This window comes from Lygodium microphyllum, chromosome 5 (genome assembly GCF_053477565.2).
Source record: "Lygodium microphyllum isolate KBCC chromosome 5, Lygodium_microphyllum_v1.1.10, whole genome shotgun sequence".
Lineage (NCBI taxonomy): Eukaryota > Viridiplantae > Streptophyta > Polypodiopsida > Schizaeales > Lygodiaceae > Lygodium > Lygodium microphyllum.
Window position 1 is genome coordinate 26,758,547 of NC_141139.1, and position 288,358 is coordinate 27,046,904.

Consider the following 288,358-nt stretch of genomic DNA (forward strand, 5'->3'; position numbering starts at 1 on the left):
TGGATGAATTTCCAGTTGCATGGAGGAAATCAAAGAGCTTCTCATCACAAGTATCCTCCAGATCCTCTTTCTTCATTCCATCTAGAGAAATCTTTCTTTTAGTCATCTTGATTACTCACAAAACCAAATTCTAAAAACAACAAGATAACTTTAGGGATACAAAGTACCAATCTGCATTTAAATGCTCATATCCAAAAAGGCAATTTAAATTAGTCTAAGCTAATGCAAATAGAACATCAGAACCACATTATTTTATATATGTACAAGATCAAAGCAAGATTGCTAGAAAAATTCTGTCAGTCCCTTCATGCCATTTTGGGCTTTTTGATATTTTTTGAGAAACTCACTCTTGGCTTTGAAGTTTACCCTTGTGATGTAAGACATGCTTATTAAGAGAACTTGAGCAAGGCTTCAATGTTCTCTTCCTCCTCTTAGACCAACAAATATAGAACAATAAGCCACAATGACACTTTATTTCATTCATCTTGCATGTTTAAATCCATATATCATACTCCACATTTACAAATGCTCACATAACATATCATACATGTTAAATTGGATGAAATAAAACAACAGTGCCTTATGAAATGCAAATTAAGTCTTTGGGCAGCAAAGTAGGCATAAAATTTCACATTTCATTGATGAGCAAGCTTAATTTTGATTGGAAGACTTACGAAACGTGATAATGGAGGTCAGAAAGTCTTTACGAATTGATACTGTGGCATTTTATAAGGCAATCAATCGCTTTAGAAGAAAAATAATAGACATAATCATTTTGAATTCCTAAAAATATATCATTCAACTATTTTTCAAAGCATGTAAAAAAAGTGACAAATAGGAGTTTGTTACCTGAGAAATGTATTGCTTCCTAAGAATAAATGGGTTTTATTAGGAGTACACGTACTTTTGGCTTGTGATGCGCAAATCATATAGTTGTGGAAGAGAAAACAAAATAACATGAGCCTGAGTTCTTGCATATATTTGTCAAGGTCACCATGCATTTATTCAGAAAGGTACCACACACTGATTCACAAGAGCTGTATTTAAAGTGAAAAAAAGAGGCTAAAAATTCTCTTTTTCACATGAGAAGTGGTGCCATCATATTCGAAAATGTCAGTGACATGTGGCATAAGTTTCAAGGCAAAAATGGTATACTCACCACACGTGTGTTAAGTAAACTGCACATTATAACAGCCGCACGTGTGAAGAAAGGTCCTTTTAAAACCAATTTTTGAACCACAAAGGCGATTTTTTGAAGACTAAGCTCTTTTCGTGCTCTGAATACCAACACATGGTAACTTCATCAAAGCTCAAATCTAGCACCCACCACACAAGGTAAGATTTCATCACCCAGCATACAATGTGCTAGTCTTAGAAATGTAAATTTTTTGAAAAATCTTGGTTAGCTTAATAGTGATGTTATTTTCCAAATTGCTATCTAATTTTTCTTTGAAATTTTCTTCGAACCTATCCAAATCTTCTCCAAAAAATTTTAACGTATGAAACTCAATAGGCATAGCTCTCCTCCATAGCTATTTTACTAGTATTAGTTTGCCATTAAGTGATTGCAAATGGCATTATATCTTGCACTACTTTATAACTAATTAAAATAGCCTAATTTGATAAGGTCCACTTGTTTCTGAACTTCTAGCTAAGATTGGTTTGGGTAACTAAATATATTAGTCACCATGCTTGTGTGTTCAAGGAATTAGAAATTTAAAAGATCTTGGCTAGCCCAATAGCAATATCATTTCTCGAATTGCTAACAAACTTATTTTTGAAAAATTCTATAAATCTGTTTTCTAAGGTTGAAGATGTCACCCATGAAAAGGACACAATACTACATGAGAACGAGGAAAATGCCACAGAAGAGCAAGCAGATAAATGAATGGAGTATAAACAGAAGAAGGCAGAAGAAAATGAAGCAAATCATCTCCCATTTTTTAAAGAAGAGCTATCTACCCTTCTTGAAAGGACTGATCTTAAGGGCTTCAATGTCTGTTGCTTTTTACTTGGTGATATTAACAAAAGATCTGATATGGTATTTTTTTTACTTTGAATGTGTTCAAATCCTCAAGAATAGAATGAGAGAAGTAAACGAATCTATTCTTTTTGCTGGGAATAAGGTATAATCTACCCAAATTTGTTTTTACTCACTATATTTTTCAAGCGATATACTTTCATGTTGATGCTCACTATCTCTATTCCTTTGCTAGGTGTGTAATGTATGAGCTCTTGTTTGATATGCAATAAAAAATTGAGTTTCTTGATCCATCTATCTCATACTATATGAGGAGTGAGCTTGATGTAATTGCATTTGATTTTGAAAATTTGGAGGTTCATTTATTTCCATATAATGAAAAGTAAGTAATTTGATATTTCGTTAGATTTTATGAGATTTTGTTTTGCTAAATTATTGAAATATGATTATTTTCAATTTTCAGTAGAGCCCAATTGGAATAGATTGTGTGGAAAGGTAATTTTTTCTCATTAATTCTATGAAAGAAAGCTATGGAAATGCTAAGTTGTAAGTTATATAATCCAAGGTCTTCTTGATATTTTAATTTTTTTTTTGTAAGTACTCTGAATATTTTGACATTTTTAATCGTTACTCTAATTTTTTTTGTCTTTTTGGTACAAAGCTATAAAAAGATTGATTGAAGTGCTAGAGAAAAAGCCTCCCATGCCTTCTGATTTACTTACAACAATGCAATATAGACAAGTTGTGATAAGGTCTTGATTTGAATGGTTGGAACATAATAAGAAAATTTATTCTATAAACTACCATAAACAAGTTTCATACTTTTACTTTACGTTGTTGATTGTAGTGTCATCACCATGATAGCCACTCTTGTGGCTAGAGAGTAATTGCAAATGCTAGAAAATTGGTTAAGTTTATTTATCTCAATGATAAAAAACTTATAAAGATAATGTGAAAGATACTAAACTTTAAGATAGGGGTTCGTTTGCAAAATAATCAATTGATGATAATAATATAGTTAATTGTAAAAAATAACAATGAACTACATAATGATCAATTGTATGCATTCGACAAGAATGGACAATAGTGGGGGCTTGGACAATGAAGGAAATAAGGTGCATATAACTGTAGCAAGTGAAGCTATGCCTTCAACACCCAAGGTAACCAAAGCATCAAAGGAAGGCAAAAGGACTCCTAGAAAGGATGTCCCTTTTCCTAAGAAAAGTTCTCAAAAAAAGAAGTAGCTTTGCCTCATTGCTTATAAGCCCTTGTGTGTATAAGTCATAGAGATGACTTATAAAAAATTGTAATAAAATTTATACATGTATTTTATAGTGATAATAAATAGATATTTTTTTCAATATCCTTGCATTGTATAATCTTCTCTCTCCTCGTTGATATCTGCAAAAAATATCTTACAAATATTTATAAATCAGAATGTGGAATTGGATATACACTTAAGTGAATATAATATGATATAAAAACAAACTTAGTTGTTATTAAGTTGGAACACAAATGAGCATGGTAGTTTAATATCTTCATTATGTAAATTCATTCTTACTTGATGTAGCATATATAATGATCTAACCTTTAGGATTCTAATAATGTCCTCATTGAATCAAACATCAAGATCCACGATAGGATCTTTGCTAAAATTATTAAAATTTTAGTCTAAAGCAACCATACTATCACCAACATAATGCTATATACTGTAATAAAAGCTAAGAATGAAATTTTGAGTAGCAACCATATATTTACATGCTATAGAGTCTTGATCTATCTTACATATAATTTTTCCACTTGTCCTAGTGTCCCATCTCTTATCAACAAATTGTATGACATGCTCATATGTTTGTCTCTTCATTGAAAGCATGGCCTTTGATCTTCTTATCTAAGAAAAAAGAAGTAAACAAATGTATTAATAGACATGAACAAAGTAACGTTTCTTAGTCTACTTTAAATATTAGGTTTTTAATGCTTTGTATCTTAGAAAACATTTTAAATCTATAGCCCTCACTAGTAGAGCAGCTGAACTTGGCAAAGGCCACTTAAAGCTTGAAAATTTTGGCAAAGGGGAGATATTGATTCCCATTGGTTGCGTTGCATGGGGACAATATAAGAATGGTTATTAAAAAATATTTCATTCTTTGCAAGCTCCATCTTTTTTCTATCTTTATACATTTCTTCTCTAATCGAACAATGCATAGCATCAATAACATTAACAATAGACTCGGCTGGTTGCTATTTCTCAAAATTAGAGAGGTAGACATCTACAAGACAAACAAACAAATGTTATAATGAAAAAATTTAAACCAAGTTCAAGAAAAGAAAGACTTTAAGAAATAAATTCTTACAATTTGATTCATGCATTGAAAAATGTGAAGTTTTACGTTTCAAATATGGCTCTCTATGTATAAACACATGTTGCACTAGTATCTCTTTTATACTATTCTTATTTACGCCAAGCTTAAAATATCCGATTCTACCCTTTTAAGCAGGGGTGAATGAGCTATCATATCTTCATCTTTTTCCACATTTTGCCTGCTGCATGGTGATCCAACTACCTTTGCTAGTGATAGAAGGAATCTATCTTCCATCTTTTTGGAATGAGTTAAACATTGATATGGATGTGATTTGAGAGCTTGGATATCTTATTGAAGGTCAAGTTTCTAAATCTATGAGAGAGAGAGAGAGAGAGAGAGAGAGAGAGAGAGAGAGAGAGAGAGAGAGAGAGAGAGAGAGAGAGAGAGAGAGAGAGAGAGAGAGAGAGAGAGAGAGGTTACCATAAATGAGGAAAAAATACAAGAGGAATAAAAGAAAGGAGAAAAAAAAAGTATCAAGCTTTTTACTAATTTGAGTTTAGATTAAACCAAGCATTATCATTAATCCAAACATATCATTAAATAAAAGTGAGCGAGACTGTATGTCATTAATGCAAAAAATGTCATAATCACAAATATAAGAGGCTAAAAATAGATATTGATAATACAAATTTGTAATATTATTACATACATATCTTTTTGTAAAATAATTTTGTACATTTTTTAAAATAGAAGTTCCATTATGGAGGCTTTGCTTTTATTGGTCTAGAGCACTCTCTCTCTATCTCTTAAAAGACATTTTTTAGACCTCAAAACTCCCCTAATGCAAGGCTGGCATGGACAAGAGGCTCTCTCTCTCTCTCTCTCTCTATGTGAAGATAATTGAATTAAATAACAATATTTACATCAAACCATTAGGTTAGTTAAGAAAAACAGAACAAATGCAAATCAAGCCAAAAGGCCTCTAAGACCACAACATACAAATATCACATAGAAAGGACAACCAAAGTGGAGTGAACAATATCCAACCCCAAGGAACAACAATGTCAAGCAAAACAAGGTAATTTGAAACCATAGAGAAAATTTTCCGTAATAATAAATCACAAACACAAGCCACATGACCATGGATACTTGAGGTAGAAAAAAAAATGAAGGCATTATGAGTATACAAAATATGCCATAGAGCTATCCAATTAAGAAAATGAAAAAGGCAAGAATGATATTATTTCAGGGTAAACATAGAAGGTATCCTTCCTATAATCCACCACCAAGTTGATATCTACTGTCGAGTCATTGAGGACCATACAAGAGAAACAAAACTCCAAATCTGTCCAACAAAAGGACAAGAGACCAAGAGCTGAAGCATTGTCTCATCGCATATAGTGCAACATATATAGCGACCATGGGAGATCTTGTGAGCATGCAATACATCCCTAGTTAGAAGGCCCCCAATAAGCAACCTCCATATCAAAATTTTACCTTGATAAGAAATCTTAGATCTCTAGAATTGGAGAAATCTTTATTGTCACTTTTTTTTATTGTCTCGAATATGCCACATTTTATTGGTCTTTCTAGTGACCCATCTCTTGATCTCAACCATCTGATGATAGATTTGATTAGCTGACTTGTTCTTGAAATCATTAGGTAGCATAAACATCCAATCCTACTAAGGAGACAAGGACTGCTTGGGGTTGCAAATAGTCCATGACGGTGTCATTCTTGGGCAACCCAATCATTATTCTTTTCAATGCATTCGTTATTAATTTCAGATGCCTCGTAGTTATCATGACATTTGATCGTCCTTACAAGAGTAACTTTTGACCATGCTCTCCATGATTGATAACATGTATTGGTAGTGTCAAACTATAAAATTGACTACAATTTCTATTTAATGTTTACACACACACACACACATGCACGCATTGCTCTCCCATCCTCTTCTCTCCTATCTAGGTTCAAAATCAATTATGGTTGACATTGCCATATCACATTATTTATATGCATAAAAAAGATACCAAGATCCATCATAAATGAAAGTAATTACTATAAATCATTGTGCTACTATCATCCATGTAATGTTCAAATACTTTTTATTTTTAACATGGTTGTATATGTGGGTGAAGCTTTTCATTGTTGGTAGCAATGTTAGCTTCATGTTGAAGTAAGGCAAGCTTTGACCCATCATTTACCCATTAGGTCTAGTTGCAATTATTAAGAGACATGCCAAAAAAGTAGCCTCTATAAACATATGGAAGTAAGACTTGTCCCAATGTGTCACATAAATATAATAATCATCTCATTTTTACTGCAATCAATGGTTTTGAAAAAAAAAACTACCACATTTGATGGGGTTTGAAGATTATGATCAACTACATTGTTACAGTGTTACAAGACATGTCATGGACAAGGATCACATACAACTAAAAGTAAGTAAATAAAGACCGAGAAAGCCCTAATCAAAAAGTGAATGAAGAAGCTCATTTTGCCCTGGCAAAAAAAGTGAAAAATGCACGCTAAAAAAAACATGAGACCATTGAATATTCTAGCAAGGTGCTTCCAAGGGCAAAGGAGAACAGCAAATATTCCAATAAGGCTCTCTCAAGGATAAGGAAGGTCCTCTTAAGGATGAAGAATGCTCTCTTAAGGATGAGGAAAAACCTCCAAGGGCTCTTGTAAGGAAAGTGCGTGACACAATATAATTCATTTTATAATAGCGCCATGCTCTCTCTTGTTCAAGTTGTAAAACCTAAACGGACATAGGCGAAGGGATAAGGCAACTAGAAGAAAATAAATAAATAAGACCTTAGCAAGTTACCCGATTATATAAAAAAGAGTATGGATATCCAAGGGATTTAAGATTTTATATATAAACTCAAAAAAGTGAATGAAAGGCTTTGAAGGCTCTCGTAAGAAAAGTACGGGGCACAATATAATCCATTTTATAAGAGTGCAAAGCTCCCTCTTGTGTAAGTTGTAAAGTCTAAACGAACATATGTGAAGAAATAAAGAAACTAGAAGAAAATAGATAAAGAGGACCCTGACAAGATACCCGATATGTAAAAAAAGGAATGGATGCTCAATGGATTTAGGATTTTGTATATAAACTCAAAAAGTGAACGAAAGACTTATTCTTTGGTATGTGGCAAAAGTGATCTCTTCTTCTCTTTTCTCATTGCTTGCTTGTATGTACTTAAGAGAGGAGGTGTAAGAGAGTAAATGTGAAGGTAAGAGACCAAGGAGAAAAAGCTCTCCATTATCTCTTATTTTCTTTTATTCTATTCTCCTTTTGTCTCATGCGCAACTATGAAAGATGGAGCTTGAAGGTAGAGGCTTAAGGTTACTTATACTTATATCTTGAATTGTGAAGCTACTGAGTTGCTTGAGGGAGAAGGCTATTTGTTTGGGCATCAAAGTAAGCTCACTACACCCCCATAGGATCGAAGGCAAGTCGACTAGGTGAGAGATAGCCATTAATGCTTACTTGAAACACTTGAAGCAATAAGCGATCCGTGGGTCTTAGCAATTGAGTGTGAGCTCCCACTACATGCCTATTCTATATTATTCTCCCTATTATTTATAACGTCTAATATGAAAATACTCTATGCTTCTAAGCTTGAAAACCTTTTAAGTATATTTTCAATGATCTATATTCTGCTGTTTCACAAACTATGATTTTTTGTTTTGACCCTTTGTCCTCTACTTTCCTTAAAGATTCAATCCTTCAATTAGAATAAGCCTTATCGTGATACAACACATGTAAATCATACATCAAGTTTGTATATTTGTTAAGACAACTATATATTTTAATCTTTATATAATCAAATACAAATGCTCAATGTTTTGGGTCTCTCAAGGTTGTCTTCTTTGTATCTCTACAACTAATTTTCTTAATGATGCTTGCTCAACAATATTAAACCATTTGTGACAACCAAAACGACATATGGCATAGCTTTGTATGTGAGCCATAGAGTCAAAATGTCTCACACACACACACACATTACTAATGTTCTAAAGGTTGAAAACTACTTACATGTGAAGTGTGAAGTTATGAATACACAAGGATCGATATCTACACATATAAAATCAAAGAATGTGTAAAGAGAGGAAATAAAGACACCACTAGGATGGTACATCTAAGGTGATACAATTAAAGATATCATAACAAGCAACATAAGCATGTCATTTTGTACTCAAGTACTAATGTAACTATTGTAACTTAGTATATCCCTATACTAAGGGATATCTTTTATATTCAAATTCAAAGGCACATATATGAGTTTTCTACCACACACAAACACACACACACACACACCACTCATGTGAAGTACTAGCATAGATGTTGAAACCTATTGCATGTGAAGTAGAATGTAAATATACATGCATTGGTGCCTACACACACACACACACACACACACACAATCAAATAACGTGTAAAGAGAGGAAATAAAGACACAATTAAGATGATTAATCTAAGATAATACAATTATAACTCATAGTGTCATGTTATTTATGATGTGCCATTTTTTGCTATATTGAAAAGATTCTTATAGTTGTGTTAATGCAGTTTTTGTTAAATAGAATTAGCATGATCCAAGGTTTCTATAAAACGTCGTATAATGTGGTTTCTATTTAGAGCGGAGTCATTCCATGTTGAGTCAAGGCAAAAGGGTAATAAAAAATTGCATCTTCCATAACGGTTGTAGTAGTGCCGGGATAGGAAGCTCTTAAATTGAAAACCACAAGGTTAGTAGGCTAGTGGGAGGAAAGGTGTTCACACTTTTACTCCATGAAGCATGTTTCCATAATGCTAGGCCTAGGGGCAGCGTTCACGAAAAATTGAGGTTTAATGTGAAGTGAATCACAAATTTAAAAAAAAAAACTTTCAAAAGTGAAAGAAGGTTCAAAAACTTGGAACCTTTGAAAAATTTTAGTTATAAAAATGGCAAATACATGTAATTTGATTCAAAAATCCCTGCAAAAATTTGAGTTAGACGTTTTTGTATCTGTTACGAAAAATGTTTTTTGTGAATACTGCCTAGGGCCGAGCACCTAGTAATTAAATGGTTATAAATATTACATTCATCGAATGGCTTGAGGCCACGTTTCTTTAAAAAAAATAAAATAAAACGTGATCACGAGTTTAGATTAGTAACCTCCTAAGCGTCTGGCAGGAAATATGGAGACTGAGGAATGCAATCCTGCATAGAGCAGGAGTTGCCAGAACTGATGCAGACGGGCCTGGCAGGGAAATGCCTGAATGAACTGAAGAGCATATTTAGGGTGAGCCCATGTCTACAAGATAGCCTGCAAGGCTTTGATGTAATTGTCGCACCTTCTTTTTGTTGAGGCCAGGCCCATGCTCCAGTTTTGGTAATCTTCTTCTGTACAATTGAAACGTACAAGGCTCAAGGGGTATGCTGGGAGAAAACATATGATAGCTGCCTTAAAGTTATACAAACTACAGAATCAGTCTACCACAATGGAGAAGAGAAGCCAAGTCAGGATGCTACTCCCATAAAGCCACCTACAAAATAGAGCTCATTTCGGTCAAAAGAGAAGGCCCCTCTTGTGCGTATTGAAGAAACATATAGCAAACCCAAAATAAAGCATACTTGTGTCAAGCAAGGCCCATTGTGCATATGAAAAGGAAGAAGACTTTGATTCAGAAGAGAGAACCTTTCGTTGGGAGTGTCACAAAGGCAGACGGTGCATTTGGATACTTGAGGCGAGGCACCAATGTACCACTCTGTTTGATCATGGAAGCTTGTTTTTCTTCAAGAGGGAAGCAAGCTTTGAGCGTTGAGAACACATGACTATTGAGCCTCCTGACCTTCTTGCCGTTGTCTATGAACGCTTCGACGTCCTGTCAAAAGAAACAAGTCCACATAGTTTCTATCGAGAAAAAGAAGGAGAGAGAGCTCTTGCAATAGTGAGAGAAATACCGGGGCATATGAAGGTGCCACTTGCTTGATCTTGTCGGCAAGTTTGGTGGGAAGGGCTGATATAAGCTCCACTTCAGCCACATTTAAACAATGATACACAAAGTCCAGTAGTTCAAAACGCAGGTGCTGCCCCAGCAAGTACATGATGGTGCATCCACCCCATGCCACAGCGTCACCAAAACACTCTTGACTGGTTAAAGATTCCTCGATGGGTCCTCCACAGAAAACCTGAACATTGGAAAACACACACCAATACGAGGGCAAAAACGCTTATAGGATTTATCATGATGAGCTCTGCACGAGTAAATGTGCAACAAGACTAAGATTTCAATGTGCCAAGCACACTATCTGCACAACGTTCCATCAATTCTATCAGCTAAGTAAAATCACTTTGCGAGGAGAGCTGTCTGTGTCCTCATGAATCAGTCGCTTATTTATGACACTACACTCCATCTAGAGCAGTTTTCAGCATGACCACAGCTTTCCAATTATTTTACCATTTCTGACAAGCTTTAATTTTTAAAAGCAAAAGCAGTGTTTAAAAGGAGTGATGCAAAGCAAGATGTTTGAAGTCAAGGATACTCACAAACTGGATTCCACTGTAAATGCGATGAAATTCTTTTGATGATGTGATTTCAATGAGTCCTGTTTTGGAAGTCGAATTCCACTTGACTCTAAGTGGATCCAATGTTTTACTGAGAAATTCAAATGTGTAGTCCAGAATACTGCCAGACTGGATTTTCTGGAAATAAAGGGCCTCTATGGCACAAGGAACATCAAAATGAGAATATGCGGTGGGTCTAACACAAATCCAGTTCCAAGCAGACAAGAGAAGCACATTTTCAACACTCAGATGTAAGACTTTGTAACAAAGAACCACAAACTTTGTCTCGGCACATGCTCAAAAGAAGATGCCACCAGACAATACGAGTGGTTACTAGAAAACAAAAGCAGCCGATTTAGAGTGAGTTTTATAGTTGTTAAGTATTGATTGATTATCTGAACTCCTAGACAACTCTTAGTTTATGCTCCTTTTTCTAGATTTCCTATGAAAGTATTCTTCTAAAGATGCACATAGAATTGCAGAGGACATTGATTCACCTGTAACTTCAGCTTGCTTACATAGAGCACCAATTGAAGATGGGTTCAAACAAGAGGGATGAGAAAGGATGACATTTGTTGCTTGCTTAAAAAGGTTCAAAACTGGGGTGCTTCTATTGTTTATAAGCATTTGATGCATCTCCCCATCAGTGCCAGTGACAAGACCCAAAAAGGGAGCTGCTTGCATAAATTGTTCTGTTTGATTTACTTGCTGCAGTCAATCGCAAACACACTTCAACTGGTTAGATCTGCGTCTTGGACTTTGACTGAAAGGACAAAATGCTAACTAGAAAAAAAAAAATACAGGTTCCCCGGGTGCCAGAATTAAACAGCAGTCTTTCACATTTCTTCCTCTGTGCTGCTGTGTGATGCTCAACAACTATCTTTAACTGATATAATGGGAAACATACGATGTTCAAAAACACCAGAATCAGTCAGTACATTGCTCATTCCTATAATCTTTCGTCATGAAATGATATATATGCTCTTCTCTCTCATGACTGCATAAAGATGCACAGGAAAGGAAGAGTCAAAAGCACATCTTACTATGGCTGTCTCAAGAAGGCTCATAACAAAGACAAGGCTCCCAATCTCTTTTAAGCTCTGAAAGACCTCAGTTTTTCCCTCGTAGTTGATTACCCAATGAAGCTGCTCGTGGAAGCTACTTAAACATCCTGGAATAAAGGTGCATTCAGGAAGACATCATATTGGATTCTTGGGCATAATTTTTAAAGCCAAAAAGAAACTTAAGTATATGGATCTCCTACGCAATTGATTCAGCACCAACAAATCAACCTGTTATTCCATCATCTGCTGATGGGATAGTTATAGCTTTTGGTAATTCTCCTCGTAGCTCAGCAATTTTGGGCTCCAAAGCCATGACCTGTAAGAGAAGTCTTTGAAAGGCTTACTGAGAATGAATTGGCTTGAGAGGACCCTCTAGAGCAAAGCCCTGAAGCATTTGTTGTAGTAGTGTTTAAATGATTCAAAAGAAAGTATTAAAGAAAGTTCACCTTTTGCAAAAGAAGGTCAAGAATAGAACGAATAAGCCAAGGAAGAGAAGGCTCCACTAACTTTACAATTGCAATTAGATGAGGCAAACCAAAAAATTTACTGTACAACTGCGACAGTGCTGAGTATGCAATGTTCAAATCCTGCAATTACGGAGTATTGGAAGTCAAAAGTCAGGGGATTGCTTCAAAAACTAGGCAGACCCTGAGAAAGAAACAAAGGAAAATCCACAAAAACAAACATGCAAGAGAACACATTTACACAAGGCATGTATAACAGTATTATAACATGTCTTTATACCTGAGTATATGGTCCACCCAGATTTTCCTTTGAGTTTGCATGCATACACATATTTTTGGTAAAGTTTGAAAACAAATCATTGAAGGCATGGATGTACAAGTGCTCAAATGCTATTACACGAGAGGACATTGTCCGTTCTATCCTAGTGTCTTGAGCACATCAGACTGGCTTAAAATCTCCAGGGCAAAAAGTCCTATGAGTTCAATTATCCTGTACAAGTGTCCAAAATTTCCTGTCTGATCAGCAATAGACTGGACATATGGAAATGAACTGCTCTGTTGACTCAACGTTTCCATCCTGAACAGTGCAAATCTGTCTCTCTTGTGGCAGATCCTTAGTGTGTATGGCCATTAGCACTGCCTGGAATATGTGTCTGTGAAGATATTTGGTAGGGTGTGAGATACGACGCCAAATTTTGCCCTTGCACACATACTCAGATCACCCTGTATAGTATTAAAAACTGTAACTAAATCTTAATGACTGCTACAGGGTCGAATGGGATCCGCCCAAATATATTGAATGGTATCACATGGAGATGAAATTTGAAGTTCAGGTTATTGACACCTCAGCAACAGGTCACTTAACTTCACTCAAAGAACTGAGAATTGACTGTTCAGATGCTCTTGATCTACATGCCTAGACTGCCATCTGCTGCCTATGTTCTGAGACCTACCTCTTCCTCCTTTCTCACTGCAATCCCCTATCCATGCTGCTTCCGTACTTGGTTGCCACAGTGCCACCCTCAGCCCTCTTTGACTCCCTGGTCTCCATCTTCAACCCATTGTTGTCTTAGCCCATCATCACTATCATCCAGCCCCAACATCCTCCACTCCTATTGGCACTGCAACCTTGTTCTAGATGCATGGATCACTCCATTAGTTATGCACGGATCACTCCATCTTGTTCTTTGAGATTGACCATATCAATACTGATGCAATCAGTCTTGATAGAGTCCACTGTCGTCATTGTAGGATTCTGGATATGAATGCATTAAGATGAGCTAGGTAGGATTCTCGATATGAATGCATTAATACAAGCTAGGTGGGAGATAGAATGATACCTCCTGAGCCATTGCAGAGAGAGAAACTAAGTTTGCAATATCCAAACATATCTCACCCCATTCACCATTTCAAGATTCAAAACTTGTAGTAGGGGATTTGAAGAGTTTGCAGGGTGTCAAGAGAAGGTTGATAAACACCCCATCATTTAGAATTGCAAGGTCAGTTAAAGTGGGCAAAGCATATTGTAGAGTGCTTAATGTACTCTGGCAAGCTTAGGATGTGGGCCTTGCAGTGAGAATTTGGTGAGTCTTTTATTGGTATGCAGATGTGATTTCTTCTACAGGACTTGGCAGGCTACTGGCTGATGCTACTTTAGTCTATTCCACTGCATAGTTGGAGCTACCTTGCAAGATGCCCCCATGACCAAGGGATTATATAAGTAGGTAACTTAACTGCTACCTATGCTGCTTTCAGGCCACAAGAGAGCTGCAGGCATATAGTGAACTATTTAGAGAAGGGACCACTTGAGGTTAGAGAGCTGCAGGCACCCATATCAGGGGTTTGGACCCCTGTCAATCTTGTCTTCTGATAATCTGTATGTGCAGAAATTGAGAATATCATCATAACCTCTGGCACAAAATCACTCTTTTCCAAATGAGAATTTACGTACAACTGGCTGCATAACTGCACCTACTGAGTTAAACAATCCTAACGACATGCCACAATGTCTCGAAGGGAAACAAATAACAAATTAGAGTGTGACTTGTTCTGACCAGTGGCAAACTTTCTTGAGAAAGCTGTGAACATAACATGGAATCTGCGGTCTCCACATTTTACCATAAATGACTCCAAGAGCTTCCAGAACAATAATTTAAATGTGCTAACTGTTCCAGAGACAGTGTATGCATGATCTCCACGTCCTCCTCAAGATACCCTCCTCACTACACATCTATCTCTTGTAACCTTCCACGCATCTCACCCTCAGCCATCTTGCTTGCAGCCTCCCTCCGATCACCTTGTGAGCTTCCACATATAACCTTTGTCCTCCTTCCTCCCTCCTCTAGACTCTCCCACTCCATTTCCTTTCTGTCCTAATCCCTTCTCTGAAATTTTATTAACCAATCAGGGCTGATGTTCACCCCCTTGTGGTTCTTTCTTTTTACTCACGCCACACACACACACACACTCTCTCTCTCTCTCTCTCTCTCTCAATTTGTAATTTTATATTAATTACAAAAAAACATACAATATATCAAGATTACAAAGTGCAGGTTGGTGGTTCTAGGCCAACATGTATGAACCAAATACAATGGATTCACTAAACACAATGAGACAAGAGTGCAGAAGGCAGCTCAGGACTAAATAGACACAAAGGATCAAGAGTTTTGGCAGGATTGAGCCACATGGGCCTGTGCTTTAGCTGCCAATGTCTCCACTACACCATCTTCAAAGAAGTCCCACAAGTCTAATGAAATGCTCATATTCAGGTTGGGCCGCTGATATTCAGGCTGTGAAGATGAAGGCACATCAGCTGGGTAGGAAGAACCTGGATACCCCATGGAGTGATGACTCTACCAGCACCGTCAAAAGTCAACTGAGACAGAGGGTCATAGGTGCGTGATGATGATCAGGATGGTTGCTAATGCAGCTGTTGCTCTTTGGGAGATGGCGGTTCCTTGGTAACAATAGGGGCTTGAGTGGTTGGCACATCCGAGGATTTGTCTCTATGACAAGAATAAGTGCTCGAGGGGGTCGAAGAAGGGACAGCATGTGTGGGAAGGACAAGAGTCTCCATTGCCTTTCCTTTGTTGTGCAGGCTTCTGTCCATCCCTGGTTTTCCAAGTCCGCTGAAGGTTGCTGTTGCCTTTGGACTGACCAGGCTGAGCAATCTGTTGCTCTCAGTAGAGTGAGGAGGCATGTTTTGGTCCCTGTCCATGGGCTGATCTGCCAAGGCACTCTTATGATTTGGGCATTTGCCCATGAAATGACCCAGTTGACCATAGGAGAATTAGTGGCTAGCAAAAGTACCCCAATTGAGGTGGAACCAAAGAGGTCGCATGCCCATACAATTGAGGTGCAACCAGCTAGGTCAATTCCTAGTAGTGTCCCACAGGATGCACAATCTATTCCTGTTGGCTGCCTTCAAGCTGGGGGGGACCAACACATGGCCTTTGGCAATCATTGCATCCTTGAGAAGGGCCCAATAAACCGCCGGGCAATTCTCAACTTCCACCCAAACTGGACATTCTTGCTTTAGCAAAGATTGGAATTCTGGTGGTGGACGCTAGGAGACAATATGCACCAGTTGCTTGTCAAAGAAAAGGGGCTGCTTTTGGAGGAGGAGATTGTGGGCCGAAGCTCCTCCACACCATCAATCTGAAGAATAGAGGTCAACCATTGACAGATCTTGGCAAGCACGGGAATCCAACCCATGAAGAAGAGAATGACACCTCGCTCATGAAAGGCCGAAAGGGAGTGAAGGACCTGGTGAGTCAACACTTTTGTATCAAGAACTTCCTTCTCTGCATAGGCAAGGATGGCTTGATGATTATGCTCAACATATTCTTTCAAGAGGAAGTTCACAAACTCGAGCAATTGCTCGCAATTTGGTTCTCACAAATCCTGTGAAGCGGAAGCCGCTTGAGCATATGAGCGAGGTGGAGAATCACCCACGTCACGGCCTTTAGGAAGTGATGAGTACGAGCAAAAGCAGAGAGAGCATGCACATCAATCGAGGTGCTGAACAGTGCTGAACAGTGAGAGTGAGTTGACGGATAGATGTGTATCAGTGTGGTACACACAAAGAATAAAAGAATGTATTTATACTTAGGGTACCATACACCCACTAGGGTGAGTTCACATGTGTGAAGTAATATATACACGGGAGATGTGTGAAGGGCCATTACACCCAACAACCTCCCACTTAAAGGTCTAAAGCGAACCTTTAACCAACTCCCACAAGTCTAATGTAATGCTCATCTTGAGCCTTTGCAAGACTTTTAGTGAGAACATCTGCAAGGTTATCCTCTGATTTGATCTTAGTCAAGGTGACTAGACCATCATCCAAAACCTGTTTGATAAAATGATACCGAATATCAATATGTTTGGTACGTGCATGAAACATGGCATTCTTAGCCAGGCATACAATGCTTTGGCTATCACATCTAAGTACACATGTTTTGGTGGGCAGCCCAAAATCCTTGACCAAACGACCAAGCCAAACTGCTTCTTTTGAAGCTTCGGTGGCTGAAATATATTTAGCCTCAGTGGTAGAGAGTGCTACTATTTTTTGCAATCTAGAGCACCAAGAAACCACCCCACCAGTCAAGGTAAAGATGTACATGCTAGTAGACTTGCGAGTATCCAAGTCACTTGCCATGTCTGTATCACAATACCCCTACAAATCTAACGTACCCTTGCCATAGCAAATACATTTTCTTTGTGTGCCCTTAAGGTACCATAAGATATATTTCCATAGAGACATGGAACGCCCGTTCTGGCACATTGGAACGGATTAATGCGTTCCGGGAGGTACGAGCCCAGGAAATGTTGGCGAAACGTTTCCTCCCGTTTCCTGGCCTGTTCCCGCCCGTTCCTTGGCCGTTCCTACCCATTCCTTGTTTGAAACGGCCGTTCCAGCAACATAATTTTTAAATTTAAAAAAAACATGTCGCTCGCTGCTCCCATCTATCGCCCGCTACTCCCGCCTGTCGCCCGCTACTCCCGCGCCTGCTCCCATCCACCTGTAGGCTGTCATGACTCGCTTGCTTCTCTCGCTTGTCGCCCGCCTGCTTCTCCCGCCTGTCGCCCGCCTACTCCTGCATCTTCACGACTGTCACCCGCTGCTCCGCCTGTCGCCCTTTGCTCCCGCTTCACTTACCTACCCCGCCTACCACATCTACCTCACCTAGGCCGTGCCTACTTCTGCCCACCTCCCTCTCCCACCTCTCCCACTTGCCTCTCCTGCCTACCTTGCGTGCGGCCCACCTCTATTACTTGCTTGGCTTGACTCCCACCCACGATTAGGTGAGGTCCGAGGAATCTTGATTCTCGACGCTCATGTTGAAATTTTGGCTGAAATTTCTGCAATTTCATTGGACTTTCAACTTTGGTTGAAATTTCTGCAATTTCATTGCTTTGACACATGGATGTTGAAATGTTGGCTGCAAATTTCTGTAATTTCATTGAAGATTACTGATTATTTGTCACTTCTATATAGATGGCAGAATTGGCATCTACGGGATCTTCATTATCCTCAGCAGGTACTTCGTCAACAACTAGACAAAGTCGAAGCACTACTTGGTCATGGTGGGATGAGGTAGATGTAGGGGTGCCATCGAGAGGTGGAGGGGCTCGCCCTTGGAAATGCAAACTTTGCTCTTATGCTCGCACTAGTGGGGCTGATAAAGTGAGAGCCCATCTTCTACATGAGGAGGGGAAAGAGGTGCGTTTTCGCACCAATGTATCAATTGAGAAAAGGCAGGAGTTACTTGACCGCATAGCCATTTCTATGGGGAATTCGCATGCCAGGAGGGCGCCAAATATAGTAGTGGATCCAACAACATGGACTCCAAGGCCAACAGGGCATGGTGCTTCATGCAAAAGACCACCAGGATTAGTGGCTACGCAACCTTCTCGTGGGCCATCAATGGCAGCAGGTTGTGGTGTTAAACAGAAAACATTGCAGACTTCATGGGAACCAAAGAAAAAAGAGGAAACAGATGCAGCAGTGGCACGCTTTTTTGACCATGACCATATTGCATTCAAATCAGCCAGGTCACCTTATTTTTTAAATATGGTGACAAAGATTGCAGAGTATAGACCCACATATAAGCCCTCTTTATCAGAAACTATTAGGACTACATTGCTTCAGAAGGAGAAAGTAGCCATAGAGATTGCAACAGTAAATATTCGCAATCAATGGGCAAGAAATGGAGTGACATTGATAGCAGATGGATGGAGTGACACACGCCATAGGTCCATACATGGTGTTGTCACATATTCTCGTGGAGATGTATACTTCATTGGTAGTCATGATGCTTCAGAGACTGGAAAGAGTACAGATGTATTGGCATCCAAGTGGTGCGAGGCAGTGCAGGCTGTTGGGGCAGAAAATGTAGTGTAGTTTGTGGCAAATGGTGAACCTACAAATAGGGCAGCAGGAAACATTTTAATGGCAATGTATCCACATATCACCTTTAGTCCATGCATGGCGCATTGCTTGAATAACTTGTTGAAGGATATTGGGGACTTGCCATGGATTGCATCTCTTGTTGTGAAAGGGAACAAGATTATCACATTTATATGTAATCATCAGTACTTGCATGTTGAGTTTCGCAAGAGAAGTAACAAAGAACTTCTTAAATACTCGGATACACGATTTGCATATAACTTTCTTATGCTTGGTCGATTGCACTATTGCAAAGGTGCAATTAGGGAGCTATTTGCTAGTGATGAGTATGAAAATTGGACTAGGGCTGCCACTGCTACTGCTGTGTTATCTAATGCATATGTCTCTGATAGAGATTTTTGGGATGAGGTCAATCGCACCAACCAAATGGTTGATCCTATTATGCACATGTTGAGGCTTGCAGATGGCATGAATCCATGCATTGGGAAGATCTATAGTTACACATTGCTGCTCTTGTGTTGAGTTGAGATCGGCGCTTGCACTACCTTCAAGTTTCCCTCCTTGTGCCCTATCCATGACATTGCTGCCTAGGCTCGTCGACTTGCTGTGTTGACTCGTATGCCAGCCACATCTCTGCCACCGTTCTAAACGCTGACTAGAATCGTGATACTGAACGCCTAGGATCTACCGCTCTTGCAGAATTGTCATGCCAATTTTCTGCCCTTTCTCCGACGATCAAAGACATCGCCCATGCTACCACGTGCTCCACCAGCCAACAATTGTCAAAGGTTGCAATCTAAATTGTTGCCTCTCTGTCACCATGTCACCTCTTATCATACCCTACCAAATCATTCACACGTTTTCTTGCCCACATGCTATCTTGCTGCCACATCACCAAGTGCCTGATTGTCTTTTTCAAGATTGATTGATTAGAATCCAATTAATTTTCTTACTTTTCAACAAAAAAAGCCCCTATTCACATCCTCTTGACCCATTTGAGCACAAATTGTGTAAAAATTGGGGATTTTTATAAAATCTCCCAATTTAGCTCCCCATCCTACACATTTTGGGGCTTCTATCAAATTTACGAATTTCAACACAAGATTAAAGAAATTTGATGCACAGTCTTATTTGTGGCTTTTCACCAAATTCGCCAAATTTCACCGCCAAATTTGGGGCTTTTCAAGAATTTGGTATTTTTCATTGACATTGAGGCTCAATTTATCAATGGCTAGGACATTCAACTACATCGAGTAAATATTTTACACCAAATTCTTTGAATTTCTCTTCAATTTTTGACAAAATTTGGGACTTTTCATCATCCGAGTTCATAAAAATCGAGGCTTAGTTCAGCTTGAGGCATGGCATTTGACACCAATTGGGTGATAATCTTATCCAATTTCTTTAATTTCTCTTTAGTTTCCGAGTAAATTTTGGAGCTTTTGCCCAATTTCCCTTCATCATGTGAACGCCCCTCCCAATAGTCTTCGTGCTTCTTCATCATGTGAAAACTTGGGACTTTTGCCTCAAATCATTGTCTTTGGCTGCCGCGCATTGAAGATGTCCTTTACGGGACTGTTTGTGCCCATCTCCATCAAGATTGAGGACAAATTCTCTTATTTTAGCGATTTTATTGGGAGAATTCTCCCAAATTCTGCTGCTGTCCATATTATTGGAGCATCTCAGTCACTAATTTCTGATTTTATCATATTGCTGATTGCTGTTTTGTTCGGGTAATATTTTATTTCTGAAAATTATTTTTTTCAGCTTAGTTTTCTCTCTCCTCAGCAGAAAAACAGCAAGTCAAGATTATTATTCTTCATATTATTTGACTTTATTGAGTTGGCCAGCATCTCTTCTATCAATGGTTTATTATTATTTGGCATTTATTTTCTCTCTCTTCACTTGGAAAATATTATTTTATTGCTGGTTTCTAGTCATGGACAACAATAATAATGATTTGTTGGATATGCTTGGTGTCGATGACAAGCTCGATGGCACCAATTACCCAATGTGGGCTGATGCAACATGTTCTTATCCATAAGAATTCATGGCATATTGTGAATGGCGCTGAGTAAAGGTCCGCTTCTCCAACATTGGCACCACCTTCTGCCTCCACATTGCTGGGTGGCTCTCATGATGCTGAATCATCTTCCTATTCCACATGGCATCCCACTCAAGACTAGATTCGACAGAATGCTTGCGACGCCAAGCACATACCTTTATTGCTTTATCTGTGAAGAGACCCATTATTCCACACATTCAATCATGCAAGACAGCCAAGGATGATTGGGACAAGCTTGCATCATTATAATATCGAGTACGCAATGAAGTGTGCCTTACCTATGTAAGCAACTGGAAGATGTTCACATGGAAGAAGGTAACATGGATGCCTATCTCACTAGCATCAAAGATCTTATTGAACAATAATCAGCTTGTTTCCATCACTCTTAATGGTCTACCGGAGTCATATCAAGGCTTTGCCACCAGTTTGTAGTTGGTAACTATGGGTAACCAAGTTACCTATAGTTTCGACCAACTTGTGTCTCTTTTGTTGCAGGAAAAACAAAGCCGTCTCAATTGCAATGCTACCATGGTGATCAAACAAGTCTTTTCTATCTACCATCACGGAAATGGCCAAAAATACTAGTCAAAAACCAGCAAATACCCATGTTGGTCATTCATCTTCTTCATCAAATCATTCCTCCAAGATACCTTCCCATGCTAGTGTATTATCTTCCAATCCTTTCTTTCAAAGGTACATCCAACAAAACAAAGAGATGCAATTACTATTGAAAGACCGGACACAACATCACTAAATGTCGTACGCACATTGCATTGGAGAAGAAAAAGGAGTCCATTCTCGTTGTTACCAATGAGATCACCAATCTCACCAAGCACAAGGAATATACTTTCTTCATTGAACGTCAATATAATTCTTCTTTACATGATGCTTGTTCTTTTATCAATGATGCGACTTCTACTTGGTATTTCGACAGTGGTGCTTCTAAGCATATCACTTCTTATCTAGAATTGTTCTCATCCATTTCTCATATACCTAAGGGAGGACATAGTCGTGTGTGCAAACAATGTCTCTTATGCAATTGAAGGCATTGGTATTGTGCAAGTTAATACTATTTCTGGCACCTTTGTGACGTTACAGAATGTCCTCTATGTTGTATTGACTAGCACTCTCACATCAAGAGTTTATTGCCTTGATACTCATTATTAACAACATGCTGAAATTTTTCTTGACCATGCTCCTTCAGCGAGCGATCTTTTTACGTCACATGTTCCTTCAGTGCCATATATTTCACATTTGTTGATTTTTATTCCACATACTGATAATTTGTTTATTATTGGGATCAATGATGCTGTCGAAATTGCGGCATTACAGCATCATTTCCAACAACCGCTTGCGGTCATTTATCTTGGTGTTCTTCGCCCGCCTATAGCTTCCCGATTTGTCACCATTGAGGGGGGACATATTTCCATCACCAACAAAGTGTTCAGCTGCCGAATCAAGCATCATAATTGATAGCCCTCTCATGAATGATTGGCAAATAGTGCACAATGTCTTCACTCACCTCGAGGACCCCAAGGATTTAAGTCTTTTCTTCAACGTTGTTTCTTTGCTTATGCATGGATTTGTGGATTGTAATTGGGCTGGTTATTCAAAAGACATTTTGACAGATCTTTTTATGAAGGCTATTCCTCCATCAGAGTTTAAGATATTCAGCTATTTCTATTCATAATACCTTTTAAAATAGGATATGTCATTCATTGTATTGTCATAGGTTGCTATATCCATCACGATGAACATATGCAACCTTGACCACATATATCATTTTTTCTAGGATTTTGTTATTGTTCCTAGATTAGTCTACACATTTCTTTGATCCATGATCTAGGCTCCTTTAGCATTTAAACTGTCATTAAATGCAGATTTTGCACGTAGTGTCCTAGGCATTGAGTGACACTAGGCTTAGGGTTTCACTTAGGGTTTCCTATGACGGTTACATTGTTAGGGTTTCATTTTATAAACAGACAATATGTACCTCATTAGAACATAAGTGTCCTATTATTCATTGTGATTGCCTTGGGCGTTGTATTCTCTCTCACTCATTAAATACATCACCTTTCATTTTGTGATTGAGTTATTGTGCATCAATTAATTCATTCTTTATCTTTCATTCTCTATCAATTAGTAGCACAATTACTTCACACTTGGGCCAACATAACTAGGCAAAACACTCTCAATTGTTACAATTTCACCTCAAGGCATTTCGATTCGCCATCTTTGGATTGGGCATAGTCACGTATAGTAGAGCAAGAGTCCAAAGAATTACATGATACTCAAGGGGGAGGTAACATTTCCACTCCAATGATGGGCAACTCTCATGTATAGTGGATCTCGGATGTATTCAGCATGCATCCAAGATACTGTGCTGATAGCCTGTCTATCATAAGGTCACTATTCTATTTACTAGTCATTGTAGTTTGGCATGCAAATTGGTACGGGTTTCATTGCAGCTTTGAGACTATACATTATTTACATCAATGAATGATCATCATAGATTGATTATTAGTTGCAGGTTTTTAGTGGATGATCATTAATTCTCAGTGGTATTTAGACAGTTTAGTGGACCATAGTGTGTTTTATGAATGCCACTGGTAGTTCACCCGTGGTTTATGCTTTGCTATGGTTGTTTGGCCAAAACATTTTAGATAAGCTATCGAGAGATGCATTCTATGGGTTTTTGACAAAAGTTTTGGATTCTTTATGAGTCTTATATTTTATTTATGCTACTTGGAAATTTTTTAGCGTTTGGCATGGTTAAATAGTAATGGCCAATGTTGTTTTGACTACAATGCCTTTTGGAAAATTTAAGTGCAATACTGTTTAGCACATTGCATTGCAATCAAGGACGATTGCAAGGATTTCAAGCGATCGTCTCTTACGAGGACATGAAATTTTAATGCTTTGCTTAGCATTTGATTAAAAATTAATCAAATGTGCCAATGTGACTTGTATATGTGAGGTGCAACTTAATTATTTTGCAATGTGGGACCCAAGACCCCCATATATCAATCGGTACCAAAGTCAAAAGTTGTAAGAAGTTATGCTTGACAAGTACTAGGTGGTACCCGGTGTTAAAACTTAGCTTAGAACATTTAATTAGCCATTAGTGTTAGTGGTGACATTAGGAAATTAACATTAATTAATCAATTAATGCCGGTTGCACGCTAATGAGTGCTTGGGATCACTTAGAGGATAAATTGGCCTAGCCAATCCGATTTAATAATTGGCCAATTAGACTATTTCTCTGAGCTATGAATAATTATTAAATTTATCTTTAGAACTAATATTTTGAAAACAGTCAACAAGTCACTTTTAGCCAGCAAGAGACCTTTCACGAGCCGGTCACATGCCCAAAAGAGAGTACAATGGTAGGTGACAACAGTTTGAGGATTGTTTAAGCCAAGCAACATCATATTCGGAGTGTTCCATCAGTGAAGATAGCTTTCATGGCTGTCTAGATAGGGCAGTAGTTAATTTCTTTCATTGTCTCGTGATTGAACTCTTAAATTTCTCTCTCCTCAACATTCTCTCTCATCCTCCACATAATCTCATCCTTGGTAATTTCCAATAAAATCAGACATTGGATGTGGAGATTTTGACTTATCTCTGCTGTAAATCCAAATTTATATAGAAATTAGGGTTTGATAGCCACCTCTGGAAGTGTGCTAAAAAAATTGAAGGCCTAGAGACTTGAATTTTAGCCACTAAAATTGGGGCGATTTCAAGAGAATGAAGTGGCCATTCAGCCAACAAACATTTGGGACTGAATTTGTCACCCAAGGAGCACAATTAAAGGCCAATCCCCGAGCAAACCAAGGGGTAAATTGGTTTAAAGGGTTGCTTGTCATCTATGACAACAAGAGGCAATTAGAGAGCAAAGGAGATTTAGGGAATCCTATTGTATTTAATCCAAATTGCACTTCAAGATAAAGAAATACTGCAGGGGGTACTACTCTTGGAGGCAATAGGCTGTCCATTGTCTAAGATTAAGTGGTAACACTTGCATTTTCAATTAGTGAACTTTATGCTTGCTGTAATTAGTGTTAAATCAAGTTATTTACCACCCTATTTCGAGAAGGAAGGCTGGTTTCACCCACCATCACACTAGATTCCACCAAGCTATGCCCTTGAATCTCTCTTATCCATCAAGCTTGCTTGGTAAGCAAATGATATATCTTACTTGCCAATGTTTGCTCTACAATCAACTTATTGTTAACTTTCCAATCTTGGTAGGGGATTCCATGTCTAGCTTAGGAAAAGGTTGCCAAACACACAGTGTCTAAAATGTTGACTATAAATCATAGTACCTGTAGGCACATAAGAGATCCTTCTCACCAAATAGAATGACTGCAAGACATTGCTTGTCGACTCCAATGCATCATCAATAGAGACCATGCCAAGTCTGGTCATTCTGTTCAACTATGGTAAGCTTCTGGTTTTGCATCCCAAGAAACAATTCTAGAATTAGCCAACAATTTCAGCTGGCAAGGAATTGGTTGATAGTTGATTATTTGGCAGACACCAAGAACTTCTTAAGGACTACATGTTAAGATCACACAAGATAGAGTCAACAATAGTGAGGATTTCATGCATGTGGGCTGATCAACATTTAACTAGGGAAAAGCAAGGGCAGAAATATGCATATCTGGTTTCCCATAAACAAATTTGTCCACAGTGAGAGCCGAAATCCAACCAAGCAATTGGTCAAGAGACATTGCATGACCCTAGAACATATGCTTACACTTAGATCCGTTGTTGAGAAGGGACAAGAACATGGAAAAAGAATATACTGCTGCTATGTGGGGTCCAAAGAAGGTTTTGATACACTACCAAAGGCTAGACTAATTAGAAGGTTGCAAGACCTTCCAGTCTCTCATGAGCTACAATGGGGATATATGCTTAGAATGATCAGAAGGTTACACGACCTTGGAGTTAGAGCTACAATCGGGATATATGCTTTAGGGTATGAGCACCAAAGGGGCTGTCAGAGAGTAACTGGCAGCATTGGAATCTTTTCCCCCACAGAAAAGAAAATTCTAACAATGAATCCCCTCGGGGCAAAGTATCCCAAAGCACAGTATAAAACTAGCCCTATAACGGACTTTGAGAACAAAAGTAATAAAAATTACAACATAATGGAAGTGGGTATCAAACATCTAAATCATGGCAATGAAGCACATTTTGGTTTTCCAGATCCATAACAATGACAATAACCTCACAGGCATGTCATGTGCATGACAGGCTGCATTACTTGGTTACAATTCCCACCATTTGTAGAAATTTCCCAACAAAAGGGGAGAATGTTTGTCATAGTAGTCAAATTGTTGTGGTTTAAAGCATATCTTTGCGGGCAGCCATGCTTGAAATCATATAGACATATCAGGCTATATGGAAAGCATGAGAGATTTGTATATTCAAAGGGAGCAATCACAAATGCTTCAAAATTTTTGGGTCACACATACACTTTGTTTGTCAGGACTGCAACATTGTGGACAAGGTCTTCAATTTTCACAAGGTGGTTTGAGTGTGCTTAGCACAACGTGCATCTGCTTTAACTTTGACAAAGCGTAAAAGAAGTACAGTATGCGGAATGTAACCTGTCTCTACTAACGCTGAACTGGCATGGGTCTTCCAAATTTGCCACCGTCTAGGAATGCTAATGATCTGCCAAACTTCTGATCATGAGATTGAGGGCACTAGAACCTATCGCTGCTTGGCAGAACCATGGCAGGGTGAGTAGCAGCTCTACTTCGGTCTCTTGAGCTTGCCTTTTCATATTCAAAAAGAGAACTCCTTTTGGTACACACAAAAAGCATAACTCTCTAAGTGTTGAACTTTTTGTTGTGATTTGTTCAATACACAAAAGGATACCATTGAGCACTTTACGTCAGTGACTTCTGTATGCATGATTTATACCCAACAATTTAGCCAGAAAAATGAATCTCTTTTGATTTATCTCTGGCATCCTTTTATTTAGCGTGTTCACTATTGAAGGTACAAGTTGTGGAAGGACTAGTTAGATGCCTTGTTATTATCAAGCACACTGATCGTGAACACCTATCCAGCAGACACATAAAACAGGTAATTGTTGAACAAGAACTACTTGAACACATCTTGAACCCTGTGGACTTAACTTTGGGATTATAGAGAAAACTGATCGAATAAAAGCTCAGAGTAATTGCAGTCTCCATGAAATAAGATAAATCCAGAGAGCACAGATTTTAAGCTCAGAAGACATGATGATAGTGCCAAGCACCACACAATACAGCAACTATATTTATATAGAGAATGTTGTGAACTCACATGGCTGCCATATAGAAAACTAGATTTGGAATGTGGTGCAGCAGGCCGTTGAATAGGCTTCTGAAAGTTCTTTAAGGACCTTATAAACCGTTGAGTTGTGTTGCATAGCACAAAGTTTGGAATCAAATCATTTTGAAGCTCTGCAAATACCTAGAGATTAAATTAAAATTAAGAGAAATCCTCTAACATTAAACTAAGGACACTCACTAACAATACTCTCTGCTTGTGATATACATCAGTTGCATTGATAAAACCTGGCTCAATAAGATTTAAAAGATACCAGTTTCTTTAAGGTAGACTTCTGTCAGAAAGACCAACTTCAAGAACAGCTAATATTTAAAAATATATACGTAGTAAATAAATTTTTAGCTTACTATTAAAAACATTTGTGAAGCTTGTATGAAAAAGAACACTAGTCAAAGGGAAGTGGTGATGACTTCTCCAGGAAGCTGCACAGCGCCCTATTCTCTTGCTTCTCTCTGCTACCTTCTCCTCTTGTGTCCACTTCCTCCTACTCCTCTGCTTCTCTCCCTGCTCTCATAGCCATTGGTTCTCCTGTCCTCTCCCTGCAACCACCTTCTTCATTGCCTCTCCTCTTGACACATTCTTCTCCTTCCTTCCCCCTCCCTATCTCTGCCCTCCAGGGCCCTCCTTTATTTCTTCCATCCATGCCTCTCAGACCCACCTCTTTTCTTCAACATCAGAGAGAAGCTCCTTCATTGGAGCTCACCAAGACTTTAATTAGCATGGAGAGTGATGGCCCCCAACCAAGTTATTCTTCCGACCATGTGGTACATCACTTTCTATTGGGCATTCTCTAGGTCATGCACTGGCAGAAGTAAAGCATGGCAGGAGTGAGGAACAGTAATATTGTCCACAGAGGCATGCTTTTGAGTCATTGAATGCAAGATTTCTGGACAGCAAGTAACAAATGTGATTGATGACCATGCACCTCATTCTCATGCAACCCCTCCAGTTCATGATAATGGTGGACATTAAGGACCATACGTTGGGTCATTACATTATAGATGGAATAACAGTGGTGCCACTGGCTATAAAAGGGCAAGTCTCTTTTGGGAGGGTGAGTAAAACCCTGTTCAGGAGGAGTGGCCCGCATACAGAGAGAACATCCCCTATTCCTTTTGCCTATCCAACCAGGCTTGCGCAAACAGGTGTGATGTGTAGTAGCCAGGGTGTGTACAACAGTCTCCAGTTGCATTGTTAGCCATGTCTGTCTTGTGGATGCAGGCGGTAGCTGGTCCAAAGATGGAGTACTTCTCGGAGGAGTTTTTTTTTTTGCAAGTAGAATGTGGCTGATTATGTTACTCAAAAAAACTGATTACAACAGAGTGCTCATGCTCAACAGACTAGCTGGAGCTGATGCAAAGTCACCAATACATCATGTATACAAGCCTCTCAAGGCGGTTTGGGGGGGGGATGGGGGCAAGAAGCCATGGCGGAGGGGGGGGGGTATATCGCCAACTGGGGCTGCCTGCCTGCATCACGAAGAATAGACCTTGGCCGTCCCAAGTACGCATGAAGTGACCTCGGAGCTCCTGACGAGCCCTGGACTCGCCTTGCACCTGATCCCATCGGCTGCGGAGGGAGTGGATGATGGGGGTCCAGAGCTCTGCTAAGGTCGCATGTGCTGAAAGTCTCTCCCCGCCGAAAGCCTTATAACACCGCGCCTTCCAGATATGCTATCCAATAAGACTTCCTATGATCTCCCATACCTCCGAGCGGTTTGCTGTGGGCTCTAGTACCTAGCAGATGGGTAGAGCCTCCAAACCAACCACTGCGCACGACTCTACCTCAATAATGAATATCGTGTCCTGCATCCCGGCCTCATACAAAAGGTGACAGCCCTGGCTGACTGCCTGCCAAACAGAAAGCTCCCCATGAAATACACCCAAGGCTGGGTGCTATATGGCGAAGGATGCAGCATGCTCCTCTCCACACGAGCTATGCCTCCTCACATGACCAAAGGTAGTGCTTTGGGGTCTCCAGAGGCTACTGTGTGCAGCGCTTACAATCTTCCCTCCTGCATTTGAGCGAGCCAACTTCCCACCGCCAAGCCTCCATGTGCCACTAACCATAAGAAATACGACACCCTCCTCGGCCTCCAGCTATCCCATAGGCAGCACTAGAAGGTTTGTCGGAAGGGCTTTGTGATGCTGTGCTCCGCCCAGTGCCTGCTACATGACGGCGTCCAGTCCATATCCTCCTGCATCAGTAGATGTTTGCCAATCATGGCAGTGTACTCTAGGAACCTGGGTGGCTTCTTGGCAACTGCAGAGGCCGGCCATAGTCACTCTCTTGGATCCCACTCCAGCTCATCAAGTGGTCTGCCCTACCAGATCTAAAGCCTTGAATTCCTTCTAGAAAACATAGGGGTCCAGTCGCCATGTCTTCCCCTGAAGGCCCACCACCCGAATCATCCTCCATGAAAGGGTGGCAATCCCCTCATCCTGTTGCCCTTTGTCAAGGGCCAGACACCCCCCCTCCTGAACGATGAAGAAAGTCCCCTGTGGGGCGCCTCCCACTCTACCTGCCACCTGAAGGGGGATGCTTGCTGGTGAAAACCTAGCTGCCTATATCTCCCCGAGCTCTATCGGCTCTCGTATTGGGGGAGCAAGCCACTCCGGAGGTATTCCAGCGTCTATCTCCCTTCTCCTCAACTCCACTCCTCTCTAGTAGCTTGATACTTGCTGCAAGACCTCCTCGTCCGCCATCCTGTACACCTGCCATGTCTTGATGGTACGAGCTGGCGGGCTGGCCTCCCACCCAACCCACTGGATGTGGGGGCATTCACCTATTTGTCCGCCTTCCCGATCTTTGACCTGGAGGTTTCAGATCACCGGCTGACGGTCTATTTCCTCCTGGTAGGCTGGGGGACTTTGGATTAGGGCCTTTCGGAGGCCCTGCCACATGCGGAGTAAGCTGTGAAGGAAATGTGATCTGGGAGGGGTGATCTGGGCAGACGTGAAGATCCATCTCAGGGACAACCTCCACTCACCGCCAAGCCTCGGTCTACAGTCTTAAAGGCCCTCCTGCAATAAGACCTTCCAGGTCTGCCCACTTGGTATGAGAGCGCAGACAACTAGCTAGCCCAATAGGGCCATACTTTGATACTCTGGATCTATGATCCCAAGCCCTCCCTCTGACCTATGTCGGATGATGGTCGCCCACACCAGCTTGGCCCTGGAATCCCTGGAACCATCAAACCCTGACTAAAGGAAGTTCCGCACTAGGTGGCGAAGCTACACTACACATGATGAGGAGAAGCACCAACACGAGGCGATGTACCAGGCCGTCGCTAGGAGGACCTGGTTAACCACCAGGGCTCGTTCGGCTAGTGAGAGGCAAACTGTGCTCCAGTAGGCCAGTTTCCTTCGAATAGAATCAAGGACAGGAAGAAATTGCTGGGCAGGAGTGATGTCGAGTCCCACTTGGAACCCTAGGTACCGGACAGTTAGCCCTCTGCTCACACATCTAAATCCCAGGTGGACGCCCCACTCCGTGCTAGAGTCCGGGTCTGTGAGGAAACCAACTGACTTTCACCAATTGATTTTTGCTCTCACTGCAGAGCAAAATAGGTCAAGAGCCAGCCTCACTCTCTCCGGCATTAACTCATTGTTCTCTATGTAGAGGGCTGTATCATCTGCATACTCTGAGTCTAGCAACTCAGTCTCCTCTCTCATTGGAAGTTGGAGGCCGCGTAATCCACTCACATGTGACTTGACAAAGTGAGACATCGCCTCTCCGAAGAGTAGAAACAGGTATGGGGCTAGGGGGCAGCCCTGTTGAACCGATCTCTCCAGCTGAAACTCCTCCCCTCGCCTTCCGCCTATGAGAACCCTGCTGGTGGCTGATCTGTACAAGGCAAAGGCTCCACAAATCCAAGCATGGGGGAACCCCAACCTCACCATGGTGCCCTCTAGGAAATCCCAGTCCACCCTGTCATAAGCTTTCTCGAAATCCAAGAGTAGTATGGCCAGTCTCTGCCCACTATGCTGAGCCCACTCTGTCGCCTCAAAGAAGGTAAATACATTATCTAGGATACTCCTATCTTGGACAAAGCTTGTCTGTGTGTCATGGATGATATCTGGGAGCACGGGGCGTAGTCGCCTACCAATCATCTTTGCTAGTGCCTTATAGGCCACTGACAATAAGGTGATTGGTCTCCACTGGGAAAGCTCCTACCGGTCTCCCCCTTTGGGAAGAAGACTGATAAGACCTGCCGCAAGACTCCTTGGCATCTATCTTGAAGTGAAAATCTCCTGAAAGGCCCTCAGTAGGGGGTCCTTCACCACTTTCGAGTAGGTAGTGAAGAAATCCTCGTCTAGTTCCTTCTCTATGAAGGGGGCTAGGAGGGAGCGTCCCATCTCCTCTGTGACGAGGGACGGGATGTGATCCCATACCTGCTGTATACATCTCTATTTTCTAGCTGAAGTTGTCTCCTGCTGGAAAAAGCGCGTATAATAGTCGGTGGCAATCTCCATCACCTCGTCTGGGCTAGAACGGGTCCTGCCATACTGATCCCGAAGGCTGCGTATCTACTTTCCTGCGGTGTGGGGCTGGTGCACTTGGAAGAACTCCCTGCACATCGTGTCCCCCTTCCGCGCCCACAAGGCTACTAAGGTTCAGAAAGAGAACTCCAGCTTCTGTCCTCTAGGCCAGCAATGGCTACTCACGCGCGCATCTCTTGTGCCAGAGTGCTCTCTCCTCCTCCCAACACTGCTGCTTGGTTTGTATGGCTGCCTCTTGGCAAATTCTGCTCGACTCGGCTAGGACCTCTGCAACCTCCTTTGCTATCCGGTCACTGCTGTCCCACTCTTTGGTCCAAATTTGCTCTATCTGTCTCGTCACCTCCTCCCTCCTATAGATCGAGTCAGGGATCCGACAGGATCGTGTGTCTAGGGCGGATGCTGGGGGGTCAAGCGTCAGGAGAACCTGGCAATGATCGGACAACGTGGTGCTTGCCAATTGCTCAATCTGGCCTCCACGAGAGCCTCCCCACTCTCCCACATAAAACCTATCCAACCGCTCCAACAGGACTCCACCTAGCTGCCTATATCCCCAAGAGAAGTCCAACGACCTCTCCCTCCTGTGGAAGGGAGGGTCTCACCAAGCATCACGTGCTCTGACTGCAAGCAAAAAGACCTCCCATGCCTCCTGCTCCTCCACAACCATGCCCTAGTAGTTTTTGCCTCTACCCTGCTGGTCCTCCTAAGCCTCCAAATTGTTGAAATTTGCTCCAACAATCCAGGAGTCCACCTTTGGGAGTCCATCTGCGATCTCCACCCAAAACTTGTTGCGTGCCCTAACCTCCGTAGGGGCATAGACATTGAGGACTCCAATGCACGAGTCCCCAATATCCAATCTGATCCATAGAATCCTTCCTGCCACTATCATCCTGTGGTCTCCTACACAGGCGGTGAGACTTGAGCCTTGGTGGGGGTGAGCTTGTGCTCTTGCAGAAGCAAGATGTCGATCCGTCCAGCAAGGGCAAGCTGTAGCTCCTGCCGAACAATCAACTTTCTGGAACCACGTGCCCCATTGTAATGGAGACTATTCACATGCCAGGATGCAAGGTGTAAGCTCATGGGGAAACCTGTGGACTAACCGAACATGCATTTGTTCGGTGTGGATGCTGCTGATCAGGAGGAGGAACTGTGAGGTATGCAAGTGCGCTTTGCCGCCAGTCTGGATGGTGAACTCCAGTCCCCCATGGTGGCCCTCCGCCAGACCATAGGGGTGATAGATGCTCTAGGTGGTACTATCAATGCATCTATCAACCATGCTGAGAATCGTGACTCTGAACACTGGTAGAAACGGGCCGCCTGTGCCAGGGGCCATTCAATCATATCCCTCGGAGCTCTCCACTGTGGGGGGGGGCTTGAAAGATAATGGTCAAGTGTGGGACCTCAATGCCAGCCCACTAATTAATGTCTTGGAGATGCATGGCGGGTGGGGGGGGGGGGGGTGGTGGCCCTGGAGAGGGGGGGTTGTGGACCAAGGTTAGTGGTGGGGGGGGGGGGGGCAATGGAATGTGGGAGGGGGTGGGTGATGGGACTGTGGGAACTCAAGCAAGGCAGTTTGTGGCGCGGGTGGAGGATGTGGGGAGTTGTGGTATTGCCGGGTCGGATAGACAGGCGAGGGATTGTAGAGTGCTTTGCCGAGGAGGCGATGCTTGCCCGCTTGCACCTTGTTGACGAGGCTGGGTCTGATGAGCTGGCTGCGCTATCCCCTATCGTGTCCCTCTCTGTTGTCTTTGGACCCGTGTAAAGCCGTCAACGTCCACCTGGGGGCCTGTCGGTGGAGCCGCCTTGGCTCTGAAACATGTACAAACTGCTTCCTGATGCCCAAAATTGTGGCAGCGCCTGGTTGCCCAATCACAATGACCTGCTGTCTAAAGGAGTGTCCGCCTGCCTCAATCTCTAGGAACTGTGGGATATTCTTAACCTCTTTCACTGCCACCCGTACCTTTGAAACTCCTGTTGCTGTCACTGCATCCGCGAAAGACGTGGGAAGGACAGTACCGAAGAGCCGTCCAAAGTCTTCCACCAACTCGCGATACTCAATTGCCAGGCCGGGGAAAAGAAGGGTGACCAGGTGCCGAAGAAACATGTTGTGGAGTGCAAACGCCTCCACAGTAAAGCCACTGTACCAAGGGACCATGTGTGACCCCCTTCGTGGACGCATATGGTGCATTGGTGAGTAACTCGCGAGCTGCGTTCGCCGAGCCAAGCTGGACCATAAAGATCCCTTGGCCCAATAGGACCGCCTCCACGATCTGCGTTGTGCCGATGCGCGACGTGGAGTGAAGCCAGTCCCAAAGCTGGGCCCTGGCTAGGGAATGTCCTACTACCTGACCATAGATCGTTGTTTCCATTAGCTTGAGCTCCTTAGCTCAGACGGCTAAGAGCTGCTTCTCAGAGAGGACTACGCGCAAGGTGTTTGATTAGGGGGCACTCACTGAGTGCGCCGGTGTCTGACCAGAGGTTTCCATTGTGCGTCCCTTCTGAGAGAACTACCAATCACGTCACGGTGCTACCTAGGGGGAGAGTTGCTGTAGATAGAGGGAGCAATTGGAGGGTGGGGGGGATCAATGGTGGGGGGGGCGGAAACACTGCTATTTTTGATACAGCGCGGACGGGAGAAGTGCACTGGGGGGGGGGGGGGGGGGGGAACCGGAGGGGGACAACGAACTGTCTGGGTGGGAGGGGGGAAGTCTCGCCTGGGCGGACAGGCGAGGGGGGGGGGGGGGGGGACAATGAGATGTCGGGGCGGGGGGTAGTCACGCCTGGGTGGACAAGCGGGGGGAAATGGCCACACGAACTAGAAGGTCAGGCAGGCTGGGGGGGGGGGGGGGGAACAGTCATGTGGGCGGCCAAAGGCGAGGGACAGACGTCCAGACGAGGGATAAAAAGGTTAGGCGGGGCGGAAACGGGGGGGAGAAAACCGCCCGCGATGTGGGGGGGGCCCAAACAGGCGGAGTGAGGGGCGTGATCCACACGGGGGGGCGGGCGTGACCAGGCGGAGCGAGGGGCGTGATCCAAACTGGGGGGCGGGCGCGATCAGACGGAGCAAGGGGGTAGAGCCATACGACGTGATGGTGCTGAGCGAAAAGACAACTCAATTCTCGGAGGAGTTTTAGTTGCCCACAAATTTCAAACAAACTTTGGAAAAAGAGTATGGAACAACTGGCAGCCCCAGACTATTTTCAACTTCTTTTGATTTGGTGGCATTCCAGCTGCATCTATCTATGTCAAATAAGCAAGGATAGTATTGACTCAAAAGGGAAAAGATTATCAGCAGCTAATATGGGACAGCTTGATGCAGTAAGCAATATCAGTTTGGAGAGCTGAATGCACATTGAAGTGAGCACTTCACTGGATTCAACGAAAGAACACCACAATCACAATCCTTGCTCCAACCTCACTGTCGAAACAGTTGACTGTTAATAGTGTAAGTCTATTTGAAAAGAAACCACTTGACAATTTTGCACAATGTAAATGTCCATTCAAATAAATATCTTGAAGTCACATGGTACCTGTGAAGTAACTCGTCCTGAAAATGAGACAAGTGATACAGTTTCCATCATCTCTTCAAGCATTGCTTTGAAAGGGTCTAGATTTAAATATTGGCTCAATACTCTATGTGTTTCTCTCAAAACCTCAACGGATTGCTGTAATTCCTGCTTACAAATGTCAACTTTTTAGTATCTAATGCATAAAACCTCGGTTCTCACAGCAATCATTTAAGTTGGTTTTGAATGACAAATAGTCACTTTGCAGGGCTTTCAAATATTTCTCTACTACAAATTATCCTCCCACTAGCATCACAACAAACACAACTCTGTATCAACATTCAAGCAGAAAACAACACAAAAATATAAGGCAAGCACCTCAAGAAAGACGCACCATGATGGAGCAGATATCGTGAGATTCAAACCGCTCAAAAAGAAAATCCAAGTTCTCTCTGAAAACCTTGTTCATCCTCTGCCCAATCAGGAAGGACAAGTCTATACTCCGTCCTAGAAGCTGCACTAACCCAAAATTTGAGAATACGAAGGCACAATAAATCATTCTAAACATTCAAAGCAAGGAAAAGATCTACAATTCAGCCCATACCTTAACACTTCTCATCCTGAAAAGTGCATCATATCGCTTGGCAAGTATCGAAAACCGATCACAGTTCTCAGAGGCTGCCAGAAATGTGCAGTCTAAAATTTTGCTGCAAAGCACTCAGTAAACATGACAAAAAGTTTAGATTGCTATACAAAGTATGTTCCATTTACAAATGAAGAATGCCAACAAACAGCAACCTGGCAGCAAAACTTTTGTAATGAGCAAACATATGCTCTGTCAGCTTGAATACAAGCTGGTCAAAACACAAGTCTACCTGCATAGAAACAAAAGAGGGTCACACATGTTCAAATTGCATGCCTGACAGGATTTATGCCAGCATCAGGTTACATTCACTAGCATAAATGTCAAGATGCATGCAGTAAAAAGTTGCATACAGTTTAACAATAGCTTGCAGGCAAACAGGGATTGCTGTTAAATCTGCCACTCTGAGTGCCCACAATGTCTCTTAAACCAAAGCCACTTTAGCATTTTAGATAAGTGTTCTATCTATAAATTGACAAAACCACTGAAGTGGCAAAAATGAGATAAAAAATGATGAGAATGTACATGTGGTGGTGGTATGGCATGGCTCATGACTTGGTCAACTGCTGCTCATGTGCAACCTATTCAGGTATCTCCTTTATCTAACCAGCTGGGCTGCTTTTAACTCACTTGTGCCCTGCTATGTGGTCGCCGAGAACCAAACACGGGAAATAAAACTCCAGATCTGTCGAGCAACCGGACAAGAGACAAAAAGATGAAGCAATGTTTCATCACATGTAGTGCAGAATACACAACGACCAGCAGAAATCTTTTGAGCACGCAACACCTTGTTGGGTGTTTCACTTACGCCTCACGCCTACCCTCATATAGGAGTGTCGGTGATCAGTAGGACACTGGGGCACTTTTTACTCTCGGTATGAGAGGTTTTTCCCCCTAGACTTATGGTCTTATTTCGTATGTGCTTGTGTCACACACTTACGGGCACTTATCGTGTTCGGGTGTGAACACCCCCTACAACCCTAAGGTTTAAGGGTTGTACCTTGTACTTTTAGTTTACACTCTTTCAGTCTATTGCATTGGGTGTCGTGCTTCACTCTCATACTGTCTACTGCATTCTGTGTGCTGAGCTTCGATCTTGTCTCCATCTCATATTTGGTATTAGAGCATTGGCTCTGTTCAGCTCAGCTTAGGTTCTGCTCAACTCTGCTCAGCCTCCGGGAGCTTCTTGCTCTTGGCTCTGGTCAATCTCAGCGGCAGCTCGTGTCCTTACCCTGCCAGCCAATGCCAGGTCGTCCACCAGAGCACGGTCAGATTTACCACTACCTATAGCCTGTACCTGTGTCTACAGCCCGTCAGCTTCTGCACCCTGCTCACCAGCGCCAGTGCTGCCTGCCCCTGCAACTCCTCTGTACTCCCGCCACCCCTCAGCAGCGTTGCCTGCCTGTACCAGAGCCGCCCCCTATGCCGCCTATCGTCTGGGAACGCCGCCTGCGCCTAAGAGAAGTGCCCACCTTCTCCACATCACCTCTGGTCCATCTGCCCCTGAGACGCCTGCAGCCGCCAAGCCCACTTGTAACCAGCATAGCCTGCCTATGGCAATTGCCGCTTGTGCCCGAGCCTGCCACACCAGCAGCAAGCCGTCTGCACCTGTACCTGGTCGACTGACATTTCAAAGGTTTTTTAAAATTTAATTTTGACATTTTCATTCCAGAATACATCTCTGCACAAGAGGGCTTCAAGTACAGAATTCTGGACATGTTTCAGAGACACGGTTGATGCAAATTTCTGAGCAAAATTATCAGAAATTTTAGGGCTTGTGTGTTTTTTGAGGATATTGGCAAATGTACTGCAGTTTCAGTCACTGATAGACTGTCATTTTGGACAAATTTGGGGCAATAAATTTTGGGGATTTTGCTGATACAGTGTTGCTGAACACTGAATGCACCTTGGACTGCTTGCATTACAGACAGTTTTGATAGAGTGCACTTGAGTGTATTAATTGCAGCAAGTTATCTGCTGTGATTTCTGGAAATTTTTGAGATTTCCAGTTTGGTTCAGCTTGGACACTGCGCTTTTGCTTCTTTTGGTAATTGATTATCATAGCAAACTAGGGAGGAGATGTCTTTACCTATGTATCCAAGGAGGACAGATTGGATGGAAACAACTACTCACTTTGGTCCTTCATGATGAAGAATGTGCTTGTGGCGAAAAATCTTTGGGATTATGTCAGTGGAGAAGAAGTTCGGCCCGGAGTTGTGGCTCCAACTACTACTCTAGGATGATGTGGACAACGGGCACGTCAGCCTGCTCCACTTCAGCCACTTCCCCAAAGATCAATAGCTCAAAAAGCATGGGATACAAGGGATGCACAGGCTTTGTCATTGATTGCATTGGCAGTTCAACGGTCCATCATCCCCCACATTCGTTCAGCAGCTTTTTCACAAGAAGCTTGGCTAACTTTGGAGCAGCTGTTTGCAAGTAAGAATGAGACTCGTATCTCTTTCTTAAAGAAAGAGCTAGAGACATTGAAGATGGATGAGGGTGATCTATTCAGGATCACTTGAACAAAATTCAGGACTTGCATGAGCAACTTATGAATGTTGATGAGTACTATTCACATGCACAAATGATATCTACTACATTGAACTCATTACCTCCTTCATACTTGGCTTTTCATACGGCCTTAAACCTCACCATGAGCATTGACACACAACTGATCACTTTTCTCCAATTAGTCGGTTTGCTTCTAGAGGAGAAGCAAACAAGAAGAAATAGTGGTGTGGATGCCATAGCCTCTGAGGAGGCTTTTATGGCTAGACAAAAGGGAAAATGCAGCCAAGTAAAGAATGCTCCGCAAAGCTTTGGGACTTTTGGCACTTCACAAGGAAGTAAAAAACAAGGGGGCACGTAAGCCAAAAAGGGAAAATGCCATTATTGCAAGAAGCCAGGTCACTACATCACTGAGTGCAGAAAGTGCATCACCAAGGAGAAGAAGAAGCAGTCAAGAATGCTTGTTTTTGATGGTCCTTCCACTGCTACTGAGTCCGCACCCTTTGTTGTGCAGATAGGGACTATTGCTTTTACACATGCAATTATGATACTTCTTGGGCTGATCAAGCATTTAGCTCTACTGAGGATACAGGCACTTGGTTTTTTGACAGTGGTGCTTCTAGACATATTACATCTCCAAGAGATTTATTTGCTTCCGTTGGTGTAGCTCCAATTGGTAAGTCTGTACAATGTACCAACAATGCATCATACCCTGTTAGAGGTATTGGGGAGATTGTGCTCACAACCATTGATGGCTCTATTCTCCGCCTACAGGATGCTTTGTTTGTGCTAGGCATAAAGAAGAATCTGCTCTCTATTTATTCTTTGGCACGTTGTGGATTGCAGGGTAACATTTGATGATGACAGATGCATGGTGAGAGATAAAGAATACATGACTTTGGTCTTGACTTGCACTCTATGTCATGGGTTATATGAGTTGGATGCTCTTTCAGTTGATCAGCCAACGTACTTGGCATCCACTCTTACTCTTGCTATGATACAGGCAGAGTTATGGCATGCTCGGATAGGGCATGTGAACTTTGGTAGCTTGATGCTCTTACAACGTATACAGATACTAGATGGATTACCTCTTTTGGAGAGACCTCCTGAGCACTTGTGCGAAGGATGTATTCTGGGGAAAATGCACAAGTTTTCACTTCCCCATGATGTTGCTTTTAGAGCAACAGCTAGGTTACAGTTAGTGTATTAAATGTCTGTGGGCCTAAGCAGACAAAGTCATTGGGAGGATATTACTATTTTGTGACTTTTATTGATGACTTTACACGATTCTGCTGGGTCTATTCTTTGGTAATAAAGTCAGAAGTGTATGATGTATTCTTGGCTTTTGTTGCACTTGTTGAGAACCAATTTGGTTGTAAAATTAAGACTCTCCTTTCGGACCGAGAGGGGGAACGCATGTCCTCTATGATGAATTCTTTTTTGAAGCACAAGGGCATTGTCCATCAGTACAATACTACTTATACTCCACGGCAGAATGGGGTTGCAGAGAGAAAGAATCGGTCACTCATGGAGATGGCCAGATGTATGTTGAAAGCAAAGAGCTTGCCACACAGTTTTTGGATGGAAGCCATCATGTGTGCTTGCTATGTTTTGAACAGATGATCCACCAAAGTGTTAAAGAAAATTACACATCTTGAGGCTTGGAACAGCTAGAAACCTTCTGTTGGACACTTTTGTACCTTTGGGTGTCTTGCATATGCACACATTTCACAGGTACTCAGAAAAAAGTTGGATAACAAGGCTGCCAAATGCATTTTTGTGGGATATAGTAGTAAGAGCAAAGACTATAGACTCTATGATCCTGTCTCTAAAAAGGTGTTTGTCAATAGGGATGTACTATTAAGTTATATTAGACATGTACTAAGTGGGTAGAGACTCCTCGCCATTGCGATGCGACGCTGCCCTCAGTCTCGATGAAGTTGTCGACTGCGCTAGTCCTCTCCTCTCCCTGCCTGCACCTGTTGTCCCCACCCCGCCCGAGCCCCGCTTCCCCCCCCGGTCCTACACCCTCTCGACAGTCCTTCCCCCCTTCCACTCGAGAAGCCTCTCCCCCCCTCCATTTCGATAGTCCCCCTCCGTCCTCGGTGCGCACTCCCCCGCCTCTTACACCTTGAGGCCACACCACCATTTTGAAAACAGAAATTTCCCCTCCCCTCCCCTCCTCACCATCACTTCCCTCTGTTCCCCCCTTCCACCTTGAGGATGATGCGTAATGAAAACCTCTTCTCAGACACCGGCGCATTTTGCGAGTGCCCCCCCAATTAAACACCTTGCGCATCATCCTCTTTGAGGAACAGCTCTTAGCCATCCGTGCTACAGGATCAATATCTTACTTCTACAGGAGCACAAGCTCACTCCTACCCAGGCCCAACGGGTAGGGAAGGTACTCCTGGGCAGCTCGCACACCTACTGGGAGCACGCCATAGGTGCCCACGGTAGGTGTGGAGGCGTATACACCTCTATTGGCCCGAGTCTCACCGCCTGCTAGGCAACAAAGCTGGGAGGAGGAGAGAGCACTCCGATGGGATCTTCAACCATGCAAAGATTACTACAAGAGGCACTAGGGGATCCCACCCTCCACGCACATGAGATGCGCGCACGAGCAGCCATTGCTGGCCTAGAGGAAGGGAGACACGATCTGTAGGGAGTTTTTCCAAGTGCACCAGCGGGGCAGGTAGAGTGGGCAGTGCTCCACCTGGGACCTTCACCGTACAAAAGCCGGGGCGTCTGGCTCTTGACAGAGGGCAGCCGGATGAGGGGATAGCTATCCTTTCATGGAAGAGGATCCGAGTGATTGGCCTTTAGGGGAAGATATGGCAGCTAGACCCTTTTGTCTTTTGGCAGAAGCTCAAGGAGTAGCACCTTTGGATCTAGGAGGGCAGGCCACTTGATGAGCTGGAGTGGGACCCGGGAGAGTGGCTATGGTTGGCCATTGCGGTTGCCAAGAAGCCACCGAGGTTCCTGGAGTATACCGCCAGGATTGGCAGACACGTACTGATGCAAGAGGATATGGATTCGGCGCAGTCACTAGTAGGCATTGGGCGGAGCATAACATCACGGAGCCTTTCCACACGGACCTTTTGGCGCCGCCTATGGGATAGCTGGAGGCCGAGGAGGGTAGTGTATTTCCTATGGCTGGTGGCACATGGAGGCTTGGCGGTGGGAAGCTAGCTTGCCCAGATGCAGAAGGGGGGAGGTTGTAAGCGTTGCACACAACAGCCTCTGGAAACCCCAAAGCACTGCCTCTGGTCGTGTGAGGTAGCGCAGCTCGTATGGAGAGGAGCATGCCGCATCCTTCGCCGTATAGTACCCAGCCTTGGATGTATCTCATGGGGAGCTTTCTACTGGCAGGTGGTCAGCCAGGGCCATCACCTTCTGTATGAGGCCAGAATGCAGGACATAATATTCATGATCGAGGCAGGGTCGTGCGTAGTGGTCGGTTTAGAGGCTCTACCCATCCGCCAGGTGTTGGGGCCCACAGCAGACCGCTTTGAGGTATGGGAGATCATAGGGAGCCTCACTGATTGGCATATTTGGAAGGCGCGGTGTTAGGAGGCTTTCAACGGAGAGAGACTTTCAGTATAAGCAAACTTAGCAGAGCTCTCGACCTCCATCATCCATTCCCTCCACGGCCGATGCGATCAGGTGCAAGGCGAGTCTAGGGCTTGTCAAGAGCTCCGATGTCATTTCATGCGCACTTGGGGCGACGACGATCTGTTTTTCACGATGCAGGCAGGCTGCCCCAGATGGCGATACACCCCCCCTCAATGGCTTCTTGCTTCCATTCCCCCAAGACCGCCTTGAGAGGCTTGTATACATGATGTATTTGTGACTCTTATCAGCTCTAGCTACTCTGTTCAGCATGAGCACTCCATTGTAATCAGTTTTTTTGAGTAATATAATTAGCCACATTTTACTTGCAAAAAGAAACAGTAGGGATTTACTATTTGAAATTGTCCCTTGCTGGTTTAGACACATATCAGGCTGCCCGTGATGTATTTGAACGGCTGCTGCCCATTACATTTGGTGATTTAGTTGGAGTATCAGCAAGTGAACTCAATGTTCAGCCAGTTGCTCCATTGGAAAATGCAGGAAATCAGCCATTGGCTGATCTGAATATTCAGCAAAGTGTTGAAACTGAAATTCAATAAGAGCTTATGCACAGTTAGGAGGCAAGACAAATGCCTAGATCGTATTTACAGACTATGAAAGATAGTCATTTGGATGCACCCATGGCTGGTCGTACTAGAAGGCAAGCTCATATGCATGATACTGCACATACCATGGAGTTTGTTATGGCAGCAAGCACACTTGATGATGAGGAGCCTGAATGTTTTGAGGATGCACAACAAAGTGTGCATTGAATGGCAGCAATGCAAGCTGAATTGGATTCTATCATTAAGAATCAAACATGGGATTTAGTGTCTTTGCCCTTTGGGAAGAAAGCCATTGGAACAAAATGGGTCTACAAGCTGAAACGAAATGCAGATGGATCCATTGACAAATATAAGGCAAGGCTTGTAGCTAAAGGCTATGCACAGAAGAAAGGCATTGACTATGAGGAGACATTTGCTCCTACTTCCTGTATGACGACCATCAGGTCTATGGTTGCTTTGGCTGCTTATTTTGGATGGACTATGCATCAATTGGATATTTAAACTGCATTTTTACATGGGGAACTTCATGAGGAAGTATATGTACAACAGCCCATTGGTTTTGCAGTTGAGGGATCGGAACACTTGGTTTGCAAGCTAAAAAAAGCTTTATATGGTTTGAAACAAGCTCCTAGAGCTTGGTATGCAAAGATAGATGCTTTCTTGCTTAGCCAAGGGTTCATAAACAGCTCATCTGAGTCTACCCTTTACGTATGTAAAGAGGGGGATTCATGCTAATCATTTGTCTATATGTTGATGATCTCTTGCTTATAGGGACACATGCTGATCAGATTTCAGCATTCAAACAAAATTTGCAGCAAACTTTTGACATGTCAAACTTGGGGTCTTTGCATTATTACTTGGGCATTCAGTTCATACATGATGCTAGAGGTATTGGTTTATCACAGTCAAGATACATTGGTAAACTTCTTGAGAAGTTTGGCTTATAGGATCGCAAGCCAGTCTATACACCAATGGAACCTGGACTGAAGCTGTCATTACATGATGGCAGTGATTTGTTTGATATACACACATATGCTTCAGCAGTTGGATGTCTTATTTACCTATGCAACACTAGGTCGGACATACAGTTTGTTGTTTCAGCCCTGAGCAGATATATGCATCAGCCACGCATGTCACATTGACAAGCTGTTAAGTGTGCCTTCCGTTACTTGCAGGGTACTAGGTCTCTTGGATTGCTTTATGTCAAGGGGGGACCACTACAGTTACATGCTTACAGTGATTCTGATTGGGTTGGTGATTATGAATCACGTCACTCCACTAGTGGCAAAATTGTGGTCTCTTGGATTGCTTTATGCCAAGGGGGGACCACTGCAATTACATGCTTATAATGATTCTGATTGGGCTGGTGATTATGATTCATGTCACTCCACTAGTGGCAATTGTTTCTTTCTTAGCTCATCTTGCATATCTTGGCTTAGCAAGAAACAATCCATTGTTGCCATATCGTCATGTAAAGCTGAATACAAGGCAGCTTTCACTACCACAGTTGAATGCGTATGGATTAGATGTTTTCTAGCTGATCTCGATGTATCTACTACGGAGCCTACTCCTTTGTTCACTGACAACCAGAGTGCCATTGCAGTGGCACGGAACCCAGTGTTTCATGCACGCACGAAAGACATTGAGATACATTATCACTTTGTCAGAGAGAGGCTACATGCAGGTGATATCAGCCTTGTCTATTGTCCTACAACCAGCAATGTGGTAGACATCTTCACCAGAGCTCTTCCTCATGACAAATTTGAAGCATTTCGCAATGCTTTAAATTTAATCTCCTTTGGTGGCGGATGATCCTTGTACTCTTGATCACTCTTCACTCTAGGGGGATTTGTTGGGTATTTCACTTACGCCTCACTTACACCTACGCTCACATAGGAGTGTCGATGATTAGTAAGACACTAGGGCACTTTTTACTCTCGGTACAAGAGGTTTTTTCTCCCAGACTTATGGTCTTATTTCGTATGTGCATATGTCATACACTTACGAATACTTATCATATTCAAGTGTGAAAACCGCCTACAACCCTAAGGTTTAAGGGTTGTACCTTGTACTTTCAGTTTACACTCTTTCAGTCTATTGCATTGGGTGTTGTGCTTCACTCTCATACTGTCTATTGCATTCTGTGCTGAGCTTCAATCTTGTGTCCATCTAACACACATCTCCGGTTGCAAGACCACCAATCCGCACTCTCCACAAGAAGACTTTACCTTGATAGGGGGTTTAGACTTCCATATCTGAATGAATCTTTTCCGCCACTTCTTTTTGCCATCCCTTGTATGCCGTAATTTATTCACCTCTATAGTGACCCATCTCCTGGCCTACACCATCTGATGATATATCTCGTTAGCAGACCTCTTCTCGAAATCATCCAAAAGCACAAACATCCAGTCACGCCATGGATACAATGGCTGTAGCACAGGCAAAGGAGAGAACCTCTGAAGTCTGGCTTGTATGGATGACCAAATGTCACCATATCCACAGGGTACCCGAAAGTGCTGACGAATACACCGAAAATAATAAAGATGGCACTGCCCAAGAATAACAACATAAAAAACTATTCGCAACCCCAAACGAGCCATCTGATTAAACTTGACTTTTTGCAAATCTTTGTCCGGCCAATCCAACAACCTGGAGGATGTCAGTACTTTTCCTTCCAACGAATTTATCTCCTTACAAAAATCAAGGGGGCACCAAACTGAGAAACGTAAGATGTCCTGCCACGATGCAATCAAATGAGAAAGAACAAAAGACTCAGAGACCTTAATAGGCCTTGAGGAATTAAGCACATTCCACTAGGAAGCATAAATAACCGTGTTGCCATGAGAGATGCCAGTCTTTTCAAATAAAAATTTAGCAATCTCTAACCAAGGATGACTTTGTACACATAAAGCTTGCAAAAGAGCCAACCTCACGGCTAACATATGCGAATTAACATCCAACAAAGCTGCACCCCCCATTCGTTTAGGCGTAGTCACATGCTGCCACGAAATCCACACCTGTCCCAAATGATTGCCTTTTTTTTCCACAACATGAATCTGATAAGCTGAACCAGTTCCAAAAGGGACTTCTGAGTCTAGGGCAGCAATGGAAGGTAGAAAGAATGATATCATACTGATCATAATAGATTGAGCAACTTTAAGTTTGACATGTAAAGGCCAACCTTGAGATTTCCAATACATGAATCTGCCATGAATTTGAGAGGCCATCCAATCCAGTAAGGCACAGGGAGCTACCTCCACACTGATACGATATCCCAAGTGTCCAGTTATATTTCCCTTTGAGATCACAATTCCATGCCAGCCTAAGGCTAGCGGATCATGTTCCGTACCGGAGAGAAGTGTAGATTTCTGAGTATTAATATGAAGACCCGATGCCAAAGCAAAAAGATTCAAGGCCACCATTGCCCCATTAACATTAGTGCGATCAGCCTTAAGGAACATAAAGGAATCATCAGCCAAAGATTGACCCACAAGTTGAGTACCACTGGGAAGAGACAAGCCAACTATCTCGCCTTCATCAGCCAACTTATCCAACAATGAGAGCATCGAGTGAGTGACCAAAGCAAACAAGAAAGGACTGAGAGGACAGCCTTGCCCAAGAGACTAAGATAAGGCAATTTCCTCTGTGATCCCTCCATTGAGAGCAATACGAGCCACTCCCCCTGACTAATGGTATCAACAAGAGACACCATGTGAGGACCGAATCCCATTGTAGACAATAATTGCCGCAAAAAGGTCGCCATCTCTCTCTCTCTCTCTCTCTCTCTCTTTTGGAGATAATTGAATTAAGTAGTAAATATTTACATCAGACCATCAGGTCAGCATACTCTGTCTCTCTCACTCTCTCTTTGTATAATATTTACATGAGGCCTACAAGCTCTTAGAACAACCAGAGCAACCTATTACATGACCAATTCTAATAAATCATGCAGAAGGAGCACCTAGAGTAGAGCGAACAATCGCCAGCCAGGGAGTAGCAATATCCGGAAGAACCACGTTAGCTGACATCATAGAAGAGATTTGCCATAACACCAATCCATGCACATTGGCCACATGCCCATGGATGCCTAATGCTGAATCAAAAATAAAGGCATTGTGAGTACACCATATATACCACAGGGCTGTCCATCTAGGGAAATGGAATAGGCAGGAACAATTTGAACACAAAGGGGGCATAGAGGACATATTTCCCATAATCCACGAATGAACTCGAATGCGGTGTTGAGACACCGAGAACCACACGCGGGAAATGAAATTCCAAATTTGTTGCGCAACAGGGCAAGAGACAAAGAGGTGAAGCAATGTCTCATCACATGTAGTACAGAAAACACAACGACCTATAGAGATCTTTCGGGCACGGAGCACTTCTCTCGTTGGAAGACCCCCAATCAGCAACCTCGACATGAACACTTTCCCCTAATACGGAACCTTCGACTTCCAAAGCTGAATAAATCTTTCCCGCCACTTCTTTTTGCTATCCGTGACATGCCAGAACTTATTAACTTTCCCCGTCACCCATCCCTTAGCTTCCACCATCTAATGATATATCCGATTAGATGACCTTTTCTCAAAGTCTTCAAGAAGAACAAACATCTAGTCACACCATGGATCCAATGGCTATAATGCAAGCAAAGGAGAGAACCTCTGAAGACTGTCCTGTATGGACGACCAAATGTCCTTGTCTCCACAAGGCACCCTAAAGTACTAACAAATACACCTAAAAGAATAAAGGCGGAGCTGCCTAGGAATAACACCATCATGCACTGCCTTCAACCCTAACCTAGCCATCTGATTAAACTTGTCTCGCCACAAATCATTTTGTGGCCAATCCAACAACCTTGAGGAAGCCAATATACGATTGCCTTTCTTTTTCCACAGCATAAATCTAATAGGCTAGACCAAATCCAAAAGGGACTTCTTAGTCCAAGGAAGCAATGGCAGAAAGAACGAAATCATACTGATCATAATACATTGAGCCATTTTTAGTCTAACATGTGGGGGCCAACTCTAAGATTTCTAGTACATGAACCGTATGCTCGATGCTGTCCCATATGCAACAAAGCAAATACGCTTGTAGTATGAAAATCATGAAAAGAATTGGTTGTGCACATCCACATTGCTGATTTGATTAAATAAAATGTTTGTACGCTCGTGGGCATTCACCTTTGCATTGCATTTGATATACATGCTATCAAACGAATATCAACTTCTGGATTGCATAGCACTTGGTTTCATAAATGCTAACCTATGTTGAGAGTATGAGAAGTCCCAAGCTGCAGGTTTAGTACATACGTCTCTTTGAGGATTGATTCAATGACGATTATACTTCATCTTTTGGAATGATTTTTATAAAGAGAGGACTATGCACAGTCATGAGTTCGGGAGGCCATCCAATGCAGCAAGGCACGGGGAGCAACCTCCACACCAATAGGATATCCCAAGTGTCAAGTTATAATGCCCCTTCGGATCACAATTCTATTCCAGCCCAAGGCATGTAGATCATTCTCCGTACAGGAGAGGAGTGGATTTCTGAGTATTAATGCGCACGCCCAATACCAAAGCAAAAAGATTCCAAGCCACCATTGCCCAATTAACATTGATTTGATCCGCCTTAAGGAACATAAAAGAATCAGCTGCCAAAGATTGGCCCACAAGCTCGTCACCACCGAGAATAGTTAAGCCAACTATCTCTCCTTGAGCTACCAACTGAGCCAATAATGAGAGCATCAGGTGAGTTACCAAAGCAAACAACAAAGGGCTGAGAGGACAGCCCTGCCGAAGAGACCGAGGTAAGGCAACTTCCTCCGTAATCCCTCCATTCAGAGCAATACGGGCCACAACACCTTGATTGATGGTATGAACTAGAGAAATCATACGGGGCCAAACTGCAAAAACAAAGCATCTCCTGCCATGAAGCAATCAAATGAGAAAGGAGAAAAGACTGGGAGACCTTTATAGGCCTCGTAGAATTAAGCGCATGAAACCAGGAAGCATGAATAGCCGTGCTATCATGAGAGATGCTAGTCTTTTCTATGAAGAATTTGACAATATCTGACCAAGGATGACACTGAATACAAAGACTCTGCAAAAGCGATAGCCTCAAGGCCGCCATGTGCAAGTTAGCATCCAACAAAGCTCCAACCCCCATCCTTGGTCATATGCTGCCACGAGATCCATACCTGCCCCAAGCAATTGCCCTTCTTTTTCCACAACATAAATCTGATAGGCTCGACCAAATCCAAAAGGGACTTCTTAGTCCAAGGAAGCAATGGCAAAAAGAACGAAATCATATTCATCATAATGCATTGAGCCACTCTTAGTCTAGCATGTAGAGGCCAACTCAGAGATTTCCAATACATGAACCTGTCATGAATTTGGGAGGCCATCCAATCCAGTAAGGCATGGAGGGCAACCTCCACACGAATAGGATATCCAAGTGTTTGGTTATATTGCCCCTTGGGATCATAGTTCCATTCCATCCCAAGGCCTGGGGATCATTCTCCGTACAAGAGAGAAGGGTGGATTTCTCAGTATTAATGTGAAGACCCGATGCCAAAGCAAAAAGATTCCAGGACACCATTGCCCGACTAACATTAATATAATCCACCTTAAGGAACATAAAAGAAACATCTGCCAAAGATTGGCCCACTAGCTACTCACCACTGGGAAGAGATTAGCCAACTCTCTCTCGTTGAGCTACCAACTTATCCAATAATGAGAGCAAAGGGTGAGTTACCAAAGCAAACAGCAAAGGGTTGAAAGGACAGCCTTGCCGAAGAGACTGAGGTAAGGCAACTTCCTCCGTAATCCCTCCATTAAGAGCAATACGGGCCACAGCACCCTGACTGATGGTATCAACTAGAGAAATCATACGGGACCCAAATCCCATTGTACACATTAATTGGCGCAAAACGAACAACTAACATGATCAAATGCCTTCTCAATATCTAGCTGAAGCATAACAACCTGCTGGCTAGAAGCTTTCGCATAATCAATTCCTAGCTGAACATTCAAAATGTTGTACATTATATTACGACCTTTACTAAAACCCTATTGACGTGGATGAATGAGGTATGGAAATACATTCTGCAATCTGTTGGAATAATTTTGCAGAAGATTTTATATAACGATCCCATAACTGAAATGGGTCTCCATTGTTTCAAAGAGGTCGGAGAGGAAACCTTGGGCAACAACCGGATAACAGCAATCTTCCTTTAGCAATCGGATAACAGCAATCTTCCAATCTAAAGGCATCATACCAGAGTTCCACACCTGTAGACACAAGCAAGTTAATGGGTCCTCGAGTAGTTGCACGTGGGCTGAAAAACAGCTCATTAGGAAGCCCATCCTAGCCTATACATTTCCTTCGAGGCAAGTGAGACAGCACTTCTTCCACTTCATCCTAGAAATATCGGCCTCCATTAAATTCACCCATTCTGGTTTGACTTGATTACTAACCAGGTCACAAATATATATTCGAGCAAAGAGAACACAATCGAAAAGAATCTCTTGTGGACCCAACAAGGCCCTATAAAAGTCAACAGCCATGCGAATAATGGAGGCAGGATCAGTCACCATATCACCTTGCCCATCCTTTAAGCGCACAATATTTTCCCGGGCATATTTATGATGTAGAGGAGCAAAAAATTGATGAGTCTGACAGTTGTTATCATGTAAAGCTTCGGCTCCGGCTAACAGTTTGTATTTTGCATATTCCTCTTCCTGAAGAGATTGGACCTTGCCTTTCAGCCATTCAATGCAAGTGAGCAAGTCATCATTGGAATCCCTAGTCTAACACAAAGACAAGGAAAGAGCTAATAAAGATTGAGCATGCTGCAATTCAGCTCGAAATGAGGAAGCATGCTGAATATCATATTGTCGAGATAACGCTCGCGCATTATCCCTAAAAACAGCCCATGCTTCCATCCCTCTAGATAGAACCTTCGTGCTAAAAGAAGCTATCAGTTGCTGAACACCTTCCAAAAACTGATTTTGATGCAAAAAAGATTGATTAAATTGAAGAGGCAAATGGGCAAGGAGAGCCTTGAATGCATGAACAGGTCTCGGGCTCATTTCCAGGACCAAAGGGCAAGGAGAGCCTTGAATGCATGAACAGGTCGCATATGAATGACTGCAGGAAGAAAGGAGTCACTTTGGCAGATGTAGATCTTATCCAGTCTGGCCCGAGTATTTGGATGCTGAAAAGAGCGATAAGTATATCCGGCTTGTGATGGATACATCCAGGACCACATGTCCTGTTTCAAAGATGCCGCTGCAAGAGCATCCCAACCCCGTCGCTCAGGACCATCCATAACCGAATGCGGAGACGTTGCCTAATCTGCAAAAACACAAGCATTAAAATCACCCATAACAAAGCCTTGACAAGCCAAGGCAAGGTAGTGTAGGTCACCCCAAAGCTGACGACGTTCGCTTGCATTGGAAGGAGCATACACGCCTACAATCCACAAAACCTCCCCCTCATAACATATTTCCAGAATCAGAAATCGGCCGAGGGTCTCTTGAGAAACCAATGTTGGTTGCAGGGAGAATTTGACAGCCAACATAACTCCCGATTTCTGCGGAGCGCAACCTCTAAAAAAGATCGCATAATCCTTATACACATAAGAAGATGCAGCCAAAGAACGTTGTTTGTGCTCCACAACACAAAAAACATCCCAATTTCCAGCAAGCACAACTTTCCACAACCGATACTGCTTGTTCTCGAAGAAATACCTTTCACATTCCACAAAGCAAATTTCATGATCAATCACAAAATAAGAAAAACTATTGAACCATCGCTTTCCCTTTCCCTTTTACATCAATAGCGTTGGTAGCTTGGAATCTCTCCATTTCATTTTGGATAACATGTACAAGATCTGCCCTCTATAGATCTGCAATCAAATCTTGGGAAGAAAACTGCAATTGCTGGGAGCAAAAAACATCCCGAGGAGACACAAGCCTTCCATGAGCATCGAATCGCAAAGCTGAATCACATGTCCTTTTATCTTCCACTGCCAGAGCACGCAAAGATTGAGGTTTCATATAAAATCCCCTACCTCTGCGTTGGAAGGTCTAAGTGATTGGGGGCGGCGAAGAATGGGTAGGATTCAAGCGAGAATCTTGCCTAGCATTAGGACAAACCACAGTGACCCAAGAATCCTCCCGACGAGACAAATTCTGTCCCACTGCAATTGAAGGACGCTCCCCATCCACGTGAGGAACGTCCTTCTTGCCTTCATCACGACCTTGTTGGGGAAGCTGCTCTGGATCAGGTACTGGTTGTTGAATCATCTGTTGAGGCTGGTAGTCTTGCATTTCCATATCTTGATCCATAGGGCCACGCACTACCTCCGTATTTTTGTCGCATTCCGAGATGAAATGGCCCAACTGGCCACATCTGAAACAATGTCCTGCAAAAGTACCCCATTTCAACTCATACACCAACGTTTATGACCATGGAACTTCAAAACGAATTTTTGTCGGGCGAGTTTGCCTCTATCCCACAGCATACATGCCCTGTTCCTATTGTGGGAAGCCAACCGAGGTTCCACCAAAATCTTACCAAGGGTTCTCAGTACTAGAGGGAGGAGTCTCTACAGATGTGCAGGGAAATCCACCACCTCTACCCAATTTGAGCATGCGTGTCTCAACAACTCTTGAAACTCAGACATGGGCCTCCAAGGGACCACATGAACTAGCTGCCCATCCATAAACAAAGAAATGTGTTGCATAACAAGAGTCCGTTCTTCCACAGAACGAAAAAGAACCTTAAAGAACCCCTTCGGGCCATCATCAATCTCTTCAACACCAGGGGAACTTGCATGCAGCCCGAAGCATCATCTACGCACTGTTTAAAACTGACAAGCATAGACTGTAGCCAAGCATGAATTCTAGTGATCAAAGGAGTGCTTCTAGTAAAATAAAATATGGCTGCCCTCTCATGGAAAGCAGCTATTTGTTGTAAGATGAGGTCGATTCCCATGACTGCAACTACTTGATCCCTATCCAATAATGCGTTAGCTTTATCCTCATTACAATAGACATAATCCAACATAAGATGATTGGCAGTGGCAGCCATGAACTGCAAAGATCCATCATGTTGTGGACACAAAACATGAACCTCAGGCTAAGGCAAATTCAGGCCTATGGCCGGTTCTTCAACTAACATCCTACAATGTTTGCCCATCTCTTCACTATCTAGTAATGGCCCAAGTTCATCAGCCAACGAATCACCATCCGAGTCGGCCAAGTCTTTGTCATTCCCTTGCCCAATTTGTTGATCGAGAAAGGCCATATCGATACCATTAGATTCTTGTAGATTTGACATAGCAGAACCAGATTCCCATCCCAAAATTCTCTCTCTCTCTCTCTCTCTCTCAAAAGGTAATTGTATTAATTACGTAGAGGAAATTGCCATATGCCAGGGAAGTAAGTCCTCCCGAGGGAGTAAGTCAGAGTGCCGAATAAGATCTATCTGCCAATGCAAGAGACCTTTAAGCCTAGCAATATGCCCCTGAACATTAGAGGCGGAATTAAAAAGAAAAGCATTCCGAATGGTCCGGTTATGCCAACAGCCCCAGTAACTAAGAAAGTGAAACAAGATCTTCATATGTGGCTGTGTCGGGGTGGGGTATTTGGGATGCACAAAAACCCAATCAAAAGGGCTTAGAGAGAAACCAACCACCACTCGCCAAACTGCTCACAAGAATGACCAGATTTTCTTAGCGAGAGGGCAAGAAATAAATCGATGACGGGCCGATTCCACACTGGTGGTGCAAAAGAAACAATTGCCATTGGAGATTTGACGCTTGGAAAGGGCTGAAGCAAGAGGAAGACCACCAATCATCACCCTCCAAAGAAAGACCTTACATTTGAAAGGTGTCTTGTTCAACCAGCCCTCCATCACAGTTACCCTCCACCATGACTGGGATTTACGCAATCCCCATACAGTATTAGCTTTAGTAACTAGCCATTGATGATCTTTAATCAGAAGATGATACACCTGGTTAGCTGAAGCCTTTTCTAAATTCAGCCGGCCTGCAAGGTCTTAGTCTTGCAAGGGACGATCCGAAGCAAGGGCAGGAAAGGGTTGTCTGCTCTGGAGCACCATCAAAAGCTGTCCCCATAAATCACGGTATCCATGAGGGATCCTGAAAAGCCTCATGGCTGTATGAAACGATATCAATACATTGCGACTGGCAAGGGTGGCATCTGCACTGAAGTCAAGGCCAAACGTGCCATGCGGTTAAATTTTGGTCTGAGCTCATGTTTGCCTTCCCAAGAAAGTAACCACGAGGCTGCCAACAAATCCAGTTGAAAAGAGTTAGTAGCTAAGCGATCCTCCGCTGCATGCCACTGAGCCTTTTGGAGGACCGGTTTTCAGGAACATACCAAATGGGCAAGCAGAGATGATGAAGGACTAGAAAACCGAGAGTTTGCATTAAGAACATGCCACCAAGAACTCCGAATTTGGGTATTACCATGCAGAAGCACGTGATCCTCAAGAAAATAACAGGCTATAACGACCCACGAGTGATGATCCAAGCACATGGCGTGAAAAAGAGACCAACGGAGTGCCAGCATATGAGTTTTGGCATCTAAAATAGCCCCACCACCCATGTGTTTGGGGGTACATGCATGCGACCAAGAAATCCATGAAATGCCTACATGCAAGGAATCCTTCTTCCATAACATGAAACGAATATACTGAGTAAGAGCATTCAATGTAGTAGTAGTCTAGGGCAACAATGGTAAGAAATATGTGAGCATTGGCAACATAATTGTCTGAGCCACTTTGAGGGGAACATGGAAGGGCCAAGCCTGTGACTTCCAATACAGAAACTTAGCTGCCAGTTTCTGTGAAATCCACTCTAGTAGCTGCTTTGGCGGAACATCAATACCCAAAGGGTACCCAAGATGCCTGACAATGGAACCACGGGGAACAACCATTCCCTGCTAGTCCAATGACAACAAATCCGACTCCGTGCAGCTGAGAATGACTGATTTCAAAGCATTGATAGGAAGACTAGAAGCTTGAGCAAAGAGGGTCCAAACATCTAATGCTTTGCGAAGATTATCCTTGTCCGCACGCAGAATCATAAAGTTGTCATCAGCCAAGGATTGACTAATGAAGTGCTGTCCAGAAGGAAGAGACAATCCAGCCAACTGAGTAGAAGCTGCCATATGAGATAACATCGAAAGAACTGGATGAGTCGCAAGGGCAAAAAAGAGAGGACTCAAAGGGCAACCCTGTCTCACACACCACGCAAGGACAAATGGCTCGGTAACACCTCCATTCAGCATGACTCGCGAAGAAGCCATAGCACTAATGGTGTAGATCAGACGAGACATCTGAGTACCAAAGCCCATAATAGACATAAGTTCTGCAATGAAAGACCAGTCCAGATAATCAAATGCCTTTTCCAGGTCCAATTGAATCAGTACCACCTCCTGATTAGAATGCCTTGCATAGTCAATAGCCAGTTGCGCATTTAAGACATTGTGCAAAATGTTTCGGCCCTTAATGAAACCATATTGGAGAGGATGCACAATGGTAGGAAGATGCTTATGGAGCCGATTCGCCATTAGTTTGGAAAAGATTTTATACATAGAACCCATCAAAGAAATTGGTCGCCAATGTTTCAACATAGACGACGAAGGAACTTTTGGAAGCAGTTTAATAAGTCCTTTCCATGAGGAAGGCATGAACCCAGTTTCCCAAACCTGCTGAAATAGAGCCGTCAATGGTTTCGCCAGTTGGGTAGCAAAATCCTCAAAGAACTCATTGGTGAGACCATCCTAGCCGGGACTTTTATCCTAGGCAAGTGTAACAAAACATCCATGACCTCCACCTCATGAATATCAGTCTCCAAAGTAGTTTGCATGTCATGTGGAACCTGATTGCGGACCAAATCATAGAAAACTGAGCGGGCATGAGTAATTTGGTCTGAAGGTGGAGAAGTAGAACCAAGAAGGTCGAGAAAATAATTCCTACACATATTCACAATAGTAATAATTCCTACACATATTCACAATAGTCTGCAAATCAATGACCATTTGACGTTCTGCATCCTGGAGTCTAGTCATATTCTCTCGAGTAGGAGAGGCATGGAGAGCTCGAAAGAACTTATGAGTTTGACAAGCACTATCTTGCAAATTCTTCGTCAGGTTTTGCAATGTCTTGGGGATGGAACGAGGATAACGATGATCCCATGGGGTAATCACGTTGCCTTTAGCATCAAAAGCCAACTTAGCAAGTGGGCCCTTCGGACCATCCGTATAGACTTTCCGATTGGGCTGATTGCGAGGAGCAGAAGAAAACATAGCATTAGTGTGGTTTGAAGACAACATATCTTTCTTGCGCATAAGAGTACGCATGGAATCTTGTGAAGCATTAGGCACAATATCCGTCATGTGAGCATAAAACCTTTTGCCATTTTTGGCTCGAACATCTACCTAGTCATTGTCACGGGAATCCAAACCCGAAACATGTTGCTTGCCTTTATCCAAAACTTTAGGTGGCTAGGTCACATCCTGCGACGGAGCATCAAGCACCATATCTTCCATGGGAGGCAAAACATGCTGAACATTTGAAGTCAATTGCTTCGCTGGGACACTGCCATAAAATGCCCTAATTTTCCACACAAAAAACAATGCCCTGCAAAGTTACCCCATTTCAAACGAAAGTGCAAAGGATGCATGCCAGAACAATTAAGATGTAACCAAGCAGGTCTTTTCCGATTCGTGTCCCAAAGCATATACAAACGGTTACGATTCGGGGCCCTTAGGCGCGGCGGAACCAAAACAGTGTCCACAACGGCCATGGCATCCTTTAACAATGGCCAGTAAACTACCGGACAGTTTTCCACTTCAACCCACACCGGGCATTCGCCTTGAAGCAAGCGCTGAAAATTTGCCATTCGGCACCATGGCACAACATGGACCAAACGGCGATCAAAGAACAGTGGCAGTTTAGTCAGCAGATCAACACGATGCTTCTCAGATTTCAACAGCACCTCATAAAAGCCTCGGGGCCCAACAAAAATCTCTTCAACACACTCTCCTTGTAGGAGACTTTGCAGACATTGGCGAATATAGGACAACACTGGGATTCTACCAGTGAAGAAGAGTATAACAGCATGATCATAAAACACTGAAAATGAGCCCAAAACATTTTTAGGATCCACAATGGCTTCCAGAATATCTTCAGCTCCCGAGTTAGAAAATGCCTCATGATTATGTTGAACATAATCACCAAGTAGAGTGTTGGCAAACTCCAACAAATGCTCCCAGTCAACATCCTGAGAATCCACAGAATCAAAAGCACCCTGAGCATAAGAACATTCCTGATGATCCATTGTATCTTCCGAAGTATGCTTGGTGCGTTTGCCCGCAGGCTGGAAGTCAAGACCAGATGGCATCTCTTCTGTGCAAGGAACCATATCCTTTGGTTCCTCTGTTTCAAAATCCGGACCAAGGGCAGCCACCGTTTGGTCAATAAAGGCCATGGCCAGACCAGCCATGTTGTATCACCCCTTTAACCGGAGATCCGAAACTATTTGCAGGGCACACTCTCTTTTTTTTTCGTAAAAGGTAATTGTATTAATTACGAAAAAAAATACAAGATTACTTGATTACAAGATACATGACGACAATCCAAGCCATCATGTGAAGAGGTTCTAAGAACTACAAGTTACAATGTCATGGCAAGGATGCGGAGGAAATTGCCATATGCCAGGGACGGAAGTCCTCCGTAGAGAGCAAATCAGAACGATGGAGAAGAGCTAACTGCCAATACAAGAGGCCCTTAAGCCTCACAATATGCCGCTGAACATTAGAGGCGGAGTCAAACAGAAAAGCATTCCGAATAGTCCAGTTATGCCAACAGCCCCAGTATCGAAGAAAGTGATATATGAGCTTCATATGTGACTGTGCGGGAGTAGGGTATTTGGGCTGGCCAAAAACCCAATCAAAGGGGCGCAGGGTGATACCAACCACCCCTTGCCAAACAGCCGACAAAAATAACCAAACTTTCTTAGCGACGGGGCAAGAAATAAATCGGTGGCGGGCGGATTCCATAGTAGTGGTGCAAAAGAAACAGGTGCCATTGAAGATTCGTCGCTTGGAAAGAGCCGAAGCAAGCGGAAGACCCCCAATCATCACTCTCCAAAGAAAGACTTTATATTTAAAGGGTGTCTTGTTCAACCAGCCCTCCATCACAGTTGCCCTCCACCATGACCGGGATTTACGCAATCCCCATAAAGCATTCGCTTTAGTAACTAGCCATTGATGATCTTTAATCAGAAGATGATACACTTGGTTAGCAGAAGCTTTGCTCAAATTCAGCCAGCCTTGTAGGTCCCAATCCTGCCAGGGATGATCCGAAGCAAGAGCAGGAAAGGTTGTCTGCTCTGGAGCACCGTCAAAAGCTGTTCCCATAAAGGCCTATATCCACGAGGGATCCTGAAAAGCCTCCTAGCTGTACGAAACGATATAAGCACATTGCGACTGGCAAGGGTGGCATCCGCAACCGAAGACAAGCCCAAACGTGCCATACGGTTGAATTGTGGTCTAAGCTCATGTTTACCTTCCCACGAAAGTAAAAGCGAGACTGCCAGTAATTCCAATTGAAAAGAGTTAGTAGCCAAGCGATCCTCCGTTGGATGCCACTGAGCCTTTTGAAGGACGTGTTTCTAGGAACATACCAAATGAGTAAGCAGCGATGAAGAAGAACTGGAGAACCGCGAATCAGCATTAAGAACATGCCACCAAGAACTCCGGATTTGGGTATTGCCATGCAGAAGCCCATGGCCCTCAAGGAAATAACGGTCTATAGCGACCCACGGATGATGATCCGAGCACATGGCGCGGAAAAGAGACCAACGAAGTGCCTGCATGTGAGTTTGGGCATCTAAAATAGCTCCGCCACCCTTGTGTTTGGAGGTGCACGCATGCGACCACGAGATCCAGGAAATACCTGCATGCAATGAGTCCTTCTTCCATAGCATGAAGCGAATAGACTGAGTAAGAGCATTCAGAGTCGTAGTAGTCCAGGGCAACAATGGCAAGAAATAAGTGAGCATTGGCAACATAATTATCTGGGCTACTTTGAGGCGAACATGGAAGGGCCAGGCCTGAGACTTCCAATACATAAACTTAGCCACCATTTTCTGAGAAATCCACTGCAAAAGCTGCTTTGGAGAAACATCAACACCCAAAGGGTAGCCAAGATGCCTGACAATGGAGCCACGAGGAACAACCAGACCCTGCCAGTCCAAGGACTGCAAATCCGACTCCGTGCAGCTTAGAATGGCTGATTTGAGCGCATTGATACGAAGGCCTAACGCCTGACCAAAGAGACCCCAAACATCCAATGCTTTTTGAAGGTTATCCTTGTCCGCACGCAAAATCATAAAGGTATCATCCGCTAGGGATTGGCTAATGAAGTGCTGTCCTGTAGGAAGCGACAGTCCGGCCAACTGAGAAGAGGCAGCCATATGTGATAACATGGAAAGAACTGGATGTGTCGCAAGGGCAAAGAATAAAGGGCTCAAAGGGCACCCCTGTCTGACAAAACGGGCAAGGACAAATGGCTCAGTAACACCTCCGTTCAGCATGACTCGCGAAGACGCCGCAGCACTAATGGTGTAGATCAGACGAGACATCCGAGCACCAAAGCCCATAGCAGACATAAGTTCAGGAACGAAAGACCAGTCCAGATAGTCAAAAGCCTTTCCCAGGTCCAGTTGAATCAGTACGACCTCCTGATTAGAATGCCTGGCATAATCAATGGCCAATTGGGCATTCAAAACATTGTGTAGAATATTTCGGCCCTTAATGAAACCATACTGGAGAGGGTGCACAAGGACAGGGAGATGCTTATGGAGCCGATTTGCCATTACTTTGGAAAAGATTTTGTACATGGAACCCATCAAAGAAATTGGGCGCCACTGTGTCAACTTAGATGGCGAAGGAACTTTTGGAAGCAGTTTAATAAGTCCTTGTTTCCATGAGGGAGGCATGATCCCCGTTTCCCACACCTGCTGAAACAAAGCCTGTAATGGTTTCGCCAGTTGGGTAGCGAAAGCTTCAAAGAACTCATTGGTAAGACCATCCCAACCCGGACTTTTATCTTTGGGCAAGTGTAACAAGACGTCCATAACCTCTGCCTCACCAATATCTGACTCCATAGTAGCTTGCATGTCCTGCGGAAGCTGATTGCGGACCAAGTCATAAAAAACCGAACGGGCCTGAGTAATTTGGGCTGAAGGTGGAGAAGCGGAACCGAGAAGGTCACGGAAATAATTCCTGCACATATGCACAATAGTCTGTGGATCCAGGATAAGGTGGCCTTCTGCATCCTCGAGTCTAGTCATATTCTCTCGAGCAGGAGAGGCATGGAGAGCTCGAAAGAACTTATGGGTCTGACATGCACTATCTTGCAAAGTCTCTGTCAGATGTTGCAATTTGGCCTGTTGATACGATTTTAACTGAAAGTCTTTAATAAGATCGGCCACCCGCATGGCCAGTGCAAGGAGAAATGCATCATCCGGAGTGTCCATCAGCAGGGAGCGAACCAAAACCAGCAGGTCCTCCGCGGCCTGTCGATGGCGCCGACAAAGAGAGGCATGATAGATCCCATACTGCCGAGCAACCCGCTGCACATTAGAGAGCAATCTTTCAAATGCCGCAGTGCCTTGAGAGGAAAAGTCCAAGAAGATTCTGTCAAGCAATTGCTGCATATAGCCCTGAAAAATTGCATGCTTCAAGTAGGACGAGTTGAAACGCAAAGGGAGTCTCTCCAGAAATTGCTTGAAAGGTGCAATGGGTTGTGCAAGCAACTCGAACTGCAGAGGGAAATGGTCCGACAAGGCATATTGCTGCAGCACTTTTATTTCGAGCATCTCAGGCAGAAAATCATCATTCTGCATGATATATATACGGTCCAACCGCGACCATGTTGTTGCATACTGGGCCGAATGGAAAGTAAAGCCTGTAGAAGACGGGTGTAGCCAGGACCAGAGATCTTGCTTAAGAACAGCAAGAGCCAACTCATGCCACATACGACTTTCCAGCGCATCCATTACCGAGTGCTCCGATGTGGACTGGGAAGAATCAACACACATATTGAAATCCCCCATGAAGAAGCCCCGTCTGGCAAGTGACAAGGAAGTCTGCAAAGTCTGCCAAAGCTCCCGACGAGATAACGAATCATTCGGAGCATAGAGGCCAAGTAACCATAAGATTTCCCCTTCGAGTAAAATTTCAACCACCAAAAAGCGGCCATGAATATCATTTTTAATAAGAACAGGCTGATATTTGGCATGTACAATCATGAGCACACCCGAATAATGCATGGCCTGTGTTCCGGCATAGAACAAACGAAAGCCATGGCAATCCACAACTTTTCCGGCGTCACTGTGACTCTTGTGCTCCACAGCGCACAGGACACCCCACTGATTCTCATATAATGCAGTCCACATGGCATGTTGCTTGTGTCGAGAACAAATTCCTCGCACATTCCACGTGGCTATTTTCATGTGTATGCAAAACACAATCAAGTACGAGGCACAGCTTGCCTCGATTTGACTTTGTCGGCGAGAATGTCCAGGACTCCCTCATCCAAGAAATCCGCCAACACCGCAAAAGAGTTCTGAGGACCAGATTTGGAAGTAGACGGCATATTTGCTTGCTTGGGGTTGGAACGTGGATAACGACGGTCCCAACGGGTAATGACGTTGCCTCTGGTATCAAAAGCCAGCTTTGCAGGTGGACCCTTTAGACGATCCGAATACATTTTCTTGGCGGGCTGAGGACGGGGGCAAGCAGGTCGTTTCCTTGCAGTATCCCATAACATGCACAAGCGGTTGCGATTCACAGCCCTGAGACTGGGAGGGACCAGAACCGTGCCCACAGCCGCCATAGCATCCTTCAATAGCGGCCAATAAACAGCCGGACAATTTTCCACTTCTACCCACACAGGGCATTCACGTTGCAGGAGGCGCTGAAAATCGGCCATCGGGTGCCATGGAACCACATGAACCAACCGACGATCAAAAAACAAAGGCAGTTTAGACAGGAGAGCAGCACGGTGCGTCTCCGTTTTCAAGAGGACCTCAAAAAAACCTCGAGACCCAACAAAAATCTCTTCAACACATTCCCCTTGTAGCAGATTCTGCAGCCATTGGGGAATACGGGAAAGCAACGGGATTCGACCAGTGAAGAAGAGTATCACAGCTCGATCATAAAACACCGAAAAGGAACGTAGGACAGTTTTGGGGTCGACGGTAGCTTCCAGAACATCTTCAGGTGCAGAGTCAGAGAAGGCTTCCTGATTATGTTGAACATATTCGCCAAGCAGAGTGTTGGCAAATTCCAGCAGATGCTCCTAGTCCACCTCCTGAGAGTCCATAGAATCCGAAGCAACCTGCGCATAGGAACGATCCTGAATAACACCTATCTCTTCCGAGGTATGCTTGGTACATTTACCTGCAGGCTGGATGTCAGGACCCGGGGGCATCTCTTCAGGGCACGGAACCATATCCTTCGGTTCCTCAGCATCAGAATTCGGGCCAAGTGCTGCCACCGTTTGGTCTATGAAATCCAGATCCAAACCAGCCATCGGGTATGACGAGTTGATCTCAAAGGAGGACTGACGCACAGTGCAGAGCACTGTCGGCTGAGTTGGAAATCGGTATCCCTGTAAGCTGGGTTTGCACACGGCGGAGGACGACCCTCAGGACGTCACACGAACAGGTTGCAAGCGTTAAAAGTCTGGGGCGACCACCACGGTGGCTGACTGGCGAGGGCAGCGTCTCGCAGGCGTCGACGGGGCCACAGCCACACTGACGCAGAGGAAACGAGCACAGGCAGCGCAGGTGGGCGGTCGTCAGGCAAGCCGGATCCGACAGGCACAGGCAAACAGGGACGGGACAGGCGGACAAGCTCCAGGCGTCAACGGTGCGCACTGTCAGGGTGCGCAGGGACAGGACTAGGCGACGTGGCGACGGGGCAACCTGGCTCGTGGACGACGGGGCGCGCAGGCGTCAGGGCAGTTAGGCGACTGGGCATGCAGGGAACGGGCCGCTCAGGCGACAGGGCACGCAGACGACGGGGCGCGACGGGCAGTCAGACGACGGGGCACTCCGACGACGGGCAGTCAGGCGCGACGGGGCACACACTCTCTCTCTCTCTCTCTCCGGCCACAGACTGCATGCTGTCCGGTGCAGGGCACAGCCATGCGCTCCCAGATCCTGACAGTTCTCTGTGACGCCGGCTTCTCTCTCTCTCTCTTTATTTCTGTCAATCGCAGAGTAGGGCTCCCCAGGAAGGCCAGCAGTTCCCGAGTAGGCGATGGCAGGTCACGAATAGGGCAGAACGGACCCTGCACTGGTCTGACGAAGGGGCTCAGGCAGCGCACGAGCAGGTACAGTCGTCCGCTCGGCAGGGAAGGAACAGTCTGCAGGCAGGGAAGGACGACGTCTCTCTCCCTTGTCGCGCATGCTCTTTCTCTTGCTGTGGGGCGACCTCTGCCTGCGTGCAGAAACTGGGCAGGATAGCGCAGGCGCAGTCTTTCGTCACACGAGCAGCACACGCGCAGGCGCAGTCTCTCGCTCTCTCTCTCTCTCTCTCTCTCTCGCGAAACAGGGCGACACTGGACGGAAGGTCGCAGCCAGTAAGCAGCAGGGGTTGACGGGGTATTTACAGGAAGGCAAGAGCGTTGATCACTGTTACAAGTGGGCAGAAAAGACCCGGCACAAGTCTGAGGGGAGAACTCAGGCAGGGCGCAGGGCAGGAAAACACGTTCGCACGTCCTCTCTCTCTCTCTCTCTTTTCGTAAAAGGTAATTGTATTAATTACGAAAAAGGGTACAAGTTTACATGATTACAAGATACACGATGGCTCTAAGCCATCGAGTTACAAAAGTCATGGCAAAGACGTAGAGAAAATTGCCATATGCCAGGGAAGTAAGTACTCAGAGTGCCGAATGAGATCTAACTGCCAATGCAGGAGACCTCTAAGCCTCGCAATGTGCTGGAACATTAGAGGCCGAATAAAAAAGAAAGGCATTCCGAGTGGTCCAATTGTGCCAGCAATCCCAGTATCTAAGAAAGTGAAACAAGATCTTCATATGCGACTGTGCCGGTGTGGGGTATTTGGGCCATACAAAAACCCAATCAAAAGGGCTTAGCGAGAAGCCAACCATTGCTCGCCAAACCGCTGACAAGAGTGACCAGATATTCTTAGCGAGAGGGCAAGAAATAAATCGATGACGGGCCGATTCCACACTGGTGGTGCAAAAGAAACAATTGCCGTTAGAGATTCGACGCTTGGAAAGGGCAGAAGCAAGAGGAAGACCACCAATAATCACCCTCCAAAGAAAGACCTTGCATTTGAAAGGTGTCTTGTTCAACCAGCCCTCCATCACACTTGCCTTCCACCAGGATTGAGATTTACGCAATCCCCATATAGTATTAGCTTTAGTAACCAGCCATTGATGATCTTTAATCAGAAGATGATACACCTGGTTAGCTGAGGCCTTTTCCAAATTCAACCGACCTGCAAGGTCCCAGTCCTGCCAAGGACAATCCAAAGCAAGGGAAGGAAATGGTTGTCTGCTCTGGAGCACTAGCAAAAGCTGTTCCCATAAATCACGGTATCCACGAGGGATCCTGAAAAGCCTCCTGGCTGTATGAAATGATATCAACACATTGTGACTGGCAAGGGTGGCATCTGCCTGAAGTCAAGCCCAAACGTACCAAGAAATCCATGAAATGCCGGCATGCAAGGAGTCCTTCCATAACATGAAATGAATGTACTGAGTAAAAGCATTCAAAGTAGTAGTAGTCCAAGGCAGCAATGGCAAGAAATATGTGAGCATTGGCAACATAATTGTCTGAGCCACTTTGAGGCGAACATGGAAGGGCCAAGCCTGCGACTTCCAATACAGAAACTTGGCTGCCAGTTTCTGTGAAATCCACTCTAGTAGTTGCTTTGGCCGAACATCAACACCCAAAGGGTACCCAAGATGCCTGACAATGGAACCACGGGGAGCCACCTGTCCCTGCCAACCCAATGACTGTAAATCTGACTCCGTGCAACTGAGAATAGCTGATTTGAAAGCATTAATATGAAGACCAGACGCCTGACCAAAGAGCGTCCAAACATCTAATGCTTTGCGAAGATTATCCTTGTGCGCACGCAAAATCATAAAGCTGTCATCAGCCAAAGATTGACTAATGAAGTGCTGTCCAAAAGGAAGCGACAATCCAGCCAACTGAGTCGAAGCTGCCATAGAAGATAACATCGAAAGAACCGGATGAGTCGCAAGGGCAAAGAAGAGAGGACTCAAAGGGCAACCCTGTCTCACAAAGGCTGTAAGGACAAATGGCTCGGTAACACTGCTGTTTAGCATAACTCGCGAAAAAGCCGCAACACTAATTGTGTAGATGAAGCGGGACATCCGAGTACCAAAGCCCATAGTAGATATAAGTTCTGCAATGAAAGACCAGTCTAAATAATCAAAAGCCGTTTCCAGGTCAAATTGAATCAACACCACTTCCTGATGAGAGTGCCTTGCATAGTCAATAGCCATTTGCACATTTAAGATATTATGCAAAATGTTTTGGCCCTTAATGAAACCATATTGAAGAGAATGCACAATGGCCGGAAGATGCTTGTGGAGCCGATTCGCCATCACTTTGGAAAAGATTTTATACATCGAACCCATCAAAGAAATTGGTCTCCAATGTTTCAACATTGACGGCGAAGGAACTTTTGGAAGCAGTTTGATAAGACCTTCTTTCCATGAGGAAGACATGAACCCCGTTTCCCAAACCTGCTGAAACATAGTCGTCAATGGTTTCACCAGTTGAGTAGCAAAAGCCTCAAAGAATTCATTGGTGAGACCATCCCAACCGAGACTTTTATCCTTGGGCAGGTGTAACAAAACATCCATAACCTCCATCTCACAAATATCTGTCTCCAAAGTAGTTTGGATGTCATGTGGAACCTGATGGCGGACCAAATCATAGAAATCAGAACGTGCATGAGTAACTTGGTCAGAAGGTGAAGGAGAAGAACCAAGGAGGTCTAGAAAATAATTCCTGCACATATTCACAATAGTCTGAGGATCAATGACCATTTGACGTTCTGGATCCTGGAGTCTAGTCATATTTTCTTGAGCAGGAGATGCATGTAGAGCTCGAAAGAACTTGAGTCTGATAAGCACTATCTTGCAAATTCTCAGTCAAATTTTGCAATTTGGCCTGCTGATAAGATTTCAACTGAAACTCTTTAATAAGATCAGCCAAGTGCATCATCGCCAGTGGCAGCAAAAATACATCATCTGGAGTGTCCACCAGTAGAGAATGAACCAAAGGCAGTAAGTCCTCTGCTGCTTGTCGACGCCGCCGACAAAGAGAGGTATGATGGATCCCATACTGCTGAACAACTCGCTCCACATTAGAGAGCAATCGTTGAAACGAAGCATTGCCCTCAAAGGAGAAGTCCAATAAGAATCTATCAATCAATTGCTGCATATAGCCTTGAAAGATTGAATGCTCTCTCTTTTCTCTCTTTTTTTTTTCGTAAATCTCTCTTTTCTCTCTCTCTCTCTCTCTCTCTCTCTCTCTCTCTCTTTCATGAAGATAATTGAATTAAGTAAATATTTTACATCAGACCATCAGGTCGACTTAGAACTCTCTCTCCGAAAAATATATACATCAAACCATTTGGTCAACATTCTCACTAAATCTCTTACATTCTGTTACATCAAGCCATCACGTCATCCAAGAAAGTGACAAAAGACTATTAGGCCTTTAACACAAAGAGAAAATCACACTGCTGGCGTAGAGCAAACAATAGCTGCTATCATAGAAGAAATCTGCCATAGCACTAAACCTCGAATACAGGCCACATGACCATGGATGCCCGAGACCGAATCAAAATAGAGGCATTCCGAGTAGGCCAGATATGCCACAAGGCAGTCCATCTCAAGAAGTGGAACAGGAAGGAATGATCAGAATGCAAAGAAGGCATGCAGGGCAGCTTTCCCATAATCCATGAACGGACTGTTATGTGTAGCTGAGTCATTGAGAGCCACACACGAGAAATATAACACCAGATCTGTCGCGCAAAAAGAGGAAAAAAGATGAAGCAATGTTTCAAAACATGTGGTAAGGAATACACAACGACCAGCAAAGATCTTTCGAGCACGCAACACCTCTCCAGTTGGAAGGCCACCAATCAGCAATCCCCACAAGAAGACTTTCCCCTGATAGGGAACCTTGGACTTCCAAAAGTGAAGGAATCTTTCATGCCATCCCTAATATGCCATAATTTCTTCACCTTTGTAGTAAGCCATCTCTTGGCCTCCACCATCTGATGGTATATTTGGTTAGCAGACCTCTTCTCAAAATCATCCGGTATAACAAACTTCCAGTCATGCCATGGATACAATGGCTGTAGGACTGGTAAAGGAGAGAACCTCTGAAGTTTGACCTGTATGGATGACCAGATCTCTCTCTTTTTTTTCATGAAGATAATAGAATTAAGTAGTAAATATTTACATGAGACCATCAGGTCAATATTCTCTCTGTATCTCTTACATTCTATTACATCAGACCATTAGGTCAGCATACTCAATCTCTCTCACACTGTCTCTGTAGAAATTTACAAGATGCGAGCAGGCTCTCAGAACAACCTATTACATAACCAATCCTAATAAATCAGACAGAAAGAACAACTGAAGTAGAGCGAACAATCACCAGCCAGGGAGTAGCAATGTCCGGAATGATCCCATAACTGAAATGGGTCTCCATTGCTTCAAAAAGGTCGGAGAGGGAACTTTGGGCAACAACCTGATGACTGCAATCTTCCAATCTGAAGGCATCATACCCGAGTTCCACAACGACTGGAAAATCGAGAGTCTGCATTAAGGACATGCCACCAGGAGCCCCGAAGTCGTGTATTACCATGGTGTAGCCCGCTGTCCTCAAGAAAATAACGGGCTATAATGGTCCACGGGTGATGATCCACACACATGGCGCGAAAAAGAGACCAACGAAGAGCCAGCATATGAGTTTCAGCATCCAAAATAGCTCCACCACCCATGCGTTTAGGGGTACATGTATGTGACCATGAAATCCACGAAATACTTGCTTGCAATGAGTCCTTCTTCCATAACATGAAACGAATGGGGCGAGTGAGAGCCTTCATAGTAGGAGTCCACGGCAGCAATGGTAAGAAATATGTGAGCATTGGCAGCATAATTGTCTGAGCCACTTTGAGGCGGACATGGAATGGCCACGCATGCGTCTTCCAATACATAAACTTCGCTGCCAGTTTTTGTGAAATCCAGTCTAGTAGCTCCTTTGGCTGCACATCCACCCCCAATGGGTATCCAAGATGCCTGACAATGGATCCACGGGAAACAACCTGACCCTGCCAACCCAATGACTGTAAATCCGACTCCGTGCCACTAAGTATGGCTGATTTGAAGGCATTGATGCGAAGACCAGAAGCATGACCAAAGAGCATCCAAACATCTAATGCCTTGCGAATGTTGTCCTTGTCCGCCCGCAAAATCATAAAGCTATCATCAGCCAGAGATTGGTTAATGAAGTGCCGTCCCAAAGGAAGAGACAATCCGGCCAGCTGAGCAGAAGCTGCCATTGAAGATAACATTGAAAGAACCGGGTGAGATGCTAGGGCAAAGAAGAGAGGACTCAAAGGGCAACCCTGTCTGACCGAGCGTGCAAGGACAAATGGCTCTGTAACCCCACCATTGAGCATAACTCGTGAAGAAGCCGCAGCACTAATGGTATAGATCAATTGGGACATCCGAGTACCAAAACCCATAGCAGACATGAGTTCTGCAATGAAAGACCAGTCTAAATAGTCAAAAGCCTTTTCCAAATCCAATTGAATCAATACCATTTCCTGACTGGAGTGCCTCGCATAGTCAATAGCCATTTGCATATTTAAGATATTATGCAGAATGTTGCGGCCCTTAATGAAACCATATTGGAGAGGATGCACAATATCTAGAAGGTGCTTGTGAAGCTGATTCGCCAGCACTTTGGAGAAGATTTTATACATCGAACCCATCAGAGAAATTGGTCTCTAGTGTTGCAGTATTGACGGAGAAGGAACCTTTGGAAGCAGTTTGATAAGGCCTTCTTTCCAAGAGGAAGGCATGACCCCTGTTTCCCAAACCTGCTGAAACATAGCCGCCAATGGCTTCACCAGCTGGGTGGCCGAGTTCTCAAAGAATTCATTGGTGAGACCATCCCAACCAGGACTTTTATCCTTAGGCAGGTGTAACAAAACATCCATAACCTCCTCCTCGCAAATATCTGCCTCCAAAGTAGCTTGCATATCAAGTGGAACCTGCTGTCGGACCAGATCATAGAAGACCGAGCGTGCATGCGTAACCTGGCTAGAAGGCGACGGAGAAGAACCAAGAAGATCCATAAAATAATTTCTGCACATATTGACAATGGTCTGCGGATCAGTGAGACCATGCGACCTTCTGAATCCTGGAGTCTAGTCATATTTTCTCGAGTAGGAGAAGCATGCAAGGCGCGAAAAAACTTATGAGTCTGACAGGCACTATCTTGCAATGTGTCAGTTAAGTTGTGCAGCTTGGCCTGCTGATAAGACTTCAACTGAAATACTTGACTAAGATGAGCCAAACGCATCGCCAGTGACAGGAGAAATTCATCATCTGGGGTGTCCACCAGCAGCGAACGGACCAGAGCCAGTAAGTCCTCCACTGCATGTCGATGCCGCCGACAAATAGAGGCATGATGGATCCCATACTGCCGAGCAACCCGCTGCACATTAGAGAGCAGCCGTGCAAAGGAAGCCAAGCCCTCAGAGGCGAAGTCCACTAAGAACCTCTCAATCAATTGCTGCATATAGCCCTGAAAGATTGGACGCTTCAAATAAGACGAGTTGAAACCTAAAGGGAGTCTATCCAAGAACTGCATAAAAGGTGCAATAGGTTGTGCAAGCATCTCAAGCTGGAGGGGGAAATGGTCCGACAATGCATATTGCTGCAAGACTTTCATTTCCAGCATGTCGGGAAGAAAATCATCCCCCTGCATGATATGCATTCGGTCCAACCGTGACCAAGTAGTTGCATATCGTGCGGAATGAAAAGTAAACCCTGAAGAAGAAGGGTGGAGTCAAGACCAGAGATCTTGCTTAAGTATGTGAAGAGCGAAGGCATTCCACACCCGGCTTTCCGGAGCATCTATTACCGAATGCCCTGAAGTGGATTGAGAAGAGTCAACACACATATTGAAATCTCCCATAAAAAAACCCCTTTTGCCAAGTGACATGGAGTTCTGTAAAGTCGTCCAAAGATCCCGTCGGGATGCGGGGTCATTTAGAGCATAGAGGCCCAGCAACCATAAAATCTCTCCTTCAAATAAGACTTCGATTACCAGAAAGAGGCCCTGTACATCATTTCCAATAAGAACAGGCTGGTACTTCTCATGGACAATCATAAGCACACCCGAATAGTGCATAGCATGTGTCCTTGCATAAAACAGGCGGAATCCATGGCAATCCACCACTTTTCCTGCTTCACCGTGACTCTTGTGCTCAACCGCACACAAGACATCCCATTGATTCTCATGCAAGGCAGTCCACATGGCATGTTGCTTATGACGAGAGCAAATGCCTCGCACATTCCACGTGGCTATCTTCATATATCTACAAAAAAAGAGAATCAGGAAGGAGGCACCTGTTGCCTCGATTTAACCTTTTCCGCGAGAGCATCCAGGACACCCTAAACCAGAAAATCAGCTAACACTGCAAACGAATTCTGGCGGCCCGCTTTAGAGGTAGATGGAATATCCACTGCCTTGGGAGTGGAACGGGGATAACAACGATCCCAGGGTGTAATCACATTACCTCTAGTATCAAACGCCACCTTAGAGGTGGGCCCTTTGGACCATCTGTATAGACTTTCCTTGTAGACTGATTACGGGGGGCTGAAGGAGCCATAGTATGCGCAGCATGCTGCGAAGAGAACATTTCTTTCCTGCGCATATACGTGCGCATGGAATCCTGTGAAGCATTAGGCCCAGAATCCGCTAGGCCTGCATCCAACTTTTTACCTTTTTTTGGACGTGCCTCGAGCCAATCATTGCTACGGGGATCCAAACCCAGGACCTGTTGTTTACCTTTATCCAGAACATTAGGTGGCTGGGGGGCCTCCTGTGCCGCGGCATCAAGCACCATGCCATCCTTAGGCAGCACAACATGCGCATTATCTGAAGACGGTTGCCTCTCTAGGCATTCGGCCATAAAATGCCCCAATTTACCACATGAAAAGCAATGTCCTGCAAAGTTGCCCCATTTCAAGCGAAAGTGCAAAGGATGCATGCCAGAGCAATTGAGGCGAAGCCATGCAGGCCTTTTCTTGGCTGTGTCCCATAACATGCATAAACAGTTTCTATTCATAGCCCTTAGGCTTGGGGGAACCAGCACCGTTCCCACAACTGCCATCGTCTCCTTTAACAATGGCCAATAGACCGCCGGACAATTTTCCACTTCCACCCATACCGGGCATTCTCGTTGAAGCAGGCGCTGAAAGTCTGCCATAGGGTGCCATGGCACAGCATGGACCAAGCGGCGATCAAAGAATAATGGCAACTTGGACAGGAGCTCAGCTCGATGTGTCTCTGATTTTAGCAGCACCTCATAATAGCCGCCGGGTCTAAGAAAGATCTCCTCAACACACTCCCCTTGTAATAAATGGTGCAGCCACTGGCGAATATAAGAAAAGCACTGGGATCCTGCCAGTGAAGAAAAGTATAACTGCACGGTCATAAAACACCGAAAAAGACCGCAAGACTGATTTGGGTCCACCGTGGCTTCCAGCACTTCATCAGTTCCCGAGTCAGAAAAAGGTTCATGATTATGTTGAACATAATTGCCAAGCAGAGTATTGGCAAAGTCCAGCAAATGCTCCCAGTCAATCTTCAGCGAATCCACAGGATCCGAGGCAACCTGCGCATAGGAACGTTCCTGAGGGCCCGCAGGCGGTAGGTCAGAACCAGAAGGCATCTCCTCCGTGCATGGCACCATATCCTCCGGCTCCTCTGTATCAGAATCAGGACCAAGGGCTGCCACTATCCGGTCGATGAAATCCATATCCAGGCCAGCCATACTACTGTCCTCTCTCTCGAAAAGGTGTTCAGCACCAGTGTGAGGAGAGGAGAGCAAGCAATCAGGCCTGCTCCCGGTCTGCTGTTCTTGTGCTGTCTAAATAAACACAGAAAATAGAGACTCTTCGTATCAAAGTGAGAGCGTTGCCCTCTCTCTCTCTCTCTCTCTCTCTCTCTCTCTGTGTGCACAAAACCCTCAAGATGTGCTTCAGCTCTACTATTAAGCAAGTTGTCTGTATTGGTCTTATCTCTCTTTTTCTTTTCGTGAAGATGATTCAATTAAGTAGTAAATATTTACATCAGACCATCAGGTCAGCAATCTCTCTGTATCTCTTACTTTCTGTTACATCAGACCATTAGGTCATCCGAGAAACTCTCTCTCTCTCTATCTGTGTGTGTGTGTGTGTGTGTGTTAACATTTTGTTACATCACACCATCAGGTCATCCAAGAAACTCTCTCTCTCTCTCTCTCTCTCTCTCTCTCTCTCTCTCTCTCTCGTAAAAGGTAATTGTATTAATTACGAAAAAGTTTACATGATTACAAGATACACGATGGCTCTACCCATCGTGTGTACACACTAACTCTTTACAAGAACTAGACGGCCAAGGGGTTACAAAATCATGGCAAAGGCGCGGAGGAAATTGCCATATGGCAGGGACGTAAGTCCTCCCAAGAAAGTATGTTAGAGTGCCGGAGAAGATCTATCTGCCAATACAAGAGACCTTTAAGCCTAGCAATATGCCACTGAACATTATAAGTGGAATCAAAAAGGAAAGCATTCCGAATGGTCCAGTTGTGCCAACAGCCCCAATATCGAAGAAAGTGAAACAAGATCTTCATATGTGGCTGTGTCGGTGTGTGATATTTGGGCTACGCAAAAACCCAATCAAACGGGCGTAGCGAGAAACCAACCACCGCTCGCCTGACGGCTGACAAGAATGACCACATTTTCTGAGCAAGGGGGCAAGAAATAAAACGATGACGGGCGGATTCCACAGTGGTGGTGCAAAAGAAACAGTTGCCGTTGGAGATTCGGCGCTTGGAAAGAGCGGAAGCAAGCAGAAGACCACCAATCATCACCCTCCAAAGAAAGACCTTATATTTGAATGGTGTCTTATTTAACCAGCCCTCCATCACAATTACCCTCCACCATGATCGCGATTTATGCAATCCCCATAGAGTATTAGCTTTAGTAACCAGCCATCGATGATCTTGAATCAGAAGATGATACACCTGGTTAGCTGAAGCCTTTTCTGAATTCAGCCTGTCTGCAAAGTCCCAGTCCTGCCAGGGATGATCCATAGCAAGGGCAGGAAAGTGTTGTCTGCTCTGGAGCACCATCAAAAGCTGTTCCCATAAATACCTGTATCCACGAGGGATCCTGAAAAGCCCCCTGGCTGTACGAAACGACATCAACACATTGCGACTGGTAAGGGTGGCATCCGCGACCGAAGTTAAGCCCAAATGTGCCATGCGGTTGAATTGTGGTCGAAGCTCATGTTTACCATCCCACGAAATTAACCGCGAGACTGCCAACAGCTCCAATTGAAAAGAATTAGTGGCTAAGCGATCCTCCGTTGGATGCCACTGAGACTTCCGGAGGACCAATCTCCAGGAACACACCAAATGGGCAAGCAGAGATGAGGAAGAACTGGAGAACCGAGAATCGGCATTAAGAACATGCCACCAAGAACTGCGGATTTGGGTATTACCATGTAGAAGCCCGTGATCCTCAAGAAAATAACGGGCTATGACGACCCAAGGATGATAATCCGAGCACATGGCGCAAAAAAGAGACCAGCGGAGTGCCAGCATATGAGTTTGGGCATCTAAAATAGCCCCTCCACCCATGCGTTTTGGGGTGCACGCATGCGACCAAGAAATCCAGGAAATACCTGCATGCAAGGAATCCTTCTTCCATAACATGAAACGAATAGAATTAGTAAGATCATTCAGTGTAGTAGTAGTCCAGGGTAGCAATGCCAAGAAATATGTAAGCATTGGCAACATAATTGTCTGGGCTACTTTGAGGCGAACATGGAAGGGCCAAGCTTGAGACTTCCAATACAGAAACTTAGCCGCCAGTTTCTGTGAAATCCACTGTAGTAGCTGCTTTGGAGAAACATCAACACCCAAAGGGTACCCAAGATGCTTGACAATGGAGCCACAGGGGACAACCATTCACTGCCAGTCCAGTGACTGCAAATCCGACTCCGTGCAGCTGAGAATGGCCGATTTCAAAGCGTTGATGCGAAGACCAGAAGCCTGACCAAAAAGAGCCCAAACATCTAATGCTTTGTGAAGGTTATCTTTGTCCGCACGCAGAATCATAAAACTGTCATCAGCTAAGGATTGACCAATGAAGTGCTATCCAGAGGGAAGCAACAATCGAGCCAATTGAGTAGAAGCTGCCATATGAGATAACAGCGAAAGAACCGGATGAGTCGCAAGGGCAAAGAAGAGAGGACTCAAAGGGTACCCCTGTCTGACAGAGCAGGCAAGGACAATTGGCTTGGTAACACCTCCATTCAACATGACTCGCGAAGACGCTGCAACACTAATAGTGAAGATCAGACGAGACATCCGGGCACCAAAGCCCATCTCTTTTTTTTCGTAAAAGGTAATTGTATTAATTACGAAAAAAAATACAAGATTACTTGATTACAAGATACATGATGACACTAAGCCATCATGTGAAGAGGTTCTCTCACTCTTTCTCTCTCTCTTTTTTCTGATTACAAGAGACACGAGGGCCCTAGGCCAACGTGTGGGGAATCCCCGTAGTAATGCACTAAAAAGGTTACACCAATCATGGCAACGACCCAGAGGCAATTGCCATATGCCAAGGATGCAAATCCTCTCGAGGGAGCAAGTCGGAGTGTCGGATGAGATCTAGCTGCCAATGCAAGAGCCCTTTAAGCCTGGCAATATGTCGCGGTACATTAGAGGCCGAATCAAAGAGGAAAGCATTGCGCGTGGTCCAAATGTGCCAGCATCCCCAGTATCTGAAAAAGTGAAATAAGATCTTCACATGCAACTGTGGCGGTGTGGGATACTTCGGGTGCACAAAAACCCAGTCGAAAGGAGTTAGTGAGGACCCCACCACCGCGCGCCAAATGTGCGACAAGAGTGACCAGATATTCTTGGCGAGCGGGCAAGAATGAAAACGATGTCGGGCCGATTCCGCCGGTGTGGTACAGAAGAAACAATTGCCATTCGAGATGCGACGCTTGGCAAGGGCCGAGGCAAGAGGAAGACCACCAATCATCACCCGCCAAAGAAAGACCTTGCATTTGAAAGGTGTCTTATTCAGCCAGCCCTCCATCAGCGTTGTCTGCCACCATGACAGCGATTTCCGCAGTCCCCAAACAGTATTAGCTTTCTCACCCAACCATTGGTGATCTTGAATGAGAAGATGATACACCTGATTAGTAGAGGCCTTTTCCAGACTCAACCGGCCTGCAAGGTCCCAGTCCTGCCAAGGGCGATCCACAGCCAGGGCAGGAAAGGGTTACCTACCCTGAAGCTCCGACGAAAGCTTTTCCCATAAATCACGGTATCCGCGCGGGATCTTGAAGAGTCGCCTAGCAGTCCGAAACGATACGAGGACATTGCGAGTGGCAAGGGTAGCATCCGCAACCGACGTCACACCTAAACGGGCCATGCGGTTAAATCTTGGTCTGAGCTCATGTTTATCTTCCCATGAAAGGAGTCTCGATACTGCCAACAATTCCAGCTGAAAGGAGTTAGTCTGCAAGCGGTCCCCTACTGGGTGCCAACGGGCCTTTTGAAGCACCACTTTCCAAGAGCCGACCAAGTGCAGTAACAAAGAGGAAGAGGGACTGGAAAAACGAGAGTCAGCATTAAGGACATGCCACCAGGAGGCCCGAAGCCGTGTGTTACCATGGCGGAGCCCGCTGTCCTCAAGAAAATAACGGGCTATGATGGTCCACGGGTGATGATCCACACACATGGCACGAAAAAGGGACCAACGGAGAGCTAGCATATGAGTTTCTGCATCCAAAATAGCTCCACGACCCATGCGCTTAGGGGTACATGTATGTGACCATGAAATCCACGAAATGCCTGCCTGCAGTGAATCCTTCTTCCATAGCATGAAACGGATGGGATGAGTGAGAGCCTTCAAAGTAGTAGGCGTCCATGGCAACAAAGGCAGGAAATACGTTAGCATTGGTAGCATGATTGTCTGGGCCACTTTGAGGCGGACATGGAATGGCCACGCTTGCGACTTCCAATACATAAACTTCGCCGCCAGTTTTTGTGAAATCCACTCCAGCAGGTCTTTTGGCCGTATATCCACCCCCAATGTATATCCAAGATGCCTGACAATGGAGCCACGGGAAACCACCTGGCCTTGCCAGCCTAATGACTGTAAATCAGGCTCCGTACAACTGAGAATGGCTGACTTAAAGGCATTGATGCGAAGCCCAGAGGCCTGACCAAAGAGTGTCCAAACATTTAATGCCCTTCGAATGTTGTCCATGTCCGCCTGCAAAATCATAAAGGTGTCATCAGCCAAAGATTGGCTAACGAAGTGCTGACCCAAAGGGAGAGACAGCCCTGCCAGCTGAGCAGAGGCTGCCATGGAGGATAACATTGAAAGGACTGGGTGAGTCGCCAGGGCAAAGAAGAGAGGGCTCAAAGGACAACCTTGTCTGTCCGAGCGTGCAAGGACAAATGGCTCTGTAACCCCACCATTAAGCATAACTCTGGAGGAAGCCGCAGCACTAATGGTGTAGATCAATCGGGACATCCGGGTACCAAAGCCCATAGCAGACATGAGATCTGCAATGAAAGACCAGTCGACATAATCAAACGCCTTCCAAAGCCCATCTCTCTCTCTCTCTCTCTCTCTCTCTCTCTCTCTCTCTCTTTCGTAAAAGGTAATTGTATTAATTATGAAAAAGGTACAAGTTTACATGATTACAAGATACACGATGGCTCTACCCCATCGTGTGTAAAGAACACACTCTCTCTCTACAAGAACCAAACGACCTAAGAGTTACAAAGTCATGGCAAAGACGCAGAGGAAATTGCCATATGCGAGGGACGTAAGTCCTCCCGAGAGAGCATGTCAGAGTGCCGGAGAAGATCTATCTGCCAATACAAGAGACCCTTAAGCCTAGCAATATGCCGCTGAACATTGTAGGTGGAATCAAAAAGAAAAGCATTCCGAACGGTCCAGTTATGCCAATAGCCCCAATATCGAAGAAAGTGAAACACGATCTTCATATGTGGCTATGTCGGTGTGGGGTATTTGGGCTGCACAAAAACCCAATTGAACGGGCGTAGCGAGAAACCAACCACCACTCGCCAAACGGCTGACAAGAATGACCAGATTTTCTTAGCGATGGGGCAAGAAATAAATCGGTGACGGGCGGATTCCACACTGGTGGTGCAAAAGAAACAGTCGCCATTGGAGATTCGACGCTTGGAAAGAGCTGAAGCAAGCGGAAGACCACCAATCATCACCCTCCAAAGAAAGACCTTATATTTGAAGGGTGTCTTGTTCAACCAGCCCTCCAGCACAGTTGCCCTCCACCATGACCAGGATTTACGCAATCCCCATAGAGTATTATCTTTACTAACCAGCCATTGATGATGTTTAATCAGAAGATGATACACTTGGTTAGCTAAAGCCTTTTCTAAATTCAGCCGGCCTGCAAGGTCCCAGTCTTGCCAGGGACGATCCGAAGCAAGGGCAGGAAAGGGCTGTCTGCTCTGGAGCACTATCAAAAGTTGTTCCCATAAATGCCTGTATCCACGAGGGATCCTGAAACGCCTCTTGGCTGTACGAAAGGATATCAACACATTGCGACTGGCAAGGGTGGCATCCGCGACTGAAGTTAAGCCCAAACGTGCCATGCGGATGAATTTTGGTTGAAGCTCATGTTTACCTTCCCACGAAAGTAACCGCGAGACTGCAAACAATTCCAATTGAAAAGAATTAGTAGCTAAGTGATCCTCCGCTGGATGCCACTGAGCCTTCCGGAGGAACAATCTCCAGGAACATACCAAATGGGCAAGCAGAGATGAAGAACAATTGGAGAACCGAGAATTGGCATTAAGAACATGGAACCAAGAACTCCGGATTTGGGTATTACCATGCAGAAGCTCGTGATCCTCAAGAAAATAACGGACTATAAAGGCCCACGGATGATGATCCGAGCACATGGCACAGAAAAGAGACCAACGGAGTGCCAACATATGAGTTTGGGCATCTAAAATAGCCCCTCCACCCATGCGTTTGGGGGTGCACCCATGCGACCAAGAGATCCAGGAAATGCATGCATGCAAGGAATCCTTCTTCAATAACATGAAACGAATAGACTGAGTAAGAGCATTCAGTGTAGTAGTAGTCCAGGGTAGCAATGGCAAGAAATATGTGAGCATTGGGCACATAATTGTCTCGGCTACTTTGAGGTGAACATGGAAGGGCCAGGCCTAAGACTTCCTATACAGAAACTTAGCCGCTAGTTTCTGTGAAATCCACTGTAGTAGCTGCTTTGTGGGAACATCAACACTCAAAGGGTACCCAAGATGCCTGACAATGAAGCCACGGGGAACAACCATACCCTGCCAGTCCAATGACTGCAAATCCGACTCCGTGCAACTGAGAACGGCTGATTTCAAAGCATTGATGCGAAGACCAGTCTAGATAATCAAAATCCTTTTCTAGGTCTAATTGAATCAGTACGACCTCCTGATTCAAATGCCTTGCATAATCAATCGCCAGTTGCGCATTTAATACATTGTGCATAATGTTTTGGCCCTTAATGAAACCATATTGGAGAGGATGCACAATGGCAGGAAGATGCTTATGGAGCCGATTCACCATTACTTTGGAAAAGATTTTAAACATAGAACCCATCAAAGAAATTGGGTGCCAATGTTTCAACATAGACGGGGAAGGAACTTTTGGAAGCAGTTTAATAAGACCTTTCCATGAGGAAGGCATGATCCCCGTTTCCCACACCTGCTGAAACAAAGCCGTCAATGGTTTCGCCTTGGGTAGCAAAAACCTCAAAGAACTCATTGGTGAGACCATCCCAGCCAGGACTTTTATCCTTGGGCAAGTGTAACAAAACATCCCTAACCTCCACCTCACAAATATCTGTCTCCATAGTAGCTTGCATGTCCTGCGTAACTTGATTGTGGACCAGATCATAAAAAACTAAAGGGGCATGAGTAATTTGGCCCGAAGGTGGAGAAGCGGAACCAAGAAGATCGAGGAAATAATTCCTACACATATTCACAATAGTCTGCGGATCAAGGACCATTTGACCTTCTGCATCCTGGAGTCTAGTCATATTCTCTTGAGCAAGAAAGGCATGCAGAGCTTGAAAGAACTTATGAGTCTGGCGAGCACTATCTTGCAAAGTCTCCGTCAGATGTTGCAATTTGGTCTGCTGATAAGATTTCAACTGAAACTCTTTAATAAGATCAGCCACACGCATTGCCACTGACAACAGAAATTCATCATCTGGAGTGTCCACCAGCAGAGAACGAACCAAAGCCAGCAGGTCCTTCGCTGCTTGTCGACGCTGCCGACAAAGAGAGGCATGGTGGATCCCATACTGCCGAGCAACCCGCTGCACATTAGAGAGCAATCGTTCAAACGAAGCAGTGCCCTGAGAGGAGAAGTCCAATAAGAATCTATCAATCAATTGCTGCATATAGCCCTGAAAGATTGCATGCTTCAAATAAGACGAGTTGAAGCGCAAAGGGAGTCTCTCCAGAAATTGCTTAAAAGGTGCAATGGGTTGTGCAAGCAGCTCAAGCTGTAGAGGGAAATGATCCGACAAGGCATATTGCTACAACACTTTCATTTCGAGCATCTCAGGAAGGAAATCATCATTCTGCATGATGTATATGCAGTCCCCAACCGCGACCATGTTGATGCATACTACGCAGAATGGAAAGTAAACCCTGCAGAAGAAGGATGTAGCCAAGACCAGAGATCTTGCTTAAGAACGGCAAGAGCCACCTCATGCCACATACGACTTTCCGGCGCGTCCATTACCGAATGCTCCGATGTGGACTGCGAAGAATCAACACACATATTGAAATCCCCCATAAAAAAACCCTGTTTGCCAAGTGACAAGGAAGTCTGCAAAGTATGCCAAAGCTCCCGGAGAGATAAAGGATCACTCGGAGCATAGAGGCCAAGTAACCATAAGATCTCTCCTTCAAATAAAATTTCAATCACCACAAAGCGGCCATGTACATCATTTTTAATAAGAACAGGCTGATATTTTTCATGTACAATCATGAGCACACTAGAATAATGCATGGCATGTGTCCCTGCATAGAACAAACGAAAGCCATGGCAATCCACAACTTTTCCTGCTTCACCGTGACTCTTGTGCTCAACAGCACACAAGACATCCCACTAATTCTCATGTAATACAGTCCACATGGCATGTTGCTTGTGGCGAGAACAAATTCCTCGCACATTCCACGTGGCTATTTTCATGTGTATTCAAAAGAAAATCACGTACGAGGCACAGCTTGCCTGGATTTGACCTTTTCTGCGAGAATGTCCAGGACTCCCTCATCCAAAAAATCAACTAACACGGCAAAAGAGTTTTGACGACCAGATTTGGAGGTAGACGGCATAGCCGCTGTCTTGGGAATGGAACGGGGATAACGACAATCCCATGGGGTAATGACGTTACCTCTTGTATCAAAAGCCAGCTTAGCAGGTGGACCCTTTGGACCATCCGAATACACTCTCCTAGTGGGTTGTTGACGGGGAGCAGAGGAAACCATAGCAGGAGCAGAATGCTCTGAAGACAACATTTCTTTCCTGCGCATATAAGTACGCATGGAATCTTGTGAGGCAGTATGCACAGTATCCACCATTCCTGTTGGGTATTTGACTCACGCCTCACTTACGCCTATGCTAATATGGGAGTGTCGGTGATTAGTAGGACACTCGAGCACTTTTTACTCTCGGTAGGAGAGGTTTTTTCCCCCAGACTTATAGTATTATTTTCGTATGTGCTTATGTGCTTGTGTTACACACTTATGCGCACTTACTATGTTCGGGTGTGAACACCCCCTACAACCCTAAGGTTTAAGGGTTGTACTTTGTACTTTCATCCTACACTCTTTCAGTCTATTGGATTGGGTGTCGTGCTTCACTCTGTCTCTCTCACTCTCACACTGTCTACTGCACTCTCAGCTGTACCTCGATCCTCTTACCTCCTCACATTTGGTATCAGAGCAGTCTGCAGTCTGCAGACTGTAGCCCCCACTGTCTGCAACCCTCGTCAAATCTAAAGCCCCCGCCAGTTCTGCCCCAGAGTCGCCAGTCTGCAGTCGACTGTCAGCTGAAGGCGCCACCTGTACCTGTGCAGAGTCGCGAGCGTGCAGCTCCACATCGATAGCTCCAGCTGAAGGTGCCACCTGTACATGCGCAGGTCCGCCCTCAACTGCTTGTGCTGTCACCTGCAGCGCCCAGCTTGTAGCTCACGCGATAGGTCCTCCTTCAGCACGTCTGCCCGCCAACACCGCCTACTCCAGTTCCGCCAACTGCAGGCGCAGTCGCCACCAGGCCTGGGCGCCGCCTCACCTGTCCACTAGAGGCGCCTCCTGTACCTGCCACGTCTACTACTGCGCCGCGTGTCACCCGTCAGCTCCACGCCTGAGAACCGCTCGTCAGTGCCCGCCCGACTGTCCTGCCTGCGTGCGACCTGACCAGTGTCCGCCCTCTCCACGTCAGGTTTTTTTTAAAAAAATTATCCTTTTATTCCAGAATAAATTTCTAGCAGAGGGGGTTCCTACGCAAGCAGACATATAATTCAGGATACGTGTTTGGGACACGGTTGATGCAAATTTCTGGGCACATTCATCAGAAATTTTGGGGCTTTTATGTATTTTGAGGACATTTGCATATGAACTGCAATTACAATCACAGAAAGACTGTTTTGAACACATTTTTGGCAAAAATTTTGGGGATTTTGATATTACAGTGTTGCCGAGCACTGTTTGCACCTTGGGAAGCGTGCATTAGAGACACTTTTTTGACAGAGTACACCCTTGCACATTAATTGCAGAAGTGTGCTTGCTGCAATTTCTGGAAATTTGCAGATTTCCAGTCCTTACTGCTTTGACATTGCTCATTTGTCTTTGGAAATTTGTCATCATGGCAAATCAGGGAGGTGATGTATTTACATATATATCCAAAGAAGACAGATTGGATGGAAACAATTATTCGCTATGGTCATTCATGATGAAGAATGTATTAGTGGCTAAGAATTTATGGGATTATGTCAGTGGAGAGGAAACTCGACCGAGAGTTGTAGCTCCTGTTACTCCTCCTCAAGGGGCACGTGGACAACGGGGACCTTCGAGCACCAAAACCCATAGCAGACATGAGTTCTGCAATGAAAGACCAGTCTAAATAGTCAAAAGCCTTTTCCAAATCCAATTGAATCAATACCACTTCCTGACTGGAGTTCCTCGCATAGTCAATCGCCATTTGCACATTTAAGATATTATGCAGAATGTTGCGGCCCTTAATGAAACCATATTGGAGAGGATGCACAATATCTGGAAGGTGCTTGTGAAGCCGATTCGCTAGCACTTTGGAGAAGATTTTATACATCGAACCCATCAGAGAAATTGGTCTCCAGTGTTGCAACATTGACGGCGAAGGAACCTTTGGAAGCAGTTTGATAAACTGTTCCCACAACTGCCATCGCATCCTTCAACAATGGCCAATAGACCGCCGGACAATTTTCCACTTCCACCCACACCGGGCATTCTCGTTGAAGCAGACGCTGGAAGTCTCCCATAGGGCACCATGGTACAACATGGACCAAGCGGCGATCAAAGAATAATGGCAACTTGGACAGGAGCTCAGCTCGATGTGTTTTCCATTTCAACAGCACCTCATAAAAGCCACGAGGTCCAAGGAAGATCTCCTCAACACACTCCCCTTGCAATAAATGGTGCATCCACTAGCGAATATGTGAAAGCACTAGGATCCTGCCAGTGAAGAAAAGTATAACGGCACGGTCATAAAACACCGAAAAAGACCGCAAGACTAATTTCGGGTCCACCGTGGCTTCCAGCACGTCATCAATTCCAGCATCAGAAAAAGTTTCATTATTATGCTGGACATAATCGCCAAGCAGAGTATTGGCAAAGTCCAACAACTGCTCCCAGTCAATCTCCTGCAAATCCACAGGATCAGAGGCAACCTGCGCATAGGAACGTTCCTGAGGACCCATTGGCTCGTCAGAAGTATCCTTGGAGCATTTGCCCGCAGGCGGCAGTTCAGAACCCGGAGGCGTCTCCTCCGTGCACGGCACCATATCCTCCGGCTCCTCTGTATCAGAATCAGGGCCAAGGGCTGCCACCGTCCGGTCTAGAAAATCCAAATCCAGGCCAGCCATACTGCTGTCTTCTCTCTCTGACATGATCTGTCCTTGCAATCAGATTTCTTTGTCCTTGCAGATGCCTGTATGCAAGCCTTTTGACCGCAGGTCTAAGCCTGTAAGTCTGGGGGCCTGTAACTGTCTGCAGAAGGGCGCACAGGGACTGTGCTGAAATCTGGGCTGCTCGCACAACAGGTCTGTACCTGACTGGCAGTGAGAAGACTGTTCAGACAGGGGCAGGGCAGAACTGCACTGGCATAAGGTCGTCTGCTGCAATCGATTTCTCTCCTCAGCAAAGTCGTCCCTGATGGCGGGCAGAACGGATGGCAGGTCACACGACGGGTCAGAGGGGGCAGACGGGCGGTGCAGACGCAGGGCAGGTCGATGTGCAGAAGCAGGCGAAGTCAGTCGGCTGTAGCAGAAGGGTCACGCGACGGGTCAGAGGGGGCAGATCAGGGCGGTGCAAACTCTCTCTCTCTTTTTTTTTTCGTAAAAGGTAATTGTATTAATTACGGAAAAAAGTACAAGATTACATGATTACATGAGTACAAGAGACACGAGGGCCCTAGGCCAACGTGTGGGAAATCCCCGTACTAATGCACTAAAAAGGTTACACCAATCATGGCAACAACCTAGAGGCAATTGCCAAATGCCAGGAATGCAAATCCTCCCGAGGGAGCAAGTCGGAGTGCCTGATGAGATCTAGTTGCCAATGCAAGAGCCCTTTAAGCCTTGCAATATGTCTTGGTACATGAGAGGCCGAATCAAAGAGAAAAGCATTGCGGGTGGTCCAGATGTGCCAGCATCCCCAGTATCTGAAAAAGTGAAATAAGATCTTCATATGTAACAGTGGCGGTGTGGGATACTTTGGGCACACAAAGACCCAATCAAAAGGAGTCAGTGAGGACCCCACCACTGCGTGCCAGATTTGCGACAAGAGTGACCAGATATTCTTGGCGAGCGGGCAAGAAAGAAAACGATGTCGGGCCGATTCCGCCGTAGTGGTACAGAAGAAACAATTGCCATTCGAGATTCGACGCTTGGAAAGGGCCGAGGCAAGAGGAAGACCACCAATCATTACCCGCCAAAGAAAGACCTTGCATTTGAAAGGTGCCTTATTCCGCCAGCCCTCCATCAGCGTTGCCTGCCACCATGACAGTGATTTCCGTAGGCCCCAAACAGTATTAGCTTTCACACCCAGCCATTGGTGATCTTTAATGAGAAGATGATACACCTGATTAGTAGAGGCCTTTTCCAGACTCAACCGGCCTGCAAGGTCCCAGTCCTGCCAAGGGCGATCCACAGCCAGGGCAGGAAAGGGTTGCCTACCCTGAAGTTCCGACGAAAGCTTCCCCCATAAATCACGGTATCCGCGCGGGATCCTGAAAAGTCTCCTAGCAGTCCGAAACGATGCGAGGACATTGTGAGTAGCAAGGGTAGCATCCGCAATCGAAGTCACACCCAAACGGGCCATGCGGTTAAATCTTGGTCTGAGCTGATGTTTATCTTCCCATGAAAGTAATTTGAATACTGCCAACAATTCCAGCTGAAAGGAGTTAGTCTGCAAGCGGTCCCCTACAGGATGCCAACGGGCCTTTCGGAGCACCACTTTCCAAGAGCCGACCAAGTGCAGTAACAAAGAGGAAGAGGGACTGGAAAATCGAGAGTCAGCATTAAGGACATGCCACCAGGAGGCCCGAAGCCGTGTGTTACCCTGGCGGAGCCCGCTGTCCTCGAGAAAATAACGGGCTATGATGGTCCACGGGTGATGATCCACACACATGGCACGAAAAAGAGACCAACGAAGAGCCAGCATATGAGTTTCCGTATCCAAAATAGCTCCACCACCCATGCGCTTAGGGGTACATGCATGTGACCATGAAATCCAGGAAATGCCTGCCTGCATTGAATCTTTCTTCCATAGCATGAAACGAATGGGATGAGTGAGAGCCTTCAAAGTAGTAGGCGTCCATGGCAGTAATGGCAGGAAATACGTTAGCATTGGTAGCATAATTGTCTGAGCCACTTTGAGGCGGACATGGAATGGCCAGGCTTGCGACTTCCAATACATAAACTTCGTGGCCAGTTTTTGTGAAATCCACTCCAACAGGTCCTTTGGCCGTACATCCACCCCCAATGGGTATCCAAGATGCCTGACAATGGAGCCACGGGAAACCACCTGGCCTTGCCAGCCTAATGACTGTAAATCAGGCTCCGTGCAACTGAGAATGGCTGACTTAAAGGCATTGATGCGAAGACCAGAGGCTTGACCAAAGAGCGTCCAAACATCTAATGCCTTTCGAATGTTATCCCTGTCCGCCTGCAAAATCATAAAGGAGTCATCAGCCAAAGATTGGCTAATGAAGTGCTGCCCCAAAGGAAGAGACAACCCTGCCAGCTGAGCAGAAGCCGCCATGGAGGATAACATAGAAAGGACCGGGTGAGTCGCCAAGGCAAAGAAGAGAGGACTCAAAGGGCAACCCTGTCGGACCGAGCGTGCAAGGACAAATGGCTCTGTAACCCCACCATTGAGCATAACTCTTGAAGAAGCCGCAGTACTAATGGTGTAGATCAATCGGGACATCCGGATACCAAAGCCCATAGCAGACATGAGATCTGCAAAGAAAGACCAGTCCACACAGTCAAACGCATTTTCGAGGTCCAATTGAATCAAGACCACTTGCTGACTGGAGTGCCGCGCATAGTCAATAGCCATTTGCACATTTAAGATATTATGTAGAATGTTGCAGCTCTTAATGAAATCATATTGGAGAGGATGCACAATAGCTGGAAGGTGCTTGTGAAGCCGATTTGCTAACACTTTGGAGAAGATTTTATACATCGCGCCCATCAAAGAAATTGGTCTCCAGTGTTGCAGCTTTGACGGCGAAGGGACCTTTGCAATCAGTTTGATAAGGCCTTCTTTCCATGAAGAAGGCATGACCCCTGTTTCCCAAACCTGCTGAAACATGACCACCAATGGCTTTACCAACTGCGTGGCCGAGTGCTCAAAAAATTCATTAGTGACACCATCCCAACCAAGACTTTTATCCTTAGGCAGGTGCAACAAAAGATCCATAACCTCCTCTTCGCAAATATCCACCTCCAAAGTGGCTTGCATATCAAATGGAACCTGCTGGCGGACCAGATGATAGAAGACCGAGCGGGCATGCGTAACCTGGCTAGAAGGCAAGGGAGAAGAACCAAAAAGATCCATAAAATAATTTCTGCACATATTAATAATGGTCTGCGGATCAGTGACCATGCGACCTTCCGAATCCTGGAGTCGAGTCATATTTTCGCGAGCCGGAGAAGCATGCAAGGCGCGAAAGAACTTATGAGACTGGCAGGCACTATCTTGCAATGTGTCAGTCAAGTTATGCAGCTTGGCCTGTTGATAAGATTTCAAGCTAAACACTTGAATAAGATGGGCCAAACGCTGCTCCAGTGACAGCAGAAAATCATCATCTGGGGAGTCCAGGAGCAAGGAGCAGAAAATCATCATCTGGGGAGTCCTCTGCTGCATGTCGACGTCGGCGACAAAGAGAGGCATAATGAATCCCATACTGCCGAGCAACCCGCTGCACATTAGAGAAAAGGCGTGCAAATGAAGCCAAGTCCTCAGAGGCGAAGTCCAATAAGAACCTCTCAATCAATTGCTGCGTATAGCCCTGAAAAATTGGATGCTTCAAATAAGAGGAGTTGAAGCGTAAAGGGAGCCTATCCAGCAACTACATAAAAAGGTGCAATAGATTGTGCCCGCATCTCAAGCTGGAGGGGGAAATGGTCCGACAACGCATATTGCTGCAAGACCTTCATCTCCAGCATCTCGGGAAGAAAATCATCCCCCTGCATGATATACATTCTGTCCAACCGCGACCAAGTGGTTGCATATTGTGCGGAATGAAAAGTAAACCCTGAAACAGAAGGGTGAAGCCACGACCAAAGATCTTGCTTAAGTACGTACAAAGCAAAGGAGTTCCACACCCGGCTTTCCGGCGTATCCATTACCGAATGCCCTGAAGTGGACTGAGAAGAGTCAACACACATATTGAAATCTCCCATCAAAAACCCCCTGCGGCCAAGTGACATGGGGGAAGGCGGGTAGCTGGACGCGTTGGTGGGTGCCAGGCGTCAACGCAGGTAGCAGAAACCAGGAGCGCAGTCTTGAAAGCTTGATGCTGGCTGCACGAGAAAGCATGGATGAGAAGCAAGGGACAAATTGTAGTGCAAGGGAGTCACGAAGAGTCGCCGTCAGCCATCGCTGGACTTCACCATCTCTCTCTCTCTCTCTCTCTCTCTCTCTGTCTCTCTCTCTCTCTCTCTCTCTCTCTCTCTCTCTCAATACTATAATTCCGCTATTTTAAAGTGGCGATCCCTTGATTCCTAGCAACTATAGGACTATCATGATCAGTCATACTTTGGCCAAGATATATGGTTCTATATTGTAATATGAACTCAGTGAGTGGGCTGAAATGCAAGGCAAGAGAGCACAAGCACAAGCAGGTTTCAGACGAGGATATACCACGCTGGACCATATTCTCACACTTAGAGCCATTATTGAGGGGGGTCGAACCCGAGACAAGAGGATCTATTGTTGCTTTGTAGAATTTCGCAAAGCTTTTGATACAGTGCCTCGTACACGCATCATGCAAAGATTGCAGGACATTGGAGTACTAGAGGGTATACGATGGGGTGTCTATGCATTATATGAGGTAGTGACAGGTCATGTACAAGTACCTGGGGGGCTATTAGAGAGGATTGACAGTACCATAGGAGTAAAACAAGGATGTCCACTTTCACCCACATTATTTGGTCTATACATAGATGAAGTGTCTAATTGCATAGACCGAGGAGGAGGAGCTGGAGCGAGCTTGGCAAGGGTGCTGATACTGATATTACTGTATGAAGATGATATTGTTCTCATTTCACATTCACCGGAGGGATTTCAGCACCATCTAGATGCTTTGCACATCTTCTGTAAGGATAAACACCTCAAAGTGAACCTTGGGAAGACCAAAACCATGGTTTTCAATACTTCAACAGCATGGGTTACTAGATCTATGTACCAGTTCACATTTGGGGGAGACATACTAGAGCATGTGAGGGAATATGTCTATTTGGGAGTCACCTTCTTTGGCCCACGTTTTTCGTTGAGAGGGGCATCAAAGGCATGTTTGGCATGGGGATACGCAGCACTAGGGGCACTCGAGAGTCAATGTGCTCACATACAGTTCCAGGAGCCCCGCACCAAACTCTGGTTGTTTGACACCCTAGTCACACCTACATTACTATATGGAGCAGAGGTATGGGGTTGCAGCTTGTACCATAGGTGTCTTAGCCCACTCACTGATCAAATTGGAGTAGAGAGGGATTGTTATGATGGTTGGGATAGCATGGAAAGGCCATTGATCATGATGATAGCACGTATGATTAGGAGTAAGCCCTCCACCCCACATCCCATTGTCAGAGCAGAGCTAGGGGCAGCACCTATAGTTGCGGAGGCACTCTTCAAGGCAGTGACCTTTTGGCACAGACTATGGGAACTTCCATGCCATAGATACTCTAGATTGGCACTAACCTCATCTAGACAACTAGCAGCAAGAGGTGAGAAGAATTGTTGGTTTTCGCAGATGACTATTTGGATGAGCCTACATGGTTTGGATATTGACTGCTGTCTTCCACCTTTGGATTATAGCCTTGACTACCCACACTTTCTCTCAGCCGATCAGAGTTGAACCAGGTGATCACAGCTAATAACTTTAGGATTGAGACAGCAAGGACATGGATCCATCCACCACTCCCTCTAGGATCGAGGATGGAGTTCTACCGGAGTCATTTCTTGTGTCTCTCTGATGATGGTTTCACTATTCGGCCAGCATATATGGACACCCATCTCTCCCATAGTGTACGGGTTGCTATCGGACAGATTCGCACCTCCTCACATATGCTTCAGATGAAGACAAGCAAATGGACAAATACCCTCGCAGCAGAGGATAGGACTTGCCAGCTTTGTGGTTGAGAGCCTCAGACAGAGAAGCACTACATATGCAGATGCACAGTATACTATGACATACGAGGACGGTACCACTGCATCTTCCATGATGGATTTGGACCCCTTCGTCGCGTCATGGAGTACGAGGACCAGAGATGCCTAGGTCTCTTCCTCTTGGAGCTTGAGAGGCGCCGAACCGCACTACTACGAGACAAGAGGTCAGCTCACCCAAAGGGACACACACATAGAGCAATGACAGCAGACATCTTCCACAAAGCCGACCCTATTGACACTACCAGCCTAGTAGAGACAGAGCCACCCCGCCAGACACCTTACAGGCCACACCGTGGAGTAACATTGGATAGACCAGACCTCGTCTACGAGACCACGTCCGAGGAGGCCACATCACTGTCGGATTAGAGCCATTATCATGAGACACTGTAGACTCACCACCAGGCATATCAATGAAGCAACTAGGGACCGCATCATAGCTGAGATCATGTGCAAATCTTGAGATCAGCTACAACCCATTGTCCCCACCACACTTTTGTACATGGTTCTATCAAGTCTATTTCTCATTTCTTTTCCTTTTATTTTCTATCGATGGAACAACACTACACATGGTTCAACCCTAGTATAGTCCCATCGTATAGTTATTTTCAGTATCGTTTCATAGGCCACCCACTTATTTGTCATGTTATCTTTTCCTTATTGATGGGATGACATTAGACATGGATGTACTCTGGATTTTGTCTCATAGGCCACATTGGCCTTATGTAGACGTTAATATCTTTCTCTCTCTCTCTCTCTCTCTCTCTCTCTCTCTCTCTCTCTCTCTCTTTCGTAAAAGGTAATTGTATTAATTACGAAAAAAAGGTACAAGTTTACATGATTACAAGATACACGATGGCTCTAAGCCAACGTGTGAAAACTGTCAGTACAAAACCAGGAAAGAGTTACATAAGTCATGGCAAAGACACAGAGGAAATTGCCATATGCCAGGGAAGTAAGTCTTCCCGAGGGAGCAAGTCAGAGTGCCGAATGAGATCTATCTGCCAAAGCAAGAGGCCTTTAAGCCTGGCAATGTGTCCCGGAACATTAGAGGCCGAATCAAAAAGAAAGGCATTCCGAGTGGTCCAATTGTGCCAGCATTCCCAATTTCTAAGAAAGTGGAACAAGATCTTCATATGCAACTGAGCCGGTGTGGGGTATTTTGGGCGTACAAAAACCCAATCGAAAGGGCTTAGTGAGAAACCAACCACAGCTTGCCAAACCGCTGACAAAAGCGACCAGATCTTCTTTGCGAGAGGGCAAGAAATAAATCAATGACGGGCCGATTCTACAGTAGTGGTGCAGAAGAAACAATCGTCGTTAGAGATTCGACGCTTGGAAAGGGCCGAGGCAAGAGGAAGACCACCAATCATTACCCTCCAAAGAAAGACCTTGCATTTGAAAGGTGTCTTGTTCAACCAGCCGTCCATCACAGTTGCCTTCCACCATGACTGAGATTTCCGCAACCCCCATACAGTATTAGCTTTAGTAACCAGCCATTGATGATCTTTAATCAGAAGATGGTACACATGGTTAGCTGAGGCCTTTTCCAAATTTAACCGACCTGCAAGGACCCAGTCCTTCCAAGGACGATCCACAGCAAGGGCAGGAAAGGGTTGCTTGCTTTGGAGCACTAACAAAAGTTGTTCCCACAAACCACGGTATCCACAAGGGATTCTGAAAAGCCTCCTGGCAGAGCGAAATGATATGAAGACATTACAACTGGCAAGGGTGGCATCTGCAAACTGAAGTCAAGCCCAAACGGGCCATGCGGTTAAATTTTGGTCTGAGCTCATGTTTGCCTTCCCATGAAAGTAATCTCGAGGCTACCAACAATTCCAATTGAAAAGAGTTAGCATGTACGCGGTCCTCCGATGGATGCCAACACGCCTTCTAGAGAACCAATTGCCAGGAGCCGACAAATGAACAAGCAGGGATGAGGAAGGACTCGAAAATGGAGAGTCTCCATTAAGAGCATCCCACCAGGAGCTTCAAATTTGTGTATTACCATGCAGAAACCCACGGTCCTCAAGAAAATAACAGGCTATAACGGCCCATGGGTGATGCTCCACACACATGGCACGAAAAAGCAACCAACGAAGTGCCAGCATATGAGTTTTGGCATCCAAAATAGCCCCCCTACCCAGGCGCTTGGGGGTACATGTATGTGACCACGAAATCCACGAAATACCTGCATGCAATGAATCCTTCTTCCATAACATGAAACGAATGGGCCGAGTGAGAGCATTCAAAGCAGTAGGAGTCCAAGGCAGCAATGGTAAGAAATATGTGAGCATTGGCAACATAATTGTCTGAGCCACTTTGAGGCGAACATGGAAGGGCCAAGCTTGCCACTTCCAATACAGAAACTTAGCTGCTAGTTTTTGTGAAATCCACTGTAATAGATGTTTTGGCCAAACATCAACACCCAAAGGGTACCCAAGTTGCCTGACAATGGAACCACGGGGAACCACCTGTCCCTGCCAGCCCAATGACTGTAAATCGGACTTCATGCAACTTAGAATGGCTAATTTGAAAGCATTGATACGAAGACCAAAAGCATGACCAAAGAGCGTCCAAACATCTAATGCCTTGCGAATATTGTCCTTGTCCACACGCAAAATGATAAAGCTGTCATCAGCCAAAGATTGACTAATGAAGTGCTGACCAAAAGAAAGAGACAATCCGGCCAACTGAGTAGAAGGGGCCATGGAAGATAACATTGAAAGAACTGGATGAGTCGCCAGGGCAAAGAAGAGAGGACTCAAAGGGCAACCCTGTCTCACAAAGCGTGCAAGGACAAAGGGCTCTGTAACACCACCATTTAGCATAACTCGTGAAGAAGCCGCAGCACTAATGGTGTAGATCAATCGGGACATCTGAGTACCAGAGCCCATAGTAGACATAAGTTCTGCAACGAAAGACCAATCTAAATAGTCAAAAGCCTTTTCCAGATCCAATTGAATCAAGACCACTTCCTGACTAGAGTGCCTTGCATAGTCAATAGCCATTTGCACATTTAAGATATTATGCAGAATATTGCGGCCCTTAATGAAACCATATTGAAGAGGATGCACAATGGCCAGAAGATGCTTGTGGAGCCGATTAGCCAGCACTTTGGAAAAGATTTTATACATCGAACCCATCAAAGAAATTGGTCTCCAATTCTCTCTCTCTCTCTCTCTCTCTCTCTCTCATGAAGATAATTGAATTAAGTAGTAAATATTTACATCAGACCATCAACATGTCTGGAAGCATAGGGTGGAGTCGCCTACCAATCATCTTTGCCAATGCCCTATAGGCAACTTGCAACAAGGTAATCGGTCTCCACTAGGATAAAGATTGATAAGACCTGACAATAAACTCCCTGGCATTTGACCTGAACTGAGAAACTCCTGGAAAGCCACCAGTAAGGGGTCCTTCACTACCTCCAAGAAGGTGGTGAAGAAGGCCTTAGAGAGGCCATCCTCTCCTGAGCATTTCTACTCGTTCTGTGTGTGGAAATCCTCTTCTAATTCCTTCTCTGTAAAGGAGGCTAGGAGGAAGCGTCCCATCTCCTCTGTGACGAGGGACAGGATGTGATCCCAAACGTGTTGTCTGCAACATTGTCGTCTGACTGGGGCTGTCTCCTGTTGGAAAAGGCGTCTATAGTAATCGGTGGCAACCTCCATCACCTCGTCTAGGCTAGAGTGAATCCTCCCATACTGATCCCAAAGGCTGCGTATCAGCTCTCCTGAGGTGTGGGGTTGATGTGCCTGAAAAAACTCATTGCACATCATGTCCCCCTTCCGCGCCCAGAAGGTTGCTGTGGTGCAGAATGAGAACTCCGAGCACCTGTCCTCTAGGCTGGCAATGGATGCTCGTGAGCACATCTCCTGTGTGGAGAATGGGATCCCCTAGTGTCTCCTATAATAATCTCTGTGTGGCTGCTAGGTCCCGCCGGAGTACTCTCTCCTCCTCCCAGCACTGCTGCCTGGCCTATAGGACTGCCTCCTGGCAGATACTGCTCGACTCGGCTAGGACCTCTGCAACCTCCTCTGCGATCCGGTCCCTCTTGCTCTACTCCCTAGTCCAAATCTGCTCAATCCATCTCTTCACCTCCTCTCTCTTGTAGATCGAGATTGTGTACCTAGGGAAGATGCTCAGGGATCAAGTGTCAGGAGGGCCGAGTAGTGATCGAACAGAGTGGTGCCAGCCAACTGCCCTATCTGGCCTCCACGAGAGCATCCCGACTCTCCCACATACAATCTGCCCAACCGCTCCAACAAGACTCCGCCTGTATTCCCACGAGGAGTCCAACGACCTTTTCCTCCTGTGGAAAGTTGGGTCTCTCCAAGTATCGCGAGCTTCTACTGCCAGTAGGAAGACCTTCCATGCCTCCTGCTCCTCCCCAGCCATGCCCTAGTAGTTTCTACCTCTACCCTGCTAGCCCTCTAAGGCCTCCAAGTTGTTGAAGTCTCCTCCAACAATCCAGGAGTCCACCTCTGGGAGTCCTGCTGCAATCTCCACCCAGAACCTACTGTGTACCCTGACCTTAGTGGGGGCATAGACATTGAGGACTCTGAGGCACGAGTCCCCAATATCCAACCTGACCCATAGAACCCTCCCTGCCACAAATGCCCCATGATCCCGTACGCAAGCGGTAAGGCTCGGGCCAATAGAGGTGCATACACCTCCACTCCTGCCATGGGCACCGATGGCATACTCCCAATAGGTGCATGACCTGCCTGGGAGAACCTTCCCTACCCGATGGGCCTGAGCGGGGGTGAGCTTGTACTCATGCAGAAGTACGATGTCTATGCGTCCCGTAAGGACCAGCTACAAATCCTGCCGAATAATCAACTTCCTAGAACCACGTGTCCCACTGTAATGGAGACTATTCACATTCTAGGATGCAACGTGTAAGCTCATGGGGAAACATGTGACTGACCGAATAGGCATCTGTTCGGTGTGGAAGCTGCTGATGAGGAGAAAGAACTATGGGGCATGCAAGTATGCTTTGCTGCTGCAGGCTTGGACGGCGAACTCCAGTCCCCCATGGTAGCGGACCATAGGGGTGATAGATGCTCCAGGTGGTACTACCAATGGATCTATCATTCATGCTGAGAGTTGTGACTCTGTACACTGTTAGAAACGGGCCGGCTATGCCAAGGGCCACTCGATCACATCCATCTTAGCTCTCCACTATGGAGGGGCTCAAAACATAATGCTCAAAGTGTGGGACTTCGGCACCAGCCCACCAGTTAATGTCCATCATGCAACCTGGCCATTGCTGTCCAAACAGTGCTAGTCCTTCTTCCATCCACTGGGAGATATGGTCTACTACGTGACTCTTCACCTCCTCTATCTTTGTCGTCGTCCAATCCCCTGAGTGAGGGGACTGAAGGAAGAAGGCGTAGTTTGGTCCATCCAATGGTGCTAGTAGATGGACCTTGCCCCTTCTTGACTTACATACCACGAAGATCCCCACCTCCAAAGGTAGTGGGAACTCTCCGCGCTCCGCAACACTCAGGTAGGACCATGGGCCACTACGGAAGTACTCCTATGGTAACAGCTATGTTTTGTCTTTGGAAAGTGTGACGGGCGGCAGGGGCAGATGAGCTAGTGGTTGTGTGGGGAGGGCAAGATTGCTGGTGTGAGGAGGATGTAGGCGTGTGTGGCTCATCACCTCCTATGTGTGTGTGTGTGTGTGTGTGGGGGGGGGGGGGGGGGGTGTGTGCAGGCGGCTGTGGGATCTCACGTGAGGTAGTCTGTGGTGCGGGTGGTGGATGTGGGGGACTGCGGTCCTACCGGGTGGGGCGGGGAGGGGGGGGCTGCGGAGTGCTCTGCCGAGGGGCGTCACTCGCCCTCCTACTCCCTGTTGCCAAGGCTGTGTCTAAGGAGCTGGCTGCGGCCCCCCTTATTGTCTCCCTCTCTGTCATCTTTCAACTCGTGTGAAGCTGTCAGCATCCACCTGCGAGCCAATCTCAGTAACACCCAGTCTGACTTACCCGGATAAGGGCCTGGTCGTCACACCCTCGCTGTCAGGCACAGAACAGAGGATGACAGAATAGGTCAGGTCGATGCTGATTACCAGGCGGACGTCAGAAGGGACAGCAGGTGAATCAACAGGCAGGACGAAACGAGCAGGGCTCAAAAAGGGCTGGTGACCTCGCACTGTCTCAGTCGCAGAGCAGGGGGACGTAGGCAGGAAGGTCGCACGGCACAGCAGGTCGCCCGGATGAACGCAGGTAGGCAAGGGCAGGGCGCGATGACACGGGCAGGGCAGAACAGACCCTGCGCTGGTCAGAGGGGGGAACTCAGGCAGCGCATGGGGCAGGTAGGCACATCCGCAAGACAGGGGAATCAGATCCGCCATTGCCTGCACCCCAGACACCTCGCCATCACTTCCTCTCTCTCTCTTTTTTTCGTAAAAGGTAATTGTATTAATTACGAAAAAAGTACAAGATTACATGATTACATGATTACACGAGGGCCCTAGGCCAACGTGTGGGAAATCCCCGGACTAATATACTAAAAAGGTTACACCAATCACAGCAAGGACCCAGAGGCAATTGCCAAATGCCAAGAATGCAAATCCTCCCGAGGGAGCAAGTCAGAGTGCCTGATGAGATCTAGCTGCCAATGCAAGAGCCCTTTAAGCCTTGCAATATGTCGCGGTACATTAGAGGCCGAATCAAAGAGAAAAGCATTTCGGGTGGTCCAAATGTGCCAGCATCCCCAGTATCTGAAAAAATGAAATAAGATCTTCATATGTAATGGTGGCGGTGTGGGATACTTTGGGCGCACAAAAACCCAATCGAAAGGAGTCAGTGAGGACCCCACCACTGCGCGCCAGATTTGCGACAAGAGTGACCAGATATTCTTGGCGAGCGGGCAAGAAAGAAAACGATGTCGGGCCGATTCCGGCGTAGTGGTGCAGAAGAAACAATTGCCGTTGGAGATTCGACGCTTGGAAAGGGCCGAGGCAAGAGGAAGGCCACCAATCAGTACCCGCCACAGAAAGACCTTGCATTTGAAAGGTGTCTTATTCTGCCATCCCTCCATCAGCGTTGCCTGCCACCAGGACAGTGATTTCCGCAAGCCCCAAACAGTATTAGCTTTCACACCCAGCCATTGGTGATCTTGAATGAGAAGATGATACACTTGATTAGTAGCGGCCTTTTCCAGACTCAACCGGCCTGCAAGGTCCCAGTCCTGCCAAGGTTCCTCTCTCTCTCTCTCTCTCTCTCTCATATAGGGAAATTGTATTAATTATAAAAAAATACAAGCACAAGACTGTAAGATTGCAAGATTACAAGATGCAAGATGGCTCTATTCCATCGCGCATAAAAGATATCTCTGAGTTCCATCATACACAAAGTGTTGCTCCAGAACGTGAAATACATATTCAGCATATAGAAATGGTGATTACCTCAGCTTCAATTTCATCATACAAAAAGCGTTGCTTCAGAACATGAAATGCATATTCAGCAGAGTCATTGTAGATGTCGAATGGCATAAGAACTGTTTCCAACAACCCTGTGTCTTGAGATTCAATCACATGATCCACTAGCATCCAAGGAAGAGAACATTCTATTGGAAACTACAATGCAACCATACAACAGAAGTATAAGGACCAGAAATACAGCAAAATATCAGTCAGAAATCTCTTAATGGTCTATATCCCTATGAATTTGATGCACATACTGTTATACAAAATGCATACTGAATGGCACAAAAATTTAGCAGCTTGTTTACCTGAATAACTCGGGACGTTTCCAAGTAGAACTCTCTAAACCACAAAAATCCCAGATCAGTTATGTGTGCCAATGTAACTGCATGGCCATAGAACCTTATTCACTTCAGTATACAGACAATCAGATGAAAAGGTTTGTGCTTTTATAACATGGATTGCAATGCAAGCATACTTTTATCAGGCTTTTAATTATATGCATAGAAATGTTCTTCAAGTGATTCAAAGCTATTCACAAAGCAAACACCTCGATAGTCCAAAATATGTGGGAATAATGCTAGCTTCTGGAAGAAATTTTCAAAAAGCCGCAAGTCGTTTGAGGGAATCTCAGGATCACTTGTTCCAAAAATGCCTCCAGACTTCTTAGGCATACTGCCTGAAACCAGCTCATGGACCAGGAATTGTAGGCAGTGCAACTGCACCCCAAACCAAACCCCCCACCCCCAACAAATAAAAATAAGTAAATGTACAAATAAACAAAAATAAGAGGAAAAATAAAAAAGAATTAAAGTAAAATCAAAGCAGTTCAAGACCTAAGCAATATGCAAAGTTTCTGGCCAAAAGAATATTCTGCATTCAATACCATAAAAAAGCACTCCAACATTCCTACATATTTAGTTAACTAGTTGCAAAGAAAATGATATTAACCATCAAATATGCAGCGTAGGACCTGAGCAGCTGTGGGAGCAACAGGTCGCGGGAGAAAGGAGACACTGTCATCCTCGCTGCCTCGTCTGCTTGATTGAGGATCTAGATCTGATCTTGTTGCATTTCCCATAAAATCTGCAGCGATTGTTCTCATGTCCAAAAGAATTCTACCACATACAAACAGAAACATATAAGCTCTTCAATTGCATCCCTTCATTCAAGAAACTATTGCACTGGTAATAAAAGCCTCAATACTTGTACCACATGCAAACAAAAACCTATAAGCTCTTGCATTGCATGCCTTTCATTCATGCAATTATTGCACTGTAAAAATCTCAATACTGATTACTATATGCAATTAGCACACTCATAACAAAAATCTTAGCATTGATGACAATATGTTTCTTTAAACACTTAAACTCCAGGAATTGTGCATGTGCTAGACATAATGCAATTTTATTTTTTGGCATAAAAAAGTGGCTAGTCATATTACCCAAAAGAATTTACAACAAAGTACATGTGCTCAACAAACTAGCTAGAGCTGATACAAAGTTGTGCTCGAATGATATATGCAAGCCTCTCAAAAGATCTAGGGGGAATGGGGGGATAGAAGCCACAGAGTACGGGAGTATCGCCACCTAAGGTTGTCTGCCTGCATCATGAAGAACAAATCATGACCACCCCAAGTACATAGGAAGTGGTGTCGGAGGTCCTCACACGAGCTCGAGAGTCACCCTATACCTAATCCCAATGGTCAAGGAGGGAGTGGATGATCAAGGTTCAAAACTATGCCAAAGTTGCAACTTAGACTTTGTTTGAGCATCAATACATATCTCCTCTTGCACCTACTGAGAGAACTGCAAATAAGGATTTGTTTGATGCCAGACTCGTGGATGAGTCTTGTCCATCCAATCATGATCAAGTTTCAAAGGAAGCTTCTTGGGTGACTATGGTAAAGCGTCATGTTTGCCAAGAATCTTGTTGAGCCTCATAATTTTGCACATCTAGAAGGCATGCTGTCACACTCGCTTGCAAACATCCCCCATCTCAACTCATAACACAAGGGATGCAATCCAACGGCTTGAAACTATATTTATAGTCACACGAGGTTTGCTTGTATCCTAGAGCAAACAAGCTCTATTTCTATTCCGAGATGCCAAGCAAGGCTCAACCAATACCTATCCAAGAGAATGGAAAACCAATGGAAGAAGCCACCAGAGATGCAAAGGGAGTTCAACACTCCCACCCAAATGGGACATGCCTGCCTAAGCAAATCCTAAAATTCCTCTAAGGGCTACCATGAAACAACATGAACTAGGCTATCTAGAAACAACATGATGCTCTGCATTATCTGAGCATGAGCTTGTGAAGTTTGGAAGAGAACCTCAAAGAATCCTTTCGACCCATCATAAATCTTCTCCACCAAAGGCATCTTTACTTGCCGGTTATCAGCTTCCTTGTACAAATCACCACCTAACAACAAAGCCTCAAGCAATGCCCGAATACGAGCCGTTATCTTGTGCCACTTGCCTGCTCCATCGCCTTAAGCATCTTCAAGAATGCCCTCTGCCCGAGATTCCTCATCACAATCCAAATCCATATCGATGCCGCAAGAGGTCTTCATGGGTAATGCTTGCTTGTGATTCAATACATCCCACTTGTCTGAAGGGTTGCATCTAGCTATGAAGAGTTGCTCCTGCCTATGTATCAATACAGGCTACTTGTCATAGGTGTTAAAGTGCAAATCATGTTTGCAAGGAAAAATTGGCCACAATCTATACTGCAAGTTCCAATATGCACCACAGGACACAATTACAAGACACACCTATAGGTCATGATTCTCTTACACATCATGATTAGAGGTCATGCCTCACTACAAGATCCATGCTAGTCTATCTATGTTGCCTAACTGCAGGGTCCATGTAACTCTTGCCTCTCTCTTTTTTTTCGTAATGGATAATTATATTAATTACAAAAAAAGTATAGAAAAACCAGATTTGTCGCGCAACTAGACAAGAAGCAAAAAGATCAAGCAATGTTTCCTCACATGTAGTGCAGAATACACAACAACCAGCAGACATCTTTCAAACACACAGCAGCTCTCCAGTTGGAAGACCACCAATCAATAGTCTCCACAAGAAGGCTTTTCCCTGATAGGGAACCTTAGACTTCAAAAGTTGAAGGAATCTTTCCCACCACTTCTTTTGGCCATCGCTAATATGTCATAATTTATTCACCTTTGTAGTGACCCATCTCTTGGCCTCCACCATCTGATGGTATATCTAGTTAGCAGACCTCTTCTCGAAATCATCCGGAATCACAAACTTTTAGTCACGCCATACAATGGTTGTAGCACTAGTAAATGAGAGAACCTCTAAAGTTTGACCTGTATGGATGACTAGATGTCACAATATCCACAGGGTACCCGAAAGTCTTAACGAATTCGCCAAAAAGAGTAAAGACGGGACTACCCAGGAATAACACCATCAAAAACTGTCTACAACCCCAACTGAGCCATCCGATTAAACTTGAGTCTATGCAAGTCTTTGTTCGGCCAATCCAACAACCTTGAGGAGGCCAAGACCTCTTCTTGTAGTGATTTCGCCTCCTTGCAAATCTCACGAGGGCGCCAAACTGAAAAACGTAGGATCTCTTGCTAGGATGCAATCGAATGAGAAAGGAGAAAAGACTAGGTGGTCTTAATTGGCCTCGAGGAGTTGAACACATGCCACCAGGAGGCACGAATAACGTATTACCATGAGAGATGCCAATCTTTTCAATTTGTTGGCACATGCCACCAGGAGGCACGAATAACCATATAACCAAGTGCAGAAAAACTTTTTGCAATTTGTTGGCAATGATTTTTGAGAAAATTTTATATAATGAATCCATAACGGAAATAGATCTCCATTGTTTCAAAGAGGTTAGGGAGGGAACCTTGGGCAACAACCGAATGACAGCAATGTTCCAATCGAATGGCATGATACCAGAGTTCCACACTTGCTGACACAGGCGAGTCAATGGGTCTTTAAGCTGTTGCACATTAGCTGAAAACAGCTCATTAAGAAGCTTATCCCAACCAAGGCTTTTCCTTCGGGGTAGATGGGATAGCACTTCTTCCACTTCATCTTCTCAAATATCCGCCACCATTAAGTCCACCCATTCTGGTTTGACCTGGTTGCTTACCAACCCATAAATATATCAACGAGCAGAGAGGACAGCATCAGCAAAATTCTCTTGCGGACCCAACAAGGACTTATAAAAGTCGACACACATATGAATGATGGAGGCCCGATCAGTCACCATAACACCCTATTCATCCATTAAGCGCACAATATTTTCCGGAGCATATTTCTGGTGCAGGCGAGAAAAGAATTGATGGGATTGACAATTATTATCGTATAAAGCCTTACCTCTAGCCAACAGTTTGTATTTTGCATATTCTTGTTCTTGAAGAGAATGAACCCTGCCTTTGAACCATTCAATGCATGTGATCAAGTCATCATTAGAATCCCCTGATTGACTTAGAGACAAGGAGTGGGCCAATAAAGATTGGGCATTCTACAATTCAGCTCATAAAGAGGAAGCATGTTGAATACCATACTGACGGGATAACTCTCGGGCATTATCCCTAAAAACTATCCATGCTTCCCTTCCTCCAGATAGGACCTTCAAGCTAAAAGCAACGATCAATTGTTGAACATATTCCAAAAACTGATTCTGCTATAGAAAAGATTGATTAAAACGAAGCGGCAACCGAGTAAGAAGAGCCTTAAATACATAAACACGTCTATGGGTCATTTCCAAGACCAAAGGGTAATGATCTGATAAGACATGCCATCGTTCCACCCACATGTCAATAACTCCTGGAAAAAAGGAATCACTCTGACAAATATATATCCGATCCAGTCTGGCTCAGGTGTTGGGATGCTGCAAAGATCGATAGGTATAACCAGATTGTTATGGATACATCCAGGACCACATGTCCTATTTCAAAGATCCAGCTACAAGGGCATCCCAAGCATGTCGCTCAGTAGCCTGATCCCCAAATAGACATGCATTAAAATCTCCCATGACAAAACCTTAAGATGGGCCATGGAAAGGCAGTGCAAGTCATCCCAAAGTAGACGACATTCCCTTGCCGTGGAAGGAGCATACACACCCACCAACCACAAAACCTCTCCTTCATAAAGTATCTCCAGAATCAAAAATCGACCTCGAGGATATTGAGAAACCAACGATGGTTGCAGGCAGGATTTGACAACTAACATAACCCTAGATTTATATGGACCTCGACCACTGAAAAAAACAACATAATCCTTGTAAACATAAGAGAATCCAGCCAAAGCATGCTATTTATATTCCACCACACAAAGTACGTCCCACTTTCCAGCAAACACAACTTTCCATAAATGATACTGCTTGTTGCCCAAAGAGATACCTTTCACATTCCACAAAGCAATTCTCATAATAAATCGAAAATGAAAAAACTATTGAACCATTGCTCTTCCTTTCCCTTTTACATCTATAGCTTTAGCTACCTGGAATCTTTCCATCTCACTTCGGATTACATCTACAAGGTCTGCCCTTTGCAAACGAGCAATCAAAGCACGAGAAGGAAACTGCTGTTGTTGTGAACGAAAAACATCACTAGGAGGCACAAGCCTCCCCCGCACATTGAAGCACAAAGCAGAATAAGAATTCTTTTTACCATCCCTAACCGGAGCACCTGAAGATTGAGGGTTCATGTAAAACCCCCTACCTCTACATTGAAAGGTCTTAGTGATGGGGTGTGGCGATGGGTGGGGGCAGGAGCCGAACAAAAAGCTTGTCTTCCATTACGTCTAACCACTGATACCCAAGAATCTTTTAGAGAAGACACATTCTAGTCAATCGGAAGGGAAGTCTCATTCCCTTCTGTCAACTACCCGGAATCCTCCACCAATGAATCACTATCCGAATCCGGCAGAAGTTGGTCATTCCCATTCCCTAAATGCTGGTCGAGAAAGGCCACATTGATACCATTTGTCTCCTGCAGATTCTCCATTACCGAACTAGATGCTAAGTATGAACTGTTTTGTCTCCCTTGTTGCAGGCTTGAAGACCACAAGTGTCTCTCTCTCTCTTCTTTCCTGAATATAATTGAATTAAATAGTAAATATTAATTAAGTAGAGCATCCTACGCCATCGTGTGTAAAAACTCTCTGTCTCTCTACAAGAACTAAACGACTAAAGAGTTACAAAAAGTCATGGCAAAGACGCAGAAGAAATTACCATATGCCAGGGAAGTAAGTCCTCCCGATCAGAGAAACTCTCTCTCTCTCTCTCTCTCTCTCTCTCTCTCTCTCTCTCTTTTTCGTAAAAGGTAATTGTATTAATTACGAAAAAAATACAAGATTACTTGATTACAAGATACATGATGACACTAAGCCATCAGGTGAAGAGGTTCTCTCTCTCTCTTTTTTTCGTAAAAGGTAATTGTATTAATTACGAAAAAAATACAAGATTACTTGATTACAAGATACATGACGACAATGAAAGTCATCATGCGAAGAGGTGCTAAGTACTACAAGTTACAATTTCATGGCAAGGATGCGGAGGAAATTGCCATATGCCAAGGACAGAAGTCCTCCGTAGAGAGCAAATCAGAACGATGGAGAAGAGCTAACTGCCAATACAAGAGGCCCTTAAGCCTCACAATATGCCGCTGAACATTATGGGCGGAGTTAAACAGAAAAGCATTCCGAATGGTCCAGTTATGCCAACAGCCCCAGTATCGAAGAAAGTGATACATGAGCTTCATATGTGGCTGTGCGGGAGTAGGGTATTTGGGCTGGCCCAAAACCCAATCAAAGGGGCGCAGTGTGATACCAACCACCCCTCGCCAAACGGCCGACAAAAATAACCAGACTTTCTTAGCGACGGGGCAGGAAACAGATCAGTGGCGGGCGGATTCCATAGTAGTGGTGCAAAAGAAACAGGTGCCATTGGAGATTCGTCGCTTGGAAAGAGCCAAAGCAAGCGGAAGACCCCCAATTATCACTCTCCAAAGAAAGACTTTGTATTTAAAGGGTGTCTTGTTGACCCAGCCCTCCATCATAGTGACCCTCCACCACGAGCGGGATTTACGCAATCCCCATAAAGCATTCACTTTAGTAACTGGCCATTGATTATCTTTAATCAGGAGATGATACACTTGATTAGCAGAAGCGTTGCTCAAAGGCAGCCGGCCTTGTAGGTCCCAATCCTGCCAGGGATGATCCAAAGCAAGAGCAGGAAAGGGTTGTCTGCTCTGGAGCACCGTCACGAGCTATTCCCATAAAGGCCTATATCCAGGAGGGATCCGGAAAATCCTCCTAGCAGTACGAAACGAGATAAGCACATTGCGACTGGCAAGGGTGGCATCCGCAACTGAAGACAAGCCCAAATGTGCCATCCGGTTGAATTGTGGTCTAAGCTCATGTTTACCTTCCCACGAAAGTAGACGCGAGACTGCCAGTAATTCCAATTGAAAAGAGTTAGTAGCCACGCGATCCTCCTTTGGGTGCCACTGAGCCTTTCGAAGGACGTGTTTCCAGGAACACACCAAATGAGTAAGCAGCGATGAAGAAGAACTGGAAAACCGCGAATCCGCATTAAAAACGTGCCACCAAGAACTCCGGAGTCGGGTATTGCCATGCCGAAGCCCATCACCCTCAAGGAAAGAACGGGCGATAGCGACTCACGGATGATGATCATCCGAGCACATGGCGCGGAAAAGGGACCAACAGAGTGCCTGCATGTGAGTTTGGGCATCTAAAATAGCTCCGCCACCCATGCTTTTGGGGGTGCACGCATGCGACCACGAGATCCAAGAAATACCTGCATGCAATGAGTCCTTCTTCCAGAGCATGAAGCGAATAGACTGAGTGAGAGCATTCAGAGTCGTAGGAGTCCAGGGCAACAATAGCAAGAAATATGTGATCATTGGCAACATAATTATCTGGGCTACTTTGAGGCGAACATGAAAAGGCCAGGCCTGAGACTTCCAGTACATAAACTTGGCCACCATCTTCTGAGAAATCCACTGCAGAAGCTGCTTTGGGGGAACATCAACACCCAATGGGTATCCAAGATGCCTGACAATGGAACCTCGAGGAACAACCAGACCCTGCCAGTCCAAGGACTGCAAATCCGACTCCGTGCAGCTTAGAATGGCTGATTTGAGCGGATTGATATGAAGGCCGGACGCCTGGCCAAAGAGACCCCAAACATCCAATGCTTTTCGAAGGTTATCCTTGTCCGCACGCAAAATCATAAAAGTATCATCCGTGAGGGATTGGCTAATGAAATGTTGTCCTGTAGAAAGCGACAGTCCGGCCAACTGGGAAGAGGCGGCCATATGTGATAACATGGAAAGAACTGGATGTGTCGCAAGGGCAAAGAATAAAGGGCTCAAAGGGCACCCCTGTCTGACAGAACGGGCAAGGACAAATGGCTCAGTAACACCTCCGTTCAGCATGACTCGCGAAGACGCCGCAGCACTAATGGTGTAGATCAGACGAGACATCCGAGCACCAAAGCCCATAGCGGACATAAGGTCAGCAACAAAAGACCAGTCCAGATAGTCAAAAGCCTTTTCCAGGTCCAGTTGAACCAACACCACCTCCTGATTAGAATGCCGGGCATAATCAATGGCCAATTGGGCATTCAAAACATTGTGTAGAATATTTCGGCCCTTAATGAAACCGTACTGGAGAGGGTGCACAAGAGCAGGGAGATGCTTATGGAGCCGATTCGCCATTACTTTGGAAAAGATTTTGTACACGGAACCCATCAAAGAAATGGGGCGCCAGTGTGTCAACTTAGATGGCGAAGGAACTTTTGGAAGCAGTTTAATAAGTCCTTGTTTCCATGAGGGAGGCATGATCCCCGTTTCCCACACCTGCTGAAACAGAGCCTGCAATGGTTTCGCCAATTGGGTAGCGAAAGCTTCAAAGAACTCATTGGTGAGACCATCCCAACCCGGACTTTTATCTTTGGGTAAGTGTAACAAGACATCCATAACCTCTGTTTCACCAATATCTGACTCCAGAGTAGCTTGCATGTCCTGCGGTAGCTGATTGCAGACCAGGTCATAAAAGACCGAACGGGCCTGAGTAATTTGGGCTGAAGGAGGAGAAGCGGAACCGAGAAGGTCACGGAAATAATTCCTGCACATATGCACAATAGTCTGTGGATCCAGGATAAGGTGGCCTTGTGCATCCTCGAGTCTGGTCAAATTCTCTCGAGCAGGAGAGGCATGGAGAGCTCGAAAGAACTTATGGGTCTGACATGCACTATCTTGCAAAGTCTTTGTTAGATGTTGCAATTTGGCCTGCTGATACGATTTTAACTGGAATTCTTTAACAAGATCGGCCACCCGCAGGGCTAGTGCAAGCAGAAATGCATCATCCGGAGTGTCCATCAGCAGGGAGCGAACCATAAGCAGCAGGTCCTCCGCTGCCTGTCGACGGCGCCGACAAAGAGAGGCATGATAGATCCCATATTGCCGAGCAACCCGCTGCACATTAGAGAGCAATCGGTCAAATGACGCAGTGCCCTGAGAGGAAAAGTCCAAGGAGAATTTGTCAAGCAATTGCTGCATATAGCCCTGAGAAATTGTATGCTTTAAGTAGGAGGAGTTGAAACGCAAAGGGAGTCTCTCCAGAAATTGCTTGAAGGGGGCAATGGGTTGTGCAAGCAACTCGAACTGCAGAGGGAAATGGTCCGACAAGACATATTGCTGCGACACTTTTATTTCGAGCATCTCAGGCAGAAAATCACCATTCTGCATGATATATATGCGGTCCAACCGCGACCATGTTGTGGCATACTGGGCCGAATGGAAAGTAAAGCCTGGAGAAGACGGGTGTAGCCAGGACCAAAGATCTTGCTTAAGAACATCAAGAGCCAAGTCGTGCCACATACGACTTTCCAGCGCATCCATGACCGAGTGCTCCGATGTAGACTGGAAAGAATCAACACACATATTGAAATCCCCCATGAAGAAGCCGCGTCTGCCAAGTGACAAGGAAGTCTGCAAAGTCTGCCAAAGCTCCCGGCGAGATAACGAATCATTCGGAGCATAGAGGCCAAGTAACCATAGGATTTCCCCTTTGAATAAGATTTCAACCACCAAAAAGCGGCCATGAACATCATTTTTAATAAGAACAGGCTGATATTTGGCATGTACAATCATGAGCACACCCGAATAATGCATGGCCTGTGTTCCTGCATAGAACAAACGAAAGCCATGGCAATCCACAACTTTACCGGCGTCACTGTGACTCTTGTGCTCAACAGCACACAGGACATCCCACTGATTCTCATACAATGCAGTCCACATGGCATGTTGCTTGTGACGAGAACAAATTCCTCGCACATTCCACGTGGCTATTTTCATGTGTATACAAAACACAATCAGGTACGAGGCACAACTTGCCTCGATTTGACTTTGTCGGCGAGAATGTCCAGGACTCCCTCATCCAAGAAATCTGCCAACACCGCAAAAGAGTTCTGCGGACCAGATTTGGAAGTTGACGGCATATCGGGTTGCTTGGGGTTGGAACGTGGGTAACGACGGTCCCACGGAGTAATGACGTTGCCTCTGGTATCAAAAGCCAGCTGTGCAGGTTGACCCTTGAGACGATCCGAATACATTTTCTTGGCGGGCTGATGACGGGGAGCTGAAGAAACCATAGCAGGAGCAGAGCGCTCGGACGACATCATTTCCTTCCTGCGCATATATGTTCGCATGTAATCGTGTGAGGTAGTAGGCCCAGTACTCTCCATGCCAGCACCAATCCTGTTGCCTTTTTTGAATAAGATCTTCATATGCAACTGTGGCGGTGTGGGATACTTCGGGCGCACAAAAACCCAGTCGAAAGGAGTTAGTGAGGACCCCACCACAGCGCGCCAAATGTGCGACAAGAGTGACCAGATATTCTTGGCGAGCGGGCAAGAAAGAAAACGATGTCGGGCCGATTCCGCCGTTGTGGTACAGAAGAAACAATTGCCATTCGAGATGTGACGCTTGGCAAGGGCCGAGGCAAGAGGAAGACCACCAATCATTACCCGCCAAACAAAGACCTTGCATTTGAAAGGTGCCTTATTCAGCCAGCCCTCCATCAGCGTGGTCTGCCACCATGACAGCGATTTCCGCAGTCCCCAAACAGTATTAGCCTTCTCACCCAGCCATTGGTGATCTTGAATGAGAAGATGATACACCTGATTAGTAGAGGCCTTTTCCAGACTCAACCGGCCTGCAAGGTCCCAGTCCTGCCAAGGGCGATCCACAGCCAGGGCAGGAAAGGGTTGCCTACCCTGAAGCTCCGACGAAAGCTTGCCCCATAAATCACGGTATCCGCGCGGGATCTTGAAAAGTCGCCTAGTAGTCCGAAACGATACGAGGACATTGCGAGTGGCAAGGGTAGCATCCGCAACCGACGTCACACCTAAACGGGCCATGCGGTTAAATCTCAGTCTGAGCTGATGTTTATCGTCCCATGAAAGTAGTCTCGATACTGCCAACAATTCCAGCTGAAAGGAGTTAGTCTGCAAGCGGTCCCCTACCGGGTGCCAACGGGCCTGTTGGAGCACCACTTTCCAAGAGCCGACCAAGTGCAGTAACAAAGAGGAAGAGGGACTGGAAAAACGAGAGTCAGCATTAAGGACATGCCACCAGGAGGCCCGAAGGCGGGTGTTACCATGGCGGAGCCCGCTGTCCTCAAGAAAAAATAACGGGCTATGATGGTACACGGGTGATGATCCACACACATGGCACGAAAAACGGACCAACGGAGAGCTACCATATGAGTTTTTGCATCCAAAATAGCTCCACCACCTATGCGCTTGGGGTTACATGTGTGTGACCATGAAATCCACGAAATGCCTGCCTGCAGTGAATCCTTCTTCCATAGCATGAAACGGATGGGATGAGTGAGAGCCTTCAAAGTAGTAGGCGTCCATGGCAACAATGGCAGGAAATACATTAGCATTGGTAGCATAATTGTCTGGGCCACTTTGAGGCGGACATGGAATGGCCACGCTTGCGACTTCCAATACATAAACTTCGCCGCCAGTTTTTGTGAAATCCACTCCAACAGGTCCTTTGGCCGTACATCCACCCCCAATGGGTATCCAAGATGCCTGACAATGGAGCCACGGGAAACCACCTGGTCTTGCCAGCCTAATGACTGTAAATCAGGCTCCGTGCAACTGAGAATGGCCGACTTAAAGGCATTGATGCGAAGCCCAGAGGCCTGACCAAAAAGCGTCCAAAAATCTAATGCCTTTCGAATGTTGTCCCTATCCGCCTGCAAAATCATAAAGGTGTCATCAGCCAAAGATTGGCTAATGAAGTGCTGGCCCAAAAGGAAGAGACAACCCTGCCAGCTGAGCAGAAGCTGCCACGGAGGATAACATTGAAAGGACCGGGTGAGTCGCCAGGGCAAAGAAGAGAGGACTCAAAGGACAACCCTGTCTGACCGAGCGTGCAAGGACAAATGGCTCTGTAACCCCACCATTGAGCATAACTCTGGAGGAAGCCGCAGCACTAATGGTGTAGATCAATTGGGACATCCGGGTACCAAAGCCCATAGCAGACATGAGATCTGCAATGAAAGACCAGTCCACATAATCAAACGCCTTTTCCAAGTCCAATTGAATCAATACCACTTCCTGACCGGAGTGCCGCGCATAGTCAATAGCCATTTGCACATTTAAGATATTATGCAGAATGTTGCGGCCCTTAATAAAACCATATTGGAGAGGATGCACAATAGCGGGAAGGTGCTTGTGAAGCCGATTCGCCAGCACTTTGGAGTAGATTCTATACATGGAGCCCATCAAAGAGATTGGTCTCCAGTGTTGCAACTTTCACGGCGAAGGGACCTTTGGAATCAGTTTGATAAGGCCTTCTTTCCATGAGGAGGGCATGACCCCTGTTTCCCAAACCTGCTGAAACATGACCACCAATGGCTTCACCAACTGCGTGGCCGAGTTCTGAAAGAATTCATTAGTGAGACCATCCCAGCCAGGACTTTTATCCTTAGGCAGGTGCAATAAAACATCCATAAACTCCTCCTCGCAAATATCCGCCTCCAAAGTGGCTTGTATATCAAATGGAACCTGCTGGCGGACCAGATGATAGAAGACCGAGCGGGCATGCGTAACCTGGCTAGAAGGCAAGGGAGAAGAACCAAGAAGTTCCATAAAATAATTTCTGCACATATTGACAATGGTCTGCGGATCAGTGACCATGCGACCTTCCGAATCCTGGAGTCTGGTCATATTGTCGCGAGCCGGAGACGCATGCAAGGCGCGAAAGAACTTATGAGACTGGCAGGCACTATCTTGCAATGTGTCAGTCAAGTTATGCAGCTTGGCCTGTTGATAAGATTTCAACTGAAACACTTGAAGAAAATGGGCCAAACGCCTCTCCAGTGACAGCAGAAAATCATCATCTGGGGAATCCAGGAGCAAGGAACGGACCAAAGCCAGTAAGTCCTCTGCTGCAGATCAACGTCGGCGACAAAGCGAGGCATGATGGATCCCATACTGCCGAGCAACCCGCTGCACATTAGAGAGCAACAGTGCAAATGAAGGCAAGCCCTCAGAGGCGAAGTCCAATAAGAACCTCTCAATCAATTGCTGCATATAGCCCTGAAAAATTGAATGCTTCAAATAAGAGGAGTTGAAACGTAAAGGGAGCCTATCCAGCAACTGCATAAAAGGTGCAATAGATTGTGCCCGCATCTCAAGCTGGAGGGGGAAATGGTCCGACAACGCATACTGCTGCAAGACCTTCATTTCCAGCATCTCGGGAAGAAAATCATCCCCCTGCATGATATACATTCTGTCCAGCCGCAACCAAGTAGTTGCATATTGTGCGGAATGAAAAGTAAACCCTGAAAAAGAAGGGTGAAGCCACGACCAAAGATCTTGCTTAAGTACGTGTAACGCAAAGGAATTCCACATCCGGCTTTCCGGCGCATCCATTACCGAATGCCCTGAAGTGGACTGAGAAGAGTCAACAAACATATTGAAATCTCCCATCAAAAACCCCCTTCGGCCAAGTGACATGGAGGCCTGCAAAGTGGACCAAAGATCCCGCCGGGATGCGGGATCATTCGGAGCATAGAGGCCCAATAACCATAAAATCTCTCCTTCAAATAAGACTTCGATTACCAGAAAGCGGCCCTGCACATCATTTTTAACAAGGACAGGCTGGTATTTCTCATGGACAATCATCAACACGCCCATGGGTCCCTACATAAAACAGACGGAATCCATGACAATCCACAACTTTTCCTGCTTCACCGTGACTTTTGTGCTCAACTGCACACAATATATCCCACTGGTTCTCATGCAAGACGGCCACATGGCATGTTGCTTATGGCGAGAGCAAATGCCTCGCACATTCCATGTGGCTATCTTCAAAAAAGGAAGTCAGGAACGAGGCGCCTGTTGCCTCGATTTCACCTTTTCCGCGAGAGCATCCAGGACGCCCTCATCCAGAAAATCAGCCAATACTGCAAACGAATTCTGGCGACCTGCTTTAGAGGTAGAAGGGAAATCCACTGCCTTGGAAGTGGGGCGGGGATAACGCCGATCCCAGGGTGTAATCACATTACCTTTGGTATCAAACGCCAACTTAGCAGGGGGGCCTTTGGGGCCGTCGGTATAGACTTTCCTTGGAGATTGATTACGGGGGGCAGACGGGGCCGTAGTACGCGCAGCCTGCAATGAAGTGACCATTTCTTTCCTGCGCGTATACGTGCGCACGGAATCCTGGGAAGCAGTAGGCCCAGGATCCGCCAGGCCTGCATCCAACTTTTTACCTTTTTTGGGACTGGCCTCAACCCAGTCAGTGCGACGGGAATCCAAACCCAGGACCTGTTGTTTGCCTTTATCCATGACATGAGGTGACTGAAGGGCTTCCTGGGGCGGGGCATCAAGCACCATGTCATCCTTGGGCAGCACAACCTGCGCATCCTCCGAAGACGGTTGCCTTTTAGGGCATTCAGCCATGAAATGCCCCAATTTACCACATGAAAAGCAGTGTCCCGCAAAGTTGCCCCATTTCAAGCGAAAATGCAAAGGATGCATGCCTGAACAATTGAGGCGAAGCCACGCGGGTCTTTTCCTGGCCGTGTCCCATAACATGCATAAACGGTTGCGGTTCATTGCCCTGAGGCTTGGGGGAACCAGCACTGTTCCCACAACCGCCATCGCATCCTTCAACATTGGCCAATAGACTGCCAGATGATTTTCCACTTCCACCCACACCGGGCATTCTCGTTGAAGCAGACGCTGGAAGTCGGCCATGGGGCGCCATGGTACAACATGAACCAGGCGGCGATCAAAGAATAGTGGCAACTTGGATAGGAGCTCAGCTTGATGCGTTTCCGATTTCAACAACACCTCATAAAAGCCGCGAGGTCCAAGGAAGATCTCCTCAACACACTCCCCTTGCAATAAATGGTGCATCCACTGGCGAATATGCGATAGCACTGGGATCCTGCCAGTGAAGAAAAGTATAACGGCACGGTCATAAAACACCGAGAAGGATCGCAAGACTGATTTGGGGTCCACCGTGGCTTCCACCACATCATCCGTTCCCGCATCAGAAAAAGATTCATTATTGTGCTGGACATAATCGCCAAGCAGAGTATTCGCAAAGTCCAGCAAATGCTCCCAGTCAATTTCCTGCGAATCCACAGGATCAGAGGCCACTTGCGCATAGGAACGTTCCTCAGGACCCATTGGCTCATCAAAAGTATGCTTGGAGCGTTTGCCAGCAGGCGACAGTTCAGAACCCGGAGGCAGCTCCTCCATGCATGGCACCATATCCTTCAGCTCCTCTGCATCGGAATCAGGGCCAAGGGCTGCCACCATCCGGTCGAGAAAATCCATATCCAGGCCAGCCATACTGTTGTCTTCTCGCTCGCTCTCTCTCTCTCTCTCTCTCTCTCTCTCTCTCTCTCTCTCTCTGAGCAAGTCCCGCAGACCTGCAAAATCAGGGAACCACCCGGGGTAACGGATCAGACACCGGTGAGGCGTCAACGCAGCTGCAGCAGCCCTGCTCGTTGACGCAGAGCAGTCAACCACGGACGGAATGCTCTGCACCGGTCAAACGTGGACGGGGCAGGCGTCACGGGGTCAGGCACAAGGCAGACGGCGAGGGGCAGATGCGAAGGGCGGTGCTCTCGCTGGCGCAGAACCAGCGACCAGCGGCGGAAGTGGCGGGCAGATGGCGGGCGTCCACGGGGCCTGGCGATAGAGGGCGCAGGTTAGGGCGACGGCAGGGGGCGCGAGACACAGGCGAAACGGGGCGATGGGACGCAGGTTAGGGCGACGGCAAGAGGCGCGAGTCAGAGGTCACGCAGGCAACGACAGCAGGTCGCACAAAACGGGGCGACGTCAGGGGCCCTGGTCGATAAATCTCTTTTTTTTTCGTAAAGGTCGATAGGTCTCTCTCTCTCTCTCTCTCTCTCTCTCTCTCTCTCCGTAAAAGGTAATTGTATTAATTACGAAAAAAGTACAAGACTACACGAGTACAAGAGACACGAGGGCCATAGGCCAACGTGTGGGAAATCCCCGGACTAGTATACTAAAAAGGTTACACCAATCACGGCAAGGACCCAGAGGCAATTGCCAAATGCCAGGAATGCAAATCCTCCCGGGGGAGCAAGTCAGAGTGCCTGATGAGATGTAGCTGCCAATGCAAGAGCCCTTTAAGCCTTGCAATATGTCGCGGTACATTAGAGGCCGAATCAAAGAGAAAAGCATTTCGGGTGGTCCAAATGTGCCAGCATCCCCAGTATCTGAAAAAGGGAAATAAGATCTTCATATGTAACGGTGGCGGCGTGGGATACTTTGGGCGCACAAAAACCCAATCGAAAGGAGTCAGTGAGGACCCCACCACTGGGCGCCAGATTTGGGACAAGAGAGACCGGATATTCTTGGCGAGCGGGCAAGAAAGAAAACGATGTCGGGCCGATTCCGCCGTAGTGGTGCAGAAGAAACAATTGCCATTCGAGATTCGACGCTTGGAAAGGGCCGAGGCAAGAGGAAGACCACCAATCATTACCCGCCACAGAAAGACCTTGCATTTGAAAGGTGCCCTATTCTGCCATCCCTCCATCAGCGTTGCCTGCCACCATGACAGTGATTTCCGCAGGCCCCAAACAGTATTAGCTTTCACACCCAGCCATTGGTGATCTTTAATAAGAAGATGATACACCTGATTAGTAGAGGCCTTTTCCAGAGTCAAGCGGCCTGCAAGGTCCCAGTCCTGCCAAGGGCGATCCATAGCCAGGGCAGGAAAGGGTTGCCTACCCTGAAGTTCCGACGAAAGCTTCCCCCATAAATCACGGTATCCGCGCGGGATCCTGAAAAGTCTCCTAGCAGTCCGAAACGATGCGAGGACATTGCGAGTAGCAAGGGTAGCATCCGCAATCGAAGTCACACCCAAACGGGCCATGCGGTTAAATCTTGGTCTGAGCTGATGTTTATCTTCCCATGAAAGTAATCTGGATACTGCCAACAATTCCAGCTGGAAAGAATTAGTCTGCAAGCGGTCCCCTACAGCATGCCAACGGGTCTTTTGGAGCACCACTTTCCAAGAGCCGACCAAGTGCAGTAATAAAGAGGAAGAGGGACTGGAAAATCGAGAGTCAGCATTAAGGACATGCCACCATGAGGCCCGAAGCCGTGTGTTACCCTGGCGGAGGCCGCTGTCCTCAAGAAAATAACGGCTATGATGGTCCACGGGTGATGATCCACACACATGGCACGAAAAAGAGACCAACGAAGAGCCAGCATATGAGTTTCTGCATCCAAAATAGCTCCACCACCCATGCGCTTAGGGGTACATGCATGTGACCATGAAATCCAGGAAATGCCTGCCTGCAGTGAATCTTTCTTCCATAGCATGAAACGAATGGGATGGGTGAGAGCCTTCAAAGTAGTGGGCGTCCATGGAAGTAGTGGCAGGAAATACGTCAGCATTGGTAGCATAATTGTCTGAGCCACTTTGAGGCGGACATGGAACGGCCAGGCTTGCGACTTCCAATACATAAACTTCGCCGCCAGTTTTTGTGAAATCCACTCCAGCAGGTCCTTTGGCCGTACATCCACCCCCAATGGGTATCCAAGATGCCTAACAATGGAGCCACGGGAAACCACCTGGCCCTGCCAGCCTAACGACTGTAAATCCGGCTCCGTGCAACTGAGAATGGCCGACTTAAAGGCATTGATGCGAAGACCAGAGGCTTGACCAAAGAGCATCCAAACATCTAACGCCTTGCAAATGTTGTCCCTGTCCGCCTGCAAAATCATAAAGGAGTCATCAGCCAAAGATTGGCTAATGAAGTGCTGCCCCAAAGGAAGAGATAACCCTGCCAGCTGGGCAAAAGCCGCCATGGAGGATAACATTAAAAGGACCGGGTGAGTCACCAGGGCAAAGAAGAGAGGGCTCAAAGGGCAACCCTGTTTGACCGAGCGTGCAAGGACAAATGGCTCTGTAACCCCACCATTAAGCATAACTCTTGAAGAAGCCTCAGTACTAATGGTGTAGATCAATCGGGACATCTGGATACCAGAGCCCATGGCACACATAAGATCTGCAAGGAAAGACCAGTCCACACAATCAAACGCCTTTTCCAGGTCCAATTGAATCAAGACCACTTGCTGATTGGAGTGCCGCGCATAGTCAATAGCCATTTTCACATTTAAGATATTATGCAAAATGTTGCGGCCCTTAATGAAACCATACTGGAGAGGGTGCACAATAGCTGGAAGGTGCTTGTGAAGCCTATTTGCCAGCACTTTGGAAAAGATTTTATACATCGCGCCCATCAAAGAGATTGGTCTCCAGTGTTGCAGCTTTGACGGCGAAGGGACCTTGGGAATCAGTTTGATAAGGCCTTCTTTCCATGAAGAAGGCATGACCCCTGTTTCCCAAACCTGCTGAAACATGACCACCAATGGCTTTACCAACTGCGTGGCCGAGTGCTCAAAAAATTCATTAGTGAGACCATCCCAACCAGGACTTTTATCCTTAGGCAGGTGCAACAAGACATCCATAACCTCCTCTTCGCAAATATCTGCCTCCAAAGTGGCTTGCATATCAAATGGAACCTGCTGGTGGACCAGATGATAGAAGACCGAGCGGGCATGCGTAACCTGGCTAGACGGCAAGGAAGAAGAACCAAAAAGATCCATAAAATAATTTCTTCACATATTGATAATGGTCTGCGGATCAGTGACCATGCGACCTTCCGAATCCTGGAGTCGAGTCATATTTTCGCGAGCCGGAGATGCATGCAAGGCGCGAAAGAACTTATGAGACTGGCAGGCACTATCTTGCAAAGTGTCAGTCAAGTTTTGCAGCTTGGCCTGCTGATAGATTTCAAGCTAAATACTTGAATAAGATGGGCCAAACGCCGCTCCAGGGACAGCAGAAAATCATCATCTGGGGAGTCCAGGAGCAAGGAACGGACCAAGGCCAATAAGTCCTCTGCTGCATGTCGACGACGGCGACAAAGAGAGGCATTATGAATCCCATATTGCCGAGCAACCCGCTGCACATTAGAGAGCAGGCGTGCGAACGAAGCCAAGCCCTCAGAGGCGAAGTCCAATAAGAACCTCTCAATCAATTGCTGCATATAACCCTAAAAAATTGGATGCTTCAAATAAGAGGAATTGAAGTGTAAAGGGAGCTTATTCAGCAACTGCATAAAAGGTGCAATGGATTGTGCCCGCATCTCAAGCTGGAGGGGGAAATGATCCGACAACGCATATTGCTGCAAGACCTTCATCTCCAGCATCTCGGGAAGAAAATCATCCCCCTGCATGATATACATTCTGTCCAATCGCGACCAAGTGGTTGCATATTGTACGGAATGAAAAGTGAAACCTGAAACAGAAGGGTGAAGCCACGACCAAAGATCTTGCTTAAGTACGTGCAAAGCAAAGGAGTTCCACACCCGGCTTTCTGGCGTATCCATGACCGAATGCCCTGAGGTGGACTGAGAAGAGTCCACACACATATTGAAATCTCCCATCAAAAACCCCCTGCGGCCAAGTGCCATGAAGCCCTGCAAAGTCGACCATAGATCCCGTCGGGATGCGGGATCATTCGGAGCATAGAGTCCCAGCAACCATAAGATCTCTCCTTCAAATAAGACTTCGATTACCAGAAATCGGCCCTGCACATCATTTTTAACAAGAACAGGCTGGTATTTCTCATGGACAATCATCAGCACGCCCGAGTAGTGCTTAGCAAGTGTCCCTGCATAAAACAGACGGAATCCATGGCAATCCACAACTTTTCCTGCCTCACCGTGACTTTTGTGCTCCACTGCACACAATACATCCCACTGGTTCTCATGCAAGACAGACCACATGGTATGTTGCTTATGGCGAGAGCAAATGCCTCGCATATTCCACGTGGCAATCTTCATATATTTTCAAAAAAGGAAGTCAGGAACGAGGCGCTTGTTGCCTCGATTGCACCTTTTCCGCGAGGGCATCCAGGACACCCTCATCCAGAAAATCAGCCAATACTGCAAACGAATTCGGGCGACCTGCTTTAGAGGTAGAAGGGAAATCCACTGCCTTGGGAGTAGGGCGGGGATAACGCCTATCCCAAGGTGTAATCACATTACCTTTTGCATCAAATGCCAGCTTAGCAGGTGGGCCCTTGGGGCCCTCTGAATAGACTTTCCTTGAAAACGGATGACGGGGGGCGGACGGGGCCATAGTACGCGCATCCTGCTGTGAGGTGACCATGTCTTTCCTGCGCGTGTACGTGCGCACGGAATCCAGAGAAGCATGAGGCCCAGGATCTGCCAGGCCTGCGTCCAATTTTTTACCTTTTTTTTGTCGTGCCTCAACCCAGTCAGTGTTAGGAGAATCCAAACCCCGGACCTGTTGTTTGCCTTTATTCATGATAGTAGGTGGCTGAAGGGTGTCCTGTGCCGGGGCATCGAGCACCATGTCATCTTTGGGCTGCACAACCTGCGCCTCCTCAGAAGACGGTTGCCGTTCCGGGCATTCGGCCACAAAATGCCCTAATTTACCACATGAAAAGCAGTGTCCGGCAAAATTGCCCCATTTCAGGCGAAAATGCAAAGGATGCATGCCTGAACAATTGAGGCGAAGCCACGCAGGCCTTTTTCTGGCCGTATCCCATAGCATGCATAAACGGTTTCGGTTCATAGCCCTGAGGCTCGGGGGAACCAGCACTGTGCCCACAACCGCCATCGCGTCCTTCAACAATGGCCAGTATACCGCTGGACAGTTTTCCACTTCCACCCACACCGGGCATTCTCGTTGAAGCAGACGTTGGAAGTCAGCCATAGGGCGCCATGGTACCACATGGACTAAGCGGCGATCAAAGAATAGTGGCAACTTGGACAGGAGCTCAGCTCGATGCGATTCCGATTTCAACAGCACCTCATAAAAGCCGCGAGGTCCAAGGAAGATCTCCTCAACACACTCCCCTTGCAGTAAATGGTGCATCCATTGGCGAATATGTGAGAGCACTGGGATCCTGCCGGTGAAAAAAAGTATAACTGCACGGTCATAAAACACCGAGAAGGACCACAAGACTGATTTTGGGTCCACCGTGGCTTCCAGCACATCATCCGCAGCCGCAGCAGAGAAAGTTTCATTATTATGCTGGACATAATCGCCAAGCAGAGTATTGGCAAAGTCCAGCAGATGTTCCCAGTCAATTTCCTGCGAATCCACAGGTTCAGAGGCAACCTGCGCATAGGGACAGTCCTGCGGACCCATTGGCTCGTCTAAAGTATGCTTGGAGCGTTTGCTTGCAGGCGGCAGTTCAGAACCCGGAGGCGGCTCCTCCGTGCATGGCACCATATCCTCCAGCTCCTCTGTATCGGAATCAGGGCCAAGGGCTGCCACCGTCCGGTCGAGAAACTCCATATCTAGGCCAGCCATACTGCTGTCTTCTCGCTTTCGCTCGCTCCCTCACTCTCTCTCTTTCTCTCGCTGTGCAAGTCCCGGAGGGCTCTCTCTCTCTGTCTCTCTCTTCTCTCTCTCTCTCCCTCTCTCGCTCTCTCTCTCTGTACAAGAGCAGATCAGATCTCGGAGCTGAGCAGGGTCGCAGTCACGTGCTGCCAGGTTAGGGTTCCCTTTTCCCTGTCACGGCACCGCAAGATGCAGAGGGCAGGCACCCGCGGGCAGCAGACGAAGAGAAGAGGGCGGACAGGACAACTGACGAAGGGGCTGAACTCACTCGCTCGCTCGACTCCTCTCTGTCGAGCTCTGTCTCGCTCACGGGCACGCGCAGAGGTATCCAGGCGAAGACGCGTACCTGCGGACGCAGACGAGCATAGGCCGACGGCGACTGACGTAACGCGGGCAGACGACGGGGGCTCAGGCGACGGTGGCGCAAACGACGGGGGCTCTGACAGGCGACGGGGGCCCAGGCGACGGGGGCTCAAGGGCTCAGGCGACGGGGGCACAGACGAACGGGGCCTGCAGGCGAGGGCGACGGGGCGCAGGCGAAGGCGATGGCAAACACGTAACAGCGTCGCGAACAGCGAACCGAGTCCCGCAGGCGATGGCGAACGAGGGCACAGGCGATGGCGAACAGGGTCCTGCAGGCGATGGCGAAACGCGAACAGGGGCCCGCGGGCGATGGCGATGGCGATGGGGAGGTCGCGACGGTGAACCACTCGGCAGGGCAGGGCACGCAGTCGGCGCCATCGTCCTCTTCTCTCTCTCTCTCTCTCTCTCTCTCTCTCTCTCTCTCTCTCTCTCTCTTTCGTAAAAGGTAATTGTATTAATTACGAAAAAAATACAAGATTACTTGATTACAAGATACATGACGACAATCTAAGTCATCATGTGAAGAGATTCTAAGTGCTACAAGTTACAACGTCATGGCAAAGATGCAGAGGAAATTGCCCTATGCCAGGGACGTAAGTACTCCCTACAGAGCAAATCAGAATGCCGGAGAAGATCCAACTGCCAATACAAGAGGCCCTTAAGCCTGGCAATATGCCGCTGAATATTATAGGCGGAGTCAAAAAGAAAAGCATTCCGGACGGTCCAGTTATGCCAGCAGCCCCAATATCGAACAAAATGATACACGAGCTTCATGTGTGGCTGTGCAGGAGCGGGGTATTGGGGCTGCCCGAAAACCCAATCAAAGGGACGCAGGGTGGAACCAACCACTCCTTGCCAGACAGCCGACATAAATAACCAGACTTTCTTTGCGATGGGGCAAGAAATAAATCGGTGGCGGGCAGATTCCACAGCAGTGGTGCAAAAGAAACAGTGGCCATTGGAGATTCGTCGCTTGGAGAGAGCCGAAGCAAGCGGAAGACCACCAACCATCATTCGCCAAAGAAAAACTTTACATTTGAAGGGTGTCTTGTTCAACCAGCCCGCCATCACAGTTTCCCTCCACCATGGCCGGGATTTACGTAATCCCCATAAAGCATTCACTTTGCTGACGAGCCATTGATGATCTTTAATCAGAATATGATACACTTGGTTAGCAGAGGCTTTGCTTAAGGTCAGCCGGCCTTGTAGGTCCCAATCCTGCCAGGGATGATCCGAAGCAAGGGCAGGAAAGGGTTGTCTGCACTGGAGCACCCTCAAAAGCTGTTCCCATAAAGGCCTGTAACCACGAGGGATACTGAAAAGCCGCCTGGCTGTACGAAAAGATATAAGCACATTACGACTGGCAAGGGTGGCATCCGCAACGGAAGACAAACCCAAACGGGCCATCCGGTTGAATTGTGGTCTGAGGTCCTGTTTACCGTCCCATGCAAGTAAACGGGAAACTGCCAGCAACTCCAATTGAAAAGAGTTAGCAGCTAGGCGATCCTCCGCTGGATGCCACTGGGCCTTCTGAAGGACGTGTTTCCAGGAACACACCAAATGAGTGAGCAGCAACGAAGAAGAGCTGGAGAACCGCGAATCAGCATTAAGAACATGCCACCAAGAACTCCGGATCTGGGTATTGCCATGTTGAAGCCCCTGGCCCTCAAGGAAATAACGGGCTATATCGACCCATGGATGATGATCCGAGCACATGGCGCGGAAAAGCGACCAACGGAGTGCCTGCATGTGAGTTTGGACATCTAAAATAGCTCCGCCACCCATGCGTTTAGGAGTGCACGCATGCGACCAAGAGATCCAGGAAATACCTGCCTGCAATGAGTCTTTCTTCCATAGCATGAAACGAATGGACTGAGTAAGAGCATTGAGAGTCGTAGTAGTCCAGGGCAACAATGGTAAGAAATATGTGAGCATTGGCAACATAATAGCCTGGGCCACTTTGAGACGAACATGGAAAGGCCAGGCTTGAGATTTCCAATACATAAACTTAGCCACCATTTTCTGAGAAATCCACTGCAGCAGTTGCTTTGGGGGAACATCAACACCCAAAGGGTACCCAAGGTGCCTGACAATGGAGCCACGAGGAACAACCAGACCCTGCCAGTCCAAGGACTGCAAATCGGACTCCGTGCAGCTGAGAATGGCTGATTTGAGTGCGTTGATGCGAAGGCCGGACGCCTGACCAAAGAGGCCCCAAACATCCAAGGCTCTTCGAAGGTTATCCCTGTCCGCACTCAAAATCATAAAAGTATCATCCGCCAGGGATTGGCCAATGAAGTGTTGTCCTGTAGGAAGTGACAGTCCTGCCAACTGAGAAGAGGCTGCCATATGAGATAACATCGAAAGAACTGGATGTGTGGCAAGGGCAAAAAATAGAGGGCTCAAAGGGCATCCTTGCCTGACAGAGCGGGCAAGGACAAAGGGCTCAGTAACACCTCCGTTCAGCATGACCCGCGAAGACGCTGCAGTGTTGATAGTGTATATGAGACTAGACATCCGCGGACCAAAGCCCATAGCAGACATAAGTTCAGCAACGAAGGACCAGTCTAGATAGTCAAAAGCCTTTTCCAGGTCCAGTTGAATCAGTACGACCTCCTGATTGGAATGCCTGGCATAATCAATTGCCAGTTGAGCATTCAATACATTGTGTAGGATATTTCGGCCCTTAATAAAACCATACTGTAGAGGGTGCACAATGGCCGGGAGATGCTTATGCAACCGATTCGCCATTACTTTGGAAAAGATTTTGTACATTGAGCCCATCAAAGAAATTGGGCGCCACTGTGTCAACTTAGATGGCGAAGGAGCTTTTGGAAGCAGTTTAATGAGGCCTTCTTTCCATGAGGAAGGCATGATCCCCGTTTCCCACACCTGCTGGAACAAGGCCTGCAAAGGTTTCACCAGTTGGGTAGCAAAAGCTTCAAAGAACTCATTAGTGAGACCATCCCAACCCGGGCTTTTATCCTTAGGTAAGTGTAACAAGACGTCCATAACCTCTGCCTCACAAATATCGGATTCCATAGTAGTTTGCATGTCCTGCGGAAGCTGATTGCGGACCAGGTCATAAAAAGCCGAACGGGCCTGAGTAATTTGGGCCGAAGGGGGAGAGGTGGAACCGAGAAGGTCATGGAAATAATTCCTACACATGCACAATAGTCTGCGGATCCAGGATAAGGTGGCCTTCTGCATCCTCGAGTCTGGTCATATTTTCTCGAGCAGGAGAGGCATGGAGCGCTCGAAAGAACTTATGGGTCTGACATGCACTATCTTGCAAAGTTTCCGTCAGATGTTGCAGTTTGGCCTGCTGATATGATTTTAACTGGAATGCTTTAATAGGATCAGCCACCCGCATGTCTAGTGCAAGCAGAAATGCATCATCCGGAGTGTCGACCAGCAGAGAACGAACCAAAGCCAGCAGATCCTCTGCTGCCTTGCGACGTTGTCGACAAAGAGAGGCATGATAAATCCCATACTGTCGAGCAATCCGTTGTACATTAGAGAGCAATCTTTCAAAAGACGTAGTGCCCTGAGAAGAGAAGTCCAAGACAAATCTGTCAATCAATTGCTGCATATAGCCCTGAAAGAGTGCATGCTTCAGGTAAGATGAGTTGAAGCACAAAGGGAGTTGGTCCAGAAATCGCTTGAAAGGTGCAATGGGTTGTGCATGCAGCTCAAGCTGCAGAGGGAAATGGTCTGACAAAGCATATTGCTGCAACACTTTGATGTCGAGCATCTCGGGAAGAAAGTCATCATTCTGCATGATATACATACGATCCACTCGTGACCATGTTGTTGCATACTGAGCCGAATGGAAAGTAAACCTTGTAGAAGACGGGTGTAGCCAGGACCAGAGATCTTGCTTAAGAACAGAAAGAGCCAACTCATGCCACATACGACTTTCAGGAGCGTCCATCACCGAATGCTCCGATGTGGACTGGGAAGAATCCACACACATATTAAAATCCCCCATGAAGAAGCCTCGTCTGCCAAGTGACAAGGAGGTCTGCAAAGTCTGCCAAAGCTCCCGACGAGATAACGAATCATTCGGAGCATAGAGGCCAAGTAACCATAAGATTTCCCCTTGGAATAAAATTTCAATCACCAAAAAGCGGCCATGAACATCATTTCTAATAAGCATAGGCTAATATTTGTCATGTACAATCATGAGCACCCCCGAATAATGCATAGCCTTAGTCCCTGCATAGAACAGTCGAAAGCCATTGCAATCCACTACTTTTCCGGCTTCACCGTGACTCTTGTGCTCAACAGCGCACAGGACATCCCACTGATTTTCGTGCAATACCGCCCACATGGCGTGTTGCTTGTGGCGAGAACAAATTCCTCGCACATTCCACGTGGCTATTTTCATGTGTAGTTAAAACCAAATCAGGTACGAGGCACAGCTTGCCTTGATTTGACCTTGTCAGCAAGAATGTCCAGGACTCCCTCGTCCAAGAAATCCGCCAACACAGCAAAAGAGTTCTGAGGACCAGATTTGGAAGTAGACGGCATATCTTTTGGCTTGGGGTTGAAGCGGGGGTAACGACGGTCCCATGGGGTAATGACATTACCTCTGGTATCAAATGCCAGCTTAGCAGGGGGACCCTTTGGACGATCTGAATACATTTTCCTGGCGGGCTGATGACGTGGGGCAGAGGAAACCATAGCAGGGGCAGCGCGCTCAGAAGACAACATTTCCTTCCTGCGCGTATATGTACGCATGGAATCTTGTGAGGGAGTAGACACAATATTTCCCATGCCAGCAACAACCCTGTTGCCTTTTTTTGCTCGTACTTCCACCCAATCAGTGGCACGGGAATCCAGACCCGAAACCTGTTGTTTACCTTTCGCCAGAACTTGGGGCTGGTGGATAGTATCCAGCGACGGGGCATCACACACCATATCTTCCGTGGGCGGCGCAGCATGGCCAACATCGGAGGTATGTTGCTGTTCCGGGCATTCAGCCGTGAAATGCCCCAACTGTCCACAGGAAAAGCAATGCCCTGCGAAATTGCCCCATTTCAATCGAAAGTGTAACGGATGCATGCCCGAGCAATTAAGGCGCAACCAAGCAGGCCTTTTTCTTGCAGTGTCCCATAGCATACACAAGCGGTTGCGATTCACTGTCTGGAGACTGGGAGGGACGAGAACAGTGCCCACCGCGGCCATAGCATCCTTCAACAGTGGCCAATAAACAGCCGGGTAATTTTCCACTTCTACCCATACAGGGCATTCACGTTGCAGCAGACGCTGAAAATCTGCCATTGGACGCCATGGAACCACATGAACCAACCGGCATTCAAAAAATAAAGGCAGTTTAGACAGGAGAGCAGCACGGTGCGTCTCTGATTTCAACAGAACCTCAAAAAACCCCCGGGAGCCAACAAAAATCTCTTCAACACATTCCCCTTGGAGCAGACTGTGCAGCCACTGGCGAATACGGGAAAGCAGGGGGATTCGACCAGTGAAGAAGAGTATCACAGCGTGATCATAAAATACTGAAAAGGAGCGCAGGACAGTTTTTGGGTCGACCGTGGCATCTAGAACATCGTCAGGCGCTAAGTCGGAAAAGGCTTCCTGATTATGTTGAACGTAATCGCCAAGCAACGTGTTGGCAAATTCCAGCAAATGCTCCCAGTCAACATCCTGGGAGTCCACAGGATCCGAAGCAACCTGAGCATATGAACGATCCTGAGGAACACCTATCTCTTCCGGAGTATGCTTGGGACGTTTACCCGCAGGCTGAATGTCAGGACCAAGGGGCATCTCTTCATTGCACGGAACCATGTCCTCAGGTTCCTCGGCATCAGAATCCAGGCCAAGTGCTGCCACTGTTTGGTCTATGAAATCGAGATCCAAACCAGCCATCGTATGACAATTTGATCTTGAAGGAGGACTGACCCTGTCTCTCTCCCGCTCTCTCTCTCGCCCGCTGGTCTGTACAGATGCGCTGTCCAGGGGTGTATTCTGCAAAGACAGCTATTAAAAGCTGAGCTGTACCTGGCACCGTGCAGGGGCAGAAGGTCGACGGGAGAGGCTGAGGTGCCGGGCAGGAATCCGTCAGGTCAAGGGACAGGGCAGCAAGGGCGACCGTAGACAGGGCGTTTGAAGCAGGGCGTCAGAGGGCGGCTGTGGACAGGGCGCCAAGCGAAGAAGGCGGCGGCAGGCGTAGGGCGTGAAGAACAGGTCGCGATGGATGTCGTTAGCGGCGCAGGGAACAAGCACAAAGAAGGTCGAGGATGCACAGAACTGCAGGCGACTAGGCGGAACGCGAGCAGCAACTGGGCACGTCGGGCAGCGACTGGGCGGGATGTCACGCCGGGCAGCGACTGGGCGGAACGCGGGCGCTTCGAGGGAGACGGACGAGGCTTCACGCTGCGACAGCGCAGATGAAGGGGACGAGCGGGCGCGCAGGATCAGGCGAGGGCAGGGCGGCGCGACGCAGGGACGCCATCGTCAGATCCATCCGCTCTACACATACTCTCTCTCTCTCTCTCTCTCTCTCTCTCTCTCTCTCTCTCTCTCTCTCTCTCTCTCTCTCACACATAAACACCATAAAATGCAAGCCACTATGATTCTTGGAATTGTCATCTCAACATTGTAGTTGAAAAGCTGAAATGCTCTCTCTCTCTCTCTCTCTTATTTTTCGTAAATCTCTCTCTTCTTTTTTTTTCGTAAAAGGTAATTATATTAATTACGAAAAAAATACAAGATTACTTGATTACAAGATACATGACGACAATCTAAGTCATCATGTGAAGAGATTCTAAGTGCTACAAGTTACAATGTCATGGCAAAGATGCAGAGGAAATTGCCCTATGCCAGGGACGTAAGTCCTCCCTAGAGAGCAAATCAGAATGCCGGAGAAGATCCAACTGCCAATACAAGAGGCCCTTAAGCCTGGCAATATGCCGCTGAATATTATAGGCGGAGTCAAAAAGAAAAGCATTCCGGACGGTCCAGTTATGCCAGCAGCCCCAATATCGAAGAAAATGAAACACAAGCTTCATATGTGGCTGTGCAGGAGCGGGGTATTTGGGCTGCCCAAAAACCCAATCAAAGGGGCGCAGGGTGGGACCAACCACTCCTTGCCAAACAGCCGACATAAATAACCAGACTTTCTTTGCGAGGGGGCAAGAAATAAATCGGTGGCGGGCGGATTCCACAGCAGTGGTGCAAAAGAAACAGTGGCCATTGGAGATTCGTCGCTTGGAGAGAGCCGAAGCAAGCGGAAGACCACCAACCATCATTCTCCAAAGAAAAACTTTACATTTGAAGGGTGTCTTGTTCAACCAGCCCGCCATCACAGTTTCCCTCCACCATGACCGGGATTTACGTAATCCCCATAAAGCATTCACTTTGCTGACGAGCCATTGATGATCTTTAATAAGAATATGATACACTTGGTTAGCAGAAGCTTTGCTTACGGTCAGCCGGCCTTGTAGGTCCCAATCCTGCCAGGGATGATCCGAAGCAAGGGCAGGAAAGGGTTGTCTGCTCTGGAGCACCCTCAAAAGCTGTTCCCATAAAGGCCTGTAACCACGAGGGATCCGGAAAAGCCGCCTGGCTGTACGAAAAGATATAAGCACATTGCGACTGGCAAGGGTGGCATCCGCAACTGAAGACAAACCCAAACGGGCCATCCGGTTGAATTGTGGTCTGAGGTCCTGTTTACCGTCCCATGCAAGTAAACGGGAAACTGCCAGCAACTCCAATTGAAAAGAGTTAGCAGCTAGGCGATCCTCCGCTGGATGCCACTGGGCCTTCTGAAGGACGTGTTTCCAGGAACACACCAAATGAGTGAGCAGCAACGAAGAAGAGCTGGAGAACCGCGAATCAGCATTAAGAACATGCCACCAAGAACTCCGGATCTGGGTATTGCCATGTTGAAGCCCCTGGCCCTCAAGGAAATAACGGGCTATATCGACCCATGGATGATGATCCGAGCACATGGTGCGGAAAAGCGACCAACGGAGTGCCTGCATGTGAGTTTGGGCATCTAAAATAGCTCCGCCACCCATGCGTTTAGGAGTGCACGCATGCGACCAACAGATCCAGGAAATACCTGCGTGCAATGAGTCTTTCTTCCATAGCATGAAACGAATGGACTGAGTAAGAGCATTGAGAGTCGTAGTAGTCCAGGGCAACAATGGTAAGAAATATGTGAGCATTGGCAACATAATAGCCTGGGCCACTTTGAGACGAACATGGAAAGGCCAGGCTTGAGATTTCCAATACATAAACTTAGCCACCATTTTTCTGAGAAATCCACTGCAGCAGCTGCTTTGGGGGAACATCAACACCCAAAGGGTACCCAAGGTGCCTGACAATGGAGCCACGAGGAACAACCAGACCCTGCCAGTCCAAGGACTGCAAATCCGACTCCGTGCAGCTGAGAATGGCTGATTTGAGGGCGTTAATGCGAAGGCCGGACGCCTGACCAAAGAGGCCCCAAAGATCCAATGCTCTTCGAAGGTTATCCCTGTCTGCACGCAAAATCATAAAAGTATCATCCGCCAGGGATTGGCCAATGAAGTGCTGTCCTGTAGGAAGCGACAGTCCTGCCAACTGAGAAGAGGCTGCCATATGAGATAACATCGAAAGAACTGGATGTGTGGCAAGGGCAAAAAATAGAGGGCTCAAAGAGCATCCTTGCCTGAAAGAGCGGGCAAGGACAAAGGGCTCAGTAACACCTCCGTTCAGCATGACCCGCGAAGACGCTGCAGCACTAATAGTGTATATGAGACTAGACATCCGTGGACCAAAGCCCATAGCAGACATAAGTTCAGCAACAAAAGACCAGTCTGGATAGTCAAAAGCCTTTTCCAGGTCCAGTTGAATCAGTACGACCTCCTGATTGGAATGCCTGGCATAATCAATTGCCAGTTGAGCGTTCAATACATTGTGTAGGATATTTCGGCCCTGAATAAAACCATACTGTAGAGGGTGCACAATGGCCGGGAGATGCTTATGGAGCCGATTCGCCATTACCTTGGAAAAGATTTTGTACATTGAACCCATCAAAGAAATTGGGCGCCACTGTGTCAACTTAGATGGCGAAGGAGCTTTTGGAAGCAGTTTAATGAGGCCTTCTTTCCATGAGGAAGGCATGATCCCCGTTTCCCACACCTGCTGGAACAAAGCCTGCAAAGGTTTCACCAGTTGGGTAGCAAAAGCTTCAAAGAACTCGTTAGTGAGACCATCCCAACCCGGGCTTTTATCCTTAGGTAAGTGTAGCAATACGTCCATAACCTCTGTCTCAGAAATATCAGACTCCATAGTAGTTTGCATGTCCTGCGGAAGCTGATTGCGGACCAGGTCATAAAAAGCCGAACGGGCCTGAGTAATTTGGGCCGAAGGGGGAGAGGTGGAACCGAGAAGGTCATGGAAATAATTCCTACACATATGCACAATAGTCTGCGGATCCAGGATAAGGTGGCCTTCTGCATCCTCGAGTCTGGTCATATTTTCTCGAGCAGGAGAGGCATGGAGCGCTCGAAAGAACTTATGGGTCTGACATGCACTATCTTGCAAAGTTTCTGTCAGATGTTGCAGTTTTGCCTGCTGATATGATTTTAACTGGAATGCTTTAATAAGATCGGCCAGCCGCATGTCTAGTGCAAGCAGAAATGCATCATCCGGAGTGTCAACCAGCAGAGAACGAACCACAGCCAGTAGATCCTCTGCTGCCTTGCGACGCTGCCGACAAAGAGAGGCATGATAAATCCCATACTGCCGAGCAACCCGTTGCACATTAGAGGGCAATCTTTCAAAAGACGCAGTGCCCTGAGAAGAGAAGTCCAAGACAAATCTCTCAATCAATTGCTGCATATAGCCCTGAAAGAGTGCATGCTTCAGGTAAGATGAGTTGAAGCGCAAAGGGAGGCGGTCCAGAAATCGCTTGAAAGGTGCAATGGGTTGTGCAAGCAGCTCAAGCTGCAGAGGGAAATGGTCTGACAAAGCATATTGCTGCAACACTTTAATGTCGAGCATCTCGGGAAGAAAGTCATCATTCTGCATAATATACATACGATCCAGTCGCGACCATGTTGTTGCATACTGAGCCGAATGGAAAGTAAACCCTGTAGAAGACGGGTGTAGCCAGGACCAAAGATCTTGCTTAAGAACAGAAAGAGCCAACTTATGCCACATACGACTTTCAGGCGCGTCCATCACCGAATGCTCCGATGTGGACTGGGAAGAATCCACACACATATTAAAATCCCCCATGAAGAAGCCTCGTCTGCCAAGTGACAAGGAGGCCTGCAAAGTCTGCCAAAGCTCCCGACGAGATAACGAATCATTCGGAGCATAGAGGCCAAGTAGCCATAAGATTTCCCCTTCGAATAAAATTTCAATCACCAAAAAGCGGCCATGAACATCATTTTTAATAAGCACAAGCTGATATTTGTCATGTATAATCATGAGCACTCCCGAATAATGCATGGCCTGTGTCCCTGCATAGAACAGTCGAAAGCCATTGCAATCCACTACTTTTCCGGCTTCACCGTGACTCTTGTGCTCAACAGCGCACAGGACATCCCACTGATTTTCATGCAATACCGTCCACATGGCATGTTGCTTGTGGCGAGAGCAAATTCCTCGCACATTCCACGTGGCTATTTTCATGTGTAGTTAAAACCAAATCATGTACGAGGCACAGCTTGCCTTGATTTGACCTTGTCAGCAAGAATGTCCAGGACTCCCTCGTCCAAGAAATCCGCCAACACAGCAAAAGAGTTGTGAGGACCAAATTTGGAAGTAGACGGCATATCTGCTGACTTGGGGTTGAAACGGGGGTAACGAGGGTCCCATGGGATAATGACATTACCTCTGGTATCAAATGCCAGCTTAGCAGGGGGACCCTTTGGACGATCTGAATACATTTTCCTGGCGGGTTGATGACGGGGGGCAGAGGAAACCATAGCAGGAGCAGCGTGCTCAGAAGACAACATTTCCTTCCTGCGCATATATGTACGCATGGAATCTTGTGAGGGAGTAGACACAGTATTTTCCATGCCAGCAACAACCCTGTTGCCTTTTTTTGCACGTACTTCCACCCAATCAGTGGCACGGGAATCCAGACCCGAAACCTGTTGTTTACCTTTGGCCAGAACTTGGGGCTGGTGGATAGCATCTAGCGACGGGGCATCACACGCCATATCTTCCCTGATTGGCACAGCATGGCCAACATCGGAGGTATGTTGCTGTTCCGGGCATTCAGCCATGAAATGCCCCAACTGTCCACAGGAAAAGCAGTGCCCTGCAAAATTGCCCCATTTCAATCTAAAGTGTAACGGATGCATGCCCGAGCAATTAAGGCGCAACCAGGCAGGCCTTTTTCTTGCAGTGTCCCATAGCATACACAAGCGGTTGCGATTCACTGTCCGGAGACTGGGAGGGACGAGAACAGTGCCCACCGCGGCCATAGCATCCTTCAACAGTGGCCAATAAACAACCGGGCAATTTTCCACTTCCACCCATACAGGGCATTCACGTTGCAGCAGACGCTGAAAATCTGCCATTGGGCGCCATGGAACCACATGAACCAAGCGGCGTTCAAAAAATAAAGGCAGTTTAGACAGGAGAGCAGCACGATGCGTCTCTGATTTTAACAGAACCTCAAAAAACCCCCGGGAGCCAACAAAAATCTCTTCAACACATTCCCCTTGTAACAGACTGTGCAGCCACTGGCGAATACGGGAGAGCAGCGCGATTCGACCAGTGAAGAAGAGTATCACAGCGCGATCATAAAATACTGAAAAGGAGCGCAGGACAGTTTTTGGGTCAACGGTGGCGTCCAGAACATCGTCAGGCGCTGAGTCGGAAAAGGCTTCCTGATTATGTTGAACGTAGTCGCCAAGCAACGTGTTGGCAAATTCCAGTAAATGCTCCCAGTCAACATCCTGGGAGTCCGCAGGATCCGAAGCAACCTGAGCATAGGAACGATCCTGAGGAACACCTATCTCTTCCGGAGTATGCTTGGTACGTTTACCCGCAGGCTGAATGTCGGGACCAGGGAGCATCTCTTCGTTGCACGGAACCATATCCTCAGGTTCCTCGGCATCAGAATCCGGGCCAAGTGCCGCCACTGTTTGGTCTATGAAATCCAGATCCAAACCAGCCATCGTATGACAATTTGATCGTGAAAGAGGACTGACCCTGTCTTTCTCCCGCTCTCTCTCTCACCCGCTGGTCTGTACAGATGCGCTGTCCAGGGGTGTACTCTGCAAAGACAGCTAATAAAAGCTGAGCTGTACGAGGAAGAAGGCTAGCAGGCAACGGCAGGGCTGAACCGTCAGCCACAGACTTGCTGTGAAGCAGGGGCGACAATAGATCGGGCACGCAGCCGAGGGCGACGGAGCCTGCAGACGGGGCCTGCAGACTAAGACGACGGGGCTCAGGCGGCGGGGCCTGTAGACGCAGGCGGCGGGCCTGCAGACGCAGGCGGCGGACCTGCAGACGGGGCCTGCCGACGCAGGCGGCGGGGCCTGCAGACGAGGGCGACGGGGCGCAGGCGGTGGCGAGGGCGAACAGGTATGTGCAGGGTTTTCGCAGGCGCTGACGAACGAGGGCAGGCGATGGCGAACAGGGAGGTCTCGCAGGCGATGGCGATGGCGACAGGGAGGTCGCGACAGTCAACCAGGCGGACGCGCAGGGCACTCACCTCACATGCAGGCAGGCAGCGACGCGACAGGCGCTTCAGACGTCGTTGGAGGGCGCAGGGGCAGGACGCGGACCGCCGCCATCGTTTCGCTCTCCCTTCTCTCTCTCTCTCTCTCTCTCTCTCTCTCTCTCTCTCTCTCTCTCCGTGAAGATAATTGAGTTAATTAGTAAATATTTACATGAGACCATCAGGTCAATATTCTCACTGTATCTCTTACATGCTATTACATCACACCATCAGGTCAGCATACTCAATCTCTCTCACACTGTCACTATAGACGTTTACAAGATAAGAGCAAGCTCTAAGAACAACCTATTACATAAGCAATTCTAATAAATCAGACAGAAAGAACAGCTAGAGTAGAGCGAGCAACCGCCAGCCAGGGAGCAACAATGTCTGGAAGGACCAGGTCTCCTGACATCATAGAAGTGATTTGCCATAAGACCAATCCACGCACTTGGGCCACATGCCCATGGATGCCCGATGTCGAATCAAAAATAAAGGCATGGGGAGTACGCCATATGTGCCACAGGGCTGTCCATATAAGAAAATGGAATAGGCAAGAATAATCTAAAGACAAAGAAGGCACAGAGGACATATTTTCCATAATCCACAAACGAATTGGTATGTAGTGCTGGGTCACCAAGAACCACACACACGGGAAATGAAATTCCAGATCTGTCTCGCAATAGGGCAAGAGACAAAGAGGTGAAGCAATGTCTCATCGCATGTCATACAAAAAACACAGCGGCCTGCAGAGATCTTTCGAGCACAGAGCACTTCTCCCGTTGCAAGACCCCCAATGAGCAACCTCCACATGAACACCTTACCTTGATACAGAACCTTAGACTTCCAAAGCTGGATAAATCTGTCCCGCCACATCTTTTTGCTATCCCTGAGATGCCAAACCTTATTATCCTTCCCCATGACCCATCTTTTAGATTCCACCTTCTGATGATATATTTGATTCGCTGACCTTTTCTGAAAGTCATCAGGAAGCACAAACTTCCAGTCACGCCATGGATGCAATGGCTGTAATGCAGGCAAAGGAGAGAACCTCTGAAGACAGTCCTGTATTGACGACCAAATGTCCCTGTATCCATGAGGCACCCTAAAGTACTGACGAATACGCCTACAATAATAAAGGCGGGGCTACCCAAGAATAACCCCATCACAGACTGTCCTCAACCCTAACCTAGCCATCCAATATCTCGCTGCAACTCTTTGTGTGGCCAATCCAACAACCTTGAGGAAGCAAGTATTTCTCCTTCCAACGAATTTTCCTCCTTATGAATATCCGGAGGACGCCAAATAGCAAAACGAAGCATCTCTTGCCAAGAAGCAATTAAATGAGAAAGGATAAAAGATTGGGAGACCTTTATGGGCCTCATAGAATTAAGTGCATGCTACCAAGAAGCATGAATAACCATGCTTCCATGAGAGATGCCAATCTTCTCTATGAAGAATCTAGTAATATCTAACCAAGGATGACACTGAATACATAGACTCTGCAAAAGGGACAGCCTCAAAGTGGCCATATGCAAATTAACATCCAACAAAGCTGCACCCCCCATCCTTTTCGAAGTGGTCACATGCTGCCAGGAGCTCCATACCTGCCCCAAAAGATTGCCTTTCTTTTTCCACGGCATAAATCTGATAGGCTGGACCAATTCCAAAAGGGACTTCTTAGTCCAAGGCAGCAATGGCAGAAAGAATGAAATCATACTGATCATGATGCATTGAGCCACTTTTAGCATAACATGAAGAGGCCAACTCTAAGATTTCCAGTACATGAGCTTGTCATGGATTCGGGATATCATCCAATCCAACAAAGCACGGGAGCAACCTCCACACCAATAGGATATCCCAGGTGTCTAGTTATATTGCCCCTTGGGATCACAATTCCATCCGATCCCAAGGCCTGTAGATCATTCTCTGTATAGGAGAGAAGGGTGGATTTCTGAGTATTAATGTGAAGACCCGATGCCAAAGCAAAAAGGTTCTAGGCCACCATTGCCCGATTAACATTTATAGGATCCGCCTTGACGAACATAAAAGAATCATCTGCCAAAGATTGGCCCACTAGCTCATCACTGCCAGGAAGAGATAAGCCAACTATCTCACCTTGAGCTGCCAACTTATCCAATAATGACAGCATCGGGTGAGTTACCAAAGCAAACAGCAAGGGGCTGAGTGGACAGCCTGGCCGAAGAGACCGAGATAAGGCAATTTCCTCCATAATCCCTCCATTAAGAGCAATATGAACCACAACACCATGGATGGTATCAACTAGAGAAATCATACAGGGGCCAAAACCCATTGTAGACATTAATTGCCGCAAAAATGACCAACTCACATGATCAAATGCCTTCTCAATATCCAACTGAAGCATAACAACATGCTGGCTAGAAGCTTTGGCATAATCGATTCTCAGCTGGACATTCAAAATGTTGTGCATTATATTCCGCCCTTTAATGAAACCGTATTGATGTGGATGACTGAGGTGCAGAAATACTTTATGCAATATGTTGGCAATGATCTTGAAGATGATTTAATATAACGATCCCATAACTAAAATGGGTCTCCATTGTTTCAAAGAGGATGGAGAGGGAATTTTGGGCAACAACTTGATGAGTGCAATTTTCCAATCTGAAGGCATCATACCCGAGTTCCACACCTGCTGAGACAATCGAGTTAATGGGTCGTTAAGCAATTGCACATTGGCTGAAAACAGCTCATTAGGAAGCCCATCCCATCCTGGACTCTTCCTTCGAGGCAAGTGAGACAACACTTCTTCCACTTCCTCTTCAAAATATCGGCCTCCATTAGATTCACCCATTCTAGTTCAACCTGATTACTAACCAAGCCACAAATGTATGTTCTAGCAAAGAGAACAGCATCTGTCAGGATCTCTTGCGGACCCAACAAGGCCCTATAAAAGTCAACAGTCATCCGAATAATGGAGGCAGGATCAGTCACCATATTACCTTGCCCATCCTTTAAGCCCACAATATTTTGCCGGCCATATTTCTGATGCAGACAAGCAAAAAATTGATGAGTTTGACTATTGTTATCATGTAAAGCTTTGGCTCTGACTAACAGTTTGTATTTTGCATACTCCTCTTCCTCAAGAGATTGGACCCTACCTTTCAGCCATTCAATGCAAGTGAGCAAGTCATCATCGGAATCCCCAGTCTGACACAAAGCCAAGGAATGGGCTAATAAAGCTTGAGCATGTTGCAATTCAGCTCGAAACAAGTAAGCATACTGAATACCACATTCTCGGGATAAGGCTCGCGCATTATCCCTAAAAACCGCCCATGCTTCCATTCTTGTAGATAGAACCTTCAAGCTAAAAGAAGCTATCAAGTGCTGAACATCTACCAACAACTGATTTTGCTGCAAAAAAGATTGATCAAACCGAAGAGGCAAATGGGCAAGGAGGGCCTTGAATGCATGAACAGGTCTATGGCTCATTTCCAAGACCAAAGGGTAATGATCTGACAAAACATGGTGGCTTTCCACCCGCATATCAACGACTGCATGAAGAAAGGAGTCACTTTGGCAGATGTAGATTCTATCCAGTCTGGCGCAAGTATTTGGATGCTAAAAAGAGCGATAAGTATATCCGTGTTGTGATGGATACATTTAGGACCGCATGTCATGTTTCAAAGATGCCGCTGCAAGAGCATCCCAAGCTTGCCGCTCAGGGCCATCCATAACCGAATGCGGAGAGGTCACCTGCTCTGCAAAAACACAGGCATTAAAGTCACCCATAACAAAGCCTTGACGAGCCAAGGCAAGGCAATGCAGGTCATCCCAAAGCTAACGACGATCCCTTTGAAGGAGCATACACGCCTACAATCCACAAAACCTCCCCCTCATAACATATTTCCAGGATCAAAAATCGGGCGCGGGTATCTTGAGAAACCAATGTTGGTTGCAGGGAGGATTTGACAACCAACATAGCTCCCGATTTGTATGGAGTGCGACCACTAAAAAAGACCACATAATCTTTATACACATAAGAAGATCCAGCCAAAGAATGTTGTTTGTGCTCCACAGCACAAAAAACATCCCAATTTCTGGCAAGCACAACTTTCCACAACCAATACTGCTTGCTACCCGAAGAAATACCTTTTACATTCCACAAAGCAAGTTTCATGATCAATCAAAAAATAAGAAAAACTACTAAACCATCGCTTTCCCTTTCCCTTTTATATCTATAGCCTTGGCAGCCTAGAATCTCTCCATTTCAGTACGTATGGCATCTACAAGATCTGCTCTTTGCAGACCCGCAATCGAAGCTCGGGAAGGACACTGCAGTTGCTGGGAGAGAAAAACATCCCGAGGTGGCACAAGCCTTCCCCGAGCATCCAATTGAAAGGCTGAATCAGAAGTCCTTCTATCTTCCACTGCTGGGGTACACGAAGATTGAGGTTTCATATAAAAACCCCTATCTCTGTGTTGGAAGGTCTGAGTGATTGGGGGCGGCGAAGGATGGGCAAGCTTCAATTGAGAATCTTGCCTAATATTATGACGAACCATTTCCCAAAATCATCAGGAAGCACAAACATCCAATCACGCCAAGGATCCAATGGTTGTAACACATGCAAAGGAAAACCTCTAAAGACTGTCCTGGATGGACGACCAAATGTCCCTGTATCCACGAGGCACCCTAAAGTACTGACGAATACGCCTAAAGGAATAAAGATAGGGCTGCCCAGGAATAACACCATCACGGACTGTCTTCAACCCCAACCTAGCCATCTAATTGAACTTGTCTCGCTGCAAATCTTTTAGTGGCCAATCCAATAACCTCGAAGAAGCCAATATTTCTTCTTGCAGCGAATTTTCCTCTTTCCGAATATCTGGGGGACGCCAAACTACAAAAGGAAGCATCTCCTTCCAGGAGGCTATCAAATGAGAAAGGAGAAAAGACTGGGAGACCTTTAAAGGCCTTGTAGAATTAAGCGCATGCCACCAGGAAGCATGAATAACCGTGCTACCATGAGAGATGCAAGTCTTTCCTATGAAGAATTTGGCAATGTCTGACCAAGGAAAAAGCGGCCATATGCAAATTGACATCTAGCAAAGCTGCACCCCCCATCCTTTTCAGAGTGGTCACATGCTGCCAGGAGATCCATACCTGCCCCAAACTATTGCCTTTCTTTTTCCAGAGCATAAATCTGAGAGGCTGAACCAAATCCAAAATGGACTTCTTAGTCCAAGGAAGCAATGGCAGAAAGAATAAGATCATACTGATCGTCTCTCTCTCTTTTTTTTTTCGTAAAAGGTAATTGTATTAATCAAAGGGGCGCAGTGTGATCGTCTCTCTCTCTCTCTCTCTCTCTCTCTCTCTCTCTCTCTCTCTCTCTCTCTCTCTCTCTCTCTCTCTCTCTCTCTCTCTCTCTCTCTCTTTTCGTAAAAGGTAATTGTATTAATTACGAAAAAAATACAAGATTACTTGATTACAAGATACATGATGACACAAAGCCATCATGTGAAGAGGTTTTCTCTTTCTTTCTCTCTCTCTTTTTTCTGATTACAAGATACACGAGGGCCCTAGGCCAACGTGTGGGGAATCCCCGTAGTAATGCACTAAAAAGGTTACACTAATCATGGCAACGACCCAGAGGCAATTGCCATATGCCACGGACGCAAATCCTCCCGAGGGAGCAAGTCGGAGTGTCGGATGAGATCTAGCTGCCAATGCAAGAGCCCTTTAAGCCTAGCAATATGTCGCGGTACATTAGAGGCCGAATCAAAGAGAAAAGCATTGCGCGTGGTCCAAATGTGCCAACCCCAATATCTGAAAAAGTGAAATAAAATCTTCACATGCAACTGTGGCGGTGTGGGATACTTCGGGCGCACAAAAACCCAGTCGAAAGGAGTTAGCGAGGACCCCACCACCGCGCGCCAAATGTGCGACAAGAGTGACCAGATATTCTTGGCGAGCGGGCAAGAGAGAAAACGATGTCGGGCCGATTCCGCCAGTGTGGTACAGAAGAAACAATTGCCATTCGAGATACGACGCTTGGCAAGGGCCGAGGCCACAGGAAGACCACCAATCATCACCCGCCAAAGAAAAACCTTGCATTTGAAAGGTGTCTTATTTAGCCAGCCCTCCATCAGCGTTTTCTGCCACCATGACAGCGATTTCCGCAGTCCCCAAACAGTATTAGCTTTCTCACCCAGCCATTGGTGATCTTGAACGAGAAGATGATACACCTGATTAGTAGAGGCCTTTTCCAGACTCAGCCGGCCTGCAAGGTCCCAGTCCTGCCAAGGGCGATCCACAGCCACGGCAGGAAAGGGTTGCCTACCCTAAAGCTCCGACGAAAGCTGCTCCCATAAATCACGGTATCCACGCGGGATCTTGAAGAGTCGCCTAGCAATCCGAAACGAGACGAGGACATTGCGAGTGGCAAGGGTAGCATCTGCAACCGACGTCACACCTAAACGGGCCATGCGATTAAATCTTGGTCTGAGCTGATGTTTATCTTCCCATGAAAGGAGTCTCGATACTGCCAACAATTCCAGCTGAAAGGAGTTAGTCTGCAAGCGGTCCCCTACTGGGTGCCAACGGGCCTTTTGGAGCACCACTTTCCAAGAGCCGACCAAGTGCAGTAACAAAGAGCAAGAGGGACTGGAAACATGAGAGTCAGCATTAAGGACATGCCACCAGGAGGCCCGAAGCCGTGTGTTGCCATGGCGGAGCCCGCTGTCCTCAAGAAAATAACGGGCTATGATGGTCCACGGGTGATGATCCACACACATGGCACGAAAAAGGGACCAACAGAGAGCTACCATATGAGTGTGTGCATCCAAAATAGCTCCACCACCCATGCGCTTAGGGGTACATGCATGTGACCATGAAATCCACGAAATGCCTGCCTGCAGTGAATCCTTCTTCCACAGCATGAAACGGATGGGATGAGTGAGAGCCTTCAAAGTAGTAGGCGTCCATGGCAACAAAGGCAGGAAATACGTTAGCATTGGTAGCATGATTGTCTGGGCCACTTTGAGGCGGACATGGAATGGCCACGCTTGCGACTTCCAATACATAAACTTTGCCGCCAGTTTTTGTGAAATCCACTCCAGCAGGTCTTTTGGCCGTACATCCACCCCCAATGGGTATCCAAGATGCCTGACAATGGAGCCACGGGAAACCACCTGGCCTTGCCAGCCTAAGGACTGTAAATCAGGCTCCGTACAACTGAGAATGGCTGACTTAAAGGCATTGATGCGAAGCCCAGAGGCCTGACCAAAGAGTGTCCAAACATCTAATGCCCTTCAAATGTTGTCCCTGTCCGCCTGCAAAATCATAAAGGTGTCATCAGCCAAAGATTGGCTAACGAAGTGCTGACCCAACGGAAGAGACAGCCCGGCCAGCTGAGCAGAGGCTGCCATGGAGGATAACATTGAAAGGACCGGGTGAGTCGCCAGGGCAAAGAAGAGAGGGCTCAAAGGACAACCCTGTCTGACCGAGCGTGCAAGGACAAATGGCTCTGTAACCCCACCATTAAGCATAACTCTGGAGGAAGCCACAGCACTAATGGTGTAGATCAATCGGGACATCCGGGTACCAAAGCCCATAGCAGACATGAGGTCTGCAATGAAAGACCAGTCCACATAATCAAACGCCTTTTCCAAGTCCAATTGAATCAGTACCACTTCCTGACCGGAGTGCCTCGCATAGTCAATAGCCATTTGCACATTTAAGATATTATGCAGAATGTTGCGGCCCTTAATGAAACCATATTGGAGAGGATCCACAATAGTTGGAAGGTGCTTGTGAAACCGATTCGCCAGCACTTTGGAGTAGATTTTATACATGCAGCCCATCAAAGAGATTGGTCTCCAGTGTTGCAGCTTTGACGGCGAAGGGACCTTTGGAATTAGTTTGATAAGGCCTTCTTTCCATGAGGAGGGCATGACCCCCGTTTCCCAAACCTGCTGAAACATGACCACCAATGGCTTCACCAACTGCGTGGCCGAGGTCTGAAAGAATTCATTAGTGAGACCATCCCAGCCAGGACTTTTCTCCTTCGGTAGGTGCAACAAAACATCCATAACCTCTTCCTCGCAAATATCCGCCTCCAAGGTGGCTTGCATATCAACTGGAACCTGCTGGCGGACCAGATGATAGAAGACCGAGCGGGCATGCGTAACCTGGCTAGAAGGCGAGGAAGAAGAACCAAGAAGTTCCATAAAATAGTTTCTACACATAGTGACAATGGTCTGCGGATCCGTGACCATGCGACCTTCCGAATCCTGGAGTCTGGTCATATTTTCACGAGCCGGAGACGCATGCAAGACGCGAAAGAACTTATGAGACTGGCAGGCACTATCTTGCAATGTGTCAGTCAAGTTGTGCAGCTTGGCCTGTTGATAAGATTTCTACTGAAACACTTGAATAAGATGGACCAACCGCCTCTCCAGTGACAGCAGAAAATCATCATCTGGGGAATCCAGAAGCAAGGAACGGACCAAAGCCAGTAAGTCTTCTGCTGCATGTCGACGTCGGCGGCAAAGCCAGGCATGATGGATTCCATACTGTCGAGCAACCCGCTGCACATTAGAGAGCAGCCGTGCAAATGAAGGCAAGCCCTCAGAGGCGAAGTCCAATAAGAACCTCTCAATCAGCTGCTGCATATAGCCCTGGAAAATTGAATGCTTCAAATAAGAGGAGTCGAAACGTAAAGGGAGCCTATCCAGCAATTGCACAAAATGTGCAATAGAGTGTGCCCGCATCTCAAGCTGGAGGGGGAAATGGTCCGACAACGCATATTGCTGCAAGACCTTCATTTCCAGCATCTCGGGAAGAAAATCATCCCCCTGCATGATATACATTCTGTCCAGTCGCGACCAGGTAGTTGCATATTGTGCGGAATGAAAAGTAAACCCTGAAAAAGAAGGGTGAAGTCACGACCAAAGATCTTGCTTGAGTACATGCAAAGCAAAGGAACTCCACACCCGGCTTTCCGACGTATCTATTACCGAATGCCCTGAAGTGGACTGAGAAGAGTCAACACACATATTGAAATCTCCCATCAAAAACCCCCTTCGGCCGAGTGACATGGAGCCTTGCAAAGTGGACCAAAGATCCCGTCGGGATGCAGGATCATTCGGAGCATAGAGGCCCAACAGCCATAAAATCTCTCCTTCAAATAAGACTTCAATCACCAGAAAGCGGCCCTGCACATCATTTTTAACAAGGACAGGCTGATATTTCTCATGGACAATCATCAGCACGCCCGAATAGTGCGTAGCATGGGTCCCTGCATAAAACAGACGGAATCCATGACAATCCATCACTTTTCCTGCTTCACCGTGACTTTTGTGCTCAACTGCACACAATACATCCCACTGGTTCTCATGCAAGACGGTCCACATGGCATGTTGCTTATGGCGAGAGCAAATGCCTCGCACATTCCACGTGGCTATCTTCATGTATCCTCAAAGAAGGAAGTCAGGAACGAGGCGCCTGCTGCCTCGATTTCACCTTTTCCGCGAGAGCATCCAGGACACCCTCATCCAGAAAATCAGCCAATACTGCAAAAGAATTCTGGCGACCTGCTTTAGAGGTAGAAGGGAAATCCACTGCCTTGGGAGAGGGGCGGGGATAACGCCGATCCCAGGGTGTAATAACATTACCTTTGGCATCGAACGCCAGCTTGGCAGGTGGGCCTTTGGGACCGTCAGTATAGCCTCTCCTTGGAGACTAATGACAGGGGGCAGACGGGGCCGTAGGACGCGCAGCCTGCTGTGAAGTGCCCATTTCTTTCCGGCGCGTATACGTGCGTACGGAATCCTGGGAAGCGGTAGGCCTAGGATCCGCCAGGCCTGCATCCAACTTTTTACCTTTTTTGGGACGTGCCTCAATCCAGTCAGTGCGACGGGAATCCACACTCAGGACCTGTTGTTTGCCTTTATCCATGACATGAGGAGACTAAAGGGCTTCCTGGGGCGTGGCATCAAGCACCATGTCGTCCTTGGGCAGCACAACCTGCGCATCCTCCGAAGACGATTGCTTTTCAGGGCATTCGGCCATGAAATGCCCCAATTTACCACATGAAAAGCAGTGTCCCGCAAAGTTGCCCCATTTTAAGCGAAAATACAAAGGATGCATGCCCGAACAATTGAGACGAAGCCACGCGGGCCTTTTCCTGGCCGTGTCCCATAGCATGCATAAACGGTTGCGGTTCATCGCCCTGAGGCTTGGGGGAACCAGCACGGTTCCCACAACCGCCATCGCATCCTTCAACATGGGCCAATAGACCGCCGGACAATTTTCCACCTCCACCCACACCGGGCATTCGCGTTGAAGCAGACGCTGGAAGTCGACCATGGGGCGCCATGGCACAACATGGACCAAGCGGCAATCAAAGAATAGCGGCAACTTGGACAGGAGCTCAGCGCGATGCGTTTCCGATTTCAGCAGCACCTCATAAAAGCCGCGAGATCCAAGGAAGATCTCCTCAACAGACTCCCCTTGCAATAGATGGTGCAACCACTGGCGAATATGCGAAAGCACTGGGATCCTGCTAGTGAAGAAAAGTATAACTGCACGGTCATAAAACACCGAGAAGGATTGCAAGACTGATTTGGGGTCCACCGTGGCTTCCAGCACATCATCCGTTCCCGCAACAGAAAAAGATTCGGTATTATGCTGGACATAATCGCCGAGCAGAGTATTGGCGAAGTCCAGCAAATGCTCCCAGTCAATTTCCTGCGAATCCACAGGATCAGAGGCCACTTGCGCATAGGAGCGTTCCGGAGGACTCATTGGCTCATCAGACGTATGCTTGGAGCGTTTGCCGGCAGGCGGCAGTTCAGAACTCGGCGGCAACTCCTCCGTGCATGGCACCATATCTTCCGGCTCCTCTGCATCGGAATCAGGGCCAAGGTCTGCCACCGTCCGGTCAAGAAAATCCAGATCCAGGCCAGCCATACTGCTGTCTTCACACTCGTCGTCGCAGAGGGCGAGCTAGGTTAGGTGAGGTCGATCCTGCGCAGGGACAGATTGCTGGTCCCCAGCTTCACGCAGGATCCAGTCAAGCCTGCGCTGCCCTGGGGGAAGGGGCCAGGCGGCGCGCACGGCAGGACGGCGAAGAAATCACAGGGCAGGGCGGCGCAGCACGCAGGCGGGTCAAAGGTGTCACGCAGGGGGTGAGGAAAGGCGACAGGGCAGGGGGCGACGAAGGGCGCGCAGGGGGTAGCGACAGGCGGCGCGCAGGAGGGCGCCAATCTCGCAGGTCAGACGGGCGGCGGCAGGGCGGGGCACGCAGCCAACGGGCGCCAGCGGGGCCGGCAGGAAAAACAACGATGGCGACGGGGGCTGCAAGCGACGGCGACGAGGCACAGGCGATGCAACAGGCGTGGCGGACAGGGTCGCGACGAGCAGTCCCGCAGGCGATGGCGATGGCGACAGCGAACAGGGTCGCGATGGTCAACCAGTCGACGTCTCTCTCTCTCTCTCTCTCTCTCTCTCTCTCTCTCTCTCTCTCTCTCTCTCTCTCTCTTTCGTAAAAGGTAATTATATTAATTACGAAAAAAATACAAGATTACTTGATTACAAGATACATGACGACAATCTAAGTCATCATGTGAAGAGATTCTAAATGCTACAAGTTACAATGTCATGGCAAAGATGCAGAGGAAATTGCCCTATGCCAGGGACGTAAGTCCTCCCTAGAGAGCAAATCAAAATGCCGGAGAAGATCCAACTGCCAATACAAGAGGCCCTTAAGCCTGGCAATATGCGGCTGAATATTATAGGCGGAGTCAAAAAGAAAAGCATTCCGGACGGTCCAGTTATGCCAGCAGCCCCAATATCGAAGAAAATGAAACACAAGCTTCATATGTGGCTGTGCAGGAGCGGGGTATTTGGGCTGCCCAAAAACCCAATCAAAGGGGCGCAGGGTGGGACCAACCACTCCTTGCCAAACAGCCGACATAAATAACCAGACTTTCTTTGCGAGGGGGCAAGAAATAAATTGGTGGCGGGCGGATTCCACAGCAGTGGTGCAAAAGAAACAGTGGCCATTGGAGATTCGTCGCTTGGAGAGAGCCGAAGCAAGCGGAAGACCACCAACCATCATTCTCCAAAGAAACACTTTACATTTGAAAGGTGTCTTGTTCAACCAGCCCGCCATCACAGTTTCCCTCCACCATGACCGGGATTTACGTAATCCCCATAAAGCATTCACTTTGGTGACGAGCCATTGATGATCTTTAATCAGAATATGATACACTTGGTTAGCAGAAGCTTTGCTTACGGTCAGCCGGCCTTGTAGGTCCCAATCCTGCCAGGGATGATCCGAAGCAAGGGCAGGAAAGGGTTGTCTGCTCTGGAGCACCCTCAAAAGCTGTTCCCATAAAGGCCTGTAACCACGAGGGATCCGGAAAAGCCGCCTGGCTGTATGAAAAGATATAAGCACATTGCGACTGGCAAGGGTGGCATCCGCAACTGAAGACAAACCCAAACGGGCCATCCGGTTGAATTGTGGTCTGAGGTCCTGTTTACCGTCCCATGTAAGTAAACGGGAAACTGCCAGCAACTCCAATTGAAAAGAGTTAGCAGCTAGACGATCCTCCGCTGGATGCCACTGGGCCTTCTGAAGGACGTGTTTCCAGGAACACACCAAATGAGTGAGCAGCAACGAAGAAGAGCAAGAGAACCGCGAATCAGCATTAAGAACATGCCACCAAGAACTCCGGATCTGGGTATTGCCATGTTGAAGCCCCTGGCCCTCAAGAAAATAACGGGCTATATCCACCCATGGATGATGATCCGAGCACATGGCGCGGAAAAGCGACCAACGGAGTGCCTGCAATTGAGTTTGGGCATCTAAAATAGCTCCGCCACCCATGCGTTTAAGAGTGCACGCATGCGACCAAGAGATCCAGGAAATACCTGCGTGCAATGAGTCTTTCTTCCATAGCATGAAACGAATGGACTGAGTAAGAGCATTGAGAGTCGTAGTAGTCCAGGGCAACAATGGTAAGAAATATGTGAGCATTGGCAACATAATAGCCTGGGCCACTTTGAGACGAACATGGAAAGGCCAGGCTTGAGATTTCCAATACATAAACTTAGCCACCATTTTCTGAGAAATCCACTGCAGCAGCTGCTTTGGGGGAACATCAACACCCAAAGGATACCCAAGGTGCCTGACAATGGAGCCACGAGGAACAACCAGACCCTGCCAGTCCAAGGACTGCAAATCCGACTCCGTGCAGCTGAGAATGGCTGATTTGAGGGCGTTAATGCGAAGGCCGGACGCCTGACCAAAGAGGCCCCAAACATCCAATGCTCTTCAAAGGTTATCCCTGTCTGCACGCAAAATCATAAAAGTATCATCCGCCAGGGATTGGCCAATGAAGTGCTGTCCTGTAGGAAGCGACAGTCCTGCCAACTAAGAAGAGGCTGCCATATGAGATAACATCGAAAGAACTGGATGTGTGGCAAGGGCAAAAAATAGAGGGCTCAAAGGGCATCCTTGTCTGACAGAGCGGGCAAGGACAAATGGGTCAGTAACACCTCCGTTCAGCATGACTCGCGAAGACGCTGCAGCACTAATAGTGTATATGAGACTAGACATCCGTGGACCAAAGCCCATAGCAGACATAAGTTCAGCAACGAAAGACCAGTCTAGATAGTCAAAAGCCTTTTCCAGGTCCAGTTGAATCAGTACGACCTCCTGATTGGAATGCCTGGCATAATCAATTGCCAGTTGAGCGTTCAATACATTGTGTAGGATATTTCGGCCCTGAATAAAACCATACTGTAGAGGGTGCACAATGGCCGGGAGATGCTTATGGAGCCGATTCGCCATTACCTTGGAAAAGATTTTGTACATTGAACCCATCAAAGAAATTGGGCGCCACTGTGTCAACTTAGATGGCGAAGGAGCTTTTGGAAGCAGTTTAATGAGGCCTTCTTTCCATGAGGAAGGCATGATCCCCGTTTCCCACACCTGCTGGAACAAAGCCTGCAAAGGTTTCACCAGTTGGGTAGCAAAAGCTTCAAAGAACTCGTTAGTGAGACCATCCCAACCCGGGCTTTTATCCTTAGGTAAGTGTAGCAATACGTCCATAACCTCTGTCTCAGAAATATCAGACTCCATAGTAGTTTGCATGTCCTGCGGGAGCTGATTGCGGACCAGGTCATAAAAAGCCGAACGGGCCTGAGTAATTTGGGCCGAAGGGGGAGAGGTGGAACCGAGAAGGTCATGGAAATAATTCCTACACATGCACAATAGTCTGCGGATCCAGGATAAGGTGGCCTTCTGCATCCTCGAGTCTGGTCATATTTTCTCGAGCAGGAGAGGCATGGAGCGCTCGAAAGAACTTATGGGTCTGACATGCACTATCTTGCAAAGTTTCTGTCAGATGTTGCAGTTTTGCCTGCTGATATGATTTTAACTGGAATGCTTTAATAAGATCGGCCAGCCGCATGTCTAGTGCAAGCAGAAATGCATCATCCGGAGTGTCGACCAGCAGAGAACGAACCAAAGCCAGCAGATCCTCTGCTGCCTTGCGACGCTGCCGACAAAGAGAGGCATGATAAATCCCATACTGCCGAGCAACCCGTTGCACATTAGAGAGCAATCTTTCAAAAGACGCAGTGCCCTGAGAAGAGAAGTCCAAGACAAATCTGTCAATCAATTGCTGCATATAGCCCTGAAAGAGTGCATGCTTCAGGTAAGATGAGTTGAAGCGCAAAGGGAGGCGGTCCAGAAATCGCTTGAAAGGTGCAATGGGTTGTGCAAGCAGCTCAAGCTGCAGAGGGAAATGGTCTGACAAAGCATATTGCTGCAACACTTTAATGTCGAGCATCTCGGGAAGAAAGTCATCATTCTGCATAATATACATACGATCCAGTCGCGACCATGTTGTTGCATACTGAGCCGAATGGAAAGTAAACCCTGTAGAAGACGGGTGTAGCCAGGACCAAAGATCTTGCTTAAGAACAGAAAGAGCCAACTTATGCCACATACGACTTTCAGGCGCGTCCATCACCGAATGCTCCGATGTGGACTAGGAAGAATCCACACACATATTAAAATCCCCCATGAAGAAGCCTCGTCTGCCAAGTGACAAGGAGGCCTGCAAAGTCTGCCAAAGCTCCCGACGAGATAACGAATCATTCGGAGCATAGAGGCCAAGTAGCCATAAGATTTCCCCTTCGAATAAAATTTCAATCACCAAAAAGCGGCCATGAACATCATTTTTAATAAGCACAAGCTGATATTTGTCATGTATAATCATGAGCACTCCCGAATAATGCATGGCCTGTGTCCCTGCATAGAACAGTCGAAAGCCATTGCAATCCACTACTTTTCCGGCTTCACCGTGACTCTTGTGCTCAACAGCGCACAGGACATCCCACTGATTTTCATGCAATACCGTCCACATGGCATGTTGCTTGTGGCGAGAGCAAATTCCTCGCACATTCCACGTGGCTATTTTCATGTGTAGTTAAAACCAAATCATGTACGAGGCACAGCTTGCCTTGATTTGACCTTGTCAGCAAGAATGTCCAGGACTCCCTCGTCCAAGAAATCCGCCAACACAGCAAAAGAGTTGTGAGGACCAAATTTGGAAGTAGACGGCATATCTGCTGACTTGGGGTTGAAACGGGGGTAACGACGGTCCCATGGGATAATGACATTACCTCTGGTATCAAATGCCAGCTTAGCAGGGGGACCCTTTGGACGATCTGAATACATTTTCCTGGCGGGTTGATGACGGGGGGCAGAGGAAACCATAGCAGGAGCAGCGTGCTCAGAAGACAACATTTCCTTCCTGCGCATATATGTACGCATGGAATCTTGTGAGGGAGTAGACACAGTATTTTCCATGCCAGCAACAACCCTGTTGCCTTTTTTTGCACGTACCTCCACCCAATCAGTGGCTCGGGAATCCAGACCCGAAACCTGTTGTTTACCTTTGGCCAGAACTTGGGGCTGGTGGATAGCATCCAGCGACGGGGCATCACACGCCATATCTTCCGTGGGCGGCACAGCATGGCCAACATCGGAGGTATGTTGCTGTTCCGGGCATTCAGCCATGAAATGCCCCAACTGTCCACAGGAAAAGCAGTGCCCTGCAAAATTGCCCCATTTCAATCTAAAGTGTAACGGATGCATGCCCGAGCAATTAAGGCGCAACCAAGCAGGCCTTTTTCTTGCAGTGTCCCATAGCGTACACAAGCGGTTGCGATTCACTGTCCGGAGACTGGGAGGGACGAGAACAGTGCCCACCGCGGCCATAGCATCCTTCAACAGTGGCCAATAAACAGCCGGGCAATTTTCCACTTCCACCCATACAGGGCATTCACGTTGCAGCAGACACTGAAAATCTGCCATTGGGCGCCATGGAACTACATGAACCAAGCGGCGTTCAAAAAATAAAGGCAGTTTAGACAGGAGAGCAGCACGATGCGTCTCTGATTTTAACAGAACCTCAAAAAACCCCCGGGAGCCAACAAAAATCTCTTCAACACATTCCCCTTGTAACAGACTGTGCAGCCACTGGCGAATACGGGAGAGCAGCGGGATTCGACCAGTGAAGAAGAGTATCACAGCGCGATCATAAAATACTGAAAAGTAGCGCAGGACAGTTTTTGGGTCAACGGTGGCGTCCAGAACATCTTCAGGCGCTGAGTCGGAAAAGGCTTCCTGATTATGTTGAACGTAGTCGCCAAGCAACGTGTTGGCAAATTCCAGTAAATGCTCCCAGTCAACATCCTGGGAGTCCGCAGGATCCGAAGCAACCTGAGCATAGGAAGGATCCTGAGGAACACCTATCTCTTCCGGAGTATGCTTGGGACGTTTACCCGCAGGCTAAATGTCGGGACCAGGAAGCATCTCTTCGTTGCACGGAACCATATCCTCAGGTTCCTCGGCATCAGAATCCGGGCCAAGTGCCGCCACTGTTTGGTCTATGAAATCCAGATCCAAACCAGCCATCGTATGACAATTTGATCGTGAAAGAGGACTGACCCTGTCTTTCTCCCGCTCTCTCTCTCACCCGCTGGTCTGTACAGATGCGCTGTCCAGGGGTGTACTCTGCAAAGACAGCTAATAAAAGCTGAGCTGTACGAGGAAGAAGGCTAGCAGGCAACGGCAGGGCTGAACCATCAGCCACAGACTTGCTGCGAAGCAGGGGCGACAAGAGATCGGGCACGCAGCCGAGGGCGACGGAGCCTGCAGACGGGGCCTGCAGACTAGGACGACGGGGCTCAGGCGGCGGGGCCTGCTGACGAGGGCGGAGGGCCTGCAGACGAGGGCGGGGCCTGCAGACGCAGGCGGAGGGCCTGCAGACGAGGGCGGGGCCTGCTGACGAGGGCGGAGGGCCTGCTGACGAGGGCGGGGCCTGCAGACGCAGGCGGCGGGCCTGCAGACGCAGGCGGCGGACCTGCAGACGATAGCGGACGGGCGCAGAGCCTGCAGACGATAGCGGGACGGGCATGAACCAGGGTAGACAGGCACGAACTAGGGCGCACGGGCGCGAACGGGCGTGAACCAGGGCGGACGGCCGCAGAGCCCGCAGACGACAGTGGGAGGAGTCAGGCGACGGAGGCGATTCTCTCTCTCTCTCTCTCTCTCTCTCTCTCTCTCTTCGTAAAAGGTAATTGTATTAATTACGAAAAATACAAGATGACTTGATTACAAGATAGTTGATGACACTAAGCCATCAGGAGAAGAAGTTCTCTCGCTCTCTCTCTTTCTGATTACAAAAGGCACGAGGGCCCTAGGCCAACGTGGGGAAAATCCCAGTAGTAGTGTACTAAAAAGTTACACGAATCATGGCAACGACCCAGAGGCAATTGCCATATGCCAAGGAAGCAAATCCTCCCGAGGGAGCAAGTCAGCATGTTGGATGAGATCTAACTGCCAGTGCAAGAGGCCTTTAAGCCTGGCAACATGGCGCGGTACATTAGAGGCCGAATCAAAGAGAAAAGCATTGCGCGTGGTCCAAATGTGCCAGCATCCCCAGTATCTGAAGAAGTAAAATAGTATCTTCATATGCAACTGTGGCAGTGTGGGATACTTCGGGCGCCCAAAAACCCAGTCGAAAGGAGTTAGCGAGGAGCCCACCACAGTGCGCCACATGTGCGACAAAAGTAACCAGATATTCTTGGCGAGCGGGCAAGAAAGAAAACGATGTCGAGCTGATTCCGTCGTTGTGGTACAGAAGAAGCAAGTGCCATTGGAGATGCGACGCTTGGCAAGGGCCGAGGCAAGAGGAAGACCACCAATCATTACCCGCCAAAGAAAGACCTTGCATTTGAAAGGTGCCTTATTCAGCCAGCCCTCCATCAGCGTAGTCTGCCACCATGTCAGCGATTTCCGCAGTCCCCAAACAGTATTAGCTTTGTCACCCAGCCATTGGCGATCCTGAATAAGAAGATGGTAGACCTGATTAGTAGAGGCCTTTTCCAGACTCAATCGGCCTGCAAGGTCCCAGTCCTGCCAAGGGCGATCCACAGCCAGGGCAGGAAAGGGTTGCCTGCCCTGAAGCTCCGCCGACAGCTTTCCCCATAAATCACGGTATCCGCGCGGGTTCTTGAAAAGTCGCCTAGCAGTCCGAAAGGATATGAGGACATTGCGCGTGGCAAGGGTAGCATCCGCAACCGACGACACACCTAAACGGGCCATGCGGTTAAATCGCAGTCTGAGCTGATGTTTGTCTTCCCATGAAAGGAGTCTCGATACTGCCAACAATTCCAGCTGAAAGGAGTTAGTCTGCAAGCGGTCCCCTACCGGGTGCCACCGGGCCTTTTTGAGCACCACTTTCCAAGAGTCGACCAAGTGCTGTAACAAAGGGGAACAGGAGCTGGAAAAACGGGAATCAGCATTAAGGCCATGCCACCAGGAGGCCCGAAGCCGGGTGTTACCATGGCGGAGCCCGCCGTCCTCAAGGAAATAACAGGCTATGATAGTCCACGGGTGATGATCCACACACATGGCCCGAAAAAGGGACCAACGGAGAGCCAGCATATGATGTTCTGCATCCAAAAGAGCTCCACCACCCATGCGCTTAGGGGTACATGTATGCGACCATGAAATCCAAGAAATGCCTGCCTGCAGAGAATCCTTCTTCCATAGCATGAAACGGATGGGGTGAGTGAGAGGCTTCAAAATAGTAGGCGTCCAGGGCAACAATGGCAAGAAATACGATAGCATTGGGAGCATAATTGACTGAGCCACTTTGAGGCGGACATGGAAAGGCCACGCTTGCGACTTCCAATACATAAACTTTGCCGCCAGTTTTTGTGAAATCCAGTCCAGCAGGTCCTTTGGCCGTACATCCACCCCCACTGGGTATCCAAGATGTCTGACAATAGAGCCACGGGAAAACACCTGGCCTTGCCAGCCTAATGACTGTAAATCAGGTTCCGTGCAACTGAGAATGGCGGACTTAAAGGCATTAATGCGAAGTCCAGAGGCTTGACCAAAAAGCGTCCACACATCTAATGCCTTGCGAATGTTGTCCCTGTCCGCCTGCAAAATCATAAAGGTGTCATCAGCCAAAGATTGGCTAATGAAGTGGTGGCCCAAAGGAAGAGACAGCCCTGCCAGCTGAGCCGAATCTGCCATGGAGGAAAACATTGAAAGGACCGAGTGCGTCGCCAGGGCAAAAAAGAGCGGACTCAGAGGACAACCCTGTCTGACTGAGCGTGCAAGGACAAAGGGCTCAGTAACCCCACCATTGAGCATAACTCTGGATGAAGCCGCAACACTGATGGTGTAGATCAATCGGGACATTCGGGTGCCAAAGCCCATAGCAGACATGAGATTTGCAATGAAAGACCAGTCCACATAATCAAACGCCTTTTCCAAGTCCAATTGAATCAATACCACTTCCTGACCGGAGTGTCGCGCATAGTCAATAGCCATTTGCACATTTAAGATATTATGCAGAATGTTGCAGCCCTTAATAAAACCATATTGGAGAGGATGCACAATAGCGGGAAGGTGCTTGTGAAGCCGATTCGCTAGCACTTTGGAGTAGATTTTGTACATGGAGCCCATCAAAGAGATTGGTCTCCAGTGTTGCAGCTTTGACGGTGAAGGGACCTTTGGAATCAGTTTGATAAGGCCTTCTTTCCATGAGGAGGGCATAACCCCCGTTTCCCAAACCTGCTGAAACAAGACCACCAATGGCTTCACCAACTGAGTGGCTGAGCTCTGAAAGAATTCATTAGTGAGACCATCCCAGCCAGGACTTTTATCCGTCGGCAGGTGCAACAAAACATCCATGACCTCCTCCTCGCAAATATCCGCCTCCAAAGTGGCTTGCATATCCAATGGAACCTGCTGACGGACCAGATGATAGAAGACCGTGCGGGCATGCGTAACCTGGGTAGAAGGGGAGGGAGAAGAACCAAGGAGATCCATAAAATAATTTCTGCACATATTGACAATGGTCTGCGGATCAGTGACCATGCGACCCTCCGGATCCTGGAGTCTGGTCATATTGTCACGAGCCGGAGACGCATGCAGGGCGCGAAAGAACTTATGAGACTGGCAGGCACTATCTTGCAATGTGTCAGTCAAGGTATGCAGCTTGGCCTGCTGATAAGATTTTAACTGAAATACTTGAAGAAGATGGGCCAAACACCTCTCCAATGACAGCAGAAAATCATCATCTGGGGAATCCAGGAGCAAGGAGCGGACCAAAGCCAGTAGCTCCTCTGCTGCAGATCGACGACGGCGACAAAGCGATGCATGGTGGATCCCATACTGCCGAGCAAGACGCCGTACATTAGAGAGCAACCGTGCAAATGAAGGCAAGCCCTCAGAGGTGAAGTCCAATAAGAACCTGTCGATCAATTGCTGCATATAGCCCTGAAATATGGGATGCTTCAAACAAGAGGAGTTGAAACGTAATGGGAGCCTATCCAGCAACTGCATAAAAGGTGCAATAGATTGTGCCCGCATCTCCAGCTGAAGGGGGAAATGATCCGACAACGCATACTGCTGCAAGACCTTCATTTCCAGCATCTCGGGAAGAAAATCGTCCCCCTGCATGATATACATTCTGTCCAGCCGCGACCAAGTAGTTGCATATTGTGCAGAATGAAAAGTAAACCCCGCAAAGGAAGGGTGAAGCCAGGACCAAAGATCCTACTTAAGAACATGCAAAGCAAAGGAATTCCACACCCGGCTTTCCGGCGCATCCATGACCGAATGCGCTGAAGTGGACTGAGAAGAGTGAATACACATATTGAAATCTCCCATCAAAAGCCCCCTTCGGCCACGTGACATGGAGGCCTGCAAAGTGGACCAAAGATCCCGTCGGGATGCGGGATCATTCGGCGCATAGAGGCCCAGTAACCATAAAATCTCGCCTTCAAATAAGACTTCGATAACCAGAAAGCGGCCCTGCACATCATTTTTAATAAGGACAGGCTGATATTTCTCATGGACAATCATCAGCACGCCCGAATAGTGCGTAGCATGGGTGCCTGCATAAAACAGACGGAATCCATGACAGTCCACAACTTTCCCTGCTTCACCGTGACTTTTGTGCTCAACTGCACACAATACATCCCACCGATTTTCATGCAAGACGGTCCACATGGCATGTTGCTTATGGCGAGAGCAAATGCCTCGCACATTCCATGTGGCTAGCTTCATATCTCTTCAAAAAAGAAAGTCAGGAACGAGGCACCTGTTGCCTCGATTTCACCTTTTCCGCGAGAGCATCCAGGACGCCCTCATCCAGAAAATCAGCCAATACTGCAAAGGAATTCTGGCGACCTGCTTTAGAGGTAGAGGGTAAATCCACTGCCTTGGGAGTGGGGCGGGGATAACGCCGATCCCAGGGAGTAATGACATTACCTTTGGTATCAAAAGCCAGCTTAGCAGGAGGGCCTTTGGGACCATCAGTATAGACTTTCCTTGGAGCCTGATTACGGGGGGCCGACGGGGCCGTAGTGCGCGGAGCCTGCTGTGAAGTGACCATTTCTTTTCTGCGCGTATACGTGCGCACGAAGTCGTGGGAAACAGGAGGCCCAGGATCTGCCAGGCCGGCATCCAACTTTTTACCTTTTTTGGGACGTGCCTCAATCCAGTCCATGCGACGGGAATCCAAACCCAGGACCTGTTGTTTGCCTTTATCCGTGACTTCCTGGGGCGGAGCATCAAGCACCATGTCGTCCTTGGGCAGCATAACCTGTGCATCCTCCACAGACGGTTGCCTTTCAGGCCATTCAGTCATGAAATGTCCCAATTTCCCACATGAAAAGCAGTGCCCCGCAAAGTTGCCCCATTTCAAGCGAAAATGCAGAGGGTGCATGCCTGAACAACTGAGGCGAAGCCAGGCGGGCCTTTTCCTGGCCGTGTCCCATAACATGCATAAACGATTCCGGTTCATTGCCCTAAGGCTTGGGGGGACCAGCACCGTGCCCACAACCGCCATGGCGTCCTTCAACATTGGCCAATAGACCGCCGGACAATTTTCCACCTCCACCCACACCGGGCATTCTCGTTGAAGCAGACGCTGGAAGTCAGCCATGGGACGCCATGGTACAACATGAACCAGGCGGCGATCAAAGAATAGTGGCAACTTGGACAGGAGCTCAGCTCGATGCAGTTCTGATTTCAACAGCACCTCATAAAAGCCGCGGGGTCCAAGGAAGATCTCCTCAACACATTCCCCCTGCAATAAATGGTGCATCCACTGGCGAATATGTGACAGCACCGGGATCCTGCCAGTGAAGAAAAGGATAACTGCACGATCATAAAAAACCGAGAAAGATCTCAAGACTGATTTAGGGTCCACTGTAGCTTCCAGCACATCATCCGTTCCCGCTTCAGAAAAAGATTCAGTATTATGCTGGACATAATCGCCAAGCAGGGTATTGGCAAAGTCTAGCAAATGCTCCCAGTCGATTTCCTGCGAATCCACAGGATCAGAGGCCACTTGCGCATAGGAACGTTCCTGAGGACCCATTGGCTCATCAGAAGTGTGCTTGGAGCGTTTGCCAGCAGGCGGCAGTTCAGAGCCTGGCAGATCAGAACCCGGAGGCAGCTCCTCCGTGCATGGCACCATATCCTCTGTCTCCTCTGCATCGGAATCAGGGCCAAGGGCTGCCACCGTCTGGTCGAGAAAATCCATATCCAGGCCAGCCATACTGCTGTCGTCTCGTTCGCGCTCTCTCTCTCGCTCTTGCTCTCTTTCTTTCCTGTATAGCGGCGCTGTCCAAGGACAGATTCCACAAACACAGCCAATGAAACCGGAGCTTTACCTGTCAGCCTGAGTCGAGGCCTGTCCCAAGAACACGTGGGGCAGGGCGCAACCCTAACCGTGCAAGGGCCTGAGGGTGGAACACGGATCTGGCAGTCGACGGCAGCGCGGGATAATCGGGGGCACAGGGCAGGGGCCTCGCCAGCAGAAACCCTAAACACAGAGGGCAAACGAGCAAAGGGCTGGTACTGAGCCCGCCACTCAGGCAGACGACAGCAGGGCAGGGGCCGCTGACGTTGGGCTGGCCAGCAGCGGGGCGGGGGGCTCAGTTGCGCCCGACGGAGCAAGGGAGCTACGGAACAGGGCGGCAAGGGCAGCCGCGGGCGACGGAACAACAGGGGCTGGCGACGGGCGGCGGTCGACGGAACTGCAGCCGCGGGCGACAGGCGACAGGACTGCAGCCGCGGGCGACAGGCGACGGAACTGCAGGGGCAGGCGACGGACGACGGCGAAACAGCGGCTGCAGGCGATGACGTGGACGGGCTATGGCGGCGCGACACGCACAGGCGACGCGATCTCCATGGCGCGCTCTCTCTCTTTTTTTTCGTAAAAGGTAATTATATTAATTACGAAAAAAATACAAGATTACTGGATTACAAGATACATGATGACACAAAGCCATCATGTGAAGAGGTTTTCTCTTTCTCTCTCTCTCTCTTTTTTCTGATTACAAGATACACGAGGGCCCTAGGCCAACGTGTGGGGAAGCCCCGTAGTAATGCACTGAAAAAGTTACACCAATCATGGCAACGACCCAGAGGCAATTGCCATATGCCACGGATGCAAATCCTCTCGAGGGAGCAAGTCGGAGTGTCGGATGATATCCAGCTGCCAATGCAAGAGCCCTTTAAGCCTGGCAATATGTCGGGGTACATTAGAGGCCGAATCAAAGAGAAAAGCATTGCGCGTGGTCCAAATGTGCCAGCATCCCCAATATCTGAAAAAGTGAAATAAGATCTTCTCATGCAACTGTGGCGGTGCGGAATACTTTGGGCGCACAAAAACCCAATCGAAAGGAGTTAGCGAGGATCCCACCACCGCGCGCCAAATGTGCGACAAGAGTGACCAGATATTCTTGGCGAGCGGGCAAGAGAGAAAACGATGGCGCTCTCTCTCTCTCTCTCTCTCTCTCTCTCTCTCTCTCTCTCTCTCTCTCTCTCTCTCGCATTGAACACCCCAGGAGCAGTTCCACACCGCACTAGGAATACCTCTAGATTGTATCTAGTCCAGATATCATTTTGTACCTACTCAATTTAGTTCAACATAGCATAAATGTTAGCTTCACTGGGACTTTTGAAATCTCCCAGACATTTGTATGCAACATTTTGGTCTCATAGGCCAACTTGGCCTATTGTAGACGTTAACCCATAACTCTCTCTCTCTCTCGTAAAAGGTAATTGTATTAATTACGGAAAAAAGGTACAAGTTTACTTGATTACAAGATACACGATGACACTCAGCCATCATGTGTAAAGGCCCAATACTAAACTACAAAAGAGTAACAAAAGTCATGGCAAAGACGCAGAGGAAATTGCCATATGCCAGGGAAGTAAGTCCTCCCGAGAGAGTAAGCCAGAGTGCCGAATGAGATCTATCTGCCAATGCAAGAGACCTTTAAGCCTCACAATATGTGCCAGGACATTAGAGGCCGAATCAAAAGAAAGGCATTCCGAGTGGTCCAATTGTGCCAGCATCCCCAGTATCTAAGAAAGTGAAACAAGATCTTCATGTGCAACTGTGCCGGTGTGGGGTATTTTGGTCGTACAAAAACCCAATCAAAAGGGCTTAGCGAGAAGCCAACCACTGCTCGCCAAACCGCTAACAAGAGCGACCAGATATTCTTAGCGAGAGGGCACGAAATAAATTGATGATGGGCCGATTCCACAGTAGTGGTGCAAAAGAAACAATGGCCATTAGAGATTCGACGCTTGGAAAGGGCTGAAGCAAGCAGAAGACCACCAATCATCACCCTCCAAAGAAAGACCTTGCATTTGAAAGGTGTCTTGTTAAACCGGCCCTCCATCACAGTTGTCTTTCACCATGACTGAGATTTCCGCAATCCCCATACAGTATTAGCTTTAGTAACCAGCCATTGATGGTCTTTAATCAGAAGATGATACACGTGGTTAGCTGAGGCCTTTTCCAAATTCAACCCACCCGCGAGGTCCCAGTCCTGCCAAGGACAATCCAAAGCAAGGGCAGGAAAGGGTTGCCTACTCTAGAGCATTGACAAAAGCTGTTCCCATAAATCACGGTATCCAGGAGGGATTCTGAAAAGCCTCCTGGCTGTACGAAAGGATATCAAGACGTTACGACTGGCAAGGGTAGCATCTGCAACTAAAGTCAAGCCCAAACGTGCCATGAGGTTAAATTTTGGTCTAAGCTCATGTTTGCCTTCCCAAGAAAGTAATCGTGAGGCTGCCAACAATTCCAGTTGAAAAGAGTTAGCATGTAAGCGGTCCTCCGCTGGATGCCAACGCGCCTTCTGGAAAACCAATTTCCAGGAGCAAACCAAATGCACAAGCAAGGATGAGGAAGGACTAGAAAACCGAGAGTCTGCATTAAGAACATGCCACCAGGAGCTCTGAATTTCTGTATAACCATGCAGAAGCTCGTGATTCTCAAGAAAATAACGGGCTATAACGACCCACGGGTGATGATCCACGCACATGGCACGAAAAAGCAAACAACGAAGTGCCAGCATATGAGTTTTGGCATCCAAAATAGCCCCACCACCCATGCATTTGGGGATACATGTATGCGACCAAGAAATCCATGAAATGTCTGCCTGCAAGGAATCCTTCTTCAATAACATGAAACGAATGTGCTGAGTGAGAGCAGTCAAAGTAGTAGTAGTCCAAGGCAGCAATGGCAAGAAATATGTGAGCATTGGCAACATAATTGTCTGAGCCACTTTAAGATGAACATGGAAGGGCCAAGCCTGCAACTAACAATACAGAAACTTCGCTGCCAGTTTCTGTGAAATCCACTCGAGAAGTTGCTTTGGCCGAACATCAACACCCAAAGGGTACCCAAGATGCCTGACAATGGAACCACGGGAAACAACCTGTCCCTGCCAGCTCAATGACTGTAAATCGGACTCCGTGCAACTGCGAATGGCTGATTTGAAAGCATTGATATGAAGACCAGAAGCATAACCAAAGAGCGTCCAAACATCTAATGCGTTGTGAACATTGTCCTTGTTCGTACGCAAAATCATAAAGTTGTCATCAACCAAAGATTGAGTAATGAAGTGCTATCCAAAAGGAAGGGACAATCCAGCCAACTGAGTAGAAGCTGCCATAGAAGATAACATCGAAAGAACCGGATGAATCGCAAGCGCAAAGAAGAGAGGACTCAAAGGGCAACCTTGTCTCACAGAGCGTGCAAGGACAAATGGCTCGATAACACCACCATTTAGCATAACTCGCGAAGAAGCCGTAGTATTAATGATGTAGATCAAGCGGGACATCCGAGTACCAAAGCCCATAGTAGACATAAGTTCTGCAATGAAAGACCAGTCTAAATAATCAAAAGCCTTTTCCAGATCCAATTGCATCAATACCACTTGTTGATTAGAGTGCCTTGCATAGTCAATAGCCATTTGCACATTTAAGATATTGTGCAGAATCTTTCGGCCCTTAATGAAACCATATTAAAGAGGATCCACAATGGCCGGAAGATGCTTGTGGAGCCGATTCGCCATCACTTTGGAAAAGATTTATACATCGAACCCATCAAAGAAATTGGTCTCCAATGTTTCAACATTGACGGCGAAGGGACTTTTGGAAGCACTTTGATAAGACCTTCTATCCATGAGAAAGGCATGAACCCCGTTTCCCAAACCTGCTGAAACATAGCCGTTAATGGTTTCACCAGTTGGGTAGCAGAAATCTCAAAGAATTCATTGGTGAGACCATCCCAACCGGGACTTTTATCCTTGGGTAGGTGTAAAAGAACATCCATAACCTCCACCTCACAAATATCTATCTCCAAAGTAGTTTGCATATCAAGTGGAACCTGATTGCGGACCAAATCATAGAAAACAGAACGTGCATGAGTAACCTGGTCAAAAGATGAAGGAGAAGAACCAAGAAGGTCTATAAAATAATTCCTACACATATTCACATTAGTCTGGGGATCAATGACTATTCGACCTTCTGGATCCTGGAGTCTAGTCATATTTTCTCGAGCAGGAGATGCATGTAGAGCTCGAAAGAACTTATGAGTCTAACAAGCATTGTCTTGTAAATTCTTAGTCAAATTTTGCAATTTGGCCTGCTGATAAGATTTCAACTGAAACTCTTTAATAAGATCAGCCAAACGCATCGCCAATGACAGCAGGAATACATCATCTGGAGTGTCCCCCAGCAGAGAACGAACCAAAGCCAATAAGTCCTCCCCTGCATGCCGACACCGCCGACAAAGAGAGGCATGATGGACCCCATACTGCCAAGCAACCTACTGCACATTAGAGAGCAATCGTTCAAAAGAAGCATTGCCCTCAGCGGCGAAGTCCAATAAAAATCTATCAATCAATTGCTGCATATAGCCCTTAAAGATTGAATGCTTCAAATAAGAGGAGTTGAAGCGCAAAGAGAGACTATCCAGGAATTGCTTAAAAGGTGCAATGGGTTGTGCAAGTATCTCAAGCTGCAGAGAGAAATGGTCCGACAAGGCATATTGCTGCAACACTTTCATTTTCAGCATCTCAGGAAGAAAATCATCATCCTACATGATATACATCCGGTCCAACCGGACCATGTAGTTGCATACTGCGCAGAATGGAAAGTAAACCCTGTAGAAGAAGGGTGTAGCCAAGACCAAAGATCTTGCTTAAGTACAGCAAGAGAAAACGCATTCCACACAGGACTTTCTAGAGCATCCATCACCGAATGTTCCGACGTGGACTGTGAAGAATCAACACACATATTAAAATCCCCCATCAAAAGACCCCGTCTGCCAAGTGACAAGGAGGTCTGCAAAGTATTCCAAAGATCCCGGCGGGATAACGGGTCATTCGGAGCATAGAGGCCCAACAACCATAAGATCTCTCCTTCAAATAAAACTTCAATCACCAGAAAACGGCCATGTACATAATTTTTAATAAGAATAGGCTGATATTTCTCATGTACAATCATAAGCACACCAGAATAATGCATGGCATGTGTCCCTGCATAAAACAAGCGGAACCCATGGCAATCCACAACTTTTTCTACTTCATCATGACTCTTGTGCTCAACAGCACACAAGACATCCCACTGATTCTCATGCAATACAGTCCACATGGCATGTTGCTTATGGCGAGAACAAATGCCTCGCACATTCCACGTGGCTATCTTCATGTGTATTCAAAAGAAAATCAGGAACGAGGCACAGCTTGCCTCGATTTAACCTTTTCCAGAATATCAAGGACTCCCTCATCCAAAAAATCAGCTAACACAACAAAAGAGTTCTGACGGCCAGCTTTAGAGGTAGACGGAATATCCACTGTCTTGGGGATGGAGCGGAGATAACGACGATCCCATGGGGTAATCACATTACCTCTAGTATCAAAAGCCAACTTAGCATGTGGGCCCTTTGGACCGTCCGAATATACTTTCCTAGTAGACTGATTACGAGGTGCAGAAGAAACCATAGGATGAGCAGGATGCTCTGAAGACAACATCTCTTTCCGGCGCATATAAGTGCACATGGAATCTTGTGAAGCATTAGGTCCACTATCCGCCAGGCCAGCATCAAACCTTTTACCCTTTTTTGCACGTACATCCACCCAGTCATTGCCACAGAAATCCAAACCCGAAACAGGTTGTTTACCTTTATCCAAAACTTTAGGTGGCTGGGTGGCATCCTGCGACAGAGCATCACACACCATATCTTCCATGGGCAGCGCAACATGCTCAGCATCTGAAGTCTATTGCTTCTCTAGGCATTCAGCCATAAAATGCCCCAATTTTCCACACAAAAAGCAATGTCCTGCAAAGTTGCCCCATTTCAAACGAAAGTGCAAAGGATGCATACCAGAGCAATTAAGACGTAACCAAGCAAGCCTTTTCCTAGCAGTGTCCCATTACATACACAAACGGTTACGATTCATGGCCCTTAGGCTCGAGGGGACCAGAACAGTGCCCACAACGGCCATGGCATCCTTTAACAGTGGCCAATAGACAGCCGGACAATTTTCCAATTCAACCCACACGGGGCATTCACGTTGAAGCAGGTGCTGAAAATCTGCCATTGGGCGCCATGGCACAACATGGATCAAACGGCGATCAAAGAACAATGGCAGTTTAGACAGGAGATCAGCACGGTGCTTCTCAAATTTCAATAGCACCTCATAGAAGCCTCGGGGCCCAACAAAAATCCCTTCAACACACTCCCCTTGTAGTAGATTGTGCAGCCACTGGCGAATATGGGAAAGCACTGGGATCCTGCCAGTAAAGAAGAGTATAACAGCACGGTCATAAAACACGAAAATGAGCGCAAGACATTTTTCGGGTCCACCGTGGCTTCGAGCACATCTTCAGTTTAGAGTCAGAAAAAGCTTCATGATTATGTTGGACATAATCGCCAAGCAGAGTGTTGGCAAATTCCAGCAAATGCTCCCAGTCAACATCCTAAGAATCCACAGAATCAGAGGCAACCTGAGCATAAGAACGTTCCTGATGATCCATTGTCGCTTCCGAAGTATGCTTGGTGCGTTTGCCCGCAGGCTGGAAATCAGGACTAGGGGGCATCTCCTCTGTGCAAGGAACCATATCCTCTGGTTCCTATGTATCAGAATCCGGACCAAGGGCTGCCACCGTTTGGTCGATAAAAGCCATATCCAGACCAGCCATGTTGTATCACCACTTGTGCAGGTCAGATGCAGAGCCAAGAGCACACGGGAGGTAGAAACGAACGCAGTCCAGTCACACAGGAGGTCACCGCAGGCTAGACGAAACCGGGAAGGCAGGGTGTGGCTGTTGAGGGAGGCCATTCGTCTACAGGGCAGACAGGCATCACCAAGCAGGGGCAGACTACTGGCTGTCTGAGTGGCGTTGGTCCTCTGTCTATCTCTGCACTTTAGTACAGAAGCACAGGAGCAGCGGGGCAGGTCTGTTCTTCAGCGAGTAACAGGTCTGGTTGTCAGACAGGGCAGCGGGCTGCCACAGGAGGCGCCCGCAAGCAGAGTGACAGGGCCTGAGCAGGAAACCGCTGCGGGACAGGCCTGTTCTTCAGCGGGCAACAGCTCCGGTTGTCAGACCGGGCAGCGGGCTGCCACAGGAGGCGCTGCCTGAGCACGAAACCGCAGTGGGACAGGTCTGCTCTTCAGCAGGCAACAGGTTTGCTTGTCGGACAGGGCAGTGGGCTGCTACAGGAAACCCACAGGCAGGGCGACAGGGCATGAGCAAGAAGCGGCGGGGCAGGAGGCCTAGGGCTGGGCAGCAGCCATCGTTTCTCTCTCTCTCTCTCTCTCTCTCTCTCTCACATAGGAGAGTAAAGTAAATAGAAATCAATTATTTACTCCACTATCAATGCAGCAATAATGATTCTCTACACCAATCAAAACCTAACACAATGAGAAAGGTTTAGGAATTGATCACCCTCCTCCCATTCTTCCATTTTCTTGATGATATGGTGTTTCCATGTGTTGAGCTAAAACACGCTTTACGGCTGATTAGCATTTTTAAATAGCCCCAAAACACGCCTAATTAATGAAAAACAAAAATTTGGTGCACAGTTTGAGAGACTTTCAATGGTCCCCCAAAACCCTAATTTTTTGGGACAACCTTCAACATCTATAAATAGATGGACTGCTGACCATTCAACCTCATCCTTTTGTGCAGGTTTCTCACTCTACTATACAGATTTCAACAATCAGCTTCCTACCATTTGCTATCAAGCCATCACCGACTACAGCCCATCAATATCCAACCCTAGGCGGCCTTTTTTAAGTCATCGCCTTGCTATTTGGAGGTCTCCATCTGCAGTGTCATTATAGCACACAATAAACCTGTGTTTCCAACATCTAGCGCTAGGCAACAGGCCGCTATCATCTCTTCCACTAGGCAATTGCTATAGTACCTACGTTTCCAGCATCTAGTGCCAGGCGACAAGCTACTGCCATCTCTCCCACTAGGCGATTGCTGTAGTACTTGCATTTTTGCTATCCAACCAGCCATCTATATCAACGAACCTCTCCTTTTGTCGCCTCAATTCCCTGGCACTCTCGTGATCATCCTTCAGGTTCCCACACTCTAACATTCCGACTAGTGATCACAGCACTTGGGATCCATCTTCACATTGGACGTCACTCTCCGACACTACATTGCTCTACTACCCTTGAGCATTTCTATACACTGTTACATTCATTTACAGCATTCATTCACTTTAAAGTTTCTTATCTCTATGTTTGAGTTTTGAGTTTTTGTGTTTTGTGTTTTGCGTTTAGTGTTTGAGTTTTTCTTGTCTTTGTCTGAGTCTTTGTGTTTCAATCTTGGTCGTACATGTTGTGTTTCCTCAGTGCAAACCCTAGCATATCTTCACATGGTATTAGAGCCAATGCTCTTCTAAAGAGTATCCTATGGTGATTATGGTCTCGAGGAGGAGGTACACACACCTTGACCTTTACCATCTTCTTATTCTCATTTTGGTCATCTTATAGATGAAGACTTTGAGGAGTACTTGTGCATCATATATAGTTCCTTCATGTGGCTCAAGCCAAGTGTTTATCTCTATATGCATAGCTTTTGATTTCGTGAAGGATCAGTGTAGTAGATTTCTTTACACTCCAACTAGTGCTACTACTTTGTCTAGATTGATTAGTGAGACTGGCCATCTCTTTGACCTTGGAGGAACCAGAACATTCGACCCATCTCGCCATCCATCTCATTTATCTCAACTAAGCCTTATATCAAGTTCCTATACTCTTTTGAGTCGTATGAGCCAAAACCCTCTCTTGTTTCTCCTTTTGGTGTGCAAGAGCCGGATGGTTTTCAATATGTTAACTTTAATAGAGGAGGCTCTCGTAGTAGATACCCTTCATCAAGTATGTCTCTATCATCTGTTTCATTTGAGAAAGTAAACCACACTTCTCAACTCCCTCCCATCCCACCACTATCTTCTCAACATTCTGATCTACTCGCATCTTCATTCCAAAATCTTAGATTATATTCCACTTCTGCTCAAAGCATACTAGGGGTTGAATCTTCCATCTCCGCTCCTAACACCTTCTCATTCTCCCTCCCCACCATCTACCTACCCTCCATTCATTCCACCTCTTGGTGCATCGTTAGGGGAAATGCCACCCTTTAACATTGTACCTTCCACCTACCCCTACTTTACCACATCCTTCCACTCTAGAGGATTGTGATGGGCATTCCCCTCACTACCCTCGAGCACACACAAACCCCCCACATGACCTTTCAGACGCAAGGATATCCGTCCTCTCCTTACGGGCTGTCATCACACATCCCTTGGGTCGCTCCTATGCAGGGATTTCCATCCACTACTCCTCGTGTCCCTATCCCTCCACCTTGGCTCCACAAGCGGTTACCAAGCCCATACCCAATCCACACTTGCCCACATTTGGATCTGCTATGCACACTTCTTGTATGCATGGTGGACACTCTGGGCTTTGAGATGCATATCGTTCCTTCATGGTTCCATCTACTTAGAGTTTTACTCTTCTAATAGTGTGGTGGCTTCCCCTCTTGCGGCAGATCATACAGTATCTCTCTCGATGCTATCATAGCAGTGACTTCTATACTTACTCTTCCACTAGAAATACTTCATCATTTTCATCCATATGGTTCTCTACACCACATGAAGACCAACATCCTCATACTCCTTTTCCTTCCTCGATATCAACATCCAAGTTGAGCGGGGGTTCTAACTTCTTACCCTTCTTGGTATTCTACAAGTTTTGGCACTTGTCTTCGACATCAGCCTTCCCCCCCCTATTGTACCTTCACCTACGCATTGCATGATTTCATCATCTTTATACTAGGGCGCTTGGGCAAGTGAACAATTTTCCCAGCGTGTACACTAAGTAAGTGGCACATGCTACATGAGCATTCTTCAACATGTAGCATACTATGCATCCCATTGTGCAACGCACCAGTGGACGGATCTTAAGCTATTTTCACCGGCAAATTACACCACCATTCTTCTTCACATGATACTTCATCACATTTCCCTCATCATTGATATCTTCGAGTGGTTAGGTAAGCTTGTACTGCTTTGTAATGTGTTGGGTGTACCATCCCTACTCTCATCTTTTAGATCATTGTTACTTAATCGGCTACCATCCCTAAAATTTACTTTTCACCACCCAAAAAAAAAAAAAATCAATGTAGTTCCATCCGCCTTTATAGGGGGTAGGCCACTAGGTAGTCAAGACAAGCACCCTTTATCCGATGCCTTGTCCTCTCTAGGGTGACTTCTTGGACTTCCTTGGTAAAACAACCATCATCTCTGTAGTCTTGGTAGGCCATTGGATAGCTGATGTGCACCCTTTGTCCCATGCCCTCGTTGCTTTAGGTGGGATGCCTTGGGGTAAACATTGCAAGCCTTCCCTTTTAAGCTTAGTTTTGGGCCTAAGAGGGGGTGTTGAGCTAAAACACGCTTTACAATTGATTAGCATTTTTAAACAGTCCCAAAACACGCTTAATTAATTAAAAACACAAATTTGGTACGCAGTTCGAAAGAGTGTCTGTGATCCCCCCAAAGCCGTAATTTTTTGGGACACCGTTCAATATCTATAAATAGACGAGCTGCCCACCATTCAACCTCATTCTTTTGTGCAAGTTTCCCACTCTATCGTGTAGATTTCAGCCATCAGCCACCTACCATCTGCTATCAATCCATCACCGACTACAGCCCCCAACTGCAGCCCATCACTATCCAGCCCTAGACGGCTTGTTTTCAACCATCACCTTGCTATTTGGGGGTCTCCATCTACTGCGGCATTATAGCACCTAATCAACCTACGTTTTCAACATCTAATGCCAAGCGATATGCTGCTGCCATCTCTCCCACTGGGCAATTGCTGCAGTACTTGCATTTTTTATGTCCAGCAAGCCATCTACATCAGCAAACACCTCTCCTATTGCCACCTCAATTCTCTAGAACTGGTGATTATCATTTGGAGTTTCTCACACTCCGACTGGTGATCACAGCACCTGGGATCCATCTCCAGTGGACATCACTCTCCGACACTGCATTGCTCTGCCCCTAGGCATCCTGTACACTCTTACATTCATTTACAGCATTCATTCACTTCGAGTTTCTTCTCTGTGTGTTTGTCTCTATATTTGAAATTTGAGTTTTTGGGTTTTGTGTTTTGCGTTTAGGGTTTGACTTTTGCTTGTCTTTGTCTGAGTCTTTGTGTTTCAATCTTGGTTGTATATGCTGTGTTTCCTCAGTGCAAACCCTAGCATATCTTCACACCATGTTCCCTTGAAATTCCCGATTCCCATTTCCGTTTCGAAGTTTCCCTCAACTATGCATGGCAATGCAGTAAACTAGAGAATGCAGAAGACGGTCCTCCAAGGCTGTAGCTGATGTTCTGGAGGCTGGCAAGGCCATGAGGAGACCTGGTACTGCTGTCTGGAGTGGGCAGCAGGTTCTTGGGGCTGTCATAGCAGCAGCAGAAGGTGCTGGACTGTAAAACACAGGCAGCAAGAGATTCTAGAGCAAGTACTAAGTGGATGATGTTATATAGCTGGAGAGAAACCAGGCAATGCAGCTGACAGGGGGAGATGGCAGATGGGACCTGAAATGCAAGGTGTGGTGACAAGGCGGCAGCTCTGAGAGAAATAAGAGATGATGGCTGGAAGTGGAGAGCTTGGGCAAAGGGATTGAAAGGAGTGTATTGGCTTAATGTGCCCTTTTTCATGCCAGAAAATTTTGTGTCTCATCTTTTCTAAATAAAATTTGATTCATGTTTTGGGGCTGTATGAGAGCAGAGAAAATTAGCCATCAGTAGAGCGTAACCATCTGCAATAGGATTGTTCCACATGTGGGTATCACTGAAAGACTTGAACACATTGCATCAACCATTACTCCTTAAGCCTAGGAGATTGGCAAAGAACTTGGATGATGCTATATTCAGGCTTTGATGGAGAGATGTTTCCCATTTCAAAGGGTAGTTGCATGATCTCCTTCAAAATCAGTCTTGGGATATGAGGACCATCCTTGTGGCATAGTTACTCGAGAACTCCCAATGGATAATGCCACTCCAGACCTCTCATTGGCCAGCTGGTACTTCACATTTTTAAGACTAGAGGCAGACAGGCGATCTAGCAGTAAAGGACTCCTCCAACAGGGCGTATTGGGTCCTCTTGACTTGACATTATTCATTCACTGAGATTAATGAAGAAAGCTGGGAGGCCACGTCACATCAGTAGCCAAGATATTTTACTCTGAAAGATGTCTTACACCCCAAGCTACCAAAGAGCTATCCTAACACTGGGTCGAACCAATTTCTTTGGAAGACACTTTGTAAGTGAGCTGCTGGGTTTCTTCTCAGAGTGAGTGGCTGAAGTCATCCGTGATTGCAAATTATTGAGGTCTCCACTCAGAATAAATCACCAAATTTAGAACTGAAACACAGCTGACAAGAGTGGGAGCATAAACTGAACCGATTAAACAATTAGTAATCTCCTGCATAATGTGCAGCCAACCTTGTGGATAAATTTCGTGTCTGCACACTCGTGTACAGAGAAATTAACAAGGACCAATAGAGACTGAAGCGCAAACTGTAGGCTGAATCTGAAAGGAAGATGAACATTTTACACTTTTATATGTGAGTGACAGGTATGTTCCACATTAAGGACAGATGTCCAACATAGGGTTTAAAAAAACCAGGCAAGTATTTATAGATCACTGTTCACAAACAATCACGATTAAGTATCAAGCAAATTGTAAAAACTGAGAAAGGGTCTCAATCTTCAGAAAGGAGGTTTTACAGTCGCACATGGGTTATGTCTGGGAAATTCCCATTCAGAGCCTCGAGAACAACCTACAAATTCAAACATTAAAATTGCTAAGGGTTTTGGTTGATTCTCAACAAGGTTTTCATTTCTTGGCAAATCCGTAGGCCAACTTCTCATAAATTAACCTAAAACCTGGATATGAACTGCTCTTTGACAACCTTATGAATCAAGGTTCCGGCACACCAGGTTGACAGGTTGACAAGCTTTTTGTGGCCTTAGATAAGGTTTGCAAAATTTCATGTCATAGATTTTAGATGCTTATGCAAAGATTACACAGTGTGCATGTTTGCTGCATGTGAGCACTTTAAATTACATCTAATAACATAGGTACTCATATGATCAAGAATGTGAACTAGCTGGAAACCAAAGCCTTAGGAAAAGATGGTTTACTTACCGTCCAAGATCTTTCTTCTTTTTGAAGGATGTCCGCAGCATTATTGCTAGCCTATTCTGTACAAAATCCTGGACCTGAGAATGAATCGATTCCCAGATGCTATCTGCTACAGATGTATCAACTTTTTCCATCATACTTCCAATACCCTTTATGTAGCTAGTGAGCTCTACCATCGCTTTTCGCTCCTCCTGAGTATAATTACAGCGGACAACCTATATGCACAACAAATGATAAGAAAAACCGCACAGCACGTAGGAGAAGATTTGCAAACTGATAAAGCAGTTGAGCCTAAGAAAGAATGCTACATAAGTCTGGTAATACCTTCTCGTAATCTGACACTGGTGTTGATTGATCCATATCGATTGGAAACGCATCTTTGCAAGGACGTGAAAACTTCCAAGCACATTGCTCCCATACACGGCCTGTCCATCTATTTAGTAGCTGGAATCCTTCGACAATCATTTCATACATATTGTCCTTGATCTCCTTACTGACCATACTATCAACTACTGTTGCCATTTTCAACAGTTGAAGCTGCCAAAATCATTACGAAACCGGTCATCAAGAGATTATTAGTAGGTCACAAAGCACTAGAAATTTTTGGATGGACAAATTAACATACCCAGAAAATTAGAATACTTGCTTGAATGAAAGCTGAATTTTTCCTTATATGGGTCAAATGTTTGTATCTACTCAAAACTTTCAAAGATCTGAAGTTGAGATACTGTGACCGGCTCACTTAGATAGAGCACAAAAACTTCAAGAAAATACTAAACACATTCCAAAGTACATCTATATTCAAGTCCAAAAGTGTTGAGGATTCAAGATGACTAGATACCATTATCAAATGGTAATTTTCACATCAGCTGACAAGGAAACATGGTGTAATGACTATTGCTACTTAATTAGCTGCGGTCAACAAATTCAGTAGTTTCCAATCAAGGAAGTCCTTGCAACAAATTCTGTACCCAATGAAAAGATATTTCCCTGTAAAGCAACAACAGTTACAATGTGCAAACTCACTAAAGGTAAATCCTTCTCCCAATCTAATTTCCTGTCATTGCAACAATGGTTCATAAAGAGATCCACTACCTAAAAATTAGCCTTAAAACTTTCTCCGCCTGCCTGTGCATGGTAGGAAGAGGAGAACTTTAGCTTGATTCCTGCATTCTGTATAAGCTCTCCAATATAAGCTTTATTAACTAACCATTGATCCCTAGCTCCTACAATGCTTTCTAGTAGACCATAGAGTTTGCATTTGGGCTGTGGCAGATGCTTAGCAGCTCCAATATCTTTCTCACGAGAATGAAATGTGCTACTTTGCCAAAGACATGAATGATAGTTCGATTTGCATCATTATCTTTGCCTAGTGCTGAAAGCCATACGTATGCTTTTCAATGGCTTCTATGGAATAAGTAACCCTAAAACAAATAAAATGATGATAAAGTCATGGATCTCATCACCAAAAGGGATCTTACCATTTATTGTCAAGCTAGCATAGGACTTACAAAGATATGGTAGGGTGTGCAATGACAAAATGTACGAACATGCCTAAAACTCATTACCTCAGATAGTAACGCAATAAACGCAAATACCCTAAATGCAAAACACAAAAACAAAAAATACAAACAAAGGAAGAAAAAGAAATCTGAAGTGAATGAATCAATGTTGTAAATGATGGAAAGAGTGTTACAGAATGCTAAAGGCAGAGCAGTGAATGTAGTCGGAGTGTGATGTCCACCAGAGACAAATTTCAAGTGCATTAACTACTAGTTGGAGCTAAAAGAGTGCTAAATGTGGAAGGGAAGTAGGCTAGTCACCAAAGCGCAGCAGTCTAGAGGCTGAATCTGGAAAAAGCAGTAGTGTACCACCCACTCGAGGCTGGAAACCTTATCAACAAGGCCGTAAACAGCAGGTGACCTGATCAACAAGGCATGAAAGTGCATTGATGCAAGGTGGCCTGCACATCAGAAAAAACGCAAGCTGACCTGGAGAAGAACTGACATCAGCTGCTGGCCATGATGAGCTGACAGCAAACACAGCAGTTTGGCATCTACTAACAGCAGGGCCACAGCTAAGGAACAATTGTGGCTGCAGTCGATGACGGCCGGACAGCAGATAGGTGAGGACTAAAGGCTAGAAACAAGGTGCCAACATCAATGGAGTGTGTGGACTGATGTAACCTGCAAAACGCGCATGAGGCTGAATGGTGGGCAGCCTATCCATTTATAGATGCAGAGGACTCCTCCCAAATGAGGGTTTTGCTTATGGGACATTAAAACTCTCTAGGACTGCACACCAGCTAATGAAACTTTTGGTCATTTGCAAGCTTTGGGGCTGTTTTAAAGAGCTAATCAATTTGTAATGCATTTTTAGCTTAGCATCCCCTCTTAGGCCCAAAATTGCAACCAAAAAGGGACTGGAAGGAAAGCTCAAGCCCATGTTTATCCCAAGGTATCCCATCTAACGATATGCTAGGGTTTGCACTAAGGAAACACAGCATGTACAACCAAGACTGAAACACAAAGACTCACATAGAGACAAGCAAAACTCAAACCCTAAACACAAAACACAAAACTCAAAAACTCAAACACAGAGACAAACATAGAAAAAAGAAACTCTGAAGTGAATGAATGCTATAAATGAATATAAGAGTGTACAAAATGCCCAAGGGCAGAGCAATGTAGTGTCAGACAGTGACCATTAGTCAAAGATGAGAGAGTGCCGAGGCAAAGAACTATTAGGCGACAACAGGAGAGGTGTTTGCCGATATAAACAGCCTGCTAAACAGCAAAAACACAAGTATGCGACGGTCCTGGCGGGAGGGATGGCAACAGCCTGTCGCCTCTAGCACCAAATGCTAAAAATGGAGGCTGATCAGGTGCTATGATGAGGCAACAAATGGACACCTCCAAACAACACGGCGATGGCTGAAAACAAGTTGCCTAGGGCTGGATAGTGATGGACTGCAATCGGTGATGATTGGATCGCAGATGGTAGGTGGTTGAAGGCTGAAATCTGCACGATAGAGTGAGAAACCTACATAAAAGGATGAGGCTGAATGGTGGGCAGCCTATCTATTTATAGATGTTGAAGTGTGCCTCAAAAACTTAGGGTTTTGGGGGACCATTGAAACTCTCTCGAACTGCACACCAAATTTGTGTTCTTCATTAATTAAGCATGTTTCGGGGCTGTTTAAATATACTAACCAATTGTAAAGCGTGTTTTGGCTCAACGTCTCCTCTCAAGCCCAAAACTAAGCCTAAAACAAAAGGCCTACAATGTTTACCCCAAGGCATCCCACCCCAAAGCAACCAAGGCATCAGATAACGGATGTATGTTGACTACCCAACGGTCTACCAAGACTATAGAAGCAATGGTTAGTCCAAGTAGTCACCCTAGCAAGGGCATCCGAAAAAGGGTGCATGTCGGCTGCCCAATGGCTTACCAAGCCCTAGAAGGCAGATGGAACCACATTGAACTTTTCTTTTTCTTTTTTTTCTTTTAAGGAAAAGTTAATTTTAGGGGGTGGCAACCAATTAAGGAACAGTGACCTAGAAGAGAGGAGTAGAGATGGTACACCCAACACATCAAAAAACAATATAAGCTAACCCATCCACCTAAGGATTTCAATGATGATGGAAAAGTAATGAAGTATCATGAGAAGAAGAATGGTGGTATAATCCACTGGTGGAAACAACTTAGGATCCGTCCAGTGGTGCTTTGCACAATGGGATGCATGGTATGCTACATGTTGAAGAATGCGAATGTAACAGGTGCCCCTTGAACTGTGTCCCTCGAGGGAAAATTGTTCACTTGCCCAAGCGCCCTAGTACAAAAATGATGAAATTATGCAATGCATACGAGAAGGTACAACAAGGGGGGCTAATTTCGAAGACAAGTGCCGAAACCTATAGAATGCCAAGAAGGGTGGGAACCCCCTCTGAACCTAGATGTCGATGTCGAAGAAGAAAAAAGCACCTAATGATATCAATCTTTGTGTGGTGCCAAGAACCATGTGGATGAAGATGATGAAGCATCCCACTGGAAGAGCAAGGATAGAAAATACTGCCATAATAGCATCAGAAGAGTTACTATATCCACCACAGGAGGGAAAGCCTCCATGCTGGTAGAAGAGCAAAACTCCAAGTAGATGGAACCATGAAAGGAACAACGCGCATCTCCTTTCTCCATCTCAAGAAGGACTATTGTAAGTCTGTATGTTAGCCCTACAATGAAATACAAAACCTTGCAAAAGAGAGAAAAAAAATTGCAAACACAAAGGTGTGTATTGAGATGCTCCAAAAACAAAACTGAAAATAAAATAAAAGAAAGCAAAGCTAAGTGCAATGCAATGAGTATGTAAGTATGCAACAGAAGTCTACAAAGAAAAAGACCAAGTATGTGGCCACCATCGCGTACAGCAAGGCAAGAAAGTGGTCCAAGAATGTGTAGTGGATGCCCTAGGAATGGATGCATAAAGTGCAACAAGTGAGTCACTAGCAAACCAATCAGCCAATCCTTCAGGAGTAGTGAAGAATATAGGCTGCTAAGGCTATCCATGAGCCACATGTCCAATAGCCACTAGGGTAGATGCAACAGATGGTGCACCAACAAGTGGTGTAGCTGCACTGGACTGGCCAACCGGAGTGGAGGTAGTCACAACAGTCTGTTGTGGTTTTCTAGGAGGAAAACCTTGGGCCTTGGTATGACACTCCTCGTCCGCATGTTTTTTTTTCAATTTGAAGATATGGTTTATCTGTACCCGAGGGAAGAATGAGAAGGGATGGTTAGATCCAACACATCACAAAACAAGAAGGTATCCCAACCACTTGTGGGTGTCAATGATGAAGAAAAGGGTGAAGAAGTGTACAGAGGTGGTAGTAAGATTGTAGAAGAATCACTGATGGAAATACAGGGAGGTAGCCAGCTTCACCAATCAATCTAGATGTATTAGGAGCAAGGCTTTCAAGAGTTAGAGAATGGTAGCTACAACCATACCTAATGCACAAGTATTCATGGAATTCCTCATCTGTCATGAAACTTGTATCTAGCCAATAAGAAAAAGGTGAAGGTGAAGCACCGTCTTCCTCATGAAGTCCATAACACCTCTCGAGAAGCTTGATAAGACACACTAGGATCCTAAGAAGGAATCTAAGACATTGTGAATTGCTTATATGTCATTCATGTATCTCACACAAAACCAAGCTCTCCATGATAGCCACAAGATACTCTTTTTGTCTCTTTTTGTCACAAGGACGTGAAGTTTTGATGCTTTGCTTAGCATTTGATTAAATTGTTAATCAAGTATACAAATGTGAGTTACATACGTGATGTGCAAGCTAGTTATTTAGCAATGACGAGTCAAGGACCCCAAATGTTAGTGGGTGTCAAAGACAAAAGTTATAATAAGTTATATTAGTCTAAAGGTGACATTAGGAACAAGGCATTAATTAATTAAGTAATGCCAGTTTAGTGATCGATAAATGCTCCAGTTTGGTTAGATGAAAATTTTTTGTCATAGCCAATTTAATTCTTGACTAGTAAAATCATTTTTAACAAAATGAATTAATAATCAAATTAAGTTTCAAAATTCATACTCTAAAAATCAATTTAATTGGGTTGATAATTGCATTTAGAAGGCTACCACTTGGCAAAACTTGCTCATCCAAGTGAGAGAAAGGCTATTAGAGTCGATGGAGCCTCATTCCATCATCATGGACGTTGCGAGAGAAGGAGAGAGAGTTGTTGGTACAATTTTCCAGCCACTAGTGATCAACCTAGCCATTAGAGGCTGTCAAAGAGCTAACCCAAGCTGATTAAGAGAGCATTAGAGGCAGGTCACAACCCATGAAGGCTGTCTACAGGCAAGTGACAACAATTTAAGAGCCGAAAAGGGCAGGCGATTACATGTGGAGCTCCTATTAATGGTGGGCTCTAGTTAATCAACCATTGACAACAAGGCAACATTAAATTTCAGCCAATTTAAGCGACGAAACTTAATATTTCTCTCTCTCCATCTTCTTCTCCATTCTCTCAGCCAATTCATAGCTTCCCTCAAGAGATCTTAGCCCAATTCAATCCCAAGAGGGTGGAATTGAAGACTTTTTACCCCTAAACCCTAAATTAGGGTTTGCCAACATCCCTGGGAAGAGTGCTCAAAATTGAAGACCTAGTACTTGTAATTCAACAACTGAAATATGGGAATTTCCTAGAATTTCAAGAGGTCAACCAGCCAATAATTTTGGGCAAATTTGTCATCCAAGGAGCAAATTTAAGGTCAATCCCGAAGCAAACTCAGGGGCAAATTGATTTAAAGGCTTGCTAGTTGCCATGGACAACAAGATGTATTGAAGATTGAAGAAGACCAGTCGAAGCTGAAAGAGTGCTAAATATGGAAGGACAGCAGGCTGGTCACCAAAACACAGCAATTTGGAGGCTGAATCTCACAAACACAACAATATACCACCCACTAGAGGCTGGAAACTTGAAGTCTATAAACAACAGGTGCCAGCAGCCTGAAGGCGTGCTAATGCAGGGCAGCCTGCACATCAACAAAAACGCTGAGTGAATTGGAGAAGAACTGACGTCAATTGCTGGCAATGATGAGCTGGCAGCAAATGCAATAGTCTAGCACCTCCTCACAGCAGGGCAAGGTAGGCGCCAAGGACTAGAATAATCATGGCTGCAGTTGATGATGGTTGGATAGTAGATAGGTGAGGGCTGAAGGCTGGAAACAAGGCGCCAACAGCAATGGAGTGTGTGTGGACTGATGTAACTTGCAAAACAAGGAAGAGGTTAAATGGTGGGCAGCCTGTCTATTTATAGATGCAAAAGGATCCTCCCAAATTAGGGTTTTGCTTATGGAACACACAAACTCTCTAGGACTGCGCACTAGTTAATGAAACTTTTGGCAATTTGCATGTTTTGGGGTTGTTTTAAAGAGCTAATCAGTTAGTAATGCATTTTTAGCTCAATGGGACTAGCTAGAAAAGCAAAGATTAAGGGGCAAACCACTTTCCATAGACCATGGAGGGCCATAGATGGCAACAAGCTTCATGTTTCCATGATCATTTACCTCAGACAAGTGAGAGACTCCCAAACATAACTGGCGATGTCCTTCCTCAAGGATGGTCAATAAAAATACATTTCCACTGTTTGAGTTGTGCTACGTATTCCTCTATGTCCTGCAAAAGGTAGTGCATAGCATTCTTCTATAGCACGAAGATGCAATTGTTTCACTCCATAAAGAGGGCTTCCCTCATAAAAAAGTTTTTTGAAATCCCTCACATAATTTAGAAGCCCCAATCTGAACAAAATCTGAATCTTTAATCATATCCTTCATTTGTGTGAAGTCACTGTAAATTCCATGATAACAATCTGAGGTCTTCAAGGAAAAGGTTTCACTTACATTCTGTTCTCATTGAGTATGTGCAATAGTAAAATGAATTGTGCACAGAAAGTTAGTCTATCTTATTTTTGCAACTCAGAGATCCTCTTTTGTGTGGGTTTGCACCTCAACCTATGGTTATAGACTCGATTGAATATTTTGCTCCAAAAAGATGCTTCCATGGTCAAGGCAAGGACCTCAATGAGAAACTCTCTCACAAAACCCATAGTCATGTCTACATCATGAAGTTTCCAGCTCTCAAATCCCATCGGTCATCCTCCTTGGTCAAAACAGCCCCACCAAGGCTGCATCTCAATGAAACCTCCAATGGCTGATCAAGATCAAGGATGTGCAATATGAACCTTTTATTGGCTTCTTCTTTGAGTTGATTGAATGCTTTCTCCTCCTTTGTCTACCCAAAAGCCACCTTTTCTATGTTAAATCATGTGATCATCCAACTATTTTGGTTCAACAACTTTGCCATCCATGTACATTCCAAGTCACACAAAGTTTCCACGTTGTCTAGATGTGAGAATCTTCATGACTCGCAAGTCTAGTGATGGTCCATCTTCTTGCTCATCTAGCCACCTTCTATGGAGATGACAGAGCGGCCAGTGCTTGAGGTCACTCACTTGTACAGCTCCAACAGGATACAACTCGTGACTTAGCTTTTGGAGGTCCACTCTGCACATCAAGGTGGAACATCACCATTCATGCACCCTTCAACCAAAAGGGGGAATGAATATCACTCTCTAAACCAGCAGCCAGGTGTCACTGTGGGATCCAACATTCACCCTTCACCTTAGATAGGAAAAACAAATTGCTCAAAGAGACTTTTATTTGCAAGTACAACCCAGCCAACTTTAGAACTTGGGTACTCAACACTTAGAAACACTTGAGGCACCTCAATTTATCATCCAAGAAAGTAAGAGAGTGACCCATGGTGCCCCCTCTAGTCCTGTAGTGATGTGTCATAACATTGTAGGCCAATGGGATCTGTTTTGAGGCAGGTGTAAGATGCACAAAGAGAGAGTTTTAAGTATTGCCACAACGCACACCAACATTCCTATGGCAGCAAGTATGAGAGCAATCCGAATATCTCATCAGATTTTGAACCCTGAAGCATAGGCAGTTTTTGGCATTGAAACGTTTTAACGATGTAGAAGTTCTAGAATGTGTCCATGACATCTTCTTCTTTTTAAGAGAGAAAAATGATTATTAAATAAGTCCCCTCAGGACAAAGTATCCTAAGGCTAAGTACAACAATAACCACATAAGAGACTTCCAAAAGCCAAAAAACATACACGAAAGGGAAGTCTATTTCAAGGCGTGAGTGATTAACCAATTAGGAGATCTAGAGTGCCAAACTATGTGTGGCTGACAGTGAAAGAAAGTGCCAGAATCCAGGTCCTCGGAAAAGCCAATGACATCTTTATTTTGCTCTTACACTTTAAATAAAACTATTTTGAGTTGTCCAATAGAGGTGACTTTGAGCCTACGAAACATCGCATAAAAAACACAATAGGCAATGTTTGCAGCCACTTTGACTGACACATGCAATAAAAATGCAAGATCTTACGCTGCCCCTTAATTCATGCAAATATTCTGTCCACTTTGAACGACACCAGCCTAAGTTCTACCATCCTTTAAGAAGAGAACAAAGCAAGGGTACAATCCAATACCGTGTTTCATTGAAAAGACAAAGTAAAGCAAATCAAGCATGCCAACCTGGTTTGTAGCTGCTGCAAACCGCAAAACAAATTCATCATGCTCCAAACGGATAGCAGCAATATGATTCATAATGCAGTATTGTCTCTGATATTTGCTACTGGTTAAGAATTTAACTTGACTCTTAACTATCATCTTATCGAAGTACAAAATAGGAAGAAATTCAAGGAAATCATTCTTGTCAAAATTTACATACTTTTTGAACATGAGGAACTAAACATCGACAGAGAAAACCCTTATAAGATCAAGGACAATTCACAAAAACATCCCCCTCAAAACAAACCTCCCATGACATCTGCACACCCACCCATCCAAAGGAAATTATTAAACAAAGATAATCTGATGTATGGATATTCAGATGCTTCTTTTGCTGCTAGTTCGTGGGGTGATGGTAAAGAGACCAGACGGCTCTGTGCTGAGAACTTCTGGAAGTATGCTGAGAGTTCTTTCAGCATGCTTGCTGGGGCAAGATGAAGGTCGGGGAAGGCAGGTACTACAGGATCTCTCTGCATATATTAGATAAGAAGATCAGCATCCTCTGAATGCAGCATAAGGTTGAACAAGACCCTTCTATGCTCATCATTCCAATCACCTTGAAGATGTTGATCAGGCGTGCAACCTTCACTTTCTTGAAGATGGCATCCCCGTCTTTCTCTGATGACATTGCAAGCACTACCAAAACTGGTACCACCCGCTGCAATGCATGTCGCTCTGAGTAAAGTAAGACAGAATCTGATTCCAGAGAGTCCACACAGAACAGGATAAGAGTTTGAAGAGTGTCCTCCACACTGTCATCGAATCAAGGAAAATTTTAAAAAAACCAACAAGTGCATGAATTTCAAAAGAAGTGAGATACATTGCATGCATTAAAAGCTTTGGATACTTGTTAACTCGTGATAGCTCCATTTGGATATTTGATAAAATCGCCCATCTTGTGCTAAGAAAAATCTGGGTAAAAAACCTGTCCAAACTCAATGCGAGGCATAAAACCGATATGTAAAGACCCTTATAATGCAGAGAAAATCCGCCAGATGGCAAGCCTCCCAGATTATGTACAAATTATTCATGTCCCTTTTCAAACTTGGCTTTGTAATTAGTACAACAAAATAAAAGAGGGATCTCTGCAATGCACATGGAGTTCTCGAGCACATTTGGGACATTACACTTCCAAACTATTTCCGTTGGGGTGCACAAGAAGAATACATCATCAATCCAGACCAGAATTCAATTTAGCAATTGTTGATTTAGAGTTACCCCAAATGCACTTTCAAGTGGCAATAACAGCCCACAGATTATCTTGAAACATATACCTGCATCCCTCACTAACATGGGTGCCCCCTGCTTTCCTCACCTGCCATATGACATTGGTCTCTTGAATAGTATCAGGCGAGTGTGCGAGGCAGCTTAAAAACAATGAAGAAAGCATCTTCTAACTTTCCCATCATATTCAGCCTCGAATTTTGTTTCTCTTGTAATTTGTTTGAAGCAATCTTCCTCTAGCAGCAGTCAAAGTTAGCATCACATTAAGGCTCGAATGAGGGTTCACTGACCCTCTACAAGACAATCAGAATATAAACAAGTAGATGAGACACATAGCCTGTGAATGTGGTTTATCATGCTATGTACAAGAGAGCCTTGCCATATAACGAAGCTCATTATGCCACTAGCAAAGAAACAAGGATAATTGTGGATGCAAAGCACTAGGAGAGTTGATGCCAAAATGCCTGAGAAAATCATAGAGATCTTACACCACTGCCCATGCAGGGAGAGTTCAATAGGGTGTGTAGAAGCCGATGAGTCATTGTTGCCTGATCACTAAAATAGGGGTGAATGAGCATTAAGGCATAGTGACATGAGATGGGGGGAATGGGGATGGGGATGGGGAATGGCAAAAGTAGGGGACAAGGACAGCGAATGGGACAACACACATAGATAACATTTTGTAGTCACCAAAGTTGTGGATGTTATGTGGTGGTGCGCTCACCAATCTGTGCCCCTTTCCGATCTTTGACCTGGGGGTTCCAGATCACCAGCTGATGGTGGCAACCTGGGGGGCTCTGGATTAGGGTCTTACGGAGGCCCTGCCACACGTGGAGTAAGCTGCGTAAGAAAGGTGATCTGGGGGGGTGATCTCAGCTGACGTGAAGATCCATCTCACGGACGGCCTCCACTCACCGCTAAGTCTCGGTCTACAATCCTGAAGACCCTCCTGCAATAGGACCTTCCAGGTCTGCCCTCCCGGTGTGAGGCCGTGGACAACTAGCTTGCCCAAGAGGGCAATACTCTGAAACTCTGCATCTATGATCCCAAGACCTCCCTCTGACTGATGCCCTATGATGGTCGCCCATGCCAACTTGGCTCGGGAATCCCTGGAGCCATCTAACCCGGACCAAAGGAAGTTCCGCACTAGGCGGCAAAGCTACACTACGCAGGATGAGGAGAAGCACCAACACGAGGCAATGTACCAGGCAGTCGCTAGGAGGACCTGGTTAACCACCAGGGCTCGGTTGGCTAGTGAGAGACGAGCCGTGCTCCAGTAGGTCAGCTTCCTCTAAATAGAATCGAGGAGTGGAAGAAACTGCTGGGCGGGAGTGATGTCGAGTCCCACCTAGAACCCTAGGTACCAAATGGTTTGCCCTCTGCTCACCCATCTAAATCCTAGGTGGACGCCCCACTCCGTGCTAGACTCTGGGTTTGTGAGGAAACCAACCGACTTTCGCCAGTTGATTTTCACTCTCGCTGCAGAACAGAACACCTCAAGAGCCAGCCTCACTCTCTCCAGCATCAACTCATCGTCCTCTATGTAGAGTGTTGTATCATCTGCATACTCTGAGTCTAGCAACTCCGTCTCCTCTCTCACGGGAAGGCGAAGGCCGCATAATCCACTCACACGGGACCTGAGGAAGTGAGACATCGCCTCTGCAAAGAGTAGGAACAGGTACGGGGCCAGGGGGCAACCCTGCCAAACCGATCTCTCCAACCGGAACTCCTCCCCTCCCCTACCACCTATGAGAACCCTACTGATGACCGATCTGTAAAATGTGGCGACCCCGCAAATCCATGCTTGGGGGAAACCCAACCTCACCATGGTGCCCTCAAGGAAATCGCAGTCCACCCTGTCATAAGCTTTCTCAAAATCCAAGACTAGTATGGCCAATCTCTGGCCACTGTGCTAAGCCCACTCTGTCGCCTAAAAGAAGGTGAATACATTGTCTAGGATACTCCTATCCTGGACAAAACTTGTCCGTGTGTCATGGATGATGTCTAGAAACACGGGGCGTAGTCGCCTACCAATCATCTTTGCCAGTGCCTTATAGGCCACTAACAATAAGGTGATCAGTCTCCACTGGGAAAGCTCCAATCGGTCTCCCCCTTTGGGAAGAAGACTGACAAGGCCTACCAAAAGGCTCCCTGGCATCTGTCCTGAAGTGAAAATCTCTTGGAAGGCCATCAGTAGGGGGTCCTTCACCACTTTCCAGTAGGTAGTAAAGAATGCCTTAGAGAGGCCATCCTCTCACAGGCATTTCTGCCCGTCCTGTGTATGGAAAGCTTCCTCTAGTTCCTTCTCTGTGAAGGGGGCTAGGAGGGAGCGTCCCATCTCCTCTGTGACAAGGGACGGGATGTGATCCCAGACCTGCTATCTACATCGTTGTCCTCTAGCTAAGGCTATCTCCTGCTGGAAAAGGTATTTGTAGTAATCAGTGGCAATCTCCATCACCTCGTCTGGGCTAGAACAAGTCCTCCCATACTGATCTCGAAGGTAGTGTATCTGCTCTGCTGAGGTGCGAGGTTAGTGCACCTGGAAAAACTCACTGCACATCGTGTCCCCCTTCCATGCCCAAAAAGCTGTTGAGGTGCGGAAAGAGAACTCAGAGCGCCTGTCCTCTAGGCCAGCAATAGCTGCTCGTGCTCGCACCTCCTGTGCGTGGAGGGTGGGATCCCCTAGTGCCTCCTATAGTAATCTCTGCGTGGCTGCAAGGTCCCGCCGGAGCACTCTCCTCTTCTTCCAGCTCTGCTGCCTGGCCTGTATGGTTGCCTCTTGGCAGATTCTGCTCGACTCGGCTAGGACCTCTACAACCTCCTTTGTGATCCGATCCCTCCTGCCCCACTCCCTAGTCCAGAGCTGCTCTATTTGTCTCGTCGTCTCCTCCCTCCTATGGATCGAGTTCAAGGATCCTACAGGATCAAGTGTCTAGGGCAGATGCTGGGGGATCTAGTGTCAGGAGAACCGCACAATGATCAGACAACATGGTGCCCGCGAACTGCCCAATTTGGCCTCCACGAAAGCCTCTTCACTCTCCCAAATAAAACATGTCCAACCACACCATCAAGACTCCACCTAGCCGCCTGTATCCCCAAGAGAAGTCCAGTGACCTCTCCCTCCTGTGGTTGAAGTCTCCTCCAACGATCAAGGAGTCCACCTCTGGGAGTCCATCCGCGATCTCAACCCAAAACCTGCTGCGTGCCCTAACTTTCATAGGGGCATAGACATTGAGAACTCCAAGGCACAAGTTCCCAATACCCAATCTGATCCATAGAACCCTCCCTGCCACTATCGTCCCGTGGTCTTGTACACAGGCGGTGAGACTCGAGACAATAGAGGTACATACGCATCCACTCCTGCCGTGGGCACCTATGGCGTGCTCCCAGTAAGTGTGCGAGCTGCCCGAGAGTCCCTTCCCTACCCGCTGGGCCTAGAAGCGAGTGAGCTTGTGCTCCAGTAGAAGTAAAATGTCAATCCGTCCAACAAGGACAGGCTGCAGCTCCTACCGAACAATCAACGTCCTGGAAGCATGTTCCCCACTGTAATGGAGACTATTCACATTCCAGGATGCAAGGTGTAACCTCATGGGGAAACCTACGATTGACGGAATAGACATCTGTTCGGTGTGGAGACTGCTGATGAGGATGAGAAACTATGGGGCATGCAAGTACTCTTTGCCACAAGTTTGGACGGCGAACTCCAATCCCCCATGGTGGTCCTTGGCCGGACCATAGCGGTGATAGATGCTCCAGGTGGTACTATCAATGCATCTATCAACCATGGTGAGAGTCGTGACTCCGTACACTGGTAAAAACGGGCCGCCTGTGCCAGGGGCCACTCAATCACATCCCTCGGAGCCCCCTGTAGGGTAAGGTTAGGCACGGAGATCGAGGCAGACAAACCTTACGCGTAGTGAGAGAGATAGAGTGCGAGTGAGCAGAGTAGAGAGTGAACACGTTTTTCGGTACAATGACGAGTGTACCACTTTAGGTTTTTAGATAGACATATGTATGAAAGTACAATGTGCTAAGCGTGTGTTCACACCCATGCACATATAAAAGGCAAGATGGCCCTTTATTCCCAACAACCTTCCACCTAAAGGCAATGTGGCTTAAGAGGAGAAAAGAATAAGCTAAGTCTAAGTATGTACAAAGCTGAAATAAATATATCTATCCAACTTCAGGGAAGATAACGTCATTGCTGCGTACTATTTTCCTTTTCTCCGGATCCCACAATTTATACCCCATTTCACCCTCGTCACCATATCCTACAAAAATGCATTTACAAGACTTTCGCTCAAGTGTGCTGCATTTTTCTTTACGAATGTGCACAAAAGCCTCGCAGCCAAACACTTTCAAATGCGCATATGAAGGTGGCTTACCTGACCACGCTTCTTGGGGAACTCCCCCCCCCAAAGACCTGTTTGGTGACCGATAAATCAAGTGAACAACTGTCATAACAGCCTCTGCCCAAAAACCATGGGATAATGCAGCATGAGACAGCATCGTACGGACCTTATCCTATATGGTCCAATTCATACCCTTTGCAACTCCATTTTGGGGTGGATTATGAGGGGCAGTGAGCTCCATCTTTATCCCTTTCCTGTCACAAAATGCCTGAAAGGCTTTGGACACATATTCCCCACCATTGTCAGAGCGAAGACACTTAAGTGTCTTATCTATCTGATTTTCAGTCAATGCCAAGAATTTTTTAAACTTGTCAAGCACTTTATCCTTGCTACGAATAGAGTAAACCCATACTTTCCGGGCACACTACCAATACCTGCAATCTCACATGTATAGTTGTCCCCAAGATGGACAACACCATGTCAACCCCCTGTATAGGCGGAAAACCACTCACGATGAAGGGTGACATGAAAGGAAACACGTGAATCAAGAATCCAGGTATGCATGTCATCATCTGTACCTGCAAGTAGAGCATGTGCACCAAAATGTGAAGAGACAAAGAGTGCATCACTCCCACTGTCACTGTCATGAGTGACTACATTTACCTCTTCAATTTTTACACTGCTCTTCTTAGGTTGACTGTACTTCTTCTCTTCCTTGCAGTCATCTGTCTTCTTGCCTTTTCCTTTCTCTTTCTTCCATTTGTAGCAATCACGTTTAAAGTGACCCTTCTTGCCACAATGATGGCATTCAACATCTTTGCCACGTGATTTATTGCGTCCCTTGCCATCATATTTGCCCTTTTGATGTGATCTGCCCATGCAAAGCACTGGAAGACTTACTGGATGCATTGTTCTGCCCATTCATCTCTTCCATAAGTAGAGCACTCTCTACATCAGCATACAAAAGGATCACATTAGAATTGCTCATAGCAGTCCTAAATGTATCCCAACTCTCTGGTAGAGTGCAAAGCAAGAAAGTAGCCTTAAATTCCTCATCAATCATGAACTTCAAGGCAACCAGCTGGCTGAAAATGGAGTTAAACTCACTCAAGTCAGTAGACATTGCTGTACCTTCTTTCATACGCAAATCCATAAGCTTTTTCACCCAATACACTTTACTTGCAGCCCTCTTCTGTGCATACAGTTCTTCCAGTCTAGTCCATATAGCATATGCAGAATCCAAACCTTCAATGTTGAAGAGCAAGGCATCAGAAATCGATAGCTCTATGGTTGAGCGTGCAAGCTCATTCAACTCATCCCAATCGTCCTAATCCATGTCCGTGGGCCTTGCCCCTTTAGTTTTGATCGGCTTTGCCTACTTCTTTTGTAACAGGATATTGTAGCATTGTTTTTGCCACACTACAAAATTACGTGCACCTTCAAGCTTCTTTATGTGCATCAAATTACTGTTGTCATTGCTGCCAGCCATGATTTTCAGCACAAATGTGACCAAAAAACCAGTAACTGCAGGCCCAAACTGTCACCCAAGTGATCAAGGTACAAACAAGTACCAATCAGCAATAAATGACCACGCAGAAGTACAGATTTCAGATCTGTAATTAAGTTTTCAGAAGCACCAAACCAAGTGCTACAGTATTATCCAACTGATTACAGCTGTTCCAAAGGGCATGTGCATCACATTACATGAGAAATCCCAAAATTTCAGCTGCAATTTCTGTTGTACATGTACCCACGGGCATAAAATTTGACACGAACAGTCAAAAGCCCCAAAATTTTGAGCTCAAAGCGTCAAACACACATCTGCATTTCCTCTGTCATGCTTAGGACTGTCCAATTTTGCCAAAATAAAGCAATTTCAGCAAAACCCCCAAATTTTACCAAGTGTTGATGTCCAAATTGCACGGAATTCAACCTGCATGTACATAAAATGACCAAATGCTGCACAAATTTTGCCCAAATCGCAAAAGCCCCAAATTGCACAGGGTCCAATGTGCCTCAATGTCGAGAAATTGGGTCAATTTCAGCCCAATTTGTGCATGTACATGAAAAGCCCCAAATGTCAGGGACAAAATGTCACAAATTCCTGCAATTTCTGAGACAAATATCACTGTTGCATCTTGTTTGCACCAAATTTGGAAAAAACCCCAAATTTTCCAAGTCCTGCGTGCACTAATTTCAGTGAAATTGAAAGAATTTCACTAAAATGTGAAAAGCCCTGAAATTCCCGGGCAAATGTGCACTAACTTTGCAATTTCTGAGTCAGATTGTCCAATCTGTGTTGAGATCCCCAGATTCAAAAAAAGCCCCAAATTTCTGAGCCGATTTTACACAGATCTGAGATCTTGTGCTTACCCGCGCGAAACCCCATCAGTGGGTGAAAGAAATTTCAAAAAAAGATTGAAGTTTTTGAAAAAAACTGATGGGTCAACGGACCCATCAGTCGTGCGCTGTGACGCCCGCCTGTTCACCGTTATGCATTGGTCGCCGTGCCCGCCGTGCAGCCGCCGTCAGCAGCTGCAGTCGTCGTGTACAGGTCGCTCGTCGCCCTCTGAACCATGCACTGTCCGTCGTCAGCACTGCCACATTACCACACCTGCTCCCTGTTCTGGTTGCTGCCCACTGGCCCCCTCCGTAAGCCCCACTACTGCCTGTCAGATGCCTGCTATTGCTCGTCAACTGCTGCGTGGACTGGCGACTGCTGCGATGCTTGACGACTATCGCTCACGTCAAATGTTGCCTGTCGTGACCTGTCCGTTGACTCTCCTGCTTGACTTTGACTACCCATAATGCCTACAGCTCACGACTTGCTCATCTGTCCTGTTCGAACTCCGAGAGGGACGAACGCCTCAACGGCAGCTCTGATACCAGTTTGTAGGGTAAGGTTAGGCATGGAGATCGAGGCAGACAGACCTTATGCGCAGTGAGAGAGACAGATAGAGTGCGAGTGAGCAGAGTAGAGAGTGAACACGTTTTTCGATACAATGATGAGTGTACCACTTTAGGTTTTTAGATAGATATATGTATGAAAGTACAATGTGCTAAGGGTGTGTTCACACCCGTGCACATATAAAAGGCACAATGGCCCTTTATTCCCAACACCCTCCACTGTGGAGGGGCTCGAAAGATAATGCTCAAGTATGGGACCTCGGCCCCAGCCCACCAATTAATGTCCATTATACAACCAGGCCACTGTTGTGCAAACAGTGCTAGTCCTTCTCCCATCCACTGGGAGATGTGGTCCGCCACCTGACTCTTCAACTCCTCCTCTATCTGTGTCATCGTCCAATCCCGTGAGTGAGAGGATTGAAAGAAAAAGGAGTAGTTTGGTCCATCCGGTGGTGCTAGTAGATGGACCTTGCCCCTCCTTGACTTGCGAACCACGAAGATCCCCACCTCTAGAGGTAGTGGGAACACTCCTTGCTCCGCAACTCTCAGGTAGGACCATGGGACACTGCGGAAAAACTCCTGTGGCAACAGCTATGCTTGTCTTGGGAAGGTGTGACGGGCGGCAGGGGAAAATGAGCTGGTGGCTGTGTGGGAGGGGGGAAGACTGCTAGTGCGAGGAGGATGTAGGCATGTGTGGCTCATCACCTCCTATGGGAGGAGCGGGATTGGGAATGGGGGGGATCACCTGACACAGGTGCGGATCAAGGGGGGTGCTCGGCAGGGGAGATGGTGGGGGGGGGGGGGGGGGGGGGGAGAGGATCGAGGGATGGTGGAATGGTCGGAGGTATGTGGCGGGTGTGGGGGCGGGTTGGTGGCCTTGAAAGGGGGGGGCTATGGAGCAGGGTCAGCGGGGGGGGCCTAGGAGGTGGGGGAGGGTGGGTGTGGGGGCTCTGGGATCTCAGGTGGGGTAGTCTGTGGCGTGGGTGGCAGCTGTGGGGAACTACGGTCCTGTCGGGTGGGACGAGCAGGGGGAAGGGGGGGCTATGGAGTGCTCTGCCGAAGAGGCATCGCTTGCCCTCCTGCACCCTGCTGTCGAGGGTACGACTATGGCACTGGTTGCGGCCCCCCCTGCCATCTCCCTCTCTGTCGTCTCTAGACCTGTGTGAAGCTGTCAATATCCACATGCGGGCCTGTCAGCGGAGCTGCCTTGGCTCTGAAACACGTGCAATCTGCTGCCTGGTGTCCAAAGTCATGGCAGCGCAGGCACTGCCCTGGTTGCCCAGTCACAATGATTTGCTACCTAAAGGAGCGACCTACCTCAATCTCCAGAAACTTGGATATACTCTTTGTGTCTTTCACGGACACTCGTACCTTCGAAACTCCTGCAGCTGTCACTGCATCTGCGAAGGAGGCAAGAAGAACTGTGCCGAAGAGCCGTCCAAAGTCCTCCACTAACTAGCGGTACTCTACTGTCGGTCCAAGGAAAAGTAGAGTGACTGGGTGCCTGAGAAATCTGTTGTGAAGCGCGAATGTCTCCACCGTAAAGCCGCTATACCAGGTAACCATGTAGATGGCCCCCTTTGTGGAAGCATAGGGCGAGCTCTCCACTAACTCATGAGTTGCCTCCACAGAGATGAGTCGAACCATGAAAATCCCTCAACCCATGAGGACTGCCTCCACAATCTACGCTATGCCAATGCGCAGCGTGGTGTGGAGCCAATCCCGCAGAGCTGAGCCCTCGATGGGGAGTGTCCAACGACTGGACCAAAGAATGCTGCTTCTTTCGACTCCAGCTCTGTGGCACGGACAGCTAAGAGCTATTCCTCAGAGAGGATGATGCACAAGGTGTTTAACTGGGGGGGCACTCGCAAAATGTGTCGGCGTCTGACCAGAGGTTTCCATTGCGCGTCTTGCCGGGAACCTACCTAACACGCTACTGCGCTACCAGGGGGGAAGCTGCTGCAGGGGGAGGGAGCAACTGTGTGTGTGTGTGTGGGGGGGGGGGGGGGGGGGGGGGACGGTCGCTGCAATGGCGGGAGTTGTCAGCGGCTCAAAGAACGCGATGGCAGCCGGCAGGCGAGAGAGACGAGGGACGCGTCGCATCAACGCGGGGGGTTCGACGGGTTGCGATGGCGAGGGCGGGAGCAATGGTGTGTCGGTCAAGAGTCTTGGTAAAAAAACACAAAGAATTATCATTTCTGGATTAGACACCGTTTTCTTGTTTAAGCATAGGTGGTGGACTTTCCTGAATATATGCTGCAAGATCATTTGCTAGGTATTGCTGAATGTTTCAGAAACATGGCATGCTTGCCTTGTTTTACAAGAAGTAAGAATCGCTTTTGCACTTATTGGCATACATATAAGGATAAGCTTCCATCTATTTTGAGGTTGACAGCGTTTGATGTATGGGGGCTAAGTACTTCAACTCAAATGGGGACTTTTTGCCAGTGCTTGTTTTGCATGTCACATGTTTAGAGACACATCTTCAGAGTGTCCTTCTGTGTTACATCATCCTCCTCCAAATGCCATTCTCAAACTCATAAGTGGTCACCAAACAAAATGTGCAATCAATGGTCAAGCAATCTCCATCAAACAAAATGCTAACATCACAGGTTTATGATTCTAACTATTTAAGGCAAAGGAAAGAAGAATCACGTTTTGGTGCTTGGTAGGCACATTCCTAGTTTTTAGGGGACTTCAGGCCAAAAACCCTATTTAGGTATGGAAAAATGTGATACAATCTTGAAACTGGATTTTGTATACTCTTGCTTTGAGTCAAACCTATGTGCCATCGTACTTTCCCATGACCACCAGATTTTGGACCAACATTGTGAAGAAAAGTTATTCTTCTATGGGTTTGGATGGGAATGGAACAAATATGCTAAATAGTAATATGCACTCTTGTAATTCTACTTTGCATGATAATGCAATTGTCATGCAACAAGTTTGATTTTGTGAGATGTATATAACTCATAGTATTTATCGTGTTTAAAGCTCTTGTAAAGTGTGTTTCTTATACAATCAAACCTATATAATCCTAATAAATGGAGACTCTTTTGGAACTATGTACATACCATGAGTCTACGTGTCATTTGTTTGCAAGAGCATAATGAGCATACTTTGGCTAGACAATCAAGTGTTTGTTGGTATGATATCTTTATGCTATTCTAGTGGTACATCATGAGCTTCAGTCTTGTGTTGCATTCAATGACCCTAGGGAAAGAAGGATAGTTATTCAATATTTTTTGTATTGGTAGATCTATGAATTTGGATTGCTATGTGCTTCGGAAGTATCAAGGAAGAGAGCTCTCTGATGGTCTGAAATACAGCATTATCTTGGATGCATATCCCTAAGATTTCAATAATGCTCCTTTGCTTGTGGATCATTCAACAAGGCATTCTCATATGCAAGTATAGAGGATGAGTAAATGGATCAAAATGATTGATACACTTAATGCATTGGATCTTTGCAAACATAGAAATCCTAATCATCTAGCCTATACTTTCCATTGTAATGCTCATGATCATATCTAGGATACATTGGATTATTGATATCATTTAAATTTCAATACGATGACTTTGTTCATAAAGCATGAATAGATGGTAATTATCCAATCATGCTCCACTTTGGTTGGGACTTTTTTTTTCTGAATGAAAATGAATAAACCTTCATTGCATCACGCACGTTTTCCCAAGAGCCTATCAAAGCCTATAATCTCCTCAAATCGAGAATTAGATACATCGATGCGGTTGATGATGATGGTCAAGTGTTATCTTTTCCGGCTATATGTCACACATGCACTCGCTTTGTATCATAGACCCATTTGAAAAAAAATGAGCCTTATCTTGTAGCATTTATTGTTGGTGCCTACCAATTTAAAACTAACAAACTTATGGATGGGAAACTGAACCATAATATATTGTAATGATGTCCTATTTTATTTTCAAGTCATTCCCTCTACAAAGTTCTGCATGCATACATCACCTACACTTTTTATTGAGAAGCATGGTAATGCACTATGGCCCCTTAATAATCTTTAACAAGGTGGAGATCAAATCTTACTAAAATTTGCTATCATAAATCGCCTTTGAAAAAAATGTATTATTTTGGAGATCTATGATTGGAGTGTTTCCTGTTGGACAAAAATTGGTGAAATGCTCCATCACCTCACCCCATTGTCTATGATGCTTGCATACAAATGAGACATTAGCACATCTACTTTGATATTCCCATGAAAATATTTTTAGATGGTCTTTCATGACCATTATTTAGAACCACTCTATGGCGGATTTCTGGTTCAAGCATTTGGTAAATTTTTCTGGTTGTTTGAAAGGTTTTCTCTAACAGTATCTCAATATTCCCTTTTCTCTCGTTCAATCAGATGTTGGGCCTGGTAGACTGTTGGGACTCAAAGTAAATTCCAAACTGCTGTATTTATCTAGATACTCTATTCTTTGAACTGATTCTCATTGCACAAGTGGTCAACACAAACCAGCCAGGAGACACCACGATGGCCTAGCAAAGCTTTTAAAATTCACACTTGAGCCCCGATATCTGAACAGAAAGGCTGGTAGAAATTCAGTCAATCTACTACAGTACCTCCAGCCACCACAGCACAAACAACATCGTCAAACAATGTTGAACATATAGACACCATCACTTATGTGTGTAGCCTACATGTTAGACATACAGTCCTTAACCAAACACTTGTCGTTCCAGAGGCAGCTTAGTTAGAAATGACTTCACGGGGTGCTATGGTCATACGGTATGTTGTACTTCACAAGCTGACCCAGAATTAGCCAATCAGAAATAGCTACCTTTGGAAAAACTTCAGATAATAGGAAAAGCACATACTTATAAGCATAGACTAGTGAAATACCTGCAGATCATCCAACTCTTCTCGCATAGAGTCTGTATCTTGCCACTGTGTGCTGACTTGAGTAAATGTTCTGCAAAACAAGTAGTACAATTCCACAATTACACTAACATGTTGATGTTCGAATAGTTAGCTAAGTGTGCTGGAGAGTCTATTGAAAGGCAGTGGATGAATCAAAGGGAGTTACTGACCATCACTGCAGCTCACATCAGTTCTAAAACCTAACATTGGAATACGATATTTGATAACCCTTGCATCAATATTTTAGCTCTGAAATTATTGTGTGTCCAACACACTACCATTAATCTGCTAGACTTACTCTTTTGAGAGAATATAAGAACCAGGTTGTGTGTCATGTAAAGAGCATAAACAGATACCCATATAACCAATGTCCACTGATGCAATGCAAGCCTCCAGTAGTGACTACATTCCCATACCACATGCACAACTAGGTTGAAGGTCATAACAGAAACCACCCCCTCAAACTTGACAAGAACATTATACATACAACACAAATCATACATATCTGTTCCTCCTCAGGGTACTTTTGAAACTGTAACAGTGATTTGCTTTCAAAGCTGAAGGTTGTAAGGAAGTCAAACCTCTTATACCAAGAAAAGTCATTGGGAATGCTGGCTTTTGCATTTTTCAGATGATCCAACTGTAGTAATACATCCAGCAATTTGAGCATGGACCTGAAAAAGGAAGTTAAACAGAGAAACTTATACAGGTGTTAAGCTAAAAATGCATTAGCTTCACATAAACAGCCCCAAAATATGCTTAATTAAGGAAGAAACCTTGTTTATTTTAAAAGAAATGTGTCCCTAGAGAGTGTCTATATCCCATAAGCACAAACCCACTTGGGAAGGCCCAAACTTCCTATAAATAGGTATGCTGCCCTCCATTCAACCTAAATCTCGTTTTTGTAGATTTCAGGTATTTCAGCTTGCTGCCCACACCCCAAACGCGGAGGACATCGCGGTCTAAGCTGGCCATTGCTATCTACAACAGTCTGATGCCTATTTCCAGCCTACCACACACTATTCGAAGCTGATTTCAGCATGCCGACTGCTGCTGCTGGTTTTTCCTGCATTTTTAGTCTCTCTCTCCTGCAGCCTGCATTTGCTGTTTTCTCTCTCCTGCAGCCAACGTTTTTTAGTCTTTCTCTCTCCTGCATTGCCGTCTGCATCAGATCCAACCTTCTTTGGTTGTGTTTGCTAGTTTTCGACATCCAACGGCTACCTTGCTATGACTTGGGATCCGTTTTCGGAGTACGACACACTCTCTAGCTCATTACCCCTGCCCTGATCCTTGAGACACAGGAGTTCAAGGTATAGTATTCATTCACTACATAGTGTGTTTGCTACATGAGCATTGTATATTCAATAGTCATATCACTTCATTCATTCTCTGTGTTCATTATCTCTGAGTTACCCTAACCCTAACTGTGTTCTTCTATCAATCAATGCTTTGACATACGGTGTTATTTGTGTTTCCATGTTAGGGTATTTCTTCACATGGTATCAAAGCCAAGTTCTCTAAGAGAAACTTAGCCCTTGATCTAAAAGCTCTACACAAGAAGTAGTAACAACAGAAGGGCAAATGACTTCGAAAAATACTTCCACACCACTTCTCACATCCAAGCTAAATCCATCGAGGAATGAGTGGAGTGGGCCCCACAGCTTGCTTCACAGGCTCCTGACATGGTCGAACAGACATTGAACTACCATGGAGTTCCACGACCTTACGAGATCATTGCAGCTAAGTACAATCTCATTTTGATCCATAGAGCCCAACAACAAATAGAAGTTAAGTCTAAATTTCACCCTTTGGATTTGGTGCACCGATCTACTGACCGTGTAGGAAGGGCGAAATCTCCATTTAGGACTGGTCATCCGCAAGTGGAAACTAGCATAGAGTACACTCCATTGCCTTCATACTTATTCTCTCCAATGCCAGGTATGTCTACCATTTTAAATTCTACTAATAATCATCCCCCTTCTCCTATTGGTATGGATGATTTTCATGATGAAGGAAGTATGCAAAACAATTTCTGATTAATGAGTAACGAGGAAGACAGATAATTCTTTATGAACTCAAGACTAGGTAAGCAGTTGAAACAAGAAATTGTGAGTACTCCTTCCTCTTCTGTTCTTTGAAACAATTTTGTTTTCAAAGGTCAAAATGAAGTAGGTGCATCTTTATCATCATTATTTCAATTTAATGCATTTAATGGACAAAAGGAACCCACATTATTTCCCACATCTACATCTATCACAAATCCATTTAACCTCCCTTCCATCCCACCCTCTTATTCCATTGCCACATCCTTTCAGCCTCCGTTAAGTGCATCGCATGTTGTCTCTCATGTAGAATCATGTGTTTTTATTCACCACATTAGGGGGTTCAAACTTAGGCACAACCGGTTAGGACCTTATCTCTTCCTCAACCGGGTGGTGTTCCACCTTTTCCTCACACACATTCCGGATCATTGCAGCCTGGGTATTCCCCCCCAATCTCTTTCAAGTGTGAATCAGTTTGGTGCCACAGTTTGCCTCCATAGCATTACCTAGTGGACCCTTTGGTCATTATGCTATGTCCCAGCCAACATTTGGACAAGGCTTACGTGTCCCAGTGCCTCCACCTGCATTAGCACCTTATGGAACATTCGTGTTCGAGTGCCTCCGTATCAATCGACACTCATGAGACACTCAATCTATTTCTACCTACCCACCTCTTCTCTCTCCTCCTTATTAGACATCTCCACCACCACCACCACCACCACCATCTTATCCTCCACATCCATCTTACCCCACATTCCCAACACCTCATGGTTCTACCTTATCTTCTGTCAAGCATGCATTCAATGACAAAACCTATGGAATCTTTTGCAAGGGTTGGAACCCCAACCCGATCCCGCACTTATTTCACACGAGGTCGTCCACTCATGAAAGACTAGGAATGCCTCCGCTATTGTCAAGCTGATGCAGGGCATATTGCCTAAGTTTCATTCTCAACTTCAACATTTTGACTTAGCATCAGAGTGATGGGCGCACTTGACTGACCGCTTCTTGTCTTGGTGCATCGAAAAAATCTTCACCATGAGCTTCAGAACTTCAAAATCTCTAACGGGGATGACTTGAAAGTCAAATTGACTGAGTATCGGCACCTCCTTGCTGAATTCTCCACTATAGAGACTCATAAGTCCTTTGACGATCAAGTCGCATTGTTTCTTAACAAGCTGCTGCGTAAATACTTCAATTTTGTGCAACAAGTGGTTTCTCTGCCCAATTTACCCACATTCTATGAATTTGAACATCAACTATTGCATTATGCATGGCTGTTCGGTCTGTTTCATATGAATAATTCCTCAAAGGGGGCTCTTGTCGCTCATTCCCAGAAGGGGCAGCAAGGGAAGGGTAAACCAAATCAAACTTCAAAAAAAAATCAAAATCAAAATCAAGCAACGGAATCACAAGAAAACTCCCATTCTCAACTCAAACCAGGGTAGCAAAATGTACCTAAGAAGAATAGATATTGTCAACATTGTCAAAAGATTGGCCATTTTGACAATGAATGTCGATCAAAGGCAAGAGGCATAGCACCAAAACCCAAGTCACAAACCCGCGCCCCTCAATCGGGCAACTCCCCTCAAGGGAGAGAAGGTGATGGCAAGGGGCAGTGGAAAGGTCAGACCCACACTACCACCAGTCAGCCATCTCAGTCTCGACAACGTTCTGAACTCCAAAGAACTTGTCTGACTGGTTTGCAGAGGCCCACATCATCTCCATAAAGGCATCTGATACAAGTCTCGTCCACATCTGTGAGTTGCCTCCCGACGAGGTTATTGCAAAGGCCTACTCATCACAATCAAGCATATCAGCACATGTTTGGATTGTGGACAATGGAGCTACACATCACATGACTCCTATAGAGGACATCTTTCGTACTCGAGCCCCTGCAACCAGGCGGGTCTGCGTAGGAAACAACTCCTCGGTCAAGATCCAAGCTCAAGGTTGCGTCAATTTTGCTACTAACAAGGGTTTGGATCTGGCTTTGTTGGACAATGTATACTATGTCCCTTAGCTTGGGGTGAACTTATTATCTGTTCAATAGCTTTGTTGGTTAGAGTGAGCAGTTTTCTTTACAGCGACCACCACAATCGAGGTCCTTGACTCTCAGACTGGTTTAGTGATTGCTTGTAGTGAGGCACGGCCTAATGGCCTATACCACATGACCCATTTTCTTACAGAGCCAACAACCGAGGGCTCCGTGTTCCATAGCTTCAAGGCATTAGCCACATCTCGAGAGCCTACGAACAATAAGCATCTTTGGCTTTTCCACCTAGGGCACCTTGGCTATGACTCTCTTTATAAGTTGTCTCACTGTAGATGTCTATAGAGCTTATTAGCTTGCGAAGCAGCACCGTACCCCATTTCCTCAGCAATCTACACATAGAGCTGAGGCGCCTCTTAGATTGATTCACGTTGATCTTTGTGGGCCCACATCCACTACTACCTTGAACAGCGCGTTGTACTTCTTTTTTATAGTGGATGATCATTCCAAATACATGTGGGTGTATTCCTCGAGCATAAGTCTGATGCTTTCACATATTTCTCTACTTGGGTACTACTAGTTCATAACCAAGCGGGTCATCATGTTCGCTACATGAGGAGTGATAGTGGTGGTGATTTCATCTCCCACGAGTTTTCTGAGTTTCTACAGCAATATGGTATCTCTCGTCAAATCACCTCTACCAACTTCTCCTCTCAGAATGGAGTCATAGAGCATCGAAACCGGATAGTCGTGGAAATAGCACGCTCTATGTTGTTCGCAGCAAAGCTTCGTGAGTGCCTTTGGGTTGAGGCTACTAACACTACAATGTACATCCTCAACCGGTACTCGACTGCGACTCTTCCTCAAAAGACCCCGTATAAGGCATTCTTCAACTCTTGGCCTATCATATCTCACTTCAGAGTCTTTTGGGTATCGTACATACACACATACACCTGATGATAAGATAGGGAAATTTCTTTGGTTGATTCATACTAGGTTAGACTTAGCTTACTCAGTTAATATTCTCTGTCAATATTTCACAGCACCTAGGATATCACGTTGGATTGCATGTCTTTATGTGTTGCGTTATTTATGATGTACTTATTCTTATGGCCTCACTTATGGTTTTGGTTTATGTTTGCAAGGGTACACTGATTCTGATTGGGCGAGAGATCCTAACACCCGGCGTTCCCATGGTGGCTACCTTTTCACATTGTGCATGGCTCCCATTTCTTGGTCCATTCATAAGCAAAAGACAGTGGCGACTTCCAAAGCCGAGGCTGAGTGTGGGGCTCTTTTCGATAAAAGCGTCGAGGCCATCTACTTGAGGAGCTTACTGGTGGCACTTCACTTCCATTGTGACTCTACCACCATTGACTACTGCGACAACTAGAGTGCCATTGTCCTTAAAGGCAATCCAATCATCACACCATGGATGCGGCATGTAAGAGTCCACTTTCACTTTTCCAAAGAACAGGTTGAGCTAGGCACTATCCGCCTAGAGTTTGTGCCTTCATCAGACAATTTTGCAAACATTTTAACCAAAGCGGTCAACCGGCTGGTTCTTCAATACCTTTTACCTAAGAACAGCTTGGATACACCCTTCTCTACTTCTTCAGACTAACGGGAAGAGGGTGTTTCCCTCTTGCTTTCCCTTCCAGTTTGAGAGGGGACGGCTACTTCTTTTGATAGTGACAGTGATTATGTTTACAGCTTTTAAACGTTCATTCATTTATTCTTTGATATTGTATTTATGTACATTTGTAACTTCATCTACACTATCAGGATGACATGATTGTAAAAGGGTACTTGGGCAAGTGAACAATTCCCTTGCGAGGACACTTTCCAAGTGACACCATTGCATTGCATTTTGCGTGAGCATAACATCTTCCATCTCCCTTTGCATTACCCCATGCATTGGCATTCTATTCATGTAACCATGCATTTGTGCGCATTTATCCATTTTCGGTCTTTTGGAGTGGTCGACTCTGGATCCACTATATTCATGGCATTACACATGAGAGTCTCCAAGGCAATTCTCCATAGCTTGCTTGCTTGCTTTGCTTGTCTTGCTTGCTTCACATCTTTGCTATATTTGTGTCACCCACACCCTACCCATTTTCCTTTTTCACCCACACCCAGTAATGGTAGGGATAATATAATTGTTTTGTGAAGGCCTTGGGTTTGACCATCCCTGCTCACTCTTCCATTTGGGGCACGGATTCTCAATAGAATGAAAACTGATTTGAAACCCTCACTTCATGTTAAACCTATCAAAACTACAAAGCCCTCCAAAAACAAAAAAAAGTCCATAGCTAATTCTATCTGCCTTTGCAGGACTTGGTAGGCCACTGGGTAGCCAACGTGCATCCTTTATTCGATACCCTGGCCTCTCTAGGGTGATCACTTGGGCTCCCTTGGTAAGATAACCATTGCCTCTTTAGTCTTAGTAGGCCACTGGGCAGCTTACGCACACCCTTTGTCCAATGCTCTGACTGCTTTGGGATGGGACGCCTTGGGATAAAAGATAAAGAAAAAAAAAGGGCTTGGCTGGGCCATGCTTAATCTAACAAATCATGCATACCTCACACAATGTGGCTATGTCTAACCTTTGTGTGTATCCATCTAACAAGTATTCCTTTTGTAAAATGAGCTTTGCCATGGTCAAAACAGAATGTGCAGTTTCCAGTGCTTAATGAGACATAAAAATGCAGTAAGTATTTCAACCTTTATAACAAGCTAAAACAACTTTGCATAGAAGAGGAAAGGAGCATTTACCACATGTGTGTGACTGTAGGACCGCTTATTCTTCTTTCTGGGCGTGAAAACCTTTGCATGTCCAGTGCAAGCTGTTGAGGATTTATAAGGTGTTGGTAAAAGTAAATCCAGAAAGTTTTAAAGCAAATAATTGTTCTGAAACAACTTTCATGTGCAAGCTCTAAAATATGCCTCATTCTTCTTTTCTAAAGGTAAACTGAATAGCTTAATAGAAGAGATGCTTTAAACATACAGCCCTGGCAGAAATAGAATTTGAAGCTCATAAGATCCTACTTTAGATGCTGCAGATGCCTGCCACTGCTGAATTCCACGAAGACGACTAATCTCCAAATCCAGCACTTGATATGTTTCAAGATATAGGTCGGACTGACTTTGTTTCATAGAATCTGGCAACTGCATCACTCATGAGAAAAAAAAATTGACATTATCATTATCATTCTAGACTTAAATCAAACAGAAGTTATAAAGACTCTGACGATTGTAGATCCTCTTAAGCAGATAGACACTCTAAAATGTCCTTGTAAGCCTCAAATAGAAACACAATAGTATCATTGTAACATGGAACAGGTTTTGGCAATGGGGACGAAAGCATGAACAGGACAAAGATAGGAATTGCCACCCATCACCATGAGAGACAGCTTTAGCATGAGGAGGAAACTACAATGGTAGGGAACAAGATGGAATTGGGATGGGCAGCTAGAAAATGGCCGTCTCATGTCACTACAAGTCAATTACCACTCAAGTAGTTTGAACAAATTACAACATACATGAATAACCATAATTACACATAATTGTTTTATAGAGCCCAGTAACCAACTGCATCACTGCCATTGCGCCCAGCTTTCCCCCCCTCCTCCCAGCACGCTGCGCCTCCTCCCCTCCATCCTGTCGCACTGTGCCTCCCCCTCCCGTGAGCTGCTCCTCCTCACACTTCCCCCCCCCCCCCCCCCGGGCCCCCACCTTACCCCCCCACCCTGCTGGCCGCCAAGCAACTTCCTGCGCTACCCCCCCCCGCGTGTAACTCCCCCCCCCCCTTAAAGTGCTGCCCCCACCTCCTTCGCCCTGTGGCCCCGTCCGGCAGGCCCCCACCCGCATGTCCCATCCGGCAGGTCCCCCACCTGCATGTTCCCATCGGGAGCCATACATCCGTGGAGTCCAACGTCTCTCCCACCGCCAAAAAGAGCATCAACCCCTCCTTTCCATCGCCCCCCCGCCCCCTCCCCATTTGCTCCCTCCATCTGCAGCAACGCTCCCCCCCTCTAGTAGGATAGCAGCGTGATTAGTGTCACTGCCACACGAGTCCCAAAGGTACGGGTGGTTGTGAAAGATACAAAGAACATACCAAAGTTTCTGGAGATTGAGGCAAGCGGACACTCCTTCAGGCAGTAGGTTATAGTGACTCAGCAGCCAAGGCAGTGCCTACGATGCCATGACTTTGAGCATCAAGCAACAAATTGCACGCGCTTCGGGCCCAAAGCAGCTCCGCCAACAAGCCCGCAGGTGGACGCTGACGGCTTTACATGGGTCCAACAACGACAGAGAGGGAAACGGCAGGGGGGAGCCTCAATCGGCCCCTCAAACACAGCCATGGCAACAAAGAGCAGGAAGACGAGGGATGGACCCCCGATAGAGCACCCCGCAAACCCCCTAGCTCGTCCCACCCAGCAAGACCACAAAACCCCACATCCACCACCCATGGAGGCGTCACAGGCTACCTCACCCGAGATCCCACAACCCCCACACCCACCCCACCCCCCATGGAAACCCCCCCCCCCCCTCGACCCTAGCCCACACCCCCCCCCCTTCTAGGGCCACCCCCCCCCACCCGCCTCATACCTTTGATCACCCCACCATCCCTCGATCTTCCTCCTCCCCACCATCTCCCCCACTAATCAGTCCCCCTGATCCTCACCCAGTATAGGTGGCCCCCGCCCATTCCCCCGCCCCCCCTTCCCACACAAGGTTGTAGTGACAAGGAGCGCAAGGATCAAGACACTCGGTGGCTGTTAGCAGCAGTGAGAGTGAGAGTGAGAGAGAGCAAAATAGTGGAGAGAGTGAACATGATTTTTGGGTACAATGACAAGTGTACCGCTTTAGGTTTTTAGATATATATATATATATATATATATATATATATATATATATATATATATATATATATATATATGAAAGTACAAGTGCTAAGGGTGTGTTCACAATTGAGCACATTAAAAGGCACAAGGGCCTTTATTCCCAACAACCTCCCACCTAAAGGCAATGTGCCTTAAGAGGAGAAAAGAATCAGCTAAGTCTAGGTATGTACAAAGCTGAAATACATATATCTATCCAACTCCCATCATCTGTCGGCAATGAGCAAATCCCTCTGCTCGAAGACCCTTCGTGAGAAGGTCTGTAGGATTATCATCAGTATGCGCTTTGACACGCTCAATGCTCTTGCTGTCAAGTACATCTCTAATGAAGTAATACTTCACCTATATGTACTTCGTCTTCGCATGAAAGACAGGATTCCGTGCTAGCATGATAGCACCCTGACTGTCACAACAGAGAACAGGTAACTCTATAATGCCAAGCTCTCCCACCAGACGTGAAAGACATAAAGCCTCCTTCCATGCCTCGGTGGCAACCACATACTCTACCTCTGTAGTAAACAATGCAACATACTTCTATAGCCTGGAGATCCAAGAGACTACTCCTCCTGTGAAGGTAAACACATACCTAGAAGTGGATTTTCTACAATCCGCATGACTAACATGGTTTGCATCCGTAAAGCCAACAACAGATGCCTTCTGCTTTCCAAAGCAGATGCACAACTCCTTTGTGACTTTGAGGTATCTCATAATACCTTTCACTGCTTCCTAATGCTTTTTATTAGGGTTTGCCATGTATTTGCTAACCACTCCCACTGCAAAGGCAATGTCAGGACGTGTAGCAACCATAGCATACAAAACTACCAACAGCTGAAGCATATGGTATCTTGGCCATTTCAGCCGTCTCATCATCAGATGTACGGTTGTCCTCTGCACTGAGTTTCACATATGGAGGCAATGGAACCCCAATTGTTTTCCCTCCCTTCATATTGAAATGCTGCAAAACCTTGGAGATATACTCCTGCTGAGATAGATACAGTAATCCTTTCAACCTATCTCTGAGTATTCGCATGCCAAGAATGTGATTTGCATCACCAAGATCCTTCATGTCAAAGAGCTGCCATGAAGACTTTGCTTCAGTGAGTCCAAGGCATGAGTATCCCTGCCAGCAATCAACAAGTCATCAACATGCAAAACCAAGATAATCAAGCTACCATCCGCTACCTTCTTGGTGTACAAGCAGTGATCCACTTGACTTCTATGAAAACCTTAAGATTGCATAAATGTATCAAACTTATGATACCATTCTCTTGGTGCTTATTTCAGGCCATACAAACTCCTTTTGAGTTTACATACCATCTTCTCTTTCCCTTGTGCCACAAACCCTTCAGGCTGCTGCATATATATGTCTTCATACAGATCACAATGTAAGAATGCAATCTTTATATCCATCTGTATGAGCTCCATATCTTCAGCTACAACCAAGCCCAAAATGGTTCTCAAGGTAGTCATCTTGACTACAGGAGATAAGATCTCATCAAAGTCGATTCCATGTTCCTGCTTGTACCCCTTCACAACCAATCTTGCTTTATACTTTGGTAAGGAACCAGAAGTGACCATCTTGTAAACCCATTTGCATGGAAGTGTTTTCTGCCCTTTAGGCAACTGCACCAAGTCCCAAGTGTCATTTTTCTCAAGAGATTTCATTTCTGACAACATGGCTTTATACCGTTTCTTGCTGTCCTGTCTGTCCATTGCTTCCTTGAAGCAAGACGGTTCACCACAGTCTGCCAACATGACATAATCAGCCACATTGTTTGCACCAGGAATGAATCTATCAGGTTGTCTAGTAGCCCTAAACGATCTCCTAACCCAATGATCACTGTTTGCTGGCTATTTCTGCAAATTTCCATTTTCAGCATGTTGTCCTGGCATTTCAGCCTACAAATCAGCATTAACAGCTTGCTGTCCTGGCTATTCTTGCACATGTATGGGCTCATTATCATAGGCAATAGCTGGCTCATCATTTCCAGCCTTATTTTCTGCATTTACAAGTTCATTTTCAGCAAGTATTTGCTGCTGTAAAGCGGGTACATTTTGCTGCTGTACAACCCTATGGACCTCCTCAGTCTTTTCAGGTTGTTTATACATGCGATCGTCCCAGAAGATAACATCATTGCTACGTACTACTTTCCTTTTCTCACAATCCCATAATCTATACCCCATTTCACCCTCGTCACCATATCCTACAAAAATGCATTTACAGGACTTTGGCTCAAATTTGCTGCATTTTTCTTTACGAATGTGCACAAAAGCCTCGCAGCCAAACACTTTCAAGTGAGCATATGAAGGTGGCTTGCCCGACCACGCTTCTTGGGGAACTCCCCCCCTCCCCAAAGACCTGTTTGGTGACCGATTAATTAAGTGTACAGCTGTCATAATAGCCTCTGCCCAAAAACCATGGGGTGATACAGCATGAGACAACATCATACGGACCTTATCTTGTATGGTCCGATTCATACGCTCTGCAACTCCATTTTGGGGTGGATTATGAGGGGCAGTGAGCTCCCTCTTAATCCCTTTGCTGTCACAAAATGCCTCAAAGGCCTTGAACACATATTCCCCACCATTGTCAGAGTGAAGACACTTAAGTGTCTTATCTGTCTAATTTTCAGCCAATGCCAAGAATTTTTAAAACTTGTCAAGCACTTCATCCTTGCTATGAATAGGATAAACCCATACCTTTCACGTAGCATGATCGACAAAGGTGACAAAATATTTATTTCCCCTAAAGAAAATCCTGGTATCTGACATGCATCTGAATGTACTAACTCTAGAGGAGAAGATTTCAGTGAAAGAGACTTTTTATGAGACGTCTGTGCATGTTTACCATAAACACAATGATCACAATGCTCAAAATCAACATAACGAAAACAAGGCAAGTAACCCAAACGAGAAAGCATTTTCATTTTAGTCTGGCTCATGTGTCCCAACCGGCCATGCCACAAAGAAACACTTGGTTGCTCGGTCACGGCAACAACATGATCACTCACACTAGATACAAGGAGAGAATACCAAGTATCACTTTTACAACCTTTGGCACTCACTCTAGATCCCTTATAGATCTTCCATTTCCCATCACCAAAGGTGGTATGAAATCCATCATCATCTAGTTGCCCTGTGCTAATCAAGCTCTTCTTGAGCTGAGGTACATGCCGTACATGTTGAAGTGTGAAGACAGAACCATGCTGAAACTGAAACTGCACACTGCCAATACCTGCAATGTCACATGCATAGTTATCCCCAAGATGAACAACACCATGTCGACCCCCTGTATAGGTAGAGAACTACTCATGATGAGGGGTGACATGAAAGAAAGCACCTAAATCGAGAATCCAGGTATGCATGTCATCATCCGTATCTGCAAGTAAAGCATGTGCACCAAAGTGTGAAGAGACAAAGAATACGTCATTCGCACTGTCACTATCATGAGTGACTACATTCACCTCTTCAATTTTAACACTACTCTTCTTAGGTTGACCCTCTTTCTTCTCTTCCTTGCTATCATCTGTCTTCTTGCCCTCTCCTTTCTCTTTCTTCCATTTGTAGCAATCACATTTAAAGTGAACCTTCTTGCCACAATGATGGCATTCAACATCTTTGCCACGAGATTTACTACGTCCCTTGCTATCAGATTTGCCTTTCTGCCGTGATCTGCCCCTAGTATGCAAAGCACTAGAAGACTTACGGGATGCATTGTTCTGTCGATTCATTTCTTCGATGAGTAGAGCACTCTCTACATCGGCATAGAAAAGAATTGCATTAGAATTGCTCATAGCAGTCCTCAATGTATCCCAACTCTCTGGAAGAGTGCAAAGCAAGAACGTAGCCTTAAATTCTTTATCAATCAAGAACTTCAAGGCAACCAACTGGCTGAAAATGGAGTTAAACTCACTCAAGTAAGTAAACATTGCTGCACCCTCTTTCATACGCAAATCCATAAGCTTTTTCAGCCAATACACTTTGTTTGCAGCACTCTTTTGTGCATACAGTTCTTCCAGTCGAGTCCAAATAGCATATGCAAAATCCAAACCTTCAACATTAAACAACAAGGCATCAGAAATCGATAGCTCAATGGTTGAGCGTGCAAGCTCATTTAACTCATCCCAATCTGCATGTTCCATGTCTGCGGGCTTTGCCCCTTTGGTCTTAATCGGCTTTGCCTGCTTCTTTTGCAACAAGATATTGTAGCATTGTTTTTGTCAAACTGCAAAGTTATGTGCTCCTTCAAGCTTCTTTATGTGCATGAGATTCCTACTGCCAGCCATGATTTTCAGCCCAACTGTGATCGAAAAATTCAGCAAATGCAGGCCCAAACTATCACACAATTGACCAAGGTATAAAAAAGTACCAACCAGCAATAAATGACCACATAGAAGCAGAAATTTCAGATCCGTAAGTAAATTTTCAGAAGCACCAAACCATGTGCTACAGCATTCCACAACTGATTACAACTGTTCCAAGGGCAAATGCATCACATTACATGAGAAATCCCAAATTTTAGATGCAATTTCTGTTGTACATGTACCCACGGGCATAAAATTTGACACGCACGGTCAAAAGCCCCAAAATTTTTGTGCTCAAAGCATCAACCATACATCTGCACTGTCTCTGACATGCATAGAACATGCCAATTTTGACAAAATAGAGCAATTTCAGCGAAACCCCCAAATTTTTTCAAGTGCTAGGTGTCCAACTTGCATGGAATTAAACCCGCATGTACATAAAATGACCAAATGGCGCACAAATTTTGCCCAAAGTGCAAAAGCTCCAAATTGCACAGGGTCCAATGTGCATCAATGTCAAGAAATTGGGTAAGTTTCAGCCCAATTTTTGCATATACATGAAAAGCCCCAAATGTCGAAGGCAAAATGTCACAAATTCTTGCAATTTTTGAGACAGATATCACTGGTGTGTCTTGCTCGCACCAAATTTGGACAAATCCCCAAATTTCTTAGGTCTGATGTCCACAAATTTCAGTGAAATTGAAAATTTTTCACTAAAATGTGAAAAGCCCCAAAATTCCCGGGCAAATGTGCACCGATTTTACAATATCTGAGTCAGATTGTCCAGTTTTGCGTTAAGGTCCCCAGACCTGGAAAAAGCCCCAATTTTCCAAGAGCAAATGTACACAGATTTCTACTCTGTGCTTATACACGCAAACGTCCAATAGGGAAAGTGAAGAAAACCCCCTTCTTCTTTTTTCAAAAAACGAGGAAAAAAAAACAGACGGCAAAATGTCGACGACGACCCACCTCTGGTCACGGATGATATGTCATGTCGAACACGCCGTAGCCTGTCCCATCGGATCGCCAGTCGCAGCCCGTCCCGTCTACCACCCTGGTCCTTGGTCACTTGCAATTCGTTGCCTGCCCCATCGCCAGCTCATCACCAACTCGTCACCAATCTTCATTCGTGCAGCAACCTAGTCGCTTCCTGCACACAACCACTGTACCTGCCCGCTGGTCAACTGCCTCCGTCAAGCACTCAACTATTGACTCTAATGTCACACGTGTCAACTGTCTTGAGATGTGTGCACACCTAAGCTACCTCTTGCCCGCTCTGATACGAGTTTGTAGTGACAAGGAGCGCGAGGATCGAGACACTCAGAGGCTGTTAGCAGCACTGAGAGTGAGAGTGAAAGAGAGCAAAGTAGTGGAGAGAGTGAACACGATTTTTGGATACAATGACGAGTGTACCACTTTAGGTTTTTAGATAGATATATATATATATGAAAGTACAAGTGCTAAGGGTGTGTTCACACCCGAACACATTAAAAGGCATGAGGCCCTTTATTCCCAAAGGAGGTAACGAGCCTCATATGCCTATATCCTCCCCTCATTAGTAGCCTAGCCCCCCCCTCCCCACGCAGCTATCAACTCATCTGCCCTTGCCTCCCATCACACTTTCTCAAGACACGCACAGTTGCTACCATAGGAGTTCCTCTGCAGTGGTCTGTGTTCCTACATGAGAGTTGCAGAGCGTGGAGAGTTTCTACTACCTTTGGAGGTGGGGATCTTCCTGGTCCGCAAGTCACTGAACGGTAAAGTCCATTTACTAGCACCACCGCATGCACCAAACTATGCTTTCTTCCTTCAAACCTCTCATTCAGGAGACTGGACGATGACACAAATAGAGGAGGAGGTGAAGGGCCATATGGCAGACCACATCTCCCAGTGGATGGGAGAAGGAGGACTAGCACTCTTTTCCCAACAATGGCCAGGATGCATGATGGACATTAACTGGTGAGCTGGAGCCGAGGTCCCACATCTGAGCATTATTTTTCGAGCCCCTCCACAGTGGAGAGTACCGATGGATGTGATTGAGTGGCCCCTAGCACAAGCTGCCCGTTTCTACCAGTGCACAGAGTCACGCCTCTCAACCTGGCTGATAGATGCCCTGGTGGTACCGCCTGGAGCATCTATTACCCCCATGGTCCACCCGAGGGGCACCATGGGGGAATGGAGTTCACCTTCCAGACCTGTGGGCAAAGCATATTCGCATGCCCCATAGCTCTTCTTCTTCATCAACAACTTCCACACTAAACAGATACTTGTTCAGTCAGACACAAGTTTCCCTATGAGTCTACGTCTAGCATCCTAGAATGTGAATAGCCTCCACTACAGTGGGACACATGGTCCCAAGAATTGCAGCCTGCCCTTGCCGGATAAATCGACATCTTACTTCTGCAAGAGCACAAGCTCACCCCCGCCCAAGTCCATCGGGTAGGGAAGGTACTCCCAAGCAGTTCACACACCTATTGGGAGTATTCCATCGGTGCCTAGAGCAAGAGTGGAGGCGTACGCACCTCTATTGGCCTGAGCCTCATCGCCTATGTATGTGATCACGGAATGATTGTGCCAAGGAGGGTGGGTCCTATGGATCAGATTGGATATTGGAGACTCGTGCCTTGGAATCCTCAATGTTTATGCCCCTACTCAGGTCAGGGCACGCAGCAGATTCTGGGTGGAGATCACAGCAGGACTCCCACAGGTGGACTCCTGGACTGTTGGAGAAGACTTCAACAACCTGGAGGCCTTACAGGACCAGCAAGACAAAGGCAAAGATTACCAGGGTATGGCAGGGGAGGAGCAAGAGGCATGGGAGGTCTTCCTCCTCGCAGTAAGAGCACGTGATGCTTGGCGGGACCTAGCTTTCCACAGAAGGGAGAGGTCGCTGGACTTCTCTTGGGGATATAGGCAGCTAGCTGGAGCTCTTCTGGAGCGGTTGGACAGGTTCTATGTGGAAGAGTGGGGGTGCTCTCGCCATGGCCAGGTAGGACAGTTGACTCGCACCGCTTTGTCTGATCATTGCCTGGTCCTCCTTACACTTGATGCTCTAGCTTGAGCCTTGGAAACACGATCCTGTCGGATCCCTAACTCGATCTACAAGAGGGATGAGGTGAGGAGGCAGATGGAGCAACTTTGGATTAAGAAGTGAGGCAGGAAGGACCGGATCCCAAAGGAGGTTGCATAGGTCCTAGCCGAGTCAAGCAGAATCTACCAAGAGGCAGCCCTACAGGCCAGGCAGCAAAGCTAGGAGGAGGAGAGAGCACTTCGGCAAGACCTGGCAACCACACAAAGACTACTCCAGGAGGCACCAAGGTACCCCACTCTCCACGCATAAGAGGTGCACGCACGGGTAACGCTCGCCGGTCTCGAGGACAGGCACTCGGAGTTTTCCTTCCATACCTCAACAGCCTTTTGGGCATGGAAGGGGAAAACGATGTGCAGGGACTTTTTCCAAGTGCATCAACCTCGCACCTCAAGAGATCAAATTCGCAACCTCAGTGATCGATATGGGAGGATTCACTCTAGCCCAGATGAGGTGATGGAGATTGCCACTGACTACTACAGACACCTTTTTCAGCAGAAGGCAGTCTCAACTAGGGGACAGCACTGTAGACAGCAAGTTTGGGACCACATTCTATCCCTTGTCACAGAGGAGATGGGACACTCCCTCCTAGACCCCTTCACAGAGAAGGAATTAGAGGAGGCTTTCCACGCACAAGACGGGCAGAAATGCTCGGGAGAGGATGGCCTTTCTAAGGCCTTCTTCACTACCTACTAGGAGGTGGTCAAGGACCCCCTACTGCTGGCCTTTCAGGAGATCTTCAGCTCAGGACGGATGCCAAGGAGTCTATCGAGAGGTCTGACTAGTCTCCTCCCCAAAGGGGGAGACCAGCTGGAGCTATCCCAATGGAGACAGGTCACCTTGTTGTCAATGGCCTATAAGGCACTCGCCAAGATGACCGGTAGGCAACTCCGCCCCATACTTCCAGACATCATTCATGACACCCAAACAGGTTTTCTCCAAGATAGGAGCATCCTAGACAATGTCTTCACCTTCTTTGAGGCGACTGAGTGGGCCCAGCACAGTGGTAAGGGATTGGTTGTACTTCTATTGAACTTCGAGAAAGCCTATGATAGGGTTGATTGGGACTTCTTAGAGAGCACCATGGTGAGGTTGGGCTTCCCCCAGGCATGGATCCGCTAGGTTTCTACACTTTACAAATCGGCTACCAACAGGGTTCTCATAGGTGGCAGGAGGGGGGAGGAGTTTCGATTGGAGAGATCAGTCCCGCAGGGTTGTCCTCTTGCCCCATATTTGTTCCTACTCTTTGCAGAGGCGATGTCCCACTTTTTCCGAGCACGTGTGAGCGGGCTACGTGGCCTTCGACTTTCCACGAGGGAGGAGACGGAGCTATTAGATTCAGAGTATGCAAATGATACTGTCCTTTATATAGAGGATGATGAGTTGATGCTGGAGAAAGTGAGACTAGCCTTGGAGGTGTTTTGCACTACAACTGGAGTGAAAATCAACCAGTGAAAGTCAGTTGGTTTTCTTACAAACCCGAACTCTAGCACAGAGTGGGGCGTCCACTTGGGATTCAAATGGATGTGCAGAGGGCCGACCGTCCGATACCTAGGATTCAAGGTGGGATTCAATATCACTCCTACCCAACAATTTCTTCCAGTTCTCAACTCTATCAGGACCTACTGGAGTACTGTCCGCCTCTCCTTAGCAGGCCGAGCCCTAGTGGTCAACTAGGTCCTCCTAGCGAAGGCTTGGTACATTGCCTCGTGTTGAAGCTTCTCCTCATCTTGTGTAGTTCAGCTTCGCCGCCTAGTGCAGAATTTTCTCTGGGCCGGCTCAGACAATTCCAAGGATTCTCGAACCAAGGTGATGTGGGCAATCATCCTCCAACATCCGTCTAAGGGAGGGCTTGGGATCATAGACCCAAAATTCCAGATCCTGGCCCTTCTGGGCAAGCTAGTAGTCCGTGGGCTCACACCAAGAGGGCAGACCTGGAAGGTCCTTGTGTAGGAGGGTCTCCAGGAGTGCAGACCGAATTGGTGGTGATTGGAGGTCATCTTTGAGATGCATCTTCACGACGGCGCAAATCAGGCCACCCAGATCTTCCTTCCTCTGCAGCCTACTTCGTGTGTGGTAGGGCCTCCGCAAGGCCCTAATTCAGAGCCCCCTAAGATGCCAGGAGGAGATAGACCGCCAACCGGTGATCTGGAACCCCCAGGTCAGAGATCGGGACAAGATACAGATTGGTGAGCGCCCCCACATCCAATGGGCTGGATGCGAGGCTAGCCCTGCTTGCACTATCAGGACATGGTGGGAGGTGTACAGGATGGTGGATCAGGAGGTACTGCAACAGGCATCAGGTTGTCACCAAGGAGTTGAGTTGAGAAGGGAGATTGACGCAGTGATCCCTTAGGAGTGGCTTGACCCCCTGATCCGAGAGCTGGCGGAGCCTGGCAAGGTGTGGGCCGCTAGATTCTCACCGGCAAGTATCCCTCTACAGGTGTCAGGTAGAGTGGGTGGTGCCCCCTATAGGATTTCCTTCACCGTGCAAGATGGGGGGTGTTTGGTCCTTGACAGAGGGCAACATGATGAGGAGATCGTTCGCCTTCCTTGGAGGAGGATTCGTGTGGTCGGCCAGTCTCCAGGGGAAGGCTTGGCGTCTAGACCCCCTATGTGTTCTGGGAGGAGTTCCGAGAGTGGCACCTCTGGATATGGGAGAGCATGCCACTTGATGAGCAGGAATGGGACCCTGGAGAGTGGCTATAGCCAACCACTGCGGTCGCCAAGAAGCCACTGAGGTTCTTGGAGTATACAGTCAAGATTGCCAGACATGTATTGATGCCGGAAGACATGGATTGGGCGCCTTTGCATAGCAGATACTGGGCAGAGCCCAGCATCACGGATGCCTTCCGTCGGACTTTCTGGCGTCGCCTATGGGACAGCTGTAGATCGAGGAGGGTATCGTATTTCCTATGGCTTTTGGCACATGGAGGTCTGGCGGTTGGGAGTTGGCAAGCCCAAATGCAACAAGATGGAGGGTGTAAACGCTCCCCACAGCAGCTTTTGGAAACTCCAAAGCACTGCCTTTGGTCTTGTGAGGCAGCAGAGCTCATGTGGAGAGGAGCCTGCCGCATTCTCCGTCATCTCGTACCCAGCCTTGGATGTATCTCGTGGGGAGCTTTTTGCTGGCAGGCAATCAGCCAGGACCGCCACCTTTTGTATGAGACCGAGATGCAGGACACGATTTTCATCATTGAGGCTGGGTCTTGCCCAGTGGTCGGATTGGAGGCTTTACCCAGCCGCCAAGTACTAGAGCCCACAGCAGACTGCTCTAAGGTATGGGAGATTGTAGGGAGTCTTACAGGATGGCACATCTGGAAGGCACGCTGTCAAGAGGTTTTTGGCGGGGAGTGCCTTTCAGTATAGGCAACTTTGGCTGAGCTTTGGACTTCCATCATCCACTCCCTCTGTGGCCGGTGGGACCAGGTGTAGGAGTCTCGAGCTCGTCAGGAGCTCCGTTTTCACTTTTTGCGCACCGCGCGGCCAGGACCTGTTCTTCATGATGCAGGCAGGCAGCCCCACGCGGCGATACATCCCCCCTCCATGGCTTCTTGCCCCCATCGCCCTGAGACCGCCTTGAGAGGCTTGTATGCATGATGTATTCATGACTTTGCATCAGCTCCAGCTAGTCTGTTGAGCATGAGCACTCCGTTGTAATCAGCCTTTTGGGTAATATAATTAGCCACATTTTATTTGCAAAAAAAAGAAAAAAAAACAACTGCATCACTCATGAAAAGTAATCTCAGGTTATTATTGTGCACGATCAAAGTACAAGTACTAGCACTCATCCAAATCCCTGGCTGTATGACCCTTGTCAAACGATCTAGCCGCCACAGCCGAATGTCTACAAGGCCCGGTCTTTGTGCCCACTTGGAATTGACAAACTAAATTCTGAATACCCCATTTCCCTGGGGGTAATTGAAAGAATTCTGGCAGAGAATCCAGCTAGGGCCACCTGCAATGAATCCCTGAGAGTTGTCGCTGTCCAACCACTTTGCAAGCTAGGGAGAACAGAAGAGACAGTTAACAAATGACAAAACCTTACATTCAATAAATCAAGGTCGCATTTACACATTAAACAATATAGTGCACAACCAAGGCTTCTTAAAGTCAAATTAGGGCTCTCCTGTAAGTTGAGGCCCTCAACCTTGGATACCACACTTAAAACAGGCAACCTAATACTACAATGCTTTTTTGCACACAAACACAATCTTTATTTAACTGCTGCTGTTAATAAGAACAAAAATTTGCAAGCTGCCCATTTATTGTTGGCAGCCTCATATCAATTCATCAACTTAGAAATACTGCAATTATCTCTATCAGTTAATTTTGTAAATACTTTCGAGAGTGCAGAAGCACCTGTGGTAGAGCCTTAACACAACTTCGATATGTGTAAAGTACAGCAACCATATCTTTCCCCTCCTGAACAAGAAGATTCTGTTTCATGAAACATACCAAGAATGTCAGACATGACGTGTTTAATGTTTTAGAGTAAGACCTCAGCAGTACAATGAAACCCCTGTTCACAGATGCCAGACTTCCTCAATTATCCAAAACATGTGGGACTATACATACCAGTTGGTTTATTGACTTAGTATCTTCAGTGAGAGAGAGACGATAGGCCGGAACATCTTCATAATCTGCCCATCAAACAACAGTGTCAGATGTGATAGTACATTACTATTGTGCCCCCTATCACTGTAACTTTAAATAATACTAAAAAGGAATATATATCTCTAAAAAGGAATATATGTCTCTGTCTACATAGGAGTTGATATTTTGTAAACAATGAGTATGTATTTTCTTTATAAGAGTTGAATTTCTTGTGACTAGATCTATTCAACTCTTATAAAGAAGTAAACATTTTGAAAAAAGCATATCGTAATTTATTATAAATGCTTATGAGGTGGATTTTTAAGAATAATTGATTGTAAAGCATGGTGGATGAGCATTTCAAACTTCATTGTTTGGTGTACATTGACTGTATTGCAGCTTATATGTTTATAATGTGTCTCTTTATCTTCAAGCAATTGATTGCTTGAAAAGTAAGAGAGATTTTCTTGTGACTAGATCTATTTTTGGAGAAAATTACTGGATAAGTCACTTAATACATGATAGATTATAGATAAGCTTTTATGTCAATCAATATGACATCATTATCATACTAATCAAGCATATCCTGGATTCATGAATACAGCATTGTGTGGATATTTAACAGTTGCATTATATTTTTGGCAATCTGTAAAAGTGTTTGAGCTATGTTGGCCTTTATTTGAAATAATCACTTCATGACATATCATTTATACATAAACTTAATAAATATCATCTATGTTGCGTCGTTATGTTTATATGACAATATATCTTTGAATTCACATAAGAGTACGACCATATTCATCACATGATGAACATGTTTAAAAAGATGCAGCATTATTTATTTTAAATAATCAAGCTTGTATGTAAAATACTTTCTGGAAGTCTAGCTGCCTAAGCAGACAAGTAAAATATGGCATCATAAAAATTCATCCTGAAACTCTGAATGACTATTACAAACAAATTTCACATTCCCAAAAAGCGGACCATTAGCAAAAAGTGAAAGAACTACCAATTGGACTTTTGGTTGCATTTTTCCCATTTGAAAGAATAAATGATAGCCCTTGTATATCAGACTGATCATCCTGCAAAAATACATCCCAGCTAGCTTGAGTTCTCCAGTCAATCTTTTCAAACACACTAATTAACATTTATTAGTTGCTTCCACAGTACATCCCATCCAAGCAGTTTTTCTATAAATGTCTGGGAAAAGTATGTGTATGAAATGTAGTGAACATACAATAAAGACAAGCAAAAAATGAATGATTCTTAACTGTTCAGAACATTATCCACCCAACAATGTAATAAAGATGATAGATAAATGCTCTATTTGAAAAAAAGTAAACCTTAAGAAAATGCTAAGAAGGCTATATCATTAGTCACATGTCTGAGATTTGTTGTGCTGGAACTGCTTTCAAAGGGAATGTGCACATACAAATTTGTGTAGGGTCCCATATGGTGACTCGTGAGGAATGCTTTGTAACAATAATCTGAAACAAAACTCAAGATGGCATGAAACAATCTCTGACACACGGCAAAGTACACAACTCAAGAGGAGGGAAACAATCACCAGTGATATTGAGATAAACAGAATGTACAATGATATCCAATAATTAGAAGAATGATGGACCCAACTCTAACTGCACAAGTGTGCCAAAAATAAGGTGCCCAAAGTCTGAAATGGGTATCTCAGCACCACCTTTCAGAACAAAATAGAGATGAGCACCCAACTACGTACTTATTGGCCTCCAAGATCTTTAACTTTTGTATGCAAATGGCCAGGACTTACTTTCCCCTTTTCACTATCTCAAATGGCACCTTTCCAATGTTATTATAAACACTTTGTTATTAACAGGCTCCACAAAAGGAAATATTGTTCCCACTTATGCTCTGATACAGCATTTCAAAATATCTAAAACAATGGAACTACCTATTTGTCTGTTACTAAAGAAGATAAGAACTTTAAAGCGCTCCCCATATTCTCAGATATTTCTTTCCAACATACATGCAAATCTTTGTCATTGGTGGTAGACTAAGGCGTGCCAAAATGTAGCCATGTGATCCACCTTTATCTTCTTCCTGACCAGAATGAAATGGGCCTGCTTGTTGGACCTATAGGAAGATCAAACATAAAATTCATGGCAATGCTCTCCCATAGTCTATCGAAATAGGAAAAGGGTGCAACAGCCCCAACCGACGATCAAACTTGACCTTCTGACATACAATGTATGGGTCTTCACAAAACCATCTATAATTCATCTCAAAGCTAGCCAATAAAAAAAGTATGTACTATCTTTACTATAAGATTGATGCCTCTATGCCTATCATACAGTTATGCACAACTTTCTACCTAACTTTATTCAACCAGTCTATGACACAGACAACTATGCATGCTTGCATCATAGAGATCCATCCTTGAGAATCTAGTGATCATGGCTCTAACCATCAATAATTAATCATAGATCCTTACAAACTCCTCATCCTCTACATATTATGTCTTCATCTCACATAATCCAGTAAGTTTGCATGCGGCACTTGGACAAGCTTTTGGATCATGTCATCATCAACAAACACTCAAGAAGTCTATTAAACCCTAAATAATGAAATTCTTGTTAAAGACGGTACGACCATTGAAAGTGAGCTTATCGAAGAATGTAAAAAGAAAAAAATATATGGATATATTTGTAGTTTTCTTCCTCAATGGAAGATTGTATATTCATGGGTGTACAGCCTTAAAAAGGGCTGGTGTCCACATTTTGGTCATTTTCTTCACTGGGCGCCCACACAATGGTGCACCATCCTAGACAACCTATGCCTAAAAATAGACAGGCACTTCATTCATTTACCACCACCTTCTTTGATCACCACCACCACTTTAGTCATTCTCCACTCCTCTTCTTCTACCACTCCAACACTCTTCTCTCCCTACACCATTGCTGCCCACACCCCTATCGGAGGACATCACAGTTCGTGGCCTATTTCCACCATCTCTTGCCTAGCATCATCTCTCCCACATCTGGCAACAAGTTCTTCTTGCGTTTTGCATCTCCAAAGCATCTCCACCAGCAGGTGCCATCTTCTTCCCATCTGGTGTCACCCTCGTGTCATCGTTTGGCGGTTTGAAGGGCTTCATACATCTTTGTGTCATCATTCTCTAGCTTCACGTCAGGTTTCCTACATAGGCATCAGTCTTCGCCAGTATCTTTGTGTTTGGCATTTGCGTTTTGCATCCTGGCTCACTCCCTGACATTTGAGGACTACGGTTCACTCCCTCGATAGCTAGTGATCATCTTCGACAGCATCATCAAAGGACTATGGTTTGCTCCCTCAACAACTGTCCTTCACATTCTAGTGATTACTTCAATAGCCCACTGCCCAAAGGGATTGCGTTTCGCTCCCTTCACTGTGCAAATTCCCCATGGGTGCTACAACCTGATTCAGACACGAAAGTGCAGTCATCTTATGAGCTTCAGCTCCGTTGTATCAACTTTTCTTCTCATGGCATGATTCACTACATCTTCACCGTGTTCTTCTTGAGTCTCTAAGTTTCTCTTCTCTCTCAGTGTTTTCTGTATACACTATATTTCTCCCCGCAAACCCTACTGTCTCTCTGATCTCTTTGTTATTTTTTGACACACATGCTTAGAACGATAAGATAGACTCATTCCTCCAAGGGAAGTTGGGGTATCATCGTTCCTTTTCCAATCCCGATTTGTATGTCCACACCACAGCTGGAGGGAGTGTGTTGTTTGCACTTTATGTGGATGATCTTCTTTTGATAGGTGACCATGCCCAAAAGGTCAAGAAGACTAAGGCGGCACTACACGAGGTGTTCGAGATGATAGATATGGGCCGCCTTCATTTCTTCTTAGGCCATGAGATTTACCAAACTCCGAAGGGGGTTTTCATCTCCCAACAATGGTATGTGCAAAAGCTTTTGGCCGCATTTGACATGGAGGGATGTAAGGCCATTTCTACTCCTATGGATCTGGACTGATAAGCTACAGCCCATACAAATTCTCCAATGGCAAATGCTACCCGCTGCAAGCAGTTGATTGGGTCCCTAATTTGACTTCTTCACACTCGGTTGATTTGCACTTTCCTATAGATCTATAGTGGTTGGGTTCATGACTAAACACAAGATGGTACATTAGAAGGCTGCTATGAGGATTTTGTGGTTCTTGAGGGGGACCCTCCATCTTGGTATTCATTATCCAACAGGTACTGGCGATTCACCTTTGGTTCTTACAAGCTAGATGGATTCAGATTGGGCCGATGATGTTGACCACCAGAGATCAATGACAAGATATTGTTTTACTTTGGATGCAGGTGTTATCTCGTGGAGTAGCAAGAAGCAGCCCACTGTTGCCCTTTCTTTCACAAAGGCAAAGTATCAAGCAGTGTCTTCTACCACATGTGAGATGGTATGGCTTCAAAGGTTACTAGGAGAGCTTGGCTATTCTCAAACACGTTCTACAATACTTCATTGCAACAATGAGAGTTGCATTGCTTTGGCACAAAACCCAGTGTTTCATGCTAGGTCGAAGCACATTGAGATTCGATACCATTTCATTCGGGAGAAGATCTTGGATGAGACCATTGATGTGGTTTATTACAAGACAGAGGATAATCCCGTAGATTTGTTTACGAAGGCACTTCCTCAGCTTCTTCTCCGACAGCACTCCAGATCCCTAAGCCTTATGCCACATCCACGATCTAAGAGGGGTTATTAGAGATTAGTCATCCCCTAGACTAGCATTTCTCAAGTTACCATTGGTGCAGTCAGTTCTCTCAAAGGTACTCTCAGAGGGCATTATTCATCATTCTTATCAATCAGTGGGCATTTTCAACAGGCACAATGTACGGGAAGTTTATCAAGCAGCCAATGATGCCACGTGGCAGCTAGAGGATTATTCGCTGATTATATTATTCATTTGTGGTGCGGGCAGTAGTTTTTTTTTCTGAGTCGGTCAATTTTTCTAGCCACCTACATTATTTTATGGCATTATTTCCTCCTATTTAGCCTTCAGTGGCAATCTATCCTCCTCACTTGCTTTTCAGATTCTTTGACTGCAAATTTCAGTGTTCTTGAAGAGTCTCTTTCCTCTCTCCCTTTCTCTCATGTTCATTGTCTTTTAGTCTTGTCCATATGCTTCTACATTTGCTACACTCTGACAAGTGCAAACATCTCCTAGGTCCACTCACCTCAATACCACCAACTTGAGGCTCACTCACTCTCACTGCATCATATCAACATGATTCATTTACTATGATTCAATGTCATTTCTCGATATGGTATCAAAGCAAAATGCTCATTGAGATGAAGATCCTCTTTGTCAATAGGCAAATAAAAGTTACAGGATCAGTAACATTCTCATATTCTGACTTATTTATTTCCATTAAGCCGTTTTCTCTGTGTGTATGTGTGTGTCGGAGGGTGCATTGGGGTGGTGGGGAGTGTGTGTTCCATTATATTCTCCCTCCCACCCTATCATTACTTTTGATAGACTAGTGCAATGGCTTTAAAAGGTAATGGTTATCTTACCAAGGAAGTCCAAGTAGTCACCCCAGAGAGGATAGAGCATTAGACAAAGGGTACTTGTGGGCTACCAAGTAACCTATCAAGTCTTGCAAAGGTGGATGGAACCACAATGAATTGTTTATAAATAAAATCAAATATATCGATTATAAAAGTGTTTTGAGAGATTGTTAATGGTCGATTAAGTAGTTGTACCATACAGGAGAATAAGAAGGGATGGTTAGGTCCAATCTATCACAAAACACACAAGCTACCCATCCACTCCAGGGTATTGATGATAAGAGAAGAATGACAATGTGATGGTGTGGTATATAAACTACCGGTGGAAACAGCTTAGGATCCATTGAGTGGTGCCTTGCACAATGAGTATATGATATGCTATGAAATGCTTATCCAACAGGTGTCACTTGGACAATGTCTCTCATGGGGAAATTGTTCGCTTGTCCAAGCACCTTGTACAAAGTTGATAAAATCATGCAATGCAAAGGGGAAACATATCATAAAAATCTGAGAGTTGATGCAAAATTATCTTTGTCGCCTAAAATAATGAGATGGCACGAGGAGTGTCAAGGGTTGGAAGCGTGTGCTTTGATGGTGTATGGAGCAAAGGTCTATGACTCTTTAGTCGAGTGATTGTTCTTGCTATAGTAGGAGCAACTAGGTGCGTGTGCTTCCACCTCTGCAAAACTGGATTGGCCTTCCTTTCTAGCCCTATTTTGGGCATGAGAAAGATTGTTGAGCTAAAAAATGCATTACATGGTGATTAGCCTCTTAAACAATTCCAAAACAGGCTTATTTAATGTAAAACCCTAAAACAATACACAGTTCGAGAGAGTTTTTGTGAAACCCTAATTTGGAAGAGTCCATCCACATCTATACATAGATAAGCTGCCCCCATTTAGTCTTCATCCTTCTATGCAGGTTTCTCACTCTTTAGTGCAGATTTCAGCCATCAATCTTCCTCCAATGGTTGTCCAACCTCCGCAACCACTGCCATGTCCTCCTCATCAGCCTTAGTACGTGGCCACTACTTTCTTGTTGCCACCCTACAGTCTAGTACCCTTCCTCTTACTGTGTTTGGACATCTCAGCCATCGCCAACCTTTGTAGCCTTCAAATCAGCTTACATTTTCAGCCCCTAATGCTTAGCGACTAGTGCATCTTCCCCTGACTACCTAGTGACTCCTCAGACTATTGCATTTTGTACTTTCATGCGTCACCTTAATCATCATCAGCTTCCTCAGTTGTCGCCTAGTGCTCCTTTGCCTTTAGTGATCAGCGTCTTCATCTTTCTTCACTCCGGTTGGTGGTCACACTACTTGGGATCCATCTCTGTTGGATGTCACTCTCCAACATTGTTACTCTACCCTTGGGTACTCTATACACTCTTCATTCATTTACATTTTTCATTCACTTCAGAGTTGGATTCTTTCTCTCTCCTTTTGCTTATGTTTGTTTCTATGTTTGACTTTTGAGTTTTGCTTTTAGGGTTTGAGTTTTGCATGTTTGTGTCTGTATTGTTGTGTTTTTGTTGTGATCATACACTCCATGTTTCCTCAATACAAACCCTAGCAACTACTCCACATTTCTTCACACTTCCCCACGTAATCACCTTCCTTGTATTATGGACCTAGATCTATGATTGCCAAAGCTTATTGACATGCTCCCGCATGGAAGCGGAGTTGGACGGGTTCAACATTCGCATCTATACCTCCAAAGACGAATGTTTCATAGCAGTCATCTGATTGTACTAGTCTAATTCAAACCATATCTCTCGAGCAACTGTCAAAGCTCGATGTGAGCTATCACAGTCGAAGTGCAAGAGAGAGAAAAAAGAGCGAATACAAGCATTCAGTTTATCCCAATGCATGTACCTTGAGCAACTCAACTTTCTCATCAGCAGAAAGCTTGGAGACATCATAAGCTATAGGATGGTCTATAGCCTCAATCACAAACTCCGCCAAATCATAGGACTCCAACATGGCAAGCATCATTACCTGTCAAATGCGGTAGCTTCCCATTGAGCTTCTAATTGGAAGGAAGAGCCAGTAACATGGGGACCTTATAGTCCATGATAGCCTGAAACTCCACATCGATCTCAAAAGACATTTGTCACCTAAATAACCTACACAAAAACAAGGGTAGCCCCCTCGAACTCCGCAAATGGTGCCTGCTAGGGCTTCCTCTACTAGTCCCAAACCTATTTCAACTGCCAAAGGTGATGAAAACTCAAAATCTACTCCAAAAGGCTGAAAAAACCTTTTCTCCTTCACAAATAGCAAAAACCTGCAAAAGATAACAACTTTGCTACTTTCTCAAACTACTCCTATTTGCCTCAGCATTCTAACGCTGAAAACTCAAACTTTTGTCACACTAAAATCTCCCATTCAGGTCTATCCACACAATCAATTGGTCCTTCAACATTGTTTTGATACCATGTCAAAGTGCAGCGAATGTGGAAGTGTATGATCAAATTGAAAGAAAATGAACATGAGAGAAGAGGGAGAGAGAAAAGAGACAGAACGCAGAAATCTGTAGTAGATGAATGCTGAAGTGAAGAAGGCAAATGTATACACAAGCTGTCGAACGTATCACTATGAGCCAATTTTCTCTCCACCTAAAATGACAAGCAAAGAATGAGTGTGGCAGGCTGCCTATAAATAGGCAAGAAAAATAGCAATAAAATAATTAGGTCGGCCAATAAAATTTGACCAACTACTAAATAAAATAATGCCTAAAATGTTATGCACTAATATAGTACTGCCACATGGCAACCTGCGCAGCTTGCCTAACCTACCTGACTACCTGGTAAAGCTGGAAATGACCTGTAGGCTGCATAGAACTGTGCCCAAAAATGTGTAACTGTGCCCGAGAGTACTAACTGTACAACGATAACCTACCAATGTCTATCCAAGGGATGAATATATCTTCTAAACCTCTCCTTTGGTAGATATAGAGCTTCAACAATCTAAGGATGGATATAATTATATGTAGCCCCTATATCAAAATGAATGAAAATAGGCTGATTAGCAATTCCATCCTTACGCTTTGGCTCTTATTGATCTGATTCTTTTGATCAAACATCTTGGTCTTCTTCTTTTGTGGTTCTTCCTTGGAGGACTTACCAAGCATCCATGGCATACGTAGTCCTTCAACTTCTAGGGCCGTATCTTGGGCTGCTTCCAAAGTATCAGGCTTTGTCATCTTGACACCTCATCATACCATTGGATATGACCTATGGATAAACTTTCTCCTCTCTAAATTGAAAGGAACTTCATTACAACATGTAAATTTAAGAGAAATATCTGAAAACCTATTGATATATGTTTCACCATTGTCTCCTTGGCTTTGCTTCAACTCATCTTACTCTTGTTGACATCAACTTCAAAGAATGAAGACAAAAACTTCTTGTTAAACATCTCCTTAAACTCTTTCCAGAACTTGGATTCCTTTCCCTCTTGAACAACTTGTGAGAGTGCGCAATGGAAGTAGCAACACCAACACAGAGAGAGAGAGCAAGAGAGAGAGAGAAGGAATCCTGAGGGTTTTGCGCAGAGAGAGAGAGACTTGTATCCTGAGAGAGAGAGAGAGAGAGAGGCAAAGTCACGAGAGAGAGAGAGGAGGTGGCAAAGCGATGATGGATCTGGCTCCCTCCTGACCAGGTAACATGTGTCCTACCCTGTGCGCTGCGAGAGATCTCCCCTCAAACCAAAGTAGGGTTCGTTCTGCCCTGACGACAACATCGAGCCCTGCCCTCGACCACTCGCCCTACCGACCTGTAAGTACCCTGCCGTCCTGCAGAGCCTACTGCCGTGCAACCTACTGTTCTGGGTCCTGCTCTGAGAGAGAGAACGAGAGAGAGAGAGAGAGAGAGAGAGAGAGAGAGAGAGAGCACGCTGATGGACCAAGCCACTACGGGTCCCTGCTTATATACCCGTCTGGTTCGCTTTCCTCTACTCGAGCCTTGCCCTGCCTGCGAACAGCCATCGCCCTGTACTGCATGCGCCCTTCTTTCCTATGCTGCCCTGCTCTGACTGAGAGAGAGAGAGAGAGAGTGTGTGTGTGAAGATCAATACAGACAGCCTGCATAATAGCAAACTGTCAGTTCACAGTTTCAAGACCTGCGCAGAGAGCCTAAAACACATCCTAAGGGTTTTGCACAAAGAGAGAGAGAGAGAGAGAGAGAGAGAGAGAGAGAGAATTTTGGGACCGGAATCTGCTTCTGCTATGGCAAATCTACAGGAATCTAATGGTATCGATACGGCCTCTCTCGATCAACAGATCGGGCAAGGGAATAACAAGGACTTGGCCGACTCGGATGGTGATTCCTTGACTGATGAACCCGGACCGTTGCTGGATAGTGAAGAGATAGGCAAACGTCGTAGGATGTTGGTTGAAGAACTGGCCTTTGGCCCAAATTTGCTTTAGCCTAAGGTTCATGTTTCGTGTCCGCAACCTAATGGGTCTTTACAATTCATGCTGGCCACTACCAACCATCTTATGTCGGATTATGTCCACTGTAACGAGGATAAAGCTAACACATTACCAGATGGGGATCAAGTAGTTGCAATCATGGGAACTGACCTGGTCCTACAATAGATAGCTGCTTTCCGGAGGGCAGCCATATTTTATTTTACTGGAAGGACTCCTTTGATCACCAAAATTCGTGCTTGGCTACAGTCTATGCTTGTCAGTTTTGAACAATGCACAAATTATGCTTCAGGGCGTATACAGGTTCCCCTGGTTGAAGAGATTTATGATGGCCCGAAGGGGTTCTTTGAGGTTCTTTTTCATTCTACGGAAATACGAGCTCTTGTTATGCAACGCATTCCTTTGTTTATGGATGGGCAGCTAGTCCATGTGGCCCCTTGGAGGCCCATGGCTAAATTTCAGGACATGCTAAGACAGGCGTACCCAATTTGGGTAGAGGTGGTGGATTTCCCTACACATCTTTGGAGACTCCTGTCTTTGGTACCAAGAACCCTTGGTGAGGTTTTGGTGGAACCTCGGCTGGCTTCCCGCAATAGAAAGAAGGCATGTATGCTGTGGGATACAAGCAAACCTTGCCTGACAAAAATTCGTTTTGAAGTTCCAGGCTTACAAACATTGGTGTATGAGTTGAAATGGGGTACGTTTGCAGGACACTGTTTCAGATGTGACCAGTTGGGCCATTTCGTTTCGGAATACGACAAAAATACGGAGGTAGTGCAAGGCCCTATGGATCAAGATATGGAAATGCAAGACCACCACCCTCAGCAGATGATTCAACAACCAGAACCTGATCCAAAGTAGCTTCCCCAACAAGGTCATGATGAAGGCAATAAGAATGTTCCTCACGAGGGTGGGGAGCGTCCTTCGATAGCAGTTGGGTGGAATTTGTCTCCTCAGGAGGATTCTTGGGTCACTGTGGTTCGTCGTAATGCTAGGCAAGATTCTCGATTGAATCCTATCCATCCTCCGCCACCCCCAATCACTCAGAACTTCCAACGCAGAGGTAAGGGGTTTTATATGAAACCTCAATCTTTGCATGCTCTGGCAGTGGAAGATAGAAGGACTTCTGATTCAACCTTGCGATTCGATGCTCATGGAAGGCTTGTGCCTCCTCAGGATGTTTTCTACTCCTAGCAACTACAGTTTCCTTCCCGAGCTTTGATTGCAGGTCTACAAAGGGAATATCTTGTAGATGTTATCCGTACTGAAATGTAGAGATTCCACGCTGCCAATCCTATTGATGTAAAAGGGAAAGGGAAAGCGATGGTTTAGTAGTTTTTCTTATTTTTTGATTGATCATTAAAATTGCTTTGTGGAATGTCAAAGGTATTTCTTCAGGCAGCAAGCAGTATCGGTTGTGGAAAGTTGTGCTTGTTGGAAATTGGGATGTTTTTTGTGCTGTGGAGCATAAACAGCATTCTTTGGCTGCATCTTCTTATGTGTATAAGGATTATGTGGTCTTTTTTAGTGGTCGCGCTCCGCATAAATCGGGAGTTATGTTGGCTGTCAAATCCTCCCTGCAACCAGCATTGGCTTCTCAAGATACCCACGGCCAATTTCTGATCCTGGAAATATGTTATGAGGGGAAGCTTTTGTGGATTGTAAGCGTGTATGCTTCTTCTAATGCAAGTGAACGTCATCAGCTTTGGGATGACCTGTACTGCCTTGCCTTGGCTCCTCAAGGCTTTGTTATGGCTGATTTTAATGCCTATGTTTCTACAGATCAGGCAACCTCTCCGCATTCGGTTATGGATGGTCCTAAGCGACAGGGTTGGGATGCTCTTGCAGGGGCATCTCTGAAACAAGACATGTAGCCCTGGATGTATCCATCACAAGCCGAATATACTTATCGCTCTTTTCAACATCCAAATACTTGGGCTAGACTGGATAAAATCTACATCTGCCAAAGTGACTCCTTTCTTCTTGCAGTCATTGATATGCAAGTGGAAAGACAACATGTTTTGTCAAATCGTTACCCTTTGGTCTTGGAAATGAGCCCCAGACCTGTTCATGCATTCAAGGCTCTCCTTGCCCATTTGCCTCTTCGATTTAATCAATCTTTTTTGCAGCAAAATCAATTTTTGGAAGGTGTTCAGCAACTAATAGCTTCTTTTAGCACAAAGGTCCTATCTAGAGGGATGGAAGCATGGGCCGTTTTTAGGGATAATGCGCGAGCATTATCCCAACAATATGGTATTCAGCATGCTTCCTCATTTCGAGCTGAATTGTAGCATGCTCAATCTTTATTAGCTCATTCCTTATCTCTGTGTCAAACTAGGGATTCCAATGATGACTTGCTCACTTGCATTGAATGGCTGAAAGGCAGGGTCCAATCTCTTCAGGAAGAGGAATATGCAAAATACAAACTGTTAGCCAGAGCCGAAGCTTTACATCATAACAACTGTCAAACTCGTCAATTTTTTGCTCGTCTACATCATAAATATACCCAGGAAAATATTGTGCGCTTAAAGGATGGACAAGGTGATATGGTGACTAATCATGTCTCCATTATTCGCATGATTGTAGACTTTTATAGGGCCTTGTTGGGTCCGCAAGAGATTCTTTTAGATATTGTTCTCTCTGCTCGAACATACATATGTGACCTAGTTAGTAATCAGGTCAAACCAGAATGGGTGAATATAATGGAGGCCGATATTTCTGAAGATGAAGTGGAAAAAGTGTTGTCTCACTTGCCTCGAAGAAAAAGTCCAGGCTGGGATGGGCTTCCTAATGAGCTGTTTTCAGCCCATGTGCAACTGCTTAAGGACCCATTAACTCGATTGTGTCAACAAGTATGGAACTCTGGTATGATGCCTTCAGATTGGAAGATTGCAATCATCGGGTTGTTACCCAAGGTTCCCTCTCCGACCTCTTTTAAACAATGGAGACCCATTTCAGTTATGGGATCGTTATATAAAATCTTCTCCAAGATTATTGCCAATAGATTGCAGAAAGTATTTCTGCACCTCATTCATCCACATCAATACGGTTTCATTAAGGGTCGAAATATAATGCACAACATTTTGAATGTGCAACTAGGAATTGATTATGCCAAAGCTTCTAGCCAGCAAGTTATTATGCTTCAGTTGGATATAGAGAAGGCATTTGATCATGTTAGTTGGTCATTTTTGCGGCAATTAATGTCTACAATGGGTTTTGGGCCCCGTATGATTTCTCTAGTTGATACCATCAGTCAAGGTGTTGTGGCCCATATTACTCTTAATGGAGGGATTACGGAGGAAATTGCCTTATCTCAGTCTCTTCGGCAAGGCTGTCCTCTCAGCCCCTTGCTATTTGCTTTGGTAACTCACCCGATGCTCTCATTCTTGGATAAGTTGGCAGCTAAAGGTGAGATAGTTGGCTTATCTCTTCTTGGCGGTGGTCAGCTAGTGGGTCAATCTTTGGAAGATGATTCTTTTATGTTCCTTCAAGCGGATCGTATTAATGTCAATAGGGAAATGGTGGCCTGGAATCTTTTTGCTTTGGCATCGGGTCTTCACATTAATACTCAAAAATCCACCCTTCTCTCCTATGCAGAGAATGATCTGCACGCCTTGGGATGGAATGGAATTGTGATCCCAAGGGGCAATATGACCAAACACTTGGAATATCCTATTGGTGTGGAGGTTGCTCCCCGTGCCTTGCTAGATTGGATGGCATCCCGAATTCATGACAAGTTCATGTACTGGAAATCTCAGAGTTGGCCTCTACATGTTAGGCTAAAAGTGGCTTAATGCATTATGATCAATATTATTTCGTTCTTTCTGCCATTGCTACCTTGGACTAAGAAGTTCCTTTTGGATTTGGTCCAGCCTATCAGATTTATGCTGTGGAAAAATAAAGGCAATCATTTGGGGCAGGTATGGATCTCCTGGCAACATGTAACCACTCCGAAAAGGATGGGGGGTGCAGATTTGTTGGATGTTAATTTGCATATGGCCGCTTTGAAGCTATCCCTTTTGCAGAGTCTATGTATTCAGTATCATCCTTGGTCAGTTATTGCCAAATTCTTCATAGAAAAGACTGGCATCTCTCATGGTAGCACGGTTATTCATGCTTCCTGGTGGCATGCGATTAATTCTACGAGGCCTATAAAGGTCTCCCAACCTTTTCTCCTTTCGCATTTGATTGCTTCCTGGCAAGAGATGCTTCGTTTTGCAGTTTGGCGTCCTTCGGATATTTGTAAGGAGGAAAATTCGTTGCAAGAAGAAATACTGGCTTCCTCAAGGTTGTTGGATTGGCCACAAAAAGATTTGCAACGAGACAAGTTTAATCGGATGGCTAGGTTAGGGTTGAAGACAGTCTGTAACGGAGTTATTCCTGGGCAGCCCCGCCTTTATTCTTTTAGGCGTATTCGTCAGTACTTTAGGGTGCCTCGTGGATACAAGGACATTTGGTCGTCCATACAGGACAATCTTCAAAGGTTCTCTCCTTTGCCTGCGCTACAGCCATTGGATCCATGGCGTGACTGGATGTTTGTGCTTCCTGATGACTTTGAGAAAAGATCAGCTAATCAGATATATCATCAGATGGTGGAAGCTAAGAGATGGGTCACGGGGAAGGTTAATAAGCTTTGGCATCTCAGGAATAGCAAAAGAAGTGGCGGGAAAGATTTATCCAGCTTTGGAAGTCTAAGGTTCCATATCAGGGTAAAGTGTTCATGTGGAGGCTGCTCATTGGGGGTCTTCCAACGGGAGAAGTGCTCCGTGCCCAAAAGATCTTTGCAAGTAATTGTGTTTTCTGTACTACATGCGATGAGACATTGGTTCACCTCTTTGTCTCTTGCCCTGTTGCGCAACAGATCTGGAACTTCATGTTCCGTGTGTTGTTCTCTGTGGCTCAGCACCGCATACCAGTTCGTTCATGGATTATCGGAAATATGTCCTCTATGCCCTCTTTGCCTTTAGATTGTTCTTGCATATTCCATTTCCTTAGATGGACAGCCCTATGGCATATATGGCGTACTCACCATACCTTTATTGTTGATTCGGCATCGGGCATCCATGGGCATGTGGCCCATGTGCGTGGATTGGTGTTATGGAAAATCTCTTCTATGATATCAGTTGATCTGGTCCTTCCGGATATTGCTGCTCCCTAGCTGGCGATTGTTCGCTCTACTCCAGCTGTTCCTTCTGTGTGATTTATTAGAATTGGTCATGTAATAGGTTGTTCTGGTTGTTCTCAGAGCCTGCATGCCTCATGTAAATATTCTACAGAGAGAGTGTGACCGAGACAAAGTATGCTGACCTGATGGTCTGATGTAATAGAATGTAAGAGATACAAAGAGAATGTTGACCTGATGGTCTGATGTAAATATTTACTACTCAATTCAATTATCTTCACACAAAAAGAGAGAGAGAGAGAGCAGAAAATGTAGGAAGAAAAACTATACTCAGTGAAATGAATGCTGAATACAAAGCTGTGGACTGATCAGTCCCTGCACCCAGCCCAGAGCATTAGTGAGGGCACCAGATCAAGCTGGAAAAGATAGCAGCACCAATGTCAAAGAGGAGAGGGAGCAGTGTGTGCTACATCTGCAAGAAGAAGTTGAGTGAGAATGAATAAGGGGGCTGCCATATATAGCCCCCAACCTCCAGATCTGGCCAACCTGCTGGTGGCAGCCCTAAAATTGGCTGACTGCCCAAGAAATGGGCCGACTGCATAGAAAATGCCCTAATTGGGCAGACTGCCACCCAAAAGAGAAATGCACACTAAAATACCAATACCCTAGACTGACAGAGCTCCTTTCTCTCTTGCCAGACTTTGACAAGAGCTCACAGCCAAGAGATTACAGACTGACATACAAAATAGGGCCAGCTAACAACCCCTCTTAGATCCTGGGAGGGTCTGAAGACCTAACAATCTCATGCGATGAAGCATAGAAGAAATCAGATTTACTAGGGATATCCTATAGATGGATAAGCTGCCCATCAATGGCAAACTCCATGTACAATTGCGAGAAATCCACAGTAATATTCCTTAAGGTCATCAGCCAATTACACCCAAGTATAACATCTATGGGTCCCATTTCTAAAGTAATTAGGTTCACCTTTGCTTCATAATTTTCAGCCAACTGTATGGGAACGTGTGGACATATTTGAGTGATGATCTCCTCTTCACCATTAGCTACCTAAACTCTTATGGATTACTGTAAATCCGTGGAAAAACTATGCAACTTGTTAACAACTGACTTATTCACAAAACTATGCATGTTACCACTATCTATCAAGATAAGCACATCATTTCCATAAATGGTTCCCTTCATACAAAGTGTATTAGGGCCCTTAGAACTTGTCCAAGCATCCATTGAGATGGAACAAGCAGTAGCAGCATGTATCACATCCTGGATGCCTCCCGGATCAAAAGGAATACTATCACCAAGGTTAAAAGGAAAAGTGTTAGCAAGATCATAGAGTTGTTCTTGTCCAACATCCTCCTCAATATCCTCATTTTCAATGGCAGCCATAAGTGCATTTGCCTCATCAATTATCATCATCTGAGTCTTCAAAAACTAGCATGCTATGGACCTTGGCTTTTGCATTCTTATACGCGCACTTTGTTGCATGGTCGGTGGTATACTTATCACCACATTTAAAAGACGAGCCTTTTTCCTTCCTTTCTTTATACAAGTCCATAGGGATAGACTTTGGACTACAATTGGATGAAATATTACTAGACTTGCTATCCCCTTGTTTATAATCCACTCTTCAATTATTTGCTATTCTAAAATTGCCTTAAGGCCTTGAAGCATTAATGATGAATAAGTTGGCACTCTAGAGCCCCACTTGATGCATAATTGCTACCATAAACATTGCCAAATTACCCCCGTTTTAAAACACTCATTGACTATCTAAAAGTAAGTTGAAATGTAGATTCTCTACTATACTTCCTTTCATACCCTTCCGCAAGCTCAATGGCCTTGAAGAGAGTGGTCGGGTTTTACACCATAACATCAGCTGATAATGAAAGTTCTAAACTATACATATACTTGTGGAGTTTGGCATCATCACTAACAGTCTCTATATACATAGTGAGATACTCCCGCACACTTAAGCCTCTTTGCTCTAATCCGTACCATCTTCGTGCCAATTTCTCTTTTTCAAGCAAGGAAACAAAGACCTCCACCATAAGTGTCTTAAATGCATCCCGATTCTCCACTAGTATATTCTCTTTCTTAATGTACTATTGAGAAACCGCATAAATCCATATAGTTTCCCTTCTTCATTTCCATTTTTTGTTTTAGTTTCCAGCCCCACAAAGGCTTTCTAAGGTCTTCCTAGAGTGTTGGAGCGCCGTACGAGAGACTTCAATGGGCGAGACTCGAGATTGTTCGTGCCTCCCATTCATCCTTGACCCCACTTCTTTCACTCGCTTTGTGTGACCGTCATCTCTCTCTCCTCTCCTTCCACCGTCTCCTCTCCAACTTTCTTAGGCTGCATTTATGGTGGCAATGGCTTCACCTCTCTAGTTGACGACCATCCACACCTTAGCAAGAGCACTCCAGTCTCCACCTCCTAGCCTCAACATCTGCCACCTCATGTAAGCTCCACCTCTTCCAGACATCATCACCCATTATTGGCGACACTATTCAAGTCTGCTAGTGTTTGCATTTTGCACCTTGGCGGCTCCTCCACCATCAGACATCGCATCATCTAGTTGGCAACATCATCTCCAAGCCCTGCTTACGTTTTGACTTCCTAGTGGTTCCTCTACAAAAGATGATCTCCTCCTCTAGTTGGCAACAGTCCCAAAGACCATTGTTGCTTGCGTTTAGGCTTCCTGGCTCATCCTTCTCCATCCGGCCTCACATCACAGTTGGCATTTCCATCATCAAAGGCTACTACATTTGCATTTTCAATTTCTCGCTCTTTCGTCTTCTCCGACATCACCCCTAGTAGCTGGCATCACCCTTCAGGCCTGCATTTGCAGACTCAGAGCCTCCTCATCCTCCAACAACTGTCTCCCTACTCCAGGCATCACCTGTTTTCATCCCTGTGTTACAAATTCAGAGGCTCCTCTTCTTCAACAATCTCCTTGCTCCAAGAGACACCTCATCATCCCTGCATTTGTAGACTTAGAGGCTTCTTCGATAGTCTCCCTGCTCCAAGGCATCCTTCGTGCTACAGTACCCTTATATCAGATTCACTTCATTATTTCATTTCATTCATCTAAGTTTCTCTTCTCTTCTCTTCTCAATGTTTGTCGTACACACTCAGTGTTTCTCCCTACAAACCCTATTGTCCCTCTAGTTGTTCATTCATTTCTTGACATGGTATCAGAGCCAAAGGCGCTCAATGAGCTGTGAAGTTCCTCTGCATCAATGCACACAAAGACACATTGCAAGATCCGCATCAACATCTGATTATTACTCTACTTCCATTGCGTCACTGGCAAATATTCTCCTTCTCCCTCCCACCCCCCCTTTTACAAATTGGCACTACGATACCATCGCATCTCCACTATCAAATTCCTTGTCTATTGGGTGCTCCTACTGTGGCAAGAACGGTCACACCCCTGAAGATTATCAACATCAACCTTTGCTCCCTACCCCACCGAAGTATATGCATCTTCCACCAGGCACTCCTTGTGCTACCTTTCCTTTCTAGGCAGCAGAGATTGTTCATCATCAGCTCTCAACTTACTATGCTCAAGGCAATAAGCCGCATCCAATGCACACTAAGTCCCCACGAGCAGACGGAGGCTTTAAGACCTCATGAGGCGAGAAGTCCTCCTAGAGACCACCACACTGTGTGGAAGTTTTTCCCATCCATTTTTTAGGTCCAATGGACCCCGCGGCCCACATCTCCTCCACAGTCCACTCCATTGCGAGCGCGTGATTATTCATACGACAAGTAGGATTTGGTTAGAGGTTTAGTGAGCATGTCTGCAAGGTTATCATGTGATTTGATCTTCGTCAATGTGACCAAACCATCTTCCAAAACCTATCGGATAAAGTCATACCGCACATCAATATGTTTGGAGCACAAATGAAACATGGCATTCTTAGCCAGATATACAACACTCTGGCTATCACATCCCAACACTAGAGTACTCATAGACATGCTAAAATCTTTAGCAAGTCTACTCAACCAAATAGCTTCTTTGGAAGCTTCAAGAGCTGAAATATATTTAGCTTCCGTAGTACTCAGTGCTACGATTTCTACAATTTAGAGCACCAAGAAACTGCTTCTCCAACAATGGTAAAGACATACCCACTAGTGGACTTGTGAGTATCCAAGTCACCTGCCATGTATGCATCACACTATCCTAGCAACCTCAAAGCATCCTGCCCATAGCATATACACTTTCTTTGTGTACCCTTAAGATATCTAAAGATACATTTGACAACCTTCCAGTGTGCTTTATCGGGATTAGACAAATAGCGACTAACAACTCCCACTCCATGACCAATATCCAAATGAGTAGTCACCATAACATACATATAAGAACCACAGGCTAATGCATAAGGAACTCCCTTCATTGCACTAGCTTCCATCTCATCCTTTGGGCTGCTGGCTTTGCTAAGTTTAATGTATGGAGGCAAAGGAACTCCAAGAGGTTTAGCTTCAGCCATGTTAAACCTATGAAGTACCTTTTCAATGTACTTTTCTTGTGATAAAAACAACAATGTCTGATTTCTATCTGTATTGATCCTCATGCCCAAGTTATGCTCTGCATTTCCCAAATCCTTCGTAGAGAAAGCTAATTTCTATTGATCCTTGAGATAATCAAGACTAGTTTTTGTCTTCCCAACTAGCAACATATCATCTACATAGAGAACAAGTATAAGAGGACTACCATCAGTATCCTTCTTCATGTACAAACAGTGGTCTGCATGGTTGCGATTAAACCCATGAGAGAGCATAAAGGTATCAAACTTCTCGTACCATTGTCGTAGTGCCTACTTCACTCCATATAGGCTGCATTTCAATTTGCATACCAAGTGCTCTTTGTCAGGAACTACAAAACCCTCAGGTTGTTTTATGTAAATCTCTTCATCTATATCACCATGCAAAAAAGTTGTCTTCACATCCATCTCGTACAGCTCCAAGTCAAGTACTGCAATGAGAGCAAATAGCACACATAAAGTAGTCATCTTCACAACAAGAGAGAAGACCTCCTGGAAGTCAATACCTTCCTTCTGTACATAACCTTTGGCAACTAATCTTGCCTTGTACTTGGGTTTCCCATCAACCGTTTTTACCTTATACACCACCCACTTATTTGGAAGAGCTTTGCTTCCTTTGGGTAGAGGTACAAGATCCCAAGTATTATTTATATACAGAGATTTTATTTCTTCCTGCATTGCAAGCTCCCACTTATTGCTGAATTTACATAACTTTGCCTCTCCATAAGTAAGAGGTTCACCCTCGTCTATCAACATGACGTAATGCAAAGAGGGGTCAAATCTTAGTGGCTCCCTTCTAAACCAAGTAGACTTGCATACCCAAATATCTACATTCTCTGGCACTGGCTCTACATTAGGAGGCACATAAATTTCAGCATTTTCAGGCTGCTGCAACCCATGTTCAGCATGCTGTTCATGTTGTTCAGCACCTTCATCTGGTGGACCAGAACCTACATCTTGCTGTCCAGCACCTTCATGAGCGTCTCTTTGCTGTCCAACTTCTTCCAACTCAAAAATGACTGGCCGATCATCAATTTCACCTTGTAGTAAAGCATCATGAGGTTCTTTTTTGACATAGTGGGTGGCTGTACATGCTGAAATTTGACTCTCTTAGAGTTTTCATCAAATGCCAAAGCATTTTTCAGCAACTTTGCCTCATTGAACACTACATCTCAGCTGCATACAATTTTGTTGGACTGAGGTAACCATATCCTATAGCCCATTTCACCATCATCACCATAACCCATAAAGGTACCCTTGGTGGACTTAGCATCAAGCTTACTTCTTAGTTCATTCATGACATGTACAAATGCATCACAACCAAAGATACATAGATGGTCATATGAGGCCAGTTTGCTAGACCAAACCTCCTCAGGGATGCAATTCTTTAAGGACTTGTTAGGAGAACGGTTGCAAATGTGTACCACGGTTTTTAATGCCTCTCCCCAAAATTCACGAGGGAGATTAGCAATGGACAGCATACACCGCACTCTCTCACACAATGTCTTGTTATATCTTTCTGCCACCCCATTCGAAGAATGGAGCTGTAAGCTCCCTTTTGATACCATAAAAGTCACAAAAGGACTTAAATTCAGTAAATATGAACTCGCCCCCATTATCTATTCTAAGACATTTCAGCTTTTTCTCTATTTGAGTGGTCGCAAATGCATGAAATGACTTAAATACAGCCAATACATCACTTTTCTTTTTTAACAAATATATCCAAATCTTTCTGGAACAATCATCAATGAATGAGATAAAATATGCAGCACCTCCCATAGATTTTACAGGCATGCTACACACATCAAAATGCACCGAATCCAAAAGATTTTGTTTGCGAGAGACACCAAAATAATAAGAATTTCTCACTTGCTTACCAAGTTGACAATCATTACAAAAGTCAAGCTTTGAGACCTTAGAGTCAAGTACTTTCAAAGAAGAAAGGACTTCAAGTCCCTTTTGACTCATATGACCCAATCTCTTATGCCAAAGCTCTAAATGAGAACCAATTTCAGCAATGGCAAGAAATTTTCCGGGTAAGGCTTTGCGCTGTAAGCAATAAAGTGTGCCCTTTTTGCAGCCCTTTACAACAAGCATAGAGCCCTTCTTAAGTTTCCATTAACCACCACCAAACATTGTGGTGTAACCATGCAAATCCATCTGTTCCACAGATAACAAACTTTTCTTGACACCATGTACATATCTGACACCTTTGAGCACAAGCTCCTAAACATTGTCCAAAGACAAATGTATGGTGACAACCCCATCAGTACTACAAGCATGATTAATACCAAGGTAAACATTGCCATAACTACCAGTATCAAAAGTAGCAAAACACTCCAAGCATGGAGTTACATGGAATGAAGCACCAAAGTCTACTATCCATGTCTGTGTCAATCCATCATCGACTGTCAATAATGCATCAATAACATCTTCTTTAGTAATCTGCATGTCTTGAACATGAAGAACAAGAGCATCATTGACAGCACAAAGTAAATCACCATCTGCATCAAACAATTCTTCAATGACAACACTAGAGGTCACATTGACCTTCTCTTTGTCCTTTGAAACCTCAGGCGCATCAGCCTTTTCCTCCTTTTTCTTCTTGTCTCCTGCATTCTTCTTTCTTTCCTGTTCCTTTTTTAAGTATCTACAATCAAGCTTCTTGTGACCTTTACAGCCACACTAATAACATGTGATATCTTGCTGCTTTTATTTCTCTCTACTCTTACTTCTGCTTCTTTGTCTTACATTTGCATTCTTCTTATCAACTCTGACATTGTATGCTGAACTACTACCTTCCCCACTCGGTTTTCGTCTAATCTCTTCCTTGAGAATAGACCCTCTCACATCATCATATGTGAGGCTAGAATTGTTGCTCAAAGAAATCACAAGTGTTTCCCATGAGTCTGGCAATGTCATAATCAAGAAAATAGCTCTCAGCTTATCATCAAAGTCAAGATTTGCATCCTTGAACTGATTTAGAATACTTGTATATGCACTCAAGTGCTCAGAAGCCGGCTTGGACTCATCTAGTTGCATATTCACCAACTTCCGCATTAAATGCACCTGATTGATAGGTGTGGTAATCTCATAAGCGGTCTTCAACTTCTACCATATAGCATGACCTGTATCCAAGCCTTTGATATCTGTAAGGATATCATCAGTGACACCCATTTTGATATAGGCCACAGCTTTCTTGTTCACCTTGGCCCAATCTTCATCAGGCATCTATGCATGCTTGTTTAGTTGCAAAGCATCTTCACAATCTTTCAAGAAAAGAATACCCTGCATAAAATCTTTCCAAATATCAAAACCTTGACCGTCAAACCGTTTGATTTCCATCAAACTTTTTGTGTCAAAACTGAAAGAAGTTGTAGCCATTTTGCCAAAATCACAGATATCAGCCAAAGAATATGCAAACACCTAAGCTTAGCCACCAAATACACTTGCTGTCCTTGCTTTATCAACAATAAACCACTGCTGTTTATGCACAACCAGCCAATATAGAGGCTGAACCAGCAAGTCCACAGATGTATCCAATCAGTGTGCTCAGTCAGAGTATTCAAAACTGAAGAAAGAGCTGTATTTCAGACAGTATACAGCTCGCGAATCAAGATTTCTGCACAAATGAGGACTTTTACAAGTGGTCAACCTGCTTTGACCGCCACACAGTCGCCTGCTACTGCTATCTGCTGTCAAGCAGCCACCACCGGCAGGCTGACGGCTGCCTGCGCAGACCAGTTTCTGCTGTTGGCTGATCCCGCGCAGTCAAAATGACTGCTGATGATGCAATGAATGCAATCGCGTGCTGCTGTCATTGTAGTAAATGCAGTCGCCAGCTGCTGCGCACACACACAAACCTAGAAAAACTGACAACGTGACTTGAAAAAATGTCGCCTCGATGTGCATGCAGCTGCTCACAAACAGTTTGCCGCTGCTGCAGTCCATGAACAGCTGCCTCAAGATGCGTGCTCGCCACCAGCTGCCTCGAACGTGCACTCTGATACCAGTTGAAGGAGAGTTGAAGGCAAGAGCAAAGAAATGGCAGCAGCAAACGTGAACGATGTGCAGGCGTGAAGTACAAGAGAGAAGTCAACAATAGAGAGAGAGAGAGAGAGAGAGAGAGAGAGAGATAAAACATGATTTGTGTGTACCAACAATGTGTTGGTACACAAAGATAAAGAATGTATTTATACTTTAGGATTTACAGGTTTTTTACCCACAAGGGTACATTCACATATACAAATAAATAATACAATACTCGGGAAGTGAACAGAGGGCCTTTACACCTAACAATTGCTTGTGTTTAGGCTTCCTAGCTCATCCTCCTCCATCTTGCATCACACGACAACTAGCGCTTCTATCATCAAAGGCTGCTACATTTATGTTTTCAATTTTTGGCTCTTTGGTCTTCTCCAGTGTCACTCCCCAATAGCTAGCATCAGTCTTCAGGCCTACATTTGCAGACTCAGAAGCTCCTCATCCACCGACGGTAGTCTCCCTGCTCCAACCATCACCCGTCTTCATCCCTGCGTTGCAAAGTCAAAGGCTCCTATTCTTCAATAGTCTCCCTACTCCAAGCAACACCTCATTATCCCTATATTTGTAGACTTAGAGGCTTCTTCAACAATCTCCCTGCTACAAGGCATCCTTTGTACTATGGCACCCTTGTATCAGATTCACTTCATTATTTCATTTCATTCATCTGAGATTCTCTTCTCTTCTCTTCTTAGTGTTTGCCGTACACACACTATGTTTCTCCTTGCAAACCCTACTGTCTCTTTGGTTGTTCGATCATTTCTTGACATGTACTCCCACTAAGTATGCGCAAACCCTTCCAAACAGAACAAAGCGAAGTGGATCTTCATCTCATCAATCCTAGGGAATATGTCAAAATAGGACTCCAACTTTGTAATCCATTTCTCTAGGTCGGATGGTGAAGATAACTACCCATTGTACTTTACTAAAACTATTTTATCTTTCAACTCCCTTTCATGACAAGGTTGTTGTCCCAAAATAGACTGATCATGATTGATAGGCATCGAACTTCGAAAATATGACGATGTTGTTCCATAAAGTGGATGAGAATTAGTTTGGAATCTTTTCGGTGGTAAAGGACTCCTAGAAACTTCAGGATTTAGCCCGCAAACTTGTGGATTAGCACCATTTATGTTGACCTAATAATCATCATTCCTTTATGAAGCCTCTCCTACTTTATATTGATTATTTGGAATGCCCCTTCATCCAATAATGCCCTAACTTTGAAAATTAAGATTGGGTGGCTGAAGTGAAACTAATGGCTCATTGTTTGATTATGCTTTTTCCCTAGCATCCTTAGTACCCATTTGTATTTGCATCCATTGAGAAATTTAAGCCATAATTTATGCATTTGACTCTACCAATTTGTCGACTAAAGCCTTTGTTTGGTTGTGAAATCCACTAACTTTTCAAAAGAAGACTTCGTCTGATGGCTTGACAAGACCATTTCCTCAACTCTTGATAAAAGCTCCGTATGCCTATGAGTATATCTAGTCTCATGTTCACACATGGTATGATTAAGAGCACTAAGTTCTCCTTGCAATTGAGGCTTTTCAGAGCTCTCTTGGGGTGTGTTTTCCAACAAGGTATCTCTAATTTGTTGGGCATATTCATCCTGGGCCTTATTTTTCCCTTTGTGACCTGGCCATGATAGTGTAGTCTTGCACGACCCCCTATTAGTAACTTGGGCTATAACTTGAGCTAACAAACTTCGATTGCTAAACTTTTTGGTTCAAATTGAAGCCAACGACACCCTCTTCGAGATTAGCACTAGCACATTATAACATTTTTAAAACAAAAATTTTAATCCAATCTCTATCAATGAATTGTCCAATCCTACACCCTGTCTCAATCTGTAAATGCCATATTTCCCCCTGTGGAACCAAAATTGGCATACTTAGAGGCTACCAAACCTTGTGGGGAACTCGATAGGACCTGTGGGCAACTTGTCGTATCTACACTTGTACCCCAATGATAAGGATGGTACTACGCTCGATAGGACCTATGGGCAAGCTGTTGTATCTACACTTGTACCCCAATCCTGCACCCTGTCTCAATCTATAAATGCCATGTTTTACCCTGTGAAACCAAAATTGGCATACTTAGAGGCTATCAAACCTTGTGGGAAACTCGATAGGACCTATGGGTAACCTGTCGTATCTACACTTGTACCCCAATGATAAGGATGGTACTTGTAATGACCTGTTTATACCCTACAATGTTCTATAATGATCCTATTTTAATCTATTTTGGTCTTCAAGAGATTTAACCTTCCTAAGTACTTGAATCTTCAATCCTCTAGGTGCGATACCTGTGTGAGGGATAAAATGGCGTGACATGCTCCCTACACGGGCTCCAAATCACCAAGAGGTGGGCAAAGTTCCCTTCAGGTCAATTGGTTGCACCCCTTCAAAATCTTTAATGTGGGAGAGGGTCACCTCTTTGTTATCCCACTATCTCCCTCAGCATACACCTTTTTCCTCGATGGGAATCTCAACATGGCAAAGACAAGCTATTCTAATCGATAAGCATGATATGCATAACTGAAAATATCCATTCAACTCATTCCATATGATGCAATAGAATGGAATTGGAATTAGAATTGACAAAATGCATAAGAAGAGGTCTTATCACACAATGACTCACTACTTGACTTACCCTTTATAATGGATTTTTAATATATCTTGCCATGAATCAATCAAATATAGACAAGACATTGGATTTGAGTAATGATTGCAACTGACAATTCACTCTTGAACAAGAAGTTTAATACAATGCCCCGATGCTAAACCGGGCTTCTAATTCTTTGTTTTGATTCAAGAGAGTAATGCAATCAATGAATGGGCTGATTTGATCATTGAAGGGGCTTCAAGTTAATGAAATTTCTGAATCCTTTAATCTCTCAGTCAAGTGGACTAAGCCCAGCAAATGGATAGATGATAGAGATCAGGAATTGATTGAATGTCCCTCTTGAATAGCTTGATGAAGATTTGAATACTCCCCCATCATTGAATAAGCTTCCCAATGCTTAACGTTTACAAAATAACCTTCTCCTTAAATGCTTGAAAGCAATCTTGAAGCATCAGAGACTTAAGATTGAAGCTCAATCCTATTTGCCCCAAATCTTGGCTCAAGAATAAACTCCAAAGCTCAATAATGCTCCATTTGCACCAAGAATGTTCCAATGTTGAGAATAAAGAATCAAAATCATGTAAATTCTCTTGAATAGAAAGGCCTCAGCCCATTAAGCTTCGGAAACCATGAATTTCATGCTTAAAGAAAAATCCCCCAAATTGCTTCTTCATGGAAGCTTGAAAGAGTCAAGAGAGCTCAAATGCTTTGAATGCTTGAGTAAAAATTGAAAAGCTTTGTTCAAGCTTTAATGGCTACCCATGGACTACACAGTTAGGGTTTTATAGAGAAGAAATATGCCAAAAAGGACTAAAGAGAATGCTCAGAAGTGAAGAATTTTGTTGCTAATTGAAGACTCGATGTCCAAGATTGATGTAGGAGAGGAAACATAGCAATCAAAGACTAGCAAGAGCCCCTAAAATTGTGCCTTTTTTTTATCTCTTTCAAAAAGTTGTGAGCCTCATAATCACAGCATCTGAAGCCATATTACATTAAAGACATGTAGTGGTGGGAACCATTTGAGGTTAAACTACAAGATGTGGTTGCACCATAAGCCTCTCCCAAATGATTACCTTGATCATAATCCATAATATGAGTTTAAGCCGCTGCCCATGTACCAGCTGTTTTCAGACTTGCATTTTATGAGAACTTAAGAATGTTATGGTTCGATGTGGATGTTTTGGGTGTCTTCATCTTCTTATCATAAGCAGAATGTGCTGCGAATTCCTGTGTCTTTTACACAAAAAATAGTGTCATCTCTCGCAAGAGGTCTTCGAGCTTCATGGGCTTCACTCTGATATTAGTGCTAGCTTCTAAGATTTACAGTACTTAAGACCTGTAGGTACTGTGGATTTTCTAACAGATAGAAAGCTTGAGAGCATTTAGACAAATGCTTCTGTTTTGAACAGCTGGTGCATGGCTCAAGCGCATTGTGGAGGAATGTCCAAATGGCGCAATTGGCAAAAGAAAGCACATGTCAAACGAAAATATCTTCAATTTGTGCAAAAGTGTTTGACGATCTGTTTGAAAATGAGAAGGACAAGTATCCAACAAATTCGAAAACGAGTAATGTACCTCCGGGTGAATGACAAGTTTTGTGAGGTTCAGAAACAATGCAAACGCCTTTGGACAATGCATTTGCGATCTTGTGATAGTGTTATTGTAGAATGACAAGTTTTGTGACATACAGAAAAACGGCATCTGACAGTGCGAACAATGAATCAAGCAGTTGTAGAAAGGCTGGATTTCACGTGTGCGAAAGTGCTACCTCGAGAGAGAATGTCGAGAGCGCAGCTATGGCTTCTTCGACGGGGACGGCCATGGATGGACGATGACGGAGCCAAAAGCCTTCAATGACGCATCACGGGATCCAGCAGCTGCTCAACAAATGTTGCACTCGCCTCAATGACGTATGACGGGATCAAGCAGCTGATCTCGACAAAGGTTGCGCTTTCAGTCTCGCACTGGCATGGCAACAACGACTGCTTTAAAACAAGAGCCAAACAAACATATCAATCTCGCATGTGAACAAGGCTTCGCTGAAAACAAGAGCCAAACATTGGCTATGGTCCCGCAGTATTTACGGACACAAGAATATAGGTGACATGTGAACAAGCGCAAGAGCTATGTTCCATGACAATAATAGGTAAAACATAGGTAAGTAGTGTAAAATGGTAAAAGACATTGAATTAAAAGAGAAGGCAAACAAGCAAACATCCACATATATGAACATTCAATGGCAATACCTTACATGTAAGAGTAATGATTGCCATCAAAGGGCCACATGGCACCATGAAATCCCACTTTTTCAACCCACTATTGGAAGGAAGATTTCCATACCCTCCTGTCTGTTGCATAACCCACACAAGACTAAAATCTTCCTTGACTACTTGTTCATAACTTATAAGTGTCTTTTGCATAACCCACACAAGACTAAAATCTTCCTTGACTACTTGTTCATAACTTATAAGTGTCCTCCGTAAAATCAAGTCTAGCCTTCTTGAAGGCAACCACACCCTCCTAACTCTCCTCTTCCATGATCAAAGTTTAATGCATGGGAATACATCTATTTGGAGAAATCCTTGGACTTCCTATAGTCTCTCAGTTTGTCTACCATTTTTTAGACTTATGCACTCAATCACCACTAAGCAAATTTGAATCTCTATATAAAGAAATTTACAAGTCCCTAAGCAGCACTAGCTAAGTTTTTAGCTATGAACCATCCCCACCTTTGGTGGTGGTTGATGTGAATATTCGTCATTAATGCATGCATGCATTATTAACAAAATGAGTAATCCTATTAAACAATAAGCAAAAGAATAAAAAGTTCAAGCAAGATCTCACAAAGGGAAGACTTGAAAAGCTTTATTTTAATATGGATATAATTTAGTATTGTTGAGAATTCTCAATCAATTTCAATAGAAGGTTGAGAGGTGGAATCTTTTTTGATACAAACATAATCTAGTATTCATGAGAATTCACAACCAATCTCTATATAGAAAGTTGCAAGGTGAGCATCCACTTATCTTTGGCAAACAATAAAACCATCATCCATAGTATGAGGAAGATGCTAATGGTAGAAAGCCATCTTCATCCCTAGCTCATGAACTGGTGTCAAACATGTCCTTCTAGTATCCAATTGTGCATAGGGTCTTATTTGATGATCATGCCAATCTCTAAATGGCTCAAAGTGAGAGACAATGCATTAAGGGATATTCAAAGGCTAGGTCAATCCATTCTAAAGCACAGTAATTCAAAGCTACTTGCTAGTTGACATCTTGGCATACCAACACAAAGTATATCCCTCACTAACAAGTTGTTGTTAGGACTGAGAGCCAACCATGCATACATATCTCTAGTAGCTCGCACAAGCTATATATGAATGGTACTAAATTGATGATATCCTCTATCACAATAGGTGTAGCCCCTAAGTAAGCTCTGATGATCTCATGTGGGACTAAAGCCTTACATCTAATCATCATGATGAATACCAAAGGCCTCTCCATTGATTTTGTTCCAATCTATGTGCAACCCAATCGATGATGGTGATCAAGGCTAGGCTACAATACACGCACTTCTATAATAATGTGGATGTGTGCAAAATATCAAATAGCTCCAACCTAGTGTGAGGGCTCGTGAAATTGCACATGTTAGCACGTTCTCTCTAAATCAATCAATGTTCTGCCCCCTCGTATCCATGTAGTATTTGATGCCACTCTCAAAAAAAGTTTGGACCCTTGAGATTCCTAGATATAAGGATATGCATGCTCCATCTTCTCTTGCCCATAAGTTAAAAACATGTGCTAATATCTTGAAACATTATGATGTGGTATCAAACACCATAACCTGGGTTTTACCAAGGTTTGCTAAAAGGTCACTTTCTTGTGTGCATGAAAGTGTCTCCATAGCCCCTATGGAGAGTAGCTATCAATGCAATGTCATCTACATACGACAAAAGAGGTATCCAAGTATTTGCTAGCTAAGTTCCTTTATTGCCTCCTTGTGAGGTGTAGTCAAACATCTCATCATTGTATAGACCACATAGTGACAAGGAAAGAGGACATCATGTTTCACCCTAATAGCAAAATGAATAGGTGCAAATAAACCCTTAGATATCCATACTCTACCAATTACTCTTTCACATAATACAAAAATCTCCCAAATGAACTCACTAGGCACTCCCATGTCATATAGTCTATGTATCAATCTGGCTATATCGAATGCTTTGTGGAGATCCACAAAGCAATAGTAAATGCATTTCTCATGAGGTCTACCATCTTCAATAATCACTCTAAGTGTAAGAATATGATCTAGTGTTGATAAGGCTCTCCTAAATCTAGCCTTTCCCTATGCTCTAAGGTTCACTCTCTCTACCCATTAGCTTAGCTCATGCTCAAGAATAGAGGCATACAACTCGATCGTGATAATGCTATACTTAGTAGGTAAGGTAGGATCACTTAACTTGAGTATAGATCCAATACTATGAGTGCTCTAGCTCTTCGAAGAGTCTTAGCACATAGGTTTATCAAACATATATTCCAAAAGTCTTGCCACCTATCTCTAGCATGTATCAAGTGCTCTCATACCAAGCCATTATGATCCTGTGGCTTACCTTTGCAAAGATTTTTAATAGAATCTTGAATTATTTTCTTTGTGAAGAGAATATGTGTTTATGGGTGAGGGTTTGATGGCTCAAGAAGGTGAGGTTAACACTAGACTGAGAAATGTGATTGATATGGCTAGGCAATGCTCTCCGAAAAGTCAAGAAGGCTCTCTTCTTTCATTGCAAGAGACATCTAAAGCATAGGTTTGTCTACTTATGAGTAGTAGACAAACCTAATGCCACTTTGCTATGTAAATGAGCTTTAGTCTCATGGAACTCATCATCAAATCAACTATTTTGAGGCATCAACCCAAAGGAAGCTCTCTATGTGGGCTATGAGTATGGAAGATTTGCCCCCATTGTTGAATGTAGAGCCTCACTAAATTATTATGTGAGCTCAAATAATGGAATGGTGGGGGATAGTATTGTGTGGCAATTCAAAGATCTCCATTGAGTAGTGCATGTTGATCTCTCTCAAGAAGTAGTATATTGATGTCACTAATCCATACATGGAATTTGTCCATGAGTGGATTAGAAGTCCACAGTGAATGGTACATAAGTAGATTTGCTATGACACCCCAATGAGAAGTGATGAAATTGTGGCATTTTGAATATAAGAAATTAGATTGGGATCGACAATGACATAGTCCACCATGTCATTGAAAAATAGCTCTTATAAATTGTTCATAAAAGGTCAAAAAGATATCAACTAACTGTAATTCTAGTGTTAAATATTGTTGCAAGTCATCACCATGATCAAGATAGCTGGTGAAAACTTGCTCTTACAATTGTTCATAAAAGGTTGGAAAAGAGGATTGTTACTAGTTTATTCAAAATTGGGTTTTTAAAGAAAGAGTATTAATTACCAAATAAAGGTTTAAGTTTGCTTGGAAAAATTTGTCAAAATATTGAATAGTGCATCCCTTTGGAGCAAGTATGTGAACTAGAATTTTATTCATTTGAGTGAGTTGTTTTACAAGTAGGGGGTTTATATGAATGTGCATGCTAAACTACTGTCATAAAAAGTAATTGTTGGGTCAATTAGTATTTTATGCTTTAGGTGCTTCATTGAAATTCTAATGACCTAAGGTAATGTTCTGAGGCATAATTATTGGGTGAACTTTTAGTTCACTAGGGAAGCATTTATGACTTAGGTCTTTATTGAAACCTTAAGTGTCTAGTCAATTCCCTAAGAAGTAACTTCTCAACTAAGTTATCTATGCAATGTGGCAGTTGGCATTACTCAAGTGTTTCAAGTAGGAGGTTTTATATTTTATATCATGATATTACAGTAAGTAATTTACCATTTTAATATTTTATGGTTCATGTTACATGGCCATGTAAAACCACACAAATACGCTTGGAGTTGTAACAAACATGCATGGGGAAGCCATGTAGCCATTCTTGGCACCCCTCACACGAGTCTATAGTGGTTTATCACTCTCTCAAGTGATATGTTGATATGTTTGCAATAGTTACTCACATGCTTTTGTTCTATGCTCTACTATGCTCATGTCTTGTGTACTTGGATCTCATTGTTAAATTCAATAATTATCATTGTGTGTGCAAACATTTATTCACAACACCTATAAAAACCTTCATGTCTCATCCTAGTCATTTCGAAGGTCTACATGTGAATGCTCACCTATGTAAACTATCATGCCTTGACTTAAGCAACCCCTTTTCTCATCACATGAAAAGCCTTGAATATGCTTACACAATGAGTCTTCAAGCTTGCTAAAAGTAGTAGAGTTGCATCCAAGTTGCAAACACATGGTATAGAATGAATTGAGATTGATCTTTGGCCCATGAAAAAATCAATGGGGAAGAAGAGTTAGTGACATAATTCCCTAGTTCTCTCTCATAATTCAAAGTTAGCCCACTAGTCTTATTGTAACTCATGTATTCTCCCATAACTCAAGGGTTAGCCTAGTCTCCAGTCCACTAATCTTGAAACCTATAAATACCAATTCAAATTGTATGCACGAACTTATCCACATTCTTATATGCCATGATCAAGTTGTCACAATTAGGCTATATTCAATTAATTTTTTTGCATTGAATTCTCTCTCTCTCTCTCTCTCTCTCTCTCTCTCTCTCTCTCTCTCTCTCTCTCTCTCTCTCTCTCTCTCTCTCTCTCTCTCTCTCTCTCTCTCTCTCTCTCTCTCTCTCTCTCTCTCTCTCATGTCAATGTGTGTCTCCCACACAATCATCATCATCATCAATGTTGAGCATTGCTAATAAGATTGACCTCAACAAAACCATTGTCAATGTGTTTTGAATCCTCTATTGTATACCCAATACTATAGGGGAGTAATGTGCCACAAGATGGAATTATCTTTTTTTACCATTCTATGTTTATCCTTAAATGATATAGCATGGATTGGTCATATTCACCATTTTGGTCTCATATATCACTTTTTTCCTTTAGCAGGTGTTGATATATGACTTTCTTTCTCTTTGTGAATTCTCATATATACTCATATACAAATATGCATGCAGAGGCAATATGGCAAATGCCTCCATGGACTTTTCTAAGTGAATCAAAGCCCTTAATATATGATTAGATGGGGAACAACTTGAATAGAACAACTCTCTAGAATAAATGTGGCCTTCTTATTCTATTACGCTCTCAAGGTTCACTATAATGTTTCTAAACTTATTCAATACTTTGCCTCAATCTAAAGCATTTTCCATTATCATGTTTTCATGCTTGTTTGGTTAGTTGTCATGATCTAAATCATGCCTTGGCTATAGAGCAATATAGAAATTGATGCACATTGTATATAAGGTTTTTTGTATGTATAAAATTGAAACTATTTTCTTAAGCTATTTAGAATGGCATTCTTTACCTTGAAGAAAAGTCATCCAAACCAAAAGTGACATAAGTTTGGAGCCAAGCTACTTAAAAATAAATGGTGACTTTGCAATCAAGCTACTTAAGTTTGCATGGCTTTGGAGGTAAGCAATATGGAGTGCCTTTCAAAATGGTATTTATTCCATCATCTTGCTTTCATATGATAAAGATATTATTTTTTGTTCAAACTCTACATGCTTACTTTTTATCTAGAAAGCACGTCTTCCTTTTTGATTGTATGTGATGAAGAAGGCTTCATATTTCCTTTCATGTCTTTATACCTTAGCTTTTTGTACCAAAAAAAAGCAAATATAAAATGCTACATATTTACATTTGACCAATTGAGTGATAAGATTACATTAGATACATATAGATCTTGCACCTATTCTATATATTATTTAGAGGTTTGCCTTGGGGATCTCGAACCAATGAGAAGGCTCCCAAGCCTATCTAGCACAAGGAGGAGAAGTTTGATATTCAAAAAATAAAGGAGAGCTTTTTCTTGAAGTGTGAGTGGACATTATAATTGTTCTCTCTCTCTCTCTCTCTCTCTCTCTCTCTCTCTCTCTCTCTCTCTCTCTCTCTCCCCTTTTCCCAAAAAGAGAGATGAATTTATATTTTAATTGGACATATGCCATGATATAATTTAATGGTTGAACATGTGCATGCAATGTGTGTATACTCCAAAAACATCCACAAATGCACATACACTATAAAAAAAGAATTGAATTTCTTTTTTATTGAACATATGGCATGTGATAATAACTTTAATGGTTAAATATGTCCATGTAATGTATACACACTCTAAGACCATACACAAATGCACACAGACTATAAAAGCACATAAAGAATACATGCACACCTATCCATGTATGTGTGCACAAATATGTGAAAACTCACGCACACACGCACGCACACACACACACACACATGTATGCATATATGCTCATATATACATAAACATACATGAGTGAGAAAAAATAGAGAGAGAGAGAGAGAGAGAGAGAGAGAGAGAGAGAGAGAGAGAGAGAGAGAGAGAGAGAGAGAGAGAGAGAGAGAGAGAGAGAGAGAGAGAGAACACATGTTTACTAGACCATACAAACATACATACATACATATATATATGTACATATATAGATGTATATTGTGTGTGTGTGTGTGTGTGTGTGTACACACACACACATGAGAGAGAGAGAGAGAGAGAGAGAGAGAGAGAGAGAGAGAGAGAGAGAGAGAGAGAGAGAGAGAGAGAGAGAGAGAGAGAGAGAAGAAGAAGAAGAAGAAGAAGAAGAAGAAGAAGAAGAAAAAGAAGAAGAAGAAGAAGAAAAAGAAAAAGAAGAAGTGAAAAGAAAGGAGAGACTTAAGGTGTGAAATGAGTGAGGCCTAGTACTTATGATGTTTATTGTATGCTTGTTTCGTGAGTATATACATTTGTAGTGCAATCCCTTGGAGGGTTTCAACTATATGTTTTATGAAGGCGTGCCATAGACTTCTTGTAAATAAGTTGCTATCACAACTTTTGGTCTTTTTTATTAATGGCGTTGACATTGTTTTCATTTATTTAACCACTTAACATTTGATAAACTAGTTGTGGGATATTACATGTTCACATGTATGTATGTATGTATGTATGCACACACACACACACACGAGAGAGAGAGAGAGAGAGAGAGAGAGAGAGAGAGAGAGAGAGAGAGAGAAGAAGAAGAAGAAGAAGAAGAAGATATGATGCCAGGAGGCATATTCCACGGTGGATTTCGTGCCACGGTGGATTCCGTGAGGTTTTACGGTGAAATAAGTTGCTATCACAACTTTTGGTCTTTTTCATTAATGGTGTTGACATTGTTTTCATTTATTTAACCACTTAACATTTGATAAACTAGTTGTGGGATATTACATGTTCACACGTACATTTCACAGAAGGTAAATAGATGTGTCCCCATGCAAATGGGAAACATGTTAATAGTCAAAAGAAAATTCACACTTTGAATTCTTTTGCTTCGTATTCTATGACATATACAAAATTCTGTGATTGTATTTATTGTTCCACATTGCATGCTAACATGTGTGCTAAATTAGTTACACTCTTGAATCTTACTTGTGTATTTCCTCCAAGCTCCAGTGTACTTTTATGGACCTATTTATAGGGTTTAGGGAGGCATATGAATTTCCTTGGCATATATTTCCATCTTCTTGTAAATGTAGGATTTGGCCTTGCATTAGTGATTCTTCACCTTGCCATTGGATACAATGTGAATCAAGATTGGGAGGCCTCCTCCATCACATCGATGGGTCCGTGGGAGACCTTAATTTTTTCCCCTCAACTTTTTCACACTCTCTGCATTGGGTCCAATTCCTAATTCAAAAACGCTGAGTTCATTCCCTCCTCTAAACTTAATGTGATGAGGAAACACTACAAATGCCTAGCTAATTAATCCAATACCAAATCCTTAGCACTATGATACCTATAGGGAAAACTTAATAGCATCAGTCCCATTTGATTCTCCCAAAGGAAGGGGTAGGGGGCAAGAGCCAAAATCTAGTGTCTAAGACATTGATGTAACACAAGTTAATAGGTTCATTGCAATACCCCAAGCAAGGAGAAGGCATGATGGACATTGGACATTGGAAAGGTTCCTAATTTAGACACTAGAAGGCATGATGGACATTGGACATTGTAAAGGCTCCTAGTTTAGACACTAGAAGGGTCTAACCTTGAAGACCAAATGGTAATGACATGGCCGATGTGGACTTCACAAAAGGAAAACTTAATGGAACAAACTATACCCTATGGAAGTTTAGGATCATCACTATATTGGACTCATATTGAGCTCTTGGATACAGTTTTGGGGATTGATGTTGAACCAATTGCAACACTCAATCCAAGCAATCCTAGCGAGAAAATCCAATAGAGGCAGGTTAAGTAAGAGGGAGAATGTTGAAGGAGAAAGGGAAAGTTGCATCCTAACCAATAGAGGCAAGTTAAGTAAGAGGGAGAATGTTGAGAGAGAAAGGGAGAGTTGCATCCAGTGTGACTATTCAATAGCTTCAAAGGCCATCCAAGTGTAAAGCCAATCCAAGAGTCATGTGGAAGAGCCATTCGAGGCATGACACACGAATTCGAGTGTGTGTCCATTGAAGTAACATGGATTTGAGTCCCTCAAGTTGACACCCATCCAACTCACTCAACTCAACAACTTGGACGATTGAGCCCAACCAACAGTGTTTGAGAGGCCATTTGAGTGGATGGCACCATTGGAGTGGAATACCATTCAAGTGATAGAGCACCATTCAAGTAAGAGAATGCCATTTGGGGGGATGTGCCCATTTAAGTTTGAGAAGCATACATGCCATTTTGAGTGGCCATGGGGATATTCAAATCACACATCCTTTGAGTGAGAAAGAATATGTGTCATTTGAGTGCCAAGTGGCCACTCAAGTGAATACACCATCCAAGTGTAAAAGCAAACGTGCTATTTGAGCGAGAATGCTACTCGAGTGTCAAAGGCCTCAAGTGGGAATGTATCCAAGTCCAAGTTAAGACGTTTGAGTTGAGCATGAAAGGGTCTGATAGTAAAGGTGACTAAGGAGCTAGCTAGGAGATGCATTCAAGGTTTTTTCCCCAACTATGATGGCATGGCCACAACATTGAATACATTGGTAAGAACTCTTACTCCTACTTTTGAGGAGCTTACTACCATGTTAGTGGAGGAGCAGATGTAGCTAAAAAACTGTAATGAAAGCGATCGTGGAGGTGTTGCATTTGTGCAAACAACAAAGCTAAATATGAGAAGAAGAAGGATGGGAAAAAGAGGTTCAAAGAAAAGTTTCATTACTATGGAAAGAATGGTCACAATGCAAAGGAATGCAAAAAGAAAGAGAGTGATGAAAATAATGGCTCTACAAGATCTTCTTCTTAAGGCAAAGACTTTGTCAAAATCTTTGAAGTTGAGTTAGAGCTATTCATAGAATTGAGGAGGTTTGTTCCTTGGCTCAGAATTCAAAGGTAGATGAATTGTGGGTGCTAGATAGTGGAGCATCTTGTCACATGAACAACAAGAAAGAGTGGTATAGTAAGGCCTCTAAGAGAACCCGTCATTATGACAATCTCTCTCTCTCTCTCTCTCTCTCTCTCTCTCTCTCTCTCTCTCTCTCTCTCTCTCTCTCTCTCTCTCTCTCTCTATCTCTCTATCTCTCTCTCTTAGTAAGGCCTCTTAGAGAACTCATCACTATGACAATGTGTGTGTGTGTGTGTGTGTGTGTGTGTGTGTGTGTGTGTGTGTGTGTGTGTGTGTGTGTGTGTGTGTGTGTGTGTGTGTGTGTGTGTGTGTGTGTGTGTGTGTGTGTGTGTGTGTGTGTGCATGCATGTGTATCCACCACAACCATGAAGAGAATAAGAGCAACTTCACATGGGCTCTCTACCATGGTGCTTTTGTATAAATTTGGTAGGGGATAGATAGATGCTTCAATCCTCACATGGGGAGGGGGGACAAATTCTCCATCTAGATTTATAAAGGAATAAAGTTGTACTAAGAGCTAAAAATTAGATCCCTTGGCATTGTCAATAACCACTTCTATGTGTTTTCCCTAGAAAAAGCTAGTCCCCAAGCAGTGTGGTACGAGTACTTACTGCACCTCCTAGCAACAAAACTCTTTGCCTCATTATTCAAGTAACTCCAGATATATCATTTGTTTGTCACCTTCCCCTCCTTCATTTGTTTGCACACATCTATCTTCTATGATCTCATTTTACATATAACTATGCTTGAGTGAGTGGCCATACTAGCTAGTCTAACTAGGTTATGACGTCTTCTACAAGCATCAAAGTTTTAGAAGAGTTACTTTCATGGTAGCATAGGAACAAGTTTGCATTTGTTGATGCCACTATGTTTCACATGCATGATGTTTGGTGGCACATTCACTAATTAGTGGAGGTTTGAAGAGTGGCAACCCCATTGAGAGCTACTAGAGTCGTGTGATAAATGCTATCCATATTGGTTCTCTTCAGGTGCAATCCTCATGACATAGATCAAAGTTCAAAGTGGATAGATGGGATATAATAATCATGACACAAGGCAAAGTTCAAAGTGGATAGATGAGATATAATAATCATGACATGAAGCAAAGTTTAGAGGGAATAGAGGAAATATAATGATATTCTAATTGAAAGAAACTTAGTACTCAATAAAGAAAATAGACTAAGAAGCCATAGCCATAGCATGTATTGACATTATGCACATGGCCAAGAATTCATGGCTAAAAATACATGAAAACTTACCTTTAGGGTAGGTGGGAGGTCCAAGAGAGATCTCTTATGTGCTCTATGAGCCCAATGTTGGGACTATTGGAAACATCCTTATTGTTTCAAGGGGTTCGTATGCGAAGTCTACTACTATCTCTCACCTAGTCTATTTGCATGCACACACAAATCTAATGACTTGATGCCATGTAGTAGACACACTTACCAATACTTACCTCATTGTCATTGTTGGCAAGCTATGCTTCACAATCTATGCACACACTCGCTTGCTTACTTTCTTGCTTCTATTGTCATCCATGTGCTTGACACTACAAATGAGGGGGGATGAGGAGATGGAGAAGAGCTTTATGTCACATGTTCCTTGCTCCCTCACACTCAATGTCACATACTCTTGCTCAAGCACTCAACTCACTATGAAGGGATGGAGACGAAGAGAAGAGAATAGATGAAGCTTCACCATGTCGAAGTCAAGCAAATAATGCAACCGCTTAGCGATTTATAAAATAATAATGTCATTGCTTTTGCACATTACTAATGGCCTTCGGATTGTTGTAGCACAATGAAAAAATATAATCCATTCTTGTTGCACTTTTGTGTGATTTAGAAATCCATTCTTGTTACATTATCCCCTGCCTAGATGAGTGCTAGTCCCATGGCACTCACTATCATAGGTGGCATACTCCAGCTTGCACCAAAGACATTGATGCTAGGGATAGCATAGTGTTGCCCTTGGAGGAGTCCTTGTGGTGCTTTTATAATGAATAATGTTTTCATGTATTTGGTAAATGTGGTCGGATTATTGGCCAATGATAAGGTAGCTGAAGATTACAATCTTCTTGGAATTCTTGGTTGGTAAGTTCCAATTGTGGATTGAAGAACAAGAGTGTTGGATTGAAGGTTTTAGAAGCATTGAAGAAGAATTGATGGCATGTAGGTCCTTGCAATGTTCCATACTTATAATTGGAAAACCTTTCATGCAGTCTCTGCTTAAGGGGAAGTGCTAGGTTTTTCTTGTGCATAGAACTTGTATTATTGGCTTGGGAGATGGATCAAACTCCAAGTAAACTTGCAATGTTGTCCCACATGAGGGCCTAAACTGTGCATAGGTCATTGTGTAAATATTACATGAGTGCATGTATATACTTAGGTATTGCTTAGTTAGAAGACTACTCTATTGGTCCTTTGTAGTTCTATAGTCGATGAAGCAAGGGGACTCAAAAGCTGAGTAGAATTATTGATGTTGAGGAAAACGTAGAGTTGAGAGTTTGAGAGGTTAACCATGATAAAGATTTGGCTTTCTCCATTGGACAAAATATTATCGTAGAAATGATTTGGTGAGAAATCCTCCATGTCAAGGAATTAGTCAATTTGCTAATGAAGAACAATAGTTTGAGAGAGGATTGAAATTATTGGAGGGCCATTGCACTTCATGTCAAAGTAATGGAAGACTTAAGGTGGTAGCAAAGCAGATTTTGGTTATCGAGGTGAGGTGCTTGATGGTTCTTGCACTCCTCAAAGGTTGTTGACTTGCTACATCATTGATGTTGCCCTTAGGCTATGTCCATGGCGGTGCAGTGCTCTAGGTGCAATGTGCTAGGTGTAGTACACTAGGGTAGAGCTAGTGCATTGTGCTTGTGTGCTAGTACATTAGTATAGTGTATAGTGTATGGGGGTCTGCTAGGGTACTACTCCACTAGTGTAATATGCTCTATATGCAAGGTTTATGTGTAGTTGACATAGAGTGGGTTAAAGGGTGGCACACAAGTGCAATGCAAGATGCCACCTTCTTCCCTTTAACCCTTGCTTGTGAACACGGTGGGTATCAAGGGTGAGAGAGATAGGAAAGAGGAACAACAATGAGTGCACAAGTGTGGTTACTCTACGTGCAAGGAGGTATGTGCATATGCATGTGCAATAAGGTATGTTAGTACACGATGGGTGCATGATGCACGTGCACTAGTGCATAATGCACTATGGAAGAGTTAACCCAAAGTAGAATGTGTGTGTCTAAGATTGAAGCTATGTGCATAGCATATACAAAGAGGGTGTGGGCGTCTGCACGCTATGGCACAAAGCTATCTGCAAGGGTACCATTCAGTAGGTTGTTGGTAGCACACAACGGTGTGCATGTGTGTGTGCATTGTGTGTGTACATGTGTGCAAGTGCAGTGCACTATGCACAAGGGTTAGTGTATAAGGATGTGTTAGCATGCAAGGATGAGGCTAGTGTACTACAAGCTTGTGCACAAGATGTGGTGCACTTATAGTGAATGAGGGTATGGAATGATTGCTAAGCTAGTGGAGGGTTTTTGCCTAGGATAGTCAGCATATAAGTATGTGGCACTGCATTCAAGATATCTCAAATCCACTTTATCCTTGTTAGCTTGCTCTTTCTCGAGACAACGTGATGAAATATGCTCTAGATGATTGCATGTCCCAACAAGTGAGTGGCTCTTGGCCTTGGCTTCTTGTTAGTCCTCTACTTCATCCCCTACCCAAGGCCATAACTAGCACTAGTCTATAATCCATCAAGATTGGATTACCATCTTTGTTGTAGGCGATGTAAGGGTTCACATATGTCTCCTCATCCAATGGTTCTTCCACAAAGTGCACTAGGGCATCACTCAATAGATGGGTTATGATGGGCCCAAGTGGTCTAGGTATTCCTGTCAAATTAATATCAACCTAAAGGATTGTCAATCTCTGCTCATTAGGTGCTAGCAAGTCCATTGGATCTCCTCTCCCAAAATTGAATTACCTATTTCCAAGAGACAATGGTAATGGGTGGAGCTATTGATAAGGGAGTCTCCTTGGCAAGCAACTATGTACCGCTTCATGCCCATATCTACCATAGTTCATGCAAGTGCATGGCCTAAGGTCAAGGCATTTAGTCGAAAGGTGGCTTCCCCCACACAATTGATGCATTGCACATGAGGTTGTGCAGGTCTTCAGATTGCCTCTTAGAGCTTAGCTAGACCTAGATTTGTGTCTCCTATTTCCTACGGTTGGTCAATACTCTTCCCTTTGCCTTGAGTGTCAAGGATAGATCATTTAGATCATTTACTGGTGCAAGCAATGGTTGTCACACCATAGCTAGAAGTGGCACTTGCTAGTTTCATGGCTTTTAAGCTACTTTCCTTGAGCAAGTCATCCATGCATTTTGCTTCTTCAAATACCCTTGTTAGCACATCCCTTTGCAGACTTGAGTTACTCACTAGGATTTTATAGAGCTCCTCATTCTATATTCCATTGACAAACATAGGGATATTTCCTTCTCATTTGGACGTTGAGTCGTGTCAAGATTCTCTTATAGAGGCTCCTAACATGGGTGACATAATTGTGGATCTCTTCCTTGCCCTTTTGGCTAACATTCATCAGTTCAACAATCAAGTTATCTGTTTACCCTGCTTCAGAAAACCTCTTGATGAAAAGGTCTTTCAATGTATCAAAGTTGTTGTGCTTGGCATTATCTAGGTTGGTGAGCCAAGTTCTCGGCCCTTTTCCCCTAGGCACAATCCAAAAGCTTGCGTATGTTGATCATGGTCTTTGAGGTTATTGGTCTCACAAGCTTGCTCAAAATTTTCCATAAAACTATATGAGTCATCTCTTGCCACGTATTTCTCAACTTGTTTTGTGACTATCGAGATTTTAATTTGGCTTCTAGTATTGGGTAGAATCCTTAATCTAGCTAGGATTGAGGTAGCTAGTGTAGCACTATTTCGCTCATTGATTGAATTGTTACTCATTCTATATCAGCATTAACCCCCAATTTCATATGCCTATGAATGCCAAGATACATACATGCTAGTTACTCTTGCATCTGTGTCCTTAATGACTTGTTGGCCCCTAGTTGGATTTTTTGATCAATCTGCATGGGTGTGGGTGCATTCAATTTCACAACAATTTTCACAACTTCTACTTCAAATTAAGCCCCTTGAGACTAAGATCTTGTGATTGTTAATTAAATTGGTTGGACATTGTTGAAATGATATTCTAATAACTTGAGCAAGTCTTTTCAATTACTGATTTGCTAGTGCTCTCAAGTAGATATATAGTAAATATCCATGAGATGGCTCTAGTGCTTCAATTTAAAGTGGTAGCATTGGTTGCCAAAGATAGTGTAAGACTCTTCTCCCACTTAATAGAGATATTATGCTCCTTGCATCATGGGGGTGACCTTCAAGTGGCTTGGTGGATAACCCTAGGCTTATCTTTGAGTAACCACATTAGTGTTGGCCTAATTGACTTGAGATTAGAATGATTCTACTCACCCATGTATAATTCCTTTCCCTCCTTGGTTGGGTGTGGTGTCAACTCAAGTGTCAAGGAGAGGTTTGGAGAGAGAGAAAGAGGAGAGAGAACTCAGTAGAATAGAGAGGAGTGTAGAAGAGAGAGAATGAGAGTGACCAAGAGAGACAAAGACTAGAAAATGAGAGAGAAAGACAAAAAAGAAGAGAAGCCATAGAAGCTATGAACGAGGAGGTGAGGTAAGAGACAATAATGTATTAATGTTCCAAAAACATGTGAAAAATCACATGTCTCTCCCTTTTATACCATTGTCAGTGTGGCAAGGTACTATTATTATTTCTACACTAAACATCTCTTCTTCCTAACTTCTTACAATCCATCCCGTCCCAAAGGTTTTTTCCCATAAAAATAAACTTAAAATAGTTGGAAAGGATGGATGAAACAGAGTACTACTCTATTTTCAACTATACAAAGTAGGGAAAAGAATGAAAGATTGAAGACGTATGGACTAAAATGAAGAAATGAAAGTAAACCTCATATACATACATGATCATGAGTTCTTCAAAAGAGTTTGGAGCCTTAAAGTCTTCAAGAAATAGACTCCAAATGAAGAAGACACCTTGTTGTGAGAACAAACCCTATTGAACCAAATCTGCCATAACTTTTGGTAGAAGTATCCAAAGCAAGCATGCCACATGTTTACACGTAGCTGTTGAAGAGTACTTTGACTCTATATAGGTAGCACAATTCTAAAAATTTAGCAAAATAAAAACTACTCTAATGTCTTCAAGACCCTATCAGCACCGTAATTGACTCCACAATAATTATGCTTCACCAATGTGTCCCGCAGGTAAGGAAACTCATCTAATATAGATTTAGGCCTCCAAGAAGCTTCTTCAGGTGATAAAACTCTCCATCTAATCAAATATTTAATGATAGAGCGAGAGTGAAGCTTCTTCTCACGTTGACCTATGATAGCCTCAGGAATGTATTGAATAAGATCTTCTTCATCTATTGGTGGCAGCTCATCAATTATATCAATAGCAGCACCATAGAAAGGCTTGAGTTGACAAACATGGAATGCATTTTGAATCTTAGTGGAAGAGTGTGGTTCTAACATATATGCCAAGTCTTCACAATGCACTTCAGGATCCTGTAGGGTCCATAAACATGTGAGCAAGCTTGTTACCGGATCCATCCTTCAAAGTAGAGTAACGTGACTTAGGCACTTTCAACAAAACTAAGTCTTCTTCTTGAAACTCTAAAGATCACATATTCTCATCTACATACATATTCATCTAAACTTGGCCATTCCTAAGATTCATCTTACACTACTGAAGAAGGGTTTGCATTCTTTCCCATTATTCTTTTTCATGAGGATTTATTTTTTCATTGAAAATGACTGTGAGTAAGGGAACCTTATAACCATACATAGCCTCAAAGGGTAAAACTCCAATACTAGCATGAGTAGAGTTATTGGTAAACTTAGCCAAGTGCAACCAAGAATCCTATGAATGCTCCACATCATGACAAAAATGATGAAGGTAAGTCTCCCAACCACTTGTTTACCTTTTCTGTCTAACCACTAGTTTGTGGATGGTAGGCTATAGATGGAGCCAATTTAGTGCCCATGGATGTGAATAAAAAATGGTATAGCCCTCGATCAGTTGTCCTAAAGGCAGTCTTGATTGCATCACCCTCTCGCATACGGATTTGATAATACCCAGACCTCAAGTCAATCTTTGTAAAAAATCTAGCCCCCTTCAGCTCATTAAGCAAATCATCAATTCTAGTTATCGAGTACATGTTCTTCACTGTGATCTTGTTTAGAACCCTATAGTCAATACACATCCTAAAGGATCCATCTTTCTTCTTCACTAACAAGACTGAAGATGCATAAGGTAAAGAACTAGGTTCAATGAATCCCATTTTAAGAAGCTCCTTGATTTTATTGGCTACTTCTTCACGCTCACACTTAAACAATCTATAGGGTGGCTTATTAATTGGCTTTGAGTTGGGCTCCAAATCAATAGGGTGATCTTTGCTCTCTTAGAAGGCAATGAAGTAGGTACTTCAAACAAATCCTTATACTCCTTAAGAAGAGTTTTCAAAGCTTGATGATTTGCTAAATTTTTGGACTGATCTTCAACCTCTTTATTCAATTGCAAAACAAAAATCTATGAGTGCCTCTTATACTCCTTCTTGAGTTGTTGAATGGTAATAGGCTGAAAATCTGACTTACTAGAGATTCATTATAAATGGATGAGATGTCCATCAAAGGTAAACTCTATATACAATTGTAAGAAATCCATAGTAAATTTTCCCAATGTCATCAACCAATCACACCCGAGTATAATATCTATAGGTTCCATTTCTAAAGTATTTGGATTTATTTTTGCCTCATTATTTTCAGCTAGCTCTGTAAAGAAACCTATAGGCATATTTGAGTGTTGATCTCTTCTTCACCATTGGCTATTTGAACTCTTATGAGCTATTGTAAATTAGTGGGAAGACATTTCAATTGATCCACAATGGACTTATTTACAAAACTGTGTGCATTCCCACTATCTATCAGGATAAACACATCCTTCCCATGAATATTACCCCTCATACGAAGTGTATTAGGGATCTTAGAACCTATCCAAGCATCCATTGAAATGGAATAATTAGTGGCAGTGAACAAATCATCATGAATTCCTCCTATATCAAAAGGAACACTACCACCCGAATCAAAAGGAAAAGTGTCAGCAGGATCAGAAAAGCGTTCTTGCCTAGCTTCCTCAACATCCTCATTTTTAGTGGTAGTTGCAAATGCATTGACCTCATCAATGTCATTCTCTAAATCTTCAAAGACTAACATACTATGGACCTTGGCTTTTACATTTTTGTATACACACTTTGTTGCATGATCAGTTATATACTTTTCTCCATATTTAAAGCATACGCTTTTTCCTTTCCTTTCTTTGTAGGTCCATTAGAATAGACTTTGGATTCACATTGGCTAAAGTAGATCTAAACTTGCTGCTCCCTTGTTTTAAGATCCACTCTTGGATTATTTGATGTCCTGAAATTGCCTTAAGATCTTGAAGCATTGAATGATGGATAAGTTGGTGCTCTTAAGCTCCCACTTGGTGCATGATTGCTGCCATAAACATTGCCAACTTGCCCCTCTTTTAAAACAATCCTTGGTTATCCATAACTAGGCTAAAATGAAGATTTCTTTCTATACTTTCTTCTATAACATTCCACAAGCTCAATAGCTTTGAAAATATTAGTAGGGTTTTGCGCCTTAACATCAACTCTAAACCATGCATATACTTGTGGAGTTTAGCTTCATCACTAACGCTCTCTACATACATGGTAAGGTTGAGAAATTAGTTTGTATAATCCCATACATGTAGGCCTCTTTGCTCTAATCCATACCATCTGCATGCCAATTTTACTTTTTCAAGAGGTGAAACAAAGACTTCAGCCATGAGTATCTTGAATGCATCCCCATTCTCTGTAACTATGTTCTCTTTCTTGATGTCTCTCCACCAAGTATGCGCAAATCCTTCCAAATGTAAAGATGCAAAATGAATCTTCATACCATTAGTTTTAGGGAATATATCAAAATAAGATTCTAATTTTGAAATCCATTCCCATAGATCGGATGGTGAAGATGAAGCCCATTGTACTTTGCCAAAATGATATTATCCTTCAACTCCCTTTCATGAAAGGGTTGTTGTCCCAAAATGGATTGCTCATGGTTAGTAGGTATTGAACCTCCAAAATAAGATGGTACTCTTCTAATAGGTGGCTGAGAACTAGTGTGAAATCTTCTCGATGGTAAAGGACCTCTAGGGGGTTGGAAATTTAGTCCATAAGCTTGGTAATTAGCACCATTCATACTTCCCAAATACTCATCATACCTTTGTGAAGTCTCACCCACTTCAAATTGACTATTGGGCAAGGGGTATCCATATGAGGTGCAATGTGCAGTTCAATGTGTCCCCCATGCCAAATAATGTAGGCATATGGTATGCTTCGAAGGGAGTGCATTCAAGTACCATGAAGGGCCATCAATAATGATGTAGATCTATGAAGTAGTAGCTCATGTAGGACATTCGAAAGGTGTTGAAAACAAGAAATTTATTGATGAAATGGGTATTGCAAAATATTGGTGAGGATAGTAGGATATATTGCATCCAAGTACCATGAGAAAGCACCATCCTTGTTGGACTCCTGGAAGACTTTATCCATGGACTTGAATGCTATCTCTGCACTGCTTAGAGGGGATGTGAAGACGATACCCAGTTATGGACCTCTCATAAAGTACATCCCTTACCCTGATGATGAGCATGACTAGATGCATATACTAGCTATGATTGATTTACCCTTCTTAGACCATGAAGATGAGTACAAGTGTGCCACAATCACACCAAGCAAACATGCTGAGCAAAAAGGAACTGCCAATGTTGTAGGGGATCTTGACTACTATCAGTCCTAATCTACATGATGTCTAGAAGTGCTAAACTAGGAGCTTACATGATCTAATATGTGCTCACAAACATATTGGAGTTAATGAGAATCTTAGAATACCTTAAGGTAATCCCAATGCAAATCTCAAACCACTTGAGAATCTTTTGGAAGTGCGGCATTGGAAAACTGGAAGAAGATATATGACCTAAATCTACTCTATCAATTGGGCTCTTCTAGAAAAGAACGAAAGCATTGATGAAGAATGAGCCATCGATGATGAAGTCTCTGATGTAGAAAATACAAAGGGCACCTACGTAGCTTGTGAATTGAGGGATAAAACCTCATACCTAGACCTTGAAACAATTGACTACGATACTAGTGGGCATATAATTGAGCAGATAATCATAAATTCTAAACCCATGAAACTCCCAGTGTTGCTTCTCATAAATGGAATGGTCAAAATGGATTGCAATGGTATTTGGTTGGAATATCTAGGAGTGTTGGATTACGAGCGGGCAAGGTGATTTAGTGACTCTATACAAAGTCGAAACCGCTTCAAAGAGCTATAGCCACCTCGAGAAACACCCTCATCTAGTAAAGGCAGCAAGTTTATCTTTGAGTCAGAAACTGGCTCAATAGTGATCCAAAAATCATGTCACTTCCTAAAACTCAACACACTAAAGGGGATATTCTAGTCCACCTATGATGCAAATGGTTAAAGGAAGAAATGAGAAACAATGGGAAAAACTTTGATTCAAAGAAGCAAAAGAAACCACACGAGCTTTCAAAATGTTTTATAAAATTCAGAAAAGGGGATGAAGTAGTACTACTATTGGGAACTAAATGGCAGGGGCAAGCCAATGAATTGATAGAAGGTTTGAACAAAGTTACCAAAAAAAGTCAAAAAATTTGATTAGCTAAGGAAGGAAAAAAAACCCTGACTAGTGTTCATTGCTGATGAACTAACTAAGGGCAAGGAGACTAAACTCATAACCCTCTTATGAGAGTTTAGGGATGTGTTTGTCTAGTCACTTTAGGAGCTCAAGGGAGTAGACCCTATTATCATCACTCATAATATTCCCATGGCACTAGATGTGGTTAGAATCAAATGGCAACCGTATGCTATGAATCCCAAGCATGCACAAGCTGTCAAAGAGAAAATTGACAAATTATTGAATGCCTTATTCATTTATGAAATAGGGCACATGGACCGTGTCACCAATCGTTTTAGTGCTATTGAAGACGAATGGAAAAATCTGAGTTTATGTGAATTACAAGAAAGTGAATGTAGCAATGAAATGAGGCAACTACCCAGTGCTGTACATTGAGCACATGCCAGAAAGAGTCACAATAAAGGAAGCTTAAAGCTTCCTTGATGATGAGTTCTCAGGCTATAATTAGGTGTAAGTCCATCCAGATGACATGCAGACAATGGCATTCACCATTGAATGGGATGTATTTGCATATATAGCGATGCCATTTGAATTGACAAATGCCCTTAGCACTTTCCAATGGGTGGCTAATGTGTATGATATTCTAAGATATGCTTCACAAATGGTTGGAAGTATCCATAGACAATGTCTTCTACCAACTAGGTTGAACATCTCCAAAAACTTTGAATGGTTTTTTGAATGTTGTAGGCAATATGATCTCTACCTGAACCCCTTAAAGTGCTAGTTCTGGGTAAAATATGGATGCATCTTAGGGCTTGTGGTTTCGAAGAATTACATTACTACTGTTTTTCAAAGTCTGAGTCATTGTCGATCTACCACTACCGATAAACTACAAGGGGGTTCAATGCTTTCTCAACAACACAGGATATTATCGATAGTTCACATGGGACTATGCGCTCATTGTACGTCCACTTTACACATTGTTGGTTGTATTTGAGTGGACTAAGGAATGCCAACATGCTTTAGAAAGATTTGAAAAAGTCTTTGACTACTATTGCACCAATTGTAAGGTCCCTAAATTGGAACATAGTCTTCCACGTGCACATTGATGCTTCAAAATTTGCTGTGGGAGCAATTTTGTGCCAACCTACAGAACATAATTTGGATTATCAAGTGAGATTTTCCAATCATCAACTCATGGATACATCAAAAACAAATTATTTCACCATCAAGAGGGAAGGATTAGCTAAGATGTTTACTATGAAAAAGTTTCGACACTATTCACTAGCGACCCCTTTTATTTTCTTCGTGGACCATCAAGCTCTATTATACCTATTGAACAAACCCTTTGCTATAGGGCACATAACTAGATGGTAAATTTGACTTTTCTAGTAGTTGTGCGAAAGGGAAAATAGCATTATATATGGCTGATCATCTTTCTTGCATTCCTAATGGAATGATGGGGAGCCAATTGAAAAGGGCATTGTGGATGACCTACTAGACACTTCTCATCTATTTGGGATTTCAAAATATGAATAATTTTTAAAGGTGGATATCACTCCTTATTGGGTTGATGACATCATTGAGGTATTAGAAAAAGGCATACCAGATAGCCAATAGAAAAATCTAGACTTCATTGCCTCATGGCCAAAGCACGACCATATCAATTGATTGTAGGACAATACTGTGGGTTGCTAAGATGATGTGTTTACAAACATGAGATGCATGAAGACTTAAGAGAAATGCACACGGGAATTGTGGGTAGGCCATTTTGATGGAGATTTCACTGCTAAAAAAATCTTGTTATCCTAGTTGTGGTTGCCTATCCTGTTTTGCGATGCTGCAAGGTTTGTGAAGTATTGTGACGAGTGCCAACACACCAAAATTGTTATCCTAGTTGTGCTTGCCTATCCTATTTTGCGATGCTGCAAGGTTTGTGAAGTATTGTGACGAGTGCCAGCACACCAACATTCCAGTAAGGAAGGATAGAATGGAGCTTAACCTAGTAATAGTGAGGTTTCCTTTTGAAAATGGAAAATTGATTTTGTTGATATATAAGCCTTGCAACATAATTCTTGTAGGCAAGATACATCATTGTTTCCATTGATTATCTCACCAAGTGAGCAAAAGCTAGAGCTACCAGAAAAACTGATGCAAGGATCACATCTAAATTCTTATGGAAACAGGTGATCTCTTGATTTGGCTATCCAATTGAGATAGTAAGCGTCCAAGGTACCCACTTCATTAATGAGGTGATTGCACACTTTTCCACCTTTATGATCATTCATAGAAAAACTTCCCCTACTATTCCCAAGCCATCATCTAGGCATGGTCCACAAATAAAATGCTGATTAATGTCATGACCAAAATTGTATTAGGTTCTTAGAGTGATTGGGACAATAAACTCATGGCCACTCTATAGGCATATCAGACAACCTACAAAAGACAACAAACTAGCCAAACGCCCTTTAGATTGACATATGACACATGCACAATCACGCATGTAGAAATCTTTATTCTAGGTCTAAGAATAGCTATCCAAGAAAGATGGGAGGGGCGAGTAGCATGGACTAAGCACTTGTTGGCGTTAGAGCGGCTTTTTGAAACACGATTACTAGCTACCCATGCACTCATTTGTGAAAATGATGAAGGAAGGCTTGGTTTGACAAACATGCGAAACAATGAGATTTCAAAAAGGATGACCTTGTGCTATTGCACTCCATTAAGGGGCACAAGAAAAAAATGAAATTTAGATAGCTAGATCCATTCTGTGTACATGCCATTAGCAGAACTAGCAATGTTGAACTCAAGCAAAAAATGAAATTTAGATATCTAGATCCATTCTGTGTACATGCCATTAGCAGAACTAGCAATGTTGAACTCAAGCAAAAAATGAATTTTAGATATTTAGATCCATTATGTGTACATGCCATTAATAGAACTAGCAATGTTGAACTCAAGACGCGAACTCAAGATGCTTTGTGATAGTGAAGGCTCAAGCTTTTCTAATGGGGAAATTGAATAAAAAAATATTATCCCCCAACATACCCTGTGCTCAAAACCCCAATGGCACCACCATCCATTGTTATGCAAGCAATTGGAATCACTGAACTTAACCTTGAGAATAAAAGCACTATTCCTGCAACTTATTTGAGTATCATCCTAACTACACAATGATATCTCACTACGTCATTACTTGATCAATGAAGGTGCTGATTGTAATATCTTGACATATATTGACTAGATAATAGTTGGGCAATCACCACTCATGCCTATGATGGTAAAAGTAAATCCATATGGGGTTCTCCTTATGCATTATTATAGGGAAATGTCAGATTACCTTAACCGTTAAGATTGAAAGTCTACCCCTCATCTTCTATGTGTTGCCTAATGCCAAAGGAGTTGGTAATGATGTACTTTGAGATGCCTATTTAAATGACTCACCAAGTACGAAGTTGACCTCGAACTATAATGTATCCATTTGAAGCTACCCAACATCAAGATTATCATGAATTGGAGCAATGGTTCTAACACCTCAATGCAGAAGGAAGCACCATTGATGCTCCCCACATACCCCAATTCACCCCTTAAAAAGAGAAATCATGCTCTCCTTGATGAGTTACTCAAGGTTGAGGAAACCCATAATAGGTTGGCCAACTAGATATATCTACATGATAGGAACCATCAATGGTGGGTATCGATATTGAATAAGAAAAGGCAAGATGACCACTCACATGCTCCATCCTTAACCAAGTATAGTGGAAATGTAGATGATGTGCCCCAAATCCAACTTGATGGGTTCCTGAAACATCGCTCAAAGCACAAGGCTACTATGCTAGCAACAAGCTCATTTGGTTGGTTGACATTCATGCACAAAACTACCATGATATCCCCATACATAAAATCCTGGGATGCCAAACCTATACAACTAAGAAAGCATACCCTTATCCAATCATGGTCCTCAAGTTGATCTTATATAGAGCTTAGCCTTTGAACCCCAAGAACTACCTTGCAAATGATCACAATCTGATGAGTTGCTAGAATTCCATTGATTGACTATCCCCAACTCCAAAGAAATGTCAAATCTTGCTTGAATTGTGTCCCCATCTCATTCACCTAACCAAAACTGCTTATTGGATCGCAGACCCTGTACCTAACAACATCCTTAACTCAGTGCCTACAACAAGCCAAAGCCACACATCCATACCACTCAATTAGGTCAGCCACCAAAAGCCAGATGCCCCTCTTGACCTCAGACCTTCTTATAAGAGACAATCTCCCTTGGAACTAGCTGCTAGAATGGTTGTAGATACCAACGATGACATTGTCACATGTATTCAAGGGATCAATAACACCTTAACTTTATTCACTTGTAGCTATGAATGGATTTTGACTTAGGCCTCCTTGATGAAAACATCACAAACAAAGTGAGGTCTTTACCATGCTCATGGCAAGAATATGAACTCATCTTTACCAAGGTTGCTTCAAAGATTTTTTCGATATGCAAAAATTTTGTTTGTGGGATGGGAAGCCTTAAGGCGAAGATTTCAAATTTCTTTCTATTTGTGCATGGTGTGAAGCTTTGGTTTTTCTTAACAAGTTGTACATATAAGTTTCTTATGATTAGTACTTCTTGAAAACTCTCCACAAGATGTTGATAGACCTTAACTATGGCAAGACAAGGAGACAAAGCCACACGTGAAAGGATGACCAAGTCCAAAGACCATTTTTCAAAGAAGAATAGTTTGATTGCAAGCTGAGTATAGAAGTTAAAGGATATCACCACTTGTGGTACAAACAAATCCACAACCTGAAAGAAGTGGCTGCCAAAAATCCAAATGCTAGATAATTAGTAGAGTGTGAATTTCACAAGTACATGGATAAATTTAAAAGGGAGATAAATTATGAGTAGTGCACAAAATTTCTCACAATCTACAATCTTGATAGGCATAGTGGATTTATTACACTGAGCAACATCATGGATAGGAATCGGTGGAGATTCCTCTTAATCCAATGGTGGTGCACAAAGCCTTGGCCTACCACATAAGCATGAGAAGTCGCCAAAGATGGTGGCCAAAGATGGATGTCTATGTATTGCTAGGGATGGACAAGCAAAAGGTTTTCACCAATGATGGCATCAGCCCAGAGGACATCCCAAGTCCCTCAATTGGGATTCTAACTTAATGCATGCCGTATTCTCTAGAAATAGGTACAACTCCCCAATGAGTAGAATCCATGATACAGGAAAGTTATTGAGATATGGTGCATAAGAGTCTGACCTGTGTCAACACTAGCAAAGGGGCAGATAGAAGGAAGACATCAACATAGGAACCACAAGGCATGGCAATGTAAGAGGTGTCATCCAATTGTACTAAAACTCTAGAGTAGGGACCCTCAAAGGTGCAAGAGGAAGAGGAAATCAAGAGATTATAGTAGGAGGTAGAGAAGATTGCGAGAAGACCTACCGCTAGCCAACATAAGCTCCAAACGAAGAAATCACTTAGTAAAAGAGTTGCAAGTGAAGCCCCCATGACAAGCTCAGTTAGAGAACATCAAGCAACTTAGCCTGAGCACATAATAGTTGATATTAAGGCTCAAGCCATGGCACTAGAGGGACCACCTCAGTTGAGGAGCAAGAGGTTCCAAGATCCACAATACGGGAGGCTAGAAACCCAATAGTAGCAACAGAAGTCACAATCCATATCCACTAGAAGAAAGGAAGGGGAAGAATTTGTCATCAAGGTGTCAATCAAACAAGAGAATGGAATGATGGAGGAGGATTAAAAACTTGAAAAAGTGAAAGAAGCCTCCAAGAGAGAGGAAGAGGAATGAAGGCAAAAAGAACAAGAGAAGAAGCACCTTAGAAAGCAAGAAGGAAGACATAGCCTTAGCGATTAGAAGATTAGCAGAGCAACCTTCAAGAGTTAAAGAGCTGGTTCTAATGAACCTCAACCTAGGAGGGGCTTCAAAGGTAGGCATGAGTGTAACATGACCTATAGCTAGGCCACCAATCATCTTGGACAAAAGTAAGGGTCCACTAGAAATGTGTTCCCCTCATAGCCACAACACCACCCATCCTAGCCCTCACAACAGATGATTTGGCTAGAAGTAGATTGGAGCTAAGTCCACTACTAGGTTTTGAAGAGCTATTAAAAGAGCTAAAAGAGCAAAGGGATCAACTGATGTTAGCCTTTGAAGCTTTAGAAAAGGGAAAAAGAATCCATGCCACTTATCGACAATGACAATAGAAAACAAGAGACATTTTTAGCCCAAAGAGAAAATTGGCTATAGTAAGGAAAGACGATGACAAGGAAAAAGAATATGAAGAGTTGTAGGAACAATGTGAAGTAGAAAGAGAAAACCATGTGCAACTCAAAGGCCAATATGTCCAAGTTATGAAAGACAAAGCTAAGTTAGAAGCAGGATTAGAGGAGATGAAATAGGTCCAAGGACAATGAATAAGAGAGACGGAGGAGGCAAAGCGAGCCAAAGAGGACTCAAAAGCTAGTGGAGTTGGAAAATGAGATAGAAAAATCTGCACATAACTATACCCAACTCCAAAAGCAATTAGACCATGACATGTAATAAAGAAGCATCCTTGCCCAAACTTGGCAAGAATAGCAAACTATGTTGGAAATTATTTCTAAATGGCAAAACCAAAGACTAAAGATTACAAAGGAAAGGGTGAGTCGGTGGAAAGAAAAGAATATGGACGCATTGTGAAACATAGCCACCTATTTAGTGTAATAAGAATATGAAAGAAGCATGGTAGTAGAAAGAGCTAAGGCAATTGAGGTAGTGATGCATGTTCAGTAGCAAGGCTTTATCGAGGCATTACTTGAGGTGTGGAAGCCACGTGAGGATGGCATGATGAAACCTCAAGAAGAAGTTGCAACTCACTAGGGTAGGCACTCAAGCATAGTTTGGAGGTGACAATTCCCCAGCAAGAGTACATCATGATGAAGAGAGAATAGGTGTAGAGGCTTAGGGAAATGGGGCTCTCCACAAAGAAATTGAAGATTATTGGAATAGCCAGAACTAAATAATACATCCAAACCATGGATGCACCACCATCGTCACCCCTCGTGCTTGAGCAGATTGGGAATAGGAAGAGCATGAGCAATCAGCATCTCCACCACCAAACATTGCCACAAAAATAGAAAGAGCACTCACCCCTCCCCAAAATACTATGAAAGAGAACAGGTGGAAAGAAGTAGAAGAAAGCTCATTGCCACTACTCAACCAAGGCCAAACATACCCTTTCCATAGAGAGGGGAGCAGTTATCAATGAGTTGGGATAGATAACTCATCACTTGGGAACAATGGGAGGATCAAGAATCACCTATGCAATTTACTTTTAACTTTTTTTGTGGGCTCAAAAATTTGCTGCCTTTAATAGTCATGTAGAAGGTAACTTAGGTGTCATTAATGTTAGGCAAAAGATAATTGGAGCAAAAGATTCAAGACCCTTGATTGTGGCAATGTGAATCAATAGATTATTGGTATGACAAGGTGTTTGAGATGCCATGGACTGTAAAAGGTTATGAGTCTCAGCCACTACCTTGACAACCATCCATGGATCAAAAAGGGTCCCAAGGAAGTCCTCCTCATTTACTTATACACCATTCTTTTCACATAAAAAAAGAAACAAAAAGAAAAGAAAAATACTGAGGACCACACACAATCATAGCACATGGGGGACTGTAACCCCTCACCCTTCCCCACTTCACTTAACTCAAGGCACATCAGGGCAGGATGTCCCGAGAATGTTGGTAGACATGTGTCCCTGAGTTTTACATTGCACTTTTCCGCTAATACTAAATGGGCCCTCAAGTGTTAGACAACACTCCAAGCTTGCTTGGGGTTCATCGACTCATCTCCTAGTTACACCCATACAAGCACAAAAGTCATAACATAGTGAGATGGACACACCCTTAGGTAATGCACACGTCCTTCTATGGTGAGAACATAGTCTGAAGAGTAGCTCGACAAAACCAATAACATTAGTGGCTCACATTATCTTGATCCTTCCTTCTTCTATCTCGGCCAACAAGCTATCCCTAGAAGACTAACCCAAAGCTAATTCCATTCTTGCTACACACTAGCCTAAATCACAAGGATACTACTAGTACTCTCTACACCTCCAAATTGGCACCAGCTATACATGGATCCCATTGAACATTAGAGTGCCATGGGACTAGCACACGTCTACAAGGGGGCTATTGTTAACCCCTTTTAGGATAAAAGCAATGAAACAAAGAAAAAGTGCAATAATTTTTTTTGAAGCACAAGTGAGTGCAAGAGCAAAAGTTTGAATTGGACTAAACAAGGAAGATAATTCAAGTTGGATGAGCATCAATAGGCTCCCTCATGTGCAAGTTGTAAAATTAGAGAGTTCACAATGACACATAGAATAATTTGTGCTTCGTAGGCTTAGGAAGAATAGAAGATATGAATTGACAAAGAGCTAGTGTTGAACCAAAGGATGGGTAGATGCCCAAAAAAGTGGACATACATATAAGCCAAAAAATAAGAGAATAAGCTCATTCTTGGAGTGCGCAAACTTATGGCTCTCTTCTTGCTCTTGTGTCTATCTTGTTGTATGTGAGAGAGGGAGAGAGGGATTGAGAGAGAGGAGGAGTGTGAAGAATGAGAGTGAGGGATTGGTTTGAATAAAGCTTCTCTTCTCTTCCTTCTTCTTCTTTTTCTCTCCTCTTCTTTCCATGCGATGAACACACTAGGTGGAGTGGAACACACAAACCAACTTCCTTTATTAATATTTAGGCATTAGATTCATTCACATAAATTAAATAATCATACTCAAAGAGAGTAAAGCAATCCTTGTCAAAAATAGTCATTTATTAATCTTGAAGGTTTATTTTGTTATTATATAAATATTTTCCCTATAAGGATGAATTCGGAGGCACAATCCCCCAAGTTTCTACCTCTAACTAGAAACAAGGTTTTCCAAGAAGATCATCATGGGCTTGTAGGGTTAGGCAAATCCTATGTATGTAAGGAATTTATGGCAAGAGTCCCCTACCACCCTTACTATCTCCTACCTAATATCCTCCCTATAAAGAGACATCTCACAAAGGGGGCTAGTCCTAGCTCTTGATGTAGCTAAACAAATCCCCTTGGTGTAGGGTTTCCACTAGTAGCCTTAGGGGAGATCTAGTGCAATCTTCATCAAAGTGTTATTGTTAAGATTCAATCATAATCCTAAATCTTGCAAACAAAAACATTTTATTTCATGGCACATCAATCAATCCTTAAATGGACAATTGTAAATGGAATGTATCCTTGTAGGCAATCCCTACAACAATCCTTTGGCTCACACTTTTCCTTGAGATTTTTCCTAGGGTTTCCAAGTCTTGAAAATTTCCAACCTTCTTAGAGAACTGAGGTTCTCTCTTGGGTTCATCTTGTTTTTGTCAGAGAGAGAACTAGGGAGAGAAGAAGAGGAGAGAGAAAGACTGCAGAGGAGAGAGAAAGATTGCAGGAAGAGAGAGAAATAGAGTGACGAGGAGAGAGAAATACTAGAATTGGAGAGAGAAAGACAGGAAAGATGAAGAAGCCATGGAAGCTTGGAGCAAGAAGGGAGAGAAAGATTGTAAATGTATTAATATGTCAAAAAAGATGTGTAAAATTACAACTTCTCTCCTTATATATCAGTGTCAATGTGACATGGCATATTAAATGCATTCTAAGTATTCCCAGCTTCTTACAATCCATCCCTTCCCAAAAGTTTTTGTCCTAAAAAACAAACCTAGAAAGAACTAAAGAAAAGATGGATAGAACAGAGTACTACTTTGTTTTACAGCTTTACAAATGGGAAATGAGTGAAGAATTATCATTACAAGGGCTGAATATGATGAACGGAAAAAGATCTCCACTATATACATGATTTGAAGAACTTTAGAAGCCATTGGAGCCATAGAATCTTCAACAAATAGTTCCAGAAGAAAGTAGACAGCTTGCTGAAATAACAGTCCTTGCTAGACCAAATCTGCCATAACTTTTGATAGAAGTGTCCAAATGAGGTGTACCACATATCAAAACGAAGCTCTTGAAGAGTACTTTAAGTTCATGTAGATAGCTCAATTCTGAAAATGAAGTACGACAAAAACTGTTAAAAAACAGCGTGCTGTCCTGAACCAGTCTGCACCAATACTAGCTCCATAAGCAATAGGCTTCAGCCACCAATGTATCCTTTAAATATGGATACTCATCCAATATTGAATCAGGTCTCCAAAAAGCCTCTTCAGAGGGTAAACCTCTCCATTTAATCAAATATTCCACAATAGAACGTGATCGAAGCTTCTTCTCACGCTGACCTATAATAGCCTCTGGGATGTACTGAACGATACCATCTTCATCAATAGGTGGCAGCTCATCAACTGAATCCACTGGATCACCATAATAGGGCTTGAGCTGACTAACATGGAAGACGTTATGAATCTTTGTAGAAGAGGGAAGCTCTAGTCTGTATGCCAAATCTCCAATCCGCTTAAGAATCCTGTAAGGGCCATAGAATCTGTGGGCAAGCTTATTACTGGATCCATCTTTCAATGTAGAATACTTGGATTTGGGCACCTTCAACAAAACCAGCTCTCCTTCCTGAAACTCTAAAGGCCTCCTCTTCTCATCAGCATACATCTTCATCTGATCTTGAGCCTTCCTTAGATTCACCTTGCATTGCTGAAGAAGGGTCTGCATTCTATCCAACTCTTCCTTCCCATGAGGGTTGATCTTTTCGTTAAAAATGACTGTGGGTAGGGGCACCTTGTAACCATACAAAGCCTCAAAGGGTGAAACTCCTATGCTCGCATGAGTGGAATTATTATAAGCAAACTCAGCCAGGTGTAACCAAGAATCCCATGAGGTTTGGACATCATAGCAAAAATGGCGAAGATAGGTCTCCAACCATTTATTAACTCTCTCTGTCTGTCCATCAGTTTGTGGATGATAAGCCGTAGATGGAGCCAACTTGGTACCCATAGATGTAAATACCGCTTGCCAAAAATTACTCATAAACTTTGAGTCCCTATCATGGACAATCACCTGCGGTAATCCATGTAATCTAAAAATATGCTCCATAAACTGGTTGGCCACCTGAGAAGCAGTAAACTGAATTTTTGTTGGGATAAAATGAGCTGCTTTGGTGAGTCTGTCAACCACCACATAAATACTATTCCACCCCTTCTTGGTAGTAGGTAAGCCAGTGATAAAGTCCATAGTAATATGAGTCCATTTACCTGTAGGAATAGGCAATGGCTGTAATAAACCCCCTGGCTTATGGGTGCTATCCTTATTTTGTTGACAAGGCATACACTTCATAACGAAGTCCTTGACATCTTTCCACAGTCCTTTCCAATAAAAGCTCTTGCTAATCCTGTCATAAGTCTTGAAAACTTCCAAGTGTCCAGCTAAAGGCGAAGAATGCATCTCCTCCATAATTTTTCGCTTGAAAGAAGAAGTAGAGGGAATAACAATCTTGCCCTTCCACCAAATAAGATCATTTTTAAGCTGGTAATGCGAGTTTTCTTCCATAAGACCTTGCTGTAATTTCTGAAAGATTTGGCTGAATTCCTCATCTAAGAGATATGCCTCTTGTAGCTCTTCAATCCAATCACTATGTAATTCTGTCATGGCTGATACTTTGCAGGCCCACATACGAGAGAGAGAATCAGCCACTATGTTATCTTTGCCCCTTGTATGAGTGATGTCAAAGTCATAATTTTGTAATGTTGCTACCCATCGTCGTTGCTTTGGAGTAAGATTTGACTGAGTAAGGAAATACTTGAGTACGCGATGATCACTATGCACTCTGAATTGGCTGCCATATAAGTAATGGTGCCATTTCTTGATTGCATGCAGAATAGCCAATATTTCCTGATCATGAACATTCATGGCCATCTCCTTATCAGTAAACTTGCGGCTTTCAAATGCAATTACTCCATGCTCCTGAAGCAAAACAGCCCCAATGCCACGGCCACTAGCATCACACTGTATAGTAAACTCTTTAGAGAAATCCGGGCATACAAGAATAGGAGCAGTGGTAAGTAATTCCTTTAATTGGTTGAAGCTGCTATCTGCAAGAGTATCCCAAAAGAAAGCCTCTTTCTTCAACCTGTCGGTTAAAGGGGCTGCAATTGCCGCATAATGCTTTATAAATCTGCGATAGAATGAAGATAGACCAAGAAATCCTCTAAGAGAGGTAGTAGTAGTAGGCGTTGGCCAATCTTTTATGCATTGCACCTTCTTGGGATCAGCCTGTATTCCTTTTTCACTGACTATATGTCCCAAGTATTCCACTTCAGTCCGCATGAAAGAACACTTCTTCTCCTTAGCAAAAAGCCTATGATGTCTCAACACGTCAAAAACCTTCCTCATATGCGACAAATGATCCTGAAAAGTCTTGCTGTAGATCAAAATGTCGTCGAAGAATACCAAGACAAACTGAAAGAGGAAAGGTTGTAGAATCTTATTCATCAGGCTTTGAAAGGTAGCTGGAGCGTTTGTAAGGCCGAATGGCATCACCAAGAAATGGTAGAGCCCACGATCAGTCCTAAAAGCAGTCTTGACCTCATCACCCTCTCTCATGCGAATCTGATGATACCCTGATCTCAAATCAATCTTCGTGAAGAATCGAGCCCCCTTAAGCTCATCAAGCAAATCATCTATCCTGGGTATAGGATACCTGTTCTTCACTGTTATCTTATTAAGATCCCTGTAGTCAATGCACATTCTGAAAGATCCATCTTTCTTTTTGACTAGTAGGACTGGGGATGCATACGGTGAAGAGCTGGGTTCAATAAATCCCATTTCAAGAAGCTCTTTGATTTGCTTGGCTACTTCCTCTCGTTCACATTTTGATAGTCTGTAAGGTGGCTTATTGATTGTCTTTGAGTTGGGTTCCAAATCAATGGGGTGATCCACCGCTCTCTTAGGAGGCAATGAAGTAGGTACTTCAAATAAATCTCTATACTCCTCAAGAAGAGCTGTCAAGGCTGGATGGTTTGTTGAATTATTGGGCTAATCCTGTGTTTCTTTGTTCAAATGCAATACAAATATCTGTGAGCGCTTCTTGTACTCTTTCTTGAGTTGTTGAATGGTGATAAGCTGAAAATCAGATCTACTAGGGATTCCCTGGAAACGGATGAGCTGTCCATTGGAGAAAAACTCCATATATAACTGTGAGAAATCCATAGTAATCCTGCCTAAGGTCATCAACCAGTCACAACCAAGTACAATATCTATGGGCCCCATTTCCAAAGTGATCAGGTTTACTTTGACTTCAAAATTTTCAGCCATCTGCAAAGAAACCTGTGGACAAATCTGTGTGTTGATTTCCTCTTCACCATTAGCCACTTGTACTCTAATGGGCTGCTGTAAGTCGGTGGGAACACAATTCAACTTGTACATAATGGATTTATTGACAAAACTGTGGGTACTGCCACTATCTATCATGATGAACACTGGCTTTCCACATATGCTTCCCTTCATACGAAGTGTATTAGGGTTCTTAGATCCCGTCCAAGCATCCATAGAGATAGAACAATTAGTGGCAGCAGGCAACTCATTACAAAATCCACCAGGATCAAATGGGATATCACTGCCTGGATCAAAAGGAAAAGAGTCAGATGGATCATAGAAGTACTCCTGTCCACCATCATCCTCGAAATCTTCATTTTCAGCATTGATTGGGACTGCATTAACTTCATCTATGTCATTTTCAAGGTCCTCAAGAACTAGCATACTCTGAATTTTTGGCTTGGCATTTTTGTATACACACTTTGAAGCATGGTCAGGAGTATACTTTTCTCCACACTTGAAGCATAAGCCTTTGTCCTTTCTTTCCTTGTAAAGATCCATGGGAATATTTCTGGAATTTGTATTGGCTGAAGTAGACTTAGGCTTATTGTCACCTTGCTTAAATTCAACCTTTGGACTGTTTGCTGTCCTGAAATTGCTTTGAATCCTAGAAGCATTAAATGGAGGATAAGTTGGTATCCGTAAGCTCCCACTAGGCATATGATTGCTGCCATAATTGTTACCAACTTGCCCTTGCTTTAAAACAGTCCTTGGCTGTCCATAACTTGGCTGAAATGAAGACTCTTTCCTATACTTCCTTCCAAAGCGCTCTGCAAGCTCAATAGCCTTGAAAAGTGAAGTAGGATTCTGTGCCATAACATCAGCTGACAAGGATGGCTCTAAACCATACATGAACTTGTGTAACTTGGTCTCATCACTGATGTTTTCCACATACATGGCCAAGTTGAGGAATTGGTTTGTATATTCTCTTACACTTAGGCTCCTTTGTTCCAAGTTATACCATCTTCGCTCTAACTTCTCTTTTTCAAGAGGTGAAACAAAGACTTCAGCCATAAGTGCCTTGAAAGCTTCCCAATTCTCAATAAGTACATTCTCTTTCTTGATATACCTCCACCAAGTGTGAGCAAATCCTTCTAAGTGGAGGGAGGCAAAATGTATCTTCATGTCATCAGTTTTAGGAAATATGTCGAAATAAGACTCCATCTTAGAAGTCCATTCCTCTAATTCTGATGGTGAAGACGACTGGCCATTGAATTTGGATAAAACAATTTTATCCTTGAATTCTCTATCATGGAAAGGTTGCTGTCCCAAAACTGGCTGATCGGAATTTCTAAGTACAGAACCCCCAAAATGAGATTGAAATCTTCCAACAGGTGGCTGAGAATTACCTTGTAATCTTCCTGTTGGTAAAGCACCCCTAGAATGCTGAGTATGCAGTCCAAAAGCTTGAGTATTGGCGCCGTTCAAACTGCCCAAATAGTCATCATGCCTTTGTGAAGCTTCTCCCACTTCATATTGACTATTGGGTATGCCTCTTCTTCCTATGATCCCATCTCCATAACCATTTTGGTTGGATGGCTGAAGTGGAACTGAGGGGTCACTATTTGAACAAGCCTTCTCATTTGCTTCTTTTGATCCCTTTTGTGACTGCATGAGTTGAGAAAATTGTGCCATTAGTTGGGCATTAGATTCTACCAACTTATCAATGGAAGCACTGGTTCGGTTAGTTGATTCCATCATCTTCTCAACAGTAGACTTTGTTTGATCAAATGATAAAATCATATGCTCCATTGCTGACAAAATAGTCTCATGACGTTCCTTATGTCTTAGTTCATGGGCACACAAAGCGTCATTGAGTATACTAATCTCTCCTTGTTGAGGCTCTTCAGGGTTCTCTTGAAGTGTGCTTTCCATCATAGAATCCCTGATTTGCTGTGCATAGTCCTCCTGGATCTTATTTTTGCCTTTATGCCCTGCCATACTAGTGCAGTCCTGTAGTACCCCCTGTCAGTAAAACGGCTATAACTTTGGCTAGAAAACTCCGATTGCAAAACTTTTTTGTGCGAATCAAAGCTTACAATGCCCTCTTTGAGATGAGCTATAGCACGCTATAACAGGTTTAGGACAGAAAATTCTGTAACTGAATTTCAGAGTCTGAACTGTCCAGTCCTGCACCCTGTTTAGACCTGTAAGTGCCCTGTTTTGACCCTGTAATGCAAGAAAGTAACCTCAAATGGCTACCAAACCCTGCAAAGGGGTATATAGGACCTGTGGGTACCCTGTAGTACCTGCACCTGTACTTTAGTATCAAAGGGTGTACCTGTATCCACCTGTAAATATCCTATGGGTAACCTGAAAATGCCTTGTTTTACCCTGTTTTACTCCAGTAGGTACTTGAGTCGTTGGAAAGTCTTCAATCTTCAAATCTCCACTCGCTGTACCTGTGTGAGGGATAAAACGGCAGGACGGGCTCCCTACACGGGCTCCGAATCACCGGGAGGTGGGCAAAGTTCCCCCCGGGTCGGTTGGTTGCACCCCTTCGGGATCTTCAATAGTGAGGGAGGGTCACCTCTCTTTTGTCCCACTATCTCCCCCGGCATCCACCTTTTTCCTCGGTGGGAATATCAACATGGCAGAGGCTAGTGTACTAAGCAATCAGCATGATATGCAATTGAAAAATATTCATTCAGCCTTTCATGAGATGCAATTGATTGAGATAAAAGAACTTGAGATGGGAGAAGGGTTTTACCTATGCAATTCAGTGACTCACTGATTGCTAGTACTTACCCTTTACAATTTTCCAATTTAGGCAAAAAAGAATCAACCAATCAATTGGATTAGAGTAAGCAAAGGAATCAATCAATGTATTCAGTCCATAGGATTCAAATGTTATGCTGAAATCTCAGATTAAGGCCTTTCATTCACTGATTGAAGCTAATATGCATTAGGCAAGCATTGCATTCATGAATAGATGAATTCAAGCAAAGGTTGGCTGAGAATTTGATGAAAATGTTCAATTCTTTAATCTCTCAGTCAAATGGCTTAAGCTCAGCAATTGGATTAATGAGAGAGATTAAAAATTGAAAAGAAACACCTTGACATGGCTGAAAATAACTTGCCAAATGCTTGATAGGGCTCCCGGTTGTCCAATGTTAGCAAAATAATCCATAAGGCTTGCTTATCTAAAGGTTGAGACCAATCTTGAAGCTTCAAATGCTTGAAATTGAAGCATTAAACCCGTTTCCCCCAAATTTTTGCTCCATAGAAGCTCTTGATCTTCAATCTTTAGCCATCCCGTGCTTAATCCTTGCAATTTGTTGAAGAATCCTTGCTGAAATGATTCCACGGGCCAAAAGGATGAAGAATCTTCAAGAAATTGTCAAGAAATGGAAGCTTGGGCTGAAGCTTTCATGGCTGCCCATGGACTGTTCACCTAGGGTTTATGAAGAGGTTGAGGAGCCACGAATGGAGCTGATTCTTCCCTTATCACTGATGATTTTACTTGCCAAGGGATCAGGAAGAGTGCCAAGGACTGGTGAGGAAGCAACCTGAGCAGGATGCAGGTTGGAATCAGCCTGAAAATTGCGCCGCAATTTTCGGGGCTGTTTCTGGCCCCAATGCTGAGCCAAACTGGAGCAATCTTGTGCTCAACCTGAAGCTCTTGAAGAGAGGGATCTATTCCAGGTAGTTTTTGGTCAAGAAGATCTGAGATGAGAGAGATATGAACAGATCTTGGGGCTGAACTTCCATGGAACCTGCAGGAATTTCCAGGAAAGGGGAAAGAGAAACCCCTCTTTTCAAAGTAACCATAGTTTGTTCTCAAACTAAGCCCGGTTAACCATCCTTTACCCTAGTTACCTTCAATTTTGCATAAAATTTGGTGACGTCCAACCATTTAAGCCCTTATCCGCCATATCTGACCTTGGATATCTCCAGATGTAGTCATTTGCTAACTGTAGTTGTCCTGCAGCACTCCACTAGTCACTGTCTTGTACCATTTTGTCTGAAATTGGTTTTGAAATAGGAAAATGAGAGTGAAAATGGAAGAAAATAATGGATCAAAGACTGAAGCTCTGATACCACTTGTCAGAGAGAGAACTAGGGAGAGAAGAAGAGGAGAGAGAAAGACTGCAGAGGAGAGAGAAAGACTGCAGGAAGAGAGAGAAATAGAGTGACGAGGAGAGAGAAAGACTAGAATTGGAGAGAGAAAGACAGGAAAGATGAAGAAGCCATGGAAGCTTGGAGCAAGAAGGGAGAGAAAGATTGTAAATGTATTGATATGTCAAAAAAGATGTGTAAAATTACAACTTCTCTCCTTATATACCAGTGTCAATGTGACATGGCATATTAATAGCATTCTAAGTATTCCCAGCTTCTTACAGTTTTACCTTAAAAGGTCATTACTTGCCTTTACCAATTAGTTAGGATTTTTTTGCAACAACCTCAACTCAATTAAAAGGTGATCAATCAACTTATCGTAGGGTTTTTTGTGTCAACCCATAAGAACAAAACTCAAGTTGATCAAGTGCATTGATAAGCTCTCAACTTATCAAGGTAGAGGATATCTTACCTGCTAATCTATCTTTTAGCAAATAACTTTAAAGATGAGTGAATAACTTTAGAGGCCTTCGTGAGGAATTCAACTTATTTTAAGGTTTCGGCTAGGTTTATTTTTGAAGAATCCTCTCTAGGCCTTAGTGTTTTTGAAAGAAGATCTAATAGATCTTTTTAATCAATCCTTTAGCAATGATTGTATGATCATGCTGTCCCTAATTCTAATTTTTCTTGATTAGATCCTTTATCAATGATCCTTATGCTAAGTAAAACATCACACCTAAGCATCTAGATCTCTTTCATAAATAAATATACTTGGCTAGATTTATTTCAATTTTAACATGAAGTTATGACTTGAAGTTTAGCTTTTTAGGAATCAGATTTAAGTGGCTAAGCAAGATGATTTATCTATCAATTCAATGACACTTTGACAAAAATGTTAAACCTTTAAAAAAAAGATGTAAGTAGCTAAATTATCATATCAAAGAGATAAAGTTTATTATTATTTTCAAAACTTATGTGTTATGAAAGAACAAGAATATTTCCTCTAGGGTGTTTAAAATATAACCTATCTTTTCATTTTGATCAACGTAGCATTAAAATAATCTAAGTTTTCATTTTTCTAACTCTTCTATCTTTGTCTAATAAGCATCTTTTCCAAACATAGAAAAAGATGAATTAATTTTCCATATGATTAACTTAGCCTTAAAATGAAGGAACTTGGAATTGGTTTAGCAGAGTTGGTGTATTGTTGATGCTTGTTGCTACATTCTCCACTCCTGCACATATAATCCCCATGCTTCTTCTCTTAGGTGCCATTAGTTTGTGGATAGCTTAGGTGATCTTGAAGAGAATCACTGATGGAAGCCAGAATAATGGATGCAATGTGGCTCTAGGAGCTTCCTTCATCAAGTATGGGAAGAGGGGGAAGGCATGTGGACTTTGATGGAGAGATGGGGTCCTCAGATGGGAGCTTGGTAGCCTTTGTGTTCTTCTTTTCTCTCTTCTATCTCCCTATCCTTTCCCTATCTCTATCTTATTTTACTTATCTCCCTCTCTCTTCGCGCGCGCGCGCGCGCGTGTGTGTGTGTGTGTGACCAATGTCTTGGCCAAAAGTAATAGGAAGAATTTAAGCTATAAGGCTTTGGGGGGGCAGGGGGGGGATACCCCCCTTCTCCTCCTCTACTCCTCTAATTATCATCAAAGCTCCTCTTTGAGTGTATAGCTCCATGGTAGGGGACGTTGTTGGTTGTTGGTGGGTGACATGGTAGATCTTGTAGTGTTGGGGGTTGATGCCTACAATGGTGGTCTACATTACAATAAGTGTGGTAGTAGCATTAGATGACAAGTAAGTATTTTAAAAGGTAAGGTTCTAAATTTATTTATTTATTTTTATTAATCCCCCCTAAGCCCCATTTCACACATGAGGAGGGGCGGGGGACCTGAATATTACACTTGAAGATATTCTCTAGATTTGTTTCAGTTGCATGTGCTTTGAACTTTTTCTTCTCTACTTCATTCCAATATCCTACAATGATAATCTCAGAGAAACTCTTAAATCAGAACTAAGATATATAGTTAATACTGGTCTTCTCCTCTACATAAAAAGATACATAGCTTTAGTGTGCAAAAAACATCAACACATACAAGACTATCAACTATATTGAATATCTAAGCAACTATACCAAATGAAAGATTTTAGTCGATATAATTCATTTTTGAAGGCAACTGCCGTGCTACTAGCTTGATGTGTACTATGGAAGGTAACAAATCTAAACAATGGAAAAATTATTATTATTTTTTAAGTTTTTTATCATTTGCAAGGCATCTTTGAATATGAAAGCCTTATCATCATTAGTAGATCCTTGCATGTTGAATCCATATGGTATATGTGCAATTCTAAGGGTAAAGGAATGTGGATCTACCAACTTATCTAAATTATTTACATCACCATGAACAACTTTGCAACATATCTTGTATAATTGACTTTGTGCATGATAGAATGGACACATCTCCACATCATCAAGTTTGTCATTGTCTCTCGTATTTTCATATAGACTTTATGTTTGTAAAAAAAAGTATTTCTTTAGTATTTGAAAGAGTAGACTATAAAATAAGATAAACATATTGAAAAGAAAACTTACAAGTTCACTTCATTGGCCATATTATCTAAGGGGAGTTCCTTTTCTATTACCGAGAGGTCTCTTTGACTTAAATAGACTTTGAAGATACAAGTACAACATGTGATTGTACCTTCCCTTGGATAAAAGAAGAGAATGCAACAATAAGGTTTTCTTCTTGTTGAATTTCATCTCTCAAAGGCCTTGCACTACATTAATCTTTAACTAATTTTTTCTCATCCAAACCCAAGACATGGATTATTAAACCATTAGAAACTATCAAGTAAACCATGTAGCTATCTGGATCTACATGATTACATGACATAACCTTCCCATATTGCTTTGGCATGTCAGTTTGACAGCATCTTTAACTCTAGGTTTCCCGCAAGGCACAAAAGTAGATTTCCTTGAGAAGGATATTATAAATACCATTCATGATTAGGATACTCTCGTGTGATATTTTTTGCTAAAGGCCCTTCAGCTCTGCAAGAAGAGGTATCCCAACTTGTCGTAGCTTCTTAATAAATTTGATAGTTTACTTTGTCCAAGGCCACATTGGATCCTCTTCACTAATGAAACTATAATCTAATGTCAAAGAGTCAAATCTAGACGATAGAGTTTCACTTGTTTGTGGCTTCTCGTCATGTTTTTATTTTGTATGCGAGGACTTTTATGGTAGAGGAGATTGCTGTTGTACACCTAGGGGTTGGTCCTTATGTCTTCACTATTCTTTTTCTTTGATGGTTGTGTGGTCTTACTTTGTTCAATAGAAACAACACCTGGAAATAGGGCTCTCTTGCTAAGGGTTTGATACTTGAGTATCTTACCCAATTTTCCACTGTAATCTCTCTTGCCACCTTTTTGAACTTGAAGCTTATTACTCTTCTTTGTCATGGACATTAGTGGAGGGAGGCGAATCAAATGGACCGAAGGTATCCTCTTCAAGAGTATACTCATGTCTTCTTGGATTTATTCCTACTCTCTTCAAGAGTCTTGTCCATGACAAGAATAATTCAAAATCAGTAGAATAATAATAAAACTATGTCTTAGAGTTATCTCATAGTTTACTTTTGATAGAGCTTTTGATTATATATATATTTCATAATATTTGATTTCATTAAAGAGACTTGAATTTGAAAAAGAGAAAGAAGGCAATAGACAATATCAGGTCAATGGAACATTGTGCGTAAAGTTTGATCTAATTGATAAAAATCAACAATAAAGTGTAAGAATTCTTACATAAAATACATTAAGAAGTGAACAAATATAAAAGAAGATTCCAACAAATATGATGCATTCAATTGAAACTTGAAGAAACAACAAACAAACTTGATGCATTACATCCCGAGTAGTAGATTAACACAAAGAAAAATACAATCTCACAAGAAAGAGAATTAGATGGAAATAGGAGCATAGAAGTTAGCTATTTGATTCAATGCATGAACTATTAGTGGAAAATTCAATAAAATCTAACATCAATATGTTCATGCTAACAAGTTCAAGCTGAATACTTTCATTTAAGTTGGCAACTCAACACACTACATCAAGTTAAAAAAGAAGTATACAAAAAACACAACACAAAAAAGTATGAAGTCACAACTTAGCTACATCTTAAGAAAAACAAAGAAACTAGAAACGTCAAGTCATGCATTAAGTTGGTGAGAAAGTTTACTCAAAATATATACCAACTTGATGCTGTACATCAAGTGGACAATGAAAGTGTCAGAAATTTCCATAGAACTTGATGCATAGGGATATTCTAGTTATGCTCAGTAGCATTCTCTTAGGTGAAAGAGGATGTATATTAGACCTACTCTACCAGAATAGGGATAATCGGGGCAAATGACCACTATTGCTCTTTATATAAATGACGAGGAAAGAGACTCATAGTATGCATGTACAAGTTTTTTCAGCAAGTCTTTTAGCACAATATGTTGGATAGATGAAAGAATGTGCCAAAGAGTAGTAAGGACTATGTGATAGTGTCCTTGCATAAGAAGTTTCTGATACCTTCTACGGGCTGATAATTTCTTTACATGGTGGATGCAGTAGATCCACACCTACATGTCTCAAAGGTGATCAAATGTATAGAAGGCAATAAAGAATGACATAAGAAAGTTTGAGTAGCTAGACTAGGAGGATTGAAGGAAACTCAAAGACAATATCACTTCCTCTCCACAACAATGGAAACAATAATAGGAGGCGGCAAGGACACAGTTCTACAAATGGGAGTCATGCATCACCTTTGGAGTGGTAGCCATAGGACCTACCTCAAGACTTTTATAAGTCTTCTATTTGATATGATGAATTTTTTATTTTTTGTCTTTCTCATAATATGAACTTAATTCTAACAATACTAATTTATCTTGTTTATTGTAGTACTCTATCACAAATCAAAATACTACCGACCTTGAAACAAGATATGCAAAAAGACATGGTTTGATTGTACTCATCAATAAGCTCTATATATATGATGGTCCAATATGTATGTCTCTTTTAATAGTGTAGCAAATTTGTAGTTCTTATTATGCATTGTCTATTTGGAACTAATGTTTGGTTATGTTGCAAATCCCTTTTGATGATTTGTTGCATCAAGATGAGCTTTCAAATGGCAACCAACTATAGAAGTTTGGATAATTGGAGCACCCTTTTCTCTTTGGCCTTGTGCTCTATCTTGGCCTATTGTATACAACTTACTTTTATAGACACTTTTCCTGCATTGTATGGATTTCACATCACATTAATTGATATTATTTATAGTCACTTTTGCCTATTGTTATTCTACTTTATGACTTACTATAGTTCTATGTCAGTTACACTATCATCGCACTTTTTTAGACATCCAATCAATGATTATTTATCTCTGGCAACCTATTTATAGTATATCAAATAGTATAAAATATTTTATATTTAATGATATGATTGATTCTCAATGCAATATGACAAAATATTGTTCTCATCCCATGTGGCTAGAAGGATGGCAGGACTGCCTACAAGCTAGAAGGGTGACAAGCTTGCTTGCAACGAGTAGCCCTTGTATCCAAAAAAAACTTTTTTTCTTGCAACCATTAGATTATCATCCTAAAATTTAATGTAATCATGGCTATTAGCATTGCTATTTACTACCACCATTCCTATTTGCATCATTATTTGCGTCGTTATTTGCATCACTGTATAGTAACATAAATAATGATGCTAATAGCAACCATTCTATGGTGATGATTTTATCAACATTTTTACCAATGATGAGAAAAATTTATGCATAGTTTAAAAATATCAATAGAAATGTCGATATAGTCCCTATATGTTGTAATGTATATTAATGCAACATAAAATCTAATTAAGGTTTGCAAGTATAAGGCTTCATTCCCCATCATCCATGGGTATGCTCGTTGTAATAAAGCATAGTTTTAGAGAAGAGTATAAAAGGCTTAGATGTAACATGGTCATTATCTTTTCACCATTAATCAAATTTTCGAATTGAGAACTCCTCCATATCGATGATATATTGGATGTACTTAAGGATGCAAGGGTTTTCATCAAGATAGATCTTCATTCAAGATATCATCAAATTTATATGAAAGAGGGAGATGAATATAAGACTACATTTAGGATTGAGAGAGGATTATGTCAATTCTTGGTGATGCCTTTTAGACTCTCAAATACTCCAGCCACTTTTCAAGCACTTACAAATGAGATTTTGCAGCCATTCTTGTTCAAAAAGTCCTTGTTTTCTTTGACGATATTCTCATATATAGCAAGTTGAAAGAAGAGCATTTATAGCATTTATAGGAGATTATTGACACATTGAGAAGGCACAAGCTCTTTGCAAAAGAATCAAAGTGTTTTTTATAAAGGATGAAGTGGAATATTTGGGTCAGATAGCAGTGAGAGTTGAATTAGAGTTAACCCAAAGAAGGTGCAATATATCACGAATTGACCTATCATGTACAAGTTACATGTTAGAAAACTGCTATGGGACTTAGAGGCTATTTAGGAACCTTGTTACAAGTTGATCCTTGTGGGAATGGAGTGTAGCTTCCTCTAAAAGGGTAGACTTAAGAGATCTTACATACAAAAATCTAAATATTCTGAAGGATTTTTAGATGATGTCATGTATGCGGTGAAAATATACTTATCTTCTCTAGAATTTATCCTAACATCCCCCCTCAAAAGGATTCTATAGAAAAGATAATTGAATACAACTAAAAAAAAGGAACACTAGTAAAGATCTGATTTACATCCATGAAGTCATGATTTACATCCATCTATGACTTTATGCAAAGGATTTGCATTGCAAATTTTTGCTTTAAGTGTGGAATTGATTTGGTAAGGAAGTTAGCTGCATTGTCACAAGGGGGTTCCATTAACTCTCTTACAAAATGATATCTCATGTCAATATGGAGAAGTGTAAGACTAAATTTGGGGCCTTGAACCACATAGATGCATGCTTTGTTGTTGGCAAAGATGGGAATTGGCTGAGAGTGATATCTAAAATTGATGTCTTCCAAGAGTTTCTTAATTTGTAGTTCACTTCTTGGGCTGTCATATTGCCTGCCACATAGTCGGTTTCTGTAATAGACATTGCTAGTTATTTTTGTTGCTTGGTGCTCCAAGAGATGGGATCTTTTGTTAGAGTAACAATGAAGCCAGTGAGAGATCTTTTGGTATCAAGGTCTCCACCCCATAATGCATGTGAATAGGCCTTAAAAGAAAATCATTGTTTTATCTGGAAAAGCATAGTCCCACATGAGATGTGGCCATGAGATATCTCAATACTCTTTTCAAGTGCTTCTAATGCTCATACATTGGTTGATGCATAGCCTTGGAAAGAATGCATCTTGCATAGACAAGTTTTGGCGGATGGAAGGTAATTAAATACCGTATCCAAGTGCTTCTATGTAGGGTATAGTTTCCATTTCACAGGCTTGCTTGATGGATAGAGAATGAGATGAAGATAAATTGAGCTAGAGATTTTGAGCAAGAGGAGTGATCATGAGATTACGATTTTTCATGAAATAGTGTGAGAGAATAGTTTGGATGTAGGTATGTTGATGCATTTTAATTGATGTAGGTGACTAATCGATTTCAATGCAAATACAGTAATGCGTGGAATCATAATGTATTACAGAAAATTGGGAGGACATTAGATTTGGCCTTTGACATTGCATAATAAGAGTAAGCTAGGATACAAATATCATTGACATATAGTCCTAGGATAATGACTATGTTGCCTTGAATGTTATGATTTGTATCCAACCATCTAATGCCATGGTGTACTAAATGAGTATGAATGTGAGTGTACCATTGCTTGGGTGCTTGTTTTAACCCATATAGAGCTTTATGTAAAAGACAAATATGGGTAGAAAATTTAGGATCGACAAACTACTTGATCGACTACAAGGAGCAAAGATTTTGTCCAAGATTGATCTCACATGATCAGGGTATTACCAGATTAGAATCAAGCAAGAAAATGTCCCAAAAACCGCTTTTAGCACAAGGTATGGTCATTACGAGTTTATCATACTGTCATTTGGATTAACAAATGCCCCTGCTACCTTCAATAGATTAATGTAAGTTATATTCAGACCTTATCTTGATGATTTTGCCCTTGTATTCTTTGATGACATCTTAACATATTCCAAGGATGAAGGAAGTCACGAGTCACAACTGCGGACAGTTCTTGAGACAATGCGGACTCACAAGCCATATGCTAAGAAGAAGAAGAAGTGTCAAGTATTTAGGGTTTATAGTTTCAGTAGAGGGAATTTCAGTAGATCTCGCGGCCAAGGTCAAGGATGTACAAGATTGGCTACCTCCAACCACTGTAAGCGAAGCTCATAGCTTTTTAAGTTTAAGAGGATGGTATCGGGTCTTTATTAAGAATTATGCCTTGATTGATGCACCCCTCATAGACCTACTCAAGAAGCAAGTTGCCATTAAATGGATCCAAGTTGAATAGTTTAGCTTTGACAAGCTCAAGCTAAGTTTAGTCACAACCCCTCAATCCTCAAACTACCCGATCTTAGCAAAGAATTCAAAGTGGTGACTAATGCGAGCTCTCTTGCTTTGGGATGCATACTCATGTGTAGAAAGAACATCCAATAGCATATTTCTCCAGAAAATTGAAGACTCACAAGAGAAATTGTGCTACTCATGACCTGGAATTACTCGCAATTATCCACACTCTTAAGTTATGGAGACATTATCTACTTGGGAAGAAATTCTCATTGGTAATCGACCATAAAAGTCTTAAATGGATCTTCACTAAACTAGATCTAAATATGAGGCAACATTGATAGATCGAAGTCTTGCAAGAGTATGATTTTGAGATCAAATATAGACTAGGCAAAGAGAATGTAGTTGTAGATGCTTTAAGCGGCAAATCATTTCTCAATACACTTATCTCAAAAGAACCTCCTAGAGCTCAAACACTAACTACAATGAGATCAATGCCTAGCAATCCCGTCATCGAGCTAGCCAAGGAGAAGGCAAATAATGATCCCAAATATCAACAAATGATGAAGGAAATTCAAAATAAAGAACAAAATTCTAAGCTTAAGACAAAGTATCTTAACTTCTCTGTTGATGAAGGACTTTTCTACTTCAAGACAAGATTATGTATTCCTTCAAGTCAAGAACTCAAGAAGAAGATACTATGGGAAGCTCATGATTCTCCATTTTCAGGACATCGTGGCTATGCCAAAACTCTCAATGCAGTTAGGAAAAGCTATCATTAGGAGAAGCTCAAAAGTGATGTACTTAAATACATAATTGAATGCTTGAGTTGCCAACGAATAAAAGCCGAATGAGTTAAGCTACCACGAAAGCTACAACCACTTGATATTCCTTAGATGAAATTGAAATTCATTAGTATGGATTTTGTAGTTGGATTACCCTCAGTTCAAGGAGGATACAACTCGATCATAGTAACTGTGGACATGTTGACTAAGATTACCCACCTTATTCCAGTCAAAACTAACTACAAGGCCTCATATATTGCTAGATTATTTGTCAAAGAAATCTTTAGACTTCATGGACTACCACAAAGAATTATCAGTGATCATGATTCTCTATTCACTTTGCATTTTTGGAAGGGATTATTTGAAGCTCTTGGTACATAGCCTTGTTTTAGTACAGCTTATCACCCTCAAACTAATGGGCAGACATAGCGTGTAAATCAGGTCATTGAAGACATACTTAGGGCATATTATTGCAAATAACCTAGATGGTGGATACAATATCTACCTTTGGTGGAATTTGCTTACAATGCTCCTATCATTAGAGCATTCAGATGACCCCATTTCAAGCTCTATATAGGCAAGTTTTCCTAACTTCACTAAACTTCTCCAACCCTATCTTGAAGGTTGAAGCTTCTAAGAAGATGCTTGAAGAGATGGATGAACAAGTCAAAACCATCAAGCAAGATATACAAGTTGCCAAGGATCGGCAAAAAGCCTCTACTAACCTAGGGAGAAAAAAGTGAATCTTCCAAGAAGAGGACAAGGTTTTTAATCCATGTACGCCCAAAAAGGAGTTATTTATCCTTGGGAAAATTCAAAAAGCTAAGCTCAAGATACTGTGGACCTTACAAAGTCATAAAGGCTCTTGGGCCTAATGCTTGTAAGTTGCAACTTCCTAAAACCCTAAAAGTTCATGATGTATTCCATGTCAGTCTCTTGAAGCCCTATGTACCTAATCCTGATCATATTCTTGATGATCAACAAGTTGTAATGCTGAGCCAAAGTATACTTGAACTTCAACCTGATAGAATCTTGGGAATAGGACCCTAAGAGAATATCACATCCAGTGTAAGGATTATCCTGAAGAGGATGCCACTTGGGTCGATGAGGTAGCCCTTATGAAAGAATACCCCCAGTTTCTCTCGAGATGAGGACATCTTGATTTCTCTAAGGAGGGAAGAATGTAATGTCCCCA

The 288,358-nt window shown here is 44.5% G+C and overlaps 2 protein-coding genes across 5 annotated transcripts; one reads left to right on the forward strand and one right to left on the reverse strand.

Moving 5' to 3' along the window:
- Positions 1–9,205: 9,205 nt before the first annotated feature.
- PIR121 (transcription activator) lies at positions 9,206–240,167 on the reverse strand. 4 transcript variants are annotated; one of them, XR_015690853.1, is made up of 32 exons: positions 239,856–240,166; positions 212,771–212,843; positions 211,744–211,808; positions 211,528–211,605; positions 197,918–198,037; positions 197,645–197,715; positions 191,413–191,505; positions 190,814–190,883; positions 178,298–178,362; positions 178,007–178,214; positions 177,764–177,920; positions 177,415–177,503; positions 168,618–168,830; positions 168,297–168,508; positions 97,602–97,746; positions 97,179–97,347; positions 96,937–97,013; positions 96,611–96,781; positions 36,005–36,081; positions 35,811–35,913; positions 35,601–35,720; positions 35,231–35,374; positions 27,175–27,324; positions 12,359–12,499; positions 12,141–12,228; positions 11,892–12,019; positions 11,346–11,556; positions 10,831–11,003; positions 10,245–10,472; positions 9,915–10,165; positions 9,778–9,826; positions 9,206–9,683 (listed from the first exon to the last, which is right to left on the reverse strand). XR_015690853.1 is itself a non-coding variant. In XM_087677624.1 (32 exons), exons 1-31 carry the CDS (start codon positions 239,907–239,909, stop codon positions 9,801–9,803), a joined length of 3,906 nt encoding a protein of 1,301 aa, XP_087533750.1. In that variant the 5' UTR covers positions 239,910–240,164; the 3' UTR covers positions 9,208–9,683; positions 9,778–9,800. The 4 variants fall into 4 exon arrangements, 3 of the variants coding, with proteins under 3 accessions (XP_087533753.1, XP_087533750.1, XP_087533752.1); XM_087677624.1 differs by having other exon boundaries at positions 9,208–9,683; positions 9,979–10,165; positions 239,856–240,164; XM_087677626.1 differs by having other exon boundaries at positions 9,208–9,683; positions 9,979–10,165; positions 178,007–178,202; positions 239,856–240,163.
- LOC148035634 (uncharacterized) lies at positions 88,163–95,382 on the forward strand. Its single transcript, XM_087678792.1, has 3 exons — positions 88,163–88,473; positions 88,522–88,757; positions 95,273–95,382. Exons 1-3 carry the CDS (start codon positions 88,175–88,177, stop codon positions 95,380–95,382), a joined length of 645 nt encoding a protein of 214 aa, XP_087534918.1. The 5' UTR covers positions 88,163–88,174.
- Positions 240,168–288,358: the final 48,191 nt, after the last annotated feature.

What these genes read in the sequence shown, in the direction of transcription:
- LOC148035634 (XM_087678792.1), top strand. Translation starts at nt 88,175, where the DNA reads ATGGTTTTCAATACTTCAACAGCATGGGTTACTAGATCTATGTACCAG. An exon ending in GAGGTATGGGGTTGCAGCTT is followed by an intron (nt 88,474 to 88,521) that starts GTACCATAGGTG and finishes TGGAGTAGAGAG; the next exon opens with GGATTGTTATGATGGTTGGG. An exon ending in TAGACAACTAGCAGCAAGAG is followed by an intron (nt 88,758 to 95,272) that starts GTGAGAAGAATT and finishes GCTGATTACCAG; the next exon opens with GCGGACGTCAGAAGGGACAG.
- PIR121 (XM_087677624.1), bottom strand. Translation starts at nt 239,909, where the DNA reads ATGGCCGTCCCCGTCGAAGAAGCCATAGCTGCGCTCTCGACATTCTCT. An exon ending in CTAAGTCAATAAACCAACTG is followed by an intron (nt 211,606 to 211,743) that starts GTATGTATAGTC and finishes TTCATGAAACAG; the next exon opens with AATCTTCTTGTTCAGGAGGG. An exon ending in GAGCTATCACGAGTTAACAA is followed by an intron (nt 178,215 to 178,297) that starts GTATCCAAAGCT and finishes AAATTTTCCTTG; the next exon opens with ATTCGATGACAGTGTGGAGG.